Below are 288,358 nucleotides of genomic sequence, written 5' to 3' on the forward strand. Positions count from 1 at the left end.
TGTCTGATTATCGGACGACAGGTCAGAACTTATATCGATATTGGCCAGTGACGTATCTGCGGGCTCGACTGCCTCAGATGTGAAGCAGTTCCGAACGTTTGCTATTTCGTCTGCAAACGCTAACGAAGTGCCGCGCAAAAGGTGTCGATGTTCGTTACTGAAATTCGTAACAAGCAGTTTAGATCGGCCATTACGAAGCCATATGATACTCCGAGCCGCACAAACACCTTTTGTCAGCAGGTGTTCGAGGTTACTTTCTGCGAGCGCTTCACCATTTCGTAATCCACAGCATGTGACGTCGACTATGACACTGGCTCGTGGTGGGAGCGTTACACTGTCGGCAGCAACACGAAGAACGTCGGCACGCCGTTGATCGTCCTGCCCGTCGACTGCTCGGTCGACTGAGAAAGTGATACGACACTCTTGGAGATCAATAACAGCCCCATACTCCTGCAGGAAGTCGACACCAAGAATGACGTCGCGGGAAGATTCACGTAGCACAAGGCAACTTGCTACGAAGGTAGAACCGCAAATCCGAACTCTACTCGTGCAGGTTCCCAAGCGGAGTGACGACGTGGCCACCAGCCGTTCGGATCTGCGAGCCATGCCAGGGCGTGATTACCTTCTTCAAAAGTGTGGCCATTTTCCCGCTTAATATCGAATAGTCAGCCCCGGTATCCACTAAAGCATTAACCGCATAACCGTCAATCAGCACCGGTATATCGAGAGAACGCCGGCCATCCCGTTCAATCGTATCTGCACCGTTTCTTGTTTGCGTCGATCGGAGGTCTTCAGCACGTCGACTGCCAGCGATCTCGCCTCCAAAGGTCGCTTTAGTTAGTTTTCCCGGCGGGGACTGGGGGACCGAGCGCCAGCATATCGCTGGGGCGGAGATGAAAATCGCCTCGGCGACGGTGAGCGCGACTGCCGCCCGGCAGGCGGTGGCACGCGCTGCTGAGTCAGGTAGTCCTCAATGTCCCGGGGTAGCTGGCCATACCGGGGAGGCGGCGAATATGCAGAAAAGCCCCGTAGTCCGAGGCACCGGTATGGGCACTGGCGGTACAAATGATCTGCTTCACCGCAGTGGAAGCACAGAGGCCGGTGATCTGGAGGGCGCCAAACATCGGATTTCCGAGGGGACGGGCGTCTATCGTCCATGTAATGTACTGCTTGTTCCGAGCGATGTGCAACAGGACCGGTGTAAACGAAAGGTGGCGATGTACGTGTATCTTCGCAGTACTGTAGCTGCTGCGCCGACTGGAGGGAAACCGTGGGAGGTACATGTACGAATAGCGGGGGAGGGGAAGCAGGGCGCTTCAAGGCTTCCGCGTAGGTCGCACGGCGGTATTCAGTCGGCACTGCCGTGGTGTTATCGAGGGTCACAGGATCCCGGAGGGCCTGGTGTAACTCGTCCTTTATGATGCTTGCAATGGAGCTCACCGTAGGCAGGGGTGGTGCGGCAGCCTTTTGCAGCTCCTCGCGTACTACAGAGCGAATGAGTTCTCGCAGATACTCGGTGTTGCTCCCGATAGCCGTGAAAAGCTGAGCATCGGACGTACTGTTGACTTGCCGCTGGTACAGGGTGGACCGATGCTGAAGCATCTTTTCCATTGTGACGTCCTCGGATAAGAACTCGGCGACCGTCTTCGGAGGGCTCCGTACAAGACCAGCGAAAAGTTGCTCCTTGACTCCTCGCATCAGATGCCGCAACTTCTTCTCCTCCGCCATTCTTGGATCAGCTCGTCTGAACAGGCGCGTCATATCTTCGACATAGGTCGTCACAGTTTCGTTGGGCTTCTGGATGCGGGCCTGTATGGCTCGTTCCGCTCGCTCGTGGCGATCAGCACTGGTGTAAGTGTCTAGCAGCCGACGGTAGAATTCGCGCCACGACGTCAGCTGTTCCTCGCGGTTCTGGTACCACGTACGTGCTCCGTCCTCCAAGTAGAAGTACACACGTCGTAGTTTCGCTGCGTCGTCCCATTCGTTCAAGGCAGCCACGCGCTCGAAGTCGACCAACCAGTCTTCGACGTCTTCGAGCACGGTACCGACGTCTTCGAGCACGGCAATATATAAAAAGTAGCGACACTCTCCTTCATATCCTCTCCAAAGTGTCCAACCCTCCTCTCCCAAGTGTCCAAACCTTATCTCTATCCTGTCGCAAACGATATCTATATCCTCTCCCACCGTGCGGGCGCCGGCCCTATAACCCGGCTCGCGTAACTTTCCTATCAAGAATGCTATGTCACGCTGATAACGCGCGCGTTATCCTGGGCGACGGCCCTTGAAGCGGGGAGGTGGAAGGCGGGAGAGGAGGGTGCTTGGCGTGGCGGCTCGGTTACAGGAAAGACGGTACTTTCCCAAAAATATCAAGGGACTTTACCCCGTGGCAGATGCTGGCGACCGCGTTCGCCAGTTGCACGCTTGAAAGAAGGCTATAGCAGCGCGCTCGTGGTCCGTCACGTGGCGTCTTTTCAAATTTCGCGGGCTTTCTTTACAACGCGAAAAAAATGACAGCGCGAGACGTATCGTACAGGTAGTAATTCACTCGGAGGTTTGCGGTTTTCAGCCAATAATTAAGAAGCCATGTAAATAAAAATAATTAGTTGATTAATTCACGGGTAAATAAAAGATTACCTGAGCATCTATACGCGAGTGCGAGTAGAATAGGTTTGGTTCAATTCGCCTCTGAACGGCCTTTCATTTTCTAAGTGTTCAATTTATGCGGGACAACCTTCGTATACATACATGTATATGCGCCTGGTAATATACTATGCGTTTTAAGCCAATTCTCTTTAAGTAAAACTTTGTTGCTGTTGCCTTTTAAGGTTTCGTTGAATACCAGGACAGTGCAACCATTTAAACGGAGTAGAAGATTGCCAACTTCAGATAATTTTGACAGTGGTCGGTCGTACCTGTTGGCAAAAGTGGATTTAGTGGTGCGTAACTTATCTGCAGTGGTGCAATAACTCCGCGATGCCGTCTTTGCACGTTACGACGTCGCCAACTATTCTGTGAGCTCATAATGACGGGACAAGGGGCAGGGGCGTAGCCAAGGGGGGAGGGGGTTGGGGGGGTTCAATCCCCCCCCCCCCGAAATTTTTCAGTTTTGCTTGCGTATATATACACGCACACATACAAACGCACGCACGAACATACATAAAGTATGGTTGAACCCCCCCACCCCCCCCGAAAAGAATTTCTGGCTACGCCCCTGACAAGGGGGCAGCGCTAGGACGAATACAAAGCAAACTTTCAGATTAGGCTAGTTGGTAATCCATGCAGGGGGATGAAACTTCGCATTTTTTCTGTCCCATGACCGCAGCGATCCTAATGTTTGGGGGCTGTACTACATACGAGCATAAATGAACGTTGTTGTTCCATTTTATATTTATTACCAGGTTACTTATTAACTCCGGAGTTTTAATACACAAATGAAGCTATAAGTTGCAGTTAGAGGCTGGGAAAATACGAGCGCCACCCGGAGTGTAAAACGGGAACTGCGCCGTCCTATCTCTCACTGCGAAAAAGGGGCGTTTCTTGTCGCGCGCCCATGTACGCCACGGCCTACGGTATCCCAAAGGCCGCTTTTACCACCGTAAGGTTTGTTTCAAGGATACTGGTGAAACCCTTGCAAGCTTCAGCGAAACATACGCATGAATGAATTCGCGCCGTTATCAAAACTCGTGCTGTTCTGAGGGTGTCGAAATCTTCACGCCACACCGCCATAAAATTCTTTAGGATCCCGGCGGACGAAAGGTACGATCAGCATGCTGCTCTCTGCGCTTGCTCGGCATGTCGGGATGCGGTTGCAGCAGTAGCGTAAAATATTCAAGTTGTGTTTTTTCCTTTATGAATGGTATGTTTAGGCAATAACTCATTCAAACAAACTCTGCTCTTTATTCTTGTCTAATTTATGTGCACACGTAAACAAAAACAAAGTCTTAGAATAAATGGTGCAACACAACGCAAGCATTGCCGTTTTGATCATGTGGCGGGTTCTGCAACAGGAAGAAGGTCGCGCGCTCGCCATTTGAATACCATCCACTCGCTCAATTTGGCTTGATGGTGCATCCCAATTGAATTTGGTGCTAAATCCCCCCCCCCCCACTAATCGGATCCTCAGTCCTCATCAAGATGGCGCCCCCCAGTGCGTGTCTGCAATGCGTCGCCATGTTTTACTACCACCCCCAAATACCAGGCGTTCGTCCGGCGCTGCGAGCGAATATCACACTCCATGGATGGTATAGGAAGTTTCACCCCCCTGATGCATCTTCAACAACCAGCGCACAACGGACAAGGGACAAGAAAAGTAACAGAGACAAGCGCTGTCTTTCAAATCAACTGAGGGTTTATTGAAAACACACACACACACACACACACACACACACACACACACACAACACACACACACACACACACACACACACACACACACACATATATATATATATATATATATATATATAGATATATATGTGTGTGTGTGTGTGTGTGTGTGTGTGTGTGTGTGTGTCATCATACCACATCACGTGAGCGCTCAAAAACAATCTCGTAACCAACGGGTACAGATTAAGCGGAAAACACTTATCGGACATGACGAAATACATAATGAACAGATGCGCACAAGAGCCAACGAAAAGCATATCAGTGGTGTGGACCGTAGTTAACGCATTCAAGAAACGCCAGCTCTTTTGGCGTCAAGGCAACAGTGGGCTTGCTGACGCGGTTACCCTTGGCAATATTTCAGGCCTCAATGATCACTCTGGTTTGATAATTTGCATGGTTGGCCAGGACCCCGGTATGTTCGAATGCTGGAGTACAGCCGCACTAGAACAGTGCTGGGCAAGGAACCCGTAATTTCTCTTCTGTACCTTCGAAGTGTGTTCTTGTAACCTGACGGTCAGGCATCGCCCGGTCACTCCAACATATTTAAGGCCAAAGGAACGGGGAAAATTGTACACAACTTAGTCGGCACACTCAACAACATGGTTTTTATGTTTGCCCTAACACTTGCGAAGGCAATTTATGCCTGTGTTCACCGTAAAACACTTTTTATTTAATCATACCAGAGTGATCATTCAGGCCTCAATTATTGCCAAGGGTAACTGCGTCAGCAAGCCCCCGGTTGCTTAGACCTCAAAAGAGCTAGCTTTTATGGACGGCGTAAACTGCGGTCCACACCACTCATATGCTTTTCGTTGGCTTTCTGCGCTTTCTTCATTATGTATTTCGTCATTTTTTTTTCAATAAACCCTAAGTTGGGAGACAGCGCTTGTCTCTCTTCCCTTTCTTGGCCCTTGTCCATTCTGCGCTGGTTATTGAAAACGAATACAAAGGACGAGATAAAGACAGGCCATGCGCTGTACTCACAACTAGAGTTTTTTCTTGAAAAAAACGTCTCTTATATGAAACCAGCATCGTCGCACAGATTGCCACAGATTCTTTGAGCAGCATCAGGCTAGAGACACGCTCTCCTCGTCTCTCTTCATTAAATGTAATCTTCTTTTTATTCTTTGCAAGGGATGCTTTTTTTTATTTAACGCCTTGTTGGAATGTGCCATGGTCGCTGCAAGCGACCCTACGGTAAGCGACGGAAAGCAAAACAATCAGACTGCCTTGGTGAACACCCATTTCCTGCTTAATTTCGGCTCTCAGCACAACGTTTGTCAACCGAGTAGATAATAAAGTCTTGTCAACCGAGTAGATAATAAATCGTTTCAAAGGAAGCCAGCCCCCTCATTTTCGAGGCAAAAAAAGAGATTTCCGGTAAACAGGAAGCGCGTGTGATTGGGCTTATCAGAACGTGTTCCTGGTTCCCAGCCGTGCTTGCGTTCGCAGTGACGCGGATTTGACGTCAGTGTAAACGGAACAGAACGGAATCCCAGTTCCAGGGGAATGCCCGCTGCAGGGCCTTTGCCCTGCAGATTTGACGAATATGACTGTAGGGTCATGGCATGAATAGTATGAAAAGTCTGTCGCGTACGTCGTTAAACCCTTCCTTCCAGGCACGTGTGGCACATACTTGTTTACCACGGGTAGCGGTGTACGGGTATGCGCCACAGGTGACTGAGAGTTTATAGCTACCCAGGAACGGCGAGAACAGACATTGGTAATTTAAATGCGCGAGCGTTAAGAAAAACCGACATCGGCAGCGTTGACCCAACGAATGGAAAGAATAAAAAATTAGGATCCCAGCAGGAATCGAACCCAAGCATTCTGCGTGGCAAACTGGTATTCTACCACTGAGCGACGCCATGTCTATAAACTGGTTTGGATAAACATCCTATAGAGGCGTAATGTAACGTCAGTTGTGGTTGTGGTGCTGGCTACCTAATTTTGCAAGAAAGCAATAAACACTGCATATATACTCCTACGATACAGGCGTCATATCAGATTAACGTCTGTGGCGCCAGTGTTGGCTCCGCTTTTGTATCAGTCTAATAAACATTACATTTGTATTCCTATGATTCAGCAAGCTATATTGAAGCATTGCTGGACGCCGGAGCAATACATTAACGAAAGTTACGTATGATATTCACATGATTTCACCTTAAAGTGCACTTAGTTTCGGTAATACTGACGTATGTACTCTAACGTGAGGGCTGACGTTACGTAGCACCATAAGTTAGAGTTTAAGGGCCAGTGTTGTCGACGTGCCTGGCTAGCCCACGATGCGCACACTGCTGCTACACTTACAAAATGACGTCGGCCACCTCGTAAGCTCGGCTCAAAGCCATAAAATACAGTATAGAAGTACTCGCTGACTGCTTCGCATGAAACCGATTCCCACAACGCGTGGGACCTGCCGAATTTTTCATGTTAATATTATTAATATTAACGTTAATCATATCGTGGTTTAGGGACGTTAAACACCAGATAATATTACTACTATTATATTATTATTATTATGAAGAGAAACAAGGTCGAATAGTTGTATGATATCCCAGCCCAACATGCAATAAAGCTGTCAGCGATAGCAACCTCATGACGTCCACGCTTGTTTTACTTAAGGGTCAAAATCTGCGAGAGTCAATATTAATCCGGCAGAACCCAAGCACCGTGGGAATCAATTTCATGCGAAGCAGTCAGCAAGTAGCAGCTTATGCCACATTTGCTTTGACTCAAGCGTTACCATTTGGATCGACGTCTTCATGTAGATTGTGTAGCTGTGCGCATACCGTGGGCTTACCAGACACGTCGATTAATTGCATTTCAATGGATACCAGGTTAATGCAACATTCCAGGCTACACTGTAAGGGACACAGCTGCAAATGAGGTGCACAATAACGTAGAGATAGTTCATGCAATGAAATGCGTCTTCTCCTGAGACAGATATCCTGTTATCTCAACAAAGACAAATGGTTTGAATAACATTACAAATGTAGCGACGTAGATTCAATAGACTTTTGTATATGAGTATTCATTAAATCAGATCTGAGCGAAAATACCAAATCAGAAACATTAGTTCACTGTCTGCGGCTTGGTTCACCATTTACGCGACACTTCCTGTACAGTATAGAGCGCGCGTCTAGTACTCAGTGCTCTTGCGGCCCAGACGAAGATGTGCACCAGCCACTCAGTGCGCGAAATATGATTCAGCACGAAATATAATGCGAGCAACTTCGCTCCTTTTAGATAGATCATTCATTCTAAAGAAAATGCTAGATTCATGGCCAACAACAGGCCTTCAGAAAAGAGCGTTTTTCGCCTTCAATAAGTTTCTCGAAGAAGCAAATATTTAATGGAAAATTAAGATCCACGTCATACTGAAAGCAAATGCGTAATATTAGTCTGGGTATATGTTGAGAATCGTATAATGTTCTGATCGTGTGTTTCATGCTATGCTTAAGTATTTGTCTTAGCGTGTTTTCCTGTGTATGTCAACCATATACGGAATATCTGAGTTTGGACGTGTACATGTGAACTTATTTTACATCCCTGAACTCCCCTCTCTCTCCCTGTCTCTCCCATCTTTCACTCCGCTTCCCTTTCCCCCGGCGTAGGGTAGCCAACCGGACTGCTCTCTCGTTAACCTCCTTGCCTTCTCCCTTTTGTGTTCCTTCCTCCTTTCCTGAACTTGAGCTCGACTAATCATGACTCATCTGCTGCTCTATTCTACTGTGTTTTCAGATCTTGTTATCTACTGTATGAAATTTTGTGTCCTTATCATTAATACTTTTATTGCATAATTCGTCTGCTAAGCGAGAAGAAGTAGGCCGCCATAACTGGAACCAACCTATCCTACTCATCATTTCAATAAAAAAATACACTCACATGTAAAGGGTAGTCGTTGGTTCAGTGTAACCATGTGGACGGAACGCCGGCACTCACGTTAGCGGCAATTTCATCGCCACGAAGGGCTCGCTATGCTGCGATGATTTGCGTATGATAAGCATTGGTCGTAGGAGTATTCGTGCAGCACTTGACTATAGCTTGCGCAGTCATATACGTATCTGTGATGTTTATTACATTGATATAAAAGTGGATAGCGAGCACTGCCACCCGAGTTAGCGTTGTCCTGACATGACGCTTGTGTAAGGTATTTTACGAAGCAGTCTCAAGCACTGGCGTGGCGCTTTGATTGAATGCTTGACTGCCATGCACATTTAATGTGCTTGATTCTGGCGTGATTTTTCATGTTTAATTCCATCGGGACATTTCACTCATTGGCAACGCCCCTGACGCAGGCACCGTATTTTTCCGCGACACGGCACTCTTTCACGCTATTGCGCAAGGATTTCCAAAGCCTGGGTTGATATCGACTGGGAATCCCCTGTGGCGCATGTGGGCCCGCCACGGGCAGCTGTGTGCGGGTATGTGTCGCACGTGGCTGGTGGAAAGGATTTCGTGACGGTGGAAAGTGTTTCAGGCTTTCGAGTACAAAAAACGTGAACAGTTCGCTTCAGGCACAGCTCGCCTACACATCGAGAGAATTGTATTGCGGCATCGTAGTTCGACGACAGCTGCGTTTCCTGCGTAAGTTCGGCGTTCGTATAATTTTTATCAGCCATCTGCACTTTCCTGTCGCTGTTCCTCCTAATGTGCTTGCGCGTGAACTAGAGTGAGCGCAATTTTATGGCTGTGTTCGCCGTAAAACACTTTTTATTTTATACCGTAGTAATCCCAGTAACCGTGGTTACTCCAAACTGTTGTGGACCACCTCAGTTAAGAAAGCTAAAAAAAATGACGGCACCCATGAAGGCGGTGGAAGGCGGCGTGGCCAAAACGGATACCGAAACGCCTTCCCCAAAGCGAGTCAACTGGCCTTTCTCGACAACAAAGACGCTGGCACGCGAAACAGCCCGTCAAAACAAACCACGCACCAAAGACGACGATACCAAGCGTATATCAAGCAACGGATTATCTTGGTTTCCGCACCGACCGCAAGGTGACTTCACCGATAGTTGCGAAAGCAGTCTTTCCTTGCGCCATATATTGTCAAAACACTTTATGGAATACGCTCGGGGTCTGCAGGCACAAGCAGGAAGGATTTGTTTTAAGTAAAACGCATGATATTTGCCAGCATATCTATGAAAACTAGCTAAACGTTTATACACTTATTCCTTGAACTGAGTATCACGTGACCAGCTTTGCAGCCCCTAACTACGGACAATTTTGCCCGTGTTTCAGTAATACGTTCTGACGGGCTAGTTGGTTCATTGCTGTTAGACGTTCTTAAACTGCGCGAAATGACCAGGACACGAATGACCAGGACACGAACGCAGATTTTCTTTTTTAAATGCGAAGCATATCTTTGCGAACCTCAAGCACTTTGGGCGTTTCTATCTATCTATTTATCTACCCGCCTACGTCTGGGCGCTCTCCCGGTCGTCTCTATAAGTTCTGATATAGGAAAATTTGCATAGCGTAACATGCTGTATGACGTGCACGATTCACTAGTGGGGGGGACATGAATAACGCAAAATACCTGTCGCAAACGTGATGAAACCCTTTCTCTCACTCACGTTTGGCACATACCCGCATACCAGAGTTCATATAGTCCTAATCAACCCAGTCACCTTGTACATGCACATTTACACGGAACGGAAGTGATCAAATAGTAATTGTTGAGGTTTTACGTTCCAAACCACGATATCATTGAGAGACGCCGTAGTGAAGGGCTCCGGAAACTTTGACCGTATGGTATGCTTTAACGTGCACTGACATCGCACACTATACGGGCCTCTAGCATTTCGCCTCCATCGAAATGCGACCGCCGCGGCCGGGATCGAACCCGCGAACTTCGGGTCAGCAGCCGAGCACCGTAACCACAACACCACAGCGGCCGATGCAAGAAAAGTTAGGGAGCTGAAGACAGACCGCCCCTGGAAGACGCTGGGTTACCATCCACTCGTCCACGTGGTCCGCAACGTCGACCAAGTGGATGACGCAAAAACCGGGGTCAATGCTTCCTACAATAACTCTGCCGAAATGACCATGTCCCTCATGATTACCGATGACTTCAGCCTTCATTAATCAAAACCCAAAACGCCGGATTCTTAGACAGCATGAAAAGCGGCTTGGATGTGGACAGGGCATCGTAATACCTCGGTGCCACGTCCAGGACAGGATGCATCATAGATTATTTCTTCGTAAATACCATCCGCGGTTTCCACCAGCTCTACTATACCTCGCACTTCACTACACTTAGACCGTTCATAGCCACGATCACGAACGGATTCGATAACAAGTCCTGTCCAGCGGCTACTGCTCGCTGATCACATTGATGATGCCCTTATTCAAGAACTGCCAAGAACCCTTTCCACACATGCACACGGTTTCGTGAAATATGCGTGCGTTCTCCGTCATAACCGTTAACTTAAGCATAACAATTCTCTCGCACCTCTAACAACTGCAACTGTGATTGTAACGTACGTGCAGTGCGCCTGCGCGTGCGACTTGGCTGCGTATATATCTATAGAAAGATTTCGGAACAAAGCTCAGTTGCGAGTAGCGCCTGTCTTGTGCATCTGTGTTCCTTTATTGTCCTATTCGAATTCGCGAAAACCTGTATTGAAGAATATAAGCACTACATATCAACTTACTGCGTCTGGTGATGGTAACGCCTATGTTGCTGTTGGCATCGTTAGGCTGTTGTAAACAACTCTTTATGTAACACATGTGCGACTCTTCAAAATATGTGTGTGCGTATACCATTTGCACATTTCTCTAGTGTCATTCCGTAACGTTTCGCTCAATGTGAAACATTACGACACAGTCACCTTCCTGCACATGTTTCGCATAACATAGACTCCCACGGTACGTGGGATATGCCGAATTTTTTGATGTCATGACCAGACAATCATATTCGTTTAGTCATCCTACCCTCCGATGCTAATTTTGGTCCACATCAAATTAAGGACGCGATCATGAGAGCACCCAGAGGTAGGCGGCTGGATAGATAGATAGATAGATAGATAGATAGATAGATAGATAGATAGATAGATAGATAGATAGATAGATAGATAGATAGATAGATAGATAGATAGATAGATAGATAGATGGATAGATAGATGGATGGATAGATGGATGGATAGATGGATGGATAGATGGATGGATAGATGGATGGATAGATGGATGGATAGATGGATGGATGATGATAGATGGATAGATGGATAGATGGATAGATGGATAGATGGATAGATGGATAGATAGATGGATAGATAGATAGATAGATAGATAGATAGATAGATGGATGGATGGATAGATGGATGGATAGATGGATGGATAGATGGATGGATAGATAGATAGATAGATAGATAGATAGATAGATAGATAGATAGATAGATGGATAGATGGATAGATGGATAGATAGATGGATAGATAGATGGATAGATAGATGGATAGATAGATGGATAGATAGATAGATAGATAGATAGATAGATAGACGGACGGACGGTCGCTTGTTCTGTGGAAGCAAACCCCGTATTTGTTGAGTGACCTCATAATGAAGTGTGCTTTTTTCTCGTCTCCTTTTCCCAGAAGGTCACTATGGATCAAGAACAACTAGTCGCACACATAAGTGCAGAATTTTCTCCAGACCAGTATCCAGCTCATTCCGAGAAAATCTGGCCACTGCTGAGACCTATCCTCCAGGAAATGCACTCCGTGTTCACTTCAGGTGGGACAGTGACCAGTTCGTTATGTTTGTGCAATACTGTTTGTGCAAGTTCTCCTCACCCCATCCATCCTTGCAAGGCGCGCTTGACAAGCGTGAGGGCTGATGATCAGTGCGGCCCAGTGTTCTGTATTCGATACAAAGGCACAAGGTGCCCGATCGGTGCACTGTTCCAACTAATACCAGCAGATCTAGACGGTCTTATTCCTCAATAACCATATCTTATTTCTCTCCATATTCACAACCGCCCCAGACGCGTGGCAAAACTGCTTATAGTCTTCTTGAATACTACTTTTGTCAGCATAAAAGTACGCTACTTCGTCATTTTAGCATTAACACATTTAAGCATAAACAATAGTTAAAACACCACCATTCGTTCAAACATGCTGACCATGCAAATATTATATGTAGCAGGAGATTTGCCCCTGTGGGAATTAGTAGGGTGGCTGTACTGCACGAGATATGTAACCAAGCTATTATCCCTCGACCTTGCTAACCTGTTTTTCGTACTCTTGCAGTTCTTAATGCATCTGATGACATCAGCTTATGGGGCGTTCATTCTTAACTCAATAAAACTATCAAGATGCCTTTCTTACGTGGAGGAATTACATTGATGGAACTGAACTGCCCGGCCATCCCGGAGTGCGAATGTGCTAAGTTTTTTCATTCCGAGGGATTGAAAGGAATGGAATTGCGGCAAGTTCGAATTCCCCGCAATGGAATTGAAATAGAATGGAGGCGCCCATTCCGCCACACTGCTTCCCACCCGTTGCAAAGTGTCAGCCATAATTCTATATCATCATCAGTCACAGCGCAACGTGCACATAATTCCTTACAGATGTGTAGCGTGTACCACGAGACTCCGAAGAATGACGAAAAATGGCATAGTGGGAACTTCTCTACCTTTGCCCTGCAGGGGGCGTAGAGAGGCTGATGATGATGATGATGGTGATGATGATGATGATGATGGCGTAGTGGGTACCTTGCATGTGTACTTGTATTTCAGACTCTCCAGCGGGCTCTACAAAGTATGCCCTTCCACCTTTCGTTGTGACTGTGCTGCGTGTGTCACGCAGGCCTGGCGATCTCTTTATCAGAACAGCGGTCTCGCATATCAGAGAGTACACTCAATTACGTGCTGCTTCTGAGATCTTGCTCACTCCCTTGACACAAAGCATTGAGCCCACTAAAAAATTCGCTTTTGTCTTTTGAGAAAATAAATACTATGACGTTGAAATTAATACTGGTTTCTGCTAGTTGGTTTACTTCCGCTCCTCTGAAGAACGTATTTTACCCTTGTCCCACTTCCTAAGAGCACGGCAAGTAACTACATCACAAATCCAATGTCCGTAATGATTACCTTAACTTCAAATCTTTCCATAAAAAACCGTTACGAACCGTTACGGAACATTTTTTTTTTTCGTTACGGAAGAAAAACGGAACAGAACTTTTTGCAGTGGAACGAAACTAAAACCGAAACGAAAAACATTTCGTTCCGACACCCTGGCTGTGAGTAGTGGACGTATGTGATCACGCCGAATGAAAACGTGGCCACAGTGATGCAGATCCTGGCTGGCGAAGACATACAGGGGGTGTCGGTCGGCAGGAATTACAGGAACAAGGTCACTAAACATGGTGTGCAGCTCCCGAATGTACGTGGAGGCAGCATGTGTGGAAGGTGGCGACGACGGCTCGAAGAATTATGGAAGACGCAAGAGCACAGCCGCTGCACTACCGCTAGGTCTGGCGTCTTCTTGGGCGTCAGGACCGGAAGGAAGGGTGGAAGAGCCGGCGAGATCCCTGCGGTATTGTTGGGGCTGCGTGTTCTTCATCGGGTCACCATTAACTGTCGCAGCTAATACGAGAAACTCTCTCTTAAGCACTGCGCCTGTGCAGCACCTGCTTTTTTATTGCCGCCTACTGCGTTCGGGATGAACGTACTAATGCCCAAGCATGGAATCTGGAGGAGGAGAAAAAACATTTATTAACAGAAAGGGGTTTGTGATGCTTGGTCCGCAAGTACCATCTAGCAGTGCTGGCTGCCCTCAGTCCAGAAGGCAGTGTTTTATAGTTGTACTCCTTGTTTTTATGCCACTGATCAAGTTAAGAGCTGAAACCCGTGCCACGGTGGTATTGTGTTTGAGGCGCTCGACGGCTGACCTGCAGGTCGCGGTATCGAAGCGCAGTCGCGATGGCCGCATTTTCGATGGAGGCGAAAATGCTAGAGGACCGTGCGCTAGTTTTAGGGGCACGTTACAGAACTCCAGGTGGTCAAAATTTCCGGAGGCCCCCACTACAGCGTCTCTCAAAATCACATCGTGCTTTTGAGAGACGCTTTCAGTGTCCCGTGTTTCGCGCTGTTTCTCGTATCGTTGAACATGTACCAACCGGCCCAAATATGCAGCTTAGTGCCATACCATGTTCTGCGTTTCGCATTACTGTTCACAGTTAGCGTTAGCGTTTTTCACTTAAGCAAAATTCCTAATGGCGCACACAGTAGGCAGAACCGACATGCTTTACATAACAAGCGGAAACCATTCGTTAAAAGAATACTGCGCAACAATATACTACGAAGCATTGCTAGAAATCCTGTGCCAATGTAGCAGAAAACTCGAGGCGACATCAGCACTCTCGCAGAAAATAAAAATAGCTGCTTTGAGTGCTCTGATCACTCGGTGTTGTCATTTGAGAAGTGAAAGTGGATACAGGGTTTTGTTATTGTTAAACGGGTATGTACTCTACCTAACGAAATAAGAGAATAAATGTTATCGAGAATACTTGATGTTTCACTGATATTATTGCGACAGTAGTTCACTGAACCTACTACCACATGTAATCAGAGCGGAAGCACGCCCGCCCGGTTTACACCTTAGCTACGAGGTCTCTCTGCTTGTCCAACAAACACGGCAATCAGGTACGCTTGGTCAGCTTTTCCTTCCTTTTGTTTACAGTTAATTCATCCTTGCTTTCGGGGTTGTGAAACTGACCTTCTTTGCTTGATATCTCCCTCAATGCTGAAGTGCTTCTTTCCCCTGCACTAGGCGGGCACGCGTTTGCTCCAAAAACAATTCACAATGCACTCTCTCTCTCTTTGCTGTCAAACTACCAAGGCAATCATCTCGCACCTCATGCTTAAGTGAGCTGTCAACAATATCAATATGTCTGCAACAACACTTCGGGAGCAGTTGGGCTTCCACGCAATACACTGGCGTTTTATCTGCACTGTAGATAAGCATGAAAGTTGGCTACATTCTGTTCTGTTCGAGTTGGCTTGCTGTGAAGAGGCCGAGGTTTTTGTCTCCTCGGCTGCTTCATTAGTATTAAATTCTGCAGTTAAAAAAAATAGTTGCCCCCCCCCCCAAATAAAATGAACAAGTATAAAAACATACACCAACCTGAAACAATTTAAAATAAAATGACATTGAAGAGTTCGTTTTGCAATAGAACGTTCACGCACACATATTGCCAAATTCTACTCACAGTATACGAACTAACACATCACTATATCTTGCCAGAGTGCTGCTGATGATACGTACGTTTTTTTTTCTGTTTGAAGACCTCGTGAAAGGCGGCGTGCTGCTGGAAGTTGGCTGCGGTCCCTGTATGTATACGGCGATGGCAGCTTCAGTGGCATTCCAGCACATCGTCATGGCCGACTTGGTGCCTGCCAACATTCTTGAGGTGCGCAAGTGGGTGGACGCTGCGCCAGGACGCGAAGGACTGGACGCCGTTTGCCAAGCGTCTTGCCGTTATCGAAGGACGCTCGTGAGTGGCTACCTCGCTTCCGTAACTTTCATGCTCATTTTCGTGAAGGCACGGCATCCGTAAAAAATATACCACAGAGCCTTCAACTGCGAGTGTGGTTTTTTTTTCGGTCAGTAGAAACAGATAGTATAGAGTGCGCCTAAAAAAACTCAGACGTATTAAGACAAGTCTTGAAGCCATTCCCCTACCGGAAAATGGGGGCAAGCGAAGCTTGCCGTGTGCGCTCTGACTTACTGCTTTACTTTCTTTCTTTCTTTCTTTCTTTCTTTCTTTCTTTCTTTCTTTCTTTCTTTCTTTCTTTCTTTCTTTCTTTCTTTCTTTCTTTCTTTCTTTCTTTCTTTCTTTCTTTCTTTCTTTCTTTTTAACAGAAATTAAACCGGTGGATCACACTTACCTTCGCCTAACTTGAGATGCCGTGACAACCCTGCTCGCCCACGGTTTGTTCTGTGACCGCGGCTTTCTGCATGAAACGTTTTGTCGTACACCTCTTATTTCTATTTTCTCCGTGGGTTTCTATATGCAGGCCTAAGTAGCATTGCGCGAATCGCGCAATGCTACAAAATTATTCACAGTGCTGGAGAGCACATATGTGCTATTTAAAACTCAAACAAGTTACTTGCATGGCCGACAGCACTTTTCTCATCTTACATTGTCGTGCGCTTCTTGATTGCAGAGACTCAGAGTGCGCCGCCACCGAAATCATTGCAAGGACACGAAATGCAGTCCGCGAGGTAACGCTGTGCGACATTTCAAAGCCCGGAGTTTTATGCGGCCGCTCTAAGGCGGCACAGTTCGACGCCGTCATCGCCTGCCTCTGCTTGGACAGCGGCTCAGTGAACCAGGCCGCACACGAGGCGGCAGTAGCCAACCTCACGCAGCTGATAAAGCCAGGGGGCGTCCTCATAGCATGTGGGGTAACGGGAAATCCCAGCTTCACCGTCTGCACAAAGACATTTTCGTCGCTAAGCTCCAGCGAAGATTTGATAAAGAGCTCGTTCACCAAGGTGGGACTCGCCGTGGAGCGTTGGAACAGCGAGCAAGGCTTACAAAGCATGCAGTCTTACATCAGTTACGAAGCCACCTATGTGATCGTCGGACGGAAGCCATTCAGTGAAAACGGTACGCTGGCGTAAGCCACTGATGACGAGGAATAGGTTCTCGCTGAGTTATTTTTATTCGTTCTGCTAGATAAAATATATTGGCCGGCTTCTTTTATATCTACAAAAACTGCTTTGCGCCGTTCAGATTTTGATAGCTTGCTTGTGCATACGGCGAAACATTCCAATAAAAAATATTCGTTTGACTCTTTTTTTGTGAGTCCCCACTTCCCACGTATATGGCCCCCTTTAGGGGACGAACTTTCTTTAGCGACCATTATACTCTCATCGGAGAGCCGTGCAGCCCAAAAGAGAACTGGCGTATCTCTTTATAGCGTGTCATATACGGAACTCATCCGAAAAGAACAACACATACTCGTTTGTTTGTTAGACCGAAGAACCTTGAAAGGAAGCCTCTGATGCACTGGCCCGTTCGTCACGAATATATCTTATTACTAAAAAAATAACAATAAAACGGGATATCGATGACGCACGGGGGGACTGTGCCATAGTATGCCGAGGCTTTTATGGGCGTCGTGTTTGAGTCTAAGCAATGACGAGAGTGTCAGGGTTTATGCGCAGTGGAAAAATTGCGTCCATTTGAAACCACGGATCAGTCATACGAAAGAGCTTAGACGTCTATTATATATTAGTCTGCATTGTTTTTGCAAGCATGTGCATCGTAGCGTTGCTGTGATAAGACATGAGAGACGGCTTGATTCATTCCGTGAAAAATACGTGAAATGATGTTGAGAAGCAATGCTTTTCAACTGCATTCAAAACTGTGCTTGCCGAAGCATGCGAGAGGTATCAACTAATATGAATTCGAATGTTGCATCCTATATTTATGGATGCCGCAGTAACTGAAAAAAAAACGCCAGGCCTGCGCTGAAACCGCAGCACAGTCACAGCGAAAGCTGGAAGAGCGGCGTTTCTAGAGCCCGTTAAGCTCTCTTGGGGCTACCGTACAAGTACACTAGAAAGCTACCCACTACGCCATAAATCACAATTTTTGTGAAGTTGGGAAGCACCTACTAAGCCATTATTCGTCATTCCGCGGAGAAGCGAGACACCAGCTACACGTCTGTAAGGCATTATGTCCACTTTGTTGACGCGACGACTGATGACGATGAAGAATTATGGCTCAGCCCTTTGTAATGGGTTGGAATCTTTAAACGGGTCACCAGTTATGTAATTTGCATTGGGTGACGCCCGGTCGCTATTTCACTCTACCGTCATGCTGTATAACATACGTTGACGTAGGAGAGAGACGGGGGGGGGGGGGGCGAAGAACTTTACTGAGACCCCGAGGAAATGGATCATGCGCTTATGGGCTTCCTTGGCAACCAATACAGGTGCACATGCGAGGAACCCACTACGCTATAAATCAGTGTAATTTTACTGAGACCCCGAGGAAGTGGATCATGCGCTTATGGGCTTCCTTGGCAACCAATACAAGTGCACTGGCGAGGAACCCACTACGCTATAAATCATTGTAATTTTTGAGAAGTAGGGCAGCAGGCACTGTGCCATTTTTCGTCATTCTACGGAGAGCGTTGGTACCTGTATACGCATGTAAGGCATTATGCGCACTTTGTTGATGCTGTGCCAGATGACTATGAAGAATTATGGCAGAGTCCTTTGTAATGGGTTGGGAGCATTCAACAACCTGCTCGTTGCGCAATTCGTATTGTGTGACTCCTGGTTACAGAATTCGCGTTGTGCGACGCTTGGTGCTTATTTTACTCTTCTACCACGCTATATTGCATATGCTAATGTGGTTCCTTCCCGACGTGAAGCCTGTATAGGACCTTTTTGCAAAGCAGTTTCAAGCACCGGCATGGCTCAGAGGTTGAATACTGGGCTCCCACGCAGAGGGCCCAAGTTCGAACCTCGTTCCATCCTGGAGTTTTTTTCTTATTTCGAGCGATACTGGTTACGGACACCGGCGGCGGCGGCGGCGGCGGACAACTACGGCGCCAAAAACGGCCGGTGAAACGATCTCATAACAGCTTTCGCTGTAAAAAACAGCATGGATTACGAGGCGTACCTGAAACATGCGCGAACGCACAATGTCTCTTCATGTATTCCAAGGAGCGGTTAGCTTTAAATATTAGTTACTCTATGTTATGCTTCCAAGAACGTCGCTAGTTATAAGAACGCCAAGAAAGCGGTAGCATGTAACGGATCGAAGGTGGCATTCAGGGTGTCGGAACAAAATGTTTTTCGTTTCGGTTTAGTTTCGTTCCACCGCAAAAAGTTCCGTTCCGTTTCTGTTCCGGAACGAAAAAAAAAATGTTCCGTAACGGTTCGTAACGGTTTTTTTTTGTATGCAAAAAATTTGAAGCTAAGGTAATCATAAAAAAACATTGGATTTGTGATGCAGTTACTTGCCCTCCTTTTTAGAAAGCGGGACAAGGGCGAAACACGTTGTACAGAGGAGCGGAAGTAACTGTACCACGAATTCCTACCAACCAGCACAAACCAGTATTAATTTCAAAGTCGTAGTATGTACTTTCTCAAAAGACGAACATGAATTTGTTTAGTGGACTCAATGCTTTGTGTAAAGAGAGTGAGCACGATCTCAGAAGCAGCACGTAATTGAGAGTACTCTCTGATGTGCGAGACCGCTGTTCTGATAAAAAGATCCCCAGGCCTGCACGGAACACGCATCGCAGTCACAGCGAAAGCTGGAAGAGCGGACTTTGTAGAGACCGTTGTAGAGTCTCTTGGGGCAACTAATGCAAGTACACATGCAATGCACACACTATGCAATAAATCATCGCAATTTTTCTGAAGTAACGAAGTTCCCGCTAGGCCATTTTTCGTCATTCTTCGGAGAATCGTGGTACCAGCTACACATCTGTAAGACATTATGTGCGCTTTGTGCTGTGGCTGATGATGATAAAGAATTATGGCTGAGCAATTTGCAGTGGGTGGGAAGCAGTGTTGCGGAATGGGTGCCTCCATTCCATTCCAATTCTATTCCGGAGAATTAGAACTTGCCGCAATTCCATTCCTTTCTTCAAAATTGGCTAGCGCGAAAATCGACAAGGACTAAGAAGGAACACTGATGTACAGGACAGGCGCTTTTGAAGATTTTGAAGAGCCAGTTTTGAAGGTTATGAACCAACTAGCCCAACAACGTATGCTATTAAGCTCCATTCCTTTCAATTCCTCGGAATGAAAAAAACTTAGCCCATTCGGACTCTGGGAATGTCCGGGCAGTGTAATTCCATTCCTGCAATTCTTCAACGTAGGAAAAGCATCTTGATAGTTTTATCGAGTTAAGAATGAGCACCCTATAGAGCTGATGTCATCAGATGCATTAAGAACTGCAAAAGTACGCAAAACACGTTACCAAGGTCGAGGGGACAGTAGCTTGGTGACATATCTCGTGCAGTACAACCATCCTACTAATTCCCATAGGGACAGTTCTCCCGCTACTTATAGTATTTGCATGGTGAGCATGTTTGAACGAATGGTGGTGTTTTAATATTGTTTAAGCTTAAATGTGTTAATGCAAAAAATGACGACATAGCGTATTTTTATGCTGACAAAAGTAGTATTCAAGAAGACTACGCAGTTTTTTCACACGTCTAGAGGGGTCGTGAATATGGAGAAACTAAGATTTGGTTAATGGGGAACAAAACCCTCTAGATCTGCTGGTATTAGTTGTAACAGTGCACCGCTCGGGCACCTTGTGCCTTTGCATCGAATACGGAACACTGGGCCGCACTGCTCGTCAGCACTCACGCTTGTCAAGCGCGCCTCGCAAGCATGGATGGGGTGAGGAGAACTTTCTGTGCTAGCCTGTGCGCAGGTATGCAATGCCTTCGTTGTAGCAAAGGTTATTTACGTGTGTGAGGTACTAAACTGCTCGTGAGATAAAGATCAGGCCGTGCATAGAGTATTCGCCACGTTCGTGTGGGAGTATCAATGGAAACCAGCGCGCAGGGGTAATTTGTTTCTCCCTTCGATATCTGCTGGGATAATGCATTTGTTTGTACACTAACTTATGCATCGGTTTGTAGCGGGCGCGTTGCTTATAAATGTACCGTGCTTGTAATCAGCCAAGCCATTTTAGCAATGCTGCTTTATTGTTAATTTCGAGGCTCTGACTAACTAATGTTTCAAGTTTCAAAAACAGCGCGTAGACCAAAACGTGCTCTATTTTCGGAAAAAGACGTAATTCCATTCCCATTCCATTGCTTCAAGCGTTGTCCCCATTTCGTTCCCGGGGTCGCGAAAATGTGGAATGATTCCGGAGTCATTCCAATTCTGGTGGGACAAATCCGCAACACTGGCGGCAATCATTAAACTACACACTCTTTGCGCTATTAGCATTGTGTGATGACTGGTTGTTATTTTACTCTTCTGCCACGTTATATTACATATGTTAACACGATTCACTGACCGACATGACGCCTGTATAGAGTATTTTTCCGAAGGAGTTACAAGCACCAGGTTGGCACTGGGGTGGAAGACCTGACTGCCACGCAGAGGGCGCGGGTTAAACTCCCATCCGATCCTAGAAATTTGTTTCTCATTTAATGTTTTCTTATATCACGCGATAGTGGTCACGGACACTGGCGGCGGCGGACAACTATGGCGCCAAAATCAGCTGGTGTGGTCTCATAACAGCTTTAACTGTAACAAACTTCAGCGCCGACAACGCCCTCTTAACTTCGGCCTGCGTGACAGGCGCGCAAAAGCCCACTTGCGTTATAATAAATATCTCTGGTTGCCACTGTTTTCGTTTTTCGCACGATTAGGACGTATATTTGCTTTGGAATTCCTGCCTGAGGTACGCACTAATACTGTACCCTGAGATATGCTCACATTGCCCGAGCTCACTTGTTCCGGATTCCGAAGTTTTCTCGTGAACCGAAAAGTGATTGAAAAAATTTCGGTTTTGCTCCGGAACGAAATAATCGATAAAATTACGGTTACGTTTTCGTTCCGGTCAAAAATATCGTTTTTTTTTTTCGTTTTTCGTTTTCGGTTTTCGTTCCGTTCCGACAGTCTGGTGGCATTCATTGAGGGCAGAGGTAAAGCAGGCTGCGTTAGAATGAGAAACGCGCATAAATTTGTATTAAATTCCAAGCATTTCTTAGCGAACAAATGGCACTTTCTTGCTCTTGCATTTTACGCAGCTTTTCCGTAACACTTTTATAATTGTATTCTTTTTTTCATGCTACACTCGAGACTTACTTAAAGGGCTCATGAACCACTCCTCGGGCTTGGCGTGAAAAACACCCTGGAATGAGTCGGAGCCTCCCCAGAAATATATAGCCAAAAGAATTTTTCGAAGAGCTAAACGAGGACCGGAGACATAGCGATCGCAATATTTACCCTCTCAACTCGCTTCATTCCGGAAGAGAGGACAGCGCCGTTCGAGGAGACCCGCCCAGAGCCTTACGTCACTTCGCTTCAATGTTGTGTGGTTACCTTTCCGCGTAACTTGGCGGTGTTGACGGCTGCTGCGGCAAACTAATAGTTCCGGTCGGCTGCTTCTCGCGGCGCGGCGCGGTCTATCGCGTCTGGGTTGTAAGCGCTGACGTGATGTATTCGCATTGATACTGTCGTTAATTCGCTTCATGACTTCCCTTATGTCGTTTTTCAATCAATTCAAAATAAAACTGAAAGGAAAAGTCGGCAAGCCTTCGATCCAGCCGATTGGCACGGCATGTACAGTCGGTATACACTTATAGATAACGAACTGGCCAAGGCGGCCTGCCTCAACGCACGGAATAAAATCGCGTGCGGAGAAAACGCGACGCAAACGCAAAAAAAAATTACAGCTTATCCACGGGCGAATGATGAAAAGCTTGGGCGAAGCTCCTGAAGCAGTAATCATGGGGGGGGGGGGGGGGGGGATCGGAGACCTCTGTTCGTTCCGCGATCGTTCTGGCGGTGTTACGTCACAAAAGTGGGCGGTCCGCAGCTTTCTTCCGCCGAGAGGAAGAGGACAGCCAATCGTCAAGCGGTGAGCGGCGAGCTTTCCGGAAGTAGACGCGCATCGTTTGTCCTCGGCAAGGGGACCGTATATTTCAAAACGAAGTGTTTCTCGCCTTCTAATAAATGCAGTTGTTATACGAAATGATATTGTTTTTCTTTTCAAGCTCAAACAGTTTCTGAAACAGCAATAGGTTTGAGCACTGATATTTATTGGTGTTAATTTTTTTAACGTGCTCGCTATGTGAAGTCGCGCACGCGAAAAAAAAAAAGAGAAAATAGCGGTTGGCGCAGTTTTTCAAGATGTCGTCCCACCGGAATGTCTGGCTTGGCTCCCGGATGTCGGATCGTCAAAAGGAGCTTCTGCTGGCTTTTGTAAAATAGCACCTACAGATACCTACGCCGTCGTGCCCACTGGGGCCGTCGTTCACGAGTGAGGACCGGGACGACACGTGGCAGTAGCTGGTAGCGCTTTTGAACTAAGAAGTCCCTGCACGTAAGATCACAGCCCAGTGGCAGGCCCGTTGATTTTGTTCGCACTGTTCGTTTCGAGAACAGAAAGCGACGCCGCACTCGCTCATGTCTTCAAACGCATCTCGCACCTCCAACCGCAAGAGAAGCACACGTCGCAAGCGCCATTTTCTCAAAGTCAGCTGTTGCGGCAGCCGCAACCGCCGCATCATGCCGTGCGAATCCGTTTGTTCGCTCGAGAGAACGCGTGTGAACGGTCTCGCGGTCCGTTCGTTTGTAGCAGACGACATGCTCGTTATGACGCGGTATGACGTCACCAAAAAATAAAAGATCAAGCAAAAAGAAAAATGGCTACGCCCCTCAGAGACGTGATTTTTTCCGGCTTCGGCCAATCGCGTACGCCGCCAGAATGGGTACAGAACGAACGGCGCAGAGCAGAGATCTCCGATCACCCCACTCGTTATGCCACAATATGACGTCACCAGAAAAGAAAAGATAAAGCAAAAAAAAAAAGAAATGGCGACACCCCCGGCCTTGAGTGGCATCTACCGCTTCAGCCAATCAGCGCGCTTGTTCTTCCCCAGGAGAACGAACAAGCGGAACGAACAGATCTCCGATCGCCCCCATGGTTACACCGTGAAATGTTCAGTGGTTTCGCCCAGCAGTAATCAAAGCGATACGCCGCCTTGATTACTGTCACGCTGCTTTGATTACTGTCGCTTTGATTACTTTGTCACGCTGGTATCCACGAATTTTGGGCGAGCGAAGCATTGTCGATGTATGGAGAAGCACTCAAGAGAGCACACGTTTATCATATTTATCACGGCACGACACGACGAACCACAGAATTCGGAGCCGAAGGTGTTCACTTCGGCCCGCATGACGCCCCACAAATTATGTAGCTTAAACACAGGCCGATGGTTGTTCCTTGAAGACGACTGGAAGCAAAAGTACTCTCAGTGAGTTGACAGTGGAATTCAGGTTGTATTATATCGACCTTACCGCTGAATCCATCTTCGGGATATTCGACGTGAAGTGTATTATCCAAAGGTCAAAGGATCATGTGCATTCTCTGTCAACAAAACAATAGTGTTAAAACCCCCAGCTATATTCCAACCCTCATGGTTCACGAGGGGCCGCTCTCCGGCCTGGTAATTAAAAACTTGCTTGCAACTCGATCTGTGAACGAACTGATCAAGTCAGCACGAGATCCGTGTCGTTAGAACTCGATGCCACACACAAGTTTTCTAAGGTTTGAGGCCAGTTATGACGTACAATACTAATCGAAACAAGCGAGGCACAAGAAAATACGATACCGAAAAGGTCGTGCGGCCAAATTTAGGTTACGCTCGAACGTGCGCGGGCGCACCGAGTTCAGCAGGCGACAGTTGGCTTCTACCGGAAGTTTATTATACACAGTGTCAACGGCAACAAGCGCATCTGATTTAACCACGCTCTTGATTTATGTCGGCTATTGGCCAATAAGCATTCTATGTCTCTTGCGACGTAAACAGGCAGATCCATGACGTCAAAGATCAGACGCCCCGCCTACCGACGAGAGTGAGATCCGGCCTCTGTTTGAAATGAGGGTGCCTGGAGAAACGGCAACTTCGCGCTCTACTTGTGGCCTTTACGCGGCGCGCACGACTGTAATATTTGGCAGAGCAGTTCATAGCCGTGTCAGCTTTCTGCAGGATTTGTTTTTTCAACAAGCCCAAGGGGTGCTCTATGACCCCATTAACATGCATGCGTTTTAGTATTAGAAAGCCGGCCTGTCAGAAGTCATAACTGTGGGGCCTCCGAATGTAATACATATCACTAAATATGCTATGTTGTACGCAAAGAAACTGAATAAGCTTGACTTGTCTAACTTGACAATTAAAGGAGAAAATGTGATCATGTTTTTGTTTTTAAATTTCACGCCGGAACTACAGAACCCGACTGTTTGTGTGATTTCACGATTGTCGGTTTTTTTATCGTATACTAGACACACTGCCTTATTCAAATTTTCCGTAGTTGGCCATGTGAAATCTCCGACTTCGTTGGAACACAATTTCCTCCATTTTTGCAAATAAATAATTGCACAGGGCCTCGAAAACACCGTAAAAATATATTGCATCGCGGACCACTTCATGCGGGATGCTCAAGGCGGCTTCTAGCACCCGCCTATATGCTATTCCTGCATATTTACTCGCCTACGAAGTGTATTTTTGCGTCAGAAGAGCGCTGTGTTTCGGTAATTTGGAAGCGTAATCATTTTCATATTAGTAACCCTTTAGAGTACTCGCATCGGGGCGATACACTAAGCACACGACCAGTTGTCGACCCGACAGCACACACAATGACAACGAGATGAGATGTAAATACCTTCAAATTGTGGCCATCGCTGGCGCACTGCATGAAAACAGGCGGGTAAAATCTGCTACGGCATGGACTCGACACCACAGCATGAGAAGCAGCTGCCTCACGACAGCGATGGCTGGGACTAGGAGTCGTCTAACAGCAAAATGTTTCACTAGCTATTAACCACATATCAACCGATTAATGGAGCCTTGAAAAAACATGGTTGATCCCTCTATCATAGGAATCGGTATAACACGAAAGTAAAACGTGTCTTCACAGACGTAGTTGAGCGTTTCTTGTGCATTGTTTCGCCCCGAGGGCGAAGGAATGAATGCTATAGCAACAAGTTGTAATGTCACGCGAAGAACGGCAAGTAGCTCGAAACTTCCAACGCGTTGCTCAAGCAGAAAGGAAGCACGGAACGAACATACACAGGATGAGCGCGAACAAACAACTGTCACAGCTCGACAGTTAAAGCGCGCTGGTCAAATACAAAGGAGGACGCACGAAACGAACGCACAAGTATATACAGGATGAGCGCGAACTGTCACAGTTGTAACTTATTTGTTTGTGAGCAGCGCGCTCCTTTCGCAAAAGCGGCCGCTGCGGTGAGCGAAATGACCTTCGTGCTCTCTGTAACTTGAACGCAAACCTGCGGTGAGAGCGCAAGACGTACAAGATAAGCGCGCGCGCCGGAGCGACCACGCCCTGTATACAGATACACGCTCACCTCAACGCGGGGGGCGACGACATTTAAAGCGCGCTCTTCGAGCCCTTCGCGCCATCTCGCTAGTGATAACGAAAACATGCTGATGTACCTCGATCTCTGAGTACCGGTACTGGCAAATGGTGTATATAAATAGCACGCCGTTAGTGAACCGAAGAACGCGCCGTTTGTGGCGGAGTCGTTTCGCGCTGCGCGCTGGGGATCGAGAGGTCACGAGTTCGATTCCAGGTGACGGAACTTTTTCTTTGAGTTTTTTCTTTGCCATATGCTAGTCTTTATATTTTATAACGTCATATCCGTGACGGAAATGCGTCAGTGGAGCCGTGGTGGACCCCGGCATAAAACACTTTCGTGTTAAAATGTAAGGCAGCTTTGCATTAGCGGTGCCAACCCTCTAGGAACTGCGGAGCTGGGCGGCCTTTTTTGTTTCTCTTTATTTTTCTCTTTATTGTGCCTTTCTTTCGTTTTCTGTCATCTTACTGACTTTTACTGTTTTCTGTCATCTTGTCTCTGGTAATTTCTGTCTATTTTTTTGTCTCTCTCTCTATCTCTGGCTCTTTCGATTTCTTTTTCATTTGTCCCCTTTCTTTCTGTGTAGTTCTTTCCTTCTCTTTCTTTGTATGCTATGCTTTGCCTTCTCCCCGCATCCTTTCCCTCCTCCTGCTCCTCACGTCTCTCCTCCTCACCCTGACTTCCCTGCCCTACCTATTTCCTTTACTATGCTTTACAAGGATACTATGCTCTGATAAAGTGGATGGATAGCCGAGATGGTTACGACGTTCGTCTTCTGATCGTGGGTACGCGGGTTCGAGTGCTGCCTCACCATGAAATTTTTTCGCAAAGGAGTTATCTTCCTTGCTATCTCTTCCTTACTCTCTCTTTCTCGCTTTCGTTATCTGTCTTGACTCTTTCTCTTGTCCATCAGAGTTATTGCATTCCGCGCCAGACAAACCGGCAGACGTGTTCTAGGAGGGAAGCAGAAGATGCATAAGAGTATGTAGAGGAATATAGCAGCCGGGCGCACGCGTTCGAAGAGTCAGCAGAAAAATGACACAGTACCGCCGCAACGGCGAAGCAATGAATCCGATAGCAGCAAATTAGAAAGTCACACGAAGAACGGCAAGCAGCTCTATACTTGCAAGGCACCGCTTGAGCGCAAATGACTGATGAAAAGAACACACGCAGGACGACGCATACTAACAAGGTCACAGCTCGACACTTGCAGCGCGCTGCTCAAACACAAGGAAGGACACTCGAAAAGAACGCAGAGGTACACACAGGACGTGCGCGAACTAACTGTTACGTAGTAGGGTACGCATTTGGCTGGTTGGTTCACAATTACAGGTGAAAAACAGCACTAAAAGGACGGGACAAGGTCTCGTTTCCTTTCTTGTCCCGTCGTTTTAGAGCTGTTTTTCACCTCTAACAGTTACGGTTGTTACTTCTTCGTGTCTGAGGAGCGCGCTACAACTCAAGGCTCTTAACTTCTCTTTCTTTCAAACTGCGGCGCGTAGAGTGACCCCTACGCGTCGCCTGCTGCGCGGTGGTGTTCGACGCATTGTGTACTCGGCGTTCCATGGGCCACTTTTTAGTGCGCGTCTTAAGGGCAGCCTTCAAATTGCAGGAAAACGTAGGAACGTTGCTTTGAAGCGCGCCCTTTGGGCAATCTCGCGGGTCATACTACACACACTGAAGCACCTCAGAGCTCTGCGTGTCGTTACCGTTAAATAGTGTATATAAATAGCTCGCCGTCGTCATGCTCAACAGCCGGTCGCGCGTGGCCGAGTTTTTTAAAGCAGCGCGCTGCGGAGCCAGAGGTCGAAGGCGCGAATACCGGTAGCGCGCTTCGGAAATCTTTTTTCTTCTAATATTTTTTTCTTTGTGGCTTTTGTTTATATAAACATACATATACATATCCGGGATATGACGGCGACGGCGACGGCAAGAACCACCCGAGAGTGTCCATATAATTGCTATCGCAATAAAATGAGGAAGGCAGATCTTAATGATGACAGGTTTTTGGTGACTCCGCACGGCCTGGAGAAAAGCTTAGCAGCTCAGCAGTTAAAAAGCGAATGATAAAAAAACATTAATCAAGAACAGTGATCAAGAATATGATCGAACAACACCCATTGGACACTCTACGGGGGCGCCTACGACAAGTAGCTAAACACCTCGTTGAAAAATTTCTAAGAGTACACTGCGAGCAGAATTTCGCTAGTCAGCACCATTATCTTTATCGTTAGCATAGACATTAAAGGCCACATTGTAGGCATTATGTGCTCAAAAATTTCTGTTTTGGGATTGTGCGAACTGAATCAACCGGGAATTCTAATGTACATTGTCCACTTAACGCTTTAAAAACAAAAATACCTCAGAGCTTTCATTAGGGCAGTAAGGTCTTGCAGTTTGGGTCCTATGACCTCTTCTGTGCCATCATGCTACACAGCACATTTCATTATTAAAACTTCCACAATGGGAGGGTGTCACAGTGTAATTTTCTGAGAATGTCAAAAGGGACCTGGCAGCATAAGTAAAAGCGCACAACTACCACTTTGCAATCGATTAACCTAATATTTCTCAGATGTATGAATTGGCCACTCTAAATCGGTTTCAACGTATCGACTCTAACTTATACAGATCTAGACTGCGTTCAATTGCAATTGGAAACTTTTTTTTTCATATATGTACCTTGACATGGTGAATTCCAGTGTTAAAACTGCCACTGAAGTTGCTAATACAAGCAAATGCCCCAACTGCGTCCTACCATTTAGGATCGCACAAATGTTACTTGCGCAAATTCAAATTATATACCAAGCGAAGAAGAGCAACCCAATAGCGAGGCATTTTCTCGAGCGCTTTCTAGTGGGTCTGTTTTTCCTGCGCATTGCTCGAAGAATTCCGCTCGTGCCCGGGGTCTGTAAAATGATCGAACGCTCTGCCCTTGCGCTCGCGCACAATAAACGCCTTTTCAAGTAGTGGAGAGTTATACGCTCTAAATAATCCTGGAGCTTCTGTTCCGTCTGCGAAGTCGTTGGTACTTGCTGACTATTTAATATACGCAAGGAAACATGAACAACGTACTAGACCAGAAGTCAGGTTTTTTTATCAAGCAGTATCTAGCGTTCAATGCACGATATGTACTCGTGTCAAATCGCCAGGGCAATCGCGCGCACTTCGTCGTTATCGTCTTTTGAGGCGACATATCAGATCCCACCCTGTCCCTTTAACCATGTCTTAAGGCTCATCTCAGCAAGCGTGGCAGCAAACGCCTCCGGCCATCGTATGCACTGGTCTGCTTCGCCACAAGGTCCTCCTGTTTTTAGAGGCATGGACGACAATGACGTGGAAGACTGCTGTCCACGTACACGGGAGTAAGCGTTCTTAACAAGTGGGACAATGTCGCGAAACTGAGCAACGTGCTTTTTATCCTCATGTGCGTGGGCAGCCTCTGGTGCACAACCCAAAACCGAACATTCCGACACGGTACACATTCAATACCTCTGTAGTAGCTGTGGGTGATCACCGTGCTGTGCACAAGGTGTGCGCAGAATCGTGCGTGTCAGAACGAGCACAGCAGCCGGGAGAACCGTTCATTAACTGCGTAGAAGACGACGTGGACTTACCTAAGCGAGTTGACGTGAATATGTCGGAATTAGACAAAATCTTAAATGAAATGATTAGAGGCCGCTGCCTTCAAGATGCTGCTTGCGAAGAATACACAGCCTGCGGCGGAGATCATTTTCTTTATCCTAAAGTTACGAGGAGCTATGCAGCCAGCGCTCATCGACTCATCGCCCCTAATCGCACGATGAACACATTACTGGTTTCGCTGCCACCTCCGACCAGTCCGCATTGCTTGCGTAAATGAGACCGTCATTCAGGAGAAAGTTGAACCGCCAACTCTCCTTCATTCCACCTTCTAGCAAACTGCGCAGCAGACGGGACTAGAACTGTGCGCCGGTCTCAAAATCACCGGCGGCGGCGCACCGGTGTTTCCACCTCCGGCGGCGGCGTGTGAACGGCGCGGGGTTCATCGGATCGGCGGAGGCGTGGCGTATTGGTTGGGGGTGAGGGGTGGGGGAGGGGGCATAGATTAAAGAGCTGGTGGATGCGAATTTTGTCCCTTGAATTTCAGAAAAAAATCTGTTTCACCGAAAGGCGAAACAGTGAATGCGATAGCAACATATCGTAAAGTTGTACAAACTAAGGCTAGCAGCTAACTCTTTTTGGTCCGATGTCGCGTGCCTCTACAATACGCTGCTGTATAGGAATACGGCCGCCCCCAGTAGAGAAGCGGTTTTCGTGCAGCTTCTCGTAACAGTGGACGCAGCATGGAGCGGCGAAATCTCAGCGCGTAGAAGGGTATACAAGCCGTTTGCTGATGTCTGCCGGCACAGCGACCACGTCTCATTGTCTGTTGCAAACAGCGATTGGCCACTTCTGCGTCCCCGTTTCCCCATTTCGTGTTTCTCTCGATGGCTGAATCGATAGCACTTTCCGCCCCTTTTTCTTCTCTCCCAGGTTAAGCTACAAGATAAGGTTGCACGAGTGAATAAACGAGGATTTTTTGTAGCCACCGGTTGTCTGCGTATCCTTGCCGGGGCTGAGCCGCCGGCTTTGTAACATAGCCTAAGTTCAGAGTTGCTGCTCGAGATACGCAGCCCCCCATTACCCCGGCTTCCCTTCCAGCTCCTTCGCCCAGCTAAATACGGGCTTGGCGTTTCCTTTCTGGTTGAGGACCAACTGACGGCAGTCTTTGCACGCGGGATGGTGTTATGCATGCGCTCTCCATGCGACAGGGAAGGTCAGCTTATTCAATCTCTGCTTCAGTCGTGTTCTTTGCCACCGCTCGCGTGCTTTTATTCGCGAGTAGGTACAACATACCATGCGCGCAGCGATGTCTTAGATTTGGACTTTGTACGGAACAGTACCGCTACGGTGAAAAAAAATGTCCAGTGTGTCCATATGATTGTTATCGCGATCAAACAATATACAAGAACCGTGGAAAAGGGCTTACCTTTTTTCGGGAAAGATGCATCGTCTCCGCTTAAAGAGTTCGTCCATTGGAAGAATCAAATAATCCTACGCCTTTTCCATTGTTTCGTTCTCACCTTCACTACCCTTCTTACAGGCAATAGCTTCTCGCCACAAATTTTTTCATAGAGTACGCGTATGCAGCACGCTTGACATTACATAAAATGTCAGCACTAAGCGTCGAGCCTGTCAGAATTTTGCGCTTGTCGGCTCTACCCTGTTATCTCTACATCTGCATTTGGAAACGCTCAAAATAGAGCGAAATCAGCTGATTGCGCACGATGTATGGTCACACGACGCAACGAAGAACGGGTGGGCGACCGGGTGGGCAAAGCAGGGTGGGAGAAAATCTACAGCTGATATTTGTATATGAAACAATCGAGAGTACGTACCCTAATGATGTCACGTGAATCACTGTTGTGGCTCCACGAAGTGCGCCAAAAAGGCGAGAAACGCGCAGAGAACGCGCCCGATTTTGTATTTCAGAGGCTGCATTGCGGCTCTTTCAAAAGACAGGGCGTTCAAACATGGGCACAAGAGAGTAGTCAAGGCACCACAAACGCCGCTACCAACTGAAAGATCGTACAGCTTCGAAAAAAGGTAGACACAAATACTTGTCTGCGTATTCCCAGTCAAGAGGCTATACCTATCATGGAGGTGCTCGTGGTAGTCTAAGTGAGGGATAACTGTTCACTCTCTCGAATTCTCTCTTGTGCCTATGTTTGCACGCCCGGTGTTTATAACATGAATGTCTACCAACTAACTCAGCTATCTGTTATAAGTTTTTCGTTGCCCTTACTTCTATATTCATTTATCGATTTACTCGAGTAAAAATGAAAGTAAGAAAGTGTACTATCACATCGATATATATTACTGATCAATTTTATCTATGCAGAGTGTATACTAGGTCCAAGACTCCATGAATATGCTATACAGCGAGTTGCGTTGTCACCTTTAAGGCTAGAGGACGCTGCAGAGTTAGGTCAGGCAATACCCCGGTGTCTTCTGTAGGAGAGAAAGATACAACTTCTGAAAAGATACTCTCGATGTGTTCATCCAAAGGAGATGTCCACAGTCCATGTCGCCAGAAAGTATTCAGATACTCGAAAAAGCGCTCAGCCGTGATCCCACCCCGCTCTCGTGATGTCCCCTCGTTCCCACCGTAAGAAGACAACGGACGAAATGTACAGAAACAGGAACTTGTCAAGTCTGAACGTGCATGTCCCAGAGGCTTGAGAACGATGCACGAAATGCGTGCCGGCCTCACAGGTGCGTTAGACGGGCGGCCGCATTAAACCCAATTCGATGGCTAGTGCGATTAGAGTTTATGCACGGCCTCCGAGATGTACGCCCAAAGACGACCTCCAGAGGCTGTGTTCGTTGCTTTGAAGCGCATTACGTCCTTCAATAATAACGTCTGGGGTTTTACGTTGCAAAATGGGGATACGAATATGCGAAACGGCATAGAAGAGAGCTCCGTTAATTTTGACCATCTGGCGTTCAATAACATGCACTGACATCGCACAGTAGCCGGGCCTCTAGCATTTCGCTTCCATGGAAATGCGACCGCCGCGGCCCGGATAGAACCCGCGACCTTCGGGTCAGCTGGCGAGCACCATAACCATTTCATCGCCCTGATTTGTGTCAAGAGTTGTGAAATCTTCGTGACGTCAAAATGACGTTACGAAAGAGGAACTGCAAGCAGGGGGCGCGCTGCTCGCCGAACTCTAGTCAATCAGCAGCAGGCGAAATGAACAGTCCACTAGGGGGACACACGAGAATAACTCTCCAGCTACAGTGAACTAGAAATTTCACAGTACCCCAGCCATAAAGAATGATATAGCAGCATGCTGGGAATTGTTACCAGAGCATGAAGCTAGAGGGGGCAGCGCATCCTTTATGTTTAAAAGTTACGGGGACATGGCGTTAAAAGGAACTTGTATGTAGCGGACATCACCCAACTGCTCGTTCATGCATCGTACTGGCTCATACGCCCCCTATCTATCGCGAATATTCATACTGATTGCAATGTGGGGCATTGAAGCTCAAATTTTGGCAAGAATACACCGCACTGTGGTTTATTACGATAGCAATGATATGTACACCCCAGGTGCAATTTTGACGTCGCCATTGCCATGAGCTTCTGTATGATGCCTGTATGATGAAACATTGGCCTGCGCGCACGGAGAAACAAGTAATTTAGGAGGAGAAACTGCTCGGCCACCGCAGCGCGGGTGGGCGGCGCATTAGCGTCACGCAGGAGATGTGGTTTTCCCCGCAACACGACAGATGATGCTTCCGGCGTGTTGCCATCGTTTACATGCTCTTCTATGAACGCGACGAACAAAACTCTTGATACCGCGTCGTACATTGTAAAATTTCTCAGAATTCTGCCTGTAACACCAATTCGCAGATGTGGCAAATATTTTTGCTGCAGTTACTAACAGATACTCCCCGAATTATAGGCTGTACAGCGCTTGAAAAGAGCTGCTAGTTGTGGTCCCTGAGCAGACGACGTCTGCCGCCTGCATGGGCCCCTCGCTCGTCGCTCGCATGCTGTGCGCACGCTTCGTAAATGGCCTTGGGAGGGAAAGTTCCCAATTCGTGCGAGCAAGCTGTCACAAATTCCTTCGCGATTTGCAGGCTTTATGTCTCTTTAGCGTGCTTAGTGACTTTCGCGTTCTGCCGCCAGCGCTCACTCCTCATTCTTTGTGCAGCGCTTTTCACGCCGCAACAAAGGCACGGAGAAAGAAGTATTGCTCCGTGAACACAGAGCGCTTTGCAGACTTCCACCAGTGCTCGTTTAGGATGGGGCGAAAATGTGTCATGCCGAACGGCAACAGTGGCACGCATACTACACGGAGAAGGTAATTACCAAGGAAAGATCGAGAGCTCACGCCTCGCGACTACGTTTGCGAGAAGCACTTCTCGCAGAGCAAGTCCCATCATTTGTTGAAAAAACTCGCAGGGTCCCTTATGCATTAAACTAAGACGACTCGAAAATGAAAGCCATCTTTTTTCTTCACTCAATGTGTGTGTCCTGCCTCCCCCGCCCCCCCCCCCCCCCCCCCATGCATCCTGAGTATCAGAGGCGAATGTGCCTCCATAGGTTTGCTCCGACATTCCTATGTGACATGCTGCAGCGTCGGCTTCGACTCGCATCACGCACATTGGTTTGGATATACATTGGGGCTTATATGATCAATATTGACGTGAACACCTTGCTTCAGCTTATATGATCAAACCTTTTCCAAATGCTGAGGGATCCTTAGAAGGCCGTCCTCACCCGAATTGACCTGGAGAAATAGAGGGGTCTCCTGGATCAAGCCGGGCGAGCAGCGGCGGCCACTGGTGTCCTGGAACGGGGAACCACCCACCCTTTAAATCTGCCCCTCGTTCTTTTATTTCTATTTATTTTTTTCTTTATTCTTCTCATTAACAATGTTGTATCCTCCTCCTCACCCCCATGCAAATGCTTTATGCACCTAACGTGATTTTGCACTGCCTCCAAGATCGGAAGCAGTGGAAGAGCTTTCTGCACCTCAGCTGGTTTTGCACTGCTTCCGTGATCGGCCCACCGATCACGGAGGCAGCGCAGAACGACGATGTCATGTTATGACGTCACATCGCGTGACGTCATCATGACGTCAAAATTTTTGGCGATCTGTGACATCATGATAACTTCATGGGGTAACGTCGTCACGTGATTATGATCTTTTTGATTACTCATGTTGACGCCGCCGACGCAGGACGCCGACGGTCGATTTTCGCTTGATAAGGCACCTAAGGTTTTCACCTTAAAAACTACAGCTAGCCTATCCAATTCACGATATGAAAAATGATAGATTTTGCGTCCTACAAGATATATCACTCAGGTAATTTTCCTTTATGTGACGCCAATTTTTCGTTCATTTACCGAAAAATATGGAGCCAGCGAGAACGCACAGGAAACAAACCCACTTAGGCGGAAAGCGCGAACGGCGAATTGGCGCCAAATGGCCTTGAACCGGCGAGCTTCATCGGAGAGCGCGACGCTTCCATATTTCCTTCCCCGCTAGCGGACCCTCACAACCGAAGGCGCGTCAGCGCTGTGTCCAATTTCTTGACTTTATTAGGACGCCTAAGCGAGTGCACTTCCTCAAGAATTCTTGCTCCGTCACTGCGCGTCGTAGGTTCTATCTGCAAGCCAGACCAAGGCAGGGTACCCGATGATCGCGGCTCTAGCGGAGAGGAAACGCGCCGGCCGCCTTCGGTTCCGTTGCACGAGAGAATCATGGAGGGGGGGGGGGGGGGCGAGAATGCTGCGTGATTCAGGAGGAAATGCGTACTGGGCAACCGCGCCGTCGCGCGCACCCTATCATGCCAGGGCACGCGCAGGGCAGACGGCTCATACCTTTCTAAATGCTGTGACCTCACCGGTATTTGCGCTGAAACAACACAGAGCACGAAGCTCGCCTCATTCGATACAGCGGCCAAGTTTTCTTACCTCATCTTTTACATGCGAAGCATTTCTTTGCGAACCTCATGCATTTTGGCCGTTTCTATCTATCTATCTATCTATCTATCTATCTATCTATCTATCTATCTATCTATCTATCTATCTATCTATCTATCTATCTATCTATCTATCTATCTATCTATCTATCTATCTATCTATCTATCTATCTAGCCGCCTACGTCTGGGCGCGCTCCTAGTCGTCTGCATAACTTGTAATATGCCGAAATTGGCATAGCACGAGATCAGTGTATGACGAACACGAACCCTTTCTCTCAGTAACGTGTGGCACATACCCTCTTACCACAGCTCATGTTTTGCGGGTATGTGCCACAGGTGTTTCACAGTCTGATTGAACAGAGTAACCGCGAACATATAAACAATGAAACGCAAGGCAAGTGAGGGAGGTGAAGGCAGAGCTCCCCTGGAAGGGGCTCCACTGCCATCCACTCGTCCACGTGGTCCACCAGAATGAGACAGTATTCTCTTCATTTCTTATGAGGCTAGGCAACGGCCTCATGCTGCCCGAGTATGACGTCAGAATGATTGAGAGACTGTCACACGCGAAGAAGCCGCCGCTAAGTGTCCTGACGGCATGCGGCTATTCTACAGCAATGCGGACGTCGACCGCTATAACGCACGTTCGCTCGAAGCTGTGGACAACGCGCTATGTCATCCCGCATGCCATAACATAACTGGCTATAAGAACGAGCAGGTTCGCAGGAATACTCTGACCAAGGTGGCTAAGACGAACGCAAGTGACCTGGGTGGCCTGCCGGTTTCAATTTGCGTGAGAATTGGCCAGCCGTACATCATCACGGCCAACATCGACGTAAGTGATGACCTCGTTAATGGAAACTGGGCACCTTGTGGTACATCGAGCGTGAATAACACAACCTCAGGCGACTGGGGCTTGGAATTCTAACGTCCACGGTTCCAACCAAGATTAAGCACATCACTACCGCACACCCCTCAATACAATTGAAATAGCTGCCCGTGGTAATGGGAACCACTGCAACCATGATATAAACCAGAAAAAAAATCTCGTGTGAGAAGCCACAGTTTCCCCTTCCGCAAGGAAACGCCATAACTGTATGTAAGTCACAAAAGGTCACATACGCCCAGGTAGTCTACGAATACGATAAGGGCCAACCGCTGAAGTTGTTCTACGTAGCACATTCCCGAGCTACCAGCCTCCACGGCCTATACCTCACCAACGCAAAAGGTGACCTCAGGTTCCGGCATGTCGCTGACTCTGTACACAACTGGTTATATAATACATGTGCGACTCTTCAACATATGTGTGTGCGTATACCATTTGCGCATATCTTTAGCGTCATTTTCTAACGCTTCGCTCAATGTAAAAAATTACGCCACATTCCCACGAATGCTTCGCATAACATCGATTGCTACGGTACATGGGATCTGCGGATTTTTTTAACACGACAGCGTTTTATGCCGGGGTCCACCAAGTACTTCCGATACCGGATATGACATTCATGAAATGGAAGCCACGGGTGAAAAAGAAAGAAAACCAAGGAAAACATTCGCCGCTGGGAATCGAACCCACGAAGCTGCGGCCTCGACTGTAAGCGCCCAACGCTAAATCAACTAAGCTAGCTTGGCAGATGCCGGACGCCTCACGAACGCGCCTTATATCTTTCACACATTCTTTCTCGCACGGTGCTCTCTGTTGGTGGGGTAGATAGGCGGTGCGGAGCGGGGTAGTGTCGCCGTCTGTGAGAGGTGGAAAGAAGCAATGCGTCACGATCGACACTTAATGGCGCTCACTCCGAGATTGCGCGCGACATCGGAGGTCATGGTTAAAGCATCTCGATACATGCGAGGGACACCGGCCGCGCTGGAGTCACCGAGGCACCCTAGACGCTGTTAGGTTCTTTGCCTTTCGCTTCGTGTGAGCGTGCGCCGGCTTATCGGAGTAGTGCAGCTTCCACACGCACCAACGGGATTTTGCCGCCGCCGACTAGTTCGATTGCGAGAGCACCGACTATCAAAACTGCTGCAATACGTGTTGCAGAAAGGACACGATTTCGACGGGCGAATGTCGTGAATTGGTAGAGCCAGAAAGAGGCCAGCGGGACGCACGCGTTTGCGGCTCAAACTAGGAACCTCTATGAACTAGGCGTCAACATGGGTGCATTCACGCCAATCGGTGATATAGCTGTCAAGCCCGAATAGACATTGTACTCGCTCTCATATATCACTACAGAATAAGCACTACATGTGTGTAGACATGATTCACTTAGGTGTTTTACCGATTCCTATGACGGAGGGATCAGCCATGTTTTTTTTTTAATTGCGCCAGCTCGGACGATAAAGGCGTTAGTTGCTACCGTTACTAAATATAACATCCCAATTTTTTGCTATCGCATTCATTGCTTCTTCCTTGCGGCGAAACTGTGCATTTTTTTCTAGCTGTGCTGTGGTGTTTCTGAATGCTTTTGACTAGCGAAAGAAGTGTCGCACTGAGCCAAAATGTAAGTTCTATGTAAAAAAAGTGGCAGCGGCCAGAAGTATTCACAGACACGACACTGTTGTCCAAACTCCAGAGACGAACAATCGCGCTGAAACCAGGCGTTCGCACCGCTCATAGACCTACGGGATGGTCGTCGTTGGCGTAGGCCTTCAATCGCTTTGGGGACATCTTGCTGCCGCCGCTACCTTCCCCGCTCCCTAGTATTTTCTCGTTGTACCTGCTCGGGGTCTTCGGCTCACCGCCGTCGCTTTGTAGCCCTTTGTTGGGTTAATTGTTACCTTCTTCATTTTTAGTGGACCAGTGGTAAGTAGTGGGATTTATCCAATTTCTGTGGCACTTACCCGTTTACAATGATGATAATTTTCTGGATCAACTCAAAAGCAACAATTTGCTAAGCATCTTCGCTGTTAAAAATGATATTGTCTTGTATGAGTGAAAATTTAAATAGGACAATTTCCATGCATATGAATCAACAATATTCAAGTATATTTCCCTTGTCGCAGATGCAGAACAGTAGCTTTAACAGCTTAATAGAGCGACATGCAAGGTATTCCCCTGAAGTAGTCCACAGATTGTACAAAATAAACGAATCATATAGTTGTCCACGCATGGTGACACTCACCTGCGCCTCCTGTTGGCGCAGGTGGCGTAGAAGCGCCTCCTTAACGGACACATGGCAAAAGTAGCCGCGTGCGGACCCTCGCAGTTGGCACACTTCAGTCGATGGCCGCGGAAGTCGCAGCGTCGGTAGTCGTGCGGTCCCGCACACACCTTACAGCGGGCCACTCGCTCTGTACACTTGGCCACCTCGTGTCCGAACCGCTGACAGCGCATGCACTGCGCCGGTGGCAGTGCGTACGGCTCGACGGCGTACTCGACGCCGCACAGCGTCACGCTTGTCGGAACGCGCCTCATCTTGGGGCGGAACACGAGCACGACGCTGGTCTGGGGTATGTCGCGGCGTCGGCCTTCGGCCGTGGGGGCGCCGTAGGCGACCAGCCGCCGCACCGACACTACGCCCGCGGACTCATACAGTCGCTCGCGAATATCAGCGTCGCCAATCCACGTGGGCACTCGACGGATCTTGGCGGCGTTGTGGACGTGCCAGAGCGGCACGGTCACTTCCACGGGGGTGCCGCCGAGGCACCGGACGCGCTGAGACCTCACGGCAGCCTCCGCGGTGCGGGCTCCCAAGGCCAGGAGACCGCCTCGCGTAAGCCGCATGTAGCAGTAGCTTCGGGGTGCTACGCCTGCCTCGGTCTGGAGCTCGCGGGCCACGCGTTGTGGGTCCAGGTCGCGGACAGTCCTCGTAGGGTCGAGACTGCGAACCAGTAGAGGAATGCTGCCGGCCGAGGCTTCCTCCTGTCTTCCGTACAGCACATTTTGCCAGTCTTCCCTGACCCCTGACGTCCTGAACTGTCCAGTCGCTGAGCTCTTGGCGTTTCTCGCTGAACGTAGATGCGTCTTCATCAGCCTTCCTGCGTGAATTTGTATCGTAGCATCGCTTTTGCCGTCATGGCAACCACTTCTACTCTCATGGACCACACACGGAAGAGACGCCTTCAAATTTATGCTTTGCTCCGTGGAGGTCATTGCTTCAAAAATAGTTCAAGCTGCAGAATATTAGTTACTATAATCTGGCTTCCGTGATGGCTGATGGTCAGCATAAACGAATAAACTCTGACGCTGAAAGCAAGGCCGCGTGAAGATAGAGGTGCTCAAGTCCGGCAGACACAATCGACATTCAGTATTTCTACCATAGTTGTGCTACACTTCGTGGCGAATTCGGCCTTACATTATGGAGCTCCTAAGATGCCGAAAGAACAGTAGGGAAATTTACGGTGCTGCCAGTGTGCAGAGAAACCACACGTCACGGAAGAGCAGGTGGCGTGGGGCACGAAGAGTGACTGAGTTTTTTTTCGTTCTTGGTTTTTGTAGCTGAACCTATCAAAACTCAGTTTAGCACCGGCCCTGCGGGAATGAATAAGACACCTTATAGCGTCAACCCTGCTTCAGCTGCGAATGCGAATGATCTTCGCAGCGATGGTTATAATGCGGGAATGGCGATTATCGAGCAAATGTTCCATGATGTAATATGCACAAGGGTTCTTCGGTGGGCTCCTAGGGGTTCATGAACATCGTGGCAGAACCGCGCAAACAACGGGTAGTGAACACGCAGGACAGAACATTGTCCTGTTTGTTGTTGGGAGGGCACTTTCGGCATGAATATTGCTCGGCCGACAAAATTTAGAGCGACTTCTGACCACATCCAATGGATAAAAATATACGAATATGAATATTTTTACACAGATTTTTAACACACGCAGATAACGTTACGCGCATCAATATATGTTTATTATTCTGGAGAAGGCTCGTCCTGAGGCCCATTGTATAACGCATATTCAATATGTAAGGCCCGTTTCCTTGTATTTTACTATTGCAGGATCGAAGCAAATTGTACACATACAGGATAATCTACCGCGCGCTCGTGAAGCTGCCAAATTTATTCTTTAATTCCAGTAATTGTTGGCTCCCCGGTGAATGCACAACACAGGGTCCGCAAAATTGGTCACTAAGACCACTTACGAGTAAGCCCGTACTCTGATTCTAATTTCGTAGGGGAAAACTGCCGAAATTCATTGAAACCTTTCTAGTTTAAATGTTTAAAGTAATGAGTGAAGCAAATTAATGAATAAATGAAGGCAGAACTTTATTTGTCCCTGGTTAACCGGAGGGGGCAATGGGCCAGAGGGTGGGGGCGGGAGGAACTATTTCTAGTGAGGAGTGAAGCGAAGGTTTTACAATGATGGTAAGGCTTAAAAAATGGGCGCGCAAAAATGTGCAATGAAGAGGAGTCGTATGGTCCCATTGCTCAAGCAGTTCAAATTGTTTAAAGGGACTGACAACCACTTTTTCGGGCACCTGCTTACTTTAGCGCATTGAAGGCTAACTGGTAAGAGTGTCTAGCCACGGAATGGTAACGTGGAAAACGCCGTGAAAGATTTTTATTCAGACTTTTTCTATCTGCAGCTAATATGAAGTCTTATACACACTTGACAACCTATGCTGCAAACAATGAGCGCGAGAGCTGTTCGTGTTCGAGCGTGGCAGTTTACTGCGCATGGCAGTTTACTCCTTAGAGGAAGCCTAGCCGGGGTCCAGGCTCATCCCCAAAATTCGCACGGTACCTAATAAAGTTCTTTGATCTGAATTGAATACGCATAAAATTCCTTGTAGCTTCATAATACAAACGGTTGGTTGCCAATTATCCTTTTAATAACCCTTCCACCACCTTGCGGAATTCCTAAAGACTGATTTCCAGTGTACACGTGTGTTGTCACAGATAAATGTTGTGTGGAAAATACAGCGCGCTGTCAGCATTCTTCGGGCAACGCTGCCTCTTCTCAGGTTTTCCCCGTTGTAGGCAAAGGGGCATCTATATGACACAGCATTATATGTACATAGTGCCATGCAACCAATTGTCGTTGATTGCAAAAAAGTAAGTGGCTTCAGCGTCACTACTTCGTTGGCCACTGTCAAACCATAGAAGACACGACGTAAAGAAGTGGTCTAGTGACCGTCGACACTAATTATTTGCCTCAAAACGACCAGCACAACAAGAAAGAAAACAGACGCAGTGCTTACCAACAACCAGTTTTTATTATGTACATAAAAAGACAAGTACGTATGATAAAAACACAAGAAAAGACCTTGCAGTCTGTCACTTGCAAGAACGATTTCTCTCCTTTTTTACAAGAAGCTTCTTCAAGTTATGCGAAACCTAACGTACATTATTATTGTATTTATAACTGTTATGAGTACAGTGACGTGAACTCGCACGCTCACTTCGTTAGCTACACCTTGAGCTTTCATAGGGTCGGTACTGGCGATTTGCTTTAATTTGAAGGTGCCAGTCTGTCATGATGATGCTCATTTCTGTGTGAGCCGAACGTCGCCAAAAATTTCCGACCAGCTAGAGGCTATGAGCCTCTCTGTAAAGCAACTTGCAGGGGTAGAAACCAAGCCAACGGACTGCCTGTACGCGTGCGACGCACGAACATTTGGTGGTGTATCAGTTCCCGCCGGCGGCCACTTGCAGTCTTGTCCACGTTTATTTATTGCTATATCCTAATTACTAAAAACACAATGAAATATTACAAACAACACCACTTTCGCCATCTTTGGAGATGTGCGTGGATGAAGCTCCTTCCATATAAAGAGGTTAGATGACGTAGGCACAAGGGGCGAAATATAAAACTAAGTTCTATGTAGACTGCCATGTATAGTATTAACGCCTTCGTAACTTATATACAGCCGCTGTGGCCGTGAGCCAACCTAACGGCTCTCGGAATGGGATTCTGCACTCCTACATATTTTCCTTCGCTTTGGTGTGCCTCGAGCTGCCTGTGCTACTATTGTTGTATAGTGTGCGGCGACAAAATCGCTATTTTCTCGTCCTGCAGCTATGCCTTGGTTGCGGCACCGTACAGCACATCAGCGAACTTCAGATCGGTGACAGGCTGCTAAAAGCCTGGTCACCAGCTATATGTCGCGCAGCCCTCATTCGCTGCGCGCAGTGACATGCGATGTGCGTAACAGAACCGAAATTGAGCCGCATATTATGAAAAAATCTGCAAAGTACACAGAGTGCTCAGACTTTAAATAAAATTCACCGATGATTACGATACTGACTAATGTGAATTCTGAGCGCAGCTTCATGTTGGGAAAACGCCAACTGCGTTTGAAGCTTTGGCTATCCGCAGTTGTAACAATGTACCATTGGTTATATATTGCCACAGCAGCTACCTCTGCATTGCAGGCGTCGTGAAACAAGCAAACGGCCGACAGTGTTCGAGTGCTGCGCACAATACTCTGTGCATTGCAGGCGTTGCGCAACAAGTTAAGGCTCTGTTATACTCCAGCTTAACGTCGACGCGCGCGTGCGCGCGTCACGGCGACGTTACGTCAGCAAAAAACAGCCCTCTATTGTCCGGCGTCGCAGCCGACGCAGCCGACGGCTGCTGGCGCGCTCGGGCGTCGCTCGGCTCCGAATAGATCCTGCTGCATTTCGCGCCAGACGCGCCGGACTCGCATGTACAGGAACCTGCTTCGCGGGCTGTTTCGTCAGTTCCCAACAGGTGGCGCGGCGCGTTCTTCGCTTTACTGCGCAGGCGCTCCTCTAGATGCCATCGCACCGGCGGGTTGGGGGGCGATCGGAGATCTCGGTTCGTTCGCGTTCGTTCTGCGGTGCCTACGTCACAAAAGTGAGAGGAAGCGCAGCTCTCCCGCCTAGAACCGCCGAGAGGAAGAGAACAGCCAATCGTGAAGCGGACAGCTTTCCGGAAGTAGACGCGCATCCTGTGACGTCGGCACAGGGACCATGAAGCGTTTCTAGCCTTTTAATAAATATAATTACTTTACAGAAAATTATTGTTTTTGCTTCTCAAGCTCAAACACTCTTTCAAACAGCAACAGCTTTGAGTGATGATATTTAATAATGTTAGTTTTTTTTGACGTCGTCGCTAGATGGTGTCGCGCACGCGAAAAAAAAAAGAGTGGGTTGAGCCAAAGTCAAAGTACTGAGGAACCAACCAACCAATCAAAATGTCATCCGATCGCAACGTCTGCGTTGGTTCTCGGGTGTCGGATCGTCAAAAGGAGCTTCTGCTGGCTTTTGTGAAAGAGCACCCACAGATCGCGACGCTGTCGTGCCCGCTGGAGCTGTCGTTCACGAGGGAGGACCGGGACGACATGTGGCAGGAGCTAGTAGCGCTTTTGAACGAAGAAGTCCCTGTGCGTAACACCAGGGCCCAGTGGCAGGCCCGGTGGAGGAATGAGCGCTACTATTCGCAGCAGGGTCTTGCCAAACTCCGAGGGCAGCAGAGGTGAGTGCGAGAACAATTGTATTGTGGTCGGTCATCTTACACGTCCCGCTTGTGCTTTACAGCGGCACCCGAGGCGGCCAGATTTCGGATTACCGCGGCCGCGTCGTGTTTGACAGGGACGAGTGTGCGAGGCCCATAGTTCGGGTGGTCTGAATCGGTAAGCACTGGCTTAGAATATCATTGTTACTTGTATGCTGCGAACAAGTGGGCTCGTTTGCTTCGAGCCATTACGCGCTGTTAGTTTTACTTTTTCAAACAATATCGAGTGGATCACCCGGCCGCCGCGTTAGCTGAGGTGCTAACGCGTTGCGCCGCCCAGAACAGAATGCGAAACAGCCACATTTGCGGTGATGACGAAAGAACAGCCGCGAACTATATTTCGAAGCTCATTAGAGCACCCTACGTGTTCCAACCCATTTCTCAGACCCTCGAGTCGAGTGAGGTGCGTAGCCAGTAGGCTTGCCTCCCTCCATCCCTCTCTCCGAAGTCTGTGTCATAGCATGCCGCTGTTGAAACATTCTAAAAAAACATTGCTATTGTCCACTTCCACTCCATACTTCTTATTGCACCCAGTGTGTCAATCAAGAAACTTCTTACTATAACAGGTGAGCCCTGCTCCAGCTGCTACTGGTGTGGCTGAAGAGGATGTGGCCCAGGATCTTCCCCGTGCCCCAACTCGTAAGCTTCGCTGATGTTTTTGATTAACTGTAATGTTACATGCTCACAGGTGATGCTCATGCGTGCAGGCATATGTTTGTGAAGAGATGACATCTGTGGGCATAAAGACAAAAGGCTGCACAAAAAAAAATTTGGCAAACGGCTGCAGGAGCTAGTTGTATGCATAACTGTCAGATGGAATAAACAGCTGTCCTGCCTTGCAGTTATGGTGAAATGTAGCAAAAAGGTAGCATTGCAAAAATGTTCAACATCTTGAAATGTTTCTCTATTTTGTCAATTGCTTCAAAAGTGAAACTGAAAATGTGCTATTGCTAAATATACTGTTCAAAAAGCAAGCTCGTTATATAACTTTTTCACATAGCCATCATACACAAATGCACATGTTTGCACCTGTGTTACACCTGCTTGCTGTATGTTTTGCATACTGCAGCAGCTAGGGTTTTGGAAGGAGATTGTGTCGGTCATCGCGTAAAGCCGGGCAAACGATTGTGTAGCCCTGAAAAGGGCTGTTTGGTTGCTTCTCATGCAGAGGTGGTTAGAGGCGTGAGATGTGTTTGATGATATGAGCGAAAATGAATTCCGGCACCGCTTTGGTCTGTCCAAACGAAGTGCGTTGGTTGTGCGGTGAACCAAGCACCATTCATGGATGCCGTTGGGTCAGTGGATTTTCAACAGAGAGGAAATTGTTGCATACACTGAAACTCTTCACGAACAGAAGCTTCCAGCGAAGAGTCGGTAGCAGGAAATTTATAGATGATAATGGCAACACATTTCTTGGTTTCCAGCTCATGCCGCAGCTGCGAGATGGGGGCAACCGGCAGGCCGAGGCGCTGGAGTTACTAGCCGCAAACACCAGGCGGCAGGGCCAGGCATCATTGGAAAGCTGCGCCAGGTTCAACTTCTCGGTGACGTGGTCCACGAATTGCAAGGCGTTAGTACCCTCGCCCGGGCCCTCATTGCAGCGGAAGGCACCTGCACAGTGATTTGTAAAGACTAGTTGTACATATATGTAGATTTATTTTTGTTCACATCACGAGCTATGATACGCTGGCTTGCTTAAATGGTGCCCTGCAATTTTTTCTCAGTTAATTTTCTTTCAGTTAATTTTCTTTTTCTGCATATCAGAAGCACTGATGTGCTGTTTCATTGTACATAGTAAAGTGTAGCTCAATGGTAAATGGTGTCCTGCGATGTCATTTCTTTTTAATCTCATCGTGTGAGGTGATGCATTCAGCAGTTTTGTAGTACATGTGCATAGCACAGTGTGGTTTCATTTATAAATCATGTTTTGCCATGTCATTTTTTAAAATCTCATTATACGAAGTCATGCATTCAGCAATTTTGTAGTATATGCACATAGTGCACTGTAGTGTATCTTTATGTTTATAGTGTATACGTGTAGAATATTGTGGCACACTGTACGTTTTCTATCAATTTTTACACATCCTAGAAAAAAGAAAAGCGTTTGTGAACGGTCTAGGTTGCACAACAATTTTGAAATATTGCAAGACCAAAAAATAGTTGACGAATACGTGTTCTGTTGCTTAGAAGTGTTTAGACAATAGGATTGGGTACAAAAAGAAATCAATAATAGAGGAAGACATATCAGCAACCAACAAGTTGCATTTTTTTAGCGAGTTCGATTAATACCGGTTCGACTGTGCCTTGTTTTCATGTAATACAATGACTTTCGTGCTGCGAGACGCATGTGATGCTGCAGAGGAGCAGCAGGCACTTTGTAGTAACTCCATTTGTATATTATAAAAGGAAGCTACTTTTATATTTTCCTTGGCATTAAATTTAAGGGATTTTTATTTATTTTGCTTTTTATGTGCATTGCTCGTGATACTCGTAATAAAATTTCAATTCTGACACCACCCATGTTGTTCACTTCATTTACAGGCACCATTCTTGTTGCACTAAAGCTACCGCATGTTGCTGTCCTGATTCAAACAGCCTTTTCAGGTTACCACTTTGGCTGTGAATGGCACCATGTGCCATTCACAGTTTAGCTCTCACTTGTGCTTAGTGTGAAGCACCATATTTTACAACCTGGTCGAAGCATTTCATCAGCATGGCGTTGTGTGACTAGGGGGCATAGGTCGGCAAACTCACTCATGAGTCGACTCACTCAGATTCAGATCGAGCTGTGAGTCCAAGTGCGTAATACATTGGTGAGTTCGAGTCCGGGTGAAAACATTTTAGTGAGCCTGAGTCCGAGTGAATCCGCTTGAGGAAAATTTTGGTGAGTCTGAGTTCGAGTGAGCCCCAAGAGCAAAATATATTTCACGAGTGAGTCAGGGTGAGCTTCACATTTTTTGCCAACCTATTCAAGGGGGTTATTCATTGATAGGAGAACGCTGTTTCGTTGATATGTGTAGCAAACATTTGAAGTGTAGTAAAAAAAACACAGTGACAAACACAATGAACAAAGACAAACACGCACCACACAATGCTGCCGAGGTCCTTGCAGGCGGCGGCGTACTCTGCGCAGGTGCTCAAGCATGCAGGCCCTGTGGTTCTCGAAACAGGTTCACTACACGGTTGCGCTGCTGCTGGCTCCCGTTGTGGTGGTGGTAGCTCAGCTGCTGCTGGCAGCAGCTCAGCATCGTCGGTGTCGTCATCGTCCCCTTCAAGAACAGGCTCATGTGCCGCCAACGCAAGGTCGTGCAGAGCTGCACAAGCAGCAATGATGCTTGAGCAGCTGTGCACAAGCTTACAGCGATGCACCACGCCACAGCATTGCGCATGGCGGTGTGGGTCTCGTTGTAGTGGTTATCAGGGGTGCCACGAGCTGGTCGTCCGGGCACTGGTGTCAGGAACCACGGTTCTAATGTATAGCTGGAGTCTCCTGCACGAGGTCGGCATGACAGCTGTAGTGATAACGTCTTGAATGTGGCAAGCATTGACAGCACTTACCAAGCAAGCCGAAGTTTTGCTTCCAGGTGCTGACGGAGAGGGCTCCCCCGCCATACCCACGAGTCATGACATGACCCCAGGAAACATGGACTGACATCCAGAGGTCGGCATCACATGTCTGCAGAATTCAATTCAGTCAAAATTGTACCCATAAATGACCTTGGGTACAATGTTGGGTATTATGTTAATGTAACTACATCTGTCTTCACTGTTACTGACTGTTGAAACATAGCTATGGACAAATCATCGACAGGGTAGGACTTGTACCATAAGTTCTAACACGAGGACAATGCAGTGTCAAAGGGTAGTCTGCATGTTTACTGCTTGGAACAACCCATCTTCCAGCCACCAAAGCCTTTTAACCAAATTACTGCTGTATGTTTAAGGCAATGTATCACAAAATATCTACAACACGAAAAACTTCGACTGAAAAAAGGGTTATGAAACAATGCGTATTTAATGTACATGCTAGGGCGCGTTCCGAGGGACCGAAATAAAGTCTATTCATCCATCCATGTATTGATCCATGTAACGTCCATCACGACAATGAACAATAAGGACATACTACGGCACATTCTGGGAGCGCTAATCTCAACAAATACAAATCGAGAATCAAGCTTCGGGTACACATGGCGAACGAGTAACGGTAATATTATGCACTGTGCAGGCCGCTGAACCAAAGTGTACTCCGCGTCACATGATTTCATCGCTTATCCTAAGCGAAGTGCCCTGAAACGAACCAATTCCCGTTCTGGATAGATCGAAAATACCGCTCCCACTATACTCAGTTGCAACAGCCTCAGTAAAGCGGAAAGTTTAAGCGATATAAATGAAACTATTCGCTACGCATACAATGCATGAATAATACTCACGATCATGGTGTTGAATGCGTAGAGTCCCTTCCCCGACATGTAATGCGTCGTGTCCGCGGAGCTCAGGCCATGGGGCTTCGGGATTGCGATGAGCGTACCATCCACGCACCCGACCACAACGGGAATCTGCCCGAGCCGCGCGAACGCCGCCTTTGTTCGCTCTTCGCGTCTGTGGTCTCCGGAAAAGGCCACCCACCGTTTTTCCCGCGAACGACAGTAATGGCGTGTTCCTGACGGACGACTGCGACAGGCCGCTGAATTCCTCGCAGCCGACAGCTCGCTGGAAGCATCCGATCGCAAAAAAATCTCGGCGCGCACAACGCCTTTGTTTAAATCCCACTGGTTCGTTGGCACCCGATGACGGGGCCGAGATCGTCGCACAACCAAGGTACAGTACGTTTCGAGAAACGAAAGCGACGCCGGAATTCACACTCGCTCATCTCTTCAAACGCATTTCGCACCTCCTACCATTCTGCATCTGCTTCGAGAAACGCCAACGTAGCAAGGAAGCACCGTTGCAAGCGCCATTTTCTCAAAATCAGCTGTTGCGGCAGCCGCAACCACCGCATCACTCGAAATACATGCCGTGCGACGCCATTGTTCGCTCGAGAGAACGCGAGCGAACGGTCTCGCACTCCGTTCACTTTTAGCAGACGACATGCTCGTTATGACGCGGCATGACGTCACCAAAAAAGAAAACATCAAGCAAAAAAAAGAAATGGCCACGCCCCTTAGAGTGGCGTGAGTTGTTCGGCTTCAGCCAATCGCGTGCGATCATCAGAACGAACGCGAACGAACGGCGCAGAACAGAGATCTCCGATCGCCCCCTTGGAGCCGGTTCGACTGTAGCGGAGACAGATTTGTGCCTGGCGTAGCGTCGCCGGCTCGGCGTGACGAAACGCAACGTGCTCGCGGGTGCTCGCGTCGGACGTCGGAGTATAACAGAGCCTTTAGACGGCAGCCCCGTTACACGTGAAGCCAGCTGCAGTGGACGTGCCAGCCCTGCATGCTCACGAGCTCCGACCGAGTGGTCATTGCGCATGACGGAGGAAAAAAGCGAGGTTAGAGGCCAGTGGCCCGTGATATCGGCCAATTACGCGTTCGCTGTCGTTCGTCCTCGTTCGATCTATCGGTTATACCGCCGACGCCAGCGGCTAAGCCGCTCAACGCTGGAACGGGCGCCTAAGAGCTGCGCTTTAAAACAACACAAAATGCCAATGAAAACTAGGAGGAGGGACCTAAACGAAGGTCCGCACATGCATATTACTTAAGTATCATAGTTGAAAAGGCGAAATAGATTGAAGAAACAAGAGTACTCAGTTGTCCCACAAGGTAGCGATACAATATAAGTATGAAATAAATGTAGCATATTGCTGATTTTTTTTTTTTGGCTGACCTAAGTGGACGTTGCCTTTTCTGGCATTCAGCAAAAATTGTATTTGTGCTGCTCGCATTCTCCAAAACATCCTTCATAATCACAGCGCCGTCGTGCTTGTGCTGGACATATCTTCCCCAGACAGAACGCCAGCCTCGAACGCCATGGCGTGGAAAGCTGAGCCGGGATCGTCTAGCAGCGCCGACACTGCGCCAAACTCTCGTACTCTGCCGTCTTCCATGACCAGTATTCTGTAGAGAGAACAGCGAAATAGATAAATTAAACTCGGGGACAACCTCTGCAAAAACGCAATATAATTTTCAGGCAGGTGATGACCGAAAACAACGATACGCTTTCAGTTATGCTATAGGTGTGAGACGCCTGATGAATTTAGACCTCGTATAACCTTCACCTAAATCAAACTAAACGGCCTTTTTTCTAATTTCGCATCCGTATGAAATCGACCGAGGCGACTGGAAATCGAGCCCGCATCCCCCGTGTTCATCAGTGCACGCCGTAACCCGTGGCGTAAACCCCGTGGCGGTCGATGGACATCTCAAAGGGTCTAAGACTTGAGAAGTGATAGACAGACTTTGAAACATAAGTACATATGCCTTACGAACACCAGCACGCTTCCAAGCTATCCCTGCAACACAACACTCCGCTTTCCATTCATTTACCATTACCTATAATGTAACAGCGATAGCATTCTACTTTGCTTCAACCTCTATCTCAGATAGTCTATCCTGGATGACCCACTTATATCAGTGACACTCGTGCGATCACCCACTTGTCGTAGTCGAGAACTGTGTGCAGTCGGTGAGCGATGGTGAACAGTGTGCACTTGGCGAAGCTGTCCCTGAGCGTCTTCTGGATGAGGCTGTCCGTGTCGCCGTCCATCTGCGAGGTCGCCTCGTCCAGCAGCAACAACCGGGTATTCCGCAGCAGGGCCCTCGCCAAGCACACCAGCTGTCTCTGGCCCACGCTGCATGAGGTTCGATAAAACCGAGGAGCAGTTGTATGGTTTTGGAATAGAAGCAGATAAATGCACAAAACCAAAATGCTCACGCACATGTTGGAGACACCTTGAAGTAGCGATGATTTAACCTCTTGAGGAGCAACGTTCATATACGTGGAGGCAAGTTCTTATTGCCAGTTCTTTGGACTAGTGGCCAAGACAGGACAAGATAACTGCGAAACAGCGCGAGAAACGACGACACAGAAAGAACAGACAGGACCACGCGCTAGTCCTGTCTGTTCTTTCCGTGTCGTCGTTTATAGCGTTATTTATAGAGTCATGAAGCCACATCAACAAGCTCAGTGCCATGCTCTTTTAAAGGACAAGACACATTGCGCATACGATGAACTGAACCTTCTGCATACTACTGTGTCTTTTCCTAAGCCCAACGGGCTGCGTATAGCTGCAGGCGACCGCTGTAGTGAAATCACTACGATGTTCGACAGCTCGGTCGACGTGCCACGTTCCAACAACAACGTCAAAGTATTTTTTGTTTGCTGTAAATGAACACAAGTGAAAAAGTTTACACCGTCTCCCACTAAAGGGGACCATGAGGCAATGCGAAGCAGGAGCACTTGCACGATCGTGTTCCGTTGTCGTACGCAGGGCATGCTACCGACCTCGCGTCCTGGAACGCGAAGAGGAACGCTACGCGCGTCGTGTCTTCCCTCTAGCCTGGCCGTTCACTCTCACAGGGCGATCGGGGAACGCGGTCGACAGGCGCGCAAGAGGGCGGCAGCATAGGAGAGGGGAGAGAGGGAGAGGGGACGCGCATGCGCTGGCGCTCATCGCGGCGTTGTGCTGGAGAGAATTTCGGCATGTCGAGCCCGTGTTTCAGAGGGGGAGGGGAAATGGGTGAGAGGGAGCCGGGAGGGGGAGTAGAGAGGAGGTGAGTGGAGAAGGTTTGCGCATGCGCAGTAAGGGTGGTCACGCCGCACACCACCACCACTGGTTTCAACTCCGCTATAAGGCGCTTCGCATCTAAAAAACTGCGTATGCCTTTTGAGCACACGATTTGGCTCTCTTTGTGCAAAAACGGAACATCACTGACTCCAGAATCATTAAATATTTATTTACGGGCTAATTAGAATTATTTACGGAAACTCGCACAGAACAACATATTACTTCATTTTCTCGCTTGGAATGTGATATAGAGCCCCTTAGTATTTATTCGCGTGAATTTCACACATTTATTTATTCATACAAGTACCTCACATGTTCCACGTGGGAACATTGAGTGCAAGGGGGGACATTTTGTTTTGTTTTACAAAGAGCGATCAAGGCAAATGCAAAGTGAAAAAAAGTAAACAACGTGCTCGTACATACGCAAAGTCTTGGTTGCACAAATTGAAACAACGAAACGAAACGGCAAACAGTAACATTATACAATTCGAACGGTAATACGTAAGTATATAATAGAACTGGTGACATATTTTAACACGAAAGTGTTTTATGCCAGGGTCCACCAAAGACCTTCATGACATATTTCCGCGACGGAAATACGTCAAGAAAATGAATGCCACTAAATGGCAAAGAAACAAAAAGTATAAGAAAAAGTTCTGTTGATAGGAGTCGAACCCATGACCTCCTGGTACCTGGCCTGCGTTTAGCCCACTCAGCTACCGCCAAACACACAACGGAGGCTGCATGAACGCGCCTTTTTTCTTTCACACTTTCCTCTCACAGCGCTGTTGGATGACTGGATGGATGCTATGAACGTCGCCTTTATACCGGGCCCTGACATGCGTGTCACCAAGATCGCAAAAAAAGCGCCGTTGCTACGACCGTCCCATTCGGCGCGTTTCCCAGAGAAGTGTAATTTCGGCAATGCATTAACACACCGCGAGGTGGTGGCTGTAGCCCAAGCCTCCCTCAAACCATCCATCCATATCCACAAAAAAATTATGGTTGATCCCTCCTTCTTAGGAATCGGTTTAACAGAAAAGTGAAACGTGTCGTCACGGAAGTGGTTTATTATTTATAGCGCATTTTTATATGATAGCTTGTACAATGTCTACTGTTGTTTGGCAGATATATAGCATCGCTTGATGTGGACGCATCACACTCACGTTGACGCCTAGTGGCACATCTCCGTACCGACGACAAACGCCCATGATCATCATTTAACCCTTGCGGTAGCTGAAGTTCTTAACATATACGTAGACACCGTATATGGTGAATCCCGCGCAAAGATGGCATCAACAAACACATAATAAGCACTAATGCTCTATATGCACTCTTTAAAAGCGTCGTGAAATGCGAAGAGAAACGCTACGCGCGTCGTGTCTTCCCTGTAGCTTGGCCGTTACTTCTCTCAGGGCAAGCGGGGAACGCGGTGCGACAGCCAGGCGAGCGTCGGAGAGCTATTTGTCGATATGGATGGATGCTATGAGGGAAGGCTTGCGCTAAAGCTGCCACATCACGGTGTGTTAAAGCGTTGACGAATTTAAACGGGTATTGGAAAAGTGCCGATTGGGACGGTCATTGCAACGGCGCGTCTTTTTAAATGCGAAGCATTTCTTAGCGAACCTCTGGCACTTTGAGAGTTTCTATCTATCTATCTATCTATCTATCTATCTATCTATCTATCTATCTATCTATCTATCTATCTATCTATCTATCTAGCCGCCTACGTCTGGGTGCTCTCATGATCGCCTCCTTAACTTGGTGTAGACCAAAATTTGCATGGGAGGGTAACAGGACTTGACGAATATAATTGCCCGGTCATTACATGAATAACGTGAAAATCCTGTCGCGTACGTCGTCAAGCCCTTTCCACTAGACACCTGTGGCACATACCCGTTTACCACGGGCCGCGGTGTACGGGTATGTGCCACGGTGATTGACAGTTTATATCTACCCAGGAACGGCGAGAACAGACATGGTAACTTAAATGCTAGAGCGTTAAGGAAAACCAACATCGGGAGCATTGACTCAACGAATGGAAAAAATAAAAATTAAGATCCCAGCAGGAATCGAACCCAAGAATTCTGCGTGGCAATCAGGTATTCTACCACTGAGCAACGCCAGGTCTATAAACTGGTTTGGAAAAACAGCCTACGCAGACGTAATAACGGTGCAACGCCAATTGTGGTTGTGGTGCTGGCTATCAAATTTTACAAGAAAGCAAAAAACACTACATGATACTTCTACGATGTGTACTCCTACGATACAGACGTCATATCAGATTAACGTCTGTAGTTCCAGTGTTGGCTCCGCTTTTATAGCAGTTTAATGAACCTTATGTTTTATTTCTATGATTCAGCAAGCTATACTGAAGCATTGCTCGACCCCGGAGGAATACATTAATGAAAGTTACTAATGATATCCACATCACCGCAGCGTAAGGCGCACTTCGTCCGCCAGAACGACGCAGTGTCCTCTTCATTTCTTACGAGTCTGGGCGATGGCCTCATGCTGACCGAGGAAGATGCCCGATTGATTGACAGCCGCTTTGTAGACTAGGCTACGTAGGCCACATACGCCCAGATAGTCTACGAATACGACAAACACCATCCACTGATGTTGGTCTACGTAGCACTATCCAGGGCTACCAGCCTCGACAGCCTATACCTCACCAACACGAAGGGTGGCTTCAGTTTCCGACATTTCACCGGCTCTGTCGACAGACAATTTGTCGACGAAATGACCGAGGCATCCACGAATTCCAACAGCTCTATTATACCACACACTTCACTACACATGGACCCCTCGTCACCACGATCACGACCGGATCATATAACAATCATGACCAGCTGCTGGTGTGCACTGATCACGGTGATGATGCCCTTGTTCAAGAACTGTCAAGAACTTCTTGCACACATACACACGGGTTCGTCAAATGTGCATGCGTTCTCGGGACACGCATAAGCACTACATATCAGCTTACCGCTTCTGGTGTTGGCAATACCCACGTTGCCATTGGCAGCGTTACCCACCGTAAACAACTGGTTATATAACACATATGCGGCTCTTCAGCATATATGTATGTGTGAGTATAAAATTTATACAAATCTTCAGCGTCATTTTGTAGCGTGTCGCTAAATGAAAAAATTCGGCAGATCCCACGTACCGTGGGAGTCGATGTTATGCGAAGCATGCGGTGGGTAGGTGACTGTGGCGTAACATTTTTCATCTAGCGACACGCTACAAAATGACGCTGAATATTTGTATAAATTTTATACTCACACATACATATATGCTGAAGAGCCGCATATGTTATATAACCAGTTGTTTACGGTGGGTAACGCTGCCAATGGCAACGTGGGTATTGCCAACACCAGAAGCGGTAAGCTGATATGTAGTGCTTATGCGTGTCCCGAGAACGCATGCACATTTGACGAACCCGTGTGTATGTGTGCAAGAAGTTCTTGACAGTTCTTGAACAAGGGCATCATCACCGTGATCAATGCACACCAGCAGCTGGTCATGATTGTTATATGATCCGGTCGTGATCGTGGTGACGAGGGGTCCATGTGTAGTGAAGTGTGTGGTATAATAGAGCTGTTGGAATTCGTGGATGCCTCGGTCATTTCGTCGACAAATTGTCTGTCGACAGAGCCGGTGAAATGTCGGAAACTGAAGCCACCCTTCGCATTGGTGAGGTATAGGCTGTCGAGGCTGGTAGCCCTGGATAGTGCTACGTAGACCAACATCAGTGGATGGTGTTTGTCGTATTCGTAGACTATCTGGGCGTATGTGGCCTACGTAGCCTAGTCTACAAAGCGGCTGTCAATCAATCGGGCATCTTCCTCGGTCAGCATGAGGCCATCGCCCAGACTCGTAAGAAATGAAGAGGACACTGCGTCGTTCTGGCGGACGAAGTGCGCCTTACGCTGCGGTGATGTGGATATCATTAGTAACTTTCATTAATGTATTCCTCCGGGGTCGAGCAATGCTTCAGTATAGCTTGCTGAATCATAGAAATAAAACATAAGGTTCATTAAACTGCTATAAAAGCGGAGCCAACACTGGAACTACAGACGTTAATCTGATATGACGTCTGTATCGTAGGAGTACACATCGTAGAAGTATCATGTAGTGTTTTTTGCTTTCTTGTAAAGTTTGATAGCCAGCACCACAACCACAATTGGCGTTGCACCGTTATTACGCCTGCGTAGGCTGTTTTTCCAAACCAGTTTATAGACCTGGCGTTGCTCAGTGGTAGAATACCTGATTGCCACACAGAATTCTCGGGTTCGATTCCTGCTGGGATCTTAATTTTCATTTTTTCCATTCGTTGAGTCAATGCTGCCGATGTTGGTTTTCCTTAACGCTCTAGCATTTAAGTTACCAATGTCTGTTCTCGCCGTTCCTGGGTAGATATAAACTGTCAATCACCGTGGCACATACCCGTACACCGCGGCCCGTGGTAAACGGGTATGTGCCACAGGTGTCTAGTGGAAAGGGCTTGACGACGTACGCGACAGGATTTTCACGTTATTCATGTAATGACCGGGCAATCATATTCGTCAAGTCCTGTTACTCTCCCATGCAAATTTTGGTCTGCACCAAGTTAAGGAGGCGATCATGAGAGCACCCAGACGTAGGCGGCTAGATAGATAGATAGATAGATAGATAGATAGATAGATAGATAGATAGATAGATAGATAGATAGATAGATACTCTCAAAGTGCCAGAGGTTCGCTAAGAAATGCTTCGCATTTAAAATGTTACGCCACAGTCACCTACCCACCGCATGCTTCGCATAACATCGACTCCCACGGTACGTGGGATCTGCCGAATTTTTTTTTGTTTCTTTTTTCGAGCCTGTTGGCATAGATCTCACCCGCCCGTTATAAAGGAGACGCTCATAGCATCCATCCATCCAAGAATACCGCGAGAGGCAAGTGTGAAAGATAAAAGGCGCGTTCATGTCGCCTCTGTAATGGGTTCGGCGGTAGCTCAGTGGGCTAAACGCCCGCCAGCCATCGTCGCACGCGGATCGAGAGGTCATGGGTTCAAATCCCGTCAAGGGAACTTTTTCTTAAGTTTTTTTTTTCTTCGCCCGCTGATGGCGTTCATTTTGCTGACGTACTTCCGTGACAGAAATACGTCATGAAAGTCTTGGTGGACCCCGGCATAAAACACGTTCGTGTTAAAATACGTCTCGAACGCTCGCCTGGCTGTCGCAACGCGTTCCCCGCTCGCCCTGTGAGAAATAATGGCCAGACTAGAAAAAAGCCATGACGCGCGAAGCATTTCTACAAGTGTAAATTATTAGTAAAAAAGTTAGCTATCCCCCTCTTTACACGGCTTATAAATTTTATTTTTTTCATAATGCCCAATTTCAAGTTCTTACCTCTGGCATCGAAAAATGTTTTTGGCGAAGTTTTTAAGGCATATTCGGCAAGCACAATAAAAAGCCTTATCATCGTCATCCTCCTGGCTTCGTCGGAGAAAGAGCTCTATGATATTCCTCCAATTAACCCTGCCCCCCGCTAACTGCGACCAAATTATGCCTGCAAACTTTTTCATCTCATCTGTACACTAATATATCTGCCGCCGCCTGCCGCACTTCCGCTCCCTTGGTATCCAGCCTGTTACCCCTAATGACCATTGGTTATCTTGTCTGCTCATTACATGCCCTGCCCATACAGGTTTCTACGTCTCGACTTGGACTAAGGTGGAATTAACACGCATTGATTCAAAATCGTCCTTCGTACTAATTTTAGGGGCGAAGCTCCTTAAGGCGGCACCCGTTCGTCCCTCGTAGTCGTAGTCGTAGTCGTAGTGCGTAACCAGTCTTACGCTTTGACCTCCAAGGTGGTGCCGGTGGGAGATTTTTCCTGTGCGTTGTTGAACAATAAAAAATTCGCAGCGTGCGCGTTAACTAAAAGCCGAATTCTTCTGTCTCTCATTCCCCATTAGCAGCCATTGGCATGGTCCAGTAGGAAACGTTAGTAGAAGTAGAAGTGTAAGTGTTAGCTAAAAGCCGACTTCTTCTGTCTCTCATTCCCATTAGCAGCCATTGTTTACCTCCAAGGTAGTGCCTGGTGAGATTTCTCCTGTGCGTGATTAAACAATAAAAATTTTGTTCAAAACGCCGTTGATTGATGAAATAAACCAACGAAAGACGCCAGATGTTTTGTAAAAGCAAAACGAAAGAACACCAGATGTTTCTAAAGCAAAACGAAAAGACGCCAACTGCTTAACGAAAGACGTCAGATGTTTTCTAAAGCAATGGTTTTCTAAACAATGAAAATTCACAACGTACATGTAAAATTAAAGTGAGCTGCAAGTCGTCATAACTCATCGAACCTTTAGTATAAACGCGCCCGATCTCACGTCGGTGATGATGTACTGGGCAGAATTCACGGAAGATTCACGGTTTACCGATGAACCTCCGCAGCTTCGCCCACTCATCATCATTCACTCCGTGGATATGCTGTGATTTTTTAATGCTCTTACTCTCTTTAGCTTGAAAGCATTGTTTTATAAACAAGACGAGTTTGCGGTGCAAGCAGAGCAGCGTATTAGAGTAGCAAACATCAAGGGCTCCTGGAGATTCCAAAACATTTAAACTACCCTCGCAGTAATCGTTGTAACAAAAGATAAGAGCACAAGCAACTCAAATAGTTACGTATGTGCAAGTGCATACGGACTCTTCCACTGTTGCGGCCACAACATATGCTACTGCCTGTACAATTGCTACGAAATTCAATCATTGAAAATATTGGTGTTATGCCAACGTATTACCAATACTATCAAGATTACCGACAACTTAGGCAACGGTAATCATCCAATTTTCAGCCAACATACAGGAACGCTAGCCTAGAGCTGCCATAATTTAGTCAAAAAGAGCCGGGCCTTGCCCGTTCTCCCGAGAGCCACTGAGTTGTATGGAGATAAATGCGCGAGACCAGGATAACACCGCTCAATGCTTACTAATTGCGTGGGTTACGCTACGATGTGCTCTCCCATGTTAAACACATCTCCATCATAGTTCTTATTCAGGCTTCCTAGCTGGGGCTAGAGCACATAACAAAGGGAGAGGGTGTGCTCCATCGCTCACCTGAGGTTGGAACCACCGTCGCCCGTTTCCAGAAGGAGTCTCTTGGAGTGGCTTGACACCATATTGACCAAGTGGGCCTGACCCAGCACTTTCCAGATCTGCTCGTCAGAGTACGAGTTCGTCGGGTCGAGATTGAGCCGCAGTGTGCCTCTAAGAAGACTCGGATCCTGCGTTCGCGAGGAGGAGATCGACGCACACACCATTCGTTTACTGCAAGTTCATGATGATGATGTAGAGCGTTTAATGCCGCAAGGGCCAGTAGTGGCTGCTTCCGCAATGTGGTTATAGATTAATGAAGTTAAGTGGTACAACAAAATGCCATGGTGGGCGCTTACATTGTAGTCGTCATTCGATCAAAGAAGGTCAAGGAAAAGAAGTGAATCGAAGACAACACGAATCACGACTATCGAGTTGCTGTTGCGTTGAAAGGTGTGCGCATAATGTGACGAAAGCAGTGCTAACGTGTCTACGATGTATAGGCTCGTCCACCCTTAGGGTAAACACGGCTTAGCGTGGCCGCGCAGAGCGGAGAGCCAGTGCATGCGGCGCGGCCGCGCATCGAAGTGAAGCGGCGCAGTCGCAGAAGATGCTTCGCGTCGTCTGCTAATATGCTCGAGCGGCGGTGCCGCCCTTGCTTTGCTCTGAAATAAAGCAAGGACGGCACGTCCCTGTGCTCCTACGCCGCCGCAACGGGTGCACTGGCGCTCCTCGGATCGTAGCCACGATGGGCCGAGTTCACCCCAAGAGTGGACGATGCTGCACGCGAAATTTCGCATTCGACAAAATAATTCCAAGCCTGCAATTGATGCTAAAATTTGTTTAGGGTTAATAAGGCCTCCTGAAATTGCCAATGAATTTGTCACTTGGTTGACTCATTCATCAACTGATTACAGTACCTCCCTACCAGAGCAATACTAGCGTTACGGGTGACGTAGTGTATTAGAATTCTCCGCAGCAATACGAAGTACATGAAATGTTTCCATACTGAGCCTAATTTCTTGTTGAATGAAAATTGTGCTCTATTCTTTGCATATATCCTAGATTTAAATCTGGCCGGCGCTTTCGGGAATCAAACCGACGACCATGCGCTCAATGGCACAAAGCGTTTAGCACAGAGCAGCTATAGTGCTTCTTTTATCGATTCTTTCTGTTAATGATACTCTAGCTTAAAGGACAGACAAGGATTTCTTTTGGGACCACCCACCGAAAGGAGGTATTTTGTTTCGCATGTCAATGACCATTATTATTTTTTCATCTGCATCAGATCCGTAGGTGGACTTGTATGCATTTATACTACCGATCCAAGCTAAGTTAAATTAAACTCTACAGGCCCCAAGAAGACTGTGATTTTGGCCAAATGGAACATTGCGATTTTGACTTGTTGGTGATTTAATACGCTACTCTCTTTCTAGGAGCAGTGGAAAATATAACTTGTAATTCATGGCTTTTAGTACAACCGACCTAAGGCCTGTATAGCCAACCCAATATTCATGCGAATATGTGAGAGGGAACGTTAAGCGTGCCCGCGGCTGCATTCTGCTGTGTTTAGAACAAATTGCAAACGCTTTAGAGTACTAGTATATATGAATAACCGATGGCGGCGCAGCGAACGACGCTACGGTGACGCAAAGGCGGGGATTCGGCTTTTTGTCGTCTGCTAGGCTCTGTCTAGAACAGCAGCATTTTCGTTATAGTTCCCTCGCGTCGCACGGCGTTCCTCGACTACTAGCTGCATTTTCTTGTAATGATAGTTCTTTAGACGGCTGCTAGCATTACAGGAGGTTAGAAAACGTCAACATTTCAGGTGTCTTTAGATACACATATTCATCGCGGTCAGGACCATGCCCCTGAGTCCGTGGCGTCGCTCACTGGGCTGGATGGCATTGAAATAACTTACGTGAAAGCGCAAATGTCCCGCCAATCGAGTTAAAGAGAGTCTACGCTGCTTTGGAAGCTAAGCGCGATCAACAAAAGTTAGCGTTATGTAACCAGACTTGAGTTATTCACACTCCACTCCCAATGGTGTTCATGTGGACCTGTGTACACAAAGCATTTGCCGGCCAAATAAAATTGGTAACTTCATCGACGAGTGGGTTATTGCGGACAACTAGCGTAGATTGGGTGAGTTGGATGCACATTAAATCTAGTTACACCTACTGTCGGCTCCAAATGAAGCGCCAGCAGTGGTGCGCGTGGTCCAGTTAGCACCCTTATGATTAGATATAGATACGCTCTTGTGGTTTGCTGCTCATGAGTCAGATTCATGCTTTCCATTGCGCAGTGCTGCCTAATTGAGTGTCCGTACCTGTCAAGGGTGATGCCAGGACGGCGCGCATTATACAGTTCTTAAGGCTTGGGCAACGAGCTCAGCTGTTCGTGATTCATTTGACACCGACAGTACAGCTTGGAAAACAGTTGGGAAATCGGCGAATGTGTCCAGGAAGAGAAGAAAGAGAGCTATTTCCCACCATTCTTTTGGCCCCTTTGGCTGATTACTGTTATTTTTAGCGCGGTGTAACAAGATTGAATATTTTAAGGTGAAAGCCTTGGAATGCTGATCGAACGCGAAAATTGACCGTCGGCGTACCGAGTCGGCTGCGTCAACACGAGGGACGCAAAAAATCATCAAAAGATGACGTCACCCTAAGACGTCCTGATGACATCACAAACCGCGAAAATTGGCAATGCAAAACCAGCTGATGTGTAGATAGCCTGCAGTACCTCCGATTCTGGAGACAATGCAAAACTACGTTACGCCCAGAAAGCATTCGCAGGGGGGCGGGGAAGCAACAATACATCGACTGAAGAAAAAGCCGAAGATGACTTTCGCCTTCAAGTCATATCTTAGGCCACGGAAGAAGAAATATTTAGGAGGCGAAACTCCCGTTAGAACGGGCGCCGGCGGACGTCCAGATAACGTCACAAAAAATACAAAAATAACATGCGCCGAACAAGGCACTGCGGAAAGCCGCAACCGCCAAAAAAAAAAAAAAATCGAAGCGCTACGAGCCGGGCGCGGTCGGGCGAGCATGCCCAAGATAAATGTAACTGGTAGCGAAGCTTCCATGCAAGCCCATACGTTCAGAAAATGGCGGCTCATCAGCTGCTCATGGGGCTTAGCGCCATCTGTGCGAGGAGGGAACACTTCCGGCGGAACAAAAAATAAAGCGGATGTGGCGCAATATTCGGTAAAAAGAAGTGACGTGATTTTGTTGACACTGGCGCGAAATTTGACCTCAAAATAGTTTTCTTAGGCCCCTGATCGCTACGGCGAACCGGCAAGTCCTTGGCGCAGTGCGCTTGAAGCCAACGCTAGCTAAACTAATATCGGCTCATGACTAAACAGCGGTGTTTAAGTGTACTGTCATTTAATTCGCCTTGGTTTTACCAGGAAACCTTATTCTTGGAGCTATTATTCTTCGTTCGTGTCATCTTCCACAGCGGGATTAAAGTAAGCGGCGGCGTACTCTCATGTTTGCGGCGTTGCTTATTTGCTTCGCACATGCGTAGGAGCCTTAAGGAGCGCATTGCTTTTGTTCTTCAGTTCTAACGGGAAGGAATGACGCCTGGTCCCGTCAAAATGATGACATTTCAGTTATATTCAATGGTCACAATAACGCAATTTTGTCACACCTTACACAATGAGCAACAAGTGTCGTAATAAGTACAAAAGTACCTAAACTACGTGCTTCCCTTATGTTCCGATAAATTAACCTTACGTGTAACCGATACAGGCATGCGAATTGTAGCGAAACACAACTTGACGATCTGCTTACCGATAATAGGAAATATAGTAGGCACTGCAAGCTCACAAAAGAAACCAGGCAGCAGGGATACTGGTCCATGAAAATCCAACAAGCACACTACTCCGAACCGTTGCCCCGGTGTCTTATCTAGAAGAGATGTATCACCAGGCGTACGCGTGTTGCTGTTGCTTCCTTGAACGCCACATCGCTTCAGCGAGTACCGAGGAAAGCGTTCGGCGTTAAATGTTCGCCGGGTCGTCCCGTTGCCGTTGAACACCGCAACACCTTCACCAAAGGTGCAACGCATCTCGCAGCGCCGCTCACAGCAAAAATCAAATTCTCACCCCAATAATTCAGAGAACGCATACAAGTGCAAAACACCAGAATACGTAAGGGGCGACGGAGACGAACTTTACGAGCGCGCCTTTCCATGCACCGCAAGAGCTGCACTGAATAACAATGACGTGCGCCTCTCTTCAGGGGGCGCTAAGAAAAAGAAATAATTAAGCACTGTCGTACATTCTTGGCACATTGCACCTACATAACATTGTTCGGGAAATAGATGTCATTTGTGAAACAAAAACATTGCTTCGCCCTTGGATAAAACTTCGTTTTTCGCTATCAGTGTTTGTTCCCTCCAAACATAGTCGCGCTTCAGTCGCAGCATTCATAACTACCCTTGCTAATGTCCCTGGCAATAGGTTCTGAACCGATTTTCGCCCGAAGCTTCGCGACCTTGTTGGATCGACCTTGGCATGCCCGCGCACATGTTCTTTAGCAGCGTTCGTAAGCAGACGACAGCGGCGTTTGCTTCAGCGGGCACGCAACTTTTTTTGTTGTTGATTGCTTTCTCAGTAACCTTTCTTTTTATGTAGCGGCCGGGGCCGTAATACCTATGCTGTGCACAGTATGCAAAGTCCATTCAAATAGGTCGCGAAGCTTCGGGCGAAAAGCGGTTCAAAACCTATTGCAATCGACACCAGCATGGGGAGTTATGGGTGCTGCGATTGAAGCACGACGGTGTTTGGAGGAAACAAACACTAATGGCGAAACACCAAGTTTTATTCAAGGGTAAAGGGATCTTTATGTTTTAAAAATTACTTTTATTTCCCGAATAATGTAATGTAGGTTTAATGTGCCAAGATTGTACGGCAGTGTTTAATTATTACGAAAAACTTTTTTTCTTAGCGACCCCTGAAGAGAGGCGCACGTCATTGTTATTCAGTGCAGCCCTTGCGGTGCATGGAAAGGCGCGCTCGTAAGTTCGTCTGCGACGATATGCCCCCTTACGTGCTCCGGTGTTTCGCACTTGCATGCGTTCTTCGAATTGTTGTGATGAGAAGTTGATTTTTGCAGTGCGCGAAGTTGCGAGGTGCGTTTCGTCGTTGGTGAACGTGTTGGTTACGGTGTTGAACGGGCAACGGCACGGCGCGGCTAACACTTAAGGCCGAACGCTTTCCTCGGTACTCGCAGAAACGGTGTGGTGATCCAAGGATGCAATAACAACACGCGCATGCCCGGCAAGCCCTCTCTTCTGGATAAGACACCGGGACAACGGTTCGGAGTAGTGTGCTTGCTGGATTTTCATGGATAAGTATTCCTGCTGCCCGGTTACCTTCGTGAACACGCTGCCCCGCCACGGTGGTCTAGTGGTTATGGCGCTCGACTGCTGACCCGAGGGTCGCGGGATCGAATCCCGGCCGCGGCGGCTGCATTTTCGATGGAGGCGAAAATGTTTCAGGCCCGTGTACTTAGATTTAGGTGCACGTTAAAGAACCCCAGGTGGGCGAAATTTCCGGAGCCCTCCACTACGGCGTCTCCCATAATCATGTCGTGGTTTTGGGACGTTAAACCCCAGATATTATTATTATTAAAATCGTGAACTCGCTGTGCCTACTATCTTTCCTGTTATCGGTGGGCAGATCGCTAACTTGTCTGTCCTGCTACAATTCGCATGCCTTGATACGTTACACGTAAGGATAATTTATCGGAACATAAGGCAAAACATAGTGCACGTAGTGTACGCACTTTTTGTACTTTTTACGACATTTATTGCTCATTGTGTAGGGTATGATAAAATTGCGTTATTGTGACGATTGAATAAAACTGAAATTTTGGAGTGACCAGGCGTCATTTCTTCTTGTTAGAACTCAAGCACACATGCAATGCGCTATTGAAGTCCGCTGCGCATGTTCGAAGCAAATAAGCAACGCTGCAAACATGAGAGGTACGCTGCGGCCTCCTTTGTTCATGCCGTGGATGCTGACACGAACGCAGAATAAAAGCGCGAAGAATAAGGTTTCCTGGTAAAACCAAGGGGAATTGACGGCTGTACACTTAAACACCGCTGCTTAATCACGAGTCGATATTAGTTTAGCTACCATTGGCTTCAAGCGCACTCGCGAAGGGCTTGCCGGCTCGCCGTAGCGCGAGTCCTTAGCGATCAGGGGCCTAAGAAAGCTATTGCGAGGTCAATTTTCACGCTAGTGCCAACAAAATGACGTCATTTTTTTACCGAATGTTGCATCACATCCGTTTTATTTTTTGTTCCGCCGGAAGTGTTCCCTCCTCCCACAGATGGCGCTAAGCCCCATGAGCAGCTGATGAGCAGCCATTTTCTGACCATATGGGTTTCTATGAAAGCTTCGCTACCAGTTACATTTACCTTGCAGTATGTTCTTCTTCGGCATTTGCTAGCTTAAGATGCGGCGCAGGTATTTTGTTGAAACCTGCAAAAGCGGGCGCAAGTCTTGCAGCAAAGATATGGAGCAAGCAACGAATGCGCTCCGCGTCCATGCTGCGTGACTGCGGCGGAGCGGGAGCAACGCGCGTGGCCGGTTTCCACGGAAACCGAAACGGCGGCAATTCTCTTGCGTGCCGCCAGACGCCGCCAGCATGAAGTGGCTCACCGGCAATGTGACGGCATCTGGTCGCCTCGGGCAGCGGAGTCACACCTCCTAAATGTTTCTTGCTGCGTGTCTTAGGCAAATTCGTAAGGGACCCTGCGAGAACAGACTGGCCGGCAGCCTCGAGCAGCCTTCACGTCGCGAGCGCGCGCGCGAAAAGCGGCACCCGAGTCCTCTCTCTGACTTCACATGCGAGAGGGCGCCACTCAAAGATCCCGAGGTGAATAGGAGATCAATAAGCGCTCCCTAAAACAGCCAACAAGGCACTAATCGCACACTACGTACATATACTCCATCTCACAAGCTGGTTGCAGCACTGTGGAAGCTACGGGGCTGCTCAGCCAATAGGAAGAGTGAGCACACCTCACGATGTATTCATCCGCGCCGCGTCGTCTGCTCGGTGTCCCCGTAACCGTAACGCGTTTTGCGAGTAGAGCGATCACACAGGAGCAACCAACGCTCTTAGCGCTGGGCAGCAACGGCAGCGCCGCAAAAAAAAAAAATGCGTTGGGCGAGTGACACGAACAAGTGGTAGCAACCAACGCTGTTAGCGTTGGGCAACAGCGGTAGCGCCGGAAAAAACAAAAGAAAAATAACACGGCAGCACACGTCGACGCTGGTTCGTTGTGACTCAAAATTAAGAAGTCGCCGTCAAGAGCTCTGTGGGCCGTAGCTCTAAACTGACGCATGCGTTAGCGTTATATTTGCGTCCCGGTGCTTCAACAGCAATGTATTCGGGTCTATTTTGCACTGTTTCGAAGATTCAGTCGCAAATTCTCGGCGACAAGGCTTAGCAGGCATGGCTGAAGAGACAGCTAATATCAATAATAAGGAGAAAACGTGCCTGATACTTTGTCCTCAGCGTGAGATGGCACAAAGCGATAGCAGATTCCAGCGTTTCTTTAATGCTGTCCGGACAGTGGGCAAGTAGCAAGCGAGAGTTCACATTGAAGCGGGTGATCGCGTCTGCATAAAGTCCCTGAAAAATACGTCTGCACTGGCGCTGCCATGTTGGTTCGTCATCACAATTATCGGAAGTTACCGATGCAATAAATAAATGCTCGTGACGTACATGCGAATCCTGCTTAGCGCATGACGTATTGCTATGAAGTAGCGCGTAGCACCTTCTCCAATTATAATGCAATTACAAACGAAACTGTGTTTTGCTGCGCAAGCATGTGGTTTGTTTACTCCTCGTAGCTTCCACACTGCTGCAACCAGCTTGTGAGATGGAGTATAGAAGGCAATGAGGGACAAGTACAAAAGCGACATTAGCAACAAGTAATTTTTCTTATAACACGGCCGCGCTGGATGGAACGCTGCTTTCCAGCGCGGCCATGGTTCTACTAAAAAGCCCCACAGCTAGGATAGGATTTGTAGACAGGTTTACTAAGTAAATGTTCGCAACCCCCCAAATTCTCTTAGTCAAACTACATCGCGAAGCGTCGTATTTAATTTTTTTGTTCGCATTAGGAAGCAAGAACAAAAGCAATAGCTTTCCCGGTTACCGTCCGGCCGCATACGGCAGGATGGTCTCAGCACTGCGTTTTGCAAGCATGCAGGCGATGATATAATATAGCGTCGTTAACTGAAAATAAAAAATCGGCAGCTCCCACGCGTTATGGGAATCTGTTTCATGCGAAGCAGCCGACGAGTACTTCTATGCTGTATTTTATGCCCATGGCTATGGCTATGGCTAAGCACATCTTAGGCTTAGCAGGCAGGTCGACAACACTGGCGTTCAAAGGGTAGCTTATGGTGGGACGTAACGTCAGCCCTCGATTTAGAGTACATACGTCAGTAGTATGGAAACTAAGTGCACTTTATGGTGTAATCATGTGTGTGTGAATATCATACGTCACTTTCGTTGACGTATTCCTTCTAGGTCGAGCAATACTTAAATTTAGTTGCTGAATCATCGGCAGACAAATGTAAGCGGAGCCAACACTGGAACCACAGACGTTAATCTGATATGACGCCTGTACCGTAGGAGTACATAAGTAGTGTTTATTGCATTCTTGTAAAACTAGGTACCCAGCACCACAGCCACAATTGACATTGCACCGACCATGGAGGAAAGAAAAAATTATAGGAGGGAGCGCGCCTAGCGTTCACAAGCCAACCGCCTCTGAAGCCGCGCAATCCTCCTCTGAAGCTTTGAAGCCGCGCCAACCTCCTCCGAAGCCGCTGGCTCGAGGCTCACTTCCCATGATGCTCCTGTTTCGTTTCCTTTTTTGGTGGGCTCATGAACAAAAAACAAAAATTGACGAGCGCGCGCGTCTAGCGTCCACAAGCCAACCTCCTCGGACGCCGCTCCCCCCCTCTCACCGCTTGCCTATCACGTGAGGGTGCTCATTTCCCAGCATGCCCCTGTTTCATTTCTTTTGGCTGGGCTTCAAAAATGTCACGTGACGCTCCCTCCTGGTTTTTTTTTTCCTCCATGGCACCGACATTACGTCTTCATAGGCTGTTTTTTCAACCCAGTTTATAGGCTTGGCGCAGCTCTGTGGTAGAATACCTGACTGCTACGCAGGTTGCTTCGGTTTGATTCCTGCTGGGATCCTAAGTTTTATTCGTTCCATTCGTCGGGTCAATGCTGCCTATGTCAGTTTTCATAACGCTCTCGCATTTAAATTACCAATGTCTGTTCTCGCCTTTCCTGGGTAGATACGAACTGGTTGTCACCCGTGGCGCATACCCGTACACCGCGGCGTGTTGTAAACGGGTATGCTCCACACGTGTCTGAGTGAGTGAGTGAGTGAGTGAGTGAGTGAGTGAGTGAGTGAGTGAGTGAGTGAGTGAGTGAGTGAGTGAGTGAGTGAGTGAGTGAGTGAGTGAATAAACGTTTATTTCGTCCAGCAAAGCGCGAATAATCGCGCAGCCGGTTAATCTCGCGACGGGACCGACAGGTCTAGCCTGCCGGCCCGATCACGAGCGCGCTGGACGGCCAGGATTTGGTCCTCATGGACGGGACTTCGTAGGAGCGCGTCCCACTCTTCCTTGGTGAACTTCGGGCCCAACGACCCGCACTCCCAGAGCATGTGAGAAAAAGTAGCAGCCTCGTCACAGGCTGGGCAAGAACTGTTCGGGTAAATTTCCGGATATATGCTATTAAGGGACGCCGGATTTACAGGTCGCAGGCGGTCACGCACAGACACCTGCACACGTGTCTGGAGGAAAGGGTTCCACGACGTACGCGACAGGATTTTTACGTTATTCATGCCATGACCCGACAGTCATACTCGTCAAATCCTCTTGCCCTCCCATGGCAATTTTGGTCTACACCAAGTTATGGAGGCGAACATGAGAGCACCCAGATGTAGGCGGATAGATAGATAGATAGATAGATAGATAGATAGATAGATAGATAGATAGATAGATAGATAGATAGATAGATAGATAGATAGATAGATAGAAACGCTCAAAGTGTCAATGATTTGCTATGACATGCTTCGCGTTTAACAGAAGTGCGTTGGCGTTTTTGATGCGTCTGCCGGGCACGACAGTTTCATTCACGAGACACCGTGTAATCAGTATGATCCGACGGAAGGCAACTGCTGCGCGGGAAAACCAATGCGATACCATCGGTTTTATAGATAGTCTGGCATGCTGCACCTACTTGTCCTTTCTCTTTCAATAACCGGTGTGGATGTCCAGTAAAGTTGAAAGTTCGGCGAGTTGGTGACAGTTCATCTTAACGTGTGAAGCAGCGCACGAGACGAAATACAGAATGAAGAAACGCTTCTACAGGACCGCCGTTGCTCTCGCAACTAGTTCATTTCCAAAAATACAGGGTAAATATACATACGCCCCAGCGTACTACGTGTAACACTGACTTTCAGTAATACGAAGTTAGAACTCTGATCCTCGAAAAAGAAGAAACGTCCCAATCGTTCAGTACAGCTGATCCTTGGATGATAAATTTCCCCTTTGTCGTTCATTCATACGGAAACATTCGAGTATTTCATTGGTCATCTAGTCCCTATGATTTGGGAGTATTTGCGTTCCAGTGAAATGCGGGATGGAACCACGTGTTAAGTAATGCACTTTAATGTGTGAATGTATGTTTGTTAGTGACCTTTTGTGTTCCGAAAATTGTGTGTTAACGCACCGCCATGTTTAGCCTAACTACATGTTTCCACATGACAGAGCAATATAGTACACAACGGCTGTCCTTAGCACTACATACCTAGAAGCACGCTTTACCCAAGCCGAATATTCTTGGCGACATTTTGCGATTTAGCCTGGCATAAATTATCCCGACTTTGTTTGGCGCAGAAAGATAAAATAACTTTCAAGCTTTACCTGCTACCGGCATTTTTCTTTGAGATTACGCACTTCTTCGCGCGCATAATTGGTTTGGGTGCACGAATAAACGTACTTCAAGGTTTATAGGGTGTAGAACTAACTTTGTGTTTTCGTTGCTTTTGTCGTCTGGAAAGATGTACATCGGCCAAACTGGCTCGTGCGTCAATGCACGACTTTTGGAACACAAAATGTCCCTGACAAACCACATTAAATCCCACATTAATTGGCGCTGCTCTAAATAAGGTTGCATGCCGCTTTTCAATAAAACAGAAGTGCTTCCAAATAATTGGTATCAGGTGACCAGAGAGATCACCGAAGCTTTCCTTATCCATAAGGGCAACACGAATTGTATTAGGCAACGATCAGCTGTACTCAACGACCGTGAAGTTTCTTTTTTGGAAGCTCAACGTAAAATGTTCTGAATACGTACCAGTGGAAGTAATTACTACACGTGGCATGCTATGGCGCGCGTATCTACCCCTTGTTTTTGTTTTGTTTCGTTTGTTGATGTTTTTATTGCGATAGCAATTATATGAACACTCTCGGATAATTTTCCCAGTTGCCGTCGCCGTCATGTCCTGGATATGTATGTATATATAAATAAAACCAACAAAGAAAACTAAATCACACGCAAAACTTCGAAGTGGGCCACCGGGATTCGAACCTGCGACCCTTAGCTCTTCAGCGCGCCGCTTTAAACAACTCGGTCACGCGCCACCGATTGCGTAGAATACTAACGGAGAGCAATTTATATACATCATTTAACGCTGGCGGTATGCAGATCTCGGGGGTGCTTTCGCGTGAGCAGATTCATCTACGAGATTGCCGCAAGGCGCGCTTTACCGCAATGCTCCTAGATTTTGCTTCTGTTAGAAAAGTGCCTTCGAGACGCGCACTAAAAAGTGGCCCATTTCTGCACCCACACGCGATGTGGAACGCCGGCTAAACAATGCCTCGAACGCCACCGCGCGGCAGGAGACACAGAGGGGCCACTCCGAAGGAGGTTTAAAAAAAATAGGGGTTTGACAAAAATTCTACAGTGGAGGCTCTCGCAACGCCTTGCCAGCAAAAGTGAAGGCAGCTTTTGCCAACCAAATATCTCGGAAACATGCTCTTTTTTGGTGGTGCCTACTTAGTGATCAAATGGCTTTAATCTGTTAGTCTAAATACAACGTTAATTAATAAAATATCGTTGTTAAAGGGGTCATGAACCACTTTTCTAATTAATCATCTAATGACCTTAGTATCGGAGTTTACTGCCTCCCAAATCGATTGCCGCAAAAATTTCTCGAATCCGTCAAGAATCGGCGGAGTTACGGGGGTTTGGCGCACGCTTTCGGCGCTTTCTCTCTTTTCTCGTGCCGACGAGCGCACTGGAAGCTAGACAGGCAGGGATGGCACGGGGGTAAGAAGTTACGTCAGCGCGCGTCATAAAACGCGATCGCTCTCCCGCTGTGATTCGCATGCGCGAGTGCGGCTAGCGTGTTAGCAGACTGAGGAGTGCGGCGCGGGCAAGTGGTGGCACCCCGTGGCAAGAAGCGCATCTCATCCGGCTATCGACCAATAAGCATGCTATGTCTCCGCGACGTCAACGTGCAGACGCCCCGCCCACCGACGAGAGTGAGAACCGGCCTCTGTTTGAAACGAGGGCGCCTGAGGAAACGGCAACTTCGCGCTCCGCTTGTGGCCTTTACGCGGCGCGCACGACTGTAATATTTTGCACAGCAGTTCATAGCCGTGTCAGCTTTCCGCAGGTTGTGTTTTTTCAACAAGCCCAAGGGGTGCTTCATGACCCCTTTAACGACTAAAGTAACCCATCGAGAGGAGTATTGACGATTGATCTCCAATGAAATTTGCCATGACTACGACGCTTATCATCGAAAACTACTAACACAAAGACACAGGTATAGCAGTATCTGACCCGTAAAAGTTGCCATATTAAGCTGGTCTGGAGCGCGAGGAAAACACTCGCTTTCCTTCACCAAACGCCAAGCGTTGGTCGTGCCCCTACTGAGATGGCGGCCGCTGACTCCATCTTTTCGTGGGCACGACTTCACTCTTGAGCAGTAATTGCCACTCCAGCAATTTGTTTAACCCTTTCGCTACTCCAGGCGCCGCAGTTTTTAAGAAAAGAAAAATATCTAAGAGCGTTGGGTTGTAGCGCGTCGCTCAAACACAAACAAGTAACTATGACAGTTGTTGGTTCGCGCTGGTCCTGTGTACACCTGTGCGTTCTTTTCGAGCGTCCTTCATTGTGTTTGAGCAGGGCAGAGCACTGCAAGTGTCGAGCTGTTTTCGTTGTTAGTTCGTGGTCAGCCTGTGTGTGTTCTTTTCGTGAGTCATTTGCGCTTGATGGGCGCGCTGCAAGTATCGAGCTGCTTCGTGTACTTCTTGTGATTTTGTAATTTGTTACTATCGCATGGATTGCTTCGCCTTTGCGGCGAAACTGTGACTTTTAATTTTTCATAATCCACTTTCGAGAGCTGCGGTGGTTTTGTCGAATCATTTCTAACATTTGTGTATTGTCTCCGTTCGCTGCTTCGCACGTTAAGATGAAATGTTTTGATGCTTTTATAAGGCTTCAGTTTCGACTGCAATTTCTGACCTACAGGATGGAGCCTGCATTCGCACCGAATCAGGATAACCCTACTGGCCTCTCGTATGTCGCGTGAAAGCGCTGCATCAACGGCAAGGAAACAAAGCATTTCACGAAACGCTTTTCTTAGTGAGTTTTAGTATCCTGTTAAGTAAGTTCACGTATAAATGCAGTAATACACACCTTCATACGTCCGCTTATAAAGGATTTAGTGTGAGAACGACTACTTCTGCCTCTTTTATCAACCAACATGCAATGTTTAAGAAACAACCAAGCAAGGCATAAGCGGTGGTCTCACCTGCGGAATGACAGTAATGCTACTGCGGAGCTTTTTCAGCGGTACATCCACGATGTCAACGCCGTCGATCAGAATCCGCCCCTCGGATGGCTTCAGCACCCGCAGCAGTGCCAGCACTAGCGAGGACTTCCCGGCGCCGGTCCTGCCAACCACTCCGACCTGCGTTGCGGAGACAGCGGTCAGCACCATTCAAACTTAACACGCCAACGAGAAAAAAATTTGGCGAATCTCGCACTAAGGCTCGCAAGGCTTCAAACAGCAAAACTGTTATACACTTTATCACGCTGACAATAGACGAAAGCTAGGTAGACGGAACGACACGGGACGACACAAGCGTTAACTGTCTACTATTTATTTTTACAAAATCATGACAAAATATATATACACAAAAAGCGGCGGATACAACAGAACAAAAAAAAATCGGCAGATCGCACGCAGTGTGGGAATCGAGGTAATGCGAAGCAGCCAGCAAAGAGCAAATAGCATACATCGCCTTGTTTGTCATTGAGGCTTATGAAGTCATTCATGTCGTGACATCTAGTTCGCTACATATCGAGAGATTGTCATACATGCATGCGTGTATAATCTGGTATATGCCATGCTAAGGAGACATATATTCTGCTACACATGTACGATGCGTGACCTGCTATCTGTTATCGTCATGCACCCTTGTCACGCCATACCAATTTAGGTATATATGCAGTAAGCAAAATGGCCGGCAGTGCACCATGAGCGTGGCATCTAAATCATACCCTACATGGCATGCATGTCATGATTTTCATGATAACTCCTGTTATTTATGTTCGTCACACAGTTACGTCGCGAGATACCAATTTTGGTGTATATCAAGCTAGCGAAACGGCCGCCAGCGCGCCATGAGCGTGGCACGTAAGTCATGCTGTGCATGGCATGCGTGTCATTATTTTCATGTTACCACCTGTTATTTATATTCGTCACACAGTCACGTCACGCGATACCAATTTTGGTGTATATCCAGCTAGCAAAACGGCCACCAGCGCGCCATGAGCGTGACATGTAAGTCATACTGTACATGACATACGTGTCAAGATTTTCATGTTGCCACCTGTTATTTGTGTTCGTCACACAGTCACCTCGCGCGATACCAATTTTGGTGTATATCAAGCTAGCGAAACGGCCGCAAGCGCACCATGAGCGTGGAATGTAAATCATGCTGTACATGATATGCGTGTCATGATTTGCAGCTTAGGACCTGTCACTTGTGCTCGTCATACACTATTGTCACGGCATACCAATTTTGGTATATATCAAACGAACGAAACGGCCGCAAGAGCGCCAAAACCGTGGCATGTAAATCATGTCGTTCATGACATGGATATCATGATTTTCATGTTATGAGCTGTTATTTATATTCGTCATGAAGTCACGTTACGCCATACCAATTTTGGTGTATATCCTATTAACGAAGCGGCCAGGAGAGCCCAAAGTAAAGTCGCAGGCGGCTAGATAGATAGATAGATAGATAGATAGATAGATAGATAGATAGATAGATAGATAGATAGATAGATAGATAGATAGATAGATAGATAGATAGATAGATAGATAGATAGATAGATAGATAGATAGATAGATAGATACGCTCAAACTCGCAGAAGTTCGCTAAGAAATGCTTTGCATTTAAAATAAACATTCACACATGCGTAAGATGCACATCAAGAGAAGAGCTATCCTCAATCCGGCGCCCACGTGTCTCGCAGTCTATCTGCTTCCTTGCCCTGAGGTAACGACATTTCGGCCTCTGTTAGTGAATGTGAAAGAGCGCTAACACCGGCGTCTCTGCCGGCGCAATGCGTGTTAGCGCTCCTTCACTTTGAGTAACAGAAGCGGAAGTGTCATTCCTTCAGGCAATGAAGCAGATAGAAAAGTATCTATTTGTATGGGGAGGTTCCGTGGCCTGAATGTTCTTCAGGTTGTTCATTTTGCACTATAGACTAAGAAAGGTGCAAAGTTGAAAAATATAACAGCGTTCTTAATTAATTCGTAATGCTCCTAACTGCATCTTCCGCATACTGACTTTGAACAAAGTAGTTCATAGCGCAAGCCAGAGCTCCAAAAAGATTAGTGGTTGCGCGCTCCAATCTCGTAGCACCAATATTGTTTGAAGTTATAACGAACGAAGCCGCTTCTGTAGGCTGTTTTCCGGCCATACTAAAACACTATGCCAAGTAGTTTTCTGTTCTCTTTTCTGATTGCAAAAAAGTAAAACAATTGCACTTGACAAAAGATGTCGCCATCAGAGTAGCAAAGCTGTCGCTGACTGTCACCGCCAGCTGTCACCAGCTTACATAAATATTTCTTTGTATTAAACACCTTACCCTTTCCTCTCAGTAGTTCTAGGTTTCATCAGATACGGTGAACAGGTTTTTAAATAAACACTGGTGCCTTGTATGCCAAGACAAAGGTATGACTAATAGGTGCGCCATAGTACTAACTCGCACTAATTTTCACCGGCGTTAACGTGCACCTAAACCTTCTTTAACGGGCTCCTAAACATATGCCACCGGATGTCATTTTTAACTTGTCCCCATCTTAATGCGGCCGTCCTCACCGAGAATTGAACCCGCGTCTTCGCGTTTAGCATAGCCGTAAGTTGGCCGTAATGATGCCACGCCAATAGTCCTCCCATAAGAAGCCATGATTTCGTTGCTTCGCTCAAGATTACAAGGCTAATCGCACTGAGAAACGTGCTTTGCTGCGTCAACTTTTTCTGAAATATTTGCTTAGCTTTGTAGGCCGCCTGAGTCAATACAATTAAAGCTGTTCAAGAACTTTAAGCAAAATTGCTGACAAAAGGCTTTATTTTTTTACATATCGCTGACGTTATTATTAGCATTAGGTTGGCCTTTCCCCTAAGAGCCTGTCGGAGAATCTGAATTCTCGTCAATGCCCTTTCTTTTCACAATGTACAGAAAAAGGTGATTTTTAACGACCTAAGCATAATGCCCCATCTACATCATGCATGACAAATCTAAGTTCCAAATATCAGGCCCTTGACTGCAGGCACGGAGCTGACAAATTCTTAAATGATTATTTTGTTCTTTATTCTGCTATACTTCAGCAGAAAACCGTGCACCATCTAATTATGTATTTACCGAGTATAGACGCGCAAAACATAGGACAGGACTGTAATGACGACGGAACACAAGCGTTATGTCCCATTTGATGTAGTGTGATGCAGCTACTGGCCAACTAAAGATGTGAAATTCGCCCTGCTACGTTATTTATTCTACGATGGGCAGTAATATTTCTATTTTTATCTTTTCCTGTCAAAAGGAATTCTTTTTGGGCGAGTCAGCACTTGAATTGCTTAGATATGCTCGACAGTGGCGCAAAATACATTCTGTGAAATATGGGGGGAGATAGAGAGGAGCGACGAAAGTGAAGCGCCGACTACCAGATGAGCGTCCTGTCGCGTGCGTCGTCAAGCCCTCTCCTCCAGACACGTGTGGCACATACCCGTTTACCACGGGTCAAGGTGTACGGGTATGCGCCACAGGTGATTGACAGTTCGTGTCTACCCAGGAACGGCGAGAACAGACATTGGTAATTTAAATGCGAGAGCGTTATAAAAACCGACATCGGCAGCGTTGACCCGGCGAATGGAACGAATAAAACTTGGTATCCCAGCAGGAATCAAGCCCATGTGTTTTGCGTGGCAGTCAGCAATTGTATCACAGAGCTACGCCAGCTCTATAAACTGGTTTGGAAAAACAGCCTATGAAGACGAAATGTCGGTACAATGTCCATTGCGGTTGTGCTGCTGGCTATCTAATTTTACAAGAATGCAATAAACACTATATATGTACTCCTACGGTACAGGCGTCGCCTCAGATTAACCTTTGTTGTTGCAGTGTTGGCTTCGCTTACATTTGTCTACCGATGATTCAGCAACTAAATTTAGGCATTGCTAATAATGTGAAAATGTTAAAATACTGTCGCATACGTCGTCAAACCCTTACCTTAAGACACGCGTGGCACATACCCGTTTACCATGCGCCGCGGTATGCAGGTATGCGCCACAGGTAATTTACAGTTTATATCTGCCCAGGAACGGCGAGAACACACAGTGGTTATTTAAATGCTAAAATGTTAAGAAAAGCTAATATCGACAGCGTTGACCCGACGAATACAAAGAATAAAAATTAGGATCGCAGCAGGAATCAAACCCAAGCATTTTGCGTTGCAGTCAGGTAATTTACCACAGATCCACACCAAGTCTTCAAACTGCTTTGTAAAACGACCCTACACAAGTGTAACGTCGGTGCAACGTCAGTTGTAGTTGCAGTGCTGGCTATGTAATTTTATAACAAAGAAATGGACATTACATATGTACCCCTACGATACAGGCGTCATGTTCGGTTAACCACGATTGTGGGTCCAGTGTTGGCTCCCCTTCTACAGCAGTCTAATCAACACTACATTTGTATTTCTATGATTGAGCAAGCTATATGCAAGCGTTGCGCGGCCCCGGAGGAATACGCCAGTGAAAGTTCCGTATGAAATTCACACCATCGCACCGTAAAGTGCACTTCGTTTATATAATACTAACGTATTTGTTCTAACGTGGGCGCTGACGTTACGTCAGACCATAAGTTGCCCTCTAAACGCCAGTGTACTCGACGTTCCTGGTAAGTCCTCGACATGCACGCAACTATTACACTTAAAAAACACGTCGATACACCTCGTAACGTCTGGCACAAAGCAACCAATTTAGCATGGACAATCACTCACCGCCAAGTTCATATAAATCCGATTCGCAAAAGGCGTGGGGTCTGCCGAATTTCTTTTTTCTTTCGCGTTCTTTTCTTTTTCCATGTACCTTCCTGGGAGTGTCAATCAACATTTGGTGGTCGGCGCTTCACTTTCTTCTCTACTCTCCTCCCCGTATTAAACAAAACGAGTTTTGCGCCACAGTGCAGCATACCTAAACAATCCATCTTTTCCTGCTTCTTCAGAACTCTTGCGATCACTGATCGCATAATAGTGTCAATATGTCACGCTGATTCGGGTGTTTCGCCTACGCAAGGGTTCTATGCGAAAGACAACAGTCCTCTTTGTCGGACGCGTGAGCCTTCAGTTGGTCTAATGCAAGTAATGTGCCTCCTTCGCCGTCCTGTGCAAAGCTTTGCGCTTCCTCTATTGCAAGTATGAAAGAGCTAGTTGAACCACACGCCCTTCTAAAGCAAATATGCATACTGATGTGTTGTCAAATCAGCGCTAATAAAGGAGTTCAGACAGGACGCACGACTGAACTTGATTCATGTCCACTAAGCTGAAATAAGACGGAAACGCGAGATAGCCCAGCGGTGTAGGCCTCGGCGTTGTTGTTGCGCAGTGCAAACCAGGGTCCACCGAATATGTCTTGGCATACGCAAGTCGTGCGCTTACTAGAACCGAGACCAATTGCAGTGTCACGGAAAAAGAGTGCCCGGCGATCATCTCGGCCCTCACAAAATTCCGATCTTATGCGTATGATCGCCAATTTGATGTCGTCACCGATCATCATGCACTATGCTGGCTGTCGTCATTGAAGGATCCCTCGGGCCGTATCGCCCGCTGGGCACTTCGCCTGCAAGATTACGACATCCGCGTGCTGTACCGCAACGGACGCCAGCATGCTGACGCGGACGCCCTCTCGCACTCCGCCTTGCCTGACGACAATGCCCCCTGCTCAGTATCTAACACTGCTGTTTCTTCTATTGGCGTTCGCAGCATCACTACCGAACAGCGCAATGATAAATGGATCGCCTCACTGATAGACTTGCTGACTGATCCGTCGGCAACACCAACCACTCCCGCGTTGCGTCGTCAAGCCCACCATTTCGCCATTCGTGACGGCCTACTGCACCGACGCAATTACAACGCAGACGGCCGCCAGTGGCTACTTGTGATACCCCGCAGTCTTCGTTCTGAAATATGCGAGTACTTCCACTCCGATCCGCAATGCGCACATTCTGGGGTATCACCACCGCATTCGACAACGATACTTCTGGCGAGGGATGTACCGCTACGTGCAGCAGTTCGCCCGCTTTTGCCCCGATTGCCAACGCCAAAAAACCTTCAACGCATGGTTCACCAGCCGATCTACAACCATTACCTTGCCCTAATCGTCCGGTTAGTCACGTGGGCATCGATTTGTATGGACTACCTCCTCTGGCTTCGGCTGGTAATCGCTAGGCTATCGTCGCTGTTGACGATCTAAAGCGATACGCCGAAACGGCCGTCCTCCCGGTGGTTACAGCGCGTGATGTCTCCTTCCTGCTACACCGATTCATACTGCGTCACGGTCCACCCCAGGAGCTTCTCAGCGATCGAGGCCGTGTCTTCTTGTCGGATGTCGGCGAAGCCATTCTCAAAGAGTGACATGCTGTTCACCGCAAAACTACTGCTGACCACCCGTGGACGAATGGCGTAACCAAACGTTTTATCCGCACGCTCGACGACATGCTCTCAATGTACGTCACCGCCGATCACACAAATTGGCATGCCACTCTGCCATTCATCACCTACGCCTATAACACCGCCCCTCAGAGCACAACTGGTTTTTCACCGTTCTCTTACTGTACGGGAGGCACCCGTCGTACAACATCGACATGATACTTCCATACAAGCCGTATCCATCTAAGTGTGCGCCTATTTCTGACGCAGCCAGGCTTCATGAAGAGTGGTGCAAGCTTGCAAAGACCTTTGCAATGCATGAACAAGAGCGGCAGAACAGCATTCGCGGTGGCACCACCACTTCTAAGCCCACGTTTCTCCCTGGAGCGCTTGTATGGCTCTCGGTCCCTGCTACTGCAATTGGCCTCTCTTCAAAAATACTTCCGAACTACGAAGCCCCCCCCCCCCCCCATGTCGTTGAGCGCACATCGCCGGTCAACTGCCTGGTCGGACCGATCAAACCATCTTCGGACATGCGCTGTCGAGGGCGCGACATTGACAACGTAGAGTGCCTCAAGGCCTACTATAACCCGCTCATATTGACAAGCTGTTAGGTCGCCGGGCGGCTGCCTTAGCGCACCCCGTGTAATTGTAGCGAAGCCCTAGTGCTGAGTTAATGGGTTGCGCTCTCAAGCGCCTTCTAGTGGATCGTCCTCTTTGGCTGCTCCTGAAAGGACGCCGCTCGTGCTGAGAGTCCGTGTTTTGCCTTCACTGTCGCTATTGTGCATCGTCGCCGAGTGCCGTGAAATAAACATCTTAACAGTGTATATGCAACATTGAAGTTCCAATTGCGACCTGGAACAAGGGCAAGTAAAGGAATGACACCGGCTCTGTGTGATGGTGTCGTTCCCTGACTTGTCCTTGTCCCAGTTCGCGCTTGCAATTTAAATGGTGCCGACTAAGCTCCGATATTTTTTAGGAAGTGTTCACTCAAAGGCAACACGTCATACGCGTTTAGAATGAGTGTATGCTGGCAACATTCGTCCTAACAATATACTAAAGCTTACCTACCTTTCTATAGAAGCGGTCAGTACAGTGATGACGCAAAGAAAGCACGAAAGAACCAGCCATTATTATCATGAGGTATTACTAAGTAAATTACCACAAAAAATTACTTCTGTTGTGCGCTCAGGCTTCGCGCACCACTGAAGTAATTTTGTTGTAGTTTGCTTACTTATATTTAATAATAGTAATTAATACTAAATGTGAGGACGAACCCACAGCAAGAAAAACAGTGTAATACACACATTGCGCGCGATATTGTTCGCGCATTTTGCTAGTGTTGGTAAGCATGGCCCACCTTCTCCATGGGTAGAACTGTGAATGTGACGTTGCTCAGCACGTTGGGCAGGACACCTGGTCGATACGAGGCCGAGTAGTCCTTGAACTCGATCGCCCCATCCGAAGGCCAGTCTGAGAGCGAATGCAGCAGCGCTTCCTTTTTCTCTTCCGTCACGTCTTCCGCTACGTCGGGCTGAAAAAGAGAACGAACACGAAGGAAGAAGCCAATGGCATCTAACGGCTTCTACCATCGTAAAAACGTCGTTCTTGCAACTTGAGACTTGACGGCATTTAAATTAAGGCGTCTTATCTTGGGCTTTAACAGTCGAAATTATCTTATTTACTGGTGTATGCCCGCATATGTATGTAACATGCGTAGCCAGTACGGAAATTTGAACTACAATAACGCATCAGTGTTTACAAACACCGCCGGACATGTTGTAGTACCAGTTTTGCCAATGACATCATTGTGAAGGGAAACCACTGAGAGCTACATTTGGATTAGGACGTAATAAAATAGGCAATAAGGCTAAGTCGCCATTGAAAGCAAGCGAAAATTGCAAAATCCACATAGAGACAGTAGAGCGCAATCAAAAAGGCATTGAAGCATTTGCGCCAATGAAAACAAATATAAATAGCTCGTGAAGAACTGTATGCATCTCGAGAATGACGGCTCCCTCTATTCTAAAAACAGCGTTGCTGTTCGCCATACGAGTCAAAGCGAGCTCGAGCCATGGAGGGTTGGAACCCCTTTAGTGAACGCTGCCGCCTAACGCCGCCTAACCAGTTGTCGCGATCTCCCGACACATGACCCTAAAATCTACAATTCTGCCGTATTGCTTATGTTCCGATCTATTGACGTTAAATTTACGTCTTCGGTGGCGTGAGCGCACGTAGTAACGAACTTTTTCAGAGCAGCAGAACCAAACCGGGCTCCCACTTTTGTCGGAAATCACCTTTGCTTTCTTCGAAACCAAATATCATCGCCTTCTCAATACTGTTTTCTTATCTCTGGTGGCTAGAATGCGCCATGAACCACCGAGAGCCCAAAAGTGAAGAGGGATTCATCTGAGCCGAGAATCCAGCGCTCACAGGTAGGCATAAAATGTGGAGCTCACTCAGAGTTCCTCACGAAATATACTTTGCGCTTAGGCTTCACTCGGACTCACGCTCGCCAAACTTTTCTTCCACTGGACTCACTCCAACTCAGAGTCACTAAACGTTTCTCAGCCACACTCACTCGGACTTACGCTAATCAAACTGTTGCTCACTCTGACTCACTCAGACTTACGGCCCGCCTGATTGAATCAACTCAAGAGTGACTTTGCCGACCTATGGCAGAGCTAAGGTGGAAATGCGGATGATGGCTTTGTCTGCGACCCGGTTTGGTTTGCATTCCTTTGCTTATCACGCCGTCACATTCAAGGATTGTGGTGGCTCCCAACAACAACCTAAAGAAGCTCATCCTCATCGGAAGGAATTAGTGTCCTTCAGCTACCGGGAAGATGGAAGCAAGAGAAGCCAGCGGCTGCGTCTCCACGTTGTTTTCGCGCCTATTCGCATTCCTCTGGGCGTTGGCGCTCCTTCATTTCCCACTATTCTTCCTCCGAGCGAACGTCCAAAGGGCAGCTGCTTATAAGGGCGCTAGCGCAATCTCTACGCCGCGAGACAAAAGGGTGCAAGTGGGAAGTGCCGCCACCTAGTAGTGCAGCACTTATGAAAGATGCATCTAATAATGATTGTTGGGGTTTAACGTCCCAAAACATCGATGTGATTATGAGGGACGCCATAGTGGAGGGCTCCGGAAAAATTGACCATCTGGTGCTCTTTAAAGGGACATTAAAGGCAAATGGCAATTTATGTCAGAATGAAAGCTCAATGTATGAGAACGTCTAAAACGGCAACATTATCAACACCAGTGCCCTACTTAACGAGAAATTAAGCTAGATGTCTATCACACGACGTGCGCCACGAGTGGGACATTTTGGAAATGGTCCCGATGACGTGAGAGCGTCCGACTACAAATAATCAATAGGAATCAAACTAGCTGCAATAAAAAAGAACCTTCCGTGCATGAAGAGACGTAAAAAATGCTGCTTGTTCCTTTCTGTTTGATTCATGTAAAAAAAAATCACAGCATATCCACGGAGCGAATGATGATGAGTGGGCGAAGCTGCGGAGGTTCATCGGTAAACCGTGAATCTTCCGTGAATTATGCCCAGTGCATCATCACCGACGTGAGATCGGGCGCGTTTATACTAAAGGTTCGATGAGTTATGACGACTTGCAGCTCACTTTAATTTTACATGTACGCTGTGAATTTTCATTGTTTAGAAAACCATTGCTTTAGAAAACATCTGGCGTCTTTCGTTAAGCAGCTGGCGTCTTTTCGTTTTGCTTTAGAAACATCTGGCGTTCTTTCGTTTTGCTTTTACAAAACATCTGGCGTCTTTCGTTGGTTTATTTCATCAATCGACGGCGTTTTGAACAAAATTTTTATTGTTTAATCACGCAAGGAGAAATCTCACCAGGCACTACCTTGGAGGTAAACAACGGCTGCTAATGGGAATAAGAGGCAGAAGAAGTCGGCTTTTAGCTAACACTTACACTTCTGCTTCTACTAACGTTTCCTACTGGAACATGCCAATGGCTGTTAATGGGGAATGAGAGACAGAAGAATTCGGCTTTTAGTTAACGCGCACGCTGCGAATTTTTTATTGTTCAACAACGCACAGGAAAAATCTCCCACCGGCACCACCTTGGAGGTCAAAGCGTAAGACTGGTTACGCACTACGACTACTACTACGACTATGAGGGACGAACGGGTGCCGCCTTAAGGAGCTTCGCCCCTAAAAGAACCCCTTTGGCATTGCCACGGGGAACGGGCGCGCGTGGTTCAAACGTTCCGTTTTAGCCAAACTGCAGTTCGCCCGGCGCCTGGCTTCGCTCACGTGGTCGCGTCTCAGTGGTAGTTTCGGTAATGCGTACTGCCGCGTATGTTTTGCACGCTCGTGAAAGTCGCTCTGACAGAAAGTTGGACAGAATGCCACATGCATGTGATGTTGCAGGATGCCCGAATGGTGCACGCCGCCAGTGCACGCCGCCGCGCAGTAAAGGCGGGCAACGTTGGGCACGGCAACAGTGACGTCGGAAAGACCTCTTTCAGGGGGGTGACTTGAAGTGCGCTAATGCGATGCGGACCACTAAACCTTGATTTTATTTCAAAATACGCACTTCCTTGGCACAAAAGTAGCACTACGAGGTTTCTGGACCGCTATTTCAGCAATCAACGTCGACTTAATATTTGCCATTAGTGTCCCTTTAACGTGCACCTAAATATAACTGCATGGAGCTCCAGCATTTCGCCCCTATCGAAATGCAGCCGCCGCGGCCGGGATTCGCTCCCGCGAGCTTCGGGAAAGAGACATCGGCGGTGGCGAGCACCTATAGCGAGTTGGCGGCACCTCTGGCGAGAGGGCGAGAGGCGCCGAAAATTGACCTACTCATCGCTTTGTTTGCGGATGAGACCCGCCACAACCTAGCCATACGCAGCTACTTTGTAAAAAATACTTCGCGAAGCGATGTCGCAAACGCACAAAGTCGGCTTGAAGATGTCACAATACTCCTCAACTCATTCCTTTTGAGCAAATAAGTTCATTCCTTCTAACAGCTACGCATAGCCCCTCCGAAAAAAATTCTCAAGACAGCCTTCTTCATTCCTTTCGCGATCACACTCTGGTTATCCTGTAAGTAAATATGCAGGTTTTGCTCGGCATGTCAATGTGCTGTTCTGTGCTTATGGATTTGAGGCGTCGCGTGGCGTGACGGGCAGGTGTTTTTGTCACGGACGGACTATTTCTCACCAGCAGCGAAGTACAAATGGCGAGGAAGGCGCAGCATCAAAAATATTCCATTATGATCCAGCTAAACGGGAATGAGCTGTCATTATGCTATGGAGAGCTTTCGCGGCTTTCGTTACATCACATTTACGCAAGCGTTGTGCGCATGTCACAGATGATTTAATAATTTCGGCGATCTCCCGCGCCAGAACCACCATGCGATTATGATTCACACTGTGATGGGAGCCTCTGGACTAATTCTCGCCGCCTGGGATTTTTAACGTCTACCTAAGTCAGAAGATTCTGATATATGAAGGAGAGCTAGCGGTCAGTGCGCTTAGCTGGACTCGTTGATACTGACCTAATGAATCCCTAATACTAGCAAAAAATACAGTCGACACAGAGCAACACAGGACAATCGCAGCAAATCAAGCATTTTGGCTAGCTGGAAAATGTTCTTCTAAATGCAAAAAGCGGGGCGCACTAGCAGGGACAAAGGAAGAAAAAACGACGACACAAGCGCACACTTGCAGCTGGAAGTTTATTGCAGAAGCAAAAAATATAGTTTACACATTATGCACGGGGTAAGGTTTCTATTGCTTAAGAAACAGTATGACTTTCCACATTAGACAAACTTTTGTGAAGAAAAGTACGTCAATACGGAAAAAAAAGGGGGGGGGGATGGGCAACCAGTAGCGGTGTCCTGTGCTACTAGCGATTGTCCTCTGTCGTTTTGTGTAGTCTCTAGAATGTGTTGTCTAGCGTTGTGGCTCCATTGCGCTAATGGCCGATACGGAATATAAGCACAACGCAACAGATATACGTCATACCAGCCAAGTGGAACATGGCGCGTGCATGGCAATCATAATGTGCATTCTGCCATCAAATGGAGTTGCACAGCAATAATACGTTGACATTTCACGATGTATAACTCGGAAAGCAATGCCAATGATTACACACATCATGCTAATAATATTAATTGTTAGGGTTTTACGTCCCAAAACCACGATGATTTTGAGAGACACCACAGCGGAGGGCTCCGAAAATTTGGAACAACTGGCGTTCTGTTACGTGCACCAAAATCTAACACACGAGCCTCTAGCATTCTGACTCCACCAAATTGCGGGCGCCGCGGCCTGGATTCGATTCCGCGACCTTCGGGTCAGCAGTCAGGCACCTTAACCACTGGACCACCGCTGTGGCTCACACATCATCCTTCCCTTGCGGTTGTTCATCATACACCAATTTTTTATGGTAGAATAGGGGCATCAACTCGCTCAGCTCTTGTTTGTACTTCTGCATTGCTGTACACTGTTATTGCTTACCTCTGGCGGAAGCTCCGAGTACTCGAGGCACCGCTCGAAGCTCACGACCATCTGGAGCATGTTGAACAGGAGCACGCACAGGTACATCATGGCAAGCGGCACCTGCGAAGCCATGTATTACCCACCCTGGTTAAGCAAGGAAATTATGCGTAACTTCGCTCTGATGCCCCTTAAAAAAACCGGCTGTCACGCTGAAAATCTACTCCCACGCGAAAGCCAAAGGCATGTCGGCGCACCAGTTTTTATACAGCTACACCCATTCACTTAAACGACATTTTTATACATCCCCAAAAGCAACTGCTTTAGATATAGCAAAAGCTTCGAGCATTGCAGTAATCACGTGGCCACCACGCAGTCGGATCCCGTTAGCAACAACTGTTAAGAAACCGATTTGATCATTGCTTGCACTTGTAGCTTCAAATGTTATCATCACATTAGTTATTAGCGCTTGAAAATTTCGAAACATTTAAATGCTAAGTTCTTATGGAGCAATGCAATAGTTATATTCCTTGTAATGATTCCAAGTTATTATATTTATGATATATTAATTTACTCAAAACAATGAATCTGGCATGTCGCAAATCCATTTCAAGCCAAAACGACATAGCTTACAGGTGAATCTACCACCGGCTCGTTATCTCTATACTCACAATAGCGCCATGCCATAGGGCTCTCGTAGACACCATTATCATTAATAAATCATGGCGTCTTGCATGGCAGAACGACGATATGATCAAGAGCACCTGAGGTTCTTAACGTGTACCTTAATCTAAGCACAAGGTTGTTTTTGCATGTCATCCCATGGCGATGTGGCCGCCGTCGCCGGCTACCCAACCCGCGTCCTCATAGTAGCTCACAGCGTCGTCGCTATGACCGCCGATTCCATGAACACTAGGGATGCATTGCCCTTTAAGTAACTGTGCTCAACACAAACACACAAACACACACACACACACACGCACACACATACGCAGCGCTGTGTGCGGGCTTTACGCTAGTCCTTGTCTGTTGCGCTATTCTTACATTTATTTTGTCCTACCAACATGCCCGAGTTTCCAACTTCCATAGCTCTATTCCTAGTATAATGGGCTTTTTTACACGTTCTTCTGCCGTTCCCATTACGTTAGAGAGTCGTACTGCCCTAGCTATATATGCCAAGCTAGGCCTTTCGCCAGCTCCATTCTTGTCAAGATCCGGCCCAACTGAGGCGGCTTTCCTGTGCGCTGGCTTCAATCCCTCTATTGGACATGGTGTTCGCATATGCAATATTCTGCGCTCAGAATGGTTCCGCCAGACCCGCCTCTGCCGCGATAGCCTCTGTCGACAGCTATCTATCCACAATCTTTCAGTGCGATGGCCTCACCGAGGATGCCGAGCTCATTGCGAGGCCGATGCGGCTCGAGTCCCACTTGTCGACGAAGACGACGTTGAGCAGCAGCGTGGCGAGCACAACGACGAAGCCGCACGTAGAGGTGATGACGCGCGTGAACTTGTAGGTGTCGCAGAAGGCCGAGTAGCCCCGTGTGTTGCCGTCTGCCAGGTGGCAGAAGCGGTCGCAGGTGCGCCGCACGACGCCGTACGCTCGCAGGCTGCTCAGGCATTCCAGGGTCTCGGTCACGTGTGCCAGCAGCCGAGACAGCACCACACTCTCGAAGAAGCGCGCTTTGTAGGAGGCGCTCACGGACAGACGCTGCAAACAGGGGCCCCGTGTGTGAGGCACAAGAGAAATCCTAAATTCTATGTCACGTTTGGTTATCCTGCAAGAACACTTCAGCGTGCCACTATCTCTAACTCAGCAAACAATATTGTCGGCCAAATTCTTCAGCATAGTTAGGCACTCTAGGAAATTACTTTAGGAAACCACTCAGGTGCATCAGCTGAAATCACTATGTGTCATGTGCGCCTGCACACTTGGGGAAATAGGTAGCCATGCCCCTCCCTCCTAATGGGCCATCGGTAGGGCGCCATTTGAGAATTGTAAGCAGTATACTTTTTCAGCAGAACATGGAAGCTCTATACTGCTGTTGAAATGAGGAGGAAAAGTACTGAAAAAAAAAAAGATCGTTGATCCCTCCGTCATAGGAATCGGAATAACACGAAAGTAAAGCATGCCCTTACAGAAGTAAAGGAATGTTTACTGTACATTGATATAAGAGAGTTTGCACAATGTATATTGATGTCTGGCAGCAATAGCACCCTTTAACGTGGATGCACCCACTTTGATTATTGGTGGTACATCTCCATCCCGACGACTAACGTCCATGTTAAATGATTACACAAAACCTTGTGGTAGTTGTAGTCGTTAATGGTGAAAGCGTAATCAGAGAACGAGGTGTGATAGCCAGAAGAGCGTCGCATATTGGACGCAGAACATGGTCGCCATCACGCGGCATGTTAAAATGTGATTGAACACCACGGCCGGACTAGAGGGAAACACAAAGCGCGTCGTGCCGCCCCCCGGCCGTGATTTTTCTCCTGGCGAGCGCGTGAGCGGGGAACGCGGTGTAACAGCCAGGTGAGGCAGGCGCGCGCCGCAGAGCTATTTTTGGTTTCGATTAGCGTGATGCTGTGAGCGAGGCCGACGCTTTTAAGACGCTTGGGGTAAGGTCGCCACCTCGCGCAGTGTTAAGGCATTGACAAAATTGAACTTCTATTCAAACACGCCGAATAGGACGGACGTGTAACGCGTTGCAGGTGCTAATGACGGAGGCCATAGTAATGACGAATTACTTTATTTTGCCGCTCCCAGAGGGCAACACCACCCCGCCGACCGGGAGAGTGGTAGATATAAAAGGCGCGCTTGTAAAGCCTCTAGAGTCTGTGACCGTGGCGCAGTGGATAGCGTGCCCGGCATCTGTTGTTGCGGACCGGGCGGTCGTGGGTTCGATGCCCGTTGACGGAACCTTTTTTTCTTTGCCATGTGATCGTGTAAATTTTTTCGACGTGATTTCCGTGACGGAAATACGTCACTGAAGTCTTGGTGGACCCCGGCATAAAACACTTTCGTGTTAAAAGTTGACTGCGTGTACAACAGCGTTGCACACTAGCAAAGGAAAGCACTTGGCTGTGGTTCTTGGTAATAACCTTGTAACCGCGGTAAAATCACGTTTCACCGAATGTTTCACTGTAAGTAAACCGCGGTGTTTGTGCAAGTGACCTTTCCTCGTGACGGGTGCCAGACTCATGGGGCATGTTAGGCAATGGCGCTACAACTCTTAGTTGCGGGGCCGGTCGCGCGCAGTCTATCTATCTATCTATCTATCTATCTATCTATCTATCTATCTATCTATCTATCTATCTATCTATCTATCTATCTATCTATCAACTTTATTTTGTCCATTTCAAGAACAGAGGAGGGGCGAATAAAAGCTGTCTTTCGACAGCTTGATCAGTCCGCCGCCCCTATTACGAGAATTCACGAATATAGTTAGGTTACGTTTTTCATACAAATTGCAAAATAGTACCTCATTGTAAAAGGTACATCACTTGGAATTATAGGTACGTTTTATGAATAGAAAAGCAACAAGCGACAAAAAAAGAATATATACATATTTCAAACTTAGGCTCTCGCTTTTACACATTTCAAGCGTGATTTGCTTGATGCGCAAGAAAACATCGAAATCAATTGATGCATAACGATTGAGAAGGCACAACAAGTTATGGCACAAGCGTTGCATTGAAGAGTGTAAACACGTGGCCGGCATCATCCATGTCTCGCCTTTTCGTGTCGCATAACTCTGCTTTTTTTTCTAGATATGCAATCTCTCTTATATACTCTAAGTTTTCTTTAATTTCTAATTTAAAACGGACACCTAGTCTATATTGATACCTATGGCTATACCCTCTTCTTTACGAACAAGAACCATAGAATCTGAGATTATGCCAAGTGAGGATTCTCTTATATCGCATACAAGTATGCGTAACTGGAGTTGCGATGTAGGCAAATAAAATTATATAGAGGAGAGTTATTACGCCTGTTGGCATTGTGGGTTTATATGTAGAAAATATGAAAAATCGCTATTCAGACTGAAAATTTTGCTGTTACCGCGAAGCTTCCGTGGCTAGGACTATGTAAATAATTATCAGCCTTCATTCCGGCCAACAAAGTTGTTAGAATCTCTCGCTAGTGCAAATACGCTTACTTCGCTCACCTTCATTTTGTTTGCACCAAGCTGATACCTACAGGGCTCTAAGGAGGATCGGAAAGCGTTGCGCTTTTCAACAAAGGGCCCTTTCTACTGCGGCAATATTGAAACGTAACTCCAGTGTTTCTAGGAATAAATTGTTATTATTACGAATTGTGTTTACTTTTCCGTAATTTAGAATTACAAGTTAGCCCGCGAATCACATTGATGGCAATATCAGTGCGACGCACAGCAAAGAGATTCAAGTTGGCGCTTTACAGAGTACACCAGCCGACCTGCGAGCCGCCGATTATCGCTAGGGCCGACAATGTATACGAGATCAGCTATAGAAGTATGTCCCCTAGTCTAATCTAAAGCGCTGGAATCCAGCCTTGTTTGTAAAACAGTAAGGACAAACATGTCCTTGGGAATCACCTCCAAGCTTTATCAACCGCTGTCGATATCAATACTAGAGGAGGTCTGCGTTGTTGTATTGAGGAAGGGTTCTCTTATTAACCACTCTGTGAATACGATGCTTTGCGTTTGTTCAGTGAGTACTAGAACATGCATGAGTGATTGTCACAAACCAGTCCGAAGAAGACGATGAGTACGGTGAGAGCGCCGACGAGGAGAACATTGGGCGACTGGGTCGCAATGACGACCACCTTGGCCGCGGTGAACAGCACGCTCTGAACGCTCTGCTTGCCGCTCAGGAAGGTTCGTGAGTCGACGAAGTCCATGTCAGCCGAGAACCGATTCAGGATGCGGCCACGCGGTGACGAGTCGAACAGCGACACGGGACTGCCCAGCACGTGCTGTAGCATGGCGCTGTGCAGACGCCGAGACAGGCAGCGGCTGCTACCTGCCAGCAGGAGGCCTCCGACCACACGGCACGCCACTGAAAGTTAGGCGGAAGATCCAGAACGCGATTGATTCGCTGATTCACTCCGTCATCTATTTCTTCAATGATTAATAAACGGGTACAAGCGGCCTGTTTGAAGCTCTTTTCTGTTCCCCTGAGTGTACATTCCAACCAGTCCCAACCATAAACAAGGGAGAGCCTTTGCAATCTTGCAGCGTTCGTTTCGTCAAATTCGCTTCAGAATAAATGGTACTGTCGCGGCCGAAACTGAGGAGCAAAGCGATCGGATAGAATCTAAAAGCGCTACGAACGGATCGAGAAACCGGAAGAAATGAAGCACACAGAAAAGTAGCGTCCCGCACCCTACGCATATGACGGGAGCTGGTATATCATTCTCATATTGTGGCTTTAAGGACATTCTTAATCCAGTGCATGCTTATTCTCTGTTATTTCTGCACTATTTCTGAAAGAGGGTCGTATGCGTGGCAAGTCAGGACTGACCGTAAAGAATAACACATAGTCGTTTGTTTTTCTTTTTTGTTTAGTGTGCACTACACAGCGTCCAAGAAGCCGATCCTGCAGGATACAAATTCAAACGTTGCTAAAGATGTTCAGTTTGTCTTTTTTATATCACTGGTCATGTTATCGCAGTTCCACACAACAGAACTAAACTTTAGAGTTGATCAAGCGAAAAAAATGCAGGAGGAAGAAGAAGCTGATATATGTAAACTCTTGACATGGGCCCACGTTTTCTGTGCCAGACTCTCCGGACCTCGTTATCAGCGCAATATTCCGAAAGCGCTGAACAAGTTTCCACGCGAGACGGAACTCGACAAGAGGCTAAATATTTTTTAGGCAATCAAGGTTTTGCTTGATCGCCACCTTCCTACTCATTATCATCAACACCTACTCTCTCCTCTCTTTTCCACCCCTTCCCCTTTACTAACGCTGAGTCGCAGGCCACAAGATTGATTCAGGCCGACCTCTCAGCTTTTCTGTCACAATAAACATCTCTCACTCGAACGTCAGACATATAAGCCATATAATACATACGCGTGTAAAGCAAAGCACTCACCGTCAAAGACGCAGAGTCCAACCAGCACCCCCACCCAAGATGTGCGGTGCGCCTCGAGGGCAGAGTCGTCGTTGTGCTCCGTCGTCTCTTCGTCGTGTGCTGATGACACGTCTGTCCACACTTTGATCCACAGCTGCTGAAGTGTGAGAAGTGTGGCGCTCACTGCGAACACCGCAAGAGCCACCATGGCCTGCCAGCCGGACAGCCGCACCAATGCACACAGTATGCTGAACGCTGACTGCAAGTCACCACCGGCGTGAAGTCGGAGACATTAGTAGGATTGTGACAGACGCAAAGATTTTGCTGTAAGAACACAGTACTATACGTTCTCCTGACCCTGTCGACAAGTTTTCCTAGGAGCGAGAACACCTCCACAACGAGAGAGCTCTATTATGTAGATTTAGGTGTCAGCACGGGGCCGCATTCTGAGACAATCACTTTTGTAGAGATCGCCAGAATGTGGTTTTCACTGCTCGTTCATCAGCTGGTTGGGAAAATGCGGCCAAGCAGTCGCTCTTTTCAGTGGGCGCGTAAGATTCTATGGCATCAAAGTGACAATCTCACCGAAAGCGATCGTCTCAGAATACGGCCTACGTATGCGCACGCACATGGGAAATCATAATATATGGCTTCACAGAAAAAGCCCTACATGAAGCTGTCTAAAAGCAACGTTTTCTCAAGCCTGCTACTGGCCAGCTACGATATACTTACGAGCCTTCTTAATTTTTCCTTGACCTTTGTCATTGTACTCAACGCTATAGCTATGAGAGTCAAGGTCTAGCACTCAATGCACGCAGTAAGCGGTTGTGTCTGGTAAAGCAAAGCAGGGCAGAACCTTTGCACGTCAACTTTAAAACGCGAAATTTCTAGAATATACGCAATACGGACATGTCATCTATCTATGAAATATGACACTAAATATAAGGAAGTCCATCTAGTAAATACATTTCTTAGCAAAACGTACATATACAGCAAGCTGAGAAAGTAAGTAGTGATTACCGTAGAAGAACGTAATTACAATTATTCCGCGAGTTTTTGCGTGCATATTACCACGACATACGGTGCAGTGGTTGACTTCGAAGTTGTGGCCGCACAGAGTGGACAAAATAAGGGGTGCAAATGCGCAAAAAAAAGAACCGACGTTTTATCTCATAGACTGTCAGTTGGTCACCCCCACCAGGATTGCGCAGACATCCTTTCTTGCGACCCCAGTCGCCACGCCGGTAATCTTTTGTCATCTTGCTGAATTACTTTCCTGAAGAACACTCGCCGGTCGCAGGTTCGACACCACTTCTGGGGAGTAGAATCGGGTCAACGCCGTTTTTCATATAATGCATGTAAAGCCCTCAACCGAACCTCACAAATTTGATCTAAAGCGCGCAACGAAGTAGAAAATTTGCCCGTTGCCAGGAAAATACTAGGGAGGATTTTTTAAATCCTGCTTCGTAAATACCAATCAATGCTCCTTCATACCAACGCAGGAAGAACTCACGTGGTCCCTTACGCATCCTCTTAAAATGTCTCGAACGCAAAAGCCATCTGCTTCTCCTTTCTATTCTTAATCTACCGCATTCATACCCCCCCCCCCCCCACCTCCCGAATAGTTCTACATCCCATGGAGTGTTTCGCTGCTTTCGGGATCGGCCCACCTTTGATCGAGCGGCGATGTCTCGTGTACTTCATCGGATTTCCCCATGATGACGTCACAAAAGTAGTGCAATATGTGACGTCATGCTGAGGTCACCGGATCACGTTATTTATGGCGTTATGCGACCTTTAGTGCGCCCACAGACGCGCATTTATTCACTTGGTCAAGAGGGCGCGTCTTATGACCGAGGTTTTCATCATTCGTGTTCACCACACCACCGACAACGCCTTGCAAGGTATGGTGAGGTCTTGCCGGAGCTCGCAAACCATCTTGATTGTCGTCATTGTCACGTGATTATCTCACGGCATCACGTGAGGCATGTAGGCTTTCGCCTTAAAAGAGAACAGTGCGAGATAACACCAAACGCCAAACGGCGTCTCTGCTCTCTCGTTCTCTCCTCCTCTAGTGTCAGTCTGGGCACGCCTTCCACAAAGACGTCTCATAAAATAGTGATTCTACAAACAAATGACGCCGTGGTTGGGGAATTCCTTAGTTCAATCTAACGCTCCTTATTCTTCAGTGTTTCTGGCGTAGTCCCTTGAAGCTGTAGTCCCTTAAATACCACAAGGAAGGCGAAAATTAGCCGTCAACGTTGGCGGCATCAACCCGAGTGGTGCAAAAGACCATCTGGCGGCCATCGTCATCTTCATCGGCCGCCTTTTAGTTATGGCGCGCTCAGGCGCATGTGCATGCGCATGTGCCTCGTTGCTCGTGGTATGTGCGACGAGGTTAGAAAAAGCGAGGAATAAAAAAAATCACAGGGTCTTGTGTGCATTCACCTAAGACGACTCGAAGGCGAAAGCCATGTTTTTTTTTTCTTCTCGGTCGATTTATTAGGGATTCTACATGAGCGGCAGGTCATGCAATCATATTATCGCGGGGTTTAACATCCCAAAACCAGGATATAATTGGAAGGGACGCCGTAGTGGAGAGCTCCGAGAATCTCTACCACCTGGGGTTCCCTAACGTGGATCCAAGTCTTAGTACACTGGGCTGAAACATTTTGGCCTCCAAAAATGCAGCTGCCGCGGCCGAGATTCAATCCCGCGACCTTCGGGTCGGCAGTCGAGCGTCATAGCCACTAGACCACCATGGCGGGGCGGCCGGTCATGTAGGTTCTTCAGTTGTACTTATCTTGTCCCTCCATTCCTCCGAAAGCTTTCTGCACCTAGCGTGGTTTCACACTGCCTCCAGGATCGGAGGCAGCTCACCTGGTTTTGCACTGCCTCCGTTATCAGCCCATATTTCACAAGCTACGATGTCTTGTAATGACGGTGTATGCTATGCACAGGAGCAAGGGACGATACGGCTGAACCAGAATCGACGCCAGCAGAGAACACAAGCCGTGGCTTCACGTGCCACTGCGAAGCGCCGTCCTTATTTTCTTCTCTTGAGGCCACGCGCTATTAGGATTTGGGCGCTACAACAGCACTCTGTGGTGTTACGTCACATAACATCACGCCAGAATTTGTTACGTCATGATGGCTTCACAAATTGTTGTGATCTGTGACGTCATGATAGCGTCATATGGCGACGTCATGACGTGATAATATTTTGCATCACTCGTCCCTAACGCCGCAAGACGCGAGACGCCGCCGGCGCGGGACGCCGACACCGACGGTAAATTCCGTGTTCAGTGAGGCATTTAAAGCTGGTTGCAGCACTGTGGAAGGTACGGAGCTTGCTTAACCAATAGGAAGGGCGAGCACACCTCATGATGTATTCATATTCGCCGCGTCGTCTGCTCGGCGTCTACGCTTACGCAATGGGCCAGTAGAGCGTTGGTAGAGTGAGCCCGCGGCAAGCAACCCACGCCCTTAGCGTTTGGCAGCACAGCAGAGCCGCAAAAATACCATAAACGCGCGTTGGGCTTGTAAAGCGAGCACACGGTAGCAACCAACGCTCTTAGCGTTGGACAGCAGCGGTAGCGCCGGGAAAAAAAAACAACATGGCAGCACACGTCGACGATGGTTCCTTGCCCCTCGAAAAGGTAAAGTTGCCGTCGTGAGCTGAGTGGTCCTTAAGTTCTAACCGACGCATGTGTTTGCGCTATATTTGCGTCCTGACCTTTCGACAGCAATGTGCTCGTGTCTATTTAGCACTATTTACATGATTCATTTTCAATTTCTCGGGTACAAGGGCTCGCATGCGTGGCTGAACAAACAGCTAATCTCAATAGTAAGGGCAAAATGTACCTGATATTTTGTCCTCGGCGTGTGACGACGCAAATCGATAGCCGATTCCACCGTTTATTTACTGGCTGTCAACACGGTGGCCAAGTAGCAAGCGTGAGTTCGGATCCAAGCGGGCGATCGCGTCTGCTGCCATGTTGCTTCGTCATCACATTTATCTGCAGTTACCGATATAATAATTAAATGCTTATGACGTTCATGCTAATCGGGAATAGCATAACCCGTGTTGCTGTGACGTAGCATGTGCCAACCAAGCACAATTTTTTAATATTGTCTAATTAGAATGCAATTACGAACAGAACTATGTTTTGCTGCGCAAGCATGCAAAGTGGCTTGTTTACACCTTCCACCCTGCTGCAACCGTTTGTGAGATGGAGTATATGTTCGCCTCAATTCTGTCAGCCTTTCCAGCCATCACGAAACCTTCAAACCTTGAGCTGCCAGTACGTCACAACGTCACGCATCATGTTGTCAGTACTGGCCCTCCAGTATCTTGCCGACCCAGACGCCTCGCTGAGGACCGCTTTGCCATCGCCAAAAGAGTATTGGACCACATGCTGCAACTGGGCATCTTCCGTGCTTCGTCTAGCAGTTGGTCGCCAGCTCTCCATGTGGTACCAAAGCGTGACCCAGAAAATTGGCGTCCCTGCGTTGACTGCCGTGCCCTCAACGCGCGCACCATCCCTGATCGCTATCGCCACCCTCACATTCACTTCTATGCCAACCTCGGTGATAGTAGTGATTCTCTTCCAACCTCAGTTATAGTCAGCAAAGTAGACTTGGTGAAGGCCTACCACCAGATTCCTGTTGAGCCAGCGGACATCCCCGAGACTGTAATTGTGACACCAATCCGGCTTTTGGAGTACTTTCGCATGCCGTTAGGGACGAGAAACGCTGCTCAGACGTTCCACAGGTTGATCAACGGAGTCACCCGTGGACTCTCATTTGTATTTGCATATCTCGACGACATTGAGTTCCTTGGACACCGTGTGGCTCGCGATGGAATCGGACCGTTGGACAAGAAAGTTCAAGCTTTGCGCGACTTCCCTTACCCAACATCAATCCGTAAGCTACGCGAGTTTGTTGGGCTGCTCAACTTTCACCGCCGTTTTCGTCCCAACATGACCCTCATTATCGTACCGGTTACCGACCTACTCAAGACCACGAAAGCTCCGTTCTTTCCACTGACTTTGCCGTCTGACACCCACCGAAGCTTCCTTCCAAACTGCTAAAAATGCATTGGCAGATGCCACACTGCTGGTGCATCCTCTGTACGTTGCATCAATGCGTTTTATCACAGATGCATCTAGTGCGGCTGTCGGCGCGGTTTCGCAGCAGTTACAGCGCAACTCCTGGTATCCACTCGGGTTTTTCGCGCCGAAACTGAAACCTGCAAAAACGCGCTACCGCACGTTCGGCCGTGATCTGCTGGCGGTGTACTTAGGCATTCGACATTTCTGACACCTGCTAGAAGGCTCAAGCTTTCATATCCTCACGGATCACAAGCCTTTGGCATTCGCTTTTCGCGGTAACCACGACACTTATACCGCACGAGAAATCATCATCACCACCATCAGCCTGACTACACTCACTGCAGGGCAATGGCCTCTCCTATGGTCCGCCAATCAAACCGGTCCTGTGCACGAAAAATACGGCACCTAAACTTTATCGCCGAATTCGTCGTGGTCGTTCCGTACATTGAAGGCCCAGTCAAGGCGGCCGCAGATGCCCTCTCCCGTATCAACGCAATATAAACGCCTACACTTGGCTTCGAATAAATCGCCGCGGCGCAAGTTACGGACGTCGAACTCGGGACATCTGCTCATACATCAAGTCACTGGCTCTGTCCGACATTCTCCTTCCATTTCTTCGGGCATCATCCCTGGCGACGTGTCACGGGGTCGAATAGGTTCAACTGTCCCACTGCGACTCCGCCATGAAATATTCCATAATATTTAAATCAGCTCAAATGAGAGGACAACAGGACAAGAAGTTGACACAACGAACGCATCGAATATTCGACAAGCTCGACGAAGCAAGTCATCCCGGAATTCAGGGTACACAGCGTCTCTTTACGACCCGCTTTGTGTGGCCGACTGTGAACTGTGACGTGCGCCGCTGGTCGCGTGAATGCCTTCACTGTCAACACTCCAAGACGACACGACGCACGAAATCGCAAATTCACTCATTTGGCCCATCCTCTCCTCGGTTTCATCGCGTTCCCATCGACATCGTTGGCCAACTCCCACCACCCCGAGGTGCTCGCTACAGCCTCACTTCTGTGGACCATTATACTCGCTGGCCTGAAGCGTTTCCTCTCACCGACATAACGGCACTTACCGTGGCTTCATCGTTTGTCAGTGGCTGGATATCACACTTAGGATGCGTCAGCGTTGCTACCAGCGATAGCGGCCGACAGTTTGAATGAGATCTCTTCCTCGAACTCACCTGCCTGCTTGGCGTCCGCAATATCTATACCACCGCGTACCACCCATCGGCAAATGGAATGGTTGAACAGCTTCATCTTCAACTTAAAGCCGCCTTGGTGGCTCACCAGGCTCGCTCGTCTTGGGCTGAATATGTTTCTCTAGTCCTGCTTGGCGTGCGCACGTCTTTCAAGGAAGACCTCGGCTGCACAACTGCGCAGTTGCTATATGGCAAAACGTTGCGTATGGCTCGGGAACTTTTTCGCGCCAGCTACTGTCGCTACGCCCGATCCAGACAGTCACATTCAACAGCTTCGCTTCCTCTTTGCACACCCTGGCCCTTGCCTTAGTCGGGATATATCGTCGAGTGAAGTTTTTGTCAGCAAGGTCTTGACTACAGCGAGCCGCGTTTTTGTCCGGCGTGAAGGCATCCGACCGCGCCTTACGCCTCCCTAAGACGGCCCGTTCAAAGTGCTCAGCCGGACACAAAAAACTGTCACCATGGAGCTCAACGCACGTGAAGAAGTCGGGGCGATAGACAGAGTCACACCCGCCCACCTAGCGACCGTGCCAGCGTTACGCGCTTTCGACCTACTTCGCCACCTTCTGAAAGAAAGGATTTACCCAACCGCCTGACATGAAAGACCGTTAGTTGGGTGCCGGTGCATCGCTGCCCTTCTCATGAAAGGGGGAGCCCTCCAGCGGCCATCCTGATCTTCATGGGCCTGCATTTTAATTAAGGCGCGCGCACGCTCATGTGCATGCGCACGCGCCTCCTTCCTCGTGCTGCGTGATGCGAGGTTAGAAAAAGAGAAGAATGAAAAATATAGCTGCTTCTGCTCCTGCTATCGGCATGAACGGTTCTTTGGTCTTTTGCTCACCGCCTCAAGCATAGTTCGAGATGACCTAATCTCAGGCCCTACAACCATAATCATGTGATGAGGTCATCATGCTTCATATAGGTCGCCAAAATTTGTGATGTCATCATGACATCGTCGTCACGTCACATCACGTGACTTCACTTGCTGCCATCATCACATGACATCGTCGGTTGGCTAAAGGTGGGCCGATCACGGTCATGGAGGCACTGAAAAACCACGTTGGGTGCGTGGTTTTGACTGAGAAGAAGAAGGTACATTTGACTGAGAACAACAACAACACGTCTTTTGCCTTCCAACCGTCTTTAGTGAATGCATAAGGGTCGTGTGACTTTTATTAACACAGTATATTTACAGCAACAAGGCAAAAGCTGTTCGTCTGTAAGCGCTGACCCCCCGATAGGACTCTAACTCCATTTATGGGGTGAAGAAAGGGCAAGCGCTCACTTAATCTCTGCTGGTAAGGAAGCTGCGGGAACTTGCACTCCAGCAATTTTCCGAACGAAGCTTCTATTGACGGACCTGTGAAGCTGGTGTGCGAAAAACCGTCCTCACCCACAACTAGCGCGAACTAAATAAGTAATAAATAAAATAAATAAATTCTATTTTGTTTATTGTCCGGGTTCGCCCGGTTCGAAACCTAATGCTTTGACCACTAGGCCACGCGCTCATGCTTGCCCAAAGTGAACTGAACTGAAGCATACGGAGGCGTTCTGCCAACGATGTAAAAAACAATTCGGAATTAGTACACTTGGCATGGGTGCTCCATTGAAATATTTAGTGTTCGTCCACTAAAAACCACCTGCCGGACCACCCGTAAGGTCGATATGAGGAATTGCACATTTCAGGACAATTACGACTTCGAGAAAATTGAATTCCTAGCCCGCGTTTGCGTGATCGCGTCACGATCTTTTCGTTGGGCCGTTCTATACTCCGTTTCATACAACAGATGCAATGTTGCGTAAGCTATGCAAATAGTTCGGTCAGCAACATGTGTAAGTCCGCGCATGTCGCTCTTCGGTTACGTAGTTGTAAAGTGGCATCCGCGATCGGTTCCTGCTGTGCGCTACCAGAACAGATCGCAGGAGAACATGATAGGAAAACAGAGACGCTAAGCGATCGAGAACGACCTATTCGCAACCCTATAAACAACGAAGTTTATTTATTTCTAAGGAGCATTACGCCAATAACATAACGCGTACTGAAGCCACTGAACTGTTTGTTGGTGCGGACGCATCTGTACTCGCGGACAACTTTTGTTGGCAATGAAGCGTAGACTACGGAGCCAAGTCATGCGTATCCTGCCGCTGATGAATGTAGTCCTACGATTGTGTGCGTATTTTGCGCTTGAGATATAAGAAATACTCCTTTATTTTCTACATGTGCCTCTTGGAGACAGGACGCAGCTCACACCAGTAAGATTCTTGTACTTATTTTACTTTATGTTTTGTCATCTTGCGTTTTCACGCGCGTGAGGAAGTCGCGTCTTTGACGTTTAGCTCAAATGCTAAGTTCCGCCATGTAGCTTTCCCTTCATGGCCAAGAAACGTTATCCGCGAGCATCCTGCAAGAAGTGTCGCTAGCTTCCGTAGTGTATGAAGTGGACTATAGAGGTAAAGAACGTGAAAGACGTCATGCCGACCAAGCCAGAAAACAGCGTTCTGAAGACGGCCGCTACCTACAACAAAACTGAACGCTTACGTTAGGAGGGAGCGTTGCGCAATGAGAAAGAAAAGCAGTACGCCAGGCACGCCCACGTCGTGCTTCGCTTGACCCAAGGAGGTTTAAAAAAAATTCTGGAGTGGAAGCTCTCGCAACGCCTTGCCAGCACAAGTGAAGCCAGCTTTCGCCCACCAAAGAGCTCGGAAACATGATCTTTTCTGGTGGTGCCTACTAAGAGATCAAATGGCTTTGATCTGTTAGTATAAATACTACGTTAATTATAAAATAAAAGGTAGTTGTTGCTGACAAAAGTAACCCGTCGAGTGGAGTATTGGCGATTGATCTCCAATAAAATTTGCCATGACTTTGAGGCTTTCTGATTAAAACTAGTAACACAAAGACACGCTTGGAGCAGGATCTGACCCGTAAAAGTTGCCATATTAAACTCGCATGGCGTGCGTGGAAAACGCTCGCTTTCCTTCGCCAAACGCCGATGATTTATCGTTCCCCTACTAAGATGACGGCCGCAGCCGCCATCTTTTGGTGGGCACGGCTTCGCTCTTTGCGCAATAATCGCCACTCTAGCAATTTTTTTAACCTCCTTGGCTTGACCACGTTTCTCCTGTAGAAGAAGAAGAACGGAAACTTTATTGTCAAATCAATGAGATTTGAGTCCGGCGTCTTTTTAGTGGGCCTGGGCACCCACCACGGACGCGGTTCCGAGACCTTGTCTCGAAGCGGCTTCCTCGGCACGCTGGACGGCCCAGAGTTGTGCTGTCAGGTTCGAGCTGAGCAGTGCGGTCTTCCAGCGCGAGCGGAGGCTGGCGGTGGAAGAGACGGATGAATCGGCACTGTTCGATTTGTCTATTAAGCCCTGACACTCCCACAACATGTGGCTAAGCGTGGCAACCTCGCCACACGAGCTGCATCTGTTTGTAGTGTAAATATCTGGATACATGGCGTGCATGAGTCTGGGGTTCCTGTACGAATCTGTTTGTAATTGTCTGTAGTGTACCGCTTGCGTCCTGTTTAGCCTATCGTGAGGGGATGGGTATACGCGTCTCTGTAACTGGTAGTGTGTCGTGATATCGTGAAACCTGGTCATACGATCCTCCCACGCCCAGACCACGGCCGCTAAATAAAATAAATAAATATTTAGCGGCCGTGCCCAGACGTTTGCCGTACCCCGCGGGGGCTCTTGTTCCTCCGGTGATGCTCGGTGAGTGAGGCCTCGAGCAACACGGTGAGCCGCTTCGTTTGGGGTGCTCAGTCCGGTGTGTGCCGGTATCCACAGCAAGTGCCTTCGGTTATCGAAGTCGACCTCTCCTGGATGTACGGGATGTCGCTGTAGTATGTGGCACGCCTCTTGCGAGATGCGCCCGTTCGCAAAATTGCGAATCGCTGTTTGTGAGTCGCTGATCACGTACGTGGCCTTGGTCTGTGTGAGGGCCAGTGCTATAGCCGCTTCCTCTGCCGCTTCGGCGTGTCCATTGTTCACGGTCACGCTCGTGAGGTATTTGCCTCGATGGCTGGTAACTGCCGCCACGAAACTCTTCCTGTCTGGATAACGGGCTGCATCTGTGAAAACCGCTTCCTTGTCGTTGGAGTAGCTTTGGTTCATGCTTTGTGCCCTGGCTTTACGCCGTCCCGTGTGGTGCTGGGGGTGCATGTTGCGAGGCAATGGCGGAACGTATATTCGCTCGCGTACTGCTCTTGGAATTTCGACCTTGATGCCATGCTGCGTGTGGTATGTTATGCCGAGTTTTTCGAGCACGTGTCGGCCCGGGCGGGTCTTGGATAGGCGCTCGAGCTGGGACATTTGTTGCGCCTCCACGAGTTCCTCGAGCGTGTTATGCAAGCCTAGTTCTAGGAGTTTGCTGGTGCTAACTCCAGGCGCAAGTCCCAACGGAAATTTGTACGTCTTGCCTATGAGGGCGTTAAGCTTGTCCTTTTCCGCAACCTTCCATTTGTGAAACGGTGCCGTGTACGTTATTTGAGAAATGACGAAGGCTTGTATGAGTCGTATGACGCTGCCTTCGCGCATGCCCGCGTGTTTATTCGCGATGCGTCGGATGAGTTGCATCGTGCTGGTGACTTTTGCCGTTATCCTGCGCAGTGCTTCGCCATTGCCGCCGTTCTGCTCTATCATCATCCCCAGTACCCGGATCTTATTTACCGTCGGGATGGGTGAGCCGTTTGATGCTGTTAATTTGATCTCTTCTTTTTCCGAGGGGACACTTCCCACCTTGGGTGGGCGCCCCTTTCTGACCGGTCTATATAGCAGCAATTCGGATTTTTCAGCCGAGCAGGTGAGTCCCGTGCCTATGAGGTAGTCTTCCACGCATTCTATTGCCTCCTGTAAGCGTTGCTCGATCGCTCCGTCACTGCCCGTTGTCGTCCAGATCGTAATATCATCCGCGTATAACGTGTGGTGCAGTCCTTCGATTTGATGTAATCGTTCGGGTAACCCTAGCAGGACTAGGTTGAAGAGCATCGGCGAGATCACCGAGCCCTGCGGGGTGCCCGAGCTCCCGATGTTGATTGGATCTGACTCTAGTTGTCCCACTCGCATGCGTGCGGTTCTTCCCGTGAGGAAGTCTCGGGCGTAGTTGTACGTTCGCAGTCCGAGATTCAGCTTGTCTACTTGTCGCAATATGGCGTCGTGTCGAACGTTATCGAAGGCCTTCTTCAGGTCCAGCCCGAGGATAGCTCTCGTCCAGCGCCCAGGATTTTCTATGATTTGATGTTTCAGTTGTAGAAGGGCGTCCTGCGTGGAGAGATGTCTTCGGAACCCAATCATGGTGTGTGGTAATAGTTCGTTGTATTCGAGGTAATCCGTAAGTCTAATGAGAAACGCATGCTCCATCAATTTGCCTACACAGGACGTGAGGGAGATAGGGCGCAGGTTCTCCAGCTGTAATTTTTTGCCGGGCTTCGGTATAAGTATGACCTGTGCTTCTTTCCATTGCTGGGGTAGCTTGCCACGCGCCCAACACTCGTTGATGTATTTTGTCAGTTTTTCTATCGATCCGTAATCGAGAGTGCGCAGTGCCCTGTTCGGTATTCGATCTGGACCGGGGGCCGACTGGGTGTTGAGTTTGATGAGGGCTGCCTCGATTTCGGCAACGGAGAATTCCGCGTCCAGGGTGGTGTTGGTTTCTCCCGTGTAGTCCGGATGTACTTGCGGTGGCGTTTGGGATATGTAACGGAGTTCCGCCTCTCGTAGGAAATCTTGCTCCGTTCCCCCGTAAGCGTGTATAATTTTGTATATGCCTTGCCTATGTGTGGTCTTGGTATTGGCAGGATCTATCAGGTACCGCAGCATTTGCCACGTGCGACTCGTAGTGAGCTGACCGTCCATCTCCGTGCATTTCTCTTCCCACTGTTGTTTTTGTAGGCTAAGCGCGTGCTTTTCTATTTCTTTGTTGAGCTGCGCTATCCGTTTTCGCAGTCTTCGATTGTGTCTCTGTTGTTTCCAACGGTGCTGCAGCTGGGTTTTGGCTTCCCACATGTGCAATAACCGGGTGTCTATACTCTCGAGCCCAGCTGTCGACGGTATCATTTGCGTCACGCGCTTGATGTCCCGCCGAAGTTGGTCGGTCCAGTGTTCTATGTCTGATGTCTTCGGATTGTTGCTTGTCACGATTTTTCCGTAGCTGGTTCCAATTAGTGATCTTTATTTGGCGACCGGCATTGTGTTCCTGTGGGCCGCCTTCTGCTTCTATGGAAATAATGTAGTGATCACTACCCAAGTCTTGCATGGTGTTCGTCCAAATGACTTTGCGTGTGTTGCACGTAAAGGTAAGGTCCGGCGTCGTGTCGGTGCTGACGCTGTTGCCCTGCCTTGTTGGTACTGCGGGGTCAGTGACCAGCTCGAGGCCGGCGTGTTGCGCCGTTGCCCACAAATGCCTGCCTTTCGGGTGATCGTGCTTGTAACCCCACGCCGTGTGCACCGCGTTGAAGTCGCCCCCAATGAAGAGCTGTTGCCCCTTGGCGATGTCAAGTGCTCGTTTGAAGAGGACGTGGAAGCGGTGTTTGCGGCATCTGGGACTGCTGTAGACGTTCAGTACGAAGATGCTGTCGGGCGTCTTGCGTGGTGGAATTAATTCTACGAGGACGTTTTCAATGTCCCTGACATGGGTGTCGTGTTCGATAGCCGTGTGCGCTCGCTTGATCAACGTGGTGACGTTTGGTTTCTCCGCCTTGCCTGTTATTGACTGGTACCCCAAAAGTTTGGCGGGGCCGTTCGTTTCCTGCAATATGATGACGTCTGGGCGTTCGGGGATCGTTTTCAGATATTGTTGTAAGTGTGCTCGCTTGTTTCGGTAACTTCTGCAGTTCCACTGCCATATCGTGTGTTTTTGTTTCGATGGGTGCCGGGCCATGTTCACGTGGTGCTAAATGTGTGGCGCCGCTTCGCTATGCGACGTCCCCAGCGTGCTGTTAGCAGCTTCTAATCTGGACAGTCTGAGGTGAACGCTCTCCAAGCTCTGCTGGATGGTACGCGTGATGGTTGCGGTGATAGTTTCCTCTAGACTGCTTAACCGACCCTCGAGTGCTTCGAGTCGCGCGTCGCGTATTGCTGCGCGCGTGCGCTTGAGACGTGCTGCCTTTAGAGGGGTGGGAGCGGGTCTGCGTTTAGTATCAGGGCCTTCTACCTCATCGTCCTCTGTGGGTTCTTCTTGTGTTTCCTGCATTGCCTGTGGATCAGTCTCGCTGTTCGCGGCGGACTGCAGTTGTTGTATGAGTTCGTCTTTTGCGCGAATCTGTGCCTACATGTGTTCAATTTGCCTTTTCATCGTTTGCATAGCCTGTGTTAATTGAGCTATCTCCGTCTCTATCTTAGTGGGCGTTTTGCCGCCAGCCTCCGCGTTTGGTGCTCGTTTTCCCTTGACCGCATCTGCAAAGCTCACCGATTCAGCGGTCTTGGTGTCCCCCGTTGGGGTCCCTCTGGGAGTGCGACTGCGGGCCCGGCGTTTCTGATGCTGCTGGGGGCCCGGGGTGCGGCTCCGGGACCGGGAGCGGCTTTGACTGCTGGTCCTGGATCTTGAGCGGGGCTTGCCGGCGGGACCGGTGGTGGCAGCGGCCTCCGCCTCCTCGGCGGCCCTGCGTCGTTCCCATTGCCTCTTCGTCACGACGTAGGGGGTCTTGTACCTTGCGCGGCAGTTGCGATCCGCCGTCATGTGTGTGCCCCCGCACAGCTTGCATCGGGGGGAGCACTGGTGGTCGGGGCCTGGGTTAGGGGCGTCACAACCACGGCACACTTTGTCCTGAGGGTTTGGGCACACGTCCATGCGGTGACCAAGTCTTCCACAGCAGTGACACATATCGATTTGCTTGCGATACAGGACGCAGCGAAGAAGGGCGCCGCCGTACCTGACGTAGGTGGGCACTCGCGGTCCTTCAAATGCCACTACGACGGTCGTGGTGTTACTGAGCCGTTTGGCTGCCAGGGCTTGAGGGTTGCGTGCGTGAACGATGTTGGAGTGAATTGACATGGCGTCCTCCTCCAACGGGATGCCCTTGATTATTCCCTTCACTGTGTAGTCGGGGGCCGTCTCGTAGGCACTGATCTCGTGGCGGCGGTCGCCGACGGTGATGGCTTGCAACTGTCTGTACTTAGCGGCGTGAGTAGCGTGGGGTGTACTCACGACTATGATGTTTTGGTGGTTGTTGGAGCACACCGTGTCCTCTCCAGCTTCATGCGCAGGTACGTTGGCCGCCCGGTAAATGGCCGATGCGAGGCGCACGGTTCCGGTGGTGGCCACGTCGAGGCCTCCTCGGGGTCGTACCACGATCTTGAAATCGCTTCGTGGGAGTAGTGGCATTTTGCTGTTCCTGATAACTTGCTGCCTGACGTTACGCTGTTGTTGACGTGAACGCTGTCGGTTGCCGTCCGCTCCCTCGCCGGTGCGGGAGTGGGCTCCGGTCTGGTTGTTGCTCTACGCGTTCGCGCGGTTAGCTTGGGTCTTGGATCCGATGGTGCACCAACCGGCGCCCTCCAGAAACTCTTCGGGGGAGATATCCTCCCCGTTCACTTGGACTTCCATCGTTGATGGGCGAAGCGGGCGCCCGCGTCAGAGAAAGCGCTCGGCGCGTCTACTCGGGTGGCTGGCTAGCGTTGCGCCGAGCCGGTCGAGCGCGGGTCAAAAACCTCTCGAATTCGGCAAAAAAGTCGTTTCCCACCTTGAATTGTGGTGTCAGTAGAATCCTGGTGACTTTTCGCATGCGTTGGTGTAAACTTCATAGGGTGAATAACCGAAAATCACTGGGAAATCGTTCTTGGAAGACGGAGCCGACGTGAGATGCGTCCGCTCCCTTCGGCGACCCTTTCTTCTGTAGAGTTCCTGATGTTTTTTTTATTTTCCTCCTTGGGCAGAGTGACAGCCTTGTCTCAAAGTTCGACGACGAATGCGCCCTGCCAATATGCACACGATAATGATAAATGGCGAGCACATGGCGAGCGAAAGCAAGCTGACGAAACGCTGAGCAGATTGTTTCCCTTACACACTTGGTTGAAACACTTTATGGGGTTAACAACCATGAAGTGCGAACAAAATACTTTTTTGACCGTTGAAGCACTTTACGGTTGTCGCAAGGTTACAGAAATGTTTTCGTACAGGATGTGAGCACAGCTTGAACGACTGCGCAGGTTCTTTATGTTTGCATGCAAGCAGTGAGCGGTGGTCGCTTGACTTGTACGGGAAATAAGTTGACAGTTGTTCTAGGTCATATCGCTTCCGTCTGAGGGACGGCTCTCCAACAGTAGAGAACACGTAATTTTTTCAATGCGAAAGCCTTCGATACCTCATGAAACACGAGAATAGCCCATCGGCGTCTTCGAGATTTGGCGAGACCTGACGATGCTTCGCGAGACCTGCAGCTAGAAGAATAATGCAAAAATATCAAGTAAAAATTTGGAGGACGCTTGAGATTCGCCTTTAAGACTAGAAGGCGATAGCGTGAACGGGCCACGTCAGCATCGCCTTCTCAATTGCTAGCCTTGCTTCGGCCCTCGGTGCATGCCTCAACCGTGCCGTAAGGAAACCAACGACTGTGCACGTAACATTGGCCGTTTCAAACTATCCTAGAACGCCTGCTTCAAATGCAGTTCTTAATTGCCTACCACGCCATAATTCCTCCTTTAGCAAATCAGCGAAGGGCGCACTACGCGTCTGTAAGGCAACGTGCGAACAGACGCAGCTTCTCACTTCGTACACCAGAGGAAAAGCTGGCGCTAGTGTCCATGGGAGCTGCAATGCATGGCCCTTCAGCCAGCATGGGAATGATGAGCAGTACAGCCACCCAGTTTTCTAACCTGAGTGCGGAGGCGTCGACCGCCGAGTCGATGAGCACCGTACAACGAAGCGCAGCGGAGAAATGAACGAGAGCTCACGCGTGCGAGTGATGAGCACTTGTGTGCAGCTGTCTTCTGCTAGGCTGTTTCTGGACCCGAACACCACCCCGCTTCTTTTGAGCACCGTTATCGTCATCTTTTTTCTTTCCTTTTCTCTGCATGCGGCCTTCAACGTATAAAGAAAAATTCAAGTGGTCGCGCTTGGTATGGATGGGGTGCGATATGCATACGCTGATTATGCAGGCTGTTTCAAGAAAGGTGTCCAAAATCGTCAAAAGTCAGGGAAAGGCCATAATAAATGCGAAGGTTTTCTTAGCGAAATTAAGACACTTTCGCCGTTCTATCTATCTATCTATCTATCTATCTATCTATCTATCTATCTATCTATCTATCTATCTATCTATCTATCTATCTATCTATCTATCTATCTATCTATCTATCTATCTATCTATCTAGACGCCTACGTCTGGGCGCTCTCCTGGTCGTCTCCATAGCTTGTAATTAGGGGTGTGCGAATATTGGAATTTCGAATTCGAATCAAATAGAACCTAATCGAATAATTCGATTCGGCTTTCGAAATAGTACCTAATCGATTAGTTCAGTTCGACTTTCGAAAAGCTAGTATTCGAAGTTTCGAACAATTTGACAGGACGAATATCTAAAACGCGACAAAGGCCAGTGGTGCAACTTGGTTAGAGTGGGGTGACTAAAACCAACGCTAACGTCGTTACAGTAGGCCTTTTGTTAAAACTTTCACCAACATCCTGGTTCAAAAGCGAGCGCATGCTGATCTTAACGGAGATTATGTGATTTGCGCTCGCAGAAAGACGCATGAGAAAACTGTCAATCCCTTCACAACCTCGTTCCCGAAACGAAGGCACGGACTTCTTGCGTAGTTCGGCCGTGTGTGCCGCAAGCGCCGCAAAGCGTCCTGACTTTGGCCTGCGAAACCCTTAGTCATTGGCTTTGCATGTAAAAGTTTGTTCACGCTGGGCAGTCGCTACTGCCGCACCGAACCACTCGTTCAGAATCGCCCATCATTTCGGCACGCAGTTAAAAAGCTGCTGTGAATGGGCGCCCGAAGATTTTTGGGGCCGGAGCGCCCATGGCGATGAAGCACAACATTACCGTTGTCAGATGAGCAGTATTGCCTTGCGCGACCATGGGAAAAAAAAAGAAGCTACCATAGCCCCCCTGTTTGTCGTTCGGAGGTTAGGTTGCTGACTGGAATGGCGGCTCTTTTGTCAACATGCTTGCGCGCCCCCATAGAAGCTGAAACAAATGCCACTCCCGAACAAGTGCGTAATAAAACTGTCGGCACGCCGTAGCGTCCCTGTTTTTCCCTTTCTGTTGCCGTTGCCGGCGGTACACACTTCGTGTAAACATACTATTCGATTCGATATTCGATATTTTTGGCCACTATTCGGCACCATTCGATTCGAATTCGATTCGTGAACTTTCACTATTCCACACCCCTACTTGTAATATACCAATATTGACATAGCAGGGGATCAGTGTATGACGAACACGATTCACTGGTCATGACATGAATAACTCAAAGCGCCTGTCACGTACGTCGTGCGATCCTTTTCCGTCAATCACGCGTGGCACATTCCCGCATACCGCAGTTCATGTTATTCAGGTATGTGCCACAGGTGATTCAGTCTCAATCAACAGACTAACGGCGAACATACACATTGACACGCAAGGCAACTCAGAAACCTGAAGACACAACACCCCTGAATAACGCTAGACTGCCATCCACTCGTCTACGTGGTCCGCCAGGATAACTATATTTAGGTCACAAAGGGTCACATCTGCCGAGGCAGTCTTCGGATACGATAAGCGCCATCCACTTAAGTTAGTCTACGTAGCACTTTCCAGGGCTACGAGCCTCGACGGCCTATACATCGCCAACGCAAAAAGTGACTTCAGGTTCTGGCATGGCGCCAGCTGTATAGACACAGTCCGTCGACGACACGACCCGGCTAGCAACCACTGATCTCCATTAGGAGGAGCTGGATGGCGCATCGAGCACGCGGGCGTGAAGCCACCGGAAGCCGCCGTTTTTGTCCCAGAAGAGAACTTTTCTCTTCTTTTTTTAAAGAAATACCTGCCTGTGGCGCAGTAAACTGTACGAATGGACCGGAAAAGTCGCCAGGGAAGACATTTCACGCGTAAGTATCTCAAAGTTGCATTACTTTTTACGCATTTTGTTCGTTGCAGCACTCCGCCATATTCGGACGGTGTCGGCACGGCGTCTGTCATATTTCGTGTAGCGTTCGTCGGCGTCTCAAGTGAGGCGTAATCGCAGAGTTTGAAAAAATAAAAAAGAAAAGCGATCATAACAACAGCTGCCACCCGAGAATATTTGAATTGCGCGACTGAAACAGACAGAAGACGCCAGCTTCCGGGACAAAACAGGGGACCTTCCGGTGGCTTCACAAGCGCCCGCCTCGCAGAGCGGGGATGCGCCGTCCAGCCTTTTTAATGGAGGTCAGTGCTAGCAACAGGCCTCTAGACATTGTTTTGGACAGGACTACCACCTTCATTCGGTGCCACAACCACAACAATCACCACACGCTCGCCGCTCTCAACGTACAGTCTGTCCACGCGCACGTCCATGACCTCGAAAAACACGCTCTGCTCACAGAAATTGGCGTGTTAGCTCTTTCTGGAACCTGGAACGATGAGCACACTGCAATCACGGGATTCCGATGTGTCGTCCACAGCAAGCGGCTTCATTGCAGGTGCGGCGGCTATAACACGGCGACGCGCAACTCCAACGTAGGTCGCATTCCACTTCGCCGGCCGCCAAACATCGAACACACACAGACAAGCAGCGGAATCGGCGAGGTGTGCGTTGCGCACATCAGTCACAATAAGAAAGACATTGCGCTCGCCGCCATCTACGTGAGGACCGTCAAGAACCCCTTCTAGGGTTCGTGAAACGTGCGTGCGTTCGTCATCATAACGAACAAGTATGAGCACTACATATAAGCTTGCCGCGTCTGGTGTTGGTAATACCTATGTTGCTGCGGCCGCACACTATGTCTTGGAAGCCATATTTATATTGGAAAACAGGGATTGTGCTGAAAAGGTGGTGCTCTCTAAGAAAATGGAAAGAAAGGAAGGCATTCTTACTACGTGATCAATAACTGTATGTTACCTACGACTTGCAACAACTGTTTGAGTCTCATCATAAAATAAAGCAGCATTTATTTCAGCAAGGCAAATCAGAAAATTATCAGTAAACTTAAGTACTATTTTTTGGCGCGGTAGCAGGCATGCGCTTCGGTTCCGTAGCTTCCACAGTGCTATCAAGAAAGGTTGTCGCGCAGTATAGTAATAATTGCGAAGTAATGAAATTCACCTGAATTCAGTGGCGAAACCGAAACCAAAATGCGAAAGAGCGCCACTGCCATATTGTTCTGAAACGTCCAGAATGAGTGAGCTCCCTACACCTCTGTAATCGTTGTCTTGAATAGTGACGTCATTCTGGTCGCCTGCTTGTTGCGCTCATCGGTGCTTCGGTTTCCGTTTCGCCGTTGAATTTGGTTGAACTTTCTTACGCCAGAATAATTACAAGTGGCCGCTTTTTCTATGTCTCAAAGCTGCAATTGGTTCTTCGCATAAAGAACTTCAATTCTCCCATTTTACATAACCGCCTTACTCCACTAATTAAAGAGTCAAATAATCTAACCTGCTTAATTACTGTCCCTAATGAAGTCCTTAACAATCTTAAGATGCCTGCTGCCACATAAAAAGCGTTTGGGAAGACTGCGAGAAAATATCACATTTTTCTGATTTTTGAGGATTTTAGACACATTTCTTGAAACATCCGGCATACAGTGCGTGCGTATTCCAAAATTTTTTCTCTTTTTCCTGTGCTTCACACAGCACTATTATCCTGAGGCAAAGAAATATACCTGCACTGCAATCAAAAAACAGAACGAAAATCAGGTGGGCTTGGGTCCGTTTAGCATAACAGCCTGGCACAAAAAGTCTGGCATAGAAAGCGGACTGTTCATTGCGCGTATGCGTATTCTCGCTCATTTCGCCGCTGTGTTCCATAACGCGGCGCTTATCGATTTGGCGGGCAACGCCCGCGCCTTTAGGTAAAAAAAAAGCGGCTGAACGTTGATTTACCTAAACATCGTTCTTTCGGCTCCATGCGTATTTTTGTAGATTTAAAACTGGTAATTAATGCGGTACAAATAAAACGTATTGCAATAACTACGACGTGTTCAGATGCCGACGCGCTCAGATTTTACTCGTGTAAAAAAAATGGCGTCACTCGGAAATTTGGAATAATGTTGCTACGGTTTCAATGTTGCCTTTTCTGCGGACGTCTAGATTTAACAGCAATTTTTTTAGGTGAAGTAGGAAATCCGAATACTTTTTTAGGTACGATAGGCCTAGATAAAAAGATTGGGTGAACATTACTATGGTTTTCAAGCACACAAAAGAGCAACAGTTTCGCCACAAGGGCGAAGCAAAGAATGCGATAGCAACAATTCGACATGTCACGCGAAGAACGGCAAGCGGCTCGACACTTGCAGCGGGCCGCTCAAGCGCAATGGACGCACGAAAAGAACACACACAGGACGAGCGCGAGCTAACAACGGTCACAGCTCGACACTTGCCGCGCGCTGCTCTCAAACACAAGGAGAACGCTCGAAAAGAACGCACAGGTGTACACAGGAGAAGCGCGAACTAACAACTGCCGCAGTTGTTACTTATTTGTGTTTGAGCAGTGCGCTACAACCCAATGCTCTCAGATATATATTTTCAATTTGCGGCGCGTGGGAGTGACATCTCCGCGTCTCCTGTCGCGCGGTGGCATTCGACGAAATGTTTAACCGGCGTTGCGCATCACAAGTGGGTGCAAAAATAAGCCACTCTTCAGTTCGCGTCTCTAGGGTAGCTTTCAAGCTGAAGCAAGATCTTTTTTTTTTTGTATAGGAGCGGTGCTTGAAAGTGCGCCCGTCGGGCAATTAAGCAGGTGATACTGCACACTCTGAAGTACCTCCGAGCTCTGTGTACCGCCAGCGGTAAATGGCACATATAAAAAGCTTGAGGGTAGTGAGAACGAGTGGAACGTGGTCAAGTTGTCTAACGCGGTGCGCTGCAGAGCGAGGGGTTGCAGGTTCGTATCCTGTTGGCGCGTTTCGGATTTTTTTTCTCACTTTTCTTTGTGCCTTTTATTTATATATACATACATATACATATCCGGGACATGACGGCGATGGTAACGGCAAAAACCAGCCGAAAGTGTCTATATAATTGCTATCGCAATCACAATATTCAGTCTTGTGTGAAAAAACGCATATCTTGTGATATGCAGTGCTAAAGCTCACGTGAGGCGCTCGACTGAGAAGAACACGAAGACGCTTTTCGCCTTCAAGTCGTCTAAGGCGAATGCATAAGCGACCGTGCGACTTTTGAGACTGTAACGTAGCTCTGAAAATACGGACCTTGTCGGAACCTTGCTGCTCTTTCTCGGTGACGCGTCCAGCCGATTCGTTCTCTTGGCCTCCCTTAGTTTCTGACCTGGAAGGTGTCAAAGTTTATGTTACATGCGTGCAGCATTTCTTTTCTTACCTCAAATCTGTTCACAGCAATCGACCGTCCGATGAGGTTCCGAAGACAACGTCACAACATCGTTCTTATCAGTATATTCTCTGTCCCCTGCAGAGCGAAGGCTTCTGCCAATGACCTCCCATTTACCCTCTAGTGTGCGAGCTCATCCTATCTCATGCCTGAGATCTTTTCAAGTTCACCACACCACCTTATTTGGCATCGTCAGCTGCGTGTTTCATACCTTACTATCTATTACGTAACTCTCACCGCCCATAGGTTGTCTGTCCTAAGCATCACGTGAACCACCCAGATCCACATTCTCTCCCCTAAAGGCAACAGAGATATCGACTACTGCTGCTTATTCGCTGATCCACTCTGTTCTCTTCCTGTCTTTGGATGTTACGTTGGGCGTTTTTGTTCCATCGGACGCGGCGTGGTTCTTCGCTACGAGTTTGTTATTGTTTAAATTTCTGCCTCGTATGTTATTAATGGTAGAATGCAACGACCATACGCTTTCATATTAAAGACCACGGTTACACACCGCTATGATTTCGGAATGTTTCACGTATGCACTCCGGCCCGTTCATATTCTTCGGTGCATTTCGTTTGCATGAGAATGCTCCCGTATACTGACATTAACGTACATCGTCTTGTACTTAATATAGAGCCCGGTCTCCGTTCATGAACTCTCGTTCTCTCACCAGGTCCGTAAAAATTATCTTCCTCTTCTTCACGTTTCTCGTCAACCCCCCTTTAGAACCTTCTAAATTAAGGTCTTCAATCATTTTGTGTAATTCATCGCCATCATTGCTGATGAGTGCGTACTCAAACGAAAAGTTTATGGCTGGTATCGGGGTTAATCATCATTCCTCCTTTACAATTTACTCGTTTGTGTACTTCATCAAAGCATGCACTAAGCAATAATGGACATATTGCACTTCATTGCCTAACGCATTTTTGATCGCATTTTTTCTTCTTTGTGAAGAAGGGTAGCTGCGGAAACATTGTGGATATTGGTCATAGTATTCACATGTACCTCAGGTACTCCTTAGTGACGCAATGCCTCCAAGACTGGTGGTGTCGCGGTATCGCTACACGCATGGCTACACTAAACCACGGAATTTAAAAAAAATATTGCTGCCGTGGAACTTATGCCTCCAAAATGAAGCCAAGTATACGCCATCTTAACAGTGGCAAGATAAAACGTCAGCAGGCAGCCAAGAAAAAGCAGCGTTTGTCTCACAAGCCCTACCAGTTTAATCCGGTTTTTTTTAGAGAGACAGTACTTAACGTGTACCCTTGTGTTAAAATTTTCTTTCGGAAGCCTAATCTAGGCAAATTTTATTGGAGGTTAAGTCATCGAAACTGATCTTGTTATGTTATTTTCGTCGGGAACAACGATCTCTTCTTTCATAATTAGCCTGGCTCTTACAATAACAGAGCACAGACACTTTGGCTCTAAGCGGAGACCACACGGAAAACATCATGTTTCCGAGATAAACCAGGGGCAAACCATGTCTTCACTTTCACGGTAATGCGTTGCGAGTGCTTCCACTCCAGCATTTCTTCACGCGATGCTTGTATTCAGTGACCTGTGATGCTGGTGATGTTGGTGTTCCAAAAAACACTCCTCACCCACAAAACTTCCCTCACCCACATCTGGCGCGCCCCAAGTAATTAAAACTAAACAAATTTTCTTTCCGGTGCCGGGGTTTGGACCTGGGTCTTCCTGGTTCAAAATTGAGTGCCTTGAACACTAGGGATGTCACTTTTATTTCTCTTTATTGCAGCATGTATCATTCAAACAAAAGCAAATACATACCCACTAAGCGTTAAGCCTATCTTCGGCTACAAGTCAAGAGCAGTGCGGCTTTTCAACGTTCAGTTTTATTAACCGACACTGAAAACGCGTCTTGTGTGTATGCCTTATACCTCCGTGTGACATGCGCGATGCGCTGTTTTTATGTATATATGTAGGTTCTGTCGTCTAATAAAGAATCAGTTTTGAGTGAGTGCTTCTGGTGTGTGTTACCCTTCTTCGTCCTGCGTCACTTATTTGCGCTCAAAGTTTTATATCATAGAGGACCCCCCTTTAGCCAATGGTACCCGCTGCGTGAACGTGACGTCGCGGCCGACCGATTTGTGCCTACACACTCTTATTCAAGTCCCGTATAACGTCCGGTACATAAACGGCCCATTTTTATTCCACCTGAAGGTACTCCATATAAGCGGCCCTTCAATCGCCATTAAGCGTGACAAATTCTGCGGTGACGGGCTGGGCCCGCTATATGCGGCCGCGAGCGGACGCAACGCTTATATGGAGCCCGGGGTTTATTGACGCGAAAATTTCTCGAGCGGACGCAACGCTTATACAGGGCCCTTGTTTATGCGGAAAATTGAGATCGGCGCCGCGGCGAGAAGCGAAAGAGCGCCGAGCGAGCGTGCTCAAGGCTCGAAGACCACGTTGACGTCGTGTAGTGTTTCCTGTGTTGGTGCCGGATGCGGCCGGTAACTCGAGATACAGCCAATACAGCCAGCGCCTCCCTGACCTAGGCAATCGTATCTGATTTCGTGCGATGCACGTGCGTGGGAAACGCAGCGGGCGTGCCGAGTTACGTCAGTCGCCTCTGCTGCTTCGTTCGCCTCGCACCGTTTTTGTTTAAAGTATACAAGTTCGTATTGTAGACGTGCCTTTCTATCTGTTTACGCGTGAATACGCAAAATTATCAAGCAAACAACGCCCGCGACGTCTACGAACTCAACGTGCCAAGGAAGTTTTCACCTTTGATCACGTTCTCTCCCTCCTCACGCTCTGACTTATCCCCCCCTACAGTTCTCTCTCCCATGCGCGTCGAGCGGTGTCCGTCTCTTTTGCGCCCGTTCCTTGTGTGGTCTCTCTGTTTGCGTTGAGAATTCGGTCCCGCGATCGTCTTGGCGTGCTTCAACGTTTCGGCAGTGCCGATCAGGCCCTGCTACGTGGGATGTACACCTCGACCGACGTCAAAGGCATTCAGAGAGGAGCGTGCAGTTATGATGGCAGGTGTGAGTGCAAAGTGTGTCAGTGCGATGTCAGTCTGAGTGCATCAGATTGCTCGCGTACAGCCGCCAGCCAGGGGAACCAGGCGTGCCACATCAAGTTGCCTGGTGCTCCTACTGCGGGCACTGCCCCTTGAACCATGCACGACTGGGTGAGTTTATTTCGATGCTCCCAATCTTGTGTTGTGCTGTCAGAAACAAATTACCGCTCCTAACGAGTCTCTATAGATCTGTGAAAGGCGCATCGGAAGAGCCTCTTCCTCGGACATTTTCTTCGAAATGCATGAAGGTCGCTAACTGTCAGAAAGCGAAACACTGTTGCTCACTATTATGTGGTTCGCGAATCAAGAACGATATCAAGCAGCATCTGCAATTGTGCACCTGAAGCGGATGTATCTCTCATATATTGCTCAAAAACGGAATCAATATTGTACTTGCATGACTATCGTAAAACGTTCGTAAACAATGTAACTATTTATCTGCGTTTAGGTACTGCAACAGACTTAGATATTTGTTTCTGGTGGAGAGTTGATAAATTACAATTAGGTCTATAGCTAGCTCATTCCATTGTAGAATTTTCTTTCGCACGACAATTTTGTCACAATTATGCAGCAATTTTTGGCGCAGCATATGAAAAAAAAGCCATTCTATGTCTGACCAGACGACAAATACATGTTTGTCAAGACCACGTTGAAAGGAGATATTCAGGGTAATTTTACGCCCAATTATGATATATGCAAACACAAAATACTTTTGAATACAAGAATGTTTTTTTTGCAAAAGAGCTTTAATTTCAATGAAAGAAAGACAATATTCAATAAGCAGGTGGTGGCACCACTCTACACCTTACATGATGACTGGGAACTGCTGTGTATCCTAGTGTGGACATGGTCTTTAGTTTTTTCAATGTGGACTCTGTCACTACGTCCACCTTGTTTGTAGCAGAGTTCCTTCTCTGCCATTGAATAGGGTCCAGTCAATTCCTTTGTTTAAAATAGTTTAAGATAGTTCAAGTACATCTGTATGCGCAAAGGCGCACACACATAAGCAATCATGTAAGTCAATGTAGGCAATCCATTCCGGCCTTTTTGATTGTCCTGTGGTACTTCCATTTCCCAACAGAAACAGAAACTGACACTACCGCACTCAAGTTTAGTGCAAAAGGACATGCCCAACACACATGCCATCTGTCACCACCTGTGATATGTCATCATTGGGAGGTGGCTTCAGGCCTCCATTTCAGCCTACTATTGAAGCAAGCCAAGGCTCTGCTTTCCATAACTTATGGTCTCAGTACACTCATTTGGCTGCTGTTTTTACCAATTTTCATGGAACAGATATATGATATGAACATTGCGTGCGAAACACAAAGAAACGCTTGCTTATACACTTGTGAGATCTGACATTGTACCTGTGGCTGCTTTGAATGCATTAGCAAAATTTCAAGCAGTGGCACCTATAGCTGTCTATCGGGGTTGCTGAAACTGCTTTATTTACTGTGGCATAAACCACGCCCATAAAAATCTCAATTTATGCAAGGTTTTGCATCTAAAGCTTGCAATATTTTAGTGCTGGCATTCATCCATCCGCTAGCTCTGAATTGTTAGCTTTTTGTATAAAGATGTGCTGTGCAGAACATAAAACATATATTAGTTTTTATTACTTTTTTTCAGTATCTTGCAGATGTCCATGGGTTGCCAGGGCCCATGATTGTTTGGAGCTCGGTAGCAAAGCTTATTTTTTGTCCTGAGGACGAGCGTGTTACCCTGAAAGATGACTGCGCGCGGGAAAAGGCACTTTTCTTGTGTTTGACCGTACATTACATAAAGAATGTTACCTACCCGTCCGCTTTCGCCCAAACATTGGGACTAATTCAAAGTTTGCTGCTCAAGGAAGAGAGTTTACCACGTTGCTGGGCAAGCAGTAAACTGCTGAAGATTCTCAACAAGCTCAAGGACAACGCCAACTTATGTTCTTTCTTGTGCAGTTTTATTTCGTTTGTGTGTTTTTGTTACATTGTTAGGCTGGGTAGATAAGGCTGCTGGCTAGCTGAATTTTCACAAACTTTAGAGACATTTAAGTTTGTTTTATGTTCACGTACTTTTCAATGCTCTTTCTTTTGAGGATACCTGAGTAGCAGGTACACTAGCATTGGAATCTGTGGCAGACATCATGTGCAATAACAACTGTATGTATGTGTGTGTGTGTGTGTATGTGTGTGTGTTCATATATAAATATTCATTGTTCATTTTGTAGTTTTCCTCAGAGTATAACATACACAGTCATCATATTATTTCTGATGCATGTACTATGAAAAGTCTTATTTATTAGGGCATTATATTAGCATCTCACTTGTCGTTCATGCACAGCTGATACCCATGTTTTGAAATTTTATTAACCACTACCTACAGAAAAGCTGCGTCCTCAAACTTCAGGCCTACTAATATGGAGGGTATCTAGTTTAGTCATACATTAGTGATAAATCATAGTACCTACGTGCACTACACAGCTCATGATATAGCACAGAATTTTTTTCACTGTGTATTCTACGCATATATTGCAAATTAAGTGCCAGAAACAGGCAGGAAGCACACCTCAAGCCCTTCGTCTGTTTCCAAGGCTACGTATATGAGGCTGATCAAGGCTCACTTACTTGCAATACTTCTTTGTTACTCTAGTCAATTCTTTGTTATCATTGTGTTTAAGTAAAGTTAATATAATTGAAGGCATTTAGGTAGCTCCTGCCATTTATGTGGTGCAATTTTCCATGTATGTATTGACTTGCACTCCGCAAGAAACTAGAGTTTTTTCTACGTATAGGCGTGCTGAAACTCAAGCTAGGTCATTATCAATTAATTCTAGCCAGATGAGAAGGCCTGAAACCCCTAAAGCGTAGAAAAACAACCGTTCTGTTGAATTATTTGATCACCTATTTCGCAGTTGTTTTTTTACCTTGTTTCTGTAAAAGTGTAAGATTCACTTATCAGTTTACAAACGCTGTATTGGTGTATACAGTGTTGCACAGTTTTGTTTGTAATTGAAAATAAAATATGTCAAACTACAAAAGTGTGTACTATGTGTTCAGGCTTACTGACTGTGCAAATAGAGGTAAGTCATGCTGTTTGGAAAAAAAAACTGGTTAAGTTATGCAACATATTTATAGCTGTTACTGTCTAGAGAAGGACACAGGTGACTTGTGAGATCACAGGGTCAGTGATAAGATGCATGATTAAAGCTTTGCAGAATGCACCAATCCATGCATGCAGATGATGGTACCGGGAGTTGCATAGCAATTGTGGTTATTACTGATAGAGAAACTGGTTAGGAATTTCAACTGAAGAGTTTTGAATGCATAAACTATATGTCAGAATGATACATCCATTACAATGCTGCATTACTGAACTTGTAAGACTGTTCATAAAGAAAATTTTTACTGATAACCGATAGGCCACTGACTGCTGTTTGGGACACAACTGCAAGGGAAGTGCACAAGTTCAAGGCCAAATTGCTAAGGTAGCTGGCTAGAAAATAACGAGTGGACTGCCCCCTTATTTGTTTTGAAAGGATACGCTCATGCGATTCAGTTAGCTTAATCTGATCCAATAACAGCTTTCAAAACCATTTCAGAGAAACTACTGCCGAGATCCTTTAGGGGGCCATTATGTGCACAGGTGCTGAAGTGCAACACGTGGAGGTTGAGAATTGAGCAATAAGGAATATGGCATATATATTAGGGTGATTTTATTTTTACATTCATTACTTTGTTCACACAATGCCCTATTACTCCAACAACAGAGCATATAGGTGAAAGACCCTTACAATGCACCCTATTGTATATCTATTGTCACGTGGCCGTGACATCGACGAAGGCAGCAGTCAGCACGTCCGAGATGAAACTTTTTATTAGGCTGAACTTGTGGCCGGGAAAATGAAACTCCAACTACAGCAATAAACTGATAGCGGCGAACAGAGCGTCGACCGTCGATCAACTGACAAGCGGCCAAGCGCGTCGGCTTTTATACAGGCGCTATCGAATTTTCCAGCAATATCGCTGGTGGCGGCATTATCTCTCGGCAAAGCTAGAACATTCAGGGGCGGCGCGCAATTTTAACAAAACGATCTACTACAATCGAGAAGCTTCTCGAACACTGCTTTGCGGACAGCGTCGATCATTGATAAACGTCCTAGCTGGTCAAACCCGAATAATTCAAACTAAAACAAGAAGTGGGCGTGGCATTGCCCCCCTCTGAAAAAGCATCGTCCCGATGCTTGTGAAAGATCAAAGAAGTGAGAAAAAACAAGTATATACATAAATAAATTACAATAACAAAGGAAAAGTAGAGTCCCCAGGTTCGCTAACGCGCGAAAAACGGCTTAAGGCGCACGACATGGACGACTTCAGGTCGTGCGCGGCGTCGCTGGGAGTTCGTAATGCCGTCCGGGATGACCTCGTAGTCAAGAGCGCCGAGGCGTCGAAGAACCTTGTATGGCCCGAAGTATCGCCGAAGGAGTTTTTCGCTAAGCCCACGTCGGCGCATCGGCGTCCAGACCCAAACACAGTCGCCGGGCTGGTATTCCACGAAGCGTCGTCGAAGATTGTAGCGACAGCTGTCCGTGTACTGCTGGGTCTTGATGCGCAGGTGGGCGAGCTGTCGAGCTTCTTCGGCACGTTGTAAGTAAGCGTCGTCGTCAAGGTTTTCTTCGTCGGTGACGTTCGGTAGCATGGCGTCGAGCGTCGTCGCCGGGGTCCTTCCGTAGACCAACTTGTACGGCGTCATCTGCGTTGTTTCTTGCACGGCCGTGTTGTAGGCGAAGGTCACGTACGGAAGGACGGCGTCCCACGTCTTGTGCTCAACGTCGACGTACATGGCCAGCATGTCGGCGATGGTCTTATTTAGACGTTCGGTGAGGCCATTGGTCTGCGGGTGGTAGGCGGTGGTGCGGCGGTGGCTCGTCTCGCTGTATTTGAAGATCGCCTGAGTTAAGTCCGCAGTAAAGGCGGTACCTCTGTCTGTGATGAGGACCTCTGGGGCGCCATGACGCAAGACGATGTTCTCCACGAAGAACTTGGCTACCTCGGCGGCGCTGCCTTTGGGCAAGGCCTTTGTCTCGGCGTAGCGGGTGAGGTAGTCAGTCGCTACGACGATCCACTTGTTGCCGGAAGTCGACGTCGGGAACGGCCCCAGTAGGTCCATCTCGATTTGCTGGAACGGCCGGTGAGGTGGTTCGATTGGCTGCAGAAGTCCCGCTGGCCTAGTCGGCGGTGTCTTCCGTCGCTGGCAATCTCGGCAAGTCTTAACGTAGAGGGCGACGTCGGCAGCAAGGCGTGGCCAGTAGTATTTTAGGGGCGAAGCTCCTTATAGCGGCACCCGTTCGTCCCTCGTAGCGTAGTATGTAACCAGTCTTACGCTTTGACCTGCAAGGTGGTGCCGGTGGGAGATTTTTCCTGTGCGTTGTTAAACAATAAAAAATTCGCAGCGTTAGCTAAAAGCCGACTTCTTCTGTCTCTCATTCCCATTAGCAGCCATTCTTTACCTCCAAGGTAGTGCCTGGTGAGATTTCTCCTGTGCGTGATTAAACAATAAAAATTTTGTTCAAAACGCCGTTGATTGATGAAATAAACCAACAAAAGACGCCAGATGTTTTGTAAAAGCAAAACGAAAGAACGCCAGATGTTTCTAAAGCAAAACGAAAAGACGCCAGCTGCTTAACGAAAGACGCCAGATGTTTCTAAAGCAAAACGAAAAGACGCCAGCTGCTTAACAAAAGACGCCAGATGTTTTCTAAGCAATGGTTTTCTAAACAATGAAAATTCACAGCGTACATGTAAAATTAAAGTGCGCTGCAAGTCGTCATAACTCATCGAACCTTTAGTATAAACGCGCCCGATCTCACGTCGATGATGATGTACTGGGCAGAATTCACGGATGATTCATGGTTTACCGATGAACCTCCGCAGCTTCGCCCACTCATCATCATTCACTCCGTGGATATGCTGTGATTTTTTTTCCTGTATTCTGGCGAGCGTGCGGGAAACACTGAGGTGTCCAGCCGTCGGGTCGTCGTGTAGGGCCTGGAGGACTTCTGGTCGCAATGATGAGGGCACGACGAGAAGGTAGTCGGTTCGAAGTGGCGAGAAGTTCTTCTTCAGGAGAACGCCGTTCCATAAGAAAAACGACGGCAGTCCTCGCTTGAATACCTTCGGAACAACGGCGGTCTTGCACTCGAGGTACTCAATAAGGCCCCCCAGTTCCGCGTCGGCCCGTTGCCTTTCGGCGAAGTCGTCGGCACTTATAGTTCCGAGGAAGCAGTCATCGTCGTCGTCTTGCGGCGGCGCGTCGACGGGGGCACGGGACAGGCAGTCGGCGTCAGAGTGTTTTCGTCCGGACTTGTACACGACGGTAATATCGAATTCTTGAAGCCTGAGACTCCATCGTGCGAGACGACCTGAAGGGTCCTTCAAGTTAGCTAGCCAACATAAGGCGTGATGGTCACTGACAACTTTCAAGGGCCTGCCATAGAGGTAGGGGCGAAACTTTGACGTAGCCCAGAGAATGGCAAGGCATTCCTTTTCTGTTGTGGAATAGTTTGCTTCTGCCTTGGATAGTGACCGGCTAGCATAACTGATAACCCTTTCAAACCCGTCAGTCTTTTGCACAAGGACGGCACCGAGTCCTACGCTGCTTGCGTCGGTGTGTATTTCCGTATCGGCATAGTCGTCGAAATGCGCAAGTATGGGTGGCGTCTGCAGGCGTCGTTTAAGTTCTTGAAAGGCTTGCACTTGCGCCGTTTCCCACCTGAATTCCACGTTATTCTTCGTGAGAAGCGTCAGTGGTTCGGCGATCCGTGAAAAGTTTTTGACGAAGCGTCGGTAATAGGCACTTAAGCCGAGAAATCGGCGCACGGCCTTCTTGTCGGTGGGTGGCGCAAAGTCGGTGATGGCAGCTGTTTTCCGCGGGTCTGGGCGCACTCCAGACTTGCTGATCACATGAGCCAGAAACAAGAGCTCGTCATACGCGAATCTGCACTTTTCTGGCTTCAGGGTCAGTCCAGAGGCCTTGATTGCTTGAAGTACTGCCTCAAGCCGCCGGAGATGCTCGTCGAAGGTCGAGAAAAACACGACGACGTCGTCCAAATACACAAGGCACGTCTGCCACTTCAATCCGGCCAGTACGGTGTCCATGACACGCTGGAACGTCGCAGGTGCCGAACAAAGACCGAAAGGCATGGCCTTGAACTCAAAGAGGCCGTCGGGTGTTATAAAGGCCGTCTTTTCTCGGTCTCTCTCGTCGACTTCGATTTGCCAGTAGCCGGTCTTGAGGTCCATCGACGAAAAGTACGTCGCGTTGTGAAGTCGATCCAGGGTGTCGTCTATTCGTGGGAGGGGGTACACGTCCTTCTTCGTGATTTTGTTCAGGCGCCGATAATCAACGCAGAAGCGCAGTGTCCCGTCCTTCTTCACTAACACCACGGGTGACGCCGACGGACTCTTGGACGGCTGGATGATGTTGTCGCGTAGCATCTCGTCGACTTGTTTCTTTATCGCGTCGCGCTCTCGAGTAGAAACTCTGTAGGGGCTCTGACGGAGTGGTCGAGAATTTTCTTCTGTTATAATGCGGTGCTTCGCGAGGGGCGTTTGTCGGACCCGCGATGACGACGAGAAACAGTCCTTGTATTGCAAGAGCAGGGTTTTCAGCTGGTCTTGCTTGGCCTTCCGAAGGCTTGGGTTGACGTCAAAATCCGGTTCGGGACCTCTATTCGTCGAAGCAGGTTCGGCAGCATCGAAGAGGGCGAAAGCATTGCTGGCGGCTACACATTCGTCGATGTAGGCAACCGTTGTACCAAAGGTACCAAAGTTGAGGTGCCTATATTCGTGGCTGAAGTTTGTCAGCACTACTTTTGCTTTACCGTCACGCAGCTCGGCTATACCTCGTGCGACGCAAATTTGACGGTTCAGGAGTAGGTGCTGATCACCCTCGATGACGCCTTCAAGGTTTGCTGGTTTTTCGATGCCGCCGGAAATAATGACGCTGGAGCGCGGCGGAATGGTCACCTGCTCTTCTATCACATTCAATGCATGGTTGCCTGGCATCGCGTGGGGCGGGAGCGCTTTGTCTGAGTTCAGTGTTATCGACTCAGACCTCAGGTCGATGACGGCGCCGTGGTCACTTAGGAAGTCCATCCCAAGTATCACATCCCTGGAGCAGTTTTGTAGGATTACAAAGCTCGCAGGATAAGTCCGGTTATTGATGGTGACTCTCGCCGTGCAGACACCAATCGGCGTTATCAGGTGGCCTCCAGCTGTCCGGATTTCGGGTCCACTCCAAGCGGTCTTTATTTCTTCAGCTTGGTGGCGAACGGTCCACTGAAGACAGAATAGTCGGCTCCGGTGTCGAGGAGAGCTGTGACGCTGTGGCCGTCAATAAGAACGTCGAGGTCGCTAGTTCGTCGTCTTGCGTTGCAGTTAGGTCGTGGCGTGGCCCGTGGGGTCACGGCTGCGTCGGTGTGTTCCGCTGCTTCCATTTTGCGTCGTCCGGTCTTCTTCAGTCCGCGAGATTTCGTCGTCAGGGGTCTGTCTGGTTCGCGTCGTGTTCTGAAGGTTTCGTCGCGGCGTCGTCGTCGGCGGCGGAGGATCTTCGGTAGTTCGTCGTACAGCAACCGCACCTCCATCGGTTGCTGCCCTTAGTTTTCCGGATACGGGCTAGGCGACCGGCCCCGGTTTGGGCCAGTGTACGGCCGGCGGTTCGGTGACATGTAGCGGCCAGGCGACGGCGAGCGGGAAGGTCGTCGTTCTTGCCACTGTGTACCGGTGAGGTAGTCGTCGATGTCGCGCGGTCGTTCGCCTGGCTGCGGGCGCGGTGCGTTGATTGCGAATCCGCGTAGTCCCATCTGTCGGTACTGGCAGCGGCGGTACGTGTGGCCGGCCTCTCCGCAGTGGTAGCAGAGCGGGCGGTTGTCGGGGGCACGCCAGACATCGGTCTTTCTCGGGGTGTTGCGCTGGCCGACAGGTGGTCGGTAGGGCGTCGGTGGCGGCGGCTGCGTCTGGCGACGGTACTGCGGCGGTGTGGCGTCTTGGCGGGGGCGTAGAGGAGGAGCATGACGGCGGGTTGCAGCAGCATAGCTAATAGCTTGCGGCTGCGGCTCTGCTAGCTGAGGCGCGCCGAGTGAATGCTGGATCTCGTGGCGCACGACGTCGGCGATGGACTCTACTTGAGGTTGCGACGAAGGTAGAATTTTTCGCAACTCTTCTTGCACGATTGCTCGAATCGTCTCACGCAGGTCGGCGGGTCCTAGGGCTTGACGTCGGCGTAGCTTGTAGCCGAGAAGCTGCGGTTGTATTGCCGCGTTCGCATCTCGAGCGTTTGCTCGATCGTGGAAGCCTCCGATGCAAATTCAGCGACCGTCTTCGGCGGGTTCCTTATCAATCCAGAGAAGAGTTCCTGTTTGACGCCCCGCATGAGGAACCTCACTTTCTTCTCTTCGGGCATACTTGGGTCGGCGTGTCGAAACAGGCGATTCATCTCTTCCGTGTAGATGGCAATATTTTCGTTGGGCAGCTGCGCACGGGTCTCCAGCATAGCCGCGGCCCGTTCCTTGCGGACCACGCTCGTGAACGTGCTTAGGAACGTCGTCCGAAAGAGATCCCATGTTTGTAGGGCGGATTCTCGGTTCTCCAACCACGTCCTCGCGGCGTCTTCTAGGTAGAAGTAGACGTGGCGCAGCTTCTCTTCAGTGTCCCAGTGGTTGAAGGTGGCGACTCGCTCGTATGTCTCCAGCCAGCTCTCCGGGTCTTCAAACGATGATCCACGGAAAGTCGGTGGCTCCCTTGGCTGTTGCATCACTACCGCGGGTGGTGGCGCAGTGTCTGTCATCGTTGCCACAGTCGTGGTCCTGGCCTTTCTGTTCCGAGTGTTGTCGGGTATAGGCCCGTACTCCGGTGCTAGGCCTTGTTGCCTACGGCTAGCTCGCTGGTCGTGGTTGCCGTCGATGTCTTCTCCGCGCTGAGGGCTCGGTTCATGGCTTGACGGGGGCGTCCGGATCATGAAGGAACAGAACCTCCACCAGATGTCACGTGGCCGTGACGTCGACGAAGGCAGCAGTCAGCACGTCCGAGATGAAACTCTTTATTAGGCCGAACTTGTGGCCGGGAAAATGAAACTCCTAATTCAGCAATAAACTGATAGCGGCGAACAGAGCGTCGACCGTCGATCAACTGACAAGCGGCCAAGCGCGTCGGCTTTTTTACAGGCGCTATCGAATTTTCCAGCAATATCGCTGGTGGCGGCATTATCTCTCGACAAAGCTAGAACATTCACAGGCGGCGCGCAATCTTAACAAAACGATCTACTACAATCGAGAAGCTTCTCGAACACTGCTTTGCGGACAGCGTCGATCGTTGATAAACGTCCTAGCTGGTCAAACCCGAATAATTCAAACTAAAACAAGAAGTGGGCGTGGCAGTATTGACGCGTGTGCTCTGCAGGTGAGAAAGACAATGGGGACATCAATGAACATCAATGTCTAGTGGGTCTTTCGGATTTTGCCGAAGACATCATGTTTGTCCTTCATGATGAACCGGCAGTGCAACCACACACGGACATAGGAAAGAAGGCACACAACGGAGTGTTGTGTTTCGTGTACCTTTCCTCTGTCCGTGTGTGGTTGTGCTGCTGGTTCATCATGAAGGACAACCAACTATCCCAAGTTTCTGTCTTGTTAGACATGTTTGTGCCTGCCATTTTTTGTGTGAACAAGCTGGCCTACTCTTGTGGAACTTTTCACTGTCTTGTGTTTGCGTTGTACCGTGACAATGTTCTCTATATTAACGCGGTAGCGTTAGAGAGCTCGTGTCGCAGAAATTCCGCTGTCGGCGTCGGCACCGTTGGTTGTGAGCGAAAAATCATCCGTGAGCGAAAAATCGAGAAAGTAGCAAATAAAATGAACGACAAAATCTTCGGTCCCAATGAGGATCGAACCCGGGCCGTTCGCGTGGCAAGCAGGTGTCTTACCACAAAGCCACGATGTTGCTTGCAGCTGTCTCGGACAAAAACACTACATAAATGTCATGTAGTGAAAGGAGAGTAGACGCATTTTGTTCGGCAGGTGTCACGACGAAAACGAGCCCATACGGTAGGCGCATTCGCGAGGCCATCAAACTACGTCGAAAAACGCCGGGATAGTGCAGCCATCGCCGCTAAATACACACACGAACTTTCAAACAGCTCTAAAAATGGACAACTATGTCCATCTAGAGGAAAACATATCAAGACAACGCAGCAAACGCTAGATAATGTGCTGCCATCTGTGAGTAATTGTGAGAAATATGTCTCGACTTTTCGTGGCATTCGAGAGGGCCGGCGCGCGGCGTATATCTTGGAGGCCATGCGACTCTTGCTTTAGATCGAAAGCCTGTAAAATTCGCGCGCGTGCGTGCGTGTGTGTGTGTAACAATACACATTAATAAGTATGCACTTAGTGGTTGAAGTGCGCACTAGGGGCCGGATTTCGCTATCGCGTTCAACTCTTAAAGGCGAAGCTTAAGGGTCCCCCAATTTTTTCTCTCATGGCTCTGCATCTCATTGTTCTGCTCAGTGTGCAGCTGCGCAGCAACATAACATGTTCCTTCATTCACTTAATGCACTAAATACTGGCATGGGTACTCGAAGGAATGGCACAAAATGTAACAACAATTAACGTTGCCAGTTGAAACACCTAAATGCCACAGTTCTACAGTAATGGGTGAAGGAAAGGGCTTGGAGCACAGAATGGAAATAAGGGACCCATGCATACATAATTAAGTGCCAAGCTGGCACTGTGATGGATTTGGACACAATGCCTAACTTACTGCAAAGATATGTCTCAACACTGCAAGGGAAAGGTCATGTTTTGAAATGATGCCAGAAAAAGAACAAATACATTTCAGGTCTCAACATTTAGTGAAGGACAAGTCTAGTACTATATGCGAATACGCTTCATGTGGCACGATGTCTGACAGATGGTGTGCCGTGGTAACTGCCATGGAAGTGGGCTGCATCGCTGAGCAAGTTGGTAATTCATGACTACAAGGAACTGCGCGAAATAAACTGGCACAAGGAAGACGCTTGTCCATGCGTCTCCTTGTGCCAGTTTATTTCACGCAGTTCTTCGTAAAAAAGAATAATAGCTGCACATTTAGACGTGTATGTCTGCATGCTTATGTGAGCGCTATATGAGCTGCTAATTCTGAAAAAAAAGCTGCAACACTTGCGCTTGAACTACTACAGAATGTTATTGTGTATAGCTAGTGTTGGTACTGGCAATAAATCTTGAATTCTCAAGCACAGTTTGTATTAGCTGCTGTACCAGCCAAAGCTAAGGATGTTGCATGACAGCTTATATTTAAATAAAGGTGCACGTAAAGCTACATAGTATGGAACAGGGGCGTAGCCAAGGGGGGGGGGCGGCATTGGAGGGCGTTCAACCCCCCTCCCCTCCCGAAGATTTTCAATTTTGCTTGTGTATATATACACACAGACATGCAAACGCATGCACAAACATACATAAAGCATGGATGACTCCCCCCCCCCACCTTGAAAAAAATTTCTGGCTACGCCCCCGGTATTGAACATGAGGGAAGTTGACTGGGACACGTAAAGCTCATCAACATTTATGGGTGTGCTATTAGTACGAAAGCGTGCTTTTTATTTGCAGCTGTTATTTGCAATTATGACACCTACTGAGTATAAGAATTGTTCCTCTATATTTACTATTTAGTATTATACGTTTGCATGTCGTGTCCCATGATCCGAATCAAGCAGGATGCTACTGACTGCACATTTTTAAGATAGGTGAACATTTATTCCTAGAAGTCAAGATTACTGCCCGAGTTCAGCCACTTCTAGCATTCTGCTAGTTTACACGTTAAAGCGTTGTTAAGCTCAAAGCATACTCGTCTGGATGACGTGGAGTGAAGTAATACTGGCCCTTGTCGCTCCGATCACATCTCGTAGCCAAGCAAAGAATCACTTTCACTCGTCGACAATGGGTGGAATACGAAAACAACCTTCAACCTGCCATGTTTCCCAACACAGGGCCTCCACCAGATCGCTGTTCGGCGCTGATATGTGGTCAACTGAGGCATGTTATAGAGCTTAACGTTCATGAAGCTTCAAGGTGCAAAACAAGTGCATATTTAATTTGGGGTTGTTATTTAGATTTAACAGCGCCTATTAAATATTAGAATGTTTCAAGTTAATCTTTGCATCATTCAGTATAATTGTTCACATGATACTTCTGAATCCTTCAGGCCACTTCTGACTTTTGAAGAAATAGCATGGTTTTATCCTTGAAAGCTGGATCATATTGTGACTTCATTCAATTTCAATCATTGCTAGCTTCTTTTGATGCGACGCTTGGCAGGAAACATGTGTTCTAACGGGTGGTGCAAGCGAGTTCATGCGTGCTCTTTCCGCGCCAGTCATGCACTATACGTTTCATCGTTTGTGGAAGCCAAGGGGAGCATCACTTCCAGCTGTCAACAACGAACGAACCACGAGAACGAACAACCTCAGACCCGCCGTCCTCCCCAGCATGACAATTCCACGGCATCGCTCGACCGCGCCGTCAGCCTCGAGCTCGGGAGACTGCATTCTTTTTCTGCGAAGGCTCGTTGTTCTTTCGACTCAACAACAACGTTTCTTCATCGTCTATGCTATACTCGAGAGATAAATGAGCGCGCCCGTTCTGAAAGCTGCTCCGTCGCCTCGTACGCGCTGCAGTACACCAAACCCATCAGTTGCGCGAATAAGCGATTATGTGTTTTAATCCGATTATCTGAGATGAACCTCTACATAATACTGTCCGTATAAACGCACCGACATCAACGCGATGCTCGCGAACGACGTGGGAGACTGTACTTCGCCAAGTAGAGATGAGATCAGCTGACTTCCACCGCCTGTACTGCGTCAAACATCGCAGAAAACTTTTCTTTGGCGGCTGGTTGCACATCAGGGCACGTTTGGCTGCTGTATGATGCCGGCAAATGGAAATGCACTCGGAAACGCATCGTTCATTGTTCACCTCTGTCTCCGTGCGGGATGCGGAGGCCGTCGGACGAGAAACATAATTCCACACACAGACTGACTGTGACTGCCCGCGAGGGTTCGCTTAAGGTCGTGCACACGTATACACGCGTATTATACGCGAACGATGCCTCTCATATATGCAAAATTACAGAGTTGTAGCCGATCGTAAAATCATCCAAGATAACGTGAAGTGCATATATGAAGCCGCGGAAGTCCACCAAGATCGTGTGGTGCGGTGGCGTAGTGGTTACAGTGTCTGCTTGTCACGCGGTTGGCCTGGGTTCAAGTCCCCGTGGTGGCGTGTGTGTGTTGATACATGGTTTGTGACTCTCTGTGCAGTGTTCTTGTGATGTGTAAATGCATATTCATGAGCTGGAAGGCTGAAGAGAACAAAAGAAAAAAAAGAGGAACACTGCACGATCAACTACAACGTAGAAGAATTGCTTTCTTTTTTTGTAAAAATTTGCGAAAAGTACCGGATATATTTCGACCGCATATTGAGCCGTATATAATCCGGACAGATTTGACCTGAAATACCGCTTAACCAAATCGACGGTATGCGTTAGTTTAAGCGGATACTTTTAAACGGCCTCCTGGCAACGAGATGGCCGCGCATAGGGAAGAGCCACATAAATTTAGGCCGCATAAGAAAGAGCCGCTTAGCCAGAGGCCGTATAAAGAAGGGCCGCATGAAAGAGCCGTATAAGTAGGCCGCTTAGAGAGCCATTTATAAGCGTCAAAAATTTGACCTACTTTCCGCCTTATATGCGTTGTTTTAAGCGGTCGTTTGCTAAGAGTGCAGGCAGCGCTTGGACGCAAGCTTTTATGAGTGCGTCCGAGCTGTAAACTAGTTTCTATTGAATTCAAGAAAAATATAAATTTCGTTCATTTTTTTTTCATTTGCCTTTTAAAATACAACACCTGACAGAGTTAACTGGTCAGCTGTAGTCGTGAATTGCAGCTTAACGTCGCGCGCTATACAAAACCGTACTGGCGCAATCGATGAGAAATAACCAAGCAGTTATCGCCGCCTGTCACAGACACTTGTGTGACAACAGGCGTGTGAAGCAATGTACAGGACAGATGCAGGAGAGACAAAACGGCAGAACGTGCAACACTTCACTCTCAGGACAAAACAACCTCAGATGATGATGACGAGCACTTTGTATCACACAAGGTATTAAAGCGCCGATCAACGGCGCAAATATCAGTGGCTGTTTCCAGGCAGAGCCGAGCGCTTACGCAGCAGACGAAACACCACGGCATGTCGTCGTTACCGAACACTGCACACAACACACAATCAAGGCTTTTCATGGAATTCGAATTGGGACACCAATGAATGGCACTAAAGTCAGATTGCGAGATCGCGATCTCACTGACGACGCCGATGGGTTATCGCGAACATTGGAGGCGGCCATTTTGGTTGAGGTCCGTAAGCGCGGAGGAACCCGCTTTTTGTTTTCTCTCGTGAGTGCGGCGCGAAGGCGGTGCGCCGCGACGTCACGAGGACGCGGCGACGCCATTGGCTGGAGGGGGGGGGGGTCTTCTGACGGCACCAAACCGCACTGCTCTTGACTTGTAACCGAGTATAGTGTAATGGCTTCAAGAATAGTACGCCACCTGCCGCACAGGCCTAAAATCGTTTCAGATGACACAGGTCGTTCATAACATTCAGCAGTTCATCATCGTAACAGTCTTGCAAATACTTCTCGTAACTTGCACATTTGCTCAATAAAATAAATACGGACTGGCCGAGCATCTCAATCAAAATGCCTAACTGCCATGCGGCTTTGCCATATATACTGTGCAAGCCAAGGAGAAAGAAATCGTATTTGAAAAGTCCTGGCTCTATTGAAAAGAACCAAATCCCGAGTGGTGTAAGCGGAAAATCCTTCCTAAGTGTTCTTATAAAACATCGCGAAACAAAAATGCGTCCCAGCAATCGATAAAGACGTGCTCTACCGACTCTAGTTTGCGGCACAGTAAGCAGTTGGATCCCCACGGTGAAATGTCACCTCTTAGCTCTAGCCACGTTCTAAACGGCAGCGTATCAATGTATAACTTAAAGAAGAATGTTCTAACTCCGGCTGGCACGATAGTCTTTTTTACACTCTTTAGAACGTCTTCTCTTTGGCCACCACTATAAAGAGATGGATGCAAAGGAATAGGAAAAATACTTTCAATCAAATCTCTCGCCAAACGCTTACCAATGACGTTAGACACATATTCCGAAATACATGTGGTACTCAGAAATTTAAAAGGCGAAACAACTTCTCGCCGAAAGCTTTTGACACCATTACAGAGCTCATCATCTGTAGTAACAATAAAGTTTGGCAAAGCTGATGCAAGCCTGATCTGAGGGAACGTCCGTAAGAATGGGCTGCACTGATCGCGTAGAAAGAGAAACCTTCAAACAACTTAACTGCGTCGAAAATAGGCGCGGTAAAGCCAATCCTCCTCTTTTTAAAGACGATAGTCTTTCTTGGGGACCTTAAACGCAGAAATTTGGGTCTGTCTGTTTTTCTATTTGTCTGTCTGTCACCCGATTCAGGCAGCCGGCCAAAGTTTAACCACTTTCTGGACGCCCAGCTATCTCGAACTGAGACGGCCGTTCATACTTGTGATCACTCTCGATCAAAAAGCAAATATTACGCGTATCTTAGGCTCAGCATCAATACATTAATATTAGGTGGTGTGTTCCTTTACTAGAAAATACATAGATAACTCTAAAGACCTGAATGTTTCTTAGGCTGCGCTGAAAATGCTAGTGTTTTTTTGGCTGCGCTGAAAATGCGACGGTATGAGCCAGATGCCGCGACTCAACACAGAGGAGGAGGACTGATATAGTACGGCCGGCAGAAGACTATCGTCTTTCGACGCCATTTGCAGCGAAGCATGCAGACACGCGGCCAATTTTTTTTTGTCTTAAAAAAGGTTGTTGCGGCTTGTTCGTTCATACGTAAATTGCCATGAGCCTATGAATATTCATCCTGGAGCAGGACAGTACTTGCAACAAGTAGACCCACCGCGATACCAAGAAGACGTTGCATATTGTCGCGCGTGCGAAGGCAGATATATGACGTCCTCCCTATTTATGCGTCAAAGCAGAGAGCTCGTTGGCTTTTTCAGCCCAAAGGTCATCGTTTTTTATATTTGTCTAGTGGTACACCGAGGTAGGTATTAGGCTTGTTTAACCTTTTCTCTCGTTCGCAGACTGCTGGGAACGCTTCCCAATATCCATGCCATAGGCCGGCACACTTTTCTATGTTCACAATGATACCAGTAAGGTATCGTCCCAAAACTTTCGCACAACGTTCATGGCAATGGTTACGCTCTCGTGATTGCTGCAAAATACGGCAACATAATCAGCATATGGTAATATCTTTGCATCACACGCTCCTGACTGAAAAACTTGAATACTTGATCTTTTTGTCATGGCTACAGAACACCGTGCGCTACAAAGAGGGGTTCTAGGTAAAAAAAAACAAACAATAATGACGAAAGTGGGCAACCTTGCCTTACAGATGAACATGGTTATATTAATTCTTTCATTTAACTGGCTGTTTACAATTAACTTTGTTGAACAATTGTCATAAGCCATTTTAACACCCTGGGTTTACTCACAGAGCAAACGCCAACGTGTTCTAACAACTTAAAAAGAATGCAATGACTAACTAGATCAAAAGCGCTCGCTAGATCAATTTGCAACATTGCAACTCTTCTGAAGTCCAATAAAACTTGCTGCTGGGCGAGTTGGTTAATACTTGCAAGGAAAGAATACTGATGCGCACACACGTAAAAACACGGATTCAGGAGACTCGGACGAGCGCAAACCAAAACGTTGATAGTTGACGACGACGGGGAAGAAGAAACATTGAAGAAAGGGCCCACTGTATCAGTATCCTTCCCTTGCAAGTATGAACGAACTCGCCCAGCAGCAAGTTTTATTGAACCATATTTCTACTACAGCGGGCCCTTTCTTCAATGTTTCTTCTTCCCCGTCGTCGTCAACTATCAACGTTTTGGTATGCGCTCGTCCGAGTCTCCTGAGTCCGTGTTGTTACGTGTGTGCGCATCAGTATTCTTCTGAAGTCAGCGTCACAGCACTCCAATATGCTTCGTGTTATATGAATATTCGTAGAAATTGACCTTCCTTTTAGTCCATAGATTTGGTGTGGGTCTACCAGTGTACACGTGACTGTTTGCAACAGGATCGCAAGAACTTTCATTAGTATTCTGCAGTCAACATTACTCAGTGTTATCGGCCCATAGCCTGACACATATTTCCGTTTCACAGGGTACTTCACTTTTCAGGATCAGTGCGGTATGCGCCTTCTTGAATGAAGGTGGTGGGCTACCTTTGTTAAATGACTCATTGAATACCTTTTGCAGTAAAACGCCCAACTCTGTCTTAAAAGCTTTGTAAAATGATGCCGTTATTCCGTCTGAGCCAGGTGATTTTCCGTTATAAAAATTGTCTATAACTGTGTCGGTTCCCACCGCAGTTATATCAGTCGATAGACTTTGTGTATCTTGGGCCCGAAGTCTTGCCAAGGAACTTAGAAAGTCTAATTCAAAACCTTTTTCTTTAGGCATACGGTTTGAAAATTATTCCCGATTATACTCAGCAAACGCATCCTTTATGTGTCCCAGTTCACTCGTCAACTTGCCTCTATGTTAGATTTCTGTTATGTCTTTAGCACGCGCATACTTTGTTTTTCTGTAGCCAGATATCGTTGGCTAGGCATTTCATTTGCGAGTTACTTGTCTGCACAAGCCCTCACCACCGCACCTTGAAATGTTGTGACATCGATAGCCTCGAGTTTATTTTTAATGTCACTAATAGCGTCACTATACGTTCCAGGGTTTTCTGTTTCTGCTTTGCTGTATTCCACAAGTAACTTCTTTAAATTATGCTCTTCAGCTCCTTCCTCGTATCGGATTTCTGCAGCTATTTCCACGGCGCACATCTTTACAGTCGATTTAAAAGATTACCGTTATTCCGACCAGTTTCTAAGCGCTCGAGTGTTAAGTTTGTGTAATTATTTTCGTGGCGCCCCTATTGCGCGTACTTGAAGAAGAGATTTATCTCTTGTGCATGTATTGAAATTCATGTGCGGGAAATCATGGGGAACCTCTGTGGGCTCCATGCTACAGTTGCACAGAGCCCTATTTCTGAGGCGGTTGCGCTACAGCTTGCCAGTGGTGTGCGTGCCTAACTAATATTCTTTTATTGGAGAGTTTGAAGGTCAAGCACTAGCTGCTTATTTGTCTAGGACTGCCCCGACGCGCTTCTACCTATGCTGCAATTGTGCTTGCCAAGGATCATCCAGTCACGACGTATACCGTCGTCGATAGCCTCAGAGCGCACATTCGTCATGCCTCACGTGTCTCCGACCTCTACTTGGCCCCTCTACCCTCCAAAAGTCCTCGTGCTACGTTTTCAGACATCATAGTCAAGCACCAAAACAGCATTACATCAGGATATACGCCAGCTACGAGAACAGCATCTTCGTTGTGGAGCCTCGACCAGCCCCAGGCACGCCTTGAAATTCCGGATAAAAGAAAGAAGAACGACCACTCCAGAATAGCATTACAGCAAGCGACACTGCTATTATTACATGGGGCATACTCGGACCGAATGCAGATCTATACCGATGGATTGATCTCGTCCAACAGCTCATCTGGTGCAGCTGTAGTGCCGGCTGCAGCAATGGCAATGAAATTTAAATTGTCGCATATAACGGCGTCTATGGCAACAGAACTTGCTGTTATGAAAGCCGCTTTAGAATATATCGTTCGACAGCGTACATGCAAATGGGTCATATTCTGCGACTCGACGGCAACACTGCAGAGTTTGCAGTTTGCCGAGCGTAAAATGACTCATGAACAGTTGGTGCATGAAATAAGAAACTGTCAGCATCAAGCTCGAGCAAGAGGACATGATACTATATATCAGTGGCTGCCAGGCCATATTGTTATTAGTGAAAATCAATTAGCCGAAGGTGCTGCCCACTCAGTCCATGAAGCAACCAGAGTGGTTGCGATACCTCTATCAAGGACTGATGCGGCAACACAACTTTATCTGCTAGCTCTAAATCTTACACTCACGTTTTGGTCATCTACCAGCTTCCAATGGTGTCAGCTATATTAACTTGATCCTTTGCTCAAGCTGCAGCTACCATCGAGAATTTCCCGCTCCGATGTGACGCTGTTGTCCGCCTTTGGCTCGGCGTTGCAATCGCAAAGGCGTACTCATTTGGCATCGGTATTGTAGTGGCGGCGTGTGACGCCACTGAAAAAGTGATCGAGTAACTAACACAATAACAAAATCCCTTTATTCAAACGCACGCATGCTTATATACATAGGCGACACTGGTGCCACCAGCGGCAGTGATCGTGAAACCAAAACCAAATATACAACATATTCCCTTCCTTACAAGAACAGCTACATGGGTTAGTACAGTAGTAAGTGAGTGTAACCACATAGAATTCTATATACATTAACAACAACGTGTTTTTGTTATCCACTTAGCTCTACAAAACAATGAAGAACAAAGAGAAAACAATTCATTAGCATTTTCAAAGATATGCAACACTCGCAAGAAGTCTTCCATGCACAGTGTCTCACAGTACCGAACTCTCACACAAGGGAAGAGTCTCACGGCCGAGTTACCGAAGCGGAGTCTCCCAACAGCACCACAGCGCCGTTTACACTTTGTAGCCATAGGGAACCAGCGCTGGAGTTTCCGTGCCGCCCTGGCGGTCAAAGCGCGCACTTCTCAGCCGCTCCCGCGGACGACACGCACAACGATGGCTACTAGCGAAGGCGGTGCGGGCACTGAACGCCGAACAAAAAAAAAGGAGGCCGACGGTTACTGTAGCGTATATAAGTGTCATAACTACGTAGGAATGAGAGGTGATATATCTTTCTACGTCTTTCCTGCGAAACCATACGAGCAAGAACGGAGGCAACGTTGGATACAAGCTGTCAAGCGAGCGGGGTAAGTTCGGTCCTCTCTGGCGGCGTCGAGCTGGGGTCTAAAGCGAATTTCACGTGTTTCATTGTTTTATATAACAGTCAAGACGGCCAGCTATGGGAGCACTTGAGGCACGTCAGTTGACGACGTTGCATCGGCTAAGCTATTGAGTTCGAGTGCTACCGCTGCGACGTGCTTGCAGGCGCCGTCGCTGCCGGTCTTGCAGGAACAGGTGGCCCCACTTATCAGGCGCTGAGACGACAGCTAGAGGCGAACACATAAAAACTGCATTAAGTAAACGTGCACAAGTTTTCGTTCGAAATGAAAACATGTAGTGCTAGCGTTGCGATCAGGCACAGAAGTCAACTCGCTGTACGATTAAACCAACTGTGCGATTTACTGCGTACAGCTTCGCGCTTATTTTACACAACTACACGCGCCGTAAAGAAACAAGACAGGAACACGCGGTAATAACCGATCGATCTAGCATCAAATGCTCGCTTACCTGAAGTGTGACATCGTAGCTGGCTCGGTGTACTTGCGAGTGGCATTTCGCTGCAACTTGAGAATTGCTGTCACGGCACGACACCGTGTCTTCCACATCGTACACGTATTTCGCCTTGCACAGCTTCGCCCCGTTTTCAAGTGCCTTTCTGCGGAAGTGGTCCTCAGGCCATGTTATTTTACTAAAACCATAGCGGAGCACAACTGGCGCCATAGCTGTCGACAACTTAAACAAGCACGGGACCGCGAACCCGGGAACCACGCTAGCGGATTCACGCAGGCGCGCTCGCCGCGGCACACTGCGAAAAATATATAAAGCTTTGCAAATTTTCTTCAGTATTCTTTCGCTTGATGGCGCTAGCTGAATGAGCATTCGCAGAACCTTGTTAATGTTTTATTTTCTCTCTCTCAGAAGCTTGAACCGAAGCGAAACGACGCGCACAGCCGAATCATATGCGAGCTGCAACAAATGTCGTCGGATCGAGCGGCGGACTTATGCCGCGACTTCCCGCCAGGCGCATTTTTTCGGCGCGCCACCTATCCAGCGCTGGTCTCCCATAGCGGTCTGGGGGACGTCTATTTCTTGGTGGCTGTACCCTCCGTGGCGGCTCCGCTGCTTTAGGAGAACCACTGGTGACTAGACTATGTTCGGACGCACTGAAAGTGGCGGGTGGCCTGGGCGACTGCTCTGTCGCAGTAGTAGAAGTACCGGCGGCCGCAGCAGCCGTAGCAGCCGAGGAGAGACTGGTAGACGCCTCCGGCATAAGTTCCTCACTCACAGGCGGAGCCCTGCTTTCGCCAGCTGTACAGTTTCTTTCGCCCCACGTGTGCAGTGCAGTAGAAGCTCGTGGCACCTTTGACAACTTCGAAGCATTCCACGTTTTACCGTCATCAAGGAGGAAAGAAGACGGTCCTTTCTTGCTGATCATTTTTCTGGGGCCACTGAATCCCAGGTCTCCTTTAAAGGCCATTGTGTGTTTTTTCACTCTGACGAAGTCGCCAACCTCTACTGTGGTTCCTCTTGCGGCCCTCCGGGTGTCCGTGTATCGTTTGCTGTACTGTTGCTTTTGCGTCACCCGCTCACGTAGGTGGTGGAGCTCCGAACCAGGGTCAGCAGAGAATGCGGCAGACGGGTGGCCGATCACATCCAGCCTAGTTCTTGGTAACCGTCTGTGCAGGAGAAGGGCTGGGGCACTTCCAGTAGTGGCGTGCGGCGTGCAACGGTAAACGCCCAAGTATTCTGTAACCGCCTGCCGTAAGGGACGCTGCTCGAGTGTAGCCACTTGAACGAAGCTTTTAAAGACCCTGTTAAACCGTTCTACTTGACCGTTTGCTTGCGGGTAACATACGGACGAATGCCTCAAGTGGATCCCACGATCTTCCAGGAAAGCTTCGAACTCACGAGATGAAAACTGAGGCCCATTATCGCACACAATTTCTTCCGTGTAGCCTTCCCGTGCGAACACAGACACCAAGAAGCTTGTTACTGTGCGGGTGGTCGTATCGCTGCAAAAGTGAACCTCGGGCCACTTCGAATAGTAATCGACAAGCGTGATTGCATATCTACAATCGTGTGGCGCTCTTTCGAATGGGCCGACAATATCAATGGCCAGCTTCAGCCACGGCTGATCTGGAAAGGGGACTGTTTGCAATGGTGCAGGCGTCACTTTAGTGCTTTTGTCTGCTGTCTGGCATATGCTGCACCTCTGGATCGACAGCTCCACTTCGCGGTCCATCGCTGGCCACCAATATTTCTCTCGCAGGCCGCGCTTTCGTTCGCACTACTCCAGGATGAGCCGCGTGAGCCACGGCAATTACCTGAGATGTAAGTGACGTTGGAACGACAAGCCGTTCGTCCCGCAAGATCAAGTTGTCCACAACTGAAAGTTCGTCGCGTATTTTGAAAAACGGCCGCAGTTCATCCGGCAAGGAATTGTGGGCGGGCCATGACGACTGTATACAGGCCTTGATTTGTTGCAGCGTTCTGTCGTTTGATTGGGCCTGTTCAAACTGCTCCCTCGTAATACAAGCAGGGATTTGGACCACTGATACCACTTCGTCTAACAAGGGCTCTTCTTGCGAAGATGGCGCGGGGAGACGTGACAGTGCATCTGCTACTTGATTTTTCGACCCTTTTCGGTACTTTACCGTGTAGTTGTACCGCAACAGGCGCTCTACCCATCGTGCCACCCGCAAGGGACGCCTCCCTGGCCCTTGCGTTGTCAGCAACGTCACTAAGACCTGGTGATCAGTCATCAGCGTGAAATGACGTCCCCACAGGTACACGTGCCACCTCTCGCACGCCCGCACACACGCAAGTGCTTCCCGTTCTCCTACCGAGTACTTCCTCTCTGCTGGTGACAGAGCTCACGACGCGAAGGCGACAGTGTGTAGTTCCTGTCCCTCCCTCTGCTGTAGCCCTGCTCCAAGACCGCAGTCAGATGCGTCAGTGGAAACGACTACTGGAAGGGAGGCATCGAACATTCGAAGTATGGTGCTGGACGCAAGTGCATCTTTGACCATTCTAAAACTGGCCTCAACCTCGCCAGACCATACGAATAACTGGCCCATTCTCAGAAGAACGCGCATTGGTTCAACAATGTCAGCAAAGTTTGGAATGAACCTAGCGTAGTATTCGACCAGTCCCAGAAACGATCGGAGGCCGGCTGCGTCAGTAGGCGCCGGCGTGTCCTGTATGGAAGCTACCTTTTCCTTCAGTGGAACAATACCATTTGCCGTAACCATGTGGCCCAAAAACACAAGTTCCTGCGTATCGAATACACATTTTCTGTTCAATTGGAGTCCTGCCTCTTTAATGCGCCTAAGTACTGCAGCAAGGTTTACTATGTGCTCTTTTCTGCTCTTCCCAAAGACAATAATATCATCAATATAGAAACGCACGCCGCTGCATCCCTGTAGAATTTTGGACATCATACTTTGAAATGCGGAGGGTGCGGAAGCCAGTCCAAAGCACACTCGTTTAAAACGAAAAAGGCCGTCGTGGGTTACAAATGCCGTTAAATCGCGGCTCTCAGGATGATGCAAGACCTGGTGGTAAGCAGATGCGAGATCTAGCTTAGAAAAATGTGTTGCCCCCACTAGACTATGCAGTAGCTTTTCTGTATGAGGAAGGGGAAAACTGCCAGCTACGACGGCCTTGTTTGCCTGTCGAAGGTCTACGCACAGACGAATACCTCCCTCTTTCTTTTTAACTACCACAATAGGGGACACCCATTCTGATGCTTCCACGCGCTCTATCACATTCATTTCTTCCAGCCGGCGTAGTTCTTCGGAGACGACTGGTCGCAGTGAGAGCGGAAGGCGCCTGAGCTTTGATGCAACAGGTTGCACTGTGGATCGCGTTTTGACACGGTGAACGAACCCTTTCGCGAGGCCAAGCCCTGGATCAAAGATAGTTCCATACTCCTGAGCTAATTCTGTTGGAAGCTGAACGGGTTTCTGTGCTTCTGTCTTGTCAGAGGACTGTTCCTCTCCAACATTAGTAGGCAGCGTGGTCGTTTCGAGGCACCGCAGCGTCGAACCATCGATCTGGAGACCGAGCGCCTTGATGGCGTCTACACCCAAGAGTGAAGTGCCTTGTTTCACGACATAGAACAGAAGGCATTTCGTGCAATCCTAATGTGTGACGTCTGCGAAGAAACAACCAAGAACTGTAAGTGGCCTCTTTGAATAGTCTAGTAGCCTAACTCTAGGGGCAGAAAGTGCTTGTCCTTCAAAATGCCACCTAAAAAGGGCATGTGTTAAAATAGAGACGGATGATCCCGAATCTACGAGGAAAGTTATATCCGTACGACCAATCCGCACGGTGACGTGGATCGCTAGGCGAGCGAACGTCGTTACGGTCAGAATGCTCAAAACTTCCTCGTTGGATGGATTGTCGCTCTCTACCTCACGGACAGGCGCGACGTATCGTTGGTTGCAAACAGAGCGGAAGTGACCCGTGATACCACAATGATGGCAACGCTTGTTTTTGGAAGGACAGCGAGATGAGGCAGCATTGTGCTGGGATGCACCACAGCGGTAGCAACGAGTCTGGTGGTTGCGTGAAGGCTTCGAGCTGTCGTCTGAATGCGGCGAATGCGTTGGCGTATTCCCCCGAGCAGTTATGCGCTCAACATTTGCAGGCGTAAATTCTTGGAGATCGCTTGTTACCTGCTCAAACTGCGTTGCCATGACTACAGCTCGAGCAAACGAGAGAGAGGACCCTTCCAGAAGAAACCGCTCACGCAAGCTCAGAGATGATACACCCGCAACGAACTGGTCACGCAGCGAATCTTCCACACAAGGAAAAGAGCACGTATCAGAAAGCTCACGAAGTGCAGTAACGTACTCATTAATCGTTTCACTAGCTTGCTGAACGCGCCTACCGAAACGATGCCGTTCGGCCACAACATTGCTTGCTGTAGTGAAATGTGCGTGCAGAGCTGCGACTGCGATGTCGTACGATGACGCTTCAGTTCGTGTATCCGCAATGCCCTTGCTAGCTGCTGGTATCTTATCAATAGCAGTTTGCTCACCGGGCTTAGCGTTGTCCGACGATGGAAGCGGCAGGGTGTAAAATATGCGCTGGCCTTCTACGCCCAGACTGTGAACAAGTAAGGCCTTGCGGCGATCCGGCGTGCATTCCGAGGCCCCCGAAGCGAGCAGGAAATTCTCGAAGATGCGAAGCCATTGCGGCCACGCAACAGCAGGACGGCCAGGCGTGGGCAGGAACGGGGGCGGCGGGGCGAGTCCTGACATACTCATGATGTCGCAAAGCCGCTGGCGAAAGTCACGCCCCCCGAAACCGACCCCTCGTCGCCAGTGTAGTGGCGACGTGTGACGCCACTGAAGAAGTGACCGAGTAACTAACACAATAACAAAATCCCTTTATTCAAACGTACGCATGCTTATATACATAGGCGAGACTGGTGCCACCAGCGGCAGTGATCGTGAAACCAAAACCAAATATACAACAGGTATGACGGACTCCTCTACATGCCACTCCTGCGAAACCGAAGCGACAATTGAAGACGCCCTGTGCAGCTGCGCTCGCTATGACGCCAACCGATTCCCGCTCCAGATGCTTCTGGACCAACTGGACTCCAGACAATTTTCTGTGGACAAGATTCTAGGATCTTGGACATGTGCGTCGAGAGCGCAAAAGTGAACTAAAGCGCTTCACAAGTACACGAAATAAAAGACTGAGCGACCGCCTGTAGACTGGACGTAATCCACCAAGTGTGCTCGTGATTCTGTCCATCTCACTTCTCTCCTCTTCCGTATTGAAAGTTGGGCTAGTTGGTACGGCAGCATGTTTGTGTACAGCGCGAGGAACGACGAAGACCGAAAGAACGGAAGGGACACGGACAGCGCTCGTCCGTGTCCCTTCTGTTCTTTCGGTCTTCGTCGTTCCTCGCGCTGTACAGAAACATGCTCTCCTCTTCCTTTGTCTCTCTTTTCACACCCTTATCACTCTCTCCCAGTGCAGGGTAGCAAACCGGACGTACGTCTGGTTAACCTCCTTGTCTTTCCTTGCTTCCCCGTCTCTCTTTCTTTTGAATGCAGCCGACAAATTTACCACCGCTAAGTAGTTTCAGATTAACCTTCCAGCGATCCCATATAAATGCACGCTTAGGAACTGCCTTTTTACCAAAGGAGTGACCAAGTGAGTGATGCATTTGCTAGCTATAATACCACATAAGCTCTGCGTAATCTCGCGTGACTAGAACTTTGAAAATGGGTGTAATGATTGTGTAACCTTTTAGCAAAGAAAGCAGCATCAACAAGCAAATATTTCTCGATACTGCCTTATAGGTAATTAGCACTATTATATTTTAAATCTAAGCAGTTGAACCGATAATCTGCAGTGAACACAGCGTTAATATCGCCAAGAACAACGAGAAGCCTATTAGTGTCAAAATAAGGGCGCAATTTCAGGGAAAACGATAAACAATCACGAGGGTTTGTTGGCGCATACACGCACATTATTCTGAACTTAGCGTCCTAATATGCACATTGCCTGGCCACTGGGAACTGAACTTCAGCATACGAATACCTTCTACCGACGACGCAAAAAACAACTGGGAAGCAATAGGCTTTCTATGGGCATACTGCAAATTTCTATGGGCATAGTGCTATGGGCATCCGGAAAACCTAAAATATTTCGTGTTGGCTGACTAAAAGAGATCTGCCAGACAACGCGCAAGGTCGGATAAGCGATTGCACATTTCCCAAAGCTTTCAACTTCGACAAAATTGAATTCCGAGCCCGTGTTTCCGTGATCGCGTCATGGTCGTTTCGTTGCGCCGTCCTAGAGGCTGAAGGACGCTCTCAAGAACATGAAAGACGCTATAAGCCGACTCCGGCCGAAAACAGCGTTCCCTGGACGGCCGCTACCTATAATAAAACTGAACGCTTACGTTATGAGGTAGCATTGCAAAATGAGAAAGAAAGAAAGAAAGAAAGAAAGAAAGAGGATGTGAAAGAATGAAATAGAAGCAGTCTTATGAAGGTGCAGCAAGTCATTACAGTGAAACCTCGGTGATATGAATCTCACGGGACCACGAAAAATATTCGTATCATCCGAAATTCGTGTCACCAGAAACATGTAAAATTAGCATGCAACATAAAAAAACGCTGTCGTACATTTTCCTTTATTGTTTTTCAGGGCCGCAGCAACATCAGGAAAAACCCGGAATGATTGTCAGTTAAGTTTTTAGATGTCGGCAATCATACCAGCACTCGTAAATACACGGCGGCCCGTACGCGCGCATTTAATTAATGCACCAGGTGCGTTGTGACCCGGGACAGCAGTAGCCCATTCCAAATTTTAGTATGCTTTTTTGCGTGACTTCGGAGCAGTGCAGCAAAAGTAACGAAATAAGCGCTTTGACGCGATGGATCAAGGCCACAAAATTACAGAAGCACGGTCCTGTGTTATATTTTGTTATCGCGGAGGTGTTGGGCATGTTTTTGGGGGAGATTTACGGCCGTGCCCGCACAAGTGCCACTTCAACGGTCGCGCATGTTGACGTTGTGAGGCCTGAATCCTTCGCCAAAACCGTCATCGCCTTATTTCCGTCCTCGTCCACCTTTCATAGTATGTCTGTGCACGAGGAAGGCACGTGTAATCCCATTACAACGACGGCAGCCCGCGTCGACGCGTTAGAAAAAAAAACATGGCGCTAATGTCCTTTGTAATCTAAACGCGAAGGCACACGGAGGCGCATAAGAACCCCAAAGATTCGCGCACACAATCTCGGAGGCCGTGACGCGTCTCTTAATGTTTATTCTGACCGTAAGAAAAGTGTTTTTCTTACACCGTGATTCTGAAGATTTGACGGCGGGGCGCGCATGCCCACTCTTGCGTTCCCGCGCTCGCACGTGGTTGGCGCATTTTCCGCGGCAACGCGGACAGCACCTCTTCGTACCTGGGCGGTAGCGTACGTTCGTATCAAACGGCACTGGGTTCAACGTGATTCGCAACAGCCGTACTCCATTACATTGCAGACAAATGAGTCTTGGCCAGGACCAATGAAAAATTCGTATCATTCCGAAATTCGTATGAGCTGTGATCGTATCACTGAGGTTTCACTGTATAACTATTGCAATGTCTGAGGAGCACACATAGATATCATCCATGCACAGTCACAATGTGTCATGCCATTGTCCAGAGATACATGGCAACGCCTTTATGAGGACTATCGCTGAAGTCTTTGTAGACCAGTTTACTAGAAGTTTGCTTTCTGTGAGTGGGAAAGTGAAGCACCGGTCGCACACCTCGTACTCAACGCCATAGTCATTTCGTTTCCACGGCGGCTATTTTGTAAAGATATTAACGATGTTGGCAAACTTAACACGGTTAGCGAAGTTAGAAGTGTTCGAAATGTTAGAAAAATCATTAACAAACAAGTTAAGCATAAACTTACCCGTCGGTTTCGCAAGAATGCATGACTTCTGCGCGTGCCGTGTCTCTCAGTGTCTCCGGTGAGTCTGGGTCCGCGAGCAGGTCGTCAACGTTGGTGTAGACGCGGATGCTTCCGCCGTGCACCAGCACCAGCTTGTCCATGTAACGCAGGTAGCTACCCTGGTTACATACCATTATGCGGGTCTGCGATGCAAGAGCCACGAACGTAAGCACTGTCGCCCATTATTTTCGCTCCAACGAAACGCTAGAGAAACCAATGAGTCGACCTAGATACACTGGCAGCTGAGATATATTTCTTGTAACATGATGTCTAATCGTGATGTCACCCGTCTAAATATCCTAGCAGCGCTCCTCAACTTGCCAGCAACCAAACAAGTGGGTCATTGACCGAAGTGGCTCTCACTCCGCGTTATGAACAGTGCAGTGTGTATAGCAACATAATACTTGCACGAATCGAACCAATAAAGTCACTACGGTAGACAGGCCTTGTTGCGGGCCTGCTTACGGACTTTCTCACACTACTATAGCGTACCGCGAAACGGCGGTCACACACACTTCAGTGCCAACCCTGTACAATGCCAGACTTGAGGCACCTTGTTGCCGAGGATTCCCGTATTTCCGATAACAGTCTGGAAGATGCTGTTGCCGACCACGGGGTCCAAGGCGCTCAGTGGGTCGTCCAGAAGGTACACGTCACTGCGGCTGTAAACTGCCCGTGCGAGTGAGATCCGCTGCTTCTGGCCGCCACTCAGGTTGCCACCCTGTGGACAAAATTGAAGCAAAAATGTGTGATCTGGTCTGGTATTGTACGCTGATTTTTGAAAACACAAGCTTCCATCTTCAAGCCCTCGTTTCGTTTGAAAACAACTGCATATATACACTACACTACTCATAAACATGCTTCAGAAATGAACAGTGAAATGCGTTGTCAATAGATGAAAATAAAATGGCGCATATCTTTAGAAGTAATAATCAATTGGCGCTGGGTTGGTGCATGCACTAGGTTGACATAGAACTTCAGAGTTCCTACCTGACATCGAGAAGTCACTCGCCATTATGAACACGTGTTCCGTTTTTTTTCCGTAAGCAAATATTTCATCTCCTTGGCTTATCTGATTTTCGCCTCTATGAAGAACTTTTGTGTCTTCAAACAAGGGACAGCATTACATTTGCACTGTTATACGTCCGCGCAATACAATGGCCATTCAAGATCTTCGGTTCTACTCCTATTTTATTGGTCATCTCTCAGTTCACCGCACACTCTATACAATAAAGACATGACTGCGGGAGAGGACTTCCAATAAATGTAAATAACCCTGCATTTCGCCATGTGTGGCTTCTCATGTGTTTCAGCCAATCCCCATGCGTTTGTATGCTGCCGTTAGCAGCCTGGAGAACGAATGAGGCATGGCGTAATTGCCTAAAGCCTTTTTCTCATGCGAGCGACTCAGCGGCAGGACCCGCGGCGGCGCCCACGGCGATCGAGCAGCGCCAAGACGCTCGGATACGGCTTCCTTTCACATGCACCGCTGGTGCGCAGTGGGCAGTGGTGGCTGCGCGAAGCGCCCGTTACCCGCGGGTTTCCTTGCTCCGAGTTCGCTTGTTTTGGTGCGCTTGGATTGCGAGTTTCACCAGCCTTCTACTTTGGTGCTCGATTTTCACGCACCTAAACCTTGAATGATCAAAATGTGCTGTGTATCAGAGTGCAGTTAAGCAACTTCAGTAGTCGCGTTTATTTCTGTTCCACCTTTCTTTGTTTTGCCATGCAAGTCTTGTTGCACGCTCATACGCTTGACCATGGAAAAGCAAAAGAAAGAATTGAATTTCGTGGTTTTAGGCTTTCACAGCGCTTTCGGCGGCTTTCGCTCTCGAATGCCGCAAGGCGTTGGTGCGCCATCTGGACTGGCAACCGGATGCAAGCGGCCCAGTCAACGATATTGCGCGTTGGTGAAGGATCTCGTCTCTGTTTTTGCCTATATGGGCATTCCAGTAAAGAGGCGGCGGCATTTGTCATCTTCGGGGTACGTGACCATTCAAACAAAAGAAAACCGCAAACAAGAAAAAATTGGCCGCGTATCTGTGTGCTTCGCTGCCATTGTCGTCGAAAGACGATAGTCTTCTGCCGGCCGTACTACATCAGTCCTGGTATCATCCGCGGCCACCCATGATGCTGTTCCCAAGGTCACTGCCAGGTGGCAGCACCATGTCGCGGAAGATGGCTTTTTCGCGCATAGTGTCGCATTTTCAGCGACGGCTAAGAAACACTAGGGTCTTTAGAATTACGTATCTACGTATTTTATAGTAAAGGAACACAGCACCTAATACTTACGTATTGGTGTTGCGCCTCAGATATGCGTAATATTTGCTTTTTGATCGACAACGGTCACAAGCATGAACGCAGCTACCAGTTCAATATGGCTGGGCGTTGAGCAAGTGCTTAAACTTTGCCCGGATGGCTGAATCGTGTGACAGACAGACACACAGAGAGACAGACAGAAAGGCAGACCAAAATTTCTCCGTTTAAGTATCCCAAGAAAGACTATAGTCTTTAAAAAGATCACCATGTGCTGCGAACTACAGGCGCGAAGTGCAGTAGTGTCCCTATGTCCGGACCTCTGTTGGTGCTACGATTGGATAAAAATGCAAAAGAACAAAACGACACGTGCAAACGATTTGTCTGCTTTGATGGAAGCGCCGTAGAGAACAACAAAAGGAAAAGAACGGCGCTTCTACACTGCCAGCTCGTTGCAACGAATGTCGTCTGCTAGGAAAGCGAGTTCCTCCAGGCGTACGCACCCGCACCTCGACTCCGCCTGTCCAGTCACGTGCTCTCCACATCACTGCTCCCCCATTGGTTGACCTTGGGCAGACGCTCTGCCGCGAGCAAATTTTTCCAACTCTGGCGATCTCCGTCGCTGCGACCAGCGGTCACTCTTATGACGCATTCACAAACATATAGAAGCTAAGGTACAGCGAAAGTACCAAAGAGGCCGGAAAACCGTTCTCGCGCGCGTCCAAAATGTTCACATTTCTTCTGCCTCTCCAGCATGCCGTCGCCGCTGCCGCCTTCGTAACTTCGAGAATCATCTTTTTCCCGTTTCCTGAACATTCAAGTTCTTACCGAATTCAAGTCATGCATGCATTACAGCGAAAAGAAATAGCCTTCACCTTTTCCAACCGCTGTTTCCAGAGATACACCAGCAGAAACTACCTAAGCGGACACGCCAGAAGCGGTGGCGGCGGCGGCTGATTCACCCGGCTGGGCAAAAGCGAAACACGTTGGGCACGCCGACTCGCTGCTGCTACACCTTCTTCTATTTTCAGTGTTCTCGTAAATCGTAATCCAAACCAGGTTCTCGAGGAACGCGTCCTTGTCGACGCTGTGAGTCTTGTCGTGCTGCACGGGTAGTTTGCGAATGCGCCGATGCGAGCCACCGCCGATGCCTTGCTCGCCATGTTGAACTTGGGGTCCCGTTGGTTATTTCACGTGATTTAAGCTTGCGCAGCCAAAGTACGCCTTCCCGTGAAGCGGAAAGAGGATCTGCTTTCGCGTGACGGCAAAATCGGTCTCGGACCGATTTTTTCGCGTCTGGCTCGCCGCGTGGTTTTCCGGCCGCTTAGGCGGCGAAGCGAGTGAACATCCAGTGAGTTTTGCCGCTTTCACCCTCTTCGAGGCCAAGTGTGAACGCATCATTAAACCTGTTTTTAGACTCCCGCGGCGGCAGACGCGGGAGTCCAAAAACTCTTGAAGCAAAATCGCTGTCATGTAAAACTGACTTAAGGCAGCGCGCTGCGGAGCAAGAGGTCACAGGTTCTAAACCCGATCGAGCACTTCGGACTTTTTTCTTCTGAATTATCTTTATTTGTGGCTTTTATTTATATATACATACTGTCGCGAGAGGAAACGACACACAGGGAACTCAAAGCGACCAGCCGTTTACTTTCGGCCACAACAGCCACCAACTTCTTCGCTCTCCTCTTCTGCCACCACTAGCGCGTGGCATTACCCTCTCCCCAGGAAAAAAAAAGACATGAAAACAGACAAAAAAGAGCCAATAACAGTGAAAGCGTTGCCAAAAAAAAAGAGAACGTGTCTGTTGCACAGCACAAGGGCGAGATAAAAGAAATGGGAAATAACTGCACAATGGTCCTGAAGGCAGGCTCCGCACCACAAAGTGCATGACTTGCAGTCAACGGGAATGGTACGGCTTCATCCTGGAGACATGAACAACATCCGAGGAGCGTAACCTACGGGAATGGTGCGATGTGTCTGCTGGGACAACTTCGTAGTTGACTGCACCGAGGCGATGAAGAACTCGGTAGGGTCCAAAGTATCGGCATAACAATTTCTCGGAGCGCCCTCGTTGACGTATGGGGATCCAAACCCAGACTAGGTCGCCAGGCTTATACGTTACAGTTCTATGATGGGTGTCGTACCGGTGAGCGTCTTGATTTTGCCGCGACAAAATGCGTAAGCGTGCTAGCTTCCGGGCTTCTTCGGCGCGCTGAACAAATACGTCTGTATCCGGGTAATCGCGTCCGGCGGAGTTGGTTGTAGCATGATGTCAAGCATCGTAGTGACGTCGCGGCCGTAAACCAGACTAAAAGGAGCAAAGCCGGTGGTTTCCTGAAGCGCAGTGTTGTAGGCAAATGTGACGTATGGGAGGATTTCGTCCCAGTTCTTGTGATCCTTGGCGACATACATCGAAAGCATATCTGCAATTGTTTTGTTAAGGCGTTCGGTTAACCCGTTGGTCTGCGGGTGGTACGCGGTTGCTGTTCGGTGTGTCGTACCACTCAGCCGCAGGATATCTCGGAGCAATTGTGCCGTAAATGCCGTACCACGATCTGTGATGATAACAGCGGGGGCACCGTGGCGGAGAACGATGTTTTTGACAAAAAAATTAGCCACATCGGAAGCAGTTGCTCGCTGAACGGCTTGGGTTTCGCAGTATCTAGTCAAGTAGTCGGTGGCAACGACAATCCAGCGGTTATCAGCTGAAGATTTCGGAAACGGGCCGAGTAGATCCATCCCGACCTGTGCAAAAGGTGCGTGAGGGGGTCGTACAGGTTGAAGCAGACCAGCTGGTTTCATCGGTGGATTTTTGCGGCGTTGGCAAGCTGTGCAAGTCTTGACGTACTGCCTGACGGTTTTTGTAAGTTTCCGCCAGTAGTATTTCTGCTTGATCCTCGCCAGAGTACGCGCGAAGCCAAGATGTCCGGACGATCGTGGAGAACAGCAGGAACGACTAGGAGATAAACAGTTTTCGTAGGATGAAAGTTGCGCTTGTAAAGGACGTCGTTGCGTAGACAGAAAGATGACAAGTCACGCGCAAACTGACGTGGGGGTTGTGGGCGTCGTAGCTCAAGGTATTCGATGAGTGGTTGCAGTTCTAAGTCGTCGCGTTGCTGCTGAGCCACGTTCAGGGATGTCAGAATAGAAAGGCAACTGAAATCTTCGTCATTGTCTTCCGCAGCGGTCTCGATGGGTGCGCGGGAAAGACAGTCGGCGTCGGTGTGTTTCTGGCCAGACTTGTAAACTATTGTTATATCGAATTCCTGTAACCGAAGGCTCCATCTTGCGAGACGGCCCGAAGGATCTTTCAGATTCGCCAGCCAGCAGAGAGAGTGGTGGTCACTGACGATTCGGAAGGGGCGTCCGTACAGGTATGGCCTGAATTTCGTAATAGCCCATACGACCGCCAGACATTCTTTTTCAGTCGTTGAGTAGTTTTTCTCAGCAGATGACAACGTGCGGCTAGCGTAGGCAATAACGCGTTCCACGCCATCTTGATATTGCACGAGAATGGCTCCGAGACCAAGGTTGCTAGCATCAGTGCGTACTTCTGTGTTTGCTTCGGTGTCAAAGTGACCAAGGATCGGCGGCGTTATGAGGCGTTGTTGAAGGTCGCGGAAAGCGTCTGATTGTTCGGGACCCCAAACGAACGCGACGTCGTCCTTGACGAGTTGCTGCAGAGGTTCGGCGATTTTCGAAAAATTTGGCACAAAACGGCGGTAATACGCACAAAGACCCAGAAAGCGGCGTACATCATGCTTTGTCTTCGGGATCGGAAACAAAGCAACTGCTACGGCCTTTTCAGGGTCGGGTCGAATACCGTTACTGCTGACAATGTGGCCAAGGAATTTAAGCTCCTCGTATTCAAGGTGACACTTTTCCGGCTTCAGAGACAGGCCGGCGGTGCGAATGGCCAGGAGAACCGCCTCAAGCCGCTCAATGTGCTGTTCAAACGTAGTGGAAAAAACGACTACGTCGTCTAAATACACTAAACACGAGTGCCACTTCAGGTCACACAAAACTGTGTCCATCATTCGTTGGAATGTGGCTGGAGCGGAGCACAGTCCAAAAGGGAGGACTTTAAATTCGTAGAGACCGTCAGGTGTTATAAACGCCTCTGGCACCTTGAGCGTTTCTATCTATCTATCTATCTATCTATCTATCTATCTAGACGCCTACGTCTGGGTGCTGTCATAATCGCCTCATTAACTTGGTGTAGACCAAAATTTGCATGGGAGGGTAAGAGGATTTGACGAATATGACTGCTGGGTCATGACATGAATAACGTTAAAATCATGTCGCGTACGTCGTCAAACCCTTTCCACTAGACACGTGTGGCACATACCCGTTTACCACGGGCCGCGGTGTACGGGTATGCGCCACAGGTGATTAACAGTTTATATCTACCCAGGAACGGCGAGAACAGACATTGATAACTTAAATGCTAGAGCGTTAAGGAAAACCAACATCGGCAGTGTTGACTCAACGAATGGAAACAATGAAAATTAGGATCCCAGCAGGAATCGAACCCAAGCTTTCTGCATGGCAATCAGGTATTCTACCATTGAGCCACGCCAGGTCTACAAACTGGTTTGGAAAAACAGCCTATGCAGGCGTAATATCGGTACAACGTCCATTGTGGTTGTGGTTCTGGCTATCTAATTTCACAAGAAAGCAATAAACACTACACGATACTCCTACGACGTGTACTCCTACGATACAGGCGTCATATCAGATTAACGTCTGTAGTTCCAGTGTTGGCTACGCTTTTATATTAGTCTAATAAACATTACATTTGTATTCCTATGATTCAGCAAGCTATATTGAAGCATTGTTCGACCCCGGAGAAATACAATAACGAAAGTTACATATGATATCCGCACCACCGCACCGTAAAGTGCACTTCGTCCACCAGAACGACGCAGTGTCCTCTTCATTTCTTACGGGGCTGGGCGATGGCCTCATGCTGACCGAGGATGATGCCAGATTGATTGACAGCCGCTCTGTAGACTAGGCTACGTAGGCCACATACGCCCAGGTAGTCTACGAATACGACAAACACCATGCACTGATGTTGGTCTATGTAGCACTATCCAGGCCTACCACCCTCGACGGCCTATACCTCACCAACGCGAAGGGTGGCTTCAGGTTCCGACATGTCGCCGGCTCTGTCGACAGATAATTTGTCGACGAAATGACCGAAGCATCCACGAATTCCAACAGTTCTACAATACCACATACTTCCCTACACATGGACCCCTCGTCACCACGAACACGACCGGATCCTATAACAATTCATGACCAGCTGCTGGTGCTCACTGATCACGGTGATGATGCCCTTGTTCAAGAACTGTCAGTAACTTCTTGCACACATGCACACGGGTTCGTGAAACGTGCGTGCGTTCTCGGGACACGTATAAGCACTACATATCAGCTTACCGCTTCTGGTGTTGGTAATACCCATGTTGCCATTGGCAGCGTTACCCAACCGTAAACAACTGGTTATATAACACATATGCTTTATACGCACACATATTTATATGTGTGCGTATAAAATTTATACAAATCTTTAGCGTCATTGTGTAACGTGTCGCTCAGTAAAAACGTTACGCTACAGTCACCTACCCGCCGCATGCTTCGCATAACATCGACTCCCACGGTTCGTGGGATCTGCCGAATTTTTTTCTCGGTCCCTTTCGTCTACTTGAATCTGCCAATAGCCACTACGAAGTTCCATCGACGAGAAGTAACGGGCGTGACGCAGGCGATCCAAGGAGTCATCGATGCGAGGAAGAGGGTATACGTCTTTTTTCGTGATCTTGTTCAGTTTGCGGTAGTCTACACAGAATCGTAGGGAACCATCTTTCTTCTTAACCAACACGACAGGTGACGCCCAAGGACTTGTCGATGGTTGAATTACGTCGTCATCGAGCATTTGTTTGACTTGACGAATGGCATCCTGTTCTTTCTGCGACACGCGGTAAGCATGTTGGCGCACAGGTTGGACGTTGGGCTCAGTGATGATTCTGTGCTTCGTTAGAGGTGTCTGCCGGACCTTCGATGTAGTAGCGAAACAGTCACTAAAGGATGACAGTAGACTGAGGAGCCTTGCCCGCTGAGGTTTTTCTAACTGGCGATTGACGTTGAGGTGACTAGTCACGTCGGCATCGCAGCTTTCCTCTGTCGAGATTGTCGTAACCAAAGGCAAGGCGTCCGACTCATCCAGTGCCTCTAAGTAAGCTATGGTGGTGCGCTTCGCAAAGTCTTTGTATTCGCCACTGAAGTTCGTCACTAAAAGCGTAGTCTGGCCATTTCGCAGCCGAACGAGACTTCGAGAGATGGCGACTTCCCGATCAAACAATAACGTGAGGTTACCTTCGGCGATGCCCGCACCTTCGGTGATGCCCGTATTTACCTTTTCCTGTGGGCACTCAACAAGGAAGAAGATACTACTGCGAGGCGGCAACGTGACGCAGTCATCAACCACGCGTAACGCCACGCCACGATGTTCGTTCTCGACATCCGAATCTGGAGAGACACAGTTAGCGAAAGTGACGAACAAATCACGCAGATTAATTATCGCTCCGTATTCTTGAAGAAAATCCATGCCCAAAATAACCGGCCGAGAACATTTGGGCAGTACAAGGAATGACGCTACGAAAGCCGACGCACAAATTTCCAGCCTTGCGGTGCACCTTCCTATGGGTGACACGAGGTGTCCTCCAGCGGTGGTCAGTTGTGGGCCGTCCCACGTTGTCAGCACCTTGCGTAGATGGGTAGCCAGCGAAGCACACATGACCGAGTAATCAGCGCCCGTATCGACAAGTGCAGTCACTGGATAACAGTCGACGGAAACGGTAATGGCAGCGGACGCTCTCGTAGCGGTTTCAGAAGAAGGCGTTAGCGGTACGTCGTGAGGGGGTGGCATCGGAGGAGGATATTTGTCGGTTCGCGTGACAGCGGCCTCACCCCCGGAGGTCGCTGTTCTCAGTTTCCCCGGCGTGGACTTGAGCCACTGACACCAGGGGACTCAAAGGATGGTCGGATGTAAAGTCACTGGAACGGGAAAAGTACCGCGACCGTCGTGCGCGCCGCCATATTTGGTCCAGCGCGCCCGAAGCTGCGGCGGTGCGGTGTTGATTTCACGTGGAGTAACGCATGTTTTACGCATTGCGTGCGCTTTTGCAGCCCCGAATGAAGCATACCGTTGTTCTCTCACTGATTAGGAAAGAAATAGCGGCAATTTTCACTTGCCTACATGCGCACGCACGCGCACTAACGCGATAAAGAAATGCGAACTGCGCGGCATTTACGCGCTCGGCTGTCTGCATTTATTAAATGCGAGGCATTTTTTAGCGAATTCCTGTGACTTTGTACGTATCTATCTATCTATCTATCTATCTATCTATCTATCTATCTATCTATCTATCTATCTATCTATCTATCTATCTATCTATCTATCTATCTATCTATCCGCCCCCGACTTTGTGCTGTCCTGGCCGCTTCGTTAATGGGAAGTACGCCAAATTTGGTATGGCATAACATGACTGTATGACGAATAAAAATTAAGGTGATAACATGAAAATAACGACATGCATGCCATGTACGGCATGATTTACATGCCACGCTTATGGTGCGCTCGCGGCCACTTCGATAGCTTGATACACAACAAAATTGGTATGGCGTGAAAAGAGTGTATGACGAACATAAGTGACTGGTTATAACGTGCCAGTCATGACAGACATGCCATGTAAAACATGATTTACATGACATGGCTTCGGGGCGCTCGCGGTCGTTTAATGAAATGCATATATACCAAAATTTTTATGCTATTTCTGTATGACGAACGTTAGTGATAGGTGGTAACATGAAAATCATGACTTCCATGTCATGTACGGCATGACTTACTTGCCACGCTCATGCTGCGATGGCGGGTGGTTCGCTAGATTGAAATGCACCAAAATTGGTATAGCGTGAGGTGACTGTATGACGAACACGAATGACAAGTGGTAACGTGAAAATCATGAAGGTATTTATGTTGGTCATACAGTCACGTCACGCAATACCGATTTTGGTGCATATCAAACAAGCGAACCGGCCACGAGAGCATCATGAGCATGGCATGTAAATCATGCCTTACATGACATGCGTGCCATTCTTTTCATGTTACCAACTGTTATTAACGTTCGCATTACAGTCACGTCACGGAATACCGATTTTGGTGCATATCAAGCAAGCGAACCGGCCGCGAGAGCATCAGTCATTATTTTCATGCTACCACCTGTTATTTGTGTTCGTCATACAGTCACGTCAGGCAGTACCAATGTGTAGCAGTCAGTTTTCATAGCGCGCTGATCAATATATGTGAGCCCAAAGGCGTCAATTCTACGCCAAACATAATAAAATGTTATTGTGCATGAACCTCCTGCGACAACCACGCGAAACAAGCTGCACTAGTGCACGGTAGGCGCTAGCATTCCCCGAAACATTCGCGAATTCTCAATGAAGCGCTTACATCACAATGCGGGTATCAGTCGCGGGAACAAATTTTTTCCGCCCAATTCTGTGCAGCCACACAGACCGTCGGTAGGCATCATTTCTACCGCCGGGAATGGCAAAGAGGGCCTTACACGGGAATTCTTCGATGCCTCGATAGGCTTTCAATGAAGTCTCAAAACGCTACGGGATGTCGTAATGTTCCTGCGCGCTTTCCTGAGCCTATAAAAACAATCGCCCTCCAAAGCGCCGTGCGTCTGCGGCCGAGAGACACTAGCGAGGCGAGCGAGCTGGACCATTTATGTGGCGAAGCCGCCGAAAGGGCGCGGCGGCGAAGAGAAAAGGAACGCGGTACTTTTCCCGTTACAGTGACTTTAGTCGGATGCGGTTTGGCGATACGGGCCGACGGGGTGATGGCGACCGTGACTGTCGTCGCTGCGGGGCGGGAGACACATGACTGCTTTCTAAGTATTCCTCAATTTCTTGCGGCCTCTCACCGTAGCGTGGACAACGGGCATCCGGGTGGAATCTGCGTAGGCCGATTCGCCGGTAGTAGCAGTCGCGGTACATGTGTCCTGCTTCGCCACAGTGGTAGCACAAAGGACGATTGTCAGGAGCACGCCAGACGGTGGGCTTCCGCGGGCCAGGACGGAAGTCGGCCTGCAAAGGCGGGCGGTGGGTTGGACTTGGAAAACGTCGAGGGGCCCCAGCAGGTGGATGAAAAAAACGCGTCGTCGGCGGCGTAGAGACCCGCAAGGCATCCGCGTAGGAGAGCGTGGGAGGTTCGGGTCGCGATGGTGGTGAAGAAGGAACAAACTGCCTGATTTCGTTCCGAATGATGTCGGTAAGAGCGGTGACACTCGGAGTTGCTGCGGCATGAGACTTCTGGAGTTCTTCGCGGACAACCTGCCGGATGAGTTCTGTAAGGGACTCCCTGCCATCACACCCTGGCACAAGCGAGCACGCTGCGGACATGGTGGTCTGGCGCTCATACTGCGACAACCGCTGCCGAAGCATGCGCTCCATAATTGTTGCCTCACGGATGAACTACGACACCGTTGTTGGAGGGTTGCGCACGAGGCCCGCGAAAAGCTGTTCCTTTACGCCTCGCATTAACAGGCGTACTTTCTTTTCCTCCGACATGAGGGGGTCAGCCCGTCGAAACAATCGCGACATGTCTTCTACAAACATGGCGACGCTCTCGTTCGGCATTTGAAACCGCGAAGAAAGTGCCTGCTCAGCTCTTTCTTTCTGTTCGGGGTTGCTGAAGGCCTCACGAAGCTGCCGGTGGAACTCCTGCCAACTGGTGAATGAAGCTTCGTGGTTCTCGTACCACACTCTTGCCGCGTCTACGAGGGAGATGTAAACATTCTTCAACTTACGGCGATTGTCCCAGTCATTGATGGCAGCGACCCGATCGAAATGGTCCAACCAGTCTTTCACATCCTCACTGGCATCGCCGTGGAATGGGTTGGGCGTGCGAGGCGTGTTGACGACACAGGGTACGGCAGCGAATGGGTCATGCTCGGTTTGGGTTGCGGTCGTGGCAGACATTTTCCTCGAGGAACTTGCCAGGGGACCGTACTGTGGTGATAGACCTTGAAGGCGGCGGCTGCTTCGATGGATATCAGCAGACCCTGGTGCACTGGCGTTAGTTGCTTCTGGTTCAGAACCAGCAGGCATAGGACGTCGCAGTACCCAGCACCTCCACCAGTCTGTCGCGAGAGGAAACGACACACAGGGAACTCAAAGCGACCAGCTGTTTACTTTCGGCCACAACAGCCACCAACTTCTTCGCTCTCCTCTTCTGCCACCACTAGCGCGTGGCAATACATATACATATCTGGGACATGACGGGGACGGCAAAAATCCGTCGAGAGTGTTCATATAATGGCTATCGCAATAATACCTTGGAACCTAATGGGTTCGTCTTGTAGTTCCATACCTTGTTGAACACCGTGGTCTCCAGTAACGGACTTTGGGCCTTAAAGAACGGGAAGTGACATACGGAACCAAGAATTCTTTGGACCAGAAATTTCTTAAGACAATCGTTTGCATAAGAGATCATTGTAGTTTGGTATTAACAGCATTTTGAAAATGTCTCTCTGAGAATTCATGTTCAGGTCATAAGATATATTTTTTAAGATTTAACGAAGTGTTTTATTTAATCTGTTGTGCCATCGGACAGCACAGTGCCCGTAAATGTGCCCGTAAATTGCGGATGGCATTTTTAGAGTCACTGGAATAAGTGAATAATTTGGAATGGTAAGGGCTAGAGCAATGCCCGCTTCCTCCGCCTCCTCAGAAGAGGAAGCGGAAATGGAGGCAGCAGAGGCTATTTTTGCTTTGAGACTTCACAACTGAGAGGGCAAAAAAGGCGCGGTACTGTATTCGGCCTATTGTTGAGAAGCCTGTACGAAATCCTGCCTGGTCCCTTGGTTGATTAAACTCTAATGTCATATTAATTCTGTTAGCAATTACTTTTGTGAATAGCTTGTAGACAACGGACAGTAAGCTGATGGGCCTGTAATTTTTCAGGTCCTTGACGTCCCCTTTCTTATGGATCAAGATGATGTTGGCATTCTTCCAAGATTCTGGTATCCTCCCTGTCGAGAGACACTTCGTATACAGGGTGGCCAGTTTCTCTAACATAATCTCTCCACCGTCTTTCAACAGGTCTGATGTTACCTGATCCTCACCAGCGGCTTTGCCTCTTTGCATTCCCTTTAGGGCTTTCTTTACTTCTCCTGTTAATACTGGTGGGATGTCAGATTCCTCTGGGATATTACTGCTTCTTACGTTATCATCCTGACTGTCTCGGCTGCTGTACAGATCTCTGTAGAACTCTTCCGCTATCTCAACTATTCTATCCATATTGGTTGTGACCTTGCCACCCTTGTCCCTTAACGCATACATCTGATTTTTGCCTATGCACAGTTTTGTCTTCGTAGCTTTGAGGCTTCTTCCGTTCTTTAGAGCATGCTCAATTCTCTCCATATTATACTTTCTTATGTCGGCTACTTTACGCCTATTGATCAACTTCGAAAGCTCCGCCAGCTCTATTTTGTCTGTTGCATTTGAGGCTTTCATAGCTTGACGTTTCTTAATGAGGTTTTTCGTCTCTTGGGATAGCTTACCAGTATCCTGTCTAACGACTGTACCCCCGACTTCCACTGCACACTCCTTAATGATACTAGTCAGATTATCATTCATTGCGTCAACGCTAAGGTCGGTTTCCTCGGTTAAAGCCGCGTACCTATTCTGAAGTGAAACTCTGAATTCCTGTACTTTCCCTCGCAGAGCTAGTTCATTAATCGGCTTCTTGCGTATCATATTCATACTATCAATCAGGTGATAGAGAAATGCGCGGAATACAACCAACCCCTATACATAGCCTTCATAGATTACGAGAAGGCATTTGATTCGGTGGAGACATCAGCAGTCATGCAGGCACTGCGGAATCAGGGCATCGACGAAGCCTATATAAACATAATGGAAGAAATCTACAGCGCATCCACAGCCACTATAGTCCTTCATAAAGAAAGCGACAGAATCCCAATAAAGAAGGGCGTACGACAGGGAGACACGATCTCTCCAATGCTATTCACCGCGTGTTTACAGGAGGTTTTCAGGGCCCTAGATTGGGAAGAATTAGGGATAAGAGTTAATGGAGAGTATCTCAGTAACCTGCGCTTCGCTGATGACATTGCATTGATGAGTAATGCGGGAGACGAATTACAGCTCATGATTACTGAACTGGATACGGAAAGTAGAAGAGTAGGTCTGAAAATTAATATGCATAAAACTAAAGTAATGTGGAACAATCTTGGCAGAGAACAGCGCTTCGCGATAGGTGGCGAGACGCTGGAAGTTGTAAAGGAGTACGTCTACTTAGGACAGGTAGTAACCGCGGAGCCGAACCATGAGAGTGAAATAACTAGAAGAATAAGGATGGGATGGGGCTCATTCGGCAAGCATTATCAAATCATGAATGGTAATCTACCACTATCCCTCAAGAGGAAGGTATATAACAGCTGCATCTTACCGGTACTTACCTACGGAGCAGAAACCTGGAGACTTACAAAGAGGGTTCAACTTAAATTGAGGACGACGCAGCGAGCGATGGAAAGGAAAATGATAGGTGTAACCTTAAGAGACAGGAAGAGAGCAGAGTGGGTCAGGGAACAAACGGGGGTTAAGGATATCATAGTTGAAATTAAGAAGAAGAAATGGATATGGGCCGGCCACGTAGCACGTCGCCAGGATAACCGGTGGTCATTAAGGGTAACTGACTGGATTCCAAGAGAGGGCAAACGCGTGAGGGGAAGACAGAAAATTAGGTGGGTAGATGAGATTAAGAAGTTTGCAGGTATAACGTGGCAACAGAAAGCACAGGACCGGGTTGATTGGCGGAACATGGGAGAGGCCTTTGCCCTGCAGTGGGCGTAGACAGGCTGATGATGATGATGATGACTGTATTCGGCAGCATCGACGTAACCCACTACTTTAGAACTAGAAAATCATTTTGCAAGAGTTTTGGTACGCTGTCGCCGCCGTTGCTCGTCGTGCACAGGGTACACGGTTTTGGGGTGGAGCGGAATGTGTTGATTCATGTTTATTTGGTAAGGAATAGTGTGTTTGGTTTTAATTGTTGGAGTTGGCCTGCTACTGAGAAATTAGAGTGTGCTTCTTCCAGTTTGTGTGTTCGAGAGACGGGTATATTTCGAGGTTAAGCGCGCTTCAATGAGTTGGTTTAAGGTATTGAACGTGCCTGTCTCCATGAGCCATGCGGTTGACCTTCGAATGAGTACTTGGAGAGCGTTTTTGTAGAGTTTGCGTAATATGGTGTTTACATTGTTCTGTTCTCCTTTCACAAGGTACAGATAAGGCAGAGAATAAGTGACCTTATTAAGGACGAAGGCTTGGATTAGGCGAAGGAGCTCTGCCTCTCGTAGCCCGTCGTGCTTTTTAGACACCTCTTATAAGGCGTAGAGTCGGGTCCACAGTTGTCTGAAATGTTTTAATGGCGTGTTCAGTCGATTTTGTTGTATAAAAAGTCCGACCACCTTCAGCGCGTCTGCTTTTGGTACAGGTGTGTTGATTAGTGTTATTTTTATATCTGCATCGGCGCCTTTCACAGCGCCTATGCACAAGGAGGAGACGCAGTTGGGATTTAGTAGGTGAACAGAACCGATTCATGATGCCTGCACACATTACCACCTTGTCAGAGGAAGTGTGCAGGGTCTCCTGCATGTGACCGTCAGAGCTTCCTGTCATGCAGAGGGTGACATACTTAGCATCAAGTGAAAATATGAGATCTGGTATAGATCTCAGCGTTCTAGCCAGCCGCATCATGGCGAGATTGAAAATGAGAAGAGATAAGACTTATCCTTGAGGTGTGCCGAAAATTCCTAAGGAGTAAGAGCAAAAATGATCGGGCCCGATGTGAACAGTGGCCGTGCGGTCCGAAGGGAAGGTGGATATGTAATTAGGTATGTTTTGGCCAACGCCTATAGCGTTCAGTTCACTCAGTATGGCGGCGTGGCTGACGTTGTTGAAAGCTCCGTGCAGGTCGAGATTGAGAATTGCTTGAGTGTCTGGGCTAGATTTTGGGATAATGGTCATACCTCAGGCGAAGCGCGAAATCTTGGCCGATCATTTCGTGAGGGTATTAGTTGTGTTCTATGAATTTGTTAAGGTGGTTGAGAATGACGTGTTCGAGTGCTTTGCCCTTGCATCAAGTGAAGCAGATCCGGCGTAGGTTCTCTGTGTTTACCAGGTTTATGTATGCAAATAACTCCGGCGTCTTCCACGCGGCCGGTAGGGCACAAGTGTCAAGGCAGTGCCTAAAAAATTAGTGAGGGCAGTAAATGAGTTGACATTTAGGTTGCGAGAACTTTAGTAATTGACGAGGTCAGGGCCTGATGCGCATGAGGTAGGAAGGTTCGCAAGCGCGTGTATAGCCTCCGTCTCTCTTATGGGACTACTGACATGATCATTTGGCCTACCCATATATTCAGATGTCTTGCATCGATACGCGTGGGGTAGGTGTTTCTCGCGGAGATCGTTAAAAAGGGTGCTTAGGTCGTCTTTGTGCGAGTGAGTTTCCTTGTTAAGGCGATGATTATTTGTGGTACGCGATATGGTAGGGTCCAATAAATTCCACACGAACCACCATGTTCTCCTGCTGCCTAGTGGTCATGCATGCTTTCGCAGTTTTGTCGCCATGGTTGGCAGGCGAGCTGTGTGGCATATTTGTGAATTTGTAAATCTAGCCTCAAAATTCGCAGTCTCAGTAGGCGATTGTGTCGCCTGTCTGCCAGCGTTCGCGGAGAAATTGTGTAGCCTCCCACATGTAAAAGAAGGCGGGCGTCAATCGTTGGGAATGGCGTATCAGGTGATAACGTGGTAGTATGCATTTTTGTGTCGGTGTGTAGTTGTTGTACCCATTCCGAGGTGTCCTCTATCTCAGTAGGCACCCTATATTGACGGGCCTCGCGGAACTTATTCCAGTTAATAAGGCTCAGGATCTTGGGAGCTAGGTGTTTGTGTTGAAAATGTATGGTAGTTTGAATAATGTAGTGGTCACTACCGAAGTTCATGTTGAGTTTATTCCATGTGACATGCTGAAGGCGATGGGTGAGTGTAAGGTCAGGAGATATATGCATTGTTATGGTGTTTAATAGACAGCACTCAACGACAATGAGTAATGGCGACAGTCACGGCAAGGCACGAACTCCCTGCGCGAGCGGCGTTCTTCTTCAAGCAACCAAAGAGGACAACCCACTAGAAGGCGCTGGAGAGGGTAAACCATTACCATGTCCCAAGGCTTATCTACAATTACCCCGGGTACGAAAAGGGAGCCGTCCGGCGACCTAACAACTCGTCACTATGAGTGGGTCGTAGTAGGCCTTGAGGCGCTCCACGTTGACAATGTCGCGCCCTCGAAGGCGCATGTCCGAAGCTGGTTCGATGGGTTCGATCAAGTAGTTGACCGGGGATGTGCGCTCGACGACCCGGTATGGGCCTTCGTATTTCGGCAGTAGTTTTGAAGAAAGGCCACTTGCAGTGGTAGGGACCGAGAGCCATACGAGCGCTCCAGGGAGGAACGTGGGTTCAGAAGTAGTCGTGCCATCGCGAATACTCTTCTGCAGCTCTTGTTCCTGCGTCGTAAATGTCTTGGCAAGCTCGCGACACTCTTCAGCGAGCCTGGCTGCGTCAGAAATAGGCGCACACTCAGATGGACCCGGCTTGTATGGAAGTATCGTGTCGATGGTGTGCGACGGGTGCCTTCCGTACAGTAAGAAGAACGGTGAAAAACCAGTAGTGCTCTGCGGTGCGGTGTTATAGGCGTAGGTAACGAAGGGCAGAATGGCATCCCAATTGGTGTGATCGGCGGCGACGTACATTGACAGCATGTCGCCGAGCGTTCGGTTAAAGCGTTCGGTTAGGCCATTCGTCTGCGGGTGGTAAGCAGTAGTTTTGCGGTGAACAGCATGGCACTCTTTCAGAATGGCTTCCACGACTTCCGATAAGAAGACACGGCCTCGATCGCTGAGAAGCTCTTGGGGTGGACCGTGACGCAGGATGAATCGGTGTAGTAGGAAGGAGGCAACATCGCGCGCAGTAGCCGCTGGGAGGGCGGTGGTTTCGGCGTATCGCGTTAGATGGTCAACAGCGACGATGGCCCAGCGGTTACCACCCGAAGTCAGAGGAAGTGGTCCATACAAATCGATGCCCACGCGCCCGAACGGACGGTTAGGGCAAGGTAATGGCTGTAGACCTGCTGGCGTCACGTGCGTTGCAGGTTTTCGGCGTTGGCAATCGAGGCAGGAGCGAACGAACTTCTGCACGTAGCGGTACATCCCACGCCAGAAGTATCGTTGTCGAATGCGGTGGTAAGTCTTGGATACCCCAGAGTGCGCGCATTGCGGGTCAGAGTGGAAGGCCTCGCATATTTCAGAACGCAGACTGCGGGGTATCACTAGTAGCCACTGGCGGCCGTCGGCGTTGTAATTGCGTCGGTGCAGGAGGTCGTCACGAACGGCGAAATGGTGGGCTTGACGACGCAACGCGCGAGTGGATGGTGTTGCCGTCGGATCAGTGAGCAAGTCGATCAGCGAGGTGATCCATTTATCCTTGCGCTGTTCGGTAGCGATAGTGTGAACGCTGATCGAAGCAACAGCTATGTGAGATACTGAGCAGGGGGCATTGTCGTCAGGCAAGGGAGAGCGCGAGAGGGCGTCGGCGTCAGCATGCTGGCGTCCGTTGCGGTACAGCACGCGGATGTCGTAGTCCTGCAGGCGAAGTGCCCAGCGGGCGAGACGGCCTGAGGGATCCTTCAATGACGACAGCCAGCATAGTGCATGATGGTCGGTGACGACATCAAATGGGCGACCATACAAATAAGGTCGAAACTTTGTAAGGGCCCATATGATCGCCAGGCACTCTTTTTCCGTGACTGAGTAATTGGTCTCGGCTCTGGTAAGCGTACGGCTTGCGTATGCCACGACATATTCGGGGAACCCTGGTTTGCGTTGCGCAAGGACAGCGCCGAGGCCTACACCGCTGGCGTCCGTGTGTACCTCCGTTGGGGCCGTAGGGTCGTAGTGGCGTAGTATGGGAGGAGACGTCAACAAACGACGGAGCTTTGCGAACGCGTCGTCACACTCGGATGACCACGAATTTAGGGGTCCGTTACTTCCAAGGAGCTTCGTCAGCGGCGATATGATGGCGGCAAAGTTTCGTATGAAGCGTCGAAAGTATGAACACAGTCCGACGAAACTGCGCAGTTCTTTGACGGACGTAGGTTTGGGAAATTCGGCCACGGCCCGAAGCTTGGCCGGATCGGGAAGGATTCCGTCTTTGGACACGACGTAGCCGAGGATTGTCAGCTGCCGGGCCGCAAATCGGCACTTCTTCAGATTCAGTTGGAGGCCGGCGTTGCTCAAACGGGTCAAGACATGCCGCAGACGTTGGAGGTGCGTGGAGAAGTCCGGAGCGAAGACGACGACGTCGTCCAGGTAACACAGGCACGTGTGCCATTTCAAGTTGCGCAGAACGGTGTCCATCATGCGCTCGAAGGTCGCGGGCGCATTACACAGACCGAACGGCATGACGTTGAACTCGTACAAGCCGTCGGGCGTGACAAAGGCTGTCTTTGGTCGAGCGTCATCAGCCATGGGTACTTGCCAGTACCCCGAGCGCAAATCGAGAGATGAAAAGAATTCTGCTCCTTGGAGGCTGTCAATCGCGTTGTCGATTCGCGGCAGTGGATAAACATCCTTGCGGGTGACCTTGTTGAGCCGTCGGTAGTCCACACAGAACCGCACAGAACCGTCCTTCTTCGCAACGAGAACAACAGGAGACGCCCATGGGCTGTCGGAGGGCCGAATTACATCGCGTCGAAGCATATCGTCCACTTGCTCGTTAATTACCCGGCGTTCTGTGGGAGACACGCGATATGGACGTTGCCGCAGTGGTAGTTGGGCGCCAGTGTCGATGCGATGCGTAACAGCGGACGTGCGGCCGAGGGATGGTTGCCCGACATCGAAAGAATGACGAAATTCATCCAACAAGCACAGAAGCTGTGATCGCTGGACCGACGTAAGGTTGTCAGCAATGGAGGGACCAAATACATCAGTAGGGGACAAATCAGACGTGGAAACAGCACTGATGGTGCGGGAACTGGTACAGTGCGAGTCATCGGGTGCGTCCAGAACTTGTGCGTCTTCAACGGGTTCCACTTTGCCGAGACATTCCCCTCGAACCAACGTAACAATGCACGGGGATGGGTTGGTAACAAAAATAGCGGTGCTGCCCTGAGTGACTCGCACGGTCGCGAAAGGTACCAGCAACCCTTTCCTAGTGCAGACGCGGGCAGACGGCGAAAGGAGTGCAATGGTGTCGGAGAGACCGGCGCAGTAGACCGACACAGCCGTTGACGAGTTTGGAGGCACTTTCGTATCGTCTTTGACGAGGATCTTGCTCATTGCCGATGGACTGTCTGTCGGCGTCAAATGTGAGAATGGTGAGAGTTCGATTTCGGCTTGTGCGCAACAAATTACGGCGTCGTGGCGGGAGAGGAAGTCCCATCCCAGGATGATGTCGTGAGAGCATGCCGCAATTACGATGAACTCGACGTCGTACAGAACGTCCTGAATGACGACGCGAGCAGTGCATACTGCTGTAGGATGGATACTCTGGGAGCTCGCGGTACGGAGGGACATCCCAGAAAGTGGCGTCATCACTTTTCGAAGTAAGCGGCAAAGTTTTGCGTCCATAACGGATACAGCGGCTCCAGTATCGATAAGGGCCGATGCGCGAACACCGTCCACAAGCACGTCGATTACATTCGATGGACTTCGCTGAGGGCTTTCACAGTTCGATAGCGTCGCAGCCCTTGCCTCCTGGACTACGACGATTAGTTTTCCTGCTCTCGTGCGACCGAACGTGGCCGCATGGGTGACAGTGATCGACGTCGTGGAGACGGAGAGCGGCGAGTAGCTGGTGGTGGGCGTGACGTCGGCGACATAGGTGGAGGTGGGTCGTAGAATGCGCGGCTTGACTGGCTGGTGACAGGTGACGCGACTCGAGGCGGCTGCACGCGTTGACAATAACGTGCCACGTGACCGGCGTAACCGCAAGCAAAGCAGATGGGCAGGTTGTCGGGGGTGCGCCATCGGTTCGTCGGGGTAGCTCCCGCCCATGTCGCAGGACGCGATTGACTGGTCGGCTGCTGAAATGACTGCATGGCGGGCTGCAGTCGGGGCCGAGGGACGGCGTCAGCATATGTAGCCGGCACACCCGCCTCAAAGAACGGAGGTCTAGCGGCGGCTTCGGCGTAACTCATTGGGGCAGCCGCAGGAATTACTTGGGGCGTCCTGGCGACAACTTGAGCGTAACTCTGGGGCGCAGGAGCCGGAGGTTGCGGGTGGTACTCAGGCATGACCTCCGCAATTTCCTGTTCAATTGCTCGGCGGAGAGGAGGAAGAAGGGTGGTCGACGACTGTTGAACGTGCGGCGGGTGGGCAAAGGCGAGGAGAGAGACCTGGCGTGCAATTTCCTCGCGCACGAACGACTTGACTTCTGCCAGCAACGCGGCCTGGTCAGATATTGCCGCCAAGCCAGCAAGCTCTGCGTCGCGTGATGGGGAGCGACGGGTCATCGAACGCTGCCGGCGGAGCTCCTCGTAGCTCTGGCATAGCGTTATGACCTCGGCCACTGTGCCAGGGTTTTTGGCGAGCAGCATGGTGAAGGCATCGTCGTCAATGCCTTTCATCACGTTCCGGATCTTGTCAGACTCAGACATGGTTCCGTTGGCCTTCTTACACAAGTCTAAGACGTCTTCGATATAACTTGTGAACGATTCACCGGCCTGCTGAGATCGTTCACGTAAGCGCTGTTCGGCTTGCAGCTTACGAACTGCTGGGCGGCCAAAAACGCTGATGACGGCGGTCTTGAAATCGGACCAAGTCGCAAAATCGGACGCGTGGTTGTTGTACCACAAGCTTGCTACGCCCGCGAGGTAGAATACCAAGTTGCTTAACTTGCCTTCCTCGTCCCATTTGTTGGGGATGCTGACGCGCTCGTAAATTGCGAGCCAGTCCTCCACGTCGGTGCTATCGGCGCCAGTGAAGATAGGTGGATCGCGTATACGGGGGACACCGGGACATGTGCTCGTTGCGAGAGGAGGCGTTTGCTGGGCGGCGTCTTGAGGCATGGCAGATGGCAGGGTACGGGATCGGAGCTCCAGGGGCATTTAATGGGAGCAGAGCACTCTCCACCAAATTGTTAAGGTGTTTAATAGACAGCACTCAACGACAATGAGTAATGGCGACAGTCACGGCAAGGCACGAACTCCCTGCGCGAGCGGCGTTCTTCTTCAAGCAACCAAAGAGGACAACCCACTAGAAGGCGCTGGAGAGGGTAAACCATTACCATGTCCCAAGGCTTATCTACAGTATCTTTAGCTACCGTATTGCCTAATCTTGTGGGCATATCTATATCGTTGTGCAGGATGAGATGGTGGTGCTGTATATGGACCCATAAGGCCCTACCCTTGGGAGTAAAAAATATAGTGGCTCCATACTTGATTTCATGCATTGAAGCCACCAATTATTAGCAGACGGTGATGTTGCACTGCCGCAATGGCTTGGGAAAAAGAGTGTTGAAGCGATGGTGTTTTGCCTGGGGCAGGCTATAGAGGTTTAATACGTGTGAAGGTGACGCTTGAGTTTTAAAATGAAGGATCTCCAAAAAGTCGTGTTCTACGTCGATGCCGTCGAATTTAGAATAGGTTACCGTCAACTGTTCTTGCGTTAATATTGCAGTAACCGGTGAATTTAGATTTAGTTTGGTGTACACTATACCCCGGAAAACTTAAGTTTTCGTGGTTCCCTTGAAGTGCAATGACCGCAGGAGGATTGCGGCAGGAGGCCACATATTGTTGAGCATTCCTTTTCTTTTTAGGGGCGAAGCTCCTTAAGGCGGCACCCGTTCGTCCCTCGTAGTCGTAGTCATAGTTGTAGTAGTGCGTAACCAGTCGTAACGCTAGTACCAGATCTTGACCTCCAAGGTGGTGCCGGTGGAAGATTTTTCCTGTGCGCTGTTGAACAATAAAAAATTCGCAGCGTGCGCGTTAACTAAAAGCCGAATTCTTCTGTCTCTCATTCCCCATTAGCAGCCATTGGCATGCTCCACTAGGAAACGTTAGTAGAAGTAGAAGTGTAAGTGTTAGCTAAAAGCCGACTTCTTCTGTCTCATTCCCATTAGCAGCCATTGTTTACCTCCAAGGTAGTGCCTGGTGAGATTTCTCCTGTGCGTGATTAAACAATAAAAATTTTGTTCAAAACGCCGTTGATTGATGAAACAAACCAACGAAAGACGCCAGATGTTTCTAAAGCAAAACGAAAAGACGCCAGCTGCTTAACGAAAGACGCCAGATGTTTTCTAAAGCAATGGTTTTCTAAACAATGAAAATTCACAGCGTACATGTAAAGTTCAAGTGAGCTGCAAGTCGTCATAACTCATCGAACATGTAGTATAAACGCGCCCGATCTCACGTCGGTGACGATGTACTGGGCAGAATTCAAGGAAGATTCACGGTTTACCAATGAACCTCCGCAGCTTCGCCCACTCATCATCATTCACTCCGTGGTAATGCTGTGTTTTTTTCGGAACCCCTTGCAGTTCCATTGGCAGACCACAAAGTTAGAGCGACGAGGGTTGCAGCCATCGTCGGGAGGGGGTGTTGGGGAAGGGGTGGGTACGGCTATCTTTGAATTGTTTGCCGGGACGGTGGCAATCCATGCAGTCGTCTGCTGCATGTGTGGTTGTACGAAATCTAGAAACCTCTCAAGTTGTTCATTTATGGCAGTTTGGCCGTTCCCCAAAACCGTGAATCGGCTCTCTATGTGAGAAATTTCGCTCTCAATGGCAACGAATCTATTCTGGGTTTTATTTTCAAGAACGTTTATCGTGTCATTAAGAGTTAAAACTGAGTAGCCGAGAAATTGTTCATGGCCCGGCGCGGCAGGGTTTTTGCGCTTATTTGAGGGAGGCAGGGAAGTGTCTCGAAACATTCGGGGTGTAGTGTCCATGGGAGGAGCAGGAGGTGCCGAAGGTTCAACAGTAGCAGGTGATTCAGCAGGAATGGAAGATGAGGGTGCGTAATACTGTGAAGGTGTGCTGAGGGACATTCGGGATTGAAGCTCAAGTTTTAGCCTTTAATTTTCCGCCTTCAGACGCACATTTTCAGCTAGGAGAAGTTCCTCTAGGCTACTGTTTTTAGATTATTGCGCTATGTATCAATTGGTTTGTTTACAACCTTACACAGGTTCATGGCCAAAGCTTAATGTGTGAACGACCCTTGTAAAGTAGTTTAGCGACCTTGATTGCTGTGGCTCTGCAATGAAGCTCTCCTAACACAAACTGAGTGGACCATTTATTGTGCAGCTCTCAAATGTCCATGTTGAACTCTTCGACGATCGGCACAGGGGGAGGTTCATAATGATGAACCCCTGCAGATCAGATGGTCACGAACTTTTCATTTCCCACTTAGTGCGCCTGCAAGTATTCGCTACGCTGGTCAAAGTTTAATAAGTGCTGTTAGTATACTAGTAGATACTGTGGACTACAATATTTTCGCGACAGACCCATATAACCATCGCAGGTAAAAACTGCTAAGAAATGCAAACGGGGTTAACAACACTAGTTAATGCTAACAGATCATGCTCTCAGGCTGCACTGCTTTTGGAATTGCCACACGTGCTTCGTCGACGCATGAACATACTCACCCGTAATATACGTGGACCACTAACCAAGTACAGCCTGGCCGTAAAATGGAACGACTAACTCCAATCTACCGTGCCGTTTTCGAAACATCAATTGCACTTTCAGGACTCCAGCAAATGTGCAGCGTCCGCAGTGCCGATAATAAAGACATGTCTAACATCGGATGGTGAAACATGAGGGCGTAAAAGACAGCCGGAGCCACCCAATGTGACATGTGAGGCTTGTACAATTGTCTCAGATCGCTCGTAACAAGGACGCTTGATCCACCGTCACCTATCCGTCGGGACTCACCTTCTCGCCGATCTCAGTCAAGTCCCCAGCGGGAAGTCTGTTAAGGTCGTCGACGAGTCTGCAATAGACGATCACTTCTTCGTAGAAGTCGAAGTCCATCGGTTGCCCGTACAGTATGTTGTCGCGAACTGTCATGTTGTGCACATGTGCCAGCTGGGGCACGTAAGCGATGCGACCCTGCACCAATAAATGCTTTTCAGAATAGGTATGTATCCCTGATCAGTATTAGACTATTGCTGCATCTGCTGCTTTAGTGAGTGTGCCCGAAATATCGCGTGTTACAAGAATATTCGAAAGAGACATGCATCATGTGGACATTCTGACGTTAGGCACGAATTGATTGCCTTCAATTTAGGTTAAATAATCTACCGTAGCTAAGGTAAGATCACTAAAGGCACCGTTTTTACACGAAAGTGTTATATGCCGGGGTGCACCAAGACTTCACTGACATATTTCCGTCACAACTATGACGTTGTTAAATGTGCAGTAACCAATGATAAAGAAAAAAACAAGTTCTGTCACTGGGAGTCAAACCCACGACCGCTCGCTCCACAGCGCGCAACGCTAAACGACTCGGCCACAAAGCGTACGTTCTTCGTCATAACGGTGAGCTATTGTATACACCATTTACCGCTGGCGGTACTCGGAGCTCGGGGGTACTTCAACGTGTTCTTGTTATCACCAGCGAGATGGCACGATTTAAAGGTCGTCGACCCGCTCGTTGCGATGCGTGCGCACCTTCCTACAGGGCGTGGTCGCCCGTGCGCGTGCGCTTATCCCATGAAGTGGGTTTGTACGTCTTGTGCGTTCACCGCAAATGTTGCGTTTAGGTTACAGAACGCACGAAGGTCCCTTCGCTGGCTGCAGCCGCCGTGTTTGGGAATGGAGCGCGCCACTCAAACATAAAAAGCAACAACTTTAACAGTTGTTCGCGCTCGTCCTGAGTATACTTGTGCGTTCGTTTCGTGCGTCGTTTGTTTTGACCGTGCTGTAGCTGCCAAACACTTATAGACGTTGCACAAGCTCTCATATATCAATGCGCAATGAATGCTCTCCTACCTCTGTGGAGACACGTTTAACTTTCGTTTTATAGCAAATCCTATGAGGGAGGCATCAGTCATGTTTTGTTTTTTTTGTATTTACACACAATCTGTGAATCTGACATCATTCTAGGATGTGTGCTCGCATCACTCGTGTCACTTATTTCAAACTTTCACGGAGAATCGTTCCCAACTTTCGGGCACGCAACTCGTAAATCTGTTTGGATGCATGCGTACCACGGCTACGGGATTCTGGTTTACATTGAACTTTACCGTTATCTTGTAAAACCTTCTGGTTTAAGAACAGGGTCTCCTCTTTTTTGCCATGGTAAAATAAACTAAATTCTCATTAGTCGAGTGCCTATCACAATAATCAGTCCAGCGGCTGCGTATGCAACAAGATTTTGTCACTTGACATTGATTTCGGTATATCAATAGATAGAATTCACTAGAATTTCGTGCTTCAATTTGGCGGAACGTATGTATACATTGAAAAGAATTGCACTTTGTGTCTCCCCCATTACAAAAACAGCTTCCTGAAAATAGTTTACCCTGCTGTAACATCACAAATTTCGTGAGCACTGCCTCCTAAGTCGGATACATTGTAGCATCGGCTTTGACGTAATGTAGCACTTACGGAACGCTATCTCTATGGCATAGAGTGTGCCACCGATTACTACTACAATACCTGCGGATATGTATAGCCGGTGGAACCCATATCAGTTGAATGCCGCGCGATGATGTGATTCGTTTTGAGCACCGAGCAGACGTGATTTGTTGATCCCTACATAAGCTATGTGCCATCCCGGATCTTATCGTCTGAAAACAGTGATATGCATCTGTAGTTACACCCGAACTTACCTGCCGGGTCACTGGTAGATGTCATTATCATATTAACTCGCTCTTTTTATGCTTACCTATATGTACTACTTTTTACTTTCCTTAGTCGTTTTTTTTTCTTCCTTTGTGCTCACTACGCTGCCTAGCACGTCAGTTATCGTATGCACGCCATCAAAAATACGCATTTTGCGTCAACTGATATATTTTTTCTCGTGTTCTATGTTATCAATAAAGCGTAATGCCGAGAAATGAATTATTGTCCGTATTTGTGTACACATGGTACTGGCCATCTCATGACTGCATACCATGACATGTATGTCTTCTTCTCACCCCATGTACATTGCATAGTCACAGCATAACCTGCTGCTGAGCAATCTTTCTCCTAGAGATAAACACTGCTGCTTAATTTGTGTGGCTGCTATCGGAATGGTGGCTAGTGCATGTATTTGTCGTATATGCGTGCTTGTAGTTAAGGCGTTCAATCTTGTACCGCTCACATCGTGTTGCAGCGTATCGTGTTTACTTAACGTTGGCTACTATGAAACAGTGGCTTCGCAAATGCTGTTACATAAATAGAAGTGCCGAAGCTTCGTTTCATTGGGATAGGTTCTAGGACACTTACCTTCGAGCACATTGACAGTGTTTGGAGATTCATTTTGTCAGGTCTGCGTCATAACTTGATCAGAAAAAGAAAACCTAGCTTTAAAATTTATTTCGGCCGTTCGAGTACACCGATCTGTAAAACAACCCATCAGTCGCCTTTTCTGTCTCCCTCTTTATTTCCCGCTCTCAATTTTCCTCGAATCCCTAGAGACCTTCCTTCGAAGGAACCACACAATGAGCGCGGGCAGGTCGATCTTGGTAAAGTACATTGTTATCTTATGCCTCCACGAGGCACCGCTCACCGTGCAAACGACACGCCCCACTGTGCAGGGTATCTCTCCCATGATTCCCGACAGGAGAGATGACTTGCCACTGCCGACGAAGCCCACCACGCCCACCAGAGATCCAGGGCGCACGTCCAGATTAACGGCTTTCAGGTTCTCCTGCTTGTTCTCTTCTTTCGGGCTGCTCCAGGAGAAGCCGCATTTCCTCAGGTTCACGTGACCTGAAAGCAACTGTCGTTTAATCGCTTGTTGCGAAGCTTCTCATGGCCCTCATTTCGTACCTTGCAGCACCCCTTACGTTGAAGTGATGAGAAAAAACGAGAATCAAGTGTGTAGTAACAATGTTCGTGATATAAGAACATTATCGTAGGTGTGCACAAAACCTAAGCATCTGAATCATCGAAAGTAGCGAAAGCGCATAAGCTTGTTCCGTGTGGTCTCAGGAACACATGAAACATGAAAGGACATAACACAGCGCCTGTGTTGTGTCCTCTCATGTGTCTTCGTTCACTTAGCGCTGTGTAAATATGTCGTTTTCTCTCAAGATATATGTCCACGTAAATTTAGTTCACAACTGTTTGTCCGGTAGAGAAGGGGGAGGGGGGTTACGTCGCTGTGGCAGAGGATGTGGGGGGGGGGGGACCATAAATTCATTCACTGCGGCAGACCAGATTCTTTATTCTAAAAGACAGGGCGTGCAAACACGGACACACGAAAGCGGCGTTTGTAGTGTCGACTTCTTTCTTGTGTCGGTCTTTGCACACCCTGTCTCTTAGAATTTACGTATAAGGATTGAAAGCTGGCCGAGTTGGTGACAGTACTTGAACATTCTTGAAACAGCGCAATGGCGACGATGACGCAGAGAAACGAACCACAAACCACAGCGTTGTCGTTTGTGGTTCTTTTAGATGCGAAGCAGCTTACGGTGGAATTCAATCCGGTGTGCTGCGTGACCACCCTTACTACGCATGCGCATCCTCCTCCCCTTCTCTCCTACGCTCCTCCCCCTTCGCACGCCTCATTCTCTCCTGTGCAAAGCCGCGATGAGCGCCGTTCTACGCTCTCCCCCTCTCACGCGCCCGTCGACCGCGTTTCCCGCTCGCCCTGTGAGAATTGACGGCCAGGCTAGAGGCAAGGCGCGACGCGCGTAGCGTTCTTCTTTGCGTTCCACGACGCTTTGAATAATTGGATGCTGCTTACGGCGCGGGACTTCACCCCAGCTTAAGAACCTCGCTAGCCAGCTCCTAAAAAAGTTACACCATCTTTCACTCAAGCGAACCACCTCCCCCCTGCTTCGCATCCACACATGGTTCCCTTTAGTGGAAGATGGTGTAATATTTATCTTCGTCTTTGTCGTCGTTGCGCTGTTTAAAGAATGTTCAAGTATTCCTTTACGTATTTTAGTCAGTGTTTACATCCATAATTTTCTCTATGCTGGTTTTTGGGTATTTATATGTATCGTTCCTTTGAAAAAATAAACAGTTGAGAGTTAGCGCTCGTGTGTCTCTTGCTTGTCCTTGTCTTTTGTGCGCGCTAAAAAAGTTTAAATTATGGATCCATACCAACTTGCCCAGTTATTTGTCTTACTGCAGTGTTTACATGTGCGCGCGTATGTGCCGTACTAGTAAACTAATACTACTAATACTAATACTAATACGTACTAATACTACTAAGCTTATTCTTGGCACTATCTATCGTTCACCTTCATCGTCAATCTTAGAGTTTTGTAGAAGTTTCAAAGCTGTCCTTGAAACTTTATCTCTTGAACGTAAGAATGTTGCGTGCCACTCGGCTGTGTATAGGGATGTCCCACCTATCTTTAGCTAAGGGATAAAAAATACAATATTAGAGGCAGGCGAGTGAAATCAGTTGCAAATTACTGACAGTCACCTTGCGCACTACAGACAATTTTTGTTTGGTAATTAACTAATTTATTAATTAGCATTATTTAACTGAACTGCTAAATTTTGACTTTAGGCAAGAAATGCTGCTTGCAAAGTTCGAGAGCATCTTCAGAAACGCCAATCGCATTATTTGCGATAAAAAGAGTCGCACGTATAACATTTTTTTTCCAAGCTGCAAAGAAAGCCCGCGAAATACGAAAAGAATCACGTGACAAGCGCATTCGCGCGCCGAGAGAATGCTGGCCTCAGCCGTGGTTTCAGCGAACGAAATCAGGAGCGGCCGGGACTCGCCGGCTCCGTTGCAGCGGTAGGCCCATAAGTGGGCGGTGGTTGCCAGTTGGCGCGCGTGATGGTGCAAGTTGTAGCGAGCGCGGGCCAAGAATCCGCCGTTACCTTATCGGCCTACCGCTGCTTCGGAGACGGCGAGTCGTGACCGCAGCTGATTTCGTTCGCTCGTATTTATCATATCATATTTATCCTGTACGGTGTTCTGTTTCTGTACTAATTAACATCTGCAATAAACTTGAAACTTCAAAAAGCGTGAAAATTTCAGGAGGGGGGGGTCTATACCTCCAAACAGCTCCCCTGGCTACACTACCATGGCAGAGTCACACTGACTTGTACCACACAATGAGTCTGGCTGGCCCCACCAGAGTAGCAGAGTAGCATCTTGTATGGTGGGGCTGGCCCCACCAGAGTAGCAGAGTAGCATCTTGTATGGTGGGGCTGGCCCCACCAGAGTAACAGAGTAGCAACTTGTCTGGTGGGGCTGGCCCCACCAGAGTAGCATCTTCTCAGTCTGAGTCAGAGTAAGCACAGTTCAACAAGGTCTGATGAGCGTAAATCCTAATGAGCCCGATTGAGCAAAATAGGCCTTCGGAGTCCAAGTGAGACCTCGGAAGAGTAAGAATTCTTGTGAACCCGTCTCTCAAAGAAACTCGTTAGGTAGAATACGGGAGATTGTGAGACTGAGCCCACGTGACAGCACTCTAAAAGCAGTTCCACCCATTGGAGAGTCTCCTTGTTCCATAGCAGTTATCGCTATCTAGTTTAATTTCGCTGCCTTTCACGAAAACCCGGCGCTCACCACTGTCATATCGAAAGTAATATGTCACGCTGATAACATGGACGTCATTTGTGATATTAAAGTAGCAGGCGCGGGGCAAGCAAATAAGGGCACGCAAGACAGACGTCGATTATTGTTGCTGAGCACAAAGACGCCCAATATGTGGTGAACAGTGGTGAGTACCAGTAGAGTCGAAGGAAAAAATTTAACAACATTTGAGTGGGTATAAGTCCACTCATTTTATGTTATTAAGTTTCCTGATATTGTGTGTGTGATATTGTGCAATTCATAAAGCAGTGTGCAGTATTTGACATGAGATATAAGCAGTAGTATACTGTGGTTACAGCTGTCGTTGTTGATGGGAGCTCACCTGCTTTTCTGTAGATCTCGTACGATGCCTTCTCCTTGTGTTCTTCGTGATCCATCTCAGTGCAGAACTCTGATATTCGACCAAGACCCAGCGCTACCTGCGAAATGAAAGAAAAAAGATTAGTCTTTTACGACAGGTGCTTGATACTATGTGAAAACGAAAGCCTTATAAAAATTGAGAGGGTGCTTCACTAGGCCTGGGCACTTTAAATGCACAAGTGTTGAAAACACAATCTGGAATTTGCATCGGCAGAGTAGAGCGTCAGTCAATGTTCCCCACTGAAAAGGATTGGAACTCGAAATAACGGTCGCGTGCTCGTTACAGAGAAGTAACGTTTCGCATTAAAAACGGCAGAGTTCCAATGACGTAGCATATGTCCTTCATAAATGGTAAATTGCTGCTATCATTTATAAAAAGGCAGTTAATTTTTTTTTAACTTTACATGACGCAACGACAAGCCTTGTAAATTCCAGTCACTTTACACTGCGAGACTATTTCATTGGCAATTGTTACGTTTGCACTTACACTACTGTAGGTGCATTCCGGTCACTTACGTCTTTTATTTGCTTAATGACGGAGGGCCGTTTGCGTATTTCAAGCTCGCACACGCTTTTCCTTTATGTGAAGGCGCTGCAGCAGAGCCCGCGGCATACAGCACAAAAATGCCTGGTCCCGAGAAGCTGTCATATTGATCGCCATAAAGCGTGCGCGTCCTCCTTTATAAATATTTTGCTTTACCACACACCCTGACACTAGCCTTGCTTAGGTGATGCTGCCACTACTATAATCCCATTGTTTCGCCATGTTTCTCTGAATCAATGCCATTGTTGGGTAAGCGCAGCTGTGTCACTATTTCAAAAGTGTATCGGAATTTCCGAATCCTTCCAGTAACGTATCGTGGTTTGGCACGTAAAACCCCATTAATTAATAATATTATATGAAGAAATATTATAATGAAGAAACGCGCCTGATGATTGAAGCATGGCATATCGAGCATAGTGGTAGCGCATGCGTGAGCCAAGCGCCGATTAACTTGCATAAAGATGGAATCAAATGCCTTAACCGTTATCTTCCACGTAGACCGCCACGCGTGCCGCATTGGTAGGTTCGCCTGTTGCATGGGCATGCGCAGGTAAGTTTTCGTGCCTTCTTTCTTTTCAGCCGTTGTGCGTCTCTTCAGTTGTTAGTCGGCGTTTGTGGTGTCCTGCTTTCTTGTGTCCGTGTTTGCACGCCCTGACTTTTCAGAATGAATAATTACCAAGTAGCTCAGCTCTCTGTTATTTTGATAATGAAATTTGTATTGGAAACAACCGCCAACTCTATAAATATTAAAGACCACTGACACTGACACTTGACACCAAAAATGGTCACTCGAGATGGAGTTAAAAGCAAAGAGGGAAAGAAAGAAGGGAAAATTTAGGGGCCCCTTTTCTTCGTTAGACACAACACTAATAACACCAACAAAGGCGGCAAGTTCTCTTTTCGTGCACTTTCATTTGTTCACATTTAAATCATAATTATTACAAATAGCGTCTCCTATAGATTCCTTGCCTTAATTTTTTATTTTCATTGAGCAAGAAAAGACCGAGAAGTCACGCGTACCCGTTGTCGGAGACGACTCATATTCATTGAAGCCATAGCGCTGATAAGACAGGTATCACAGAAAGAGGACGGGACGTGATCACGTCCCGTCCTCTTTTTGTGGTACCTGTCTTATCAGCGCTTTGGCTTCAATTAACGTAAAAACCAACCTGCCCAAAAGTCTGTTCTCTTGGATTTCATTTCTAGTACAACGGGCCCTTTAAAAAAAGAAGCGCACGCCCCGTCCGCTTTTTGTGGTCCCTGTCTTATCAGCGCTATGGCTTCAATGAACGTAACAAACCAACTAGCCCAAAAGTTGGTTCTCTTGGACGACTCATATTACTGCAGCTAGATGAACAGGTATCTGTATAGGAGGACGTGAAAAGACCTCCCCAAACTAATTTCGCATAATACGTGTGCTTGCGGTGTCCTTGAAACAGGTAGTAATGTCCTACTCGATATCTTGAAGCGACGAGCAGTGGATGCCCTATTCCGCCATTGAATTTCTGCTTGCAACAGGGGTCTGGTATGCCAACGTTTTCTTTATCACATTTCTACTGCGCGCCATGTATAATAGGTTACATTCGTTACTGTGTCATTAACTGAAAGTTCTGCTGCGCAATTTCGCACTGCCCTTATTCATGCCTGTTTTAATTTCGCTTTCGGTACCGGGGCTTGCAAGGAAATGTTTGCCGACCCGTCTATAAGTAGTCTTTGTGATACAAAATGATTGCATAGATAATATTTACCCTTTTTAACACAAAATTGTTTTATGCCGGGGTCCACCAAGACGTATTTCCGTCCCGCAAATACGTCAGCGAAATGAATACCATCAAATGGCAAAGATAAAGACCTATAAAAAAAAATCACAGCATATCCACGGAGTGAACGATGATGAGTGGGCGAAGCTGCGGAGGTTCATCGGTAAACCGTGAATCTTCCATGAATTCTGCCCAGTACATCATCACCGACGTGAGATCGGGCGCGTTTATACTAAAGGTTCGATGAGTTATGACGACTTGCAGCTCACTTTAATTTTACATGTACGCTGTGAATTTTCATTGTTTAGAAAACCATTGCTTTAGAAAACATCTGGCGTCTTTTCGTATTGCTTTAGAAACATCTGGCGTTCTTTCGTTTTGCTTTTACAAAACATCTGGCGTCTTTCGTTGGTTTATTTCATCAATCAACGGCGTTTTGAACAAAATTTTTATTCTTTAATCACGCACAGGAGAAATCTCACCAGGCACTACCTTGGAGGTAAACAATGGCTGCTAATGGGAATGAGAGACAGAAGTCGGCTTTTAGCTAACACTTACACTTCTACTAACGTTTCCTACTGGAACATGCCAATGGCTGCTAATGGGGAATGAGAGACAGAAGAATTCGGCTTTTAGTTAACGCGCACGCTGCGAATTTTTTATTGTTCAACAACGCACAGGAAAAATCTCCCACCGGCACCACCTTGGAGGCCAAAGCGTAAGACTGGTTACGCACTACGACTACTACGACTACTACGAGGGACGAACGGGTGCCGCCTTAAGGAGCTTCGCCCCTAAAAGTTCCGTTGATAGGAGTCGAACCCACACCCTCTCGGTCCGCGACGATTGTTGGCGGGCGTTTAGCCCACTGAGCTACCGCCAAACACATAACGGATGCTACATGAACGCGCCTTTCATCTTTCGCACTTTTCTCTTAGTGCTCATGGATGGATGGATGGATGGATGAATGCTATGAGCGTCCCCTTTATAACGGGGTGGTGACATGTGTGCCACCAGGCTCGAAAAAAAGAAAAAGACGCGCCATTGCTACGACCGTCCCATTCGGCGCGTTTTCAATAATGTGTAATTCCGTCAACGCTTTAACACACCGCGAGGTCGTGGCTTTATCCCAAGCCTCGCACATAGTATCCATCTATATCGAAAAATAACTATCCGACCCACGCCTGGCTATCGCACAGCGTTCCGCGCTCGCCCTGTGAGAATTAACTGCCAGGCTAGAGGGAAGGCACGACGCGCGTAGCGTTTCTCTTCGCGTTCCGCGACGCTTTGAAGGAGTGCATATCGCGTATCTGTGTTTACTATGTGCTTGTTGATGCCATATTTTCCCAGGATTCACCATATGCGGTGCCCACGTATATGTGAAGAACTCCAGGTACTGCAAGGGTTAAATCATGATCCTGGGCGTTAGTCGTCGGTATGGAGATGGGCCACTAGGCGTCAACGTGAGTGCGTCCACATCAAGCGGTGCTATATCTGCCAAACAACGATAGACATTGTACAAGGTCTCATATACCAATGCTCTATAAACAATCACCTACTTCTGTGATGGCACGTCTCACTTTCGAGTTATACCGATTCCTATGACAGAGGGATCAGCCATCTTTTCTTCACGTGATTCAGCAACTTCTCATATAATATGCATTGCAGATTTCAAGCTTCATGGATTCAGTATGGTAGAATTGAATAGAGCGATTCTCGCACGAAATGACCTTTTTATTAACTTTTCTCATAGAGCGCCAGACTTTGTCAAAATGATAATAATATTAATAATATCTGGGGTTTAACGTCCCAAAACCACGATTTCATTATGAGAGACGCCGTAGTGGAGGGCTCCTGAAATTTCGACCACCTGGGGTTCTTTAACGTGCACCTAAATCTGAGTACACGGGCCTCAAACATTTTCGCCTCCATCGAAAATGCAGCCGCCGGCGCCGGGATTCGATTCCGCGACCTTCGGGTCAGCAGTCGAGCGCCATAACCACCAGACCACCGTAGCGGGGCATTTATCAAATTGATTCGGTTCGTTCTGACACAGGCCGGGCGTAATTGAAGAATAGAAAATGAACGTTTTTAAGTCAATTCTCTTGAACACGTCCACTTACTTTTTTTGCTTTTGTGCCGATAAAGTTTTGGGGCATTTTCTTTCCAGAGCAAGACTGCCAAATTACTTTTCCATTCCTCACGTAGGCTTTAGTAAAGCTTCTTTTACATGTTTGATTACATATTTCTCTTTATTCAACATTGGCGATGTTATTTCTGCGAACTACCACCAGGTTTATGGCCTGTCTCCTAAATTTTGTGCGTCCCATGAGTGAAAAGAAATCATCATCAGAAACACCAACTTACCTGTCGTCCATTTCTGAATATTAGCGCCGTTGAGCAGAGTGTCAACTCCGTAACGTACAGCAGGTACATGCAGGAAAAGGACAGCTCTGGAGTCAAGTGAATGTCCGGCTCGAAGAAATACAGCGCCGAGAACAGGATAATCGTCAGCTGCGAAGATCGCCAATATTTGTAGTATCGTCACATGGAAAGCTTTCCTTCATTACATGCCATTACATATGAATAGCTATCGCCATTGGTTTCATTCCGGATGCACGGACGATACAGCTTCAGGCGGTTATGTGGCGTCACCATACATACACACACAAATATACGCGCGAATGACATCATGAAACAGATAGTGTGTGTGCGCGTGTTTGTGTTGTGTGTGTGTATGTGTGTGTGTGCGTGTGTGTGTATTGCTGGAGAAGGTTTCGCAAAGCTCCGCAGTTATTAAACAACCTACCTTGCAAAATTAGTGTTGAAGTAACGCTCAGAATATTTGCATTTCTAATAGCACGCTCTCACTTCGTCGCTGCGTCTGGTCCCATCAACCATAACCCTTAAAAATAACGAGAGATCATTTATGGAGGTCTCTTTTCAAAGCTATTTGTTCGCAAAGAAGCTTCCTATTCACCTACTATGTCGACTGATAACATTACCAGTCTCAGGAATGCTGGGACATTTTTCGCGTGCACAATTATTGCGTAAGAGCCTCTACAGCGACGCTGTATATGGTTAGGTTCTGGAAAGAGATAGCGATTGGTTAAGTTCTAAATCTTGCGCTAAATGCAGTTGCACTACTGTGAGACCTGAGGAAGTGCGTAGCACGGGTACCCAGCGATCCCTGTTCGTAGAGTTTCCAGTGCTCAGTTTACCAAACTGTCGAGGACGTCAGCGTTTGAGGTAAGCATGTAAGGTTTTGCCGGCATGAGTAGAATCCTGTTAGGGAGATCCGAGAACTCGGTGTGTGGCATACGTGCTGCCTTTTGCTGCGCTTTATTGACTTCTTGCTTGTTACGGAAGTTGAGATACGTGTCGTCTGCAGCGAGGTCCGTCAGGTTGTTTCCCCCTTCAGATGCAGTGACGAAGGCGCCGGAGAAGCGCCGTTGGAAGGAGCAATCACGCGCTTGGCAAGGTTGTCGCACCCTGCTTTAACGCTGTTTCTAGCATTGCTAACCTTGATTGAGGCCTTTATTCACTCCATGATTTTGAGCGTGATCACGCTACATGAGATCTACGGATGGACGGCGAGCCGGGCCCCTAAATTTCTTCGCACTCAAAGACACTGTGAACACAAGCGTACGTCATCTTGCAACAGTGCACCGCAATAGAAATAAAGCGATGAAACGAGCACAGTTACATGCAACTCATTCACCTGCGTCATTTGCTATACGCACCACAGAGGTGGAGGCTGTGTAGACAGAATCGAGCACACCGTCCAGCAGGTTCGCCCGGAATAGCCAGGACAACTCGATGTTACGCAGACGCTGCACCGTCTCCTGCAGGGCCCCTTCCCAGGCGTACATCTTCACCGTCCGGATGGATGCGAACAGGTCCGACAAACTCTTGATGCGCTCCTCGCGGGCTTTCATTTGCCGTTGCTGCAAGGCGGCGGCGAATAGAGATCAGGAACCGAATTCAAGAAGCTTTCTGTTCATAAGTGGCTTTTTGCTAATGGATGGTAGCCTATGCTCGCATGTCGAACGTCAAACATCATGATAGGTTAAAGTTCGCTCTTACGAGCGATTTTGTCGAATACGTTTTTGTGAATGGAAGCCCAGATGATTTTTCACATCTAGAATAGATGCGCAGTTTTAGGTACCACATTCGAAATGAAGTTACAAGGAAGGACGAATCACATAAGTAATAGCGCCCGGAGATCATGTAAACGAGGGTCGTAAACAAGGAACACCAATGACATTGAAAGAGATGCGAAAATTGAAATCGTAAAATACGGCCTTTTCCACATACTAGGCATTGTTGTATAATAAGGTATTACGTTTTGTATCGTCTTTTTACCTCCATTCAAGCCCTTATCTCATATTCATTGTCACATGTCACACTCTTCTCTGTAATGCCTTCAGGCCATGAAGGTGCCAATAAGTAAACAAATTAAATAAATAATTAAATGGAAACTAAACATACATTGAGAGGTAGTACTACATATTCTAAAGAAGAACCCAAAGCCTCTGTAGACTAATATTGGTTAAAATCTAGGCCCGTGGTAATAGCTTGAGCATCGTAATATACAATAATGGTTAGAGTCCACTATTGTCGTATTTTCTTCCGAAATCTCAGTGCCGGTGCGTCCATAGGAAGGCCATGCGTTTCAAAGAACTGTTTTGCGTTTTGGCTGTGTTGCGTAAGGTTTAAGCCTTTGGAACTTGTTGAGCTCATTGTTCCCTGTTTCAGAAGTTAATTAAGTCTGTTGGGAATACCAACCTACACCGAAAAAGAATTGACTAAATTCACCACGTTCCCGTCCCAACAAGCTTCTTCTTGTGATTTTATACTGCTCATAGACTCGTGTGGCCATTCTCGACGCTTACTAGACGTTCGCGAAGGTACAATAGTTCACCGACGCTCTTCAGAATCATACGACAACGTGTCGTCTTTCACTATTTTAAACAAACATGCTTCAAATCATTCCTCCGGTGCTATCCATATTGCAATGATGACGACCTGGGCTGGGGGTCGTTAGAGATATTGATGCTATATGTGGGCATTTCGCTCGCCCCTGTCAACATCGAAGCTCTGGAGTGAGATACGGAGCACATGAGTATAACGACATAAAGGCCCTGGGCCTCAGATTCACGATGTATGCTTTCGATATTGCTAACAGCAGATATGTAGGACGTTCACAAACACACGGTAATACAGGAATAGAAGACAAGTGCACATAGGCAATTGGTGCGATTGATAATTCAAGAAGAAGCATTCAGCTGAGCTATTGTTTCTATTTTAAAAGTAGAGCTTTTGCAATATATGACAAATTCATGACCTGTCTCTTTTAAATGCGAATAGGGTTGCTTTCGCTAACAGTATGTATTCCATGTGGTTGGATGGTCCACCTTCCATTTCGACGTCACCAACACACATTGACACGTGTGAGCGACGTCAGCGCAGCGCAGATGCGAAACGAATAAACATAAACACATTCTAACAGGCAGGTTTGAATTCGACGCCTTTTGCACCGATACTGGTGGCTGTACTAGTAGGCCGCAAGCTCTTCTTTTTCTTTATCGCACTATGCCGGAGGCTTATACCAGGTAGTGTGGATATCTGATCGAGGTGAATACCAGATATGGCTCCAGGGCTCCACCTTCATCAATAAACATCACTTCAATATTCCTTATTGTAGAGGAGCTGAAGCTGGTCACTAAAGCAGTGCATCTGCTCTTACGACCAGACCTGCACATTTATGCCATGAACCTCGTATGCCGCCAATATAACGGCCTTCAGGGACCCTATCAAGCTACCTAGAAATGTGTCCGCAGAAGTTGATTGACTGATTGATTAATCTTTTCTGTGAGCTGCAAGGCTCAGTAACCAACTTCATTATTTCTAATGGGCTCTTTCGAAGGAAACACAGCTCTTGCGATTCAGGAATCGTGAATTCTTTATGTACCACATATCCTTTATATTCTTCCCGTTCAACACTCGTTACGTACGGAACTTCCAGGGAATCCGCATAGAGCCGAACCAAACGCTTGGTTATTGATATACATGCTCACCCGGCAAAAACTAAAAAACTTTGGCCAACCGCGGAACCCGGCCAAAATTGCTGCTCCGCCTTGACTTACCCAAAACTTCTTCTGGAACTTGAATGCGCAAAAGGGCATCACGAAGACGACGATCATCCAGGCCAAGCAGCAGAGTGTGGGGTAGGTGCCCGCCCTCTCGGCCAGGAGCCACAGCACCACGGGCAGAGTGATGAGCCCACCAAGCGGCATGGGGAACACCATCATGCTCAGCGCGAGTGTGCCGCAGTCCACGGCCAGCAGCGAAACCACAGAACCGGTCGGGTAGGTGTTCCTCATGGTGGCAGGCATGTGGACAGCCTGAACGACAGCCCGCGCCAGTTGGCAACTTTCATATGGAGGAGGTAGCATGCTAAGAGAGCAACCTTACAATTTAAAAGATACGGTTTCTTCTTTCGTTCTTTCATTTCGAGAGCCTCATCCCGGAAGACATCATCCCTCCAGGTAGCGCGTGAGGGTTTATTAGTCAGCAGCCGGTTCGTAGAAAGATCACGTTCTACGTAACGCCAGCTAGCAGAAAGAGTGTTGCACACTTGCCGCCATAGATACGAGTGGCGCTGGCTAACACTCCCAGGCATTGCAGAATAACGGAAAGGTGGGCGAGTTGGTTAGGGTTCATAGTGTAATGTGTGGGGCAGCGCTAGAACGAATACAAGGACGAGAAAAGACAGGACATGCGCTGTCCTGTCTTTTCTCGTCCTTGTATTCGTTCTAGCGCTGCCCCATACATTACACTATGTACTCCCAGGCATACGCACCGAGAAATGTCCGATGAAATGGATGGGAAAACGACCGCCGCCGCAGCTCAACTGGCAGAGCATCGGGCGGTGTTATCCGAAGGTTGTAGTTTGGTCTCATTCGAAGAGGAGAAGGAGATGTTGAGGAGAGGGAAAGAAGCTATTTCTGTAACTCTAAATGGGAGCACGTTTAAGCACACATGTTGATGCGTCATCCACTCAAATTCCTTCCCATTAGTGTAATAACTGGTACACTACAGCTAAAAACTACAAATAATTTGACCTACGCCTCTATTTGCTTTATTGTCTGATGGTTTAATTATGTTGTCTCTAAGAATATACTACACGAGAAACCAGGAAATTATACTACAAAGTGGTGAATACTAAAGCTGTTTATTTTTTCTCGAAATGTGGAATGTTTTTTAGGCCTACAAAGCAAACGTATACGCGCGTGCTGAATTTTTTCAGAAAAATTCCGACCTACGAGCAGTAACCATTGCTAAAAGTCTGTAACGCAGCATTTATTACGTTCACGCAATCTATTAGTAATGAAAAGTTGAGTAAATGAATTAGTACAGCTTAGACATATACTGAATATTGCTGTACGCTTCCTATTCCTATAATTATTGTTGTCTTTACGTATGCGATTTTCATAAATAAAGAAAGTGTGAATGAGGTGTTCCAGTATTCGTTAGCGTGGAATGATGTCCTGGCCTTGTGGCATAAAGAAATGCAGTCATTTTGCCAGGACGGCGTACATAAGACATCCGCGTCTGCGGCTACGGACAAGAATTTATAGCGCATCTGCGTGAAAGCCTTTTTTTTTAGAGTGGGGGTGGGAGGAAGGGTCGATGCAGGATCTTGCGAAAGGAACGGCAGAGTGAGCAAGTAGCATGGTGCTGGAAGTGTCGCCCATGTTGTCGTCCTCTTCTTATGAGTGCGTCCTTTTAGCGGCACATATGCCTTCAAGCGCATAGCATCTAGGCCAAGAACACGTTCACCTCTAGCATGCTGCTCTCACATGCATGACACCTGTATTTTGATTGTTATTTCTTGGAGCCAGCTCAAGAGCAAGCTCACTTCCTGAAAACGCGGGTGTGAGTGCGACAAATGCGGTCTCGAGTGCAGTGCCATACAGAAAATGGAAAGAAGGGTGAACTTCGTTCCTGATACAGTCCCGTAAACAGGTACCATTTCTAGTTGTCATTTCAGGTGTAATTCATATTCAGGTATTGTTTGTATTAAAGAGGTATCATTCGTATTCGTTCTATTGCGTAGTTGGTGATTCGAAGCACAAGGATGAATAATTAAAAAGTCCGAGTGATCAGGTTGTGCTAAACCAATCTGCACCAGTAGACATATTTCAAATCAGTGGCTCGTCAATGACATCAGAAAAACATCAGAACCAGTCATATTAGGGGAACATACGTCGAGGCGAGAGAGAGAAAAAGAAAATAAAGAGATAAGCCGGCATAGCAGAAAGCATTGTGCTAGTAGCGCCTGGTTTGATGGGAAGAAGGGAGGTTAATGAAAAAGCCAGTGTTGCTATTACCTTGTTAAAAATGGCCCCTTGCATCATGGCTCGCATGCGGCAACCGAACACGATGACTATGTCCATGTGATAGACCGAGACTAGATACTCGGCTGCGCTGACCGCTACCAGCAGGATGGCCGCCGCCGTCATGTCTCCTCGGGTGGAGCTGGCCATTAGCAGCCTGCGCAATGAAGCCATTGCCTAGTGCTGTAGACCAACTTGTGCGAGAGACACGGAGTAATTCTAGTGACCACGTATCTGCTTATATACCCCAAGAAACTCCGCATGCGTAGGCGAAATATTAAATATCTGCAAAGCGCACAGATGCACTCGCCATTGCTGCGTGAGGTGTGATACACCGCTTTGTCTTGTCTCTTCTCCCTGTGTCTTCGTTTTTTGCACTCTTTTGCAGTAATGATGCATGTGTCATTGCGAGTATCGTCCACGAACTATGGTTCAACGGGTAAATGATAGCCGCGTAGGTGGATAAAGCAAGAGATAAGGGACTCTCCTATACAGCGTTCATAGCCAATAGCTGCAAGGTACGAGACGTTGGCTGGAATAGTGTTCTTGCCTATGGTCCCCGCATGTATTTTTCTGAGATCTCTTGTTTATTGCATTAATCACTAAGAAACCAGCGCGAAATAAAGGACAAAGCGGCAGATGAGACAACCTGCGGCGCTGTGGTTTTGTCTCGTATGTTCTTTTGCATTACTTTCTGGAGCTGTTTCCCTAGCAAGTATGAAACAATCAGCGCCAATACGTGCGGTTTTATAGCGCTCGTCTGGATACTTTCGCGAAAAAATTTGCGGTCCAATTGGGTAAACTTTTCTCCCCACATAAAAAGTTAGATGCATTCCAAACTATCAATATGTCGTTTTATCGTATCTCTGCCGTCAGAGTCTGATCGAAAATGCGTGTCTGTATGTAGTTCGAAGTGTGTGTCCACGGGGAACGATAAGCACCAGTTTGATACACTGCAGTACAGTGAACACTGCAACATACACTGCAATACATTGCAATACAGCACTGCAATACAGTTTCATACATTGCAATACAGCGCTGCAATACTAGGGCCATCACAAAATGGGGCGTCTTGGCCTACGCGCTTACGCAAACAAAATCAGCTTTCACTCTTAAACATACCAAGGAGACAGGACTACTATTCCCAAATACCTGAATATCTTACTTTTTGCGTCTATTTATAAAAAGAAACAGGTCATCACAAGTTATTACGTAATCGCCGCCAAACCTAACTTAAGTTTTAAGCCTGAGTTTCCTTTTAGTCTCAGCATGGCACAGTCAATGAACCTTGGTATTACCGCAGTCCTTTTCAGCGATAGCAGAAAAGAGTGTGATTAAAACTGACATTTGTCCATCAGTGGCACTGCTAATTGCGAAGAACATTAACTTTATTCTGGAATGGTTTAGTAATCTTGCAAGACGGGCAGTTGCAAATAATACACATGCACAAACACACAAAAAAGCCCACGGAAAGTGCTCCACTTTCTATCGGACTGCAGTGTCAGATCAAGCAAGCGCAATCAAACTCGAGCGCTTCATATCCGCGTTGCCGTAGCTACTACCTTGATAACCGTAATAGAAAAATTAACAGCTATAAGACTTCTCAACTGAGACGTTGTAAAGCCTCATAGCTTCACATATCTGAAAAGTGAGCGTCATGGAAAAATAGGCATAATGTCTTTTTTTCTTGCTCCGCGATTGTATAATATCATCTGCGAGAGTACATGTGGTCATCAGCAGATGGCGCGAATATTTGTGGCGTGATAATGATCCAGGGTGCTATTCTGGACCGTGCGAATTTTTTGCCAGGTTGAAGATCTTCAACCACATAACTCTAGAATGAGTCTTAGTGGAAAAAGAAGAGCACGAATTGCCTTCACAATGTCATTTGAATTTCAATGATAATATAACGAAGCAGATAGAAACGCATCTTGAACATACCATGGAAAAATATTGGTAGCGGGGACAGCGTGTAATTATTACAGGGACGCAGGGCACGTCATAATTCGTACGGCATAGCGCACCACGACAGGGACAGAGAAGAGGAACGCACAGACACAGCGCCTGACTTCGGGTACGTCGTTGGGCGTACAAGGGCTATAACAAGAAGGCTGAAATTTATTAAGTTTCTACAGCTTAAAATTTAACCGTTCGGTCCTTATGGAGCAATTTAGGATTGTAAATAAAGGAGCACCCCATTGTGTATATTCAACGAAGAGATTAAGTACATCATGCATGAAAAAAGCACTTGGGATGCACTACACATGGCTACCTGCGCGAGATTAGGCAGTTGTCATGCATTGTGATGAGGTGTCGTGGAACTCTCGCCGCAGCACATGTACAGCAGAAGTACAGCGAGCACTGCTCATTAATGCCAACGTACTTATCCCCTAAGGCATGGATTCTCAAACTCGTTTCCGCGGAACCTGCAGGGGTTCCGTGAAGGGCATTTTAAGGTTTCGCGAGCGCACAGAACAAATGCGACCCGCTCTCGTTTTACCCCATTAGCACTTCATTTATGACTTCGACGAGAAAACTTGGAAGACATTTTGCATTCAACGAAGCTATCGCACGTCGCATCCACACAGACGAAGTCAGGTGGCGTGAGGCCCACGCTGTAGTGGCACTAAGACTCGGCGTCTAGCGCGTGCCATGAAATTTGCGCGGTTTGCGAACCCGCGGTGACAGAGTTCGCGGAGCGCTGGTAATCCCTGCCTGTGAGTACAGTTCATAAGACGTACGACCCGCGGATCAATTAGGTAATTCTGCAAATCGAGGTATGAAGGATATTGGCTGTTCGAAGGACATTAACGGGCACGCGGGGCGCTTCGTGGCCCATGGCGCGCCGGCGTTCACGCGGCTCCGTTTTTAAGGACGATAGTCTTTCTTGGGGAACCTAAACGCAGAAATTTTGGTCTGTCTGTCTGTCTTTCTGTTTGTCGGCACGTCACTCGATTCAGCCACCCGGCCAAAGTTGAACCACTTGCCCAATGGCCAGCCATCTTGAACGGCTGACTAGGTTCATACTTGTGTACATTGTTGATCAAAAAGCAAACACCACGTATATCTGAGGCGCAACATCACTAGGTAAATGTTAGGTGGTGTGTTCCTTTATTAGAAGATACATAGATACGTAATTCTAGAGACCCTAGTTTCTTAAGCTGCGCTGAAGATGCGACTGCGCTGAAACTTCCCTTCCTCCGTGCCCTCTGCACGAGCTCATTGTTGTGTTTCGGTTTCGGTTCAGTATTGCACTGTACGAATGCCGCTCTGGCATTCCTGTTTTACCCAGGGATGGAAATAACTTTATTTATACGCGCTGTACCGGGTGGTGCCACCTGCGTGGCTAATCCCACGTCGGGACTGGGAGGTCAAGCCTCCGAGCCCTGTCGACGTGTAAATAAAAGAGTGTGTGGAGAGTACTCGTTGAGTGCGGACGTTCCTTCAGCTTCGGCGCTTCGCGCAAAACCGCGTGTTCGGGCTGGCTGGCGTCCCCGCCGGTCACGTTGGTCACCGCCGGTCTTCTACTGCTGCTGCGCCGGGACTACCCGTCCGCAACCACGGCCGCTACATAAAAAAACAGGTGCGGCCTGCTGCGTCGCGTAGCCGTCAATGGGCGAGCGCGGGTCGGCTGAGCGGCAGCTGTTTTGGGTGAGGGCGCCACAAGCACGGTCCGCAAGGCAGACGCTGGTTCGTGTTACTATGCGGTCGCCTCAGGATTTATGCGTGTCCGTGTGCTTTCTCGTGTCTTTCTTGTGTGTGACCGCGCGTGTGAGCAGCTTGCCTCATGTTTCCTGCGCATGAGTACGGTTTTTTGGTGTGCGCGTGTGTGGCAGACGGTTTTTTTTAGCGGTGTGATGACGCGAACCTGTTGTGTGCCGCTGTGCAACTCAAACGTGTGAAAAGACGCTACTGTGAAGTGCCACGTATTCCCATGCGATCTACAATGTCGGGAAGCGTAATATTCGTAACAGAGCCCTTCTTTCTGTCACAAACGAGCGCTAAAACAGCCGCGCGCCGCCGCATCCTGACTACAGCATCAAGCCACTGCGCTGATTGCTACCCCCAACGGGTGCGCGCAACAAAAAAAAAGACAAGCATCAAAAGGCGCCCGGGGCAAACCCCTACCCTCTCCACCGAGAACGCGGTCGCGGTCGCGACAGCCTAACGGCCACGCAGATCGGGAGAATTCAGGAAATCAAAGTGGAACCGACCGATTCCGCAGACGAACCGGCGAGACGAATCCCTTTCTCCTAGCTGTCGCAGCGCTACGTGCTACGAGCCGAACAATCACTTGGAGTGTTAGCGAAACCGGGAAGGATCCAAACGAGAGACGACGGAGGGTAGGACGGTAGCCTGAAGTCAGCGAAGAAATTATGTTGTTCGTGTGAGTCGTGTAGTGCGGTCAGTCAATCTTGGATAATCTAGTGATGACACCGTGGGAGCACTGTTTAGAAGAGTGTCGCAGAATGATGGTGACCAGAGCTGGATATTGTTTGAGTGTTTCATGGAAGAGAAATATACGAGAAACGTTCGAAGAATTGTGGGCTGCACATGTTTCGTGAATATTAAAGGCCTTTAAGTGTTCTTGGATAGTTTCTAATGAATGAGAGTGGATTTGTAGCATGGTAAATTTGTTCCCGTTGTTTTAAACACCATCTAAGTGAGGTTGTGAGTTGCAATTGATACCTGCCGAGTGTGGATGTTTGCGTGGTGCTTGTACTGCCTTAACTCAGAATATATTTTGTTTGTGTTGTCAACTCTTGGCTCTAACTCTTGCTTTGGACCACAGCCGGCATTAGTTGGCGCACTAAAAGGACCTACATTTAAATTGTGCGTGCTTTCGTGGTGCGTTTCGGTGGGCCGATAAGTCAGCCCTTGGAACTTTCCCGGCGACTGCCTGTCCATTAACGGGATCAGTGACTGAATGACACTTCTCATTTCAGTTGAGTCAAACGGGCAGCATTCATGGAGAGTATTGAGGCCCACTCTACAAAACATTGGTACTCCAGGGCAAACTGTTTACATATATGGGGTAATCGGCAGTTCTAATAACGACTTCAGTATTCAACCTGTAATGTGCAACTATAAAAGGCCTTATCTACGGCCTGATTGGAGTAAATGTCGGGCGTACAAACGCGGCTGTCGAAGCGCTTCTCCGTGAACAGCTGGACCATTGTGGTGGCGCCAGAGCGGGCGCAAGGAGAACTAGGCCCCGGACGCCGTTTCGGCGCCACGCAGCAAGCCGCACCTGTTTTTTTTTTTTATGTAGCGGCCGTGCCGCAACACAGCACTCATGTTTCCCGACGTATTGCCAGATGGCGTCCATATCTCACGCAGCGCCTCGTCTATCGTCTTTAGACGACATTTGCAGCGAAGCACGCAGATACGCGGCCAATTTTTGTACACGCTGACTACGTCAGTTTTGTAAAGAAAACGCGCAACGAACGCTTTGATATACGCAAGAGGCATCGCTTTGTGCCATCTGTGGGTTACGCGGTGCCTTTAGGCTTATCCTTACAACCTGTGTATTTATGGCTGTTTCACAGTGCGACGGGCATGATTTTTTTTCATGTGCAAAAAATAAAACGACCTTTTACACGTCCGGTGCTTCGTTTCCGTGAACACATCGCTTACGGCGCGCAGTGCCTTAAGCATGCGCTGTATAAATAGGCGGGCGCTTCACGCGACTCGCGGCACGAACAAGAGGAGGGGCGGGGGGGGGGTGGAGGAGTCGCTGGCCTATCTATGTATTTTCGCGTGTCCCATGTCAACAACTATGGCCTTCGAGGTTAAAGACAACAAGCCAATGCGGCGGCGTTATACTGTGGTTGCGCACATTGAGAAGCGTCATCACCACCCCCACCCCGTTCGCTCATTCCGATTCTCCTTGTGCTAAATATACATGAAAACGTTAGGCGTTCCGAGACACTGGAAAAGCAGTCGGGGTTCCCCGAAGCCAGAAGGTTTGAGAATCCCTGCTCTAAGGGGACACTAAAGTGGTTCTTTTGATTGCGCACAACCTCATCGAGCCGATAGCGCAAGTGTCTCGCTTCATCGACATACCGATTTCCGCACTCCACGTTAAGGGTGTAATTTGTCACAATATTTCAAGTATGCGCTTTTCAAGTATGCTGCAGAATGTTGCGGCGTTGCCACACGGAGTTCTCTGCCCCCCGAAATTGTTACGTGGCAACATTTCGAGACGTCACCTGTGCGACCAATCTGGTTGGGTGGATGCTATGACGTCCCCTTTATAACAGCGTGGTGACCTGCGCGCCACTAAGCTCGAAAAAAAAGCTTTTTTTTGGACGAAGAAAGCACAGCGCCTATGGAAGTAATAATATATTCTTAAAAAGACGTTTCGGTTCCCACGGGGGAGCCTTGTTCGCAAAACGAAACGAAACGTCTCTTTAAGAATAAATTTTGCTTTGGTAGGCGCTGTGCTTTCTTCGTCCATGTCATTCCCCGGCCAGGCCAGATTCCGCCCAACTCTTGACTTCAAAAGCTTTTTTTTTTAATGTTATATTTTGATTCGGTCTGATGCCTTGTCTACTTCAATTAAATCTTTCTTGCTGTTAAAAAAAAGCCCATGGATTGACAGGGCGACTTTGTGCGCCTTGCGGCAAAGTAATCTTAATTTTTCCGCTATTTAACGTTGTCCTTTCCCCTACTTTTCCTCCGCCAATCCTCCAATCGTCTGTTACTCATTCGTATGGTGGACCTGTTTACAATTCTATTGTTGTCTCTAAAACCTGAGGCTTCATTTAGGCTAGTGCCCTGACATACACCCGGGGTAGATATCGTCACACTCAATTAAAACAGGCTCCGTCGTTTCTTTGGAATCTTAGTGTTACGCGACAGTGGGAGACAGGCACCAACCAACCAACCAACCAGGTAAACACGCAACTCCCTCAGCGATGTTCCGCACGCCGGCAGACGATCGCAGAGGGTGGAGCTTAATGGCACCTCTCGGCAAAGAAGTAGAGAAGGCAAAGCAAGGCTCAATAAGGGGGCGACCACTAGTCACTCGTAGCTTACCTTAAAGGGGTACTGACACGAAAATTTTCAGTAGTTTTTTTTTTGCTCAAATTAACGGCCAAGCCCTCAATAGCCTAGAAAATGTACTGGTAAGCGTGATTGCAGTAATACGTAATTACAGCTTGTGTTTAAAAGCTAGTTTCGATCCCTACAGTACCCGGAGGTCACAACATAATATGAGCTTCTCGTCATGTGCTAGGGCAAGATATCCTCATGTTCCCGCGGCCGCTCCGCTCCATTGGTGACGCACAAGAGGCCATTTTTAAATGCGAAGCATTTCTTAGCGAACTTCTGCGACTTTGAGCGTATCTATCTATCTATCCATCTAGCCGCCTACGACTTTGTGCTCTCCTGGCCGTTTCGTTCATCGGATGTATACCAAAATTGGTGTGTCATATCATGGCCTTATTACGAACATAAATGACAGGTCATATCATGAAAATCATGACACGCATGTCATGAACAGCATGATTTACATTCCACGACCTTAGGCTCTTGCGGCCGTTCCGTTAATTTCATATACACCGAAATTGCTACGACGTGACAAGAATTCATGACGAACATAATGACTGGTCCTAACATGCAAATCATGACGCGCATGTCATGTGCATCATGATTTACATGACATGGTCTCTGGGCGCTCGCGGCCGTTTAAATGAAGAGATATGTACGAAAACTGGTATCACGAGACATTTCTGTATGAAGAACATAACTGACTCGTGGTAACATGAAAATAATGACATGCATGTCATGTATGACATGATTTACATGCCACGCTCATGGCGCACTCGCGGTCGTTTCGCTAGATTGATATACACCAAAATTGGTATTGTGCTATGCGACTGTATGAAGAACATGAATAACAGGTCGTAGCATGAAAACCATGACATCCATGACATGTATGTCATGATTTACATGCCACGCTCATGGTGCATTTGCGGCCGTTTCGCTTGCATGATATACACCAAAATTGGTATTGCGCGACACGACCGTATGACGAACGTGAGAGGTGGTAACATGAAAATCATGACGCGCAAGTCATGTACAACCTGATTTACATGCAACGCTCATGGTAAGCTAGCGGCCGTTTCAGTAGATTGATATACACCAAAATTGGTATTGCGCGAAGTGACTGTATGAAGAACATGAATAACAGTTGGTAAGATGAAAACCATGACATGCATGTCATGTATGTCATGATTTACATGCCACGCTCATGATGCATTCGTGGCCGCTTCACTAGCTTGATGTACGCCAAAATTGGTATTGCGCGCAGCGACTGTATGACGAACGTAAATGAGACGTGGTAACATGAAAATCATGACATGCATGACATGTACGACATGATTTACATGTCATGCTCTTGGCGCACTCGTGGCCGTTTCGCTTGCTTGATATCCACCAAAATTGGTGTTGTGCTATGTGACTGTATGAAGAACATGAATAACAGGTGCTGGCATGAAAACCATGACATATATGACACGTATGTCATGATTTACATGCCTCGCTCATGGTGCACTTGCGGCCGTTTCGCTGGCATAATATGCATCAAAATTGATATTGCGCGACACGACCGTATGACGAACGTAAGTGAGAGGTGGTAACATGAAAATCATGACATGCAAGTCATGTACAACCTGATTTACATGCCACGCTCATGGTGCGCTAGCGGCCGTTTCAGTAGATTGATATACAGCAAAATTGGTATTGCGCTAAGTGACTGTATGAAGAACATGAATAACAGTTGGTAAGATGAAAACCATGACATGCAGGTCATGTATGTCATGATTTACATGCCACGCTCATGATGCATTCGCGGCCGCTTCGCTAGCTTGATGTACACCAAAATTGGTATTGCGCGCAGCGACTGTATGCCGAACGTAAATCAGACATGTTAACATGAAAATCATGACATGCATGACATGTACGACATGATTTACATGTCATGGTCATGGCGCATTCGTGGCCATTTCGCTTGCGTGATATACACCAAAATTGGTATTGCGCGACGCGACTGCATGACGAACGTAAATGAGAGGTGGTAACATGGAAGCATGACATGCAGGTCATGTACGACATGATTTGCTAGCCACACTCATGATACATTCGCGGCCGTTTTCCTAGCTTGATATATACCAAAATTGGTGTTGCGCGACACGACTGTATGGCGAACATGAATAACAGGTGGTAACATGAAAACCGTGACATGATGTCATGTATGTCATGATTTACATGCCGCGCTCATGGTGCATTCGCGGCCGTTTCGCTAGCTTGATATACACCAAAATTGGTATTGCGTGACGCGACTGTATGACCAATGTAAATGAGAGGTGGTAACATGAAAAACCATGATATGCATGCCATGTATGGCATGATTTACATGCTATACTCGTGGTGCACTCGCGGCCATTTCGCTCGCTTGATACACACCAAAATTATTATTGCGCGATATGACTGTATGACAAACATACATCAGAGGTCTTAACATGCGAATCATGTTATGCATGTCATGTACGGTATGATTTACATGCCAAAGGTCATGGTGTGCTTCCGGCCGTTTTGTTGACTGGATATATACCTAAATTGGTATGGCACTACTCGAGTGCGTGATGAACATAAGCGACAGGTCATGCATTGTATATACCAGAATATGCGTTTCATTGGCATGGTGTATACTAGATTGTGCATGCATGCGCGCATGGCAAACATGCGATATATGGTGGACTAGATGCCATGGCATGAATGATTTCGTTTGGCTCAAAGACAAACAAGGCGATGTATGCAGCTTTTTGCTGGCTGCTTCGCATTACATCGATTCCCACAGTGCGTGGGATCTGCCGAATTTTTTAGTTTTGGTACCTCACGTCGTCAGTGCGTCAAATCACCGAAATTGACACTGTAGCCTGACGTCATGATCCTGTCGATGTCGGTAGGTGCGCCGTGCGAAAATCAATCTTGATGTGAAAATGAAATACCGTATCGGCATTTACTGAGCTCCACAATTGCTCGCAGCCCTCTCTGTATGCAGGAGATTTCTACGGCAGAGTGAACTTGGTGTCAGCTCGAAAGCAGGTGTCAGTACCGGGCACGTAGGCAAGGGAAGGTGCAGCCCCCGCACCCCCGAAATTCGTCCAGCCCTTTATATTCCCGGGCAACATTTTCTTTTTGCCATGGAACGACTTTCTTACGAGCAATTAGGCCTGGGCCCCCTCCGAAAAAAATCGTGAAGACGTGCCTGGTCAGTACCCTTTTAATACAGACTGCTTCGCTTATGTCTATGATTTACTCTAGACCAGGGGTTTCGAACACGCGGCCCGGCTCCCACATGATTGTCTTCGTCCCGTTTATTTTTTTTTTACTTTTGTAATCAGTACGTTCATAAGCTAAAGAGGCGGGACTTGTGAGGCACCCTTTGCGGTCACCATGTGTTTAAAAATAACCGTGCAACAAAACCTCTATGTTTCATTCTGGATATCGCTATCGATATGGTCCTTGAATCCTGTCGCCGAATCCACGTGAGAAATGACCCATATGTGTAATACGGGAAAGCCTTCTTTCAAATGGCAACCTTAGCTGGCATTTTGCTCCCTCCCCCTTCCGATCTTCGCGGTCGTGCCAGAGATCAAATTTCGTGGCTGCAGCCCGCTAGCCTAGATGAGCTGAGACCTCTGCTTTAGACCGTAGCGTAACCGCTCACATAATTTGAATAAAGAGAATTTCAGGGAGCCTTTCATGATTTTAAGTAATATTTTAGGTAATCTACAGCTGCTACGGAGCAACATAAACCACCATCCTTTTCGATAATTATCCTTTACGGTCAATAATGTGACCGAGATAAGCAGTACGTGCTAGACGTCGGCGAAAATGAGTGACAGAAAACGAAGGCTCACTCAAGCGCGGGCACCCTGGCAAACAGGCATCCGAAGTAGGCCAAGGTGCAAACAGTCACTCGCACCACATCCACCCAGAGGACGCCGATCATGGACTTCAGGAAGACGCGACGCCGGATGACGTCCTTCTTTCTGCAGTGTGATTGGAAAGAGAAAACTCTGTAGAGTCAGGAATCATTCTCGGTGCGCTGGCATTTTAAGTTCAATGAATATAAGTATATAAATGTTGCCGTTGTATCGGAAATAGAGGGAGGCTTCAGAAGCAACATTTATGTCAGCATCTAGAAATGCCAAGAAATTTCCTTGCTAAAGTTGGGAAGAAGTTTCTAATTATGCAGAGTGAGCCATGCAAATTACAGTACGCCATATTCTCGGAACTTTTCCTATCAAGCCTGTAGTTTTTAACCGATTTAGCACCTGGTCATCCTTAAGGCACATTGTAGCCTAAATACATTTTTTTCATGCTTTGTTTGAACTGCGATTCCTCAGTGCTCTTGGACGTCAATAAAAATAGTTATCCATGAACAATGTGTGTCCTTGAAGTTTCAGAAAAAAAATTACCTTAGATTCAACGTCCGCAAAAGGTGAAGACCTTCATGAAGAACGTGCAGTACAGTAGGCATCCGTACATTATTTAGGATACTAAATTTCCGAGCGTCTATTTTGGCCTAAAAATCCTGGAACCTCAGTCGTCTTCATACGTGTTCTCGTATTATATAAAGAAAATCAATATCTCAAATGCTAGAATTGGGAATAAATCTCTTATTATGTAAAGTAGGCCATGCAAAATACAGCACGCCGTACCAAACTATGCAGATAATCAATGAATATTTAAGGAGAGTATACCACGGTTGACGCATACCGCATATTGCCATAAAATACCAGAAGTTGTTGTAGAACGTTGGCTAATTCTTGTATATATTTGCGCATTCACACTTATCACTGTAATTAAACAACTCTTTTATGCTGCTACGCAACTGCCTCCCACATATTTTTTGAGAGGGGGTTTTGTTTTTTCTGTGATGTTTATTTATTTATTATTTGTTTATTTATTGTTCGAATAACGATACATACCTACGGAAAGCCAAAATACTACATTACATTGAAAACAATTCCACACGTAAAGTACAATAAGGCATACAAATGCGAAACGAGGCGTTGCTGTCACGTTCTGAGCACTTAACAAGAACAGAAAATCCATTTCATTAAGAAAAAAGTAATACATGCCTAACTGTTTCTTTACAGCGGCGATTCAGTTGGGTCATGGATGACCCATTAACACCGCGACCTCAGCTCACGGCGAGCGATGCCGAAGGGCTGTCACATGCTTAACGCACTCTATTAGGTACATCTCCGTACGAGGAGGTTTTTTTTTCTTCGGTTCTGTTTTTGGCCGCGTTGATACTATTTTTATTAAAACAGAGATGTGCACCCGGTGATCACGAGTATGACCGGCACTTCGCCAGTTGAGCTGAACTGAGTGTTCAGAAGAATGTGAACATTTCTTTCAGAACAATGGTGCTCCTATTGAGTTGCGTCCTCAGATTATTGCTTGTACGTTAGTAGTAGCAGCGGCTTTGTGAATATCTGATCATCGTCATTATCATCATCAAACTGTATACGCCCACTGCAGGGCAAAGGCGTTCCGCCAATATCCCGGTCCTGTGCTTTCTGCTGCCACGTTATACGTACAAACTTCTTAATCTGATCATAGAAGCTTATTTAAGACAACAACAGACCCATAAAAACCAGCCGGGGTCGTGGTTACCTATTAGGCGGCGAAGTCCGTTTGCTGCCACTGAAGAATTGCTAATCTTTCGCGTGCTCTCAGAGGTAGATGCGTTAGAAATAATGTAGTCATTATGACTATGCAATGCTCATACATTATATTGAAGTTATTTTTTGTGTACCGCGAATCCAGCATAGTGTGAGTCTGCGCAATCACTGTGGCACCTTCTAGGTTGAGATACATTCCAGTAAGCGTAAAACAATTTTAATTCTGTGACATTTAAAGACACCCAAGGTGTATTTTCTCCATATTTTATTGTCTGAAGCGCTAACGAATGCTTTGATAAAAGTTTCGCCTTTTTTAACACTGCTTTCGAAGTTTCGTCTAGCCTATAAGATTTCTGTCAGGGAACGAGTGCAAGCTCGTCCAATTAAACTGAGGAAAGAAAATACAATGGGACCCCTTCTCTCCTGTTTTGGTAGTTGCGTGTGGACGTTTTCAAGAAGGCACGGAGATGTACTTTCTCATAAAGGCAACGAACGATGGGTTGTGGTATATCCTAAAATATCCAAGCTCACCCGCGTGTGATGCATGTGTTCAGGTACGTCACCAGATCCTTGCACCTCATTCCACGTCTCAGCTCCGGAAATGCAGAGTCCATGTCTTTGCTCCCGCGTATCTGCTCTCGGAAAAGCCTGCATTTAAAATAACACAAACGGATGCAGTCCAAGCGGCACTGTGGGGAGAGTTCTGAAAGACGCTGTTTCAGGATTTTTGATTTCTCGGTTATTGGTTTTGTTTTGTTTTTGTTTTCAGTGTAACTTGTACTGCTACTTTGCCATATACATGTTTCTAAAGCCAATGGCTATTTGTGTGGTGGAACGTAACGCATCACTGGCGCAGCAACCATAACAATTTGTTCACTCTGCTGAATGTGACCTCATTAACTAACTCTCCATGATGTCATAAAAACTACATTTTAACTCCTGAATGCAGTGTATATTTAGTGTAGGTATTTATGTGCAGAATGGCGAAATTCATGGTTACTCGTCATTACCCATTTAAATTTCAGTGACTTTCAGGAATTACTTTCGTCCGACACTTCATCTCGTGTTGTTCAATACCTGCTAAATGGCTCACGTTTCGGATAGGCGGGTTGTTCTTTCTCACTGATCCACTTTTACATTGCATCGGTCGTTGAGCTGGGCAGGACAACGGAGGCCGTGACGCATTGATTTGTACTACAGTTAAATATGCGGCCATGTAATTGAAATTATGCGACAAAATATACCAGCAACGTGCGATCGCCGCCTGTTCTGAGCGGTGATATAGTTTCGAGCCTTGATATGTCAAAGTAAGCGTTCTGAAGAACCGGCAGAGTAGAAGCTCAATATTTGAGTTAACAACACCTCTTGAGAACAAATAGGATAGCAAGCGAGTAAAAAATAAGTAGATATCAACTGAAATATGGCAGTAGTACTGTGCGTTCGACTCCATATATATTAAAATAAAAGAAAATTAATTTTATCGGGCCAGAGAAACAGCGGCGGCTGTTTTTGCGTCAGTTTTATTGTTCAGTTGTCCACGCATACCAAAAATAGTCCTGATAGTGACGGTTAACATGACTGCGATGTCACCGAGTGGCCGTTTATATCCTTTTAGCCGCATGCATCATATGGTAGTACTGTGCGTTCGACTTCAACAGGCATCAAGTACTCACGCTTAGAAGAGCATAAATTTCAGCTAGATGGTAGAGATTCATCAGGAGAAACGTTAGGGCGCGGGAAAGGAGAAAATGAAAATTGTTGTCTGTTTCTCTCATCTTGTATTCGTGTATGCGTGCGTTACTTTATTTCCTCAAGTAATCCTGTCATCTTCGTTAGTTGTGCTTTCCGCTTCGTTTTCATACTATTTACTTTGGTTTTCTAGTTGTTTGTTTCAGAAGAAAAAAGATAACGTATGTCATTACAAAGACGTTAACGTTTGTTTGAAGTATTTGACGCACCAGCGAAGTTGCTTAGGAGAACAACTACACCACTGAAGTAGCTCCACACCAGCAAAGTAGCTTAGGAGAACAATTAGTGACAAGGTATCAGAAGATGGAGAAGGTTACACAATTGCTGTGACAAGAGTAACACACATTTCCGCACTTTCTGAAATTTCTGCGCAACGCACTCTTTACGGCGCTGACCTAATGGGCGTCGAGGATACGGTAGCGCTGCCAGGCAAATGTCTAGGGCGTGCATTAATGGCGCAGCTGTTCTCATCGCACATATGCTCCGTTAACTTGAAGTGTAAGCGCTCACTTACGGGAAGAGAGCCGCCACAATAATCTTTCCAAAGGGCGACATGTCATCTTCGTTCTTTGGACCGGATGGTATCTGAAAGGAGTTCGTGGTTGAATTAGAATTTGTGATTTTATCTTCAATTAGCCGATTACTCGTACTCAAGAGCAGGTGCACTCTCCGGTATGTTCTGTCTGCCACGTTTACATATTATACAGTGATTAGCCATTCTAAGGAAAAAGCATGGCAAACATACCAGTACACTGTTGGTTTCCGGCCGCTATGTTATGCATCAGCACACAGCGCCGTGATATGAAGCGCCAATTTATAAGCATGTAAAGAAAATGCTTTGCTCAATTCCCCAAAAATCACGAGGAAGGCAGGTGTCATTCACCGCCTGTACGCCTGAGGTTCCTGAAAAATCCGTACCAGTCGGAAATCTCCCTACCCGAGTATTGTGCGCGCTGGTCCTATACTTTCTTCGCATGCTAAGTAATCTCGTAGGACCAAACATCGCGGGACGCAACTTTCATTACGGAAAAAGGAAAAAGTATATGTAATGATATGACCAATACAGGCACGCAGCAAAACGTCGTGCCCCATCTGCCTACTGCCAGCAACTGCAGATATTGCTTTCTGCCGTCACTTTCGAGAATGATTATGGCAGCATGTTTCACCAAAAGAACCGGCACACTGGATTCGATTAACGCATTATCGCGCATCTTACCTTGACAGTGGCGGACTTGGCAAACACGGTGTCCTGGAGACCGGCGATGAGGAAGTTTCCGATGGTGGTAAACGTTAGCAAAACACTCACCACTATCACCGGCCTCTGAAGCTCCACGTCAGTAATGTGGATGTCCTGCGTCGTAAATCACGTTTTCTGTTTAAGTACGAGATTGCAGGTTCAGTTTCAGGCCTCAGAAGCTGTACGCATGCTATAATCAGAGGGTAAAGCGAAGAACCCCTCGTGAACCAATATATTCACTTCCCTTGAGTATTCTATATATCTGCGGAAACATACAAGTCGGACAAAGGAAATATTATCACGTATATATTTTTAGCACGATGCTATGCAGTAAATTTATGTGGAATCCTGAGACTGAACGCTTCTATGCCAGGGACACTGATTGTCGCAACTCATTCAGAGTCCTTGTGCTTTGAGCTGCCAGTTAAAACGCTATGCTTTTCTGGTTAGCTCAGATGGCAGAGCGACAGCCCCGGAAAGACGTTGGCCTCGGGTTTGAATCCCGGTCCAGGATGAATTTTTGCGCAACCAAGAGCTTTCTCTCCGAAAAATCCGTGTGGACTTCGCAGTTAGCATCGTGTTACGAAGCGGTGGGTGGGAATTATTTTACGTTCGTTTCAGCTTAAAGAACTTTGTAACAACACAGAATAAATTGAAGCCGTCTAGAACCTCCGTAATGAAACTCTGGGGTTGCTTTCGGAAGTTCATCGATCAGCCAAACAATCAATCAACTGCCTGCCGAAGCAATACTAGTATCACGCTGTCAAACACATTACCTCTGCGTTGTGAATCCGCTCCAGAAAACGAACCATGTCCACAACGGCGGCGACTGTCAGTGCACCATACAGAGCGCAGCAGAGGCCCGACGGCGGAAGGCTGCGGCGAAGCCTCCCCAGGAAAACCAGCAGCAAGGTAATCTGAGTGTGGAGTGATTCAATGAGCGGGTCGACTGGCGGCGAAAAACCTGCTGTTTATTTAAACCAGCCTAATTATCGCAAAAGCTGTAGAAGTGTAGAGGTGAACGCGGCGTTCTAGCGTTCCCATAATTTATTACTGTACTCTCCACATTCGGCAACATAGCCCTAAAATAAACTTGAAAGTCTTGTGAAACACGTAAGTAAGAAGCAAGGAATTGGCACGACGTGCGCGTGCTCTTGATCACGTGATCAACAAACGATTCAAAGGGTGCCTCGCAACGGAAAGACCACTGAGAAGCTACCCATGAAAAAAGAAAACAAAGCTATGCTTGTAGAGACAAGAAAAGCGTCCTGCCTGTGTTTCTCGTTTAGGTTAGGTACCACTTAACTAAAACCATTCGATTTGTCGTTTTTGAAGTATGCGACACAGCTGGAAACCGAACCACGAGACTACATTTCAGTGACAGTAGAGCGGCCACTACGACGCAACAAAGTTGGACTTGACGTCAGCTATGTCAAAGCGTGTATTGCCCTGTTCTTTCAGTTTTACGGAGTTGCCGCCGTGCACTTATTTCGAACACTACCATGGGCCAGGTGAGAGTTTTATGTGTTCTGTTGGTAATTTCAGAAGGCGCATTTAGCGCAGAGGTTTTGTGCTTTGCACAGAGTGACCTACACACACACACAAAAGAAATGATAAATGCCGTACGCAGTTAGCGCAGCCCAAGAAAATATTTAAGCAGAGCATGAATGGTACTCGCTGTTCATACAAAATGTATGACGGCGTAACGCCTGTCATGCTGCGAAGGTGAGGGATTCTCCACTATATCAAAATTTGAGGGTTTTTTTTTCTTCAAGCGACAAAACCCGAAAAAGAACCTTCTATAGCAACCCCCATTAGTCGGAGAGTGTCACAATGTTTAAGCGAAAAAAATATACCCATATGTTTTATTAGAGCCGGACACGACTTCGCGAAGCCATTTTGCCAGACTTGTACGATGCGGTACTCACAAATGTGGCCGCCATGGCGAAGGCTGAAGTAGCCAACCGCAGAGTCGATGTGTTCAGAAACTCGAGCGACCATTTCCCTTCCAATACATAAATTCCCTTGAGGAAGGCCAGCACCGCGGAGCACAAGGCCAAAATCTGAAAAGAAAAAACGAGTCACGTATTGGCAGCTAATGAAAATCAATTGCAACTACATTTACAGTTAGCGGAGCATCTCGTGACTACCTATACAAAATGAAAGATACTGCCGCGATGTGCCTTCGTTCAAAGTACGTCATTTCTTCGTCACGGGAAGTTCCGGTCTAACTTAACAGAGTGGCCACCTTTCTTGCCTGCCAATTTCCACATATCCTTTAAAATTCACTGATGAATATCTCAAATTAAGTACACATCTTTTTAATTATAACTGATGGCAATGCAATAAATTGTGACAGTCTACAACGTTCCCTATGACCCGTTAATCTCAACCTGGTCATAAAATATAATTAACAAGGTTTTGTAATTATTCTCTATACATTATATTTAGAAATCTCTCCACCATCACGAGAAGTTCCTGCAGGAAGACGGCAGGCGCCTTACTTTTGTAGCATTTTTAGAGAAAATCTATATTGCCTAAAACACGCCGTGTATAATAACAAAAACGCCACTGTTGCCATGCAAGGACTCATCGTAAGCCAGAAGAGGCGCAAAGAGGAAGGGCAGGTGCCGATGCCGCATTGACGTTCGCGCAGCACCTCTTTTTGGTGTCATATATTTATATTGAAAGAGGTCTGCTACGGCTTTTATTGTTATTGATCGGTGAAAATGATTCCTTTGGCGTCTAAGGGCCTATTTATTCTAAAGACGGACTGCCGTCTCGCACAGGGCGGATGGCCTTCCGCCCTATGCTGGGTGGCAGTGCGGCTTTACGATAAATGGGCGTTAAAGGAGCCGAGCACATAACATCGCGAGTTTCTGGAGCTTTTATTGCGCATGCGTGGCCGCAAGAAAATATTTCGCTGAGATCAGCAATGTCAAGCCCTCTTATGAGCGTAAGAATTAAGGGCAAAACTAAAAAGATGAACTCGTTCACCTTCACATTCTCTTTGAATAACAATGGTACGATCATAAAATTACCAACAATGTAGTTTTCAAAGAACATATCGCTATTACCTCATTTATTGTCTGTCATTACAGCCCTTGACATTTTGCGAAGGCTCAGCACAAACCACCGAAAATCCACGGCTGCCACTTGCCTCACGTATGAAATACGGCATGCTGAGGCTGCTTACTCGTCCACATTTGCAATGTATCATTCTCGTTTCTTGATGTCTTCTTGATGAAACGCTCTGAAGTTATTTTCATTTAGTCATTGCGTACGTTCAAAGTGATAACGCTGTGCACGTAGTTTTTGGGTTGTATAAGTAACACCATCCCCGGGAATAAAATGTTATTTTTTTTTTCAATGTTAGCAGCGCTTTATCGCCCAGGTTTTGTTTGACTATCCAGATAACATTGCAACTATCACTGACCGCCAAAGGCATTTTGCCACCCTCGTCGCACTGCTGCATCCGCGCTAAGATAAACGCGATAACCGTTAGCGCACGTCTTATGTCGTGCACAAGACGCGACACTCCAGGCGTGGTACTGAAGAGCGTGCCTGCAAATGGCAACATCCGGTAACGTGAACTCACCGTCTGTGCGACGTCGAGCAACGTGAAGCGCGGTCCTCCGGGGGCGCACGGGTAGTTGTTGTGACGAACCTGCTGGCGCGCAAGCAGTACGGCCGCACCAAGGCTGAAGCAGGTGAGTCCCTGCGCCGCCACCACAGAAGGCAGATCCGTGGAGGCTACCTGCATTCCAAAGTGGAAATTGAAACTCCGAAACCATTCTTTAAACAAATTCCAATCAGTATGCTCTCCGCGGCAGCAACCATGATTCAAAAAGAGGTATTGGCCTCGAGGAGTTACGGAGTCGCCCTCTATCGGACGCGCCTCGATTGCGTGCTAGGCAGGATGCCGCCGGCGCGCTCCCCATAGGTTTTGCTGTCGGCGCTCTACAAAAACACCTCGCGGAAGCCCTCGAGGGCATTTCTGTAAGTACTTTCGAAATGAACTGTGTTCTTTACTGTCAAGATAATCATTTTCGACGAGCTGAAAGCACAAGATAGTCTACAGTCGCTGTCTCTTCGCAGAAAACCGAGCACCCGTTTCACGCTGTCACCGCGTTGGAGACCCCTGAACCGGCTTCTTGCGTGAAAGGTAGTCACTCGCTGAGTGCAAACTATGGGAAATATCTCGTTAGAGTAGACTGCCTGTATAACCAAACGGAGCATAACAGAAAGAAGCCTCAAGCCAGCGATCGCACGGGTTCGCGACGACTGACGGTGCCTCTACATGCATGTATGAGCGTCTGCATGTATGTTCTTACTGATGGTTTCGCTTTTGCTACGAGCGCGTTTTGGCACCGCGCTGTGAACTTTAGGCCGCAAAACATGAGAATTTGTTAGTAAACAAACAACTACTGTTGCGCGGACGCTATCAGAGCAGTTCAAAAACGATTTCCTTACAACTGCGGCTTCGGTGCGCATGACAACTTTGCGATCTGCCGTCCCGAGGATTCAGTGTTTTTTTCTTTTTCTTTTTCGGTCTAAATTCGGGTACGTTTCAATGTCATTTGACAAGTTGTCTCGCACTGCGTATTGATCGGTCTTCTCAGCGGGCATATGCCGCTGCTTCTGTTTCTTTATTCAGCACATTCGTTTCGTTTGGTGCTCACACAAAACGTGAGCAAATGCGACGCCTTTTTTTAATGCTCCTTATTATCGTTCCATTTGCATTCCAGTGAACTTGCCGCTCTCTGTGATCAACAAATTCATAGACCAAAGCTTCACCACTTCGAGATTGCTCGTGGAAGGAGAACCAGTCTACGAGACCGATCATGTAGTAGCATGCGACGCCTAGGAAAAGAAAGAAAATACAGTAACGCGGGAGAATCAATACATCGACTGACAAGAAGAAGATGGCTTTCGCCTTCTAGTCATCTTTAACGAATGCATAAGAGACCCTGTGCGTTTTTTAATTCAACGTATCTAAACAATGACTTGCGCATCTGCAGCCGATTTTGTGGACGCTGAGCACGGGGCCGACGATCAAGAGGTCGCATTGGAGGGTTCTGAGATGGCATCGCACGTGGTAAAATGTATCGCTTTTACCATCCTGTGGCAGATAAGCATCATTTGCCGGCGGGAAGCGCGCGCGAGCCATCGTCTCAGTGCGCGCTGTCTGCTACTCACCGAACATCGCAGGCCCGACGCAGTAACAAAAGTCTTCGTCGCGGAAGTGCTTGTTGCACACAAGACTCGTAGCGGATGGCTACTTGCCGGTTCTTAGCTTTACAACCCATGCTTCACGCTGCTTCTTGTCCCGCGGTTACCAGTGCATTCTGACACTGGGTTCCTTTGCGTAAGCGCGGCGCTGAGGCACCGAGCGGTAGAGCCCCATGTTCGTCGCCTTCGGAGGCAGCCACTCTATTACAATGGTTTCAATTGAGTAGAAAATGAGAGAAAACTTCCGAATTTGAACAGACCGCAGCGCATGTGGGACTTGAAACTCGTTTTCAAAGCACGCGGCAGTGCGCCACAAGCAGCCGACGCGGCCGCGGAGACCACGTGATCCTGCCAAGTACGTCACGCCGACGGTGGCGCCGGTGTTTCCAGTGGTGGGCCTCGAGGCCAATATAAAAAACGCAAGCTTTCGCCTTGATTGCGTCCGAGCAGTACCAGGGCAATACGCAGCATAGCACATCGCCGTCTTGTGTCAGCTGCAATGTCCATGGTGACATGTAAAGTACAAAAACGCAGGATATATATATATATATATATATATATATATATATATATATATATATATATATATATATATATATATATATATTTGTCGTCGCGATGTAGACATGCCACTAGGCGTCAACATGGGTGCGTCCAAGTCAAACGGTGCTATAGCTGCCAAACAGGAATAGACATTTAACACGCTCGCATATATCAGTACACAATAAGCATTACTTCTATGAAGACATGTTTCACTTTCGTGTTATACCGATTCCTATGACGGAGGGATCAGCCATGTTTTTTTTATCTCACCCGTTGGCGTCCATTTTATCCACGTCATATCTTTAACGGATGTACTTGGTGGACCCCGGCATAAAACACCTTCGTGTTAAAATAAAAGGGGAGGGATAAGGGACTGTAAAGCGAAGGGCAGACGCGGCATGTGCGGAGTATGTGCTTCGACGCACAGTTCTTTGCGAACCCTGCAAGGAGATGCCTGTTGGAATCATTGCGCCGATCGAGTCTGATGTGGCGGCACTGATGTACCCCGGACACACGCAGCAGCATCTGTTGCACTGCCTCATTACTTCCGTCGATCTGCCACAGCGACAAGTTAATGTTGATGAACCTAATGCTCTCTCGTGCGTGTGTGACTTGGATCGTCTATTTTAAAATGCATATATCGTATCATATTGTTCTGCAAATCCAGCTTACGTTGCAGGCGAGCAACTAAATTGCACGGAGAAATAACAAATGAGGTTGAAGGGCGTTTGTGCGTGCGCCGATCATATCTGAACCAAAGCACAGTGCCGTTCTTGTTGGCGAAACAAGTTCGCGCCGGTAAATTTTTTCTATTCGTTCAGGTAACTGATAAATTCTATTAAACATTGTGTTACCTTGTTTCCGGCATTGTCAGGGTTCTCTCGTTGCCTGAACAGCGCACGAAGCATTGGGAAGTCAACGGAGACCGAAGATAAAAAATCGGCTGGCCCCATGTACCGTGGGAATCAATGTTATGCGAAGCATGCGCAGGAAGGGGACTGGGTCGCAATTTTTGACCTTGAGCGAAACGTTACGGAATGACGTTAGATAAATGCGCAAATGGTATACGCACACACATATTTTGAAGAGTCGCACACGTGTTTTATAACAACTTTTTTAGAGTTGCTTAACGATGCGAACAGCAACATAGTTGTTGCGAACACCGGAGGCAGTAAGCTGATATGTAGTGCTTACATTCTTCATTACTGTATAGGGCGAATTCGAATAGGACAATGAAGGAACACAGATGCACAGGACGGGTGCTACTCGGAAGTAAGCTTTCTTCAGAAAAGATTCCCTAGACATAGACAGCCGAGTGGCATGCGCGTTCGCACTACACGTGCGTTACACTCACAGTTGCAGTTCTTAGAGTTGCGTTACACTTGTTATGCTTTTACTTATCAGTTATGACGGAGAACGCACACACGTTTCACGAACCCGTGCGCATGTGTGGAAGGAGTTCTTGGCAGTTCTTGAATAAGGTGATAATCACCGTAATCAGTGAGCTCAAGCAGCTGGACAGGACTTGTTATCGGATCGGTTCGTGATTGCGGCTACGAGGGGTCAAAGCATAATGACGTGCGACGTATAGTAGAGCTGATGGAATCCGCGGACCACGTGTAACCCAGGTCTTGTGATGCCCTGTCCACATCCAAGCCATATTTCATGCCGTCTAAGAACCAGGCGTTGTTGTGTTTCGATAAATCAATGCTGAAGTCACCGGTAATCATGAGGGGCATGGTCCTCTACCTATTGTAGGAAGCATTGACCTCGGTTTTTGCGTAATCCACGTGGTCGAGGTTGCGAACCACGAGGACGAGTGGATGATAGCCGAGCGTCTTCCAGGGGTGCTCTGTCTTCAGCTCCCTAACTCTCCTTGCATTGGCCGCTGTGGTGTAGTGGTTACGGTGCTCGGATGCTGACCCGAAAGTTCCGGGTTCGATCCCAGCCGCGCAGTCGCATTTCGATGGAGGCGAAATGCTAGAGGCCCGTGTACTGTGCGGTGTGAGTGCACGATAAAGAACACCAGATGGCCCAAATTTCCGGAGTCCTGCACTACGGCGTGCCTCATTATTTTATTGTGGTTTTGGCACGTAAACCCCCAACAAAACTATTATTGTCACTTTCCTTACGTGTCAATGTGCATATTCGCGGTTACTGCGTTGATTGAGACTGTTATCAGCTGTGGCACATACCCGCATAACATGAACTCTGGCATACGGGTATGAGCCACACGTGACTGAGGGAAAGGGTTTCATGACGTGTGCGACGGGTATTTTGCGTTATCCATGTTAGCACCAGTGAATCGTGTTCGTCACACACTCGTCCTATGCTATGCAAATTTTGGTATATTACAACTTATGTAGGCGACCGGGAGAGCACCCAGACGTAGGCGGCTAGATAGACAGATATATAGATAGACAGATACGCAGATAGAAACGCTCAAATGCCTGAGGTACGCTAAGAAATGCTTCGCATTTAAAACCAATAGCTGGCACCTGAAAGGCTGCAATATCCGACTGATTTCGTTTTCGCGCCCAACAAAACATCGCCGATCGAGCTCATGGAATTGTCGACAGATAGCGCTGTACATTTTGAAGTCAGAGGTACAATCAGGAATGGATGTAAATCAAAGGACGGTGGGCCGCGTCGCGTTGGGCGCTCACGGGAAGACGACAAATGAGGCTGTAAAGGGTGATATGGGATGGACATGCTTTGAAGTGAGGGATGCTCAGAGCAAAATGAGATTCGAAGAGAGGCTGAGGAAAATGAAGAAGAGTAGATGGGCAGAGAAGGTTTTCAGGTATTTGTATAGAAAAAGCGTTGACACGCAGTGGAGAAAAAGAACTAGGAGGCTCACCAGTAAATATACAGGAAGCAGTGCGGGCGATATGGCAACAAGGAGCATTAAGCGGAAGGTCAGAGAGGCGGAGAGGACTTATTGAATGGCAGCGATGGAAAAGAAGCCGGCTCTGAGCAACTATCGAAAGGGAAAAAACGAAATAAGGAGGGAAAGGTTTTATGATAATTCAAGGGGAAGCGCTTTACTGTTTGAAGCAAGGTCGGGCTGCCTTAGAACGCGTAGTTATAAAGCGAGATTCAGTAACGAAGAAGAACAATGTACATGCTGTGGGGGAACTAACGAAACGATGGAACATGTACTGATTGAATGTGGCGATATTCACCCAGGTATACGTGTGGGCACGATTCTACACGAAGCCTTGGGTTTTAGGGACAACAATGGAATGCTGAACACGTCCGCGATAGAAGTAAGTAAGAGACGGTTAGAGTACTGGTGGCAGAAAAGTAGACAAAAAGTACAAAAATAAATAATGGGGAAAAATAAGCTCATTCTGCCTTAAGAGGCAGAGAGATGAACCATGAATTTATATTTTTTTGGTATATTATAACATAGATTTAATCAATGTAGATAAGGTATTAGGCCAACAGGAAACAAGGAAGTTTTTTTTTCTTCGAGCCTGGTGGCAGACATGTCACCGCCCCGTTATAAAGGGGACGCTCATAGCATCCATCTATGCATCCATCTCCTACTTAGCTACAGCAGCGGCCGTCCTGCCGTCTACTTTATTAACGCGATAGCGTTAGAGAGCTCGTGTCGCAGAAATTCCGGTGTCGGCGTTGACGTCGGTGTCGGCGTTTACGTCGGTGTCGGCACCGTTGGTTGTGAGTGAAAAATAGTTCTTGATCGAAAAAACGAGAAAGAAGCAAATAAAATAAGAAATAAAATCTTCGGTCTTATTGAGGATCGAACCCGGGCCTTTTGCGTGGCATGCAGGTGTCCTACCACAAAGCCACGATGTTACTAGCAGCTACTTCGGAAACAAACACTACATAAATGTCATGTAGTAGGAGGAGTCTCCTTAACGCATTTTGTTCGGCAGGTGTCACGACGAAAACGAGCCCATTCGGCGATTTGTAGGCGCATTTGCGAGGCCATCAAACTACGTCGAAAAAGGCCGGGATAGTGCAGCCATCGCCGCTAAAAACACACACGAACTTTCAAACAGCTCTGAAAATGGACAACTATGTCCATCTAGCAGGTAACATATCAAGCCAACGCCGGCTTTCTAGAGGAGGCTTTGATCAATGTGCTGCCATCTCTGAGGCATTGTGAGACTCTTCATGGTCTCTGAGATGGCGAGCGCGCGGCGTGTATCTTCGAGGCCATGCGACTCTTGCTTTAGATCAAAAACTTGTACCATTCGCGAGCGCGCGTGTGTGTGTTTGTGTGCGTGGGTGTGTAACAATACGCATTAATAAGAGTACACTTAGTGGTTGAAGTGCGCACTAGGGGCCGGATTTCGCTATCGCGTTCAACTCTTAAAGGGGAAGCTTAAGGGTCCCCCAATTTTTGTGTATTTCTGTGCATGTAAAACTGGGAGTGTTAGTCAGCGCCACTTCCAGCTATGACGGAGAAGGTTACGCTGTCATGGGTATCAATATTATGCTGACTGCTCACCGTAAAATTGATACACAAAGTGCGTCGGACCTGCCGGGATTCCTTTAGGAGCGATGTGATTAGGCTTCTCGTAATGTTGCTCTGTAATACCTGGTTGTAGTACACGTGAAAGGATAAATTTGTTGGCCGAAGTCATTCAGATACCGCACAATGATTTTGTTACTAGATGTAATAAACTGCACAATGTACCGCGTTTGATAAGTGGCTTTTGGAAGGAGCCACTGAGGAAGACCATTGCAAAGCTTGGTCTTTTGCAGCTAGAAACACTCCTCCCCTTACGCTTTCTGAGACTCACCACAAAATGCTTCTCGTGTGCAACAGGGTGGCAATTTGGATTAGTTTATTAACGTTTACAACTTGAACGAATTTTGGTAGGATTCTGTACACGGGAGGTAAAACGCGTCTTCGATTATCCGTCCACGACAGTACCGCACCGCCCAAGCACTGTATAAGGAGCGGTCATTGGCTCAACGCACCGTCTCGGGCAGTCCTGGAACCTCAGGGACAAATAAACGATGCTGTTCCCCGTAAAAAATTCTTACAAACACTAAACAGATTGGACAGACGGCCGCTATCATTAGCAAAAGTATTGGGTCCATGGCCAACTGAAACTCTTCAAAACATTGCTGCACGCGCCCTAGTACAGTTTTTAGAAGAGTCGGGAATATCAAAAAGATATTGATTCATATTTGATTCAAGATTGATTCAAGACAGCTGTGTTTAAAATGTGTTTAAAGTGTGGGCAATGCCCAGTGACTTTTATGTGATGTGATCGCACTATACAAATGACTGTGGCACTGTGGGTTGAACTCTTCGGCAAAGTGCAAACGATTCTTGTGTGTCTTGTGTCTTGTGTGTGGACATTGTTGTCATCACGTGAACATTATGCATGATGTCTGAACATTCCTTTTCAATGGACATTGCCGTGAGTGAGTGTACTTTTATGTATAAGTTCGTGACGGTAAATAATAAGTAAGGCAAGAGGAGTAGCCGGAGCCATGTATAGGCGCCAACCTCTCCTTAAACACATTTAATAAAAAAAAAGAGGCCCACTGTCCTGATTGCTTTACTAAATTTTGTCTTTGTACCGGTTTTCTTCAAAAGGTGATGATGATATAATTTATATGCAGTTTTTAATGGCGCAAGGACCAGGTTCGGTCCAGCTTAAAATGTGTGTTCATATAAGAATGCGTCTGAACAGAGCACTTAATACGTCGGATGGCGTTAGGGCCTTAACAGCTGAATCTGACCATGAGTCACCAAAAATGGCAAAGGTTTTCCAAGAAAATGTCACGCTGTAGTAGACATCACAAAGTTATGGACCACATGGTTGTGATCGTTGAAAGTGCGCTCATGTTTCTCAGTGGCGTATAATAAAGGGACACTAAAGGAAAATAACAGATTATGCCAGAGTTAAAGCTCAATGTATGGCAACTTCTAAAACGGCATTATCCAGAGCAGTGCCCTACTTACCGAGAAATTAAGCTAAATGTATCACATGATGAGCGCCACGAGTGGGACATTTTCGAAGTGATCCCGATGACGTATAAGAGTCTGCCTACAATAAATCACTAGTAATCAAACTAGCAGCAATAAAAAAAGAACCTTCCGTGCATCAAAAGACGTAATAAAATGCTGTTTGTTCGTTTCCGTTTGATTCATAGAAAAAAGAACCTCTGTGGCGTTTCCATGGGTAACGCGCGCGTGGTTCAAAGGTTCCGTTTTCGCCCAACTGCGCTTCGCCCGGCGGCCTGCTTCGCTCACGCGGTCGCGTCTCAGTGGTAGTTTCGGGATCGCGTATGCCGCATGTGTTTCGCGTGCTCGTGAAAGTCGCTCTGACAGAAAGTTCGACAAAATGCCGCATGCAACGACGCCGGCACTACGAGCCCTCAGCAGCATACCGCGTTCATCGGGGCTCACGTCGCTGAATTGGAGCCTAGGGTCGCGAGCCAATATCTTGTTGTCAAGTTCTTCATCCACATCAATCGCGGCGATTGCGGCAAGCTTCGATGGCTTCGAAAGCCGTTGTTGCTGCTGTGGGTCCCGCTACTTTCGCTCTGCTGCTACTTGTGTCGGCGGCCGCGCAGTAAAGGCGGGCAACGTTGGGCACGGCAGCAGTGACGTATGAAAGTCGGATTTCAGGCGGGTGACTTGAAGTGCGCTAACGCGATCCAGAGCGCTAAAAAGTGATTTTATTTCGATATAAGCACTTCCTTGGCATAAAAGTAGCACTACGAGGTTTCTGGATCGCGAATTCAACAATCAACGTCAACTTAATATTTGCCTTTAGTGTCCCTTTAACAGGTCCAACAATCCAAATCTAAACTCCAAATGCAGCTGGAGCTTTCACACACACACACACACACACACACACACACACACACACACACACACACACACACACACACACACACACACACACACACACATGTGTGTGTGTGTGTGTGTGTGTTGTGTGTGTGTGTGTGTGTGTGTGTGTGTGTGTGTGTGTGTGTGTGTGTGTGTGTGTGAAAGCTCCAGCTGCATTTGAAGTTGTGTGTGTGTGTGTGTGTGTGTGAGAGGTGAAATGAGGTGAATCGTGAAATGAGGTGCCGCCGAGAATTGCACTCTTCTGTTTACTCTATCACTTATGTAAGGAAGCATAAACGTTCATTGGTCGAAGTGGTACTGCGGTGTATTCCCGTTTCTACCTTAGGTGGGAGGTCTCCATGAAGCAGAAATTCTTAATCCGCCCGTTTGGGGCACGAAGCGAATACGGAAGACAATACGGATCTTCAGAAATAGAGAGGGAGAAAAAGAGAGAGAAACAACTTTAATAAACATAAGGTTCCCTGGTTACTGTAGGTGGAGCCCGTCGTCCAGCGCTGCGCTGGCTATTCGGATAGCCGGGCCTGGTCAAGGGTCGCCAATTGGCTTACCAAGTCCAGTTTGGAGAATCATGCCTCCCACGACCAATTTATACGAGTCTGTCCTTAATCAGCGGTGAGTCGGCGTCAGCTGAAGACTGTTTGCCCTGGTACGTTATGTGTTCGGGTGTCGGGGTGCAGTCGCACCAAGGACATTCGTCGTTGTGCCTTGTGGGAAATACATCGCGAAATCTATGTAAGCGTGAGTAGGCGTCTGTCTGTATTCGTACTTCCGACATGACTAAAAGTCCATCCTCGTCCCGACTTCGAACCCAGAACCGAAATCTTCGCGGTGCAGCCGCTCTGCCATTTGAGCTCTTGCTAACGGATGCCAGCGCGAAGACTAAAAGATCGACCGCTCGATGCGGGGCACTAACTGACTGCTCGTAGAAACAAGTTTGTGGGCATGGTGGCTAAGATGCCCGGGCATGGAGTTATTTGAAAGTTGAACAGAAATCATCATCATCATCATCAGCCTGTCTACGCCCACTGCAGGGCAAAGGCCTCTCCCATGTTCCGCCAATCAACCCGGTCCTGTGCTTTCTGCTGCCACGTAATACCTGCAAACTTCTTAATCTCATCTACCCACCTAATTTTCTGTCTCCCCCTCACGCGTTTGCCATCTCTTGGAATCCAGTCAGTTACCCTTAATGACCACCGGTTATCCTGCCGACGTGCTACGTGCCCGGCCCATATCCATTTCTTCTTCTTGATTTCAACTATGATGTCATTAACCCCCGTTTGTTCCCTGACCCACTCTGCTCTCTTCCTGTCTCTTAAGGTTACACCTATCATTTTCCTTTCCATCGCTCGCTGCGTCGTCCTCAATTTAAGTTGAACCCTCTTTGTAAGTCTCCAGGTTTCTGCTCCGTAGGTAAGTACCGGTAAGATGCAGCTGTTATATACCTTCCTCTTGAGGGATAGTGGTAGATTACCATTCATGATTTGATAATGCTTGCCGAATGAGCCCCAACCCATCCTTATTCTTCTAGTTATTTCACTCTCATGGTTCGGCTCCGCGGTTACTACCTGTCCTAAGTAGACGTACTCCTTTACAACTTCCAGTGTCTCGCCACCTATCGCAAAGCGCTGTTCTCTACCAAGATTGTTCCACATTACTTTAGTTTTATGCATATTAATTTTCAGACCTACTCTTCTACTTTCCGTATCCAGTTCAGTAATCATGAGCTGCAATTCGTCTCCCGCGTTACTCATCAATGCAATGTCATCAGCGAATCGTAGGTTACTGAGATACTCTCCATTGACTCTTATCCCTAACTCTTCCCAATCTAGGGCCCTGAAAACCTCCTGTAAACACGCGGTGAATAACATTGGAGAGATCGTGTCTCCCTGCCGTACGCCCTTCTTTATTGGGATTCTGTCGCTTTCTTTATGGAGGACTATAGTGGCTGTGGATCCGCTGTAGATTTCTTCCATTATGTTTATATAGGCTTCGTCGATGCCTTGATTCCGCAGTGCCTGCATGACTGCTGATGTCTCCACCGAATCAAATGCCTTCTCGTAATCTATGAAGGCTATGTATAGGGGTTGGTTGTATTCCGCGCATTTCTCTATCACCTGATTGATAGTATGAATATGGTCTATTGTTGAGAATCCTGTACGAAATCCTGCCTGGTCCCTTGGTTGATTGAACTCCAATGTCGTATTAATTCTGTTAGCAATTACTTTTGTAAATAGCTTGTAGACAACCGACAGTAAGCTTATGGGCCTGTAATTTTTCAGGTCTTTGACGTCCCCTTTCTTATGGATCAAGATGATGTTGGCATTCTTCGAAGATTCTGGTATCCTCCCCGTCGAGAGGCACTTCGTATACAGGGTGGCCAGTTTCTCTAACATAATCTCTCCACCGTCTTTCAACAGGTCTGATGTTACCTGATCCTCACCAGCTGCTTTGCCTCTTTGCATTCCCTTTAGGGCTTTCTTTACTTATCCTGTCAATACTGGTGGGATGTCAGATTCCTCAGAAATAACCAACCAACAGAACAGAAATAAGCTCATTTATTTCTGACTCTGTAACGGCTGCGGGGAAGCTACAGCTGTGGTTAGTCAGCTTCTCGTTGCCGTCATTTCTCAAGGCCGTCATTGAAGATGAAGAGAGAGAGAGAAAGAGCTACCTTGCTCACAAGAACTTCAGAAATTGGCCAGAACGCGCGCGTGAGACAGCGCACAGGATCGCGCGTCGTCAGTCCGACGTCAACTCTCCCAGCGTTTAATTAGAATCCGCCGGCTTTTAACAGTGTACGACAAAGTTGGCATAGACGAAAGCTTCGCCCCTGATAAGTTCTAGTGCAAGCGTAGCGGCAAGAAACTATCAAAAGAACAGAATGACGGTGAGCATCAAGTGACGTTGTGTCTGGCGACCTATTTGGGGCCCTCATTATTAGCGTTGCAGTCACACCCTAGGCGCCATGTCTTGATGCTTGCATAATACGCTGCTCCTCGGAGGATGTGACTAACACGCGCAGCACCAGCACGTCTCAGTTCGGCTGACGCGCTTCACACGTCAGTCGACAACTATGACGACTATTCTTTCCATCCTCTCATGATGACTCACACGATGTCCACGTGCTCTGCCTAGGTGCAATATCGTTCTCTTTCGCAACTTATCCATTGGACGATTCGCGAAAGAGAATTTGAGCGCATGCGCCGATTATTTTTGGTAATTGTTGAACGGACGACTTACAAAAACATCCAGCGCGTTTGCTCGCAAATGTTTTCTAGCCAAACGTGCTTGTCTCAACGTTGCACCAATCTTCAAAAATCCAAATTCGCTGCAGATTCCCGTCGACGCTCTTCTTTAATACCCTCGTCACAGGGGCGACTAGGGTCGATAAAACTGCAATTATCACTAAACGCGACTGGCGCAGTTACACGGCAAGCAAATCGGTGAAGACAGGTTCCGTGCCCCGTTATTGCTATTTGGTGCCACACAATATAGCAATACTACCTTCGCGGCCTATCGCCCTCCGCTCTCTTCTGATGGCCTCCCTGTTATCTCGTTAGATGGAGCGACCACCCAGGAAGTGCGTTGGTACGAGGTAGAACCGACCCAGCACAACGACAAATTTGCAGCGAAGCTGTGTTTCAATAGGTTCTGTTGTATCGCTTCTGCGGACACAATGATGCGCAGGACAACAATTTTCGGCGGCCTCGCCATCGCCGATGCCTCTTGCACAAGTGCCACGATACTGTCTTTGTCCTTTGACGCAAGAGATCGCGCTAGCGTTCTTATCAGTAGTTGCCCCTTGATGTCGCTACGGGGCGGAGGCGTGTCGTTCCCTCGGAGGAAGAACAACGGGAAGTGAAGGAGCTCCAACGCGCATAGAAGATCGAATGGGCACGAATACGACGCAAGCCGCTGCCGCAGAACGTGCAGCCGCAGCCCCTGCCTTCCGTCCTCACAGTATTGGAAGGACTCCGATTTTTTTGCCAATTTGGAAACTTTCTAGGAAATCCTGCAAGACTTTTGTAGCTTCGTTTACAACTAGTGAACGAGAATGTACTCCCCTTATTCCCCAATGCTAGCGAGCGATCCTGTCACGGTGTACTTGCGTAGATTACCCTGTGACAACCACAACGCTTTGCAGCCTGTCTAAATTTTCTGATCCTCCCGGAGCGCCGACGACGGTGTATGCAGCGAATATGTTTACCCCTCCCATTGCGGCATCGTGATTACATTAAAACACATCGCAACATTGCGCAGTTACTAAGTGCTTTATACGAAACGTACTACCACACGCTTGCGCCGTAACGTCCCTTAAGCGAAAGTTATGGAGAGCTACAATTTTTAGTTAGATGATGATGACATAATTTCCGCGCCATTTTTTGTCCCCAGCTTTCTTCATTGTGCGGCGTCGCACAATGAACAAATTAAAGCTATTGCAATAAAATTAAAAAAACGACAATTGTTATAATACTGCATCATTAATCATTACGACTATAAAATCCTCATAAATATATCCACATATGGGGCCAAATGAAGCGCGCAGTTTACATGAGTTCACTTGACATACACGAAAGCGAATGACTCATCGCGATAGAACATGGCATCTGGAAAAGAGGCACGATGCAACGCTCTTAAGCAACAGCCTGCAATATAGCCTCAATGAGCGTATGAAATCTAGTTCCTCAGCTATAGTGCGCATTAAGCAAAACAAAGTCACCCGCATCCTTTTGCGCTTCTGTATCGTCTGCCATCAAAAGTCAGCGCGGAACGCGTTATGTGAAGTTGATATCTTATGCGAAAAAAAACAAGCTTCCTGCTTAGTTCTGAACACTGCTTAATCTTACGCTGAAGAAACAATGGTGGAGGAGGGAGAAACAGGCGGAAAGAGAAGAAGGTAAGCCAGTTCTTAGGCTGGCAGGCTACCTTGTTGACAGGAAATAAAAACAGCCTCTGAAAACTTATAAATAAACCATTCCTCCCTGAAAATCACGCTTAATAGGAAGACGTTCCGTGTTTGGAACGCTCTCTGCGTCTTAACACACGCAGTTGTCACAAGAGGCAGCAATGTTCCCATGTTTCAGCATTACTTCCATCCCCTTTCAAGTGGACGATTCACGATAGGTGCTCACCGGCTGCTTTCGGATGTCTCCGCTACCCAATTTATCTGATATTCATAAAGTTCTTCTTGGCAGGACTTCATGACACTTCCTAGTACTTCCTGAAATTTTGTAGCCTAATAAGAGCTCACAAGGATAAGCGATGCACTTGACTTCTAACGCTGGCATGATCGGACCTGACAATATTCTATGGAACTGTAGCTTGTATACCCGACGTAGCCGGAATACATGCGGACGGAGGTTGCAGCAAAAGGCGGCGACTCTCACCTCTGAAACCGTCTCCATCGCCTGGGCGTCGGCTCTGCAACAGCACAACAGCAAAAGTTCAAGCGTGCGTTGTGTAAGCCAAAGGAAACATGTTTGTTCCAGCTGACGCCGCCGTCTGCGAAGCAGCCGATGCGCTGCGCTGGCGATCGCAGGAAAGGTCAGCGACGTCTTTTCACCTGCAGTAGTGGTTAGAATGTCGCTGTTTCGTATGCTCTCCGCAGCTGCCTTGAAGGGCACTTCCCAACAGAAACACAGCGTGTGGAGCCGAGCTCGTTGATAGTCAACGCTGACCTTTCCACGCTCTACGGAAACGCTAATTAAGAGGGAAGGAATAAGTGCAGCAATCCGGGTCCTTGACCGGGAGCCTTGAACGAAATTTTGCTTCTCACGGTCATTCGTTGTGAGGTGTTTGTGTGTACTGGTATTGATGCCATCCCTGTGCCCGAAACAACGCCATTCACTTCTCGGTGCAGGGCGGCATAAAAGCTATGTGTGTTAAAGAATAGATCTGATTTGCTGTCGCGTGCGCGATTGATATGATCGCGCGCGTGTCGTTCCTTCTGCTTGCTTAGAAAAAGATTCATGTGACGCGTGTCGAGAAGCTGTTCAAACGAAGCTTCCTTTGCTGTTTCCCTCTTAGAATTCCATTTGACATTAGAGATATCAGGATCGTATTCTACACATTTAAACCGATGGACAGAGCGTCAATTAACGGCGCTTGAACAAGGGTATTGAAAGCATGATGACAAAGTATTGAAGACGTCTGCAAAACCGCTATCGAATGACAGCTCCGGAATGACCACGAATACTGGCCAATTCACCTTCATTCGAGGTTTGTATGATGTCTACGCACTGACGACAGTGCAAAGATGGTGGCAAATTGACAATTTAGCAGGAATGACAGAATGGAGACAACAGTTACGTTTGGCTTAAGGTTCCACGTGCTCGTTTATATGCGCCCGGCATCCATTCCGGGATTGCTTTGCTTCACGGCATGCCCTGGATGCCGGCTATGGCACTATGCATGCCTCGAACTTGTGAATCGTGCGCGAGACAGCATGTTCATATATGTATAGTTCCAAGTCGCATAGCAAGGAGCCTGTGCTGGCGGGAATAGTCAAACGTAAGTTATCCCGTCCACCTCAGTACATTAAACTGTAGTGCATTTCTCGACCTGTTGTCTCCGCATTATGTTGGTGTCAGGGGTGGGATCCGATGAATGGAAGGACTGAAGGACGACATGATGCGCGCCACTAAGGAGATGATGAAGGAGGCACAGGTGAACCTAGACTGCAGCAAACAAAGTAGGAAGAGTAGGAAAACAAAGGAAGAGTTCTTTCGCCCATGAACATCGAGGAAGGATCTTAATCACGCCGCAGTTACCATTGGTCGTATGACGGAGGCTTCAAGTCAGCTCTAAAGGATTGTTCACCCTGCATAATAAACAAAGGGACGTCGAGTCACAAGATCAAACCAATTGCCGGGAGAGCAAAGAAGTTTGGAACGCCTGTGACTGCGGCTTCCGTCGAGTGCTTTTTTTTTACTCATGTGATCCCGAAGTAACCACACAGCCGACAGCACTACCGGTAGAAAAGTAAATGACGAAAAGCTAAAAAGGGAAACAGCAGAACTAAGAAGGCGTCTACGGTCGTTCCACTCAAAAATGCCTTGGCTCAGAAGACAGGCCAGCAGAAAACTCGCATTAAGCGCAAGAGCACCGGCTCCAGTATTCTGCACTGAGATAAGAGTCTTCAAAATGTGCGTAGTTTTCCTGACAAGACCGGATCGGCTCGAGAAGCCTGCGACCTTCGCGACAGCTTTCGCAGTAGTGATTGCCCCTGTAAAATAGTGTTTCTAGCTGCATGCTGTGTCCGCATAGATAGATAGATAGATAGATAGATAGATAGATAGATAGATAGATAGATAGATAGATAGATAGATAGATAGATAGATAGATAGATAGATAGATAGATAGATAGATAGATAGATAGATAGATAGATAGATAGATAGATAGATAGATAAACAATTTGGTCTTGTAATATCCACGCAGTTTTTGTCTTTAATAATGGACTACATTTCGTTGCCACGAACTGTGGCGTCTACTGTGCTTGATTGAGCAAAAAGTTTTATTATGCGCTATTTTTCGTCAAAAGTTTGCAAAAGCTGCGACTGAAGTTCTTTTTTCAGATATATAATGATAAAACAGGAATTAATAAAGAAAAATACTTTAAGGAACCTCATTACCGTTCATCTAGAACTGACCATGTTTTTAAAATAAGAGAATTACGCACCAGGACGAACCTGTTCGCGAATTCATTTTTTGTTAGAACTGTTAAAGAGTGGAATGGATTGCCTGCCATGCAAGTGTGCTCTAAGAACGAAGAATTGTTTATGTCGTTTCTGTAATCCCCCTGCTGTAACGCCTTTGGGCAATGCGGGGTAACCTTTGAATAAAGAAAGAATAAAGAATTTTTGTATCAGGAGAACAACAAAAATGGCATTTGCCAAAGCCGCAAGTATGTAAGTATTCGTTGAAGTCGAAATAGTTAGCAATATTAGAAGCTTCTGCACGAGACTCCTGCAATCAAAATTTTCGTTCGAAAATAACGAACCTTTTCGCAATGTAGATAAGAGCTTAGTCAAAAATTTTTGCTGATGTGAATCGAATGAAAATGAAATTCATGAGTTCAACCTCCTGAACATTCACAGGACATTGACAAAGAGATGAACTTCGGGCTTCAAAATAATTTAGACAACCCAGCTGTTTTTCTTTGCCATTTACAGCGACAGTAGTTGACTACTGAAAATGGAATATGCACTGCGTCCACTTCACAACTACGCCTGTTGTCGTCGACGACGCAGAAATTCTTTTGCTGTGAGACAAAAGTCTTTGTGTCAGAGCACATGTTCACACCCAGGAAGCTTCGCCATTGACAGATCGCGTAGAAAAGCAAGTTTTCTTTCTCAGCTCCGCTGGAATTTCAACACTGCTTGTTTGCTCTTTGAAACTCGTCACTGCTCTGAATTTCATGCTGCACACACATACAAACGACTGAAGAAAGTGCGCAAGTCATTCATCCTTGTGACACTGCGCCGTACTTGACGTTATAAACAACAAATAAACTAAAAAGATGGCTGATTCCTCCGTCATAGGTATCGGTATAACACGAAAGTGAAGCGTGTCATCACAGAAGTTGCGGATTGTTTATAGTGCATTGACATAGGAGAGCTTGTACAATGTCTATTGTTGTTTGGCAGATATAGCATTGCTTGATGAGGACGCACCCACGTTGACGCCTACTGGCACATCTCCGTATCTACGACGAACGCCCGTAACGATTTAACCCTTGCGGTAGCTGAAGTTGTCAAGGTATACCTGGACACCGCATATGGTGAATCCCGCGCAAAGATGTCATCAACAAGCACATAGTAAACACCGATACTCGATATGCCCTCCTTAAAAGCGTCGTGAAACGCGACGATAAACGCGACGAGCGTCGTGGCTTCCCTCAAGCCTGGCCGTTAATTCCCACAGTGCCAGCGGGGAACGCGGTGCGATAGCCAGGCGAGTGTCGGAAAGCTCTTTTCCGATATAGTAGATGGATGCTATGAGCGAGGCTTGGGCTAAAGCTGCCACCTCGCGGTGTGTTACACTTCTATTGTCAAGATGGGTGCCGACAGATGGAAACACGGAGTGGGATAGGTTGAAAGAGCAGGAGAAAGTGCCTCAGACAGGCTGGTCGACGTTTCGATAGGAGGACCTATCTTTGTCCAAGGCGCCTTGTTATCGTTAGTGTGTTAGTTTTAAGGGGTTAGTGTTGACATCATGTCCAGGGGTGGCGCGTGTCGCTGTTAGTAATTGCTGCCTGGAAAGTAAATGAAAGTAGAAGAGTGTAACCCTTGCCACATTTCAAGAACGTTTGCAACGGCGCGCTCAGGCATCTCATCTCACAGATAAGATGAGCTGCAAATGAAGAAAAAAAGGGGCGGAAAGGGCGGTGCAACAAAGCGAGAGCCGCCTGAGGCACGACGAAGAAAAGAGCGGAGCATGAAAGAAACTTGGAAAACCGGCACAAGGACGCCGAGTCTAGCTATCACAAATGGCTGCAGAAGATGGTGGCGGCTCTCTATTTCCAAACAACACTCTCTGAATGAGAAGAACCAGGGAAAGGATATTACAGACGGGGAAAAATGGACGGCGTACAAATCCAGATGTCGACTGTAAGTGATACTGAGAGGGGTGTCTGAAAAACACGTGTTTAATGGGTGAAATCGCTGGCAGACGTATGCATAAAGTGTCATCATAGGTGGCCCACCCAGGAGAATGGCCTCAAAACTTGGGCGCTTGTCAACTAAGAAAAAAAACGCTTGGCCTGCACGGAAAGCGCAGAACAGTCACAGCGAAAGCTGGAAGAGCGGCATTTCTAGAGCCTGTTATAAACTCTCTTGTCGCTACTAATACAACTACACTAGTAACGTACCCACTACGCCACAAATCATAATTTTTGTGAAGTTTGGAAGCACCCACCACGACATTATTCGTACTTCTGCGGAGAACCGAGGTACCATCTGTAAGGCATTCTGTACACTTATCACGTTCAATTGTGTCCACGATGCTGCCGTTTTCATTTCAGTGGCCACACTGTAGCGGTGGAACGCAGAATAGTGGTGGGCATCATCCACTATTTTGCCTTTTATGGCTATACCCTCCGTTTTTTTACACAAACTTTAGGCTGTGAGTAAGTCAACGAATAAAAAAAACGACAAACATGCAAATTTATTCTTACAAACGTTTTGATAGGTAGATTCACGTGAGCTATGTCGTTATGGCAGGCGACCTCACTAACAAATTATTATCAAAGGAAGGCTAGTTGTGATGGCAACAATGTAAGGCCGAAGCGTTTTGCAGAAGCGGGTGACGTCATTCATCTTCCGAACTTGATGACGATCACACCTAGAGGTCATTCGCCGACGCACGCGGCTTCCTTGCGGAACTTCTTGCAGTCGAAAGCGTATGGAAACTCACGCGAGCTCAAAACGGGAAGCAAACAGCGAAGCTTGCGTCCCACGCCCGAGTCACGGGTTCCGGCGCCGCACGAGAGAAGGCAGAAGCGCCTGAAGAAAGTCTGCAGCGCCAGCAGCCGGCGTTGTGTGGCTGCTGTTCCTCGGCTGTCTTTGGGCAAAGGGTACTGCTCGAGGGCCTCTAACGCGACGCGAAACGCCTGGCTCCAAACGTACAGCTCGAAGGCCTCGTCCTCTGCGATCTCTTTTTCGAGACCATTAGCAAACGCTATGACGACGTCCTCTGTGCAGTCCGCGAGTCTTCTGATGCTCTTCTCATACCACGCAGTCCAAGGCGGCTTCTTCTTGTTGAAAGCATATAAAGCGGCCGCGCGAAAGAGTTCGGTCGCCAACAGCGTGCCCACCATGCCAATCTCAAACTCAACGGGAACGCTTTCGGGGTAGGTCACGGGCAGTCGGCGCATGGCCGCTGGAAGGATCACGGCGCGCTGTAGTGGGTGGTATGCCACCCGACCCCGGAGCAGCAGAGTGCTCTCCACTACGTAGTCCGCAGTCACTGGCTGTCGCAGTCGTCTCGTGACCTCTCGTGACTTCGCCGCGAGATAGAGCGCCGGAAAGTCAGTCCACACCTTTAGATCGATACCGTCGAAGAGGCTCCCCGAATTACCGGTCAGCGGCTCCAGCGTGCTATTGTACAGAAATACATCTGCCATGGACACGTCCGGAAAAGAGAGCGCAGTTGGCGCCCGGTGCTCGATGTCGCCTTCGGAAAGGCGTGCAGTGATCAATGTTTCAGTGGCGAGGGAGACGATTCTCGCGAAGATGTCTGCTGCACGCGCGTCGGAAGACGCCACGCTGTAGCTCAGGTTGCTGTACAGGTGAGACCACAAGGGTGGAAACACGTCGCGGCTGGCGGCCAGACACGTCGCCGGTGCGTTGGCGGCTCTCTTCGGCGCGAGCTCGTTGCTCTTGTAAATGAACTGGCCGATCTCTGTCAGAACGTGGGAGTACACGTAGACCGCCGCGTACTCCGCCTGCGCGGCGAACGAACGTACCGTGGCGTTCAAACAGCCTAGGCACTCGGCAAGAACCAGGCTACCGCTAGTCAGAGGTGGCTCCGTAGCAGCGGCGGTGTTGAGAATAGTAAGCCAGTCGGAGCTTTCGACTTCAGCTACAACGTCCAAGACCGAAACATGGAGTTTATCTAAAGCGTGTGGGGCGCTGTATCGCTTCCCAGGCTGGACCACGCTTAGCTCAAATTCGCCAAAAGCGCTATTCATGTCCTCAAGACTAATCCACGTCGAGTTGTCGAGAAGAGTCTTCACCGCATCAAAGACCGGTCGCAAGTACCGGTTAAGCATCCGAGTCTGGTTTTTCTCGCCCAGCTTTTCGGCCAGACTCCTTCCCTGTGAGATATAGACCGTGAGAACGCCTTTATGGAGCACCAGGTCGACTCCAAATGCGGTGGATATGCCCCTAGCCAGTGAAATCGCGGTGACTCGAGCCAGGAGGGCAGCCGGTTCCCGTATATGTAAGATAGACGAATCATCGGGGAACAAGCCGAGCGGTAAGTGAATTTCTTGTTCTCGGGAACTGCGGTCGGTAGCTCTTGCCAAGAACGCGTGGCAGGAAGCATAAAAGCGTACGAAATCTGTGTAACCATAGTAGTGGTCCCGTCCGACTGCTATACTGAGCATGGTCCAGTTGAGAGCTAGGTCCAGCTCCCCCACCGCCGCGTCCACGAAGCTGCGGCCACCTTCATCCGCGTCCCATTTGCGGCAGACGTGCCCGTAAAAGTCGTCGCAAGGCTCGATGTCGGAGTCGATGAGCGAGCGCAGGTAATGGAACGCGAGCTGGCAGTCGAAGCCGACGCAAGGTTCTGCCAGGTCCTGTTTCCGCCACCAAAACACCGCGAGCGCCAGGGCCACAGAAGTGGCAAGAGCACCAACAGCGAGGCACAGGAGCCAGGCCGGTCTCACCCGCCGCTGGGCTGGTGGGCGGTCGTGCACGGAACGCTGAGAGTCGGGTGCTGCCGCACTGCCGCCTGCGTGATAGATAGATAGATAGATAGATAGATAGATAGATAGATAGATAGATAGATAGATAGATAGATAGATAGATAGATAGATAGATAGATAGATAGATAGATAGATAGATAGATAGATAGATAGATAGATTTGACGCGCTATCGAAAGGTTCGGCCCAACTGGCGGCAAGTTGTTTTAACGCGATAGCGTTAGAGAGCCCGTGTCACAGAAATTCCGCTGTCGGCGACGGTGTCGGCGTCGCTACCGACGCTTGTGAGCGAAAAATCGTCCGTGAGCGAAAAATCGACAAAGATGCAAGTGAAATAAACAATAAAAATCTTTGGTCCCATTGAGGATCTAACCCGGGTCGTTCGCGTGGTAAGCAGATGTCATACCACAAAGCCACTATGTTACTTCCAGCTGCTTTGGAAAAAAAAACACTACATAAATGCCATGTAGTGGAAGGAGTCTCCTTAACGCATTTTGTTCGGCAGGTGTCACGAAGGAAATTAGCCCATTTGGCGATTTGTAGGCACACTGGCGAGGCCATCAGACTACGTTCTTTTGCACGACGCGATGCTTTGGAAAAGGCCGGGATAGTGCAACCATCACCGCTAAAAACACACACGAACTTTCAAACAGCTCTAAAAATGGACAACTATGTCCATCTAGCGCAAAACATATCAAGCCAACGCCTGCTTTCTGGAGGAGGCGTTGATCAAGCAAACAGCAAACGCTAGATAATGTGCTGTCATCTGTGAGGCATTGTGGGAAATATGTCTCGACTCTTGTTCATGGAAGTGCTTTAGATTGAATACCTGTACCATTACTATAGATACATCGCGTGCGCGCGCGTGTGTGTGTGTCTGTATGCGTGTGTGTGTAACAATACACATTAATAAGTATGCACTTAGTGGTCGAAGTGCGTACTAGAGGCGGGATTTCGCTATCGCGTTCAACTCTTAAAGGCGAAGCTTAAGAGTCCCCCAATTTTTTCGTGCCCTTTAATTCAGTTGTATTTATTTCCTGATTACTACACTACAAAGAAATGCTACAAATGTTACTGATTCATTCATTTGCTTCATTGTCTATTGGCTTCATTGGGTTGGTGTAGAGAGAAAATTTGGAAGTCTCGACACATTTGATGAAACAGACTGACGTCAGAAAGGACGATCCTTTCTTTTCTAAATATCCTAGTTTTTTACATTACCCCAGAGAAAATACTTGAGCCTCGAAGGAAATCCACTTAATGCTGCGTTTTTGCAGAGATGATGCGGAGGCGAACGACTGTTCGATACGGGGAGCTTATGTTTATTCTTAAGTGGTAATTTACTACAGAGGAGCTTTAAGAAATTGTGTCAGACAGATCGTTATGGCGTTGATTACCCTGGCGGTATCACCAGATCATATTGGGTTGATTCAGCGCGATAGAACTAGGACAGAGATGAAGAAGGGACACGTACACCAGCGCTGTTCTCACAACTAACTTTATTAGCGCAGAAACACATATTTTAAAGCACAACCTATAACCACGGGACCACAGGCTGATGACGTCAACACAGGATAAATGCAAAAGGTTATGACTAACCAGGAAGAAACCGTCTCATGTGACAAAGCTATTTAAGAAAGAAATTTCTCTGTCAAGCAGGGCTAAAGAAGGCACGCTTACACAACTAGGGACCTTTTTGTGTATGTAAAAAGCTTCCATAATTTCTGTGGTAGCCTGATCCCCATGCGCAAAAGTACACATTGCAAATATCACTGTACACCTATGTTCATTACAATGTCTAGCCAGATGTGAATAAGCATTGTCAACTAGTGACCGTTTCTGTTCTCTTTATATAATGTTCAAACAGCGGCACGTTTGGCCTATGTAGACGCTGCCACAAGAGAAAGGCACCTGGTAAACAACGCCCACTCTGCATGGAACTATCGAGGATATAGGTCTTACCTTGCAACATTTCTTATTTACACCTGTTCTTTTTTCAAGCAACTTTCTATCAATTATTTCACTATTGTTTTTCATTTTATTTGGACTGACAAGAGCAGGTGTTTACCAGGTGCCTTTCTCGTGTGGCGACGTCTACATAGGCCAAACGGGCCGCTGTTTCAATATTAGATTACAGGAACATAACCGGTCACTAGTAGGCAATCCTTTTCACATCTGGCTATACAATGTGATGAACATGGGTTTACAGCGATATTCACAGACACAGTGTGCATTTTTGCGCATGCGGATCAGGCTACCAGAGAAATTATGGAAGCTTTGTACATACACAAAAAGGGCTCTAGTTGTGTAACAGTGCCTTCTTTAGTCCTGCATGACAGAGAAATTTCTTTCTTAAATAGTTTTGTAACATGATACAGTTTGTTCATGATTAGTCATAATATTTTGCATTTATCCTCTGTTGACGTGATCGGCGTGTGGTCACGTGGGTATAGGTTGTGCTTTAAAATTTGTTTCTGCGCTAATAAAGTTAGTTGTGAGAACAGCACTGGTGTTCGTGTCCCTTCTTCATCTCTGTCATAGTTCTATTGTGATGAATCCAACCAATATGTTCAACAGAGTGCCATTCGCCCAAATGTCAGTTCTTTTGCAGTATCACCAGGAATCGTGAGCGACTAGACAGTGCCTAATGTAAAGAAACATTCAAATCGGGGCTCAGCATAATCAGAGAGATACTCAGTGTAACGCTACGCTTAGATTGGTAAATTTGAAAGACTTCAGTCCCTACTGATCATGCATTTCTTGTTCGTCATTGAGGTACTTACACAGAGCAGTAGCGGAGGTAATTTTTCCGCCACCGCTGTTTGGTTGGCTTTCTCGCTTCGAGCCGCTCGGTGTTGATACTCTTCTAGTGTTCTGCAAAAAGACATTTTATGCTGCGTTCTTAGTACTGATGCTGTAGACTAGGAATTAAATCAAAGAAACAAAAAGAAAAGTACTCGGAAACTGACGCGTTTATGTGTTATCGTTGAAGCGCCCTGAGAAATCCGGAGGATCCATTAAGAAAGGCTTCATAATACCGACGTTTGCACATCAAACCTTTTTGGGAGATTTCACGCAAGGTTCCTCCACACATTGGTGCCACATTGATATGTATGAACAGTATTGACGAAGGGGTGCCAGCCCGCAACTTTATCGCGCATCAAATGTCGCTTTAGATCATATTGTACTTCTAGAGAGATAGCTCTACTCCCCCTCGGTAGCAACCCTGGAAACGCTTTTGTGCGTGCGTTTGACTTTCAAAATCAGGCAATTCAATCTCCTCCTATTCCTCCTCCCACATGTGTCGCCATAGCAACGGACAGGTGTGCGCGGTTTCCTCTCCCGCTCACACCTCTCCGCCGGTCGGCGAGAGTTGCGAGCTGGCGGGCACGCGCGCCTCCAGACTTCAGGTCTAGTCACGCGAATCTCGCTCTTAAGATAAACGCTGAGAGCACGCCGCGGCTCGCTGAGTGGGGGCGCGCACGCGTCGGAAACCGCCGCAGCATGCTTTGCCTGGTAGTGGCTGCTATCGCTCGACAATCTTCTCTAAAACGCGTGACAATCTTGTCCTAAACGCGTTCAACCACGGTATTTTCATTAGCGATATTAGCTTAAAAGGTGCCTGCAACGTCTTCATAACTTGTCGTATATTGAGCTTACGTCGCGAATCTCCCAGCGCATTCATCTATCTTTTTTTCTGCGCAAATCATGACGCACATTGTAGAGGAGGACACTGCGCCATCACCACCACATGGGCTTCCTTAATGCGCACCGAAATACAACTGAATTGGTGTTTTGCATTTCGCCCCATTGAAATACGGATGCCGGGGCAGGAAGTCTTGAGCTTAGCAGTGCAACCGCTTAGCGTCTAAGCCAACACGGCGGATGCTTTGGCAACATGAATGCATGACGTTCAAGCGGTGCGTCATTGATTTGTTCATTTGTTTAAAAACAACCGACCACGCAACTAGTCCATTTGTTTCCTAGCAACTACGTACCATGTTACAACTAATCTTTACACGTGTCTTTTAAGTTCACTAGCTGTCCGTATATCCCGACCGTAGCCTCCGGGATCAACTCCGTTGCGGCGGTTCTTCCCATTAATCATTGTGCTCCTTTGTGCCTTGACATAGCGCCTTTGTCTCGTGACCTATATAGATAGCCCTAGCACTGTTATCAACAGCTGGCCTTTGGACTCGCTATAGTCCTTTTCACAGGAGAGAAAAACAGATCTTTCCACCAACAAGCACTATAGGGAACCCACCATAGTCACAGCTTTACTGGCTTTTATGTTCACAGTATTGGATTGGCTACGATTTTTTTTATTTTGAATATGTATCCATAGTTGATTGATTACAGTCGCATATGCCCTCATTATTCACCTTAACTGTTTGCTAATGCCCGCGGTCAACAGGCGCACTACTACCGGCTCACTTACCTTGTTCTGTTGGACGTTGGACGGCCCTGTTAGACTGCCAATGTTGCCAGCAGCATTCACAGCAGTCGACACGGTAGGCAGAACAGCCAGGTTGGTCTCCGTTCTCTGAGATATGTCGCTCGTCGCCTCCGCTGCAGTGATGAGCGGAAATCCTTGGCCGTGTATGTTTTGATACAAGGCGCACCGCTTTGTTTCGTGACATGAATCAGTTCAAATCATTACTGAGCACCATAAATGTCCGCGTATGTAACGGTCAGGGGCGTAGCCAAGGGGAGGGGGGGTGTTGGGGTTCAACACCCCTCCACCCGATTTTTTTTTAATTTTGCGTGTGTATATACACGCACACATACAAATGCACGCACGAACATACATAAAGTATGGTTGAATCCTGCCGCCCCGGAAAAACATTTCTGGCTACGCCCCTGGTAACGGTGGTGTTGAGCACGGTAATCACCATTTGCCTTAGCAGAATGTCACGTTGGGCGAGTTGGTGCATAGCTTAATCAAATATTTGTGGCGCACATGAGGCAAGCAAGAAAACAAGAGAAGACAGGATAGGCCGCCAGACTTTGAACTATGTTATTTTCCTCACATCACCGAAATATATATGCTTCCAGATATGCGCACAAAGAGGGGGCGCAGCACAAGTGACGATCACATAGCAAAACAAAAAAACCTACCTCACAGCGCTATCTAAAAATGCATATTCATTCTTGTACGAAGTGATCGAAGGGACACCGACGCATTCATCCCCCTTCTTCTGTATGTGCTATGCCTCAAGTACATCCCGTTCTAGCGTTTCCCTGCTTATTCCTATCGCACGAGTTTCTCCGAATATTGGTGCGCAGCCGAAACACAATAGAACGGCAGGTGTGAATAGACACCATTCTTATTTGATAATGTGTGCTCCCTAAGGCGATCAATAACACAGCGGCCTGTTTGATTTTTTGTAGACCTGAACGGCCTATAGGCTGTTGAGGTCGCTTTTTACTGAAAGGGGCACTTGGCAGCTTCAGGTTAGTCGCTTCTTGCTTAAGCCCCTAATAAGCTTCAACATGATGGCCCCTTTGCCACAAAAAATTCAGCCGCGGTCACTGATGTTTTAGTGGTAGAAGTGGTTTTGGTTACTCCTTCAGTATCGATGTCGAGGATTTATTTTATTCGGTGCCCGACCATGAGCTTTCTCCCTGCGTTAACGAATGTATTGATGGCAATGGTAGCACCTGCCTTATCAACTCTTGTGATTTATCAATTGACAATTTCTTGACTCTACTCGAATTTTACTTCAAAGCACATTTAGTTCTTTCAATCACTCGATCTATGTACAGCGCAAAGGCATTTACATTGGTTCATGTGTAGCCCCTGTCCTGTGCAGCATCTTTCTCTTTTCTATTGACAAGGCACTTGCTAGAAACCTCGACTCGGATCTTTGTCGCAACGTTTTTAAATGCGTTGATGAATTTCTTGTATTGCTAGACACACCTCACTCTTTCACCGCTTGTGACGATGTAAAGAATGTTTTATCAGTTTTTAGACAGAATAACAAAGGCTTGACGTTGCGCATGAGCCACCTCAAGACAACCATTTGCAGGTTTTAGACATCAACCTGTCATAAATGCTACACATTCGTGCTGGATGTAGAGCCCCAGTGCACGTAAGGACCTCCTTCCTTACGAATCTGCCTACTCGAAAACCCTGAAAAGAGCCATTGCGACAATGTGTCTCCGGTCTGCCTTGTTGGAGTCGTGCGAGCACACAATGGACGACAGTTTTCAAGTACAGATTTCAAGGCTGGTTGCAGCCGGCTTCCCTTCGGCGGTCTTAACCAGTGTGTCCGAATCTCTGCTCCGGAATCTTAAAGAATGCAGCAGGCAGCCCGAGGCTGTGCACACAAAGACACTACTGGTCCTGCCTTACATGCACAAGATTCCCCACAATTTGAAAAAAAAATTGTAAACAGGCATGACGTTCCAGTGGTTTTCTCGGCACCCAACAAGCTCTCGAAGCTTTGTGCCTACATTTCTTCGCAAAAGGCCAAGCTTTCATGCGAGAAGAAGCACGCCCGGTCAGTTGTGCGTTGCATGTTGGGCGTTGTTTACGAAATTCCGTTGAGCTGTGGAAAGTCGTACATAGGCCAAACAGGCCGCTGTGTTAATGATTGCCTTAGGCAGTGTATATATCAATTAAGAATGGTGTGGGTTTACATCGGCCGTTCCATCTGCTTCTTGCGGCTGTGCACCAATGTTCGGAGAAACTCGCGTGATAGGAAGAAGCAGGGAAATAATAGCACGTGAAGCATTTGAGGCATACCACATACAGAAGAAGGGGGATTAATGCGTCAGTGTCCCTTCGATCACTTTGTACAAGAATGAATACGTATTTTTACATAGCGCTGTGCGATAGGTTCTTTTTTATATTGTGCTTTGTGATAGATCGCTTGTGTTGTGCCCTCTATTTGTGCACATACCTGGAAACGTAGATATTTAGGTGATGTGTGGAAAATAAACTAGTTGAAAGTCTGGCGCACTATCCTGTCTTCTCTTGTTTTCTTGCTTGTCTCAGTTGGGACACAATTTTTTTATTAAACAATTGGCCTTCTCGAGTTCTGATTTCTCTAGAGTTCCGAAACAGTGGTTGGAAAACAAGCTTTCGTTAAATACAGAGCATTCAAGTCATGCCCACAGGGTTTGTGTAGCATTACCAAGACGTTCCTTAGTAAAGCCGACTATCGCGATCACTCGGTACGGCATCCTATCCAGAAAGTGCTGTGAGTATCCTAAAGATGCGAAAGTATTCACGGCACTTCTCTAGAATTCTCAGCTACAGCTTTAAAGCGCCTTTTAAAACCAGCTAGCTCCCAAAAAGCGTACTTGAAACACAGTTGCCTTCAGGGGAAAAAGTAACACAGTCACATCACTCCCATAAGTTATGGATCCCCAATATGCCCCCAGTGCTGGTCTCATTACACTCAACAGCGCCTCCTAAGGAGGCGTTGCACTGACGTACATGCTAGGGTGCCTCTGTGTGCGCGCGCCTCCGCTTTCAGGGTGGAAACACCTTTTGAAAGACCCCGCGCAGCCTGGCGGCCATATTGGTTCAAAAGTCGCGCAGAGGCTAGAGCGGGAACGGTGCTGTGAACACGTTGTTTTTGACGTACTGAGATCCGTTCTTTGACCGCTATGACAGGCTGCTGTGTGCCACTGTGTACTAGTTCACACGCGAAAGGCCAGCGGATGTTTCGCTTCCCTCGTAGCAGCGAGTGAAGAAAAAAATAGGAAGCACAAGTGAAACGCGACTGCTGGCATCCGACCAACAGCACCAAGATATGCAAGGTTATTTGTTGACTTGTGCAGCATGTGGCCGTGAATTTTTTATCGCTGGCAGTGAGCATGCTGTTAAAGAAATCCTTGCTTGTCTCGCAATAGCTGCATCGCATAATCCGCTTTTACGAAGCTGCTTTTACGAAGAGGATGTTAAGCTTTGCGCTAAGCCGTGCGGAGTGAATAGATGTTTCGGCTACCTTGCCGATAAGCTTAGATAAGTTTGGTCAAGACAAGTTAATCATAGCTCATACTAAATAGGCATACTCAACACAATCAATAGTAATCGATACAAACCAATACTGATTGATACTCATTGAAACCAATGAAGCCGTCGGATTAAACCAGGGTAGGGTTAGAAAAAGCTTCGTTAAGCCAGCACATCGCAGCCTAATTGAGTTTAAACAAGCCAATTTAACGCTAATCGATACCAGTCTATACTCATAGATACCTATCAAGTGGGATTAGGCAAGATTAGTAGAGATTATGTCGGATCACGCTAATGCGGTCCAAGATGAGATGGCATAGACATGAGGTAGATTAGACCCGAGTAGGCTATGTTCCTTCGGAATAAGCATGACTAAATAAATCCGGGTTAAGCTAATATTGAACAAGTCAATGTTGAGTGAACTGAGAAGGACTAGCTGTTTAGGTGACTGCGTACGGTCACATTAGGCCGATCCGATTAAATTCGATTAAGCTGGATTAAGGTAGCTCGAACCTTGAACCATCCAATTTTGAGTAAGTTGAGATTGCCTGGCCAGTCGGAGTATGGCCACAATAAGGTAATTGGATTAAGCCGGAATAGGCTAATCCACATTAAGCTATTGACGAGCAAGTGAATTTGTAGTGAGTTGAGATTATCTAGCCTGTTGGATGCCGGAGCATGGCCACGTTATGCCCATCGGGATTAAGCCGGATTAAGCTAATCCGAAGTAGGCTAATATTGAGCAAGTCTCTTATCAGTAAGGTGAAATTGCCTGCCATTTCGATGACTGAGTATGGCCATAATTAGACAATAGAGATTAAGCCGGATTAAGCTAATCCGGACTAATGTAATCCCGAACCCGCCATTTTGGGTAAATTCAGTTGTCTAGTCAGTTGGATGATACAGTACGGCCACAAAACAGTTTGGACTAAGCCGGGTTTAGCTAATCCGCATTATGCTAATCACAAGCAAGTGAATTTGGAGCGAGGTTGTCTTGACTGTTCAATGCCTGAGCATGGCCACGTTAAGCCAGCCCGGATTAAGTCGGAATAAGCTAATCCGAATAAAGCTAATTCTAAAGAAATCTCCTTAAGTAAGTTGAGATTGCCTAGCCAGTTGGATGACAGAGTATGGCCACAAAAAGGCAATGTGGATTAAGCCGGATTAAGCTAATCCACATTAAGCTCAACACGAGCAAGTGAATTTGGAGTGAGTTGAGATTGTCTGGCCTGTTGGATTCCGGAACATGGCAACGTTAAGCCCATACGAATTTAGCCAGATTAAGCTAATTCGAATTAAGCTAAAATATTAAAGTGGCTGTTAGAGCTTCATGACCGGGTAATGTATGTCAAGGCCTACATGACATGCATGTCAAGTTTTCGTGTTATGATCAGCCATTTATGTTATTCATGATCTCTTATCATGCCATGTAAATTTTGGTGCTCAACAAGTTATTAAAACCACCATTAGAGCTCCGTGACCGGGTCATATATGCCATGGCGCCTGACACCTTTTTGGTGTTATGACCAGTCTTTTTTTTTCATCCTACGCGGTTATCATGCCCTGTCAATTTTGGTATACCTAAAGTTAATAAAACGGCTGTTAGGACATCATGACTGTGTCAAGCATGTCATGGCGCACATGACATGCATGACATGATTTTCGTGTTATGACCAGTCACTCATGTGAGCCATACGCTCCTATCATGCCCTGTCAGTTCTGGTACACATCAAACTAATAAAGCAGCTTTAAGAGCTCCATGACCGGGTCATGTATGTCATGGCCTATATGACATGCATGAAAGGTTTTCGTGTTATGACCAGTCATGTATATTTTCCTCATGCTCTTATCATACCATGTCAATTTTGGTATACATGACGTTCACCAAACAGCCGTTGTATCTCCTTGACCATGTCAAGTAGGTCATGGCATACATTGAAGGCGTCATGATATTTCTGTAATGAGCGGTCATTTATGTTTTTCACATGCTCTTGTCATGCCATGTCAATTTTGATACTGGTCAACCTAATCAATCGTCCGCGAGAGCACGAGGACCTACGCAGCCAGTGACATAGCTAGACCGATAGATACGCTCTAAATGCCTTCATTTTGCCATCAAATGCTTTGTGCATAATAATTAGTACCTAATCTATTTGTTACCAACATTATATGTGCAAGCACTAGCGCCAGAAGGAATAAACTGAGCCAAATTACCGCGCATTTCTCTGAAAGCGTTTCATCATTGCATGCCAGGCATTGCCACCGAACGCGAACGTTTGAACCAATATGGCGTCCATAAAAGCAGTGAGGAGCACATGGAGGCACCCTAATACATGCCGCCACGCAGACGTTTCCAGAGTGGACATGGCACCCAATTCCCCTGCTTCGGCAACTCTTGTGGTGTTTCGACATGAAACTGACTACAATAGTGTCACGGGGTGGTGACGTTGGCGAAGGCAGCAATCGGCGTGTCCAAGATGAAACTGTTTATATGGCCGAACTTGTGGCCTGGAAACGAAAATCAATCTACAGCATTACACACTGTATGCTGATAGCGGCGAACGGAGCATCAGCCGTCGAAAAACTGAACCGCGGCAAGACGCTTACAGATTTATACATGCGGCATCGAAAATTCGAGCTTTATCGCTGGTGGTCGCGCAAGCTCTGGAATAATCCAGACTATTCACGTCATGTGCGCAATCTTATCAAAATGATCTACTACGATCTACAGCCTGGAACGTTTTGAGACGTTCTGGCGCGGCTTGCGCAAGGCAGTAGTAACACGTGTAAGGGTGCGGTAACGTAAAACATAGAAAGAAAGGAGCGCGTGTGGCATTATTCAACAGTATCGTCATTACAATTAGCGGAGGGCACTACTAGTGATCTCAAGCTTACCACCGTAGCCCGCGCGCTCGCTGCACTGCTTTCATTCAAGCTTCTTCATTTGAACAGGTATTCGAGCCACTTAGGCCTTTCTACATTTCAAGGCTCATTCACACCAGCGACTAGCACCGCTCGCGCGGCCATTTGCGACTGGAAGTCAAAAAGTGACTCAAAGCAACCGATGTTCACACATGCGTGCGACCTATATATGTCGCCACATAGAATTCACGTCTGCTCGTATATAGCTCGCATTGCCATTGCCCCGTAAAATAGGGTGACGTCCTGTTACTGCGCATGTGATTGGCTCAGAGGTTTGCGACTACAGTCGCGCGACTAAAAAATCGAGCAGCGAATGAATGAGCCACAGCAGTCGCCTTGCGACCAAAACGGCCATTTTGGACCATTGGAGACCAGTCGCTTTGCGACTAACTCAGTCGCGCGAACGTTGCTAGTCGCCGGTGTGAACGCGCCTTTAAACGTAAACATATTCGACAGCAAGGTGTCTGGTTGGATGAAAATATAGGAATAAAAGGGCTCTGCAGCCACGTTTCAGTGCGGCCGTAGCCGCGCCAAAAGACAATTCTTGTAATCTTGGCATATCCAAACGGTACCTGGAAACATTAACCGGTCAACAGGGACACTGCCGAGCGTGTATGTACACGGTCTCCGGAACCGATGGAGAAGACAACCCACGAACAAGAGCGGCGGGGAGAACGACGGTGGAGGGGGAGAGGGAGACAATAAAGCAGTCGCCACCTGGAGAAGAGACCAAACCGGCCTAGGAAACGTAGGGTCAAGGGTAGTCTGCGCATGCGCGGCGGCGTTGACGACACGCGCGCCATGTTTTTTGAGGGTCAAAGCGTGGCGACAGGAGCGAACTGAACGCCACCTGGCGTGGAAGATTTGCAAATTTTCCCGAAATATACCAGGCCTCCGAGAATGTCTACCGGCACGCGGCGGGCAACTTCGGAGGCCATGGACCCTCAGTTTCGATTTCAGCGATCTCCACTAGAGGCGCTGTTCAGACCTGAAAAAGGCCCATTGAAAGACTATAGACAAAACGTGGCTGGAGACCCCTTTTATTCTTATATTTCTACGTTTTTTGTCGCCTTTTAACCATCCAGTATTTCATGCAGTTGATGTTTTCTTCGATTTTGCAAGCACCCTTTTTTCTTTATACTTAGAAACACATTACGGCCTACACATAATGCTGTCTAATACTATTGTGACGCGTTTCATCGCTCGATGCGCGGCTCCGAACTGCGTGCGAAGCGCAGATTATTCTAGTGCCTCAAAAAGTTGGGAGCGCCCACTTGAAAGAATACATGTTGGGAAACTGTTGGTAGGGGCGTACTTCCCTTTCTGTGTTTCGTATAGGGACTTATCATAAAGTAATTCCTCTGCTGATTCAGTAAGATCCCCTCGTGTTCCTCGCTTATGATGGAATGCGCCGTTCTCACCGTATATATCGGTAGCAGAGCCATGGCGGTCACAGGCGAGGGGTTCCTCAAGGGGAACCGAAATATGGAGAGTTACAGTTGCGGTGGTGGGGTCAGCTGTACTAGCCTCAGTCTTTCGTTCAGGTGCGTTGAGCGTGTCGCTGATCCTCCCTTCACTGTCGCTCCTGTGCCAAGATGACGAGACTGGCTCTTCCACGGAAGTTGCAAGGCTGACGGAAGGGCGTTTGGAGCTTGGAGACGATAGCGTACGGTGCTTCCTATGTTTCTTCCGCTTCCGGTGCCTCCTCTCGCGACGAGTGGACGAACTGGAAGTGGTGCGCGGGTGGCCTGACGAACTAAATGACGATGTTGGTGCGCTCTCGCCGGTATTAGAGTAGAGTAGAGTAGAGCCTGGAAGCTGTGGCTCATACCCACACTGGGGGATTGGCCAAGAACCGGTTAGTTTTTAAAGGAAAAATTGAAATTGAAGTTCAAACTTTGTTTAATTAATACGAAAGAAGTATAAATGAATTAGAGTTAAAATTATACTACTAATAATAATATAGAATAGAATTGAATCAATAAAACCGATAATTTTGGGGAAAAATAGAAATAATATTTTGGAAAGGTAAATTTTACAATCTAAATCTTTTTGAACCTTTAAGAAACTCCTGCAATGCATCAGCAATCTTCCCGTCACTGTGGCCCAGAGAAAAAGCCCCGAAAGACAGCACATTTTGTTCATTTAATTCTAATCTAAGCAGACGGAAAACAACACCTAAGGTATTTTTGCGCAAGGTAGAGTACCTCTTGCAGGAAATGAGAAAGTGCTTCGTTGTCTCATGTATTCCGCAAAAAGGACAATTAGGCGATGCTGCCAGACCAGCTCTGTGTAGATAAAAATTTAGATAGGGAGTTTGACAACGTAGTCTTAGTGTCGGCATCAGCCATGATTCCTTCTTCTTCTTCGTCTCAGTAACGTGGGTCATACCCAAAGCAGGGGACTGACCAAGTTCTTTTTTTTGGGCTTACGCATACCCACTTCGGTGTATTGACTTATTGATTGATTGATTGATTGATTGATTGATTGATTGATTGATTGATTGATTGATTGATTGGCTTAATATTCGGATTCAATGGCACCGCCGCGCCGAGGCACTCTCTAGAAGACAGGCTTCTTTCTTGAAGAAATAAAGACAAGAACAACTACAAGGCAACATAAAGCCCCGGAAACGTCGCACGAAAATTGCCATGAAAGAAAACATTTAGGCATGTCAAACGAACTGTGGGTAGTGATGTTATTGGAAGCAGTCAGCAAGGAAATGGCTATGGCACATTGTTTTACTTTCAGCCAGGTGTTGCGAGGCGCGTTTATGGTCTGAGATAACGTCGGCACTTGCGTTCGGGCGCAAACGCCTGTTTCATCGAGGAGACATGCATATCGTAGGGAGCGTTCGTTGACGGATCCTTATAGCGCATTCGGTTAAACGTTTGAGCGCGCTCTGACCTTGTTCGAAAGCGGCAAATTCAACAGCTTTATTTCTCAACAATGAGAACAAGCAGGTATGCAATCATGTTCCTCCTGCCTTATCATGTATCGGCCGCTTATTTTAGTAGTAATGCCTGTTGCCATTTTACCTAAGTTCTTCAGAGCCTCCGGAGCTCTCCGAAACAATCACGCGAATGTGCCATTACGGTGTTAGGCGAGTGTGTTTCGGTGCTCTAAAGAGCGTAGTAGCGCAACTTCCGGTAGGCGAAATATGCGGGAGAGCTACGTCGCCTGAGTGGAAACGTCACGTGCGACGCCATACCGCCGTCAAAATTTGAATTAAAGAGAAATCTGCTGCCCGAAGGTTTGCAATTATCGCTAGTTTGCGGATGCCAGTTGTTCGCCCGTGTCACTAGGGGCCTGCAACCAACACCGTGCTGCTTCGGGGTCCTCAGTATTTTGCCAGCACCACTGCTGTCACAACCAGTGTCAAAATGCGACGTGCCGCTATTCCGTTGACGCCATACGTGGCGTTTCTGCTCAGGTCACGTGACACTCCCCCACGTGTCGGTGACCTGAGTGTCGGTTATGGATAGGCGCGTCGAGCAAAGCTTGACCTTAAATGGCTGTGTCGTAGCACTACATATGTGCTATTAGGTACATTGCTAAATGTATATTGTCACGTGGTCGTGACGTCGACGAAGACAGCAGTCAGCACGTCCGAGATGAAACTGTTTATTTGTCCTAACTTGTGGCCGGGCAACTAAAAGTCAAACTACAGCAACACACTGATAGCAGCGAACAGAGCGTCGACCGTCGATCAACTGCTCATGGCTGGGATGCGCCGTCTTTTATACATCACGCATCCAACTTTGCAGTCTTATCACTGGTTGTCGCGCAAGCACTGGAATAATCTAGACTATTCGCGTCCTGAGGGCAATCTTAACAAAATGATCTACTACACTCGCGAAGCTTCTCGAACACTGCGGCGCGGTCAGCGTCGAGCGCTGATAACCGTCCTTGCTGGTCAAACCCGAATACATCAAAATAAAAGAAGAAGCGGGCGTTGCAATATGAATGACAGTGTATGAAGCTATGAACCGGCTTGTGCATGAAAAAAAAATATAAATAAGACGAGCTTGCACTAAACCGCGCAGGGCTTGATACAGCGAAACTGGACGATTCTGAAGGCTAATTTCGTTGCTTCTAGGTTGTTACTAGGCGTTAGCTAGGTGATTCAGGTTCTTTCTAGGTTGCTTCTAGGTCGTAGCAAGGCTTTAGGGAGGTTATGCTGAGTTAGTTCTGCGTTCGTCTTTAGCGCAGAGAGGCTCGAGTTAAACCAGATTCAGAGACAGGACACGGATGTTCAAACTCCAGAGGGAAAACCTCGTGCTAAATTCAAGCATTCGCACCTCTCATAGATCTATCGCACGTCGTCGTTGGCGTAGACCTTCCATCGCTTCGAGGTCTTCTCGCCGCCGCCATTGCCTTTCCGTTCCTTAGTATTATCTCCTCGTACGCATTCGGGGTGCTCGGCTCGCCGCCGTCGCTTCGCAGCCATTTGTTGGGCTAACTCTTGCGTTCTTCATTTTTAGTGGACCAGTGGTGAGTAGTGGGATCTACCGAATTTCTGTCGCACATACCCGTTTATGATGGTGATTGTTTTCTGAAAGACCGCACAGTGGCCAGAAATTTTTTTCGGGGGGTGGGGGTGGTTGAACCATACGAGGCTGAACGGAGTCATGCGAGTCGTTTCTTGCTTGGCCGTGTTGTACGCAAACGTGATATAAGGCAAGGTTTCGTCCCAATTTTTATCTGCAACGTCAACGTACATTGAAAGCATGTCTTCAATCGTTTTGTTTAGACGCTCTTTTAACCCGTTCGTTTGCGGGTGGTAGGCGGTGGTTTTACGATGAGTTGTTCCACTCAGCATCAAGACGTGATTCAAAAGAGCTGCCGTAAATGCGGTTCCTCTGTCTGTGATCACGACAGTTGGTGCACCATGCCTCAGTACATCGTTCTCGACGAAAAATCGTGCAACCTCCGCTGCTGTGTTTCTCTGAATAGCCTTTGTTTCAGCATAACGGGTGAGGTAGTCGGTCGCGACGATAACCCAGCGGTTTCCTGCACTTGAAGTTGGAAGTGGACCCAAAATATCCATTCCAATTTGGTCAAACGGTGTTCGTGGGACCTGAACGGGTTGCAGGAGGCCAGCTGGCTTAGTCGGGGGTGACTTGCGTCGCTGGCAGTCGAGGCAAGTACGAACGTGGTGCTTCACGGATGTGGTGAGTCGTGGCCAGTAGTACCTTTGCTGCACTCTGGCCAATGTTCGCGTGTAGCCTAAGTGGCCAGAAGTCAACCCGTTGTGGCATGCTTGAAGTTCTTCGGTGCGAAGTGATGCCGGGATGACGAGCAAATAGGTGCATCCGGTCGACGAAAAGTTTCTTTTGTAGAGTACGCTGTCTCGCAAACAAAACGATGACAATATTCTTGCGAAAACCCTAGGTGTTTTCTGAGATCTTCCGTCTAAGTAATTAATTAGACCAAGCAACTCAGGGTCGTCACGTTGCTGCTGCGCAATGGCGGACGTGTCGAGAACACCAAGGAATGCTGTTTCCTCCTCATCGGGCAGAACAGCCGACCCAATCGGTGACCGGGACAGACAGTCAGCGTCCATATGTCGCTTCCCCGACTTGTGCACGACCGTCATATCGAACTACCGGAGCCGCAGACTCCAACGCGCTTATTGCCCGGTAGGATCTTTAAGGTTTGTCAACCAGCACAGAGAATGATGGTCGCTAATAACTTTGAAGGGGCGGCCATACAAATACGGGCGAAATTTCGTAACCGCCCATACCACGGCGAGGCATTCCTTCTCAGTCGTGGAGTAATTAGCCTCTGTGCGAGTTAGCGTTCTGCTTGCATAGGCGATTACTCTTTCAGCGTCCTCCTGCCGTTGCACGAGGACAGCTCCCAGTCCTACATTGCTGGCATCAGTGTGAAACATCGTAGGGGCTCCCTCGTCAAAGTGTGCAAGCACCGGAGGCGTTTGTAGACGCTGGCGCAGATAATGTTCGGGTTAGCTCTGCGAAAGAGACGAGTCATATCCTCGGCGAACATCGCGACGGTCTCATTGGGGTTTTGAACCCGTAGCTCCAATAGTTGATGAGCACGGTCCCGTCGGTCGATGTTGGCGAAGGTATCAACAAACTGCTGTCGGAAGTCGCTCCATGTAGACAGACTGGCTTCTCTATTCTCATACCAAGTACGAGCACTGTCGTCAAGGTAAAAATAGGCGCGGGAGAGCTTTTGCTGATCAGACCACTGATTGATCTTGGCAACACGTTCATAGTGTTCAAGCCACTCATCAACGTCTTCATGGGCACCGCCACTAAAGCGATCAGGCACCAATGGTGGAAAGAGCGTCACCTGGGATGGGTTCGGAAGAGAGCTGCCTTGGGGCACCTGTTGCGGGCTGGCGTTGGCCATTGGTAGAAGTATGCGGCGCCTGAGAGAAGGTTCCGGTGAGGGGTTGAGCTCCGGAGAGAGGCCTCGCAACCTCCGACTGAAGCGATGCACGGGAGTTGTAATAGGTGACAATGCGTCCGGGCTGGTTGAACGGCTCCCAGTAGGGGTGTGCAGCATCAGGCAGGGTTGCGGTCCAGCACCTCCACCAGTGTCGCGATGCAACGCGAGGAAAAGACTAGAAGACCATTCGGCAGCGAAACAGCGCGTTGAAAATCAGCTGAACAGGCGGAACGTCTTCTTCGTCTTCAACTAATCACAGCCCCACTAGATGGTGTCCGTTAAAGCCCCACATCCACTGGAAACGCCGGCGCCACCGTCGGCGTGACGTGCTTGGCAGGATCACGTGGTCTCAGCGGCCGCGTCGGCTGCTTGTGGAGCGCTGCTGCGTGCTTTGAAAACGAGTTTCAAGTACCACATGCGCTGCGGTCTGTTCAAATACGGAAGTTTTCTCGCATTTCATGCTCATTTGAAACCATTTTAATAGAGCTGCTGCCTCCGAAGGCGACGAACATGGGGCTCTACCGCTCGCTGCCGCAGTACCGGGCTTACGCAACGGAGCCCAGTGTCAGCCTGCACCAGTAGCCGCGGGACAAGAAACTGCGTGAAGCATGGGCTGTAAAGCTAAGAACCGGCAAGTAGCCATCGGCTATGAGTCTTGTGCGCAACAAGCACTTCCGCGACGAAGACTTTCGTTACTGCGTCGGGCTTGCGATGTTCGGTGAGTAGCAGACAGCGCGCACTGAGACGATGGCTCACACGCGCTTCCCGCCGGCAAATGATGCTTATCTGCCACAGGATGGAAAAGGCGCTACCTTTTACCACGTCCGATACCATCTCAGAACCGTCCCGTGCGACCTCAGCATCCACAAAATCGGCTGCAAATGGGCAAGTCATTGTTTAGATACGTTGAATTAAAAAAACTCACAGGGTCCCTGATGCATTCAGCAAAGATGACTAGAAGGTGAAAGCCATCTTCTTCTTCTTGTCAGTCGATGTATTGATTCTCCCGCGCCCCCCTCCAAAAGCGTTCTGCACCTAACGCGGTTTTGCGCGGCCTCCGTGACCGATCACGGAGGCAATGCAAAGCGACCATGACTTTGAATATGTTATCATGTGATGTCACGTTATGTGACGTCATAATGACGCTACATATTCGCGATCTGTGACGCCATGATGAGGTCATATGATAACGCCATCACCGATCACGGAGGCAATGCAAAAGGACCATGTCGTGTGAATACGTCATCATGTGACATCACGTTATGTCACGTCACGGTGATGTCATAATGAAGTTACAACTTTAGGAGGTCTGTGACGTCATGATCACGTCATACGTTGACCTCATCACGTGACGATTATTTTTTGCGTCACTCGTCTTGACGCCGCGACGGTGAATCTTCCCGTTTGAAGAGGCATCTGGCTTTCGCCTTCATAAGCTACGCGATGTTTGCTAGTTGCTATAATATATAATAATATCTGGGGTTTGCCGTCCCAAAACCACGATATCATTATGAGAGACGCCGTAGTGGAGGGCTCCGGAAATTTCGACCACCTGGGGTTCTTTAACGTGCACCTAAATCTAAGCACACGGGCCTCAAACATTTTCGCCTCCATCGAAAATGCAGCCGCCGCGGCCGGGATTCGATCCCGCGACCTTCGGGTCAGCAGTCGAGCGCCATAACCACTAGACCACCGTGGCGGGGCTTTGCTAGTTGCTAGTGGACGTACATAGCGAGAGAGTCAAATGCTGCGGCTGTGTTCTGCATTTATGTTGGAAATAACATTTTTTCAGTCAAGCTTGCGTTCCCCTGACGGAAACACTATGTCCCAAATTTATTTGTGTCACTCAAACTGACGTTGGGCCTCTCCAATCCTATGTGTTTTCTTGGAGCCTCATTTATACGCGGGAAAGGTGCCAACCTGTTGGCGTTAAACACGACACTGCTGCCAAAATTGCTGGGGCACTCGTCAAATATTTACTATCTTGTTTTGCGGCTGCTGGTTGCTGCAATAACTTCTATTTTATTCACCGCTATTTCGAGTTCACGTGGGTACTAGTTCACAGCCGACGTTTGCAGAACAAGACCGGCGAACGTTACTGTATTCTGTCTTTTCCTTGACGGTGCATGCTACTACCATGCTCGGTCTCGTAGGCTATATATGTATACTTCTCCTTCCACCAGCAATCTCAAAGTGATGAAGCTTTGGTCTATGAATTTGTTAATGACAGAGAGCGGCAAGTTCACTGGAATGCAAATGGAACGATAATTAAGGAGCAATAAAAAAAGGCGTCGCATTTGCTCACGTTTTGTGTGAGCACCAAACGAAACGAATGCGCTGAATAAAGAAACAGAAGCAGCGTCATTTGCCGGCTGCGAAGGCCAATCAATACACTGTGCGCGACAACTTGTCAAATGACATTGAAACGTACACGAATCGAGACCGGAAAAAAAACTGAATCGTGGGGACGGCACATCACCAAGTTGACATGCGCACCGAAGCCGTAGTTTTAGCGAAATTGTTCTTGAACTGCTCCGACAGCGTCCGCACAACAGCATAGTTGTTTCTTTACTCACAAATTCTCATATTATGCGGCCTAAAGTTCACAGCGCGGTGCCAAAACGTGCTCGCAGCAAAAGCGAGACCATCAGTACGAGCATACATGCAGACGCTCATACATGCAGAGGCACCGTCAGTCGTCGCGAACCCGTGCGATCGCTGGCTTGAGTCTTCTTTCCGTTATGCTTCGTTTGGTTATACAGGCATTCTACTCTAACGAGATATTTCACATATTTTGCACTCAGCGAGTGACTACCTTTCACGCAAGAAGTCGGTTCAGGTGTCTCCAACGCGGTGACCGCGTGAAGCGGGTGCTCGGTTTTCTGCAGAGAGACAGCGACTGTAGACTATCTTGTGCTTTCTGTTCGTCGAAAATTATTCTTTTGACAAAAAAGAACGTATTTCTTTTCGAAAGTACCTGCAGAAATGTCCCGGAGGGCTTCCGGGAGGTGATTTTGTAGAGCGCCGACAGCAAAACCTATGGGGCGCGCGCCGGCGGCATCCTAGCACGCAATTGATGCGCGTCCGATAGAGCGCGACTCCGTAACTCCTCGCCGCCAATACACGCGTCAATATCCCGAAGATGGATTCAGCGGTAAGGTCGAAATAATACAGCCTAAATTCCACTGTCGACTGGCTGAGAGTACTTTTGCTTCCAGTTGTCTTCAAGGAAGCGTCAGCCTGTGTTTAAGCATACGTAAGGCCTCTACATAATTTGTGGGGCGTCATGCAGGCCGAAGTGAACACCTTCAGCTCCTAATTATTCGGTTCGTCGTGTTGTGCCGTTATAAAAATGGTAAGTGTGTGCCCTCTTGAGTGCTTCTCTATATATCGACAATGCTTCCCTCGCCCGAAATTCGTGGATACCAGCGTGACAAAGGCATCTTCAGTTGGCCGAACGTATGTGCATTCCATGGGCATATGCTGTGGGGCAATTTTAGTCTTTCTGCCGCGAGCTGCACGCGTCCAGTGGCAGCAGCGTGTTCTGAGCTGTTCTAAGACCGCCTGTGTTTGCATTGTAAGGGTCCGGGCCAGCCGCGGCGCAGAACCCCTCAGAGACGAAGACGAGACACTCAGGAACACGTCTTTATCGTTCCAAGACTCGGCCGCGACTCGGTGTCAACAGCCACTGAGCGCGAGCCTCAAGCGTGTCCGTGTCCATCGTTCTCTTCTACCGTCGGCGCCCTCGCGGCTGCCGCTCCCATAGCATGTAAAAATTACACACGCAGACGCCACAGGGACAAGGATATTGTAACGCGCCAACATTAGGTGCACTTAAATCGCACCTGCTGTCACGAGATGCAAGCAGGGGCAACAGCGTCTTCTGAGCAGCTGAACGATCACCTATTTCCGCAATTAGCACTTATTTGAAATTGGCGCTTTAGCGTGGCATACAGTGGTTCTCTATAACTGATATATTGTATTCAGTTGCTTTCATACTCGTAGACTACCTACTATCTTACTAATTACCCGTTATTATTAGGCATCACACCACCGCATTAAAGCGAATGCCAAAAGCCTGCGCCGATGTCAAGCTAATCTAGTAACGTTGGTAAAGCACAACATCCACAAATTTACCAGTGACATGTCTCCCGCAAAACAAAAAAGTTATTGCACTTGCACTTCTCCCTTCTTAACGTCCATGTGTACTTGGCACTCCACTTGCACAGATGACGCAGTACGAATTAAAAAAAAAATATGTATTACAGTGCTCCTCAATGAAACGGCTGTTCCCCAGAAAATAATGGTTCGTTTGAATTGCTAGTATACTATATTCACCGCAGTAAACAGGTTGGCTTCTACACAATTCAGAATTTTACATACATAACACAGAAACACGAGTACTGTAGCAAATAGGTACAAAACTGGAAAAACTCGATTATATGTGCACTCCCTCGTCCACCTGCACATTATGTTGAAGTTCGCTTATACAACAGGCACTTATGCTACGATTGCAATAGGCACTTACGCTACGATTGATGAAACATCACCCAACCTACGTTGGAACAGTGAGGACTTGTTGCCTAACTGCATGTCACCTATATAGCTTACAAAATGTGTTCTAATGCGTAAATAATCTGTTCTACTTGTTTGGTGATAAAAGACAGGCCGTTACGTTGAGCGAGCAGTGTTTTCAACAATTTGTATTTCATGCAGAAGTTCATTTCTTCCATTTGCGTGCATGGCAAATAGTCATACCTCAACTGGTACAAGAAGCAGTGTTTTCACTATTTTATTGGAATCAAAACAGTAGCAGTTTCTCAGAAATTGATGCTGCGCATCGCGTTCCCACAAAAAGTGGCACTCCCCCAAATATTGTCGTCCGATTTTTGTCACGGACTGCCAGAGACAACTTTCTGAGAGCCGCTAAAAAGCACCGCCTTAACACTTCAATGCTTGGTTTTGAAAATAACACGCTGGTGTATGTCAACGAACATTTGTGTGCAGAGAACAAAGTCTTGCTGGGTAAAGCCATACAGATAAAACGAGAGAAAAACTGGAAGTTCGCATGGGTATCCGATGGAAAGATACTAATGCGTAAAAGTGAGAACTCCGGAGTACTGCATGTGTCATGTATTGATGACCTTAATAAAATAAATTAACCTTTTTTTATGGCTGAGTCTCGCACATCTAATCCGAAAGGAAATATAACTCTTTTCCACTGCAATACACGCAGTATCAGAAAAAATCTTAATCTTCTTCTCTCGTCTATCTCACGGCATGGCAAACAGTATGACGTAATAGCGGCTACAGAAACATGGCTCAGAAAGGATGAAACAGTTATCATACCTGGCTATAAAATGATATCTCAGCCACGTGCATCTAACATTCGCGGTGGAGGCGCTGCTTTTTTCGTAAAGAACGGACTCCGCTTATCTGTACTATCTGAATTCACATGCAGCCTGACATATATAGAAGCACTTTTTGTAAAGATAGGATGCTCTGTCGTTGTTGGTGTGGTGTATCGGCCGCCAAATGCAGATACTAGCTGTTTTTTTTTTGATAAACTTGATGGCATTCTGTCTACCCTGGCAAGGAATGGTCGTACTCGGGTTATTATTCTTGGGGATATAAACATTGATGCATTTAGTGGTAGTTACAAAGATTACGCTTACCTAATACGGTCATATAATTTTCGCAATCTAATCACTGCGCCTACTCGAGTGACAAGTACAGCAGAAACCATGTTGGACCATGTCCTCACAAATATTCCTAGTAACATAACAGCAGGTGTTCTTAATGAGCCTGTCACTGATCACATGCCAACCTTTGTCACTGTGGATGGAGGGCCTATAATAGTTCATCAGAGAAAGATTACTTCTTAGAGAATTGATTACTTAAAGGTTAGTAATTTCTTCCGTTCTTTTAGATGGCACGAGGTTTATCATGATGATGTAGACCAGGAATTTCCTAATCTAATTAATGTTATTACGGAATCCGTACATAACTCGAAAAAAGTCATCCGTAGACGCTCGTATGAAGCACCAATCTGCCCTTAGATGACCCAATGTTTATTAGGGGCGCTGAAGGCTAAAGAGTACTGGCATCATAAGTGGAAACGCGATAAGAACAATGCTCATCTACTACATGAGTATAAAACTGCTCGTAACAAATCGGTAGCCTTGTCGCGTAAATGTAAAAAAGACTATTATTCGAAGCTTATTGAGCAAGCTTCCGGTAACTCGCGGAAAACTTGGCAAATAATAAACGAAGCAATTCGGCATACTTGTGCTGAAAAAACGCTACCTGACAATGTCACTGAGGATACTGTCAATGACTTTAATACTTATTTTACAAATGTTGGTCCTTCATTAGCCAAAATGCTGCCTACTCCTAACAAAGCGCTGTATGAACCAAATTCCTTACCAAATAGCTTCGTTATAAACAACATAGAGATTAAAGAAATTCTGCTTATTGTGAGTAAACTAGTAATTAGCAAAGCGCCGGGTCATGACGAGATTCCAGCGCGAGTTATAAAAGAGAACACTGATTTAATTGGAGAAGTATTATGTAACCTATTTAACCACTCATTACAAGCCAGTCAATACCCATCAATACTCAAGATAGCCAAAGTCACCCCTGTATACAAAGAGGGAGATAGGTCTGATCCTTCTTGCTACCGCCCTATCTCTGTACTGAGTGTTCTTAATAATATCTTCGAAAAAAAAAATTGGGGGACGCTTAAGCTTCGCCTTTAAGAGTTGAACGCGATAGCGATCACCTGCCCCTAGTGCGCACTTCGAACACTACGAGTGTTTAACTCTTTCATTACAATGCCTAATCAAATCGATCACCGGTGATCGATGCTTTGAATCGTAAATTTTGGCATGATGAATTTGTTTCTCGTGCACTTAGAACCTAGTCCTGCCCCTGAACTTTCATAATCAGTTTGAATTTGCCAGTTTTGTCAACATAGTGATTTTTGACAGACAGATGCGCAAACCAATGTGCGTGTGTTGCAGGGAAAATGCGCTTGGCTGACGAACTTGAGAGAAGTGCTTGCTGCTCGGGGTTATGCTTTAGTATTATCAAAGTTATGTAATCAAAAGAACTTTTGCAAGTCAGATATCAAATTACGGTGTCAGCTTCGCAATCTGAGAGTGTTGAGCAGTAATATTTGCCTGGAAATTATGCCAGCTATTCACTAGAGAGCTGTTGTTTGGAGTCGAGGAAGATTTATTCTACCAAAAATTATTTCTGAAGGTCCGCCGCATGTATAACGTGTAGACGTGGGATTTTCAGCCAGTTTCCAGCAGCTTCGGTTTCGCTTCTATTGTTATAAGACACAGGGCCGCATCCCGTGTCGCTTGTCGCTCCTGTGGTGTCGTCGTCACGCGCACATGGGTGCGCACCTGCGCCACAAGAAACGCGCACCGCTCGAAACTATCTTGCAACTGCACGTAAATTTAGTGACGACGAGCTTTGAGTCTGAAGATGACAGCACCTCAGCTTCAAGCTCCGATCACGACGATGTTTTGCATCTGCCTGGGACATCCGCAGGCATTCAGGAGTTGGTTTCATTTACGGCCTCAAGTTGTCTCCTCTGCCGCGCGTGCTTAGCTGCTGACCTTTGTGCACAATCTTAAAGCTACTCTGGTTACGGGCGAGGTCCACACGTCACTGTCGCGCGATGTGCTGGCGCCGGCTGCAAAGCTTCTCCTCACGAAAAGAAGGCGGCCGGAGCAGATCTCGGCCCCACACTACAGAGCGGCGCGAGACGTTTCAGGACTGCGCGTGATTTCGTTCTTCTTCTTCTTTCAATATCTGCAAAAAATACGAATAAATGTGCTTGGATGCCTATTTTGGAATGCCAACCTATGCGGAGGGAGGTGGCTCATGGAAGGAGATGACGCCAGAAGAACTGGTGAAGTTTATTGCACATCTGATTTATACAGGTGTCGTTCACATCTCTGGCATCCATCTATATTGGAACACCAGCAAAAAATAAAAATATTGTGCGAAAAGTGCTCGAGTGCACCTGTGTCTCACAAAAAAACCAGGCAATGCTTCACCGCATTGCACGATCAGTGAAGCAGTACCTCGGTTCAGATTTTTTTTGTCTATTTTATTAGAAACATTGTGTAGAACGTTCATTGTTTTTTATAGTATTTCTGGCTCATTTGTCTTCAAAAAGTATATTCTGAATTTTCTTTGATCTGAGTATTTTTGCATATATAGTGTCTTTTATTGCTCTGTTCATCAGCTGGCAACAAAAAGTTAGACTTTCCGATTTTTATACATTCCACAATATTTTTCTTGCTTTACAACTTAGATATATATTTTTAGAAAGACCATTTCATAACGCATAATTTGCTTGCTGCAATGCATGCTGGAGTACTTTTCAAACTGGCAAAAGCTTTCTTCCCGAGACACATGAAAAATAACCATTTTCTCGCGGTAGGAAAAGAGTTAACAGAATGCGCGCACTAAGGTGTGTGCCTTATGTAATGGGTAGCATGCTTTTAACCAGGAGCAAATATGCGCGAGAAACTTTTTCGAAGTTGCGATGCACCCACTACGTGGCCTTAAGGGAATACGCGCAGCAATGTGTGGGCCTTTTGTAATGGGTGGCTGTCTTTAAACCACCAACTCGTTAGGATATTGACATGGTGTGACGCCCGATGGCAATGTACACTTGTACCACGCAATATTACTGCTCTATTACATCTCGTCTTGTGACACCTGTATACAGGACGCGCATTTTTGGGAAGCATGAAAGTTACTTTCAGTGCAGCTCTAAGCAGAGGCGTGGCTGTGTGGTAGAACACCTGCTTGCCACGCAGACGGCCTGGGTTCGATTCTCACTCGGGTCCCAAAATTTTTATTATTTATTTTATTTGCAGCTTTTTTCGATTTTTAGGTCACAGACAAGATGAATTTTCGCTCACAACCAACGGCGCCGACGCCGACGGCGGAATTTCTGCGATACGAGCTGTTTAACGCTATCGCGTTAAAATGCTTCAAGAGGTAAAGTGTTCCAATCACCGATGGTCCGTGGAAAGAAATAGTTAATGAAAAGAGTTCATTAGAAACGCAGGAATAAGTTTCGTTGAAGCGCTGTTTTATTTCTCAAAAAAAAAATGGGCAAAGGCCAAGCAGTAACTGCGCAAAGAAAACTTTACGCAAAGGAAAGATGCCATTTCTTAAATTTGGTGCATACGGGATCGGCATCATCGCTTTCCCACATTTGGAGGCGCAATAACTTTCTGGAGACGCTCACGTTATTTTGTCAGGGGCACGAAGGCATCGGCAGGCAGAAGAAATTTTGGCCAGGACTGGTCAGAGCAGGCGTCTCACGTTTGCAGTTCCAGCGGTTGAAACGCGCTCCTTACCCCCGTTCTCAAATATACTGTTTTGCTCAGTGAAAATCACGCTGTCAATGACATGATAGATATGAACGCATCTGTTGCCCAGGAAAAGCTTTGCTTTTTCTTTCTTTATTGACTATGTACATACACACAGCACTTGCAAACAAATATATACCCAACACAGAACAATAAAAAGGAAAAAAAAGGCAATAAAAGCTACACAATTATCAGAGTTTGCAGGCTTCTCAAAGTTTCTTCGATTGTAGAATAATGAGAACTAACAGTCAATAATGTCAAAGAAAGTATAGGGAATCTTATTTGTAGTAATTAGGATATAACTGTGAAGAAAGTAAAGTGGAAGAAAAGATAACTTGCCGCCGGCAGGGACCGTTATCGTTCCCTGTCGGTGGCAAATTTAAGCTCGCAGTAAATTTTATGCTCGCACTATATTGAGCTTGCATACCTTGTTAATTGGTGGGTCTCAGACAACGTCAACGCAATTATTTAATAACTGCTTTCGCCAAGAAGAACGAGAAAGCGCGCGACTGTTCTTTCCCGTCTATCAAGCGGCGATGCGGCCTTTTCAATTTCTCGGCGATGCGGGAGCTTTTTTGGACTCCGTTTTTTGGCCGTTGGCCTTGTTCCAGGTCATCAGGACACGGGTGGCCTTCGGGATTTGGCAATCGGTGGGTGGCCTGTATCCGGCATGTCGTGGAGTGCGGCTTTCTTGATCAAGTGCCCCAAATTCAAACCACGAACTCCAGGGATGTTTGGTGTGAGGAAGCCACTCTGATGTGCGGGCTCTGGCCGTGGAGTGGTCGCGTCTGTATCGATACAGTGCAGAGATAAAGTGCAGCGTGTGTCTGTTTTCTGATTGTCTCTCAGACAACTCATGACAGCTCGAGTAGACATAATGCCGAACCAAATGTTTCCGTAGCAAACTTACTTGCGAAAGACGAAACACACAGTGACGACACCACTTTACGTGCGCTGACTGCGAAGTGAGAACTCTAGTGACAAAACACATGCTCTACACTATCACAGAGCGTGCGCGGGAATGACTAGTAAGAATGAAAACGAAAAGCGAAGTCAGAAATAGGTAACCCTATCATCAGAAATTCAAATACGCGGACTCTTTACTGTAGACGGTTGCAACTTAAAAATGAATAGTACAAGCTCAGTCCACGAGCCCACACAGCGCGTTTTCTTTTGGATGCCTCTGCGCTGAAGGTCATGTAGTTCGCAGTCACGGGCAATCACTTTCACGAGAAAAATCTAAATTTATTGCACTGTGGTGCGTAACTATATATATAATATATATACATATATATATGGATAAAGAGAACTTCTTCTGGCTACCGTAATAAAAATTGTGAAAAACTTCGTACTACATCTAAGGAAACAAAACAAATATTTATTTTACCCTGACAGTTTCGGCTGAAGGTCGAGCCTTCCTCAGATGATGTAAGTGAAATGAAATGAAACGGCCATGGCGGATCGCGCTGCACAAGGGCTGCCCACACAGTTTGGGGGTCAGACGATACTTAAAAAAAAGCAAAAAAGAGAGAAAAAATAGAAAAAGAAAGAGAGAACTAACGAAGGAAGCAACAGTGACAAAACGAGGGAGGGAAAGAACAGCGGGAGGCGAGGCGGAGAGCCACCGGAGGTGGGCGAGGCGGCGGGCTATGCCCGTCTTATCTTCGTACGATAGATACAAAGCGGCATGAGCCGCTTTGTATCTACCGTACAAAGAAGAAATATTAGAAAAAGCGAGCGAGCTGGCCGACGACGTTTAAATCCGCCCGTTGTGCTCCTCGCGCCATCTCGCTGGTAATGAAGAAACGCTTATAAGCGCCTGCCGTCTCTGAGTCAGGCCAGCGGTAAAGGGCTTGTATATAACGCTTGCCGTTAGCTACCTAGAGCACCTGCTTTTTGTGGCGTAGTGGTTAGCGCCACGCGCTACGGACCGAGAGATCCCTGCTTCGATTCCGCGCTTCGGAAGCATTTTAGATGCGAAGCATCTCTTGCTCGGGGGTATGTAAGGCGGCTTGGTCATCCGCACGCAGCGTTGTGGATCGCACTTACACTACGCATGCGCGGCTCTCCTCCTTCCCTCTCTCCAACAGCTGCGCGTTACTCTCTCCACTTCTTCAACAGCACCTGCTTGCGCTTATCCTGCGTTCGCGCTTCTGCTCTCACGGCGCATACGCTACTCTCCTCCTCTAGTCTCCTCTCCTTCAAATGGCAGAGCGCTGCGCGCGTTCAGTCCAGCGCTTGCCTCGGTTGGCTCCTCTGAAATGCGGGCTCGACATGCCGAAATTCTCTCCTGCGCAGCGCCGCGATGAGGGCCAGCGCATTCGCGTCCCCTCCTCCTGTCTCCCCTCTCCTACGCTGCCTCTCTCTCGCGTGCCTGTAGACGTTCCCCGCACGCCCTGTGAGAATTAACGGACAGGCTAGAGGGAAGACACGGCGCGCGTGTTGTTCCTCTTCGCGTCCCACGACGCGATGTCGGTAGCATGTCCAGCGAACGCCAACGGAACGCGATCGTGCAAGTGCTCAGGCTTCGCATCGCCTCATGGTCCCCTTTAGCGGGAGATGGTGCAATTTTTTCTGAATAAATTTTTCTTTGGGACTTTTGTATATATATTCATACTTATACATATACGGTAAATGACTGTGGCGGCGACGGGGACGGACACGAAACCAGCCGAGACTGTCCATATAATTGAACATGTTTAACTTAGCGCGACGACGACGCGGACACAAGAGAAGAGGCGACAAACCACAGCGCTAACTCGCAACTGAATATTTATTAGAAGACATGAACGAAAAGAGGATACTTCAATCCTCACACCCATGTGACACACAAAACCAATGAAACGGCAGGTGAGCTTACATCTTCAACACTACAGAGCCTCACGCAGACCACGTGTACTCTCCAACACCTGAAAAGTTAAGATACCGTGCTATCCAAAAACGGTAGTTTCGTGAATTTGGCCCCTTGTTCTTTGAGATTACGCGCCTGTTCGCTCATTGTTTATTTTGCATATAAACGAAGCGCGAGAACATCGTTGTCTCTCTCTTCTCTCTCTCTCTCTCTCTCTCTCTCTCTATATATATATATATATATATATATATATATATATATCTGATGCTACGGCATGTCGACTCTTCATTGTCGAACGCCTACGTAATGTTACGCCATCACTGAACAAGCTTTAATCAAACTGGTGTCATTCTTCGATTTGTGTACGCTATGTCTGTTCTTTAACGACGCATTATTATATATTTTTTATTTTATATATGAGAAATCCACAGCATATCCACGGGGTGAATGATGATGAGTAGGGCGAAGCTCCGGAGAGAATCATCGGTAAACCGTGAATACTCCCAGTAATTCGCCCAGTATATGATCAAGTAAACACGTGAGAAACACCGTGTATATATTAAACATCAAACTTTTATTGTACTGTTGGTTTACGTGGTCCCTTCATTACAACGATCCCCCTAGCGTACGTCCCCGCACTAAATCCAACGATTGCCTTCCACCAATGACACGCGCCATATGTGAATCTTCCGTGAATTCTGCCCAGTACTTCATCAATGACGGGAGATCGGGCGCATTTATACTAAAGGGTCGATGAGAGTCATGGCGACTTGCAGCTCACTTTAATTTTACATGTACGCTGTGAATTTTTATTGTTTAATCACGCACAAGAGAAATCTCACACAGGCACTACCTTGGAGGTGAAAATCCAGTGCCTATATATAAGGGGTGGTCAGTGAACGGTTGGACAGCGCAAGCAGTCAGTTTTTTCAATCAAGAAACTCGCTAGCAGACGCTGCCTGCGTCGGCGTCGCGAGGTGAGATCGGGGGGGGGGGGGGGCTGGAGATCTGGAAAGATCCATCTAGGGATCTTTCTGAGAACTAGAGTTGGCTACGACAGCGCCATCTAGTGAACACTCTAAGAACTAGAGGTGGCTACCTACTACTACTACTACATACTACAGAGGAGGGACAGACCCGCACCCTAAGAAGCTTCGCCCTTCAAACCTAACCCCGCTATCATGTAGGGCAACAGATGGCGTGCTAATGCACTGTTCGCCCCCTTTTTCTGATATTATAAGCTTCAATTATTTCTCGTGTGGTTTGATCTCAATGTGTCGATAGCACTCCAGCCTCATGAAAGATGAGTTCGCAATGGCACTGCTCAACATGCTGGGACACATGTCAGTATACATTCCCTTGCAACAAACGCAAGGGAATGTGTCCCGGCATGTATACTGGCATGTATACACAAGAAATAATTGAAGCTTATAATATCAGAAAAAGGGGCGAACAGTGCATTAGCGTGCCATCTGTTGCCCTACATGATAACGAGGTTGGGTTTTTAGATAGCACTGTATCTAAATTTTTCTGGTGTTGGAGAGTACACGTGGTCTGCATGAGGCTCTGTATTGTTCAAGATGTCAGCTGACCTGCCGTTTCATTGGTTTTGTCTGTCGCATGGGTGTGAGGGTTGAAGTGTCCTTTTTTCGTTCATGTCTTCTAATAAATATTCAGTTGCGAGTTAGCGCTGTGGTTTGACTTCTCTTCTCTTGTGTCCACGTCGTCGTTGCGCTAAGTTAAACATGTTCAAAAATTGTCACCAACTGGCCCAGCTATCAATCCTTGTCCATATAACTGACATCGCAATAAAACACTTCAAACTGCGCATGCGCAGCCGAGGGCTGAAGAAGACTGCCGTTCACTGAAGTGTAGCGCTTCCAAGAAGCGCCGATCACCCGTTCAGTACTTACGGTAATTCGTCTTCAGTTCCAGCCCGAACAACTCTTTTTCGTGCACTGCGAATAACATTGGTAGCGCAATGCTGCAATTAGGTCAGGAAACTGCAGACATGACGAAATGGTAATGTAAACAGATTCGCTTTTCTTTAGCGCCCAACACTACATAGCACATCCGTGACGATATTATGGCGAGCCGTCAGCGTCTCAGAGAAGACGAAGTTTCGCTTGAGCTGCTCCGCACGTTCGAGCCTAGGGCGAGAGAAGACGCCCGCAAGAACAAGAGCATCTGTGGTTGCCCATCAGAGAGCAAGTAGTAATAAAATATATGGGAAAGTGAACGCCTCACGTCTTCCGACAAGTGGTGACCCGGACATAGAACGGCCACGCGTCACGCCATCCCCGTTTCTTCGGTGACTACAGTATAGACTTAAGCCCCGTTCATTCCGACTGACCATGGACACCACACCCAACAGCGACGCAACGCTGAATCCCACTGTACCCGACCCTGTCGTCGCGACTCTCAAGCTACCGGAGTTTTGGCAGCCGGAGTCGGAACTCTCGTTTCCGAGCGTCGAGCCACTCTTCCGACGACACCGGGTATCATCGTAAACAGCGAGGTAAGAGTATGTCATCGGCGCTCTACCACCTGCGCTCATCGCCATCCTAAGAGGCATTCTGCGCTCTCTGCCTCCTTACAACCCCTACGACACTCTTAAAGCAGAGATCATACGCCGGACAACCGAGTCAGAACAGCGTAGGGTACAGCAGCTGCTCACCGCGGAGGAACTCGGTGACCGAAAGCCTACGGAGCTTCTGCGTCGCATGCGACATCTCATCAGGGACAACCCTGCTCCACTGGACGCATCCATCCTACGAGAGCTCTTCTTACAGCGACTGCCACAGCAGGTGCGGATGCTTTTGAGTGTGCCCTCCACTGAAACCTTCGACTCACTGGCACAGATGGCCGACAAGATAATAGATGTCGGTGCCCCGTCCACATGTGCAATCGAGAGACGGGATTCTTCCCACTTTGCGCCGGTCCGCGTTAACCGCTTTGACCGTCTCCTTCAAGCTAACGAGGAGCTGAACCGCAATGTGGACCAGCTGGCCGCTGAACTAAGCTCGATCAAAGCAGACAGCCGATGCAATACGTCACGACAACGACGCCAAAGCCGCGATAATTCGCCAAGCCTGCCTCGCAGCGTCTGCTGGTACCACCACCGATATGGAGCACGCGCTAGTCAGTGCCATCAGCCATGCCAGTTTGCGGGAAACGCACGGGCCACGCACTGACGGCGGCCAGTGTTGCAGGCCCGACATACAGCCGCCTATTCCATGTCACAGACCGCGTCACCAAAGTTCGGTATCTCATCGACACGGGTGCCGAAGTGTGTGTTGTTCCTCCTACGCTGGAGGACCGCCGACGACGCCAGACCACGCCGCCTGTCACTGCTGTTAACCGTTGAACCATACGGACCTACGTCCGTCTCATACGCTTGACATCGGCTTGAGACGCACGTTTCGTTGGATTTTCTTAATCGCCAACATGCGTGTACCAATCATGGGTGCGGTTTTTTTGGGGCATTTTAAGCTTCAGTAGACCTACGACATAGCGGTCTCGTGGATTTTGAGACCCACCTAATAAATCAAGGCGTGACATGAGGTTTACCACCCTTGCGTCTCGTACAAGCTCATACCAAAGTTTCCCCGCCGTGGTCTACACTTCTGGAAGAATTTTCCGATCTCTTCCGTGCTCCATCTCTTGAAGACCCGGTTCGCGACAATGTCACTCATCACATTGTAACAGTAGGAACGCCGGTGTTTGCGTGTGCTCGTCATCTCGCTTCCGACCGTTACACGATTGCACTGCAAGAATTCGAGCACATGCTACGTCCGCCCCACTTCTGGTGCCTGGTCATCTCCACTACGCATGGTCCCCAAACCCTCAGGTGACTGGAGACCGTGCGGTGACTATCGCGCCCTCAACAAAGTAACGGTACCAGGCCAGTGTCCGATACCGCACATGCAGGGCTTCACGGCATTGCTGCATGGTTCCACCGTATTCAGCAAAATCGACCTAGTGAAGGCGTACCACCTAATACCTCTCGAGCTTTCCGACGTATCGAAGACTGCCATAATGACCCCTTTTGGCATGTTTGGATACATACGTATGCCCTTCGGTCTACGAAACGCCGCACAAGCCTTTCAACAGTTCGTCGACCAGGTTCTTCGTGGTTTGACTTGCTTCTTCCCGTACATCGACGACATCCTCGTTTTCAGCACTTCAGCAGCCGATCACGAACTTTACCTGCGTCAGGTTTTCACGCGGCTCTACAAATATGGGCTTGTCGTCAACGAACCGAAGAGCGAGGTCGGAGTTTCCTCACTGGCCTTCTTTGGCCATCGCGTGGATTCCCTTGGGATCTCTCCACCGGCGGTGCTCGTGGAAGCTATATTGCAGTTTCCATGGCCAACTACGAAGACGTTGCGTGAATTCCTCGGGACTGCCAATTAGTACCGATGGTTTATTCCACACTGCGCGGCCTTCTTGCAACCGCTACATGCACTTCTGTCCGGTGAAGCGAAGCCGAACCCTTCCATCTCCTGGACAGACGACGCTGAGACAGCTTTCGGTTCCATCAAGGAAGCTCTGGCCAATGCAACGCTCCTCGCGCATCCATAGAGCGACCCCATCACGCCACTCATCGTGGACGCCTCCGACGTCGCCATCGGAGCAGTCCTGCAGCAGTTGGTCGACGGAGTTTGGCAGCCGCTGCCTTTCTTCTCATTGAAGCTGTCACAAACTAAGTGCCGTTACAGCAAGTTCGGTTGCGAACTGCTCGCGGTCTATTTGGCTTTCAAGCATTTTCACCGCTTCCACGAAGGTCGGCACTTCCATATCCTCACCGACCACAAGCCGCTCACGTCTCCCTCGACCGCTACCGATTCTGCCCCCATCCCACGTGAGATCCCCCAGCTTGTCTACCTATTGGAGTTCACGAGCGATACCCGGCACATCAGTAGCAAAGACAACCCCGTTGCTGACGCACTATCCCGAAGAGAAATCAACGCAATGATGGAAGAGCACCCGCCAGTCGACTTTGCAGCCATGGCTACTGCACAACGAGAGGACAGCGAACTTGAGATTCTACGGCGCCAAGGGAACTCCCTCAAGTTCTAAGATGTCCAACTTCCAGGCTGCGAGATTCACCTCGTTTGTGACACCTCTACAGGTTGTCCTCGCCCGTACGTACGAGCGCCATTTCGCCTGTGTCTTTGACGCCTTGCATTCCTTGTCGCACGTGCGACTGAGCGCCTCGTCACAGCGAGTTATCTATGGCCACGTATGAAAATGGACGTCCGCCACTGGACAGGTGCTCGTCTCAAGTGCCAGAAAACCAAAGTCCAGCGCCACACAGTCAGCCCACTGGGTACCTTCACACCTCCTGACTCGCGCTTCAGTCACGTGTATCTAGACCTCGTAGGCCCTTTGCCCCCATCGGAAAACAGCCGGTATATATTAAGTGCGTAGACCGATTCACGCGGTGGCCTCAGGCACTACCGCTCACCAGCATCACTGTAGAGTCAGTTGCCCACGGACCCATCACCATGTGGATAAGCCGCTACGGAGTTCCCAAGACCATCACAACGGATCGAGGTCGTCAATTTGACTCCGCGCTCTTCCGAACTTTGTCCCGCATGTTTGGTGTAAACCACATCAAGACGACAGCCTACCGCCCTATGTCGAATGGCGTGGTTGAGCGGTTCCACCGCCAACTCAAAGCCTCGCTCATGGCCTCACGATCGTTGATACCCTGGACGGAGCGACTGCCCCTCGTCCTCCTTGCCCTTAGCAGCACGATAGGTACAGACGCGCCCTGCTCCTCAACTGAGCTCGTTTTTCGCGCGACCTTAAGGCTTCCTGGCCAGTTTTTCAACGCGTCTCCGGTACCACCACTGGACGTTGCTAATTATGCCAGTCGCCTCAGGAATGCCATGACAGACGTGTCTGCTATCCCACTAGGTCACCACGTCAGTAGTGCTCTCAGCGATTGCAAACACGTCTTCGTACGGCGTGATGCAATCAGACCACCACTACAACCGCCTTTCGACGGACCCTTTAATGTCATCAAGCGTTGCCCCAAGCATTTTGTCCTACTCCTTAATGGACGTGAAGACAGTGCCTCCGTTGACCGCATTAAGCCGGCCTTCCTCGACATCGACGCGGTCCTCGCACACGACAAGCCGTCCGCCAACACCAGACGAACGCGCTTGGCAAAAGCAGAAACTACCAGCTACTCATAAGGATCGATCCTTCGCGCACTGGCTACCTCGCTAAAAGGGGGGGGGGGGGGCTATGGCGAGCCGTTAGCGTCTCGGGGAAGACGACGAAGTTGCGCCTCAGCTGCTCCGCACGTTCGAGTCTAGCGCGAGAGAAGAAGACACCCACAAGAAGGTCATAATCTGTGGTTACCCATCGGAGAACAAGCAGTAATAAAATATGTGGGAAAGTGAACGCCTCACGCCTTCCCACAATATCATTATAATGTACGTTGTAGTGAGGACATCTGGTCAGCGTGTTTCCTGTGCACTCTTTTTCTCTTCCTTTGCTTGGTAACCCGCTGTTTCATCAAAATGAAAATGAATATCAGTTGTCTATAGTTTCTAACACCCGCCAAAATTTAGGAAAATCAGAATTATTGCATTAAGCCTCCAGCAATCTAGTGCTTACCTTATAGTATCTTGATCAAGCTTATAATGTCTTACAGTCGGTGCAGCAGCGCTTTCTACAACTGTCACTATACAATCACAAAAGTGTAACCTGCGGGACTGATCGAGTGCTTCAAACCCTTCCGGACCCCTCCCCCCACCCGTAATTTTTCAGCAATTCTACTAAACGCTGGCGTAAGGGAATGCGGCCACTCCAGGGAGGGAAGTGGTTTTCGTCCATTCTGTCGTCTCAACTCGAAGCGGTGTGAGCACTACAGGTAGAAGGTTATACGAGCCGTTTACCGCTGCCTGCCGAGATAGTGCGCGCGCGTCAGCGATCGCGACCGCACCCGTAGGATCAAAGTTCACAGTTTCCGCTCGAGCGACGCGAGGGCGAGAAAGAAGGATGAGGGCGAGTGACCGTGAGGGCGAGAAAGAACGTCACTGTCTGCAGTCGCCCAGCCGGAGAAGGTAGTGTACAGGCATCTACATCATAAACGCGAATATGGCTTCTCCGGCAATCCAACCTCAGAGAAATTTTTGAGCCCCACAAAATTTTTATCTCGCATAACACTCACATAGCCATTTCCCATTGGCTCCGGTGGCGATCTCTGCGTCCAGCTGGCGATCGAGCTCAACTGCGAACAAGAATGACAACACAGTAATGTAGTTACCGACGGGAGCAAGCACGTTCTAGCACACAGGTGCACATTAAAGAACCCCAAGTGGTCAAAATTTCCTGATCGCTCCACTACGGCGTCTCCTGCAATCATACCATCGTTTCGGGACGGAAAACCCTAGCAGTAGACTTACGCGAAATTGCTCGAACTTCTGGCAACAGTGAGCTGAGTGTTTTGTCTCGACATCTTGGTGTTGTGAAGATGTTGCGGTGTTCACATGAGACTCCATTGATTGTCGTAGTGTCGTTACTTTGCGTTTCGTATTTCGGCGCCGTAATTTAGCCACTTGTGGTCGTTTATAGCACCCTTAAACGTGGATGCACCCACGTTGATGTTCGGTGGTTCATTTCCACCCGACGACTAACGTCTATGATCAATGAATAAACAAACCATTCTGGTAGCTGTAGTAGTTAACGGTGAGAGCCTAATCAGAGAAAGCGGTGTGACAGCCAGAAAAGCCTCGTTGATTGGACGCTGAACTTTGCTAAGGTTGCCATTCCTGAACAGCACGGACGGACTAGAGGGAAACGCAACGCGCGTCGTGTCTCCCCTGTAGTCCGGCCCTCGGGGCGAGCCAGGCGAGGCAGGCGTGCGTCGCAGAGCTATCTTTAGCATGGATGGATGCTATGAGTGACGCCAACGCTTGGGCTAAGGTCGCCACTTCGCGGTGTGTTTAGGCGTTGACAATATTGCACTTGCATTGGAGACACGCCGAATGGGGTGACGTGTAGTGACGACACGTTGCAGGAGCTAATCGCGCAAGCCACGCTCATGATGCATTATTTTTTACCGCTCACAGACGACGAAACCAGTCCGCCGACCAAGAGCACTGTGAGAGAAATGTGTGCGTTGGTAAAGCCTCTTGAGTGACCGTGGTGCAGTGGATAGCATGCCCGGCATATGTTGTCGCGGACCGTGAGGTCGTTGTCTCGACTCCCGGTGACGGAACTTTTTTCTTTGCCATTTGATTGCGTGCATTTTTCGGCGTCACTCCTGTGACGGAAATACATCACTGAAGTCTTGGTGGACCCAGGCATAAAACACTTTCGTGTTAAAATAGGAGTAACGGCAACTCTCGAAATGCCAGCCATGTAATGTCGAAAAGCGATTTCGATCTTCTGCCGCACATTAATGACTCATACGAACCGGGTGACGATAAATAGAGAACGTCGGGCCAGTTTCATTGCAACGCTGGTCGTCCCGTCCGTAAATAAGCAAAACATATCAAAACAGATCAAAAAGGTACCAAGCGCCATCTGCTACAAAAATGAAAAGATAATCATTATAGTACACCTATTTTCATACAGACGGGGCGGGGCCACCGCTCGAATGAACGGACGCGGCATCCGCGTAGGAACACACTTATGAACTGCGCTCTGTCATGATTGGCTGAAAGCGCCCGTAGCTTCCACAACGCTGCCAACAGCTTGTGAAACGGAGTAGAGATACCTGCGGCCCGTGATATCTACAGACTCCGCGTTCGCTCTATTGTTTACGTCTCCGACGCCAATGCCGACGCCGTTGCACGCACGAGGCGGCGCCTAAGAGCTGGGCTCTAAAAAGTGCACAGCAGACAAAGAAAACGCAAGGACAAGCGCTGACTATCAACCATCGTTTAATAATGCAACACAAATATATACCTGATACAGGCGATCACAGCCCTATCTGTCTAAGCACGAAGGTGATAAAACAAAACAAGCCCAGAAAGCGGCAAGAGTACTCAACAACGCCACGTGCAGACGAAATTAAGAAAGCTAGTTCTCCGTTCGCTGCTCTACTTACTGACAAGCTAGCGGGCCGCCATCTACTTACAAGAACGTCAATAAGATGCCTTCGTGCGATGATGTAAATTACGCTGTGCGGTCTTACCTTGTCAGTGAGCGTATTACCGTTATCGCAATACTGGATCACCCAACATGTGTGGAGAAGCAGCAACGGTGGTAGCGATATCTTTTTTTGTGTGGCGCATTCCATTTACATTGAGGACATAAAACTGCAATGACTTTTCATATTCTAACTATCTGCTTGCGTAAAGCGTTGGTTCGCAACAGGTTCAATAGCGGGCAATATTTTAACATTAACAGCCAGACAATGTACAATCAAGCGGCACGTTCCGGCGTCATGACGAGTGGGATGACAGTGCCTGGAGTCTCACAGAAATCCTCAAGAGATCGTACTCCAGAGGTTGTGTGCGGGAACGCGTTGATATTTTGCTGTTGTGGCTCTCGACAAATTACACCCCCCCCCCCAAAAAAAAAGGAAAAAACGTCCAAAAATAAGCTTGGCCCGCACTTTATTGCCTGCTCCAATATAACGCGTGTTCAACGTTGTGGGAGCTTTAACTCCTTGAAACTGTTGCTTTTAGATAGGAAACTCAAGAACACTTGGACTGCGACCTGTTGCAGGATGTACTCAGACTCTTTCACGGCCGCACTCGATAGAACGCTGTGCTCTGTCCGCTGCGACCGTGCCTCATCAAATGCTTTTATGTAGTGCTCTTATTTATTGTGTAGTGCTCTTGTAAATGCAGCTATTTATTTTGAATGAACAATGAAAGAAACTGGCGAAATTAAATTAAGTTTACGAAATAAATTTAATTCTTTAAATTGATTTTATTTGGTTAAGCTGCTGTTAACTGCAATTTACAACACAGATTATGCATAAAAATATATTAGAAGTTCATTGAAGAGCCTTCAGTATTGCTGTCACATATACTGGATAAAAACAAACCACAGAAAAATTTGCGAGGACGAAAAAGTTGACGTTTGCTGGGAAACGCCATTTTCAAACCCGCCATCTGTCACAGATGCTTGATATGGAGGGCCATCTGATGAACTTTAGTAAAGTAATGCTCTCCACGCGAGAAATTCAAGTTGAAGGTAAAGAATATTTGCTTCAGAATTAGCTACGCTTGCTCGAAGCAATGGCCCCAAATTGGACCACTGGGACTGACGAGGCTAGAGATCGTGCGCAGAACGATCATGTGAGCAGCGGCAGGTAGAACGCATTTCTCGATCGGCTTGTGAAGTCGATTGAGCGGAGCGTGAGTGTGCGTCCACTTGTCTTCGCTGTCGTTTTAAAGCCACGCTGACCGCGTCTCGGCAAGACGCGCTTGTCAAAAGTACGAGATCTATGCATTTTCTCTGCACGTTCTCGGGACGTTACATCTGCGCGTGGCTGAGCGTAAGCGCCACTCGGCTAATCTCGGTGACACTCAGCAAAATGAGTGGCCAGAACAAGGCACGCACCAAGGTATGGGCCATGTACTGAGTCCTACCGGAGCGTAATGAAATCAACAGACAATAAAGCCACGGAAGGTACAGGGTACGTAACTTCACTCTACTGCGTGCAATGTAGCACAGATGAAATAAATTGAAAAAAATTGAGCATACACAATAGCAACCAACTGCCGGTAGGGACCGAACCTACAACCTTCCGATAGCACGCCTAATGCTTTTCTGAGCCACAAAGGTGGTTCCATCGCCACCCTTCTTTATATTGTTATGGTGCTCTCTGAGCCTGTCATTGAGGCACCGCCCCGTTTGCCCACGTAGTATTTCCCACACGCTAGCGGGAGCTGGTACGCAACAGCTTCTTTGCATGGCACGTGTCGAGTTCTATGCGTTTTACGTAGGGCAACCGGGGCGGTGCCTCAATGACAGGCTTAGAGAGCACCATAACAATGTAAAGAAGGGTGGCGATGGTTTGCTTTCTCGCATTGCATCATGTGTGGGTGTTTGCCTGTTTTTGAAGACTGCTCGTTTGTACGCATGCACAAAGATGAAACTACGCTGTTTATTGTTGAATCGTCTACCATACTTATTTCATGCTGCTCATAGCTGTTGCTGTATTAAATGCATTAATTTTTTTTCTTTTTTTTCTCTACAGGTTTGAATGATGTTACATTGCTTTATCATGTGTTCTTTTGTTTTTCATGGTTTTCCCTCTTTTTTATTTTACCTCACCGAAAATCTGAAGGTGTTCTATTATTGTGTGTTGGCCATTGCATGTACGAATGGTCAACTCATGTAGGGCTAGGTGACGTTATATGGATTACCATCAGTTTTATTTCTTCATGCACTGCTGTACAAGCGCGTCTATTGTTTCCATGTATGCGCGAAAAGATCAAAAAGGTGTCTGCATTTGAGTGGTCCTAGACAAATGAATTTCTGCTGTCTGTCGGCTCTGCCATTCAAGCCCAATGAGGCTGTGGCGGGCCAATTTTGTTTTACATTGTTACTGCGCCAGATGTTAATGAAGTGTCATTATTATTTTTTTATTATTATACATAAGTTGGGCCAAGATTGTTCCAGCGCACCATCACTGTCATTATCGAGAAAAGAATTACCATTCCTTGATGCCTCCACATTTGCGCATGCCTGAGTGATCACAAGTTTTCATGTATATATGTTTGATGCGGCTTCCAATATATCATTGTTGAAAGTTGGCGCTTGTGTGTGCGTGTTACTCCCTGTCCCGTCCTCGTCATTTCAATTCTGCGCTTTACAATATAAATGTTTAACACGAAAGTGTTTTGTGCCGGGGTCCACCAAGATTTTTATGACGTATTTCTGTCACGGAAATACGTCAGCAAAAGGAACGCCATCAAATGGGAAAGAAAAAATCTATAAGAAAAAGTTCCGTTCACAGGAGTCGAACCCATGAACTCTTGGTCCGCGACGATGGCTGGCGGGCGTTTAGCCCACTGAGCTACCGCCAAACACATAACGGAGGCTACATGAATGCGCCTTGCATCTTTCACACTTTCCTCTCACAGTGCTCTTTGCATGGATGGATGCTGAGTTTCCCCTTTATAGCAGGGTGGTGACAAGTGTGCCAACAGGCTCGGAAAACAAAAAAAAAAACGCGCCGTTGCTGCGACCGTCCCATTCGGCGCGTTTCCAATAGATGTGTAATTTCGTTTAACACACCGCGAGGAGGTGGTTTCAGCAGAAGCGTCACTCATAGCATCCATCCATATCGAAAAATAGCTCTCCGACGCTCGCCTGACTGTCACACCGCGTTCCCCGCTCGCCCTGTGAAAATTAACTTCCAGGCTAGAGGGAAGACACAACGGGCGTAGCGTTTCTCTTCGCGTTTCACGATCCTTTGGAGGAGTGAATACTGAGTATCCGTGTGTGTTATGTGGTTGTTGATGCCATATTTTCGCGGAATTCACTATATGGTGTGTCCACGTATATGTTAAGAACTTAAGAAGGGTTAAATCATGATCATGGGCGTTAGTCGTCGGTACGGAGATGTGCCACTAGGCGTCAACGTGAGTGCGTCCACATCAAGCTGTGCTACATCTGCCAAAGAACAGTAGACCTTGTACAAACTCCCATATAACAATGCACAATAAACAATGAACTACTTCTGTGGCGACACGTTTCACTTTCGTGTTATACCGATTCCTGTGACAGAGTGATCAACCATCTTTTTATTCTTATTGTTCCTTATGGGTTTAATTTATATATATATATATATATATATATATATATATATATATATATATATATATATATATATATATATATATATATATATACAAATCCGCTACATGATGGCGATGGCAACGGCAAAAACTAGCCGAGAATGTCCATATAGTTGATATCGCAATTATAACACGAAGAAATATAATACGGTACGCCAAGATGTGTTCTGTAAGGTAGACTCACTTTATTAGACATATAGCATCGGTACCAGTGGTGCTATAGTTGTTAGAACCTTATTTGCATATAAGTCAATGTCATCGCATGTAAGGCAAACTTGCATCCCCGAGATCCTTGAAATCGCTGATGTGTGAGAGCCATGAGACGCAAAGCAGACCCATTCTAGCATCCTTCAGATTTCAGACAACACACCACGCCAGAGAATCTTCAATAACGACACTGCAGCGGCATCGGAATTTGTGCGATAAACGCCAGGGGCGTAGCCAAGGGGGGGGGTTGGGGGGGTTCAAACCCCCCCGAAATTTTTCAATTTTGCTTGCGTATATAGGCACGCACACATACATACACACGCACGAACATACATAAAGTATGGTTGAACCCCCCCCCGAAAAATATTTCTGGCTACGCCCCTGATAAACGCCGAACTCATTGGAGTAGGCTGCGGAGCACAGTGGCGAAGAGTAACAAGTGTCATGTAACTGACACAAGTAAAAAGAAAAAGAAATCGAAAAAACAAAAGGTACACTGCCTGGGCGTAGACGTTTGCGCGCTTGTTTCTGTCAAGACTGCGCGAGCGCTGCCACGTGACTCTGCTCTACGAATAGGGACGCGCAGACCTATATGCCGCCCTTATGGCGCGTTCACACTTGGCCTCGATGGGGGCGAAAGCGGCAAAACTCACCGGAAATTCACTCGCTTCGCCGCCTAAGCGGCCGGAAAACCACGCCGCGAGGCGAACGCGAAAAAATCGGTCCGAGACCGATTTTTCCGCCACGCGAAAGCGGATCGCCTTTCCGCTTCACGGGAAGCCGTACTTTGGCTGCGCTAGCTCAAATCACGTGACGTAAACAACAGACCGCAAATTCAACATGGCGGCCAAGGCGTCGGCGGTGGCTCACATCGGCGCATTTGCAAACTACCCGTCCAGCACGACAAGACTCACAGCCTCGACAAGGACGCGTTCCTCGAGAACCTGGTTTGGATTACGATTGACAAGAACACTGGAAGTAGAACAAGGTGTAGCAGTAGCGAGTCGGCGTGCCCCAACGTGTCTCGCTTCTTGCAAAGCCGGGTGAATCCGCCGCCGCAGCCACTGCTGCCGTGTCCGCTTATGTAGTTTCTGCTGGTGTATCTCCCGAAACGGCGGTTTGAAAAGGTGAAAGCTATTTATTTTCCGTGTTTTGCATGCTCAATTTGAATTCGGTACGAAATTAAATGCTCAGGAAACGGGGAAAAGAGAATGAATTCTCGAAGTGGCGAAGGCGGCGGCGGCGGCGACAGCATGCTGGAGAGGCAGAACAAATGTGAACATTTCCGACGCGCGCGAAAACGGTTTTCCGGCCGCTCTGGCGCTTTCGCTTTCTCTTCGCTTCTCAAGTGTGAATGCGCCTTTACTGGAGGACTGTCCCTTCGCACTCAAAATTTTTAACGCGATAGCGTTAGAGGGCGCATGCCGCAGAAATCCCGCCGTCGGTGACGGCGTCGCTTGTGAGCGAAACATTGTCCGTCACCAAAAAAAGAGAAAGATGCAAATAACATAAACAACAAAAATCTTCGTTCCAATTTAGGATCGAACCCGGTCCGATTGCGCGGAAAGCAGGTGTCCTACCACAAAGCCACCATGTTACTTGCAACTGCTTCGGGAAAAAAAAACACTACATAAATGCCATGTAGTGGAAGGAGTCCCCTTAACGCATTTTGTTCGGCAGGTGTTACGACGAAAATGAGCCCACTCGGCGATTTGTAGGCGCATTGGCGAGGCCGTCAAACTACATTTTTTGCGCGACGCCATGCTTCGAAAAAAGCCGGGACAGTGCACCCATTGCCGCTAAAAACACACACACAGACTTGCAAACAGCTCCAAAAATGGACAACTATGTCCATCTAGCGGAAAACATATCAAGCAAACAGCAAACATTAAATGGTGTGCTGCCGTCTGTGAGGCATTGTGAGAAATATGTCTTGCCTCGAGCACAGGGAAGCGCTTTAGATCGAAAACCTGCATCATTAATATAGATACATCGCGCGCGCGCGTGTGTGTGTTTGTGTTCGTGTGCGTATGCGTGTAACACACATTAATAAGTATGCACTTAGTGGTTGAAGTGCGCACTAGGGGCCGGATTTCGCTATCGCGTTCAGCTCTTAAAGGCGAAGCTTAAGGGTTCCCCAATTGTTAAGTAGGCTATCATAAATAGTGCTGGAGTGCAAAAAGAGAATTATAAGAGATGGTAGTGAGGAGTGTCACAGTCTATCTTTCGTACGCCGTCACAAGTTAGATGCAGCCACTTAACATGCAAGATTACCAACAAGCCCAGGTTGAAGCCGTTCTAATGAGATGAAAAACTTACGCCGGTTTCCGGGATATAGAACAGCAAGGATGATGACAGTTGACACAAATATTGCAGCTGCTGCTCCATTCGCCAGAACATTTGCGATCGCGCTGCAAAGAGGGTAAGCATACAGTAAAGACAGTAAGCACAGCCTGAGTATTATAGTCGGCACTATCTCGTCCCCACCAGGTTATTTATTTAATAGTTCTCAGGAGTCCTAAGGTTGTGGCCTGTGGAAACATGCCAGCACGCTGAGTATTTGATAATGACCTGCGGTCACTCGTAAGAACTCTGCACACTGCCTTGTATGTAGGGCCCCTTCACTTGCAACAGCGCTTTGCCAAGTCGACTAGCATTTCATACTAACACTATGCGGACAAGCGAGCATGTTTTGTTCACGCAGTGACAGCTGCACTCTATTCTGTGGTCCAGACCACAGAATAGAGTGCAGCTTTATTCTGTGGACCACACAATATACTTGCGCGATGTGGGCTGTGCAGAAATGTTCTGTAGCCAAAGCAGCCCACCTCTCTTGACGACGGTTTTCTGTCACAAATTGCGAGGGTTTATTCTGTGGTCTGGTCCACAGAATAGGCACTGTTAATGCCCTCAGAGGGAACTGAACCCAGCCCATGAAGTCTTGGATTTGCCAACGCTCGAGCTCCCTTGACGACAGCTTCTCTCGCAAATCTCAATATGTGCTCGCCGTTTTGTGAATCGCTATTGAAGACGCGTATGCGTGAAAGATTCCGATGTTTTGACATATGCCAGTATTGACATCAGCCGCAGATAAACTTGTTATTGTGAACGGAAGCAGCAAAACGAAGGCGTATAATGATAACAAATGACAGCGGTTCTAAAATTTTCGTGAACCTGATCTATCGCGTGCGGGACATTAAAGTCACTTTCACCACAGTACGCTTGTGTCATGTGAAAAAGTGCACTAACATTTGCACGGGAGACTCGAATTTTGAGCAATCCTTCTGAATGGGCGCGGCCATAAATCATCCGTAAAAGAACGCTAACGGCACCGCGAAAAGAAAACAATAATAACAAATGACTGCGTGTATAAAATTTTCTTGCCTTGATCCATCGAGTACGCAACGCTTAAGGCACTTTCGCCGCAGTACATCTGTGTCAAGCAAAAAGAAAGTGCAATAAGATTGGCGAGAACCTACTAGTTGTCACTAGACACAGAACACTTAGTAACTTAATTAGATACATTTGCACGCGCCGTATAATTACGAGTACTTGTATGATCGTCAACGTCTGAAAACTTTACAGAAACAGCTAAAGTACCCCCTTGCCAATCTCAGTGCACTTTTTTTGCACGACAATAGTGCACTGCGGTGAAAGTGACTGAAGTGTGTCCTGACGCGAGAGATCAGGGCCAGAGTATTTTAGTAGTGTCGCCCTTTGTCGTTATGATTCCCTTCTCGCGGTGGCGTTGACCTTGTTCTTAAGAGAATATGTGGCTGTGTTCGCACAATCGGGGGATCGCTCAAAATTTGAGTCTCCCGTGCAGATCTTAGTGCACATTTTCTTTTTCCATGGCACAAATGTACTGTGGTGAAACTGACTTAAGTGTTCCGCACAGATTCAGAAATTTTTAGAACCGCTGTCATTTGTTATTATAAGCCTTCTTTTTGCTGCTTCAATTCACGACAAGTTTACCTGCTTTGGCATGTCAGACCAGCAACCATGCCAAAGATGGGTTTCGCCTTCGTATTTCGAACCTTTCACGCATAAGCGTCTTCCATCTCGCGTACTATGCCCGGAAATGGCCTCCTTGGTCCGGACTTATTCACAAAGCTGCGAGCGAATATTGCGATTCGTGAGAGAAGCTGTCGTCAAGAGAGGAGGGCGCAGTGCTTATTCTGTGAATTAGACCACAGAAGAAACACTACCAATTTGTGAGAGAAACCCGTCGTCAACAGTGGTGGGCTGTTTGGGCTACAGCGATGTCTGGTGCGCACGGCCCAGAGCACGTCTCTTTGGTGTGGTCCACAAAATAAAGCTGCACTTTATTTTGTGGTCTAGTTCACAGAACAAAGCTGCAGTTTACCCAGTGGTCTGGTGGTCCACAGAGTAGAATGGGACTCTATTCTGTGGTCTGGTGTGCAGAAACCGTCGTCAAGAGAGGTGGGCTGCTTGGGCTACAGGACATTTCTGCACAGCCCACAGCGCGCAAGTTTATTGTGTGGTCCACAGAATAAAGCTGCGCTTTATTATGTGGTCTGGTCCACAGAATAAAGCTGCACTCTATTCTGTGGTCTGGACCACAGAATAGTCACTGCGTTTTGTTCATGGATATCCTGCAGTTGATGTAACAACACTCCAGAGAAACAAATGTTAATTTGTAAAGAAAGGCAACGCTTCCATACTCATCCAGATATCTCCTTATTACGGAAGAAGTAACTGCGAAGAGAAAATTCTTCGAGCTGAGAGAAACATCTAAGGGAGCTGAGAGAAACATCTAAGGGAGCTGAAAGAGAACGTTTCCTCGGCTGAGGTGCCGCGAGGAATGGGGCCTTTGTATGCGTACCGTTGTCCGCTTGAAACATTTACAGAGTGCATGCTTACTACAAGTGCAGTTGCGAAGTGCCCACTACGCTATTTTTCATCATATTGTGAATCAGAGGAGCACCTGCTACGCTTCCTTCGCTGAATACGCGGAGTGGCACACTTTGCTGGTGCTGTTGCTGGTGATAAATTACGCTGGAAGGGCGCCTCCTGGTATGTGAGCCTTTGAACCATCCATTCTTCGCGCACTTAGAGTGGTTTGACGCCTTGTGCAGTTATACCTTCCTACCAAACAATATTACATGTGTTGACCGGATTACTGGCAGTGCATGTCTGCTAGTTCTTTTGCGAAGCAGTTTCATGCAACTGGCGTGGTTCTGTAGTACAGCGCATCTCTTCCAGGCAGAAGGCCTGGATTCACTTTCCACTTAACGCCAACATCTTTATTTATTTATTTATTTATTTATTTATTTCTTTATTTATTTATTTATTTATTTATTTATTTATTTATTTGAATCTAGAATTTTCGTGAACGAACTACGCCGATTTTTCACACACGACCAATGGCGCCGACACCGGAATTTCAGCGACACGGGCTCTTTAACGCTGTGGCGTTAGAACACCACGCATCTGACAGGAAAATGCTATCTCTTGACAGAACCGTCCAACGTCCCCTCATGGTGTAAAGTCTACCTGCAATACAGTGAAGACACTCCTCCGCGGAAGCAAAATTATCACAATGAAACAGTTCTTATATGAAAATAAAGAAGCACTAAAACGGCACATCCACAAACGCTCACATCCACACATTCGCGCAACCATAAAAGTTACATTGAAGCAGAGCCTTACCACTCCCTTCAGAAATGTTGTGAACGCAAGTGTAATGTTTCGAAGCACCGGGAATGTGTGACTACACTATTATGCAAATCCTGCAGACATCTGCAGGCAGCAAGACTGGTAAAATTACGACCGTTGGTAGTCAATTCAATATGTGGTTCTGTAGGCGGCTCCCAGCGAATGTAGGAAGCCTTGCGGTAGCTTATGCAGGAGCTTAGGTCAAATTTTTCCTGGCTCTGTATGCCTTCAGCGCATACACTGCAGGCCATACTTAGGGTATCTGCTGCAGAGTATGCAGCGCATACTAGGCGGTTCTAAAGCGGCTGCGATGGTGATAAGTTGCTACGCTGATGTGATTATACGCTTCTGCCGCGCAATATTGTGTGCATTATGGAGTCTCCATGGCCTACATGACACTCGCATATGGTTCTTTAGGGTGTGCGAATAGGGAATTTCAGCATCGAATCCAATACAAATCGAATAGCGATGACACCGAATTGAATGCGAATCGACTACTATTCAAATAGTTTTCGAATAGGAAGTGAATCATTTTTAAAGCAGTCCTAGGATGGTTATGCAACCACTTTCGAAAACAGCCCAATAATATTACCATAACATTTTATTTCAAAGAAACATTCACTAGCTTTAACAAAGGAACATTACGATTACTTTTAACCGAAAAAAAATACCAGAATTTTGTAAACTGACGCAAGCTTGTATACAGTAGCAACCATAGCCTTAGAAATATTTAACTAGGTTGAAATACCGGAGTGACAACAGCATTCAAGGTCACACTTTGTCAACACCTTTTAAATAAAATTGATGTATAAATAGCAAAAATATTCATGGGTCAACATCATGAATTAAGATAGTGGACTGATGACTCTGTCGCTTCGGCGACAGTGGAGATCTAAGCAAAAACGCCTTCATCCTAATTGAGATACCCTTGATAGTCCCGTAAAAGCTTGGGCTACATGCATCTAGGTCATTCGATGATTAAAACAGGAAACGTTACCCCTAGCAATACCAACGTTTCCTGCCTTCAGCGTTTTTTATCGGTGTTATTATTCGAAAAAATATTCGCTATTTCTAACATGCTGTACTAGATTCGAGTACTGAATCAAATGTAACTCTATTCGATTCGTTATTCGAAATTGTTTAGTATTCGCACACCTCTAGGGGTTTTTGTTTAGATCCAGTTTCAAGCCGTAACGTAGCTCCGTCGTAGAACACATGCTTGCCACGAAGACGGCGTAAGTTCGATTTGCACTCGAAGCGAGCATTTTTGTTACTTATTTATTTGGAACTATCTCGATTTTTCGCTCCCTTACGATGCCGATTTTTCGCTCAAAACAAATGACACGGCTCCGACGCCGAAATTCCCGCGAAACGAGCCCTTTCATGTTATCGCGTTAAAACAATAGCGCATGTCATTGCTTTATATGACATATGGCGCAACAAAATCTTATAGGACGGCCTTCACCGCACCGCAATACACACGACGGTCTACTTTTCCCAAGTTTCGATCATAATCTGTGTATGTGGGTTAATACTCGTGCGTTAACAGACAAGTTGGCGAAACAGTAGAGCATTTACTCGAGCACTTAAATTTTAATCGAATAATTTTAGACACAGGCGAGCGGCCTAAGAGTCAAGCAACACAGGCACACTCGCAAGCCGTGACGTAACGAACTGCTTGCTGTGCGAGCGTCTGCATTGCGGCTAACGATTGTGTTGCGCGCTCACCTGCACGTGCAATCTAGCCATTTCAGATTTGTTCAGCTTGGTTTGTGGCACCTAGGCACCTAGGCCGATGACATTTTTATATTCTTACCTCTGTTTATTATAACGTTCGTATGTAATAAACCATATAACGTACTAACCAAAGAAACTGAAAATCATGTGCTAAGAATACACTATACCTCTTATTTTAGGCAGCAAATTCAGTTGGTTTGTATTGTCCCCACAGCAAAACAATGCAATGGTGGGACTCAACTTCAAAATTTTTTTCTGAACTAAAACAAAAACTACTTTGATTAAACTTTCTCTGGACATTCTTTATGATTCTCAATCGTATGCGCTTGCCCGCTTATTTTTTCTTGGACCACCTTAGGGTGCTACAGACGTCTCAACATAGGCCAACGTAGCGTTTTTGCCAAGCTCAGGATTTAATTTTAGAGCCTACGTGCCGTACACAGTCAAAACAAAAATTTAGCAGATAGTACGTTTTATGAATAGTTTTATAAAAATAATTTCTGCAATTGATCAATAATTGCCTTTGTAAAAAAATTGCCGAAACACGGCAATTTACTCAATTTTACCTACGCGCTAAGTAGTAATAAATATAAAGCTCCTATAAGGAACTGCTCTATAATGAAATCACGATGCTCGAAAAACGCAAAAAGGCCAGTGTTGAAAGAATGCCTGGAACGGTCGATTTATAGCGAAGTTCTTTTCCGTACCTGGTTTTCCAACGTTTCGTGAAGTTCAAATGGCGCTCACGGGCCCACAAATTTTTTGCCGCTCAAATTAATTTAGGAAAATACTGTAATACTAATGTCTATATGTGTGTAGTTTTCTGAGATGTTTTGAGAGAAATTGATTTTTGTCGAGCACCTCGACTGGGACAGTTGGCGTGGAATGACCCAGCATTGGTTGACCCCGATGGAATACATAAACGAAAGTTACCTATGATATTCACATGATTGCACCATAAAGTTCACTTAGTTTCGATAATACTGACGTATGTGCTCTAACTTGTATCCTAACGCTACGTCACGCCATATGTTACCCTTTAACACCAGTGCTGTCGGCGTGCCTGGTAAGCCCACGATGTGCACACTACACTTACAAAAACACGTCGATCCACCTCGGAACGCTTGGCTCAAAGCAATAAAATACAGCAGAGAAGTACTCGCTGACTGCTTCGCATGAAACCAATTCCCACATGGCTTGGGATCTGCCGAGCTTTTTACGTTACTTTCTGTCTTTTTACTTTCGTCTACCGCTACCATGTACTGCTACGCTTCGAATCGTCACGAAGCGAACCGTTCACGCGAAAAAAAAAAAAAAAAACACCTCGCATGGCATTCACTGCGCATGAACGAAACTCGTAACCGCCGGTTGCCCCGCACTCCGATGTTCCCTTTAACAGTGCAGTGCTGTGTACATACGTTTAAAATGAAGACGAACACTAAAGACCTAGATATAAGAGTTTTGGGTTCCTGTACGTGGACTCTTTGCGCACGCAAACGCGATAATGCGTGCCTTACGCGGAACGGGTCTGCTATGTTTACATTTTCACGCCAGTGTTGCCTACAAAATTTTTTAAAGGTAGGTTCGAAGGGAATTCGAAAGAAATAGTGATTCGGTCGAATACTTCCGAATAGTGCATATCACATATCAATAAAATTGAGCATATTTGTCATGGCCCAACGAACCAGCACAATATTTTTTTTTTTTTAAGTTGGAACAAGGCATGAGCGAATGTTATTCTTTTTGGTTTCAAGTGAAGTGGAAGTGAGTTTGAATAGTGGCAAGATTTGAATTTCAGTAGGATGCAAGTGATAACCGGTAAAATACGTTGCGTTTTAAAATTTACTATACTTAGAGCATATAATACCAAATAACAAGCTTTTAAACTCCAAGAACCATTGATCAATGTGAGGGCAATATGTTCATTTAAATTTGATGTGGGACTTCGCGGGATACAGATTTTTGCAAAGTAGGCTGCACGGCATAGCACGTCTGAGCCGTGATGAAGCCATCTGGATTGAGGGGGTTAACTGCTGCCTAATATAGCCTGTTCGTTCATTTCGAATACTTCGAAATTTCAAATAGTTCGAATTCGTGTTAGAGGGAATTTGAATACTGTTACAATCGCTCGAATATTCGCACATGCCAAAAAAATACCCTACGTCACGGTCAAAATTATCCTACACAATTCTCAACTCACATTTGAGAAAAAGAACTAGGAGACTCATCAGCAAATATACGGCTGGCAGTGTAAGCGACATGGAAACAAAGAGCGCTAAGCGAAAAGCTAGAGAAGCGAAAAAAAGATTCATTGGATAGCAGCAATGGAAAGAAAATCGGCTCTGAGCAACTACCGTAAGGATGAGGACGAAATAAGGAAGGATATATTGTGTGATAACTGAAAGGGAAGAGCATTGCTGCTTGAATCGAGGTCGGGTTGCCTTAGAACGCAAAGGCGGGGGAAGAGTAAAGAAACGACGGAGCATGTTAATCGAATGTGAAGATATATAGAGTCGGGTATATGTTACCGCACCAGCCTACCTGAAGCCTTGCGTTTTAGGGACAACACTGGAAAGGTGAATAGGTCGGCGATAGAAATAAGCAAAAGACGACTGCAGGATTGGTGGCGGAAAAGTTGGGCTGTGAATATATAAGGTTTATTTTATAGGAAGAGAACTTTAATGAAGCTAGAAAAGATTAGGCCGCGTGCAATAATAATATTATTATTCATAATAATAATGATAATAATAATAATGGAATCTTGAGTCGGGTGGAGAGCATGTCACTATCCCGTTATAAAGGGGACGCTTTTAGCATCATCGAAAAAACTCGCATGGTCCCTTACGCATTTCACTCAGATGACTCGAAGGCGAAAGCCATCGTTCTTTTTTCTTCTCAGTCGATTGCGTTGATTCCCCCGCCCTCGAATAATTCTGCACCTAACCGTGCTATTGATGTGCCTCCGAGATCGGAAAAATTCAGAGCTTTCTGTACCTCACGTGCCTCCGGGATCGGTCCACCTATTTACAAGTGACGGTGGCTTATGGTGACGTCATCAATTGACGTCACATTATGACATGCCACCATGGCTCTATGACTTCACGATGACGTCAGCAGAGAGAGAGCGAGAAGAAACGTGTATTCATATTCAGGCTGTTTATGGTTATAGTGGGTGACGTCGTTACATGATGATTTTTTGCACCCCTCGCGTTGACGTGGCTGGTAAGTTATCGTGTTCGATGAGGCATCTGAGGCTTTCGCCTTATTAACTGGAGCCGATCGTCGTCGCAAAATTTAAAAGTTCATCCGCACAACGAACGAATGGCAGACGACGGAAAGAAAAAAATCCATCCATGAGAAAAAAAACAGCAATGCTAGGGTCAGCCACGTGCGACGTATTAGCTTTCGTATCTGCCCTATGCTGGTGACGTGTGAATTAAAGCAGCTCGAATTCTAATAAATATTTAGATCTCTTAGTAATGTCACACTCAGATATGTCACGTCAATTGTCTACATTTTTCTCTGATCGATGACCAGCGAAAAGCACAAGTTACCCTACATCTTACAAGGAAATTGTATCACCGCCCAACTCCGCCACGCTGCCCGAGAAAGTCCCTAGATACCCTACGAATAGGCTGATTACCCTACGTTTGGAAGTACTGTTTCACGCACGTATATGCATCGTCACGAAGTGTCCCCACAACCAGAGCTCTCGCGCACATAGCGAAGCCGATACCACATGCTTTTTCGTGCTCCTCGGCGGCAGACAGAAACACTACCACATCGGAATACATTCAAGTGGAGGAAGCGTTTTTCTAGTCGATGGCGCGGCTCAGATTATTGTGTCGCTGGCGCGTACTTTCGCTCCGGAAAATACATCACAGTGTACAATGTGACTTGCATTTTTTATGAGTGTTCTCTTGGTCTGGAATTGAAGACGTCCTCATAACAGAGAGAGAGAGCAACTGTATTTGTGTGGCTCGCTAAACGACGTTGGAAGAAGTGGTAAGACGCATTCGAGAGTCAGAGCTCCTGCTGTCTACGCGATCGCGTACTGTGCGGGCACTGAACTCTCTTCTCCGTGTCCCTCAACTGGCGCCCCGCGATGTATGTCCATCTCATTGAATACTGCATTCTGTCTTCGACTGGTTTGCACTCTCGAACATCACGAAGCATATCCGAGTCATTACTTATCGAAAAGCTTAGGCGCGGTCACCACTCGGACCGTTCGCTTTAATGTCCATTCGATTCACCCGGCACCCTGCACTACGTGAACTGGTTCGTGTTGGTGCCATCTGGGTGCCGTCGTTGAGCAGGGAACGTTTCAGCAAATGCACCGGCAGCGAGATACCGGAACAAATAGGAAAGTGCAGACGCTGTGCAAGCCCTGTGCTATAGCTTGGTTGCCTCGCGGGTTTCTGCACTGCTTATTCGTGAATGTCGGCACGCTTACGCTGCCGGGATTTTGCAGCCAACGTAAACTTCCGGAACAAGTTCACTGACGAACATGTTAAACACCGTTTAAAAGGACACGAATTCAGTCGGCTTTAGTGCAGGTAAAATCACCGGACATAAAGGTCATCTGGGAAAGTTTTCTGTACGAACTGGAGACGATCAGACAACGAATGAGCACACACGCACACACATAGCTCTACTTTCAACAGTTTATTTTTGTTATTCCAGCACTACTTATATAACAAAAAATCACAGCATATCCACGGAGTGAATGATGATGAGTGGGCGAAGCTGCGGAGGTTCATCGGTAAACCGTGAATCTTCCGTGAATTCTGCCCAGTACATCATCACCGACGTGTGATCGGGCGCGTTTATACTAAAGGTTCGATGAGTTATGACGACTTGCAGCTCACTTTAATTTTACATGTACGCTGTGAATTTTCCTTGTTTAGAAAACCATTGCTTTAGAAAACATCTGGCGTCTTTCGTTAAGCAGCTGGCGTCTTTTCGTTTTGCCTTAGAAACATCTGGCGTTCTTTCGTTTTGCTTTTAGAAAACATCTGGCGTCTTTCGTTGGTTTATTTCATCAATCAACGGCGTTTTGAACAAAATTTTTATTGTTTAATCACGCACAGGAGAAATCTCACCAGGCACTACCTTGGAGGTAAACAATGGCTGCTAATGGGAATGAGAGACAAAAGAAGTCGGCTTTTAGCTAACACTTACACTTCTACTTCTACTAACGTTTCCTACTGGAACATGCCAATGGCTGCTAATGGGGAATGAGAGACAGAAGAATTCGGCTTTTAGTTAACGCGCACGCTGCGAATTTTTGATTATTCAACAACGCACAGGAAAAATCTCCCACCGGCACCACCTTGGAGATCAAGATCTGGTACTAGCGTTACGACTGGTTACGCACTACGACTACGACAACTACGAGGGACGAACGGGTGCCGCCTTAAGGAGCTTCGCCTCTAAAAAAATGAGCGAAGATCAGCTGCGCATAAGGAACGAAACATCACTGGGCAACATTACGGACACCGAGGAAACAAAGTTCGTTTCCTGCAAGCGCGATAGACGGCATGCTAATTCACGTGTCACCCATCTTTTGAATCTCCCCCGCTTTTATATTCTCGCGTGCAAGCTGATTTTTATTTTTTTTCCACAATTCTGCATGTGTTGAACAAAGGAAGGCAGCCGCACTTCTTGCAGTGCATTGCTAGGAAGCCACTTGTCACGTTTCTAACATTGTAATGGTGTTCACGCAGCCGGCCATTCCTGCAGTGAAAGGTTTCTCCTTCGTAGCAGCGACCAAAAGAAAGCGGCAGAGAATACATCACACCTTTTTTAGGCAATACCCTCTTGCGAGAATGCGCAGCACTCTGTACGGCATAATTGAGAGGAGATGGTTTGCACTTTGTTGCAGTATGGAGTACATGGCGTGCAAACAAAAGTACTCGTTTTGTGCAACAAAAGACCCCCGATGTTCTGGACAAGTCGAGACGGCCAAGCCCGAGAAAGGATGGAGTCCTTCAATCGACCGATTTTGTCTGAGAGAAACATTCGGATCTCGCAGTCATGTGCAAGGAATGAACGAAACATCTGCAAGAAACACATTCTGATGAACTTCGCCGGTAACTTCGCCGCCAAATATCCCTGATTACCCGGCGTATATACTTTCAAAACTTCGAAAAGCAGGAACAGACCGGCTAAAAGGACATTTCCTGTCTCGTCGAAGAAAGTTGCTTTATCTACGGAAGTTTCTTCGAGGGAAGTGCCAGTGACTCATGCCTGTCATCGACTGTTGTATCCGGCACTTCTGCGCACATTACTGTCGTATGCGGACTAGGTGAAGAACAAGCCTGCACCGAGTTGTCTCTCGGAGAGTGTGCCGTGTTTTCCCGCTTGTTTGCTGTCATTCCGTTATCTTTTCTTCTCTTAAAGACATGGGTCGTACATATACGTAGGGAAGAACACGATGATGTGAAAATCGCTGTTTTTCTTTCCAGCTACGCACATGTCGTCGGAAGCCGCAGGTACGCGTACTCCTTTCAGTGCCCCTCACGTCGTGCAAACCAACGATAATATGCAAATACACGTGCTTTTTTAAGCAAAAGTGCGTTGCTACGTACAGCCATAAAATTTCCACCTTTTTCATACATCTGCAGTTCTTGCGTGCGCACGCTCGATGGACCTGCAAAACTCGCACCTGCAATCTGGTGCCTGTTGCGTAAAAAGCTGTATCATGAGCCGGTACACCTAAAAGTCACCCAATCAAGAGCTGTTTAGGGGTCTCGCTTGTCAACGTCCATCAGTACCAAATCACAAAAACACATCAGAAAATATGTCTGACGCACGGTCACACTCAAAAGCAAGTTGCAAACAGACCTGAAACAGGGCTAATATTGCTGATAACCAGCAAGGGTGAGGAGGAGTGATGCGACGATGAGAAGAAAGGAAAGGAGGAGGGAAGAGGGTGTAGCATTGCATAGCCTTGTATACTGTAGTATAGCAAGGGGATGAAAAGGGGAAGTGAGACTTCGGAGGAAAGATAAGAGAAAGATCAGGAGGAAAATGAGGAAGCGAGAGGGTAAAGCATGCTTAAGTGCAGTGGAGGAAAGAAGGTGACTTTTAAGGGCTCGGTTTTCTTTGTTAGACCCAATAATAATGAGAACTAACAGACAATAATGCCAAGGAAAGTATAGGGGGTGTAATTGCTAGTAATTAGGATATAAATGTGAAGAAAGTAAAGTGGACGAAAAGATAACTTGCCGCCGGCAGGGTTCGGTCCCTACCGGCGGCAAGTTATCTTTTCGTCCACTTTACTTTCTTCACGTATATCTCCTAATTACTAGAAATAACACCCCCTTATACACTCCGTGGCATTATTGTCTGTTAGTTGTCATTAATATTGTGTCTAACAATGAAAAACGAGCCCTTAAAAGTCACCTTCTTTCCTTCATTCATAGCAAGGGTCTCGTTCTGGCAGACATCGTGCATTCAGGTAGTATGCGAGGGATTATTGTTCAGCTACTGGCTCGTAAAACGATCACGTAAGGCAGACAAATAGTGTTCGACCCTAGCTGCCATCGCTGCGATCGGTGCTGGCTAACACTTATAGGTTTAAATGCACATATATACCTTATAAAGTGGACGAGAGGATGGCCGCCGCCGTAGCTCAGTGGTAGAGCATCGCACGCGTTATTCGAAGGTCGCAGTTTCGGTCCCTGCCGGCGGCAAGTTATCTTTTCGTCCACTTTACTTTCTGCACATATATATCCTAATTACTAGAAATAACACCCCCTGTACCTTCCTTGGCATTATTGTCTGTTCTCATTAAGCTTATGTGCAGTGTTTTAGAGCAAGGAGGTGGGTTCCCCTTACACACATATAGCAAGCCAGCGAAACCGCAACGCACGGCCCGCAGCGTACCGCGCCATCTCTTTTAGACAGTACGCAACAACAGCGAGTCGTCCACAACGTTTGCAGGCCAGTTCATACACCTCTCTTCCACCGTGGTTCGTACCTTAGGCCTAGATATAGCATTGCGTAGCGCGCGCGCGCTACCACGCGCAGCGCCGTCAATCTACGCCGGCGAAACGTGGAAAACAGTGCGGCGTGACGGCGTAGGTGGCGTATCCGGCTGCATTCGGCTTACATTCGGCATGCTTCGCGCCGCCGGCACGGACGTAGAACATGTCTTATTTCACGCGATTCACGTTGCCGTCGTTAGACCACAATGCCCTGCGCGCAGCAGCGGCGGTCCGCAGAATACCGGTGTTCGGTCCGCGTTCGGAAAGTGCGGCCATGGTTTACTCAATATTATTGTATGATTACAGAATTGCGCGCCTGGTCCAAGGGATTATAAATGAAATGCGTGTGTAGGCCATGTAAGAGAGCACGAGCTCATGCGACACGGAGAGGAAATGGAACGCCCGGGAAACTGTCTGAGTCCGCTCTCGTATGTACAAGGTCTGCTTCCGCTTTCAAGGCAGCCAATGAATAGCAATGCTAGTGCTTTTTTGCGGCTCCCACAGCGGTTTGACACATGTCTGTGAAGAAAGTCGTTTCTATGTGCGCGGTCAAAGAGTGCACCAAGAGAGAATAGACACGCGTGCCAACCGAAAAGCACGGGCGCACAAACACACAGCAAGAAAAAGGCGCCCTCGTCAGCTAATATATGAAGCCACGGATGCGCTCTACAAAGAGTGCGCATGTACCACTCTGCAGCTGACTGCCGCGACATGGCAGGCGCGCCAGACTGTAAAACTAGCTGCCGTCGCAGGCACCGTGCATCCTGCGTGTCCGACCTCACGACGTGCGGCCTGCTGCTTCGCCGAACACGGCGAGCTATATCTCGAGCTTTATTAGTGTCCACTTTTGGCCCGTGTAGCTTAACCATCTCGGCCAGGGGCGCGCGCGCGCGTCACGCTGGACTATATACCGTCCTATGGGCATATTTGGCCGTCTCACAACGCCATGCGTTGTGAACCGGCCAGTTTCTGACCGGTTCTTCGTTTTAACCTGTTTACAAATTGGTGTCTTGAGAGTAAAGGTTCTGTCTCTGCAAATAAATTATCATTAAACGACAAAA

General features: G+C 47.6%; 3 protein-coding genes and 1 long non-coding RNA gene across 5 annotated transcripts; 2 read left to right on the forward strand and 2 right to left on the reverse strand.

Annotated features, from left to right (window-relative positions):
* Positions 1-8,883: 8,883 nt before the first annotated feature.
* Positions 8,884-17,127, forward strand: LOC119371859 (nicotinamide N-methyltransferase-like). Its single transcript, XM_037642323.2, is given in 5 exon segments — positions 8,884-8,976; positions 11,983-12,121; positions 15,675-15,823; positions 15,825-15,883; positions 16,557-17,127. Coding segments are annotated over 4 exon segments (798 nt in total). The 5' UTR covers positions 8,884-8,976; positions 11,983-11,991; the 3' UTR covers positions 17,017-17,127.
* A 26,991-nt stretch (positions 17,128-44,118) lies between these two features.
* On the forward strand, positions 44,119-45,962 carry LOC125760126 (uncharacterized). Of its 2 annotated transcripts, none has more exons than XR_007417788.1 (3): positions 44,119-44,550; positions 44,999-45,071; positions 45,857-45,962. It is a non-coding gene; the product is annotated as an uncharacterized LOC125760126 (long non-coding RNA). The 2 variants fall into 2 exon arrangements; XR_007417789.1 differs by having other exon boundaries at positions 44,119-44,393.
* On the reverse strand, positions 45,930-49,607 carry LOC125760125 (uncharacterized). Its single transcript, XM_049419840.1, has 4 exons — positions 48,863-49,607; positions 47,991-48,108; positions 47,518-47,922; positions 45,930-46,043 (listed from the first exon to the last, which is right to left on the reverse strand). Exons 1-3 carry the CDS (start codon positions 48,899-48,901, stop codon positions 47,570-47,572), a joined length of 510 nt encoding a protein of 169 aa, XP_049275797.1. The 5' UTR covers positions 48,902-49,607; the 3' UTR covers positions 45,930-46,043; positions 47,518-47,569.
* A 623-nt stretch (positions 49,608-50,230) lies between these two features.
* Positions 50,231-222,423, reverse strand: LOC119372544 (ATP-binding cassette sub-family C member 3). The gene is made up of 27 exons (XM_037643025.2): positions 222,300-222,423; positions 207,886-208,044; positions 206,216-206,350; positions 205,064-205,204; positions 204,267-204,401; positions 203,565-203,635; positions 201,833-201,949; positions 199,526-199,657; positions 188,589-188,751; positions 186,342-186,599; positions 183,936-184,139; positions 182,560-182,706; positions 177,851-177,947; positions 174,529-174,731; positions 171,744-171,920; positions 146,959-147,126; positions 146,367-146,548; positions 113,747-113,822; positions 92,107-92,344; positions 90,757-91,067; positions 87,409-87,735; positions 86,046-86,147; positions 80,901-81,074; positions 73,124-73,282; positions 59,270-59,436; positions 51,028-51,222; positions 50,231-50,488 (listed from the first exon to the last, which is right to left on the reverse strand). Exons 1-27 carry the CDS (start codon positions 222,315-222,317, stop codon positions 50,338-50,340), a joined length of 4,407 nt encoding a protein of 1,468 aa, XP_037498953.1. The 5' UTR covers positions 222,318-222,423; the 3' UTR covers positions 50,231-50,337.
* Positions 222,424-288,358: the final 65,935 nt, after the last annotated feature.

The sequence above is a fragment of the Rhipicephalus sanguineus genome, chromosome 10 (assembly GCF_013339695.2).
Source record: "Rhipicephalus sanguineus isolate Rsan-2018 chromosome 10, BIME_Rsan_1.4, whole genome shotgun sequence".
Classification (NCBI taxonomy): domain Eukaryota; kingdom Metazoa; phylum Arthropoda; class Arachnida; order Ixodida; family Ixodidae; genus Rhipicephalus; species Rhipicephalus sanguineus.

Excerpts from the sequence above, each read along its gene's own strand:
- LOC125760125 (XM_049419840.1), bottom strand. The coding sequence starts at position 48,901 with ATGTCGGGGAAGGGACTCTACGCATTCAACACCATGATC. Across the intron at positions 48,109-48,862 it reads ACGCATTCAACACCATGATC|ACATGTGATGCCGACCTCTG; the intron begins GTGAGTATTATT and ends TGAATTCTGCAG. Across the intron at positions 47,923-47,990 it reads GCAAAACTTCGGCTTGCTTG|GAGACTCCAGCTATACATTA; the intron begins GTAAGTGCTGTC and ends GACCTCGTGCAG.
- LOC119372544 (XM_037643025.2), bottom strand. Across the intron at positions 147,127-171,743 it reads TGACTGAGATCGGCGAGAAG|GGTGGCAACCTGAGTGGCGG; the intron begins GTGAGTCCCGAC and ends TTTTGTCCACAG. Across the intron at positions 87,736-90,756 it reads TCATCGTCTTCTTCGGACTG|CGTCTGTCCGTGAGCGCCTC; the intron begins GTTTGTGACAAT and ends CCCTGTTTGCAG.